The sequence below is a fragment of the Rattus norvegicus genome, chromosome 3, assembly GCF_036323735.1.
Source record: "Rattus norvegicus strain BN/NHsdMcwi chromosome 3, GRCr8, whole genome shotgun sequence".
Classification (NCBI taxonomy): Eukaryota; Metazoa; Chordata; class Mammalia; order Rodentia; family Muridae; genus Rattus; species Rattus norvegicus.
The window spans coordinates 17,285,193-17,573,550 of NC_086021.1; the positions used below are offsets into that span (position 1 = coordinate 17,285,193).

A 288,358-nucleotide genomic window follows, 5' to 3' on the forward strand; every position below is an offset into this window, starting at 1 on the left:
AATATATATATTAAATATATAATATATATAATATATAAGAAAAACTATATATATACATACATATATATATATATATATATATATATATATATATATATATATATATATATATATATATATATATCATGAAAACCAGAAGCTAAGAATTGCATGCTGCCAGGAACCAGATATAAATCTTTCCTGAGAGACACAGCTAGAATCTGTCCAAAACCGAAGTGAATGCTTGTGGCAGAGCAGTGAACTGAAAATGGACCTCTTGTTGGTAGATTTTGAGAAAGGATTACAAGAGCTGAAGGGGCTTTCAAACCTATAAGAACAACAATGCCAATGAACCAGAGATTTCTGGTACTAAACTAATATTCAAAGACTGTGCATGGACAGACCTATGGCTCCATCTGCATATGTAGCAGAGGATGGCCATGTTGGGAACAAATGGAAGGAGAAGTTCCTGGTCCAACCTAAGTTTAACTCTCAGTTCAAGGGAATATCAAGGTGCACTAAGGGAGGTTATAGAAGAAGGGTAGGAGGACCAGTTAGGTCCTTTATGGACAGGAACTTGGGAATGAAAATAAAATTTGAAATGCAAATATAGAAATATCCAATTAAAAAAGCAATAAAATTTGCTAAAAAATTAAAAAAATTAAAGAAATTAAAGAAAAGAAATCTGCCAGCTAATTACACATATTGACTCAGAAATATAAAGGGTTACTGTCAGGGAATGGTAATCAGAGTAATACTAGTGGAAAGACTGAGATGATGAAGTCTCAGGTAGAAGCAATTCTCTCTCCCAGATATCAGTGTCAGACACAAACTGCACTATAGGAATCCAAAGCATGGAAGAGTTTACACTGAGCTGCGGACACAATACTTGTCTTTGCCTTCTTCCTTAGCACCTTTTTCTTCAGGGCAAAAATAATAAAAGCCATGAGCTCTCAGGAAAACGACTGTGTCCATCCCAACCCCTGGTTTTTGGAATAAAGAAATTAATGATTTAAACTCTCTGACTTTCAGGAACCATTACAACGAGGGAAGTCCAGATGCTTCTAAGAGTATGACAGACCCAGTTCCCGTATGTGGAAGGCTCAGATCAAGGCTATCTCTTCAGTGGAACCTCAACCCCTACCCAGAAATCACTGAGTATTCCCAAGGACCATGTATTTGTTCCTTTTTTTATACCAAGACAGAAGGGCAGCTTCCTTCTCCCCATCTCTGATCTCTTCATCCTCTTTGTTCTCCCTCCCAAATGGCTGTTTCCTCTGAATAGACGGCTAATTGGTAAATTGGTACTGAAGGAATATCCGAGGTGCAGTTGAAGACACGACAAAACTTGTGACATCACAGAAGAAGCTAGAGCTCTCCAGATGCAAGAGATTTTTCAGGGAGGCCTAATGATGATGTCACTGAGAACCGCCATGTCCTACCTGCTGAACAGCTTTCCTAACATTGACCAGATCTGAGTGTGCCTTTTCCCGGAATGTCTCCTGTGACACAGTGGAAACCTTTATGTACTAAATCTCCCTACAGCTGGAAACTTCTCTTTCCTTTATTAGTGGTTACATGCTCTGAATGGAGAAGTTATTCAGGTGCTTGGCATGTTTACAAAATATCTAGGAACATGGGATGTAGGAGATTCTTCTGTATAACAATTTTATTATCAGGTCCATTCCTGTGACAAACAGTTCAATTTCCCAGGTTCTATCTCTTTCACAAAGGCCATTGTTTCCCTACAGATATTTAATTTTGTGGATTTTGCATTTCATTTTGTAGTTGTTCATTCCTTGATAGGGGACTTTATAGATATTCCTGAATGTGGACTCACAAATTCCGTTTTCCAATTCTAGTTTTTTGCAATGATTTTCTCAACAAAGCTGGCCAAGCTAAAGAGTGAATGTAATGGTGTCAATATTGTGTACCTACTTCAAATGATAAACTCCCAAATTTTTATTTTATGCAAAAAAATGACTGCCTGAGTGAATCAAAGGACAGCGTGGACTATTGAATGTGGTTCTGTAGTCCCATTAGATATCATTTCTGTAATATCTACCTTCCCGTGTTCCAAGTGTGAGATTTCAGGGTTTTGGATGTTTTAAAATGATTCTTTCTTCAGGCCAAAGATGAGATACAGGAGGATTGGCAGGGAGGGAAGAATTTGAGGTCCAATGAAACCTCAACTTTATTAGGCTCATAAGAACAGGAGCGAGTCTACTTGGCATTGCCGTTTGTGGATTCTACATTCTTGATGTAGCTGCTCAGAATCCGTGTTAAAATTCCACCTAATCTCATAGCTGTAGGAACCACCAATATTTATATCCCTTAGGAACATCCCTTAGGAAGCACATTCTGTCAGGAACCAGATATAGATCTTCCCTAAGGGACACACCAAGAGCATGTCAAATACAGAAGTGAATGTGTTGTTGCAAAAATATAAAAATAAAAAGTCGTCTTTTACCCGCTCTCTCTGGCACCGTAGTTTCCCAAGTCTCTGCTAGATATCTTGGTTGAATACATCCCCACTCCTCAGCTGCCCAGTGTCTCTTACTGCCACACACGTTCTTACACTCAAAACCTCACATAAAAGAACACACAACACAATAATCTTTGACCCAATTGATAAGATATAATAGCCCACTTCAGCATACAAAGCCTGGTACCATCCATCCCTTAGGAACATTAATAACAACCTGTAAATACACAGAACAGAATCTTAAACTCACCTGCCGTGGCTTCTCACCCTCTCCTCTTCCTGTCTCTCCTTTTCCTCTAGTCTCCTCCTCTTCCTTCAAACATCTCTCCGTCCTTCCTTCCTTCTCCTCCAATGACAGGCCTCCTTCTATCCTGTACCTGCCCCTCACCTGTACTTCACAAACTTATTTGGGAAGTGGTTCTGGGGAAGTCACGTGCGTTCTGAGGACAGGACAAGGCGGCTGTCCTCGGAGCAGTGGATTAGCATCAATATACAGATAACTTCAGTGTAAACAACATTTCTCCCTTTTTGTCCAGTTAAACAGCCTTTTCATTTACATATCAATTGAGTAAGATTATTACCATCCTACAATTTATAAAGCAGATTATATACTCAACACTCAGTCCATCACTTTACCAGTTAGAAAGAACATTTAGTTCTTCATCCCAGCTTCAGAAAGGCTTAAAATCTATATTATGTCTTGGCTCGCTTGTGTACTATCTGATAACTATCCAATAAAATATGTATATTCAGAGTTATACAGCCTGATAAGCAAAGAGACTATAATCAGTCTCCAACACCGTCAGAAATCTGAGAATGACCAAATATCTATGCACATAGGAAGCCTGAGAGGACGTCTAGAACTGAGAGGTTGTAGAGACAAAACTCCACTAGCACAGTCCGCTGTTAGCAACGTGTGAGCGCAAGTCTTCAGCCTTCTGTCCCAAGATCGACTGACAGCCTCTTGAAATGCAGACTTGGAAGGTCTGATCACCCTGTAATGGCAGGTTTATAGTCAAATGCTCTGCGTAATTTGTCCTTTTCCGGATAGTATTAATCTGCAGATGAAACAGGCATTTTCTCCAGTGACTGTCTAGCCACAAATATTGCCTCATCTAGAGGTAGACATGTTCAAATTCTTCATTAAATCTGCCAAAGGGGAACAGTTAGGAGCAACTAAAGGTAAATAATAACTTTAAATCTCAAATTTTGTGTATTTCTGACGTTGTTGAAAATCGTCTATCTGTCTAAGACAATCTGGACTGTTGTCTTTATAACTTAATATAGTCTTGAAAGTTCTCTCACAAAGTCAGAGCCATGACGTTGCTATGTGAATCGTAACTCACAGGTGTCATCCACTCAGAAGTCTGTAATGACAACAACATGAGGCTGGCTCTTGTACTTTTAAATTTTTTTTGTCAGATAAATTCTATACCCAAACAAAGATAAGGTAAAGCTTAGTTACCAAAAGCGATTCTGACTGTATAGCTCAATCTATCTTATTCTTCCCTGCTAAATTTCAGCCAATTTTAAATTCTTTATAAAAACAACTTTAGAATAACCAATTCCAGCCCCACCCAACAAATTCTAGGGAATTGAGACGAGGACTCCTCCATGACTTCTTCAAGGTGTACACGGGCATTGAGATATCCTTAGGGGTAGAGGGTATGAAGAATGAAGCAAATGCGGTAGCCGATGTGTCCTGACTGGACCCAGCTGAAGGTCACTGAGATCAGGATTCCAAGTAGGTACACTCTGCAAAATACAACTCTCAAGACAAAGATTTAGAATCGAGATATCTTTTTGTTTGATCCTCCTCAATATATTTTTTCAGGTGGTCAACCGCTCTCAAATCTGATCAGTATGACTCTGTGAGGCTTCCAGAGCCTAATCACAATTTTTAAAAACACAAGGACAAAATCTTTCTCCCAAAATACTCTGTTCCCTAGTCTGAAACCAGAAAAGCTTGTATCTTGCACTCTCTCCCAGAGGAAATATAAGCATAAAACTCAAAGTCACACCCATCATGAAGACTAAACAATTTTTAAAAAAGGAATTTATGTACACAATGAGCCTGATATCACTCTGTACTCGGTGATATCAGGAAATTAACCCAAAGTTCCCATGGAGACCACGTTAAGACAATTTGAACTTCCTATTGTGCTAAATATCAAAAGTAACCACAAACCCTCGCTAGCCATCATCAACGAGCCATATAGTGGGGTAATTCATAAAACTAACCAAATACCTTCTATCAATTCTAATATCAATAAGCAACACGTCAAACCAGGGCTTTTGCCCAAAATATCTCAATCTGTTAAGCTCTCTACCCGAAGCCACAGATTTTTCTTTACCCTTAATAACTTCTACAATATATGTCTGCGTTCACTCTCCCTGGTGTTACAGACATTTCATCACAACTCTCTACGTGGTAGTGAATAATTTTTCCCTACATTCTGAACAGTAGATGAAAATCCCCACCTGATTCAGGTAAACTCTCTACTCTCTTCTTTCTAAAAACACACTTAATCACTTGTTAATAATACCTGAAAAAAAAGTATCTTGTGTAACTAGGATTTCCACCCAAAATTCTCGTGGAGCCCATGTTAAAAAGCACATGAGTGTCCTGAAAGACTTTCTAAACAACTTTTTAAAAAGCAGCTTTAATCTCTTGACTCTCTGAGCTGCCACTACTTATCACACAGCAGTGACCGACAGCCTGCCAGCCCAGGACGCCTCCCCATTTCTTTGTTTGATTTCCCGCCCTTAAGTTATCAAGAATTAATATGTCACCCGCGTCCTCTTCCTTAGAAAATAAAAAGGTTCTCTCAACTTTTATGATTACTAGTCAATTCTTGCCTATCACCTTGGTTTGCCGTCTGTTGATGTAAAAAGAACAAAGAAAAAAGAAAACTTGTCCTTTACCCTGACATCACGAGCACCGTAGTGTCCCCATATATTTGTCCGTATTTTGCTGAAAATGTAGAACTAGAGTTTTAAAAAGGTTGCTCATTGTCAGATTCTGGATGTGCAGGGCCAGACGTGCCTGAGGGAGAGCCAGAGATAGGACTTGCCGGACCAGCTACCAGCCCCAAGGACATTGACCATTTGTAGCCACCCCCTCCCCTTCCTTCACCCCCCTGAGTGAGATGAGCCACCCTATCTGCCTGCCGAGCTGCTAGATAACACATACTCCTTGCTGATGTAATTTCGCGCCAAAAGTAACTGTGCACCATTTGAATTGACCAATCATGTGTAACCACACGAATGCCCCTAACCTCCCCTATATAAACCCCCGAGTTTGGAAGCTCAGGGTCGATTCCTCTGTCTCCTGTGTGGGATACGTATTGACCCGGGATCCCGCTAATAGGGATCTCATTAATAAAAGCTACCTCTTGCTGTTACATCAAGATGGCTACTCGTGATTCCTGGGGGTACCACACCCCGCGATCGGAGCGAGAGACGCGGCTCCCCATTTTGGGGTATGCTCTTTCAAAAACACAGCCCTACTCCCTTTTGGCACAGTGTCCCTTGCCGCCACACACTTTCCTATACTCAAACCCTCACATAGAAGAACACACAACACACTAATTTTGACCCAATTGATAATATATAATTGCCCACTTAAATATACAAAGCGCTTCACCGTCCATCCCTTAGGAACATTAATAACAACCAGTAAATACACAGAACAGAATCTTAACCTCACCTGCCGCGGCTTCTCACCCTCTCCTCTTCCTGTCTCTCCTTTTCCTCTAGTCTCTTCTATTTCCTTCAAATATCTCTCCGCCCTTCCTTCCTTCTCCTCCAATGACAGGCCTCCTTCTATCCTGTACCCGCCCCTCACCTGTACTTCACAAATTCAATGGGAGTTGGTTCTGGTGCAGTCACCTGAGTTCTGAGTCCATGACTAGGCAGCTGTCCTTGGGGCAGTGAATTAGCATCAAAATACAGACAACTTCAGGGCAAACCACAACAAGGAGCTTTGATATCCTAGTGAAATCTTTCAAGCCATGTAAAGCTGCAAATGTGATCATGTTCTAGTTTCTTCTCGTGCTTGATCATGAGAAAAGCGATACCCAATACGGTATGAGAACCAATATTACATGGTGCACGTAAAGAAAGCAAATTACTCCCAAAGCCAACATAACTTCATATGTAAGCAATTTGTTACAGAGTAACAAAGAGTAAGCAAAGTAGTTTTCTCAGTCGGTTTCCCTTCTCTATAGGCAGCAATTTGAATTTACAGAGAAATGGTTAAATATCGTATTATTTATCTCTAAAAGTGCTTTAATAAGAATCTTTTAAAAAGCACAAATCTAAACATCTGTGTAAAAAATGTCATCTCTGCTTTAAATGATCAGAATGCACACCTGTGATTGTCAATCCTTATTAAATCCTATCAGGAAGCTGAGGGTACAACTGGGACCGAAATCAGTCCTCCAGAGTCCAGCTTCTGTGACCGTCACACCATTAGCCGGTGCGGCCATGTTCTTGATCCATGAACTTAAAAAGCCCCAGACTTTCCGAACTTCAAATTGTTCCCTAAATTGTTTTTTTTTTTTAACATCAGAGCCAGTAGTTAAATCATGTTAGCCAGCTTAACGAACCACTTTATTTTTACAAATGCTTTTTACGGGTGGCGGCCGCCGCTCATTATTCTACATTTCCTTGGGTGATGCTGGAAGCATCGGTCTGCCACAGAGGAAACTCCTAAAAGACCTCGACCACTATTATTGCAAATGCCAAGGATGTTGCTCCTTGAGTGGTGGGAAGCTCCATGAGGGTTTTTTTTTAAATTTATTTAATACTTAATAATAATTCTTTGGTTTCCGGGGAAACATCGCCCTCCCCCTCCCCTTCCTTATGGGTGTTCCCCTCCCCATCCTCCCCCCATTGCCGCCCTCCCCCAACAATCTATTTCACTGGGGGTTCAGTCTTAGCAGGACCCAGGGCTTCCCTTTCCACTGGTGCTCTTACTAGGATATTCATTGCTACCTATGAGGTCAGAGTCCAGGGTCAGTCCATGTATAGTCTTTAGGTAGTGGCTTAGTCCCTGGAAGCTCTGGTTGCTTGGCATTGTTGTACATATGGGGTCTCGAGCCCCTTCAAGCTCTTCCAGTTCTTTCTCTGATTCCTTGAATGAGGGTCCTATTCTCAGTTCAGTGGTTTGCTGCTGGCATTCGCCTCTGTATTTGCTGTATTCTGGCTGTGTCTCTCTTCACAATAATCACAAATAACAAAAAAAAAACCTCCGTGTAACTCAAACAAGGCAAGGGAAAGTGCCATATGAAAAGAAATTAATTTCTCTAAAAGAAGAAAATCTCAGAAGATGGAGAGACTTTCATGTTCAAGGATTGGCCGTATTGATATAGCGAAAAGGGCCCTTTGCCAAAAGCAATCTACAGATTCAATGTAATCCCCAAGAAAATTTCAACAAAATTCTTCATACAGTTAGAAAGAGAAATGTGCAAGTTCATTTAGAATGAGAAAAAAACAAGGAAGTGGAAACTATTCTCAAAATAAAAGAAAGTCTGTGGAAATAAACATCCCTAACCTCAAGTTGAATACCAAGCAATAGTATAAAAATTATATGGTATTGGTACGTAGACAGGAAAGTAGAACACCTGTGTTGGTTCATCTAGATGTCAGCATGTAAATTAATATACATCCGTCCATTCTTATCACACTGTACAAGCTGAAGTCCAAGTGGATAAAGGGCATCCCAAAAAAAGAGATATACACAATCCAAAAGAAGAAAAAGTGTGGAAAAGCTTGAACACATGATAACAATGGAAAATTTCTTGAACAAAACTCCAAACCAGTGGCTTATGCTTTACGATGAAGAGTTGACAGATTGGACCTTGTAAAAATGCCAAGTGTCTATAAGGCAAGAAACACTGTCTTTATGACAAAATGGCAACTATTATCTTGGAAAAGGATCGTTGCCATCCTATATATGAAAGAGATTTAATATTCAATATGTACAAAGAACTCAAGAAGTTATACTCCAGAAAGTCAAATAACCCTCTTAATAATGGGGTACAGATCTACACAAATAATTTTCAGCAGAAGAATTTTGAATGGCTGAGAAATACATAAAGAAATGTTCAACATCATTATTCATCAGGGTAATGAAAATCAAAATATACACCAGGCAGAACGGCTAAGATAAAAAATTCAGTTAACAGCAGATGCTGGTCACCATGTGGAGAAAGAGGAAGACTCCTCCATTATTGGTGGGATTGAGATGAGGTACAATATTCCGGAAGTTACTCTGGGCTTTCCTCAGAAAATTGGACATAGTATATGCTGGTGACTTAGCTACCCCACTTGTAATATTCCCAAATGATGTCCCAACATATAACTGGGACACATGTTGTACTATGTTTATAGCAGCTGTATTCATGATAGCCAGAAGCTAGGAAGAACCCAGATGATTTGACCACATGAATGGATACAGAATTTTTGATTCATCTGCATAATTAAGTGCAACTCAGTAATCATATAGAATGACATCATGAAATTCATAAGCAAATGAATGAAAGTATAAAATCTGATCCTGAATGAGGCAACCAAATCCCACACACACACAAAAGAAAAATAACACACACACACAGACACACACACACACACACTATCCCAAAACCTTGAATTACCCAACATACAATTCACTTAACGCTTTAAGTTCAAGAAGAAGGATGAACCAAGTGAGGATGGTCTGTCTTAAAAGGGGAAACAAAAATATTCATAGGACATGATATGGAGATTAAGTTTAGAGCAGAGATTGAAGGAATAGCCATTCTAAGCCTGCACCACCTGGGGATCCAGCCCACATACATACAGCCCACAAACCTACAAAGTATTGCTGATGCCAACAAGTGAATGCTTATAGGAGCCTGATATATCTGTCTCCTGAGAGGCTCTTCCAGATCATGACAAATAACGAGGCTGATGCTTCCAGCCAACCATTGAAATGAGAACAGGGTCCCCTTTGGGGAAGATAGAGAAAGTATTAAAGGAGCTGAAGTGCCTTGCAACCCAGTGAGGACAACAGTGGTCACAAACCAGATCTCCGCGGGACTAAAGCACTTCCTTAAGACTGCACATGGACAGACTGGTGCCTCTAGCTGCATATGTAGCAAAGTATGACCATTTTCTATACCAATGGGAGAAGCCCTTGGTCGTGCCAAGCCTGGACCTTCCAATAAATAGAATGTCATGCTGGAGAGGCTGCAAAGGGATGTTTTTGTGGAGGGGGAAACACCTTTGAAGAAGACAGGGCAGCAGAAGCAGATAGGGAGAGGGGGCTTATGGATGGAGGCCTCACACATACAGCCTTCAACAGCTCAATGGCAAGGCCACTTCCTAACCTCCGAGTGGCTATACTATCCCCCACTGATATTCCCACGTTATTATTTGCTAAAATCTATTCCCATCTTTCTTACCCTGGACACCATTGGGCAGCTCTCCTGGGTCTGCTTATTCTCATGGTCTTCTATGTCAGATGCTTCTCTGTCCTGAAAGTCTGTCCTGGAGAATCTCCATGTCTTCTTCCTCTCTGGACCTTTGTCCAAGCATCCTGAAACTCCTGCTCTATCTGCCCTGCCTAGACACTGGCTATCAATATCTCTATTTTCCAATCAGAACCAATTGAGGGAGGGTCCCTGATTTATAAGTTTAGGACACTATGAGTAGCATGAGAATAAAGCCAATTACAATAACTATTTGTATGTGATTTTCTGGTAACAATATTCCCCAAACCAGAAAGAGATACCTGTTAAAGTACTAGAATCATAGAAAATATCGAGTAGACACATAATAATAATAATAATTACAATAATAACAACAATAAATATTAATAATAATGTAATATAATATAATAAAAGTGATAATAAAATGATAAATATAATGAATACAAAAATTATAATAATAAAAAATAATAAAAATAAAATCATCATCATCATCATCATCATCATCAAAGCCTAACTGAACAGAGAAATAAAAATACAAAAAGTGTGAAGGAAAAAGACTAAATCACATGAGACTAACACCTGAATTTTCAATGGGCATTCTAAAACATAAAAGGGCTTGGACCACCTTTCAATACATTTTCAAAGAATACTGATACTAGCCTAGATTTTATTAGAATTTATTACTTAGCAAATGTATCATTCACATCAACAGAAGAGGAGAAACTTTACATAGCATAATCACCAGGAAGCCATGTCTCTTCAGCAATCTTACTCTAAAAATGATAAACCACATTCTGAAAATAAGGGATATTCTCAAGAGTACAAGAATGGTAAATAACCGTGTAGTAATACATCGGAAGAGGGAAAAAGTATGTGGAAACAACAAAATAAAAAAGACCCATAAATATGCTAAGCATAGGGGGTGGGGATTTAGCTCAGTGGTAGAGCACTTGTCTAGCAAGTGCAAGGCCCTGGGTTCGGTCCCCAGTTCCAAAAAAAGAAATAACGCTAAGCATTAACTGCCCCACACCAATAATAAACAGGCTATCAGTTTGTATAAGAAAACAGGTTTATTTATGCTGCATCCAAAAAGTACATTTGTTTTAGATACAATTGCATACTCGTGTTTAGAATGCAATTGCCCATATTCCTTTTTTTTGTTAAGTAAATTTATTGTTCGTTAGTTTTTATAAAAATCTAGAAGATTTTCTTTTTAATTGTAAGTATAGAATTTTCATTTAAATGTATTTCTTTTTTTGGGGGGGGGTTTCCCCTCTCCATCCTGTCCCCATTACCACTCTGCCCCCAACAATCACATTCACTAGGGATTCAGTCTTAGCAGGACCAAGGGCTTCCCTTTCCACTGGTCCTCTTACTAGGCTATTCCTTTCTACCTATGAGGTTGGAGGTCAGGGTCAGTCCATGCATAGTCTTTGGGTAGTGGCTTAGTCCCTGAAAGCTATGGTTGGTTGATTCCTTCAACGGGCATCCTGTTCTCAGTTCAGTGGTTTTCTGCTGGCATTCGCCTCTGTATTTGCTGTATTCTGGCTGTGTCTCTCAGGAGAAATCTACATACGGTTCCTGTCGGCCTGCACTTCTTTGCTTCATCCATCTTATCTAATTGGGTGGCTGTATATGTATGGGCCACATGTGCGGCAGGCTCTGAATGGGTGTTCCTTCAGTCTCTGTTTTAATCTTTGCCTCTCCCTTCCCTGCCAAGGGTATTCTTGTTCCCCTTTTAAAGAACGAGTGAAGCATTCACATTTTGATCATCTGTCTTGAGTTTCATGTGTTCTAGGCATCTAGGGTAATTCAAGCATTTGGGCTAATAGCCACTTATCAATGAGAGCATATCATGTGTGTTTTTCTGTGGTTTTGTAACCTCTCTCACGATGATATTTTTCCAGTTCCCTCCATTTGCCTATGAATTACATAAAGTCATTGTTTTTGATAGCTGAGTAGTATTCCTTTGTGTAGATTTATCACATATCATAATGCAATATTTTTTATGCTAGAAAGTATAATTTTGGGAGAACATTATTTTGTAAATTTAATTCATCTGTTGTCATTAGTTTTTTTCTGAATGAATATTATTTGCTAATATGTTTAAATTTTTAGGTAACTGTGTGTGTGTGTGTGTGTGTGTGTGTGCGTGTGTGCGTGTTTGTGTTTGATAATACAACTCTAATATGACTAGAAATTGTTTGAGTGATAATGATAATTTATGGTCATCAAGTCTGCCTGGATGCTCCCATGATTCCTGCCATGATGAAAATGGACTGAACCTCTGAAACTGTAAGCCAGCTGCAGTGGAATCTTGTCCTTTATAAGAGTTACCTTGGCTGCTGTGTCTGCAGCCATGAGCATGTTCGGTCTACAGAAGTGCCTTGCCTCTAGTTTCCTCCACTGTGCTAAAAAGAAGGTCCACTTGGACCCCAATGAGACCGATAAAATCGCCAATGCCAACGCCCGTCAGCTGATCAGGAAGCTGATTGAAGATGGCCTGATCATCTGGAAGCCTGTAACTGTCCATCCTCAGACTCGCTGCCTAAAATCACCTTGAAGGGCAGGCATATGGTCATAGGGAAGGGAAAGGGTACTGCCAACACTTGGGTGCCTGAGAGGGTAACGTGGATGAGAAGGATGAGGATCCTGCACCGGCTTCTAAGGAGATACTGGGAATCTAAGAAGATTGACCACCATATGTATCACAGCCTGTACCTGTAGGTCAAAAGGAATGTATTCAAAAACCAATGGATTCTTATGGAGCAGATCCTCAAACCGAAGGCAGACAAGGCCTGCAAGGAGCTACTGGCTGACCAGGATGAAGCTCACAGTTCTAATACCAAGGCAGCACAAAAACGCGTGGGAGGAGGGCCTCCAGGCCAAGAAGGAGGAGATCATCAAGACTCTGTCCAAGGAGGAAGAGACCCAGAAATAAAACTTCCTTCACGTCTGTGCATAGTGACCTCACTGTGGCCTCACATGATCAGTTATTAAAATAAAACAAGCCTTAAAATAGAAAAGAGTTACCTTGGCTAGGGTGTCTGTTCACAGCTATGGAAATCTAACTAAGACAATGTGTATTCATACTTCTATTTCTGTTTCTCTGGAATCTCTAATACAATAGCGCTGTAGAGAGAAGAACAAGTACCCACCAGACAACATAAATTCTAGATTACATTTCTGGTGAATATGAAGTTGTTATGTTTAAAACAAAAACTTGTTGGTTTTTTGTTTGTTTTGGGGTGTTCTTGCTGCTGCTGCTGTTGTCGTTGTTGTTCTTGTTGTTGTCGTTGTTGTTTTTGTTGTTGTTTTTAAAGAAGAAACACATTAAGCCTCTTCATCCCTAACTGGCTGGCAAACACCCGAGCCCACATCAGCTAAAGTGATTATGGCATTAGGAAAGTGTTTACACAGAAACATAAAGTTATTCCTGTCAAGTTCAGAGGAGAGACAACATCGGCCATGTGGGCAAGCCTAGAGCCACAACCATTTAACACAAACAAATCAGGACACACTCTCAGAAGCCTGCCAGGCCAACAGAGACGAGGACCTGCATGTTGTGTTGTTATTTTCCTTTATGAATTTTTGGAGCCACCCTGCTCATTAATCGTGTTTATAATGTTAACTCTGGCACTTTTTTCTTGGCTCATCAAATATTTTCTTAATGAACTGTCAGCTCACACCCCCCATCTCCATTGTAATGACTTTCAAATTAAGTTCATCTGCACGGGGGTTTTTAGAACTCTATGATGACAGAAAACACGGGGAAAAGAACCTCTTTCTTTGTATTTGAAGAAAGACATAGTCATTCACCTGCCGCCTTCCCCCAGTGCTGACTGTTCCCAAGCTCAGTGCTGAGACCTCTGCCTCATGGGCACCATCAGAGCCGTGAGATGAGCACTTCCTAACCAGAAGGCATTATACTGACATGACCATACGGTGCTCCCTCACCTACAGCCACCGGGTCCCAAACAACTGGTGTCCCTCCTCCCCTTAAAAGAGAGCTGTTGGGATCCAGGCTCAGCATCACCCATGCTCATAACCCAAAGCTCTTACCTTTTAAAAATCATATGTGTTTACATTATCGAATGTGTGAATGTTCTGGCTACATGGAACTGTGTGCACCACGTGCCTGCCTGATGTCTGAAGAGGCCAAGAGAGGGCATTAGATCTCCTGAAACTGGCCAACAGTTCAACTGTGAGCCATCATATGGATGCTGGGAATAGAACCTGGGTCCTCTGCAAGAGTAACAAGTGTTCTTCGTGGCTGAGCCGTCTCTCTAAACCCAAGAATCTGTGCCCTGTCCCTGGAGATGCTTTGCTACTCTACAAAACCACATGGGAGACTTGGTGACCATCCTAGAGAATAGACTTCACCCTATCAATGAAGAGGATGCCATGGCTGGTTGTATTGTAGACACTAGGAGACTCTGAGGGAAAGTGACTTGTATAGGGGAGTCCTGTGAGAACCAAGACTGGAGGAGCACCCTGGACTGGAGAGAGATTGGGTTGGACCATTGCAGAAGATAAAAGAGTGATGGTGCCAAGGACATTTGAGCAATCCCATGAACTATCCAGTCTGGGATCTTAGTTAGGTTTCCACTGTTGAGAAGAGACACCATGACCAAGGACAACATGTAATCAGGACTGGCTTACAGGTTTAGAGGGTCAGTCCATTATCATCAAGGGAGTGTGCAGACAGACATGGTGCTGGAGAAGGCGCTGAGAGTTCTACATCTTCATCTAAAAGAATCCAGGAGCAGACTGTCTCCCACATGGCTGGGAGAAGGATTTCAAGAACTCACCCCCACAGGGAGACCCCTCCTCCAAGAAGGCCAACCTCCTCATAGTGCCATTTCTTGGGCAGTGCACATTCAAACCCCCACAGGGTCTCTTCACATATATGATAATTACACCCTTGTTTAAAGTCTTGCTTAAAGACTCTTGATGTTTATGTGAAGAACATACATTGGGTCTGGGTGGCTCCAAAACCACATCTATCTCCCTGAAATATGAAAATGGCATGTGTGCACAGCCCCTCTCATCCTCTTCAATATCATATTGTTAAGTGTGTGCAGCCCCAGTGTGCACCCTTTAGTTGCCGGCATGTGTGAATTCTTGAGCCGCACACTCAACAGAATCAGGCATGAGCCTTCTGTACTTTTGTTTATGGCTCTGAACTCTGGCCTAGACTAATGGGCAAGTAGTTCCGGGAAGGAAGATTGCTGGGTGCAGCCAAAGGCATGAAGGTATGTGATTTAATTACAGAGCTGAAGGAATCTGGCTGGTTTCTTCCTGTACCACATGAGAGATGAAGTCACTCTGCGCAGCCAATTGAAAAAAAAATCACAGAGAAAAGGCACGTAGGATGCTTGTTTTATCTAGACTAGATCACGAGCCCCGATCAGATTTAAATATCCATATGTACAGAGGAACCATTGCTTTTTGGTGCAGAGATGCCGTCCTTTTTAAACACCCAGTGGAAGATCAGGCATATCTGGGTGTTTGGTGTGAGAACACCTCTCTTCCTGTGGAGTCCCCCTCATGACCACTAAGGTGGCCACATGATCCCAAGTTCACCACCATTCTGCTCAGCCCCATAACAGATGAAGAAGAACACATGGTTTGGGGAGATGAGATGGGCATATTTTAGACCATCTCCTATGCACGGCAGAGAGCAGTGTTGAAAGTACTGGAGAAGACGTTGGCTGATCCCAGGCCTTTTCTCACAGAAACAACTGACAATCGCCCCACAATGTTCCAGTTTTGGGTGTTTCCTTCAATAACAGAGAGTTTAAAATAGCACCCTTGCCTCCCTCTCCCTCCCCCAAGTGATGGGCGGCGGGCACACAGGCCACCAGGCTTCTTGCAGGAGAAGCCTCTCTGCTTCCCTCAGAGCAGCTCTCCAAGAAAATAAATAGCATGTGCTCATTATTCAAATGAGGACTACTTAATGCAGAACTCGCCCCCAAACTTTCCAAGACACCCACAGTAATGAGCTCCCAGATCTCTTCCCCTCCATTTTGTGATGTCAAGCTGAAGAGCTGCATGTGACAGAAGCTGGGAAGCTGAGGAACGGAGAGCAGTTTGACTCCACAGTCTCACAGCTTGCAGAAGTATCTCGGCCACAAAGCCTGTGTTCAGCCATTGTTTCAGGGGTAAATGGTGGTGTGGTTGGTGACGTGCTCCCCAGAGAGCCTCTAAGGTTATAAAAGAGGCCCAACTCAAGAGACTTTGAGGCTGTCTCTAATTTACACACCTGAACCAGCCCCGGCACTAATTTCAGCCAAATCATTTCATAAATAGTACAGGAATAGGCACTGAGTCACGCTGACCTTTATTCATAGCCTCACGTCCTTGCTCAACTGACGAGAACACACCTCCAGAGTCCTGGAGGAAGCAGCATTGTGCTTGTGGTTCGAACAAGACAGGATAGAGGAACTGGAGAGTTAAGGGTGACGCTAAAATGGAGAGAAGCTACCTTCTGGGGTCTAGCATTTGTCTCCTGATGGCTGAGCACCAGAAACTTCAACACAACCGACCCAGCCAAGGCTGCCTGCAGAGATAGTGCACATTTTCCTAAAGATATCTCAGTAGAGGCTGAGAAACACATGGGCCTGAAGAGAGAGCCCACCAGTTAAGAGCATGTTCCAAAATCGCAGGGAACCCAAATTCTGTTCTTAGGATCCACTTAAGAAGCTTACACCTGCCTGTAAATCAGCTACCAGGCACCTGAGGTCCTCTTCTGGCCTCCAAGGGAATCTGCAAGCAATACGCATGTGCGCACATGCGTGCACACTCACACAATTGAAACTGTCCTTACTGAGTGTCAGGAAGTGTATGGCCTCTGGTTTCACGCTGTTACTAATCCACTCTCATCCCTAGACCCAAACGATGTAACTCATAAAACCATCTTGGAACTTTATTTACAAAAAGAAAATAACATAAGAGAAACAAGTGATGGGCTAGAGAGATGGGTCAGTCCTAAAGAGCAATGACTACTCTTGCAGAAGACCCGAGTTCCATTCCCAGCACCCACGTGGCAGCTCACAACCATCCATGAGTCCAGTTCGAATGGATCAGACACCCTCTTCTGATATCTAAGGTTACCGTATTCATATAGCACACGCACATAGGTGCAGGTACTTATAAAATAACAAAATAAATCTAAAAAAAAACTTTAAATAAAAACAAGTATATTCAATCACTATATTTTACCTAATTTTTAAACTTCACTTTGCCCTTCAACCTTGCTGTAAATTATATCTTTTGAACAATGGTGCCTGAAAAGCCACAGAATTGTGTATATAGCTCTCCCTAAATGCCCATGTTCAAATCAGAAACAGTGACAGTCACCTTCTCTGTGTAATAAACTCACTGATTTCCCCCTGTGGTGTAGTAGGGGATCCAGCTTTACCTGAATGGAGGTCCCTGAGTGGGACAGGACCTGCTCAGGCTCTGACTGCAGTATCCAGTGTCCCCACCACTGCTGACAAAGGACAGAGCCCTCCCCACAGGTCCCACAGACCCCAGATACTGGTGCAACAATCGAGCCTCTTGATTTCCCTCTCTGTGAGGTAAAGTATCAATTCACCTGGAATTCATCCAGAACCTTCAAGAGTCAGAAACATCCTGCAGAACAAAGCAGCGTCTCTGGCCCTGTTCAAGGTCCTGAGAACATCCACGAAGTCCAGTTCACTGAGAAGATGAGGGCAGCCTGCCATTGCCACAACCTCCCTGGGGGCAGAGAGGGTGGGCAGAGGAGACAAACACTCTCTGTTTCCCATTCCTCATGGTTCCCATTCCTTACACATTAAACATGCAACTTGCAGATTCATCAGACAAAACATCAGGGGCTGGGAGATGGCTCATTACCTTAGGGATTCAAGGATCATAATTTAAATTCTCAGGCCTGGGCACTCTGTCTGGGGACACATTCATTCCGATGTGGTCTATGCCAACAGGAAGACATCCGGATGCCCTCTACAGGGCAATACTGCAGCCCCACCCCCTTTCAGTCTTACATTCACTCTCTAATCAATAATCACGGGGCTCAGTGCAGAGGCCACTGGCTTGAAGAAGAGCATGAGAACATCGAGTGTGTGCTAATTCAGCCTAATCACACGATGTTTCCGTGATGTCTGAGCCACGGTCTCCGGGATACCACCTGGACCCATTCTCTCTCTGATTTAACACCTTAATTGGAAAGGACATAACGGGAGGATCCTGGAGAAAGTCCAGGATAGACCAAGTCCTGCCAAGTCCCCAGTAGGGAAGTAGTACCACAGCCACAAACCCTTTTCACCCCTCCATCCACTTAAGCCTCTAATTTATGAATGATATTAATAGAAACCAACCAGGCATGGCCATGCCTACAGTGCTATGTCCGGCAACAGATGTCTACTACACTGATTGTATTAGAATATCCATAACCCAAGAATGCAGCCCACTCATCAGTGCCAGATCACCTTCACTAACAAGGCTGGTAGTGGCGCTGGAAAGGCAGCTGGAACCTAGGCGGTGCCTAAGCTGGTCCTGACTGTAATTGATCTGTGTCTTCCAGAGGGGAAACTGAGGAATGTGACTAGTTTCCAATGTGGATCTCTCAGCTTTGATATTGATGCCTTTGTTAGTCAGTGTCTGAGATGGCCCAGAGGCCCTGGGGAATCTGGATTGGGACAGGAGAGACGATTTTCATCCTAATTCACCATGGTTCCCCCAAGTGATGACAACATGGTTTGCCTGTTCACTTGATGCTGTCCTGGGCAGTCTGCTGGCTGACAGAGGAGCAGCACCTCTTCATCTGCATCCAGCAAGGTCTATTCAACCCCCTTCTTCCCCCAGACCTGCTTCTCCCATTTCCTATGAGCACAATAAATCTTAAAAGAATTTTAGGGTCCCCAAAATGAGGGAATCCATGTGGTATTTGTCCATTTTGCTTGGGATGGGCCCTCCCAAAGTAAGCCCTTCTCTAATTAAAAGATCAGATACCAAACAGACCCACACAGCCATATCTCTACCCAGATGCTCAGGAAAATACTCAAATTTCAGAGAATCTTGAAATCCAGCTATCCACCCTGTTTCCTGCTATGACCAAACACATGAACACACACACACACACACACACACACACACACACACTCACACACACACACACAACCTGGGTGTCCTTTCTTCTCCTAGACTAGAAATTGTAGGTAATAATTTCTGCTTTACATGTTCCCAAGGATCCCTGTTCCATGTTCTATCTACCACTGAAATGACTTGATGACTTAGAAAACATGACTTGCCAGAGGTCTGGTTCTTGGTGCGGGGGAAAGGGAGTGGGCACAGTGGACAACCTCACTGTCCCCAATGCTATCTGCATTGGTCCTAGTTTCCTTGTACAAAGTCAGACAGTCTGGTGTCTACTCCTCTCCTGGCAACCCATGCCCACAACTGCACCTCTGAAAATCTTTCTTTTCCTCCAAGGAAAGGACTTCTTGTTATTTGGAAGGCTGAGGCAGGGGAATCATTGCAAGCATAAGGCCAGGCTAGGCTATATAGTGAGACGCTGTCTTGAAAGGGGGAGTGGAGGAAGAAGGGGAAGGGAAAAGGAGCAGAAGGAAGCAGAGGGGTAAGGAGGGATAGAGGGATGGGGTGCTGTAAACATCTATCTCCAATGCTCAACAACACAGCTATAGCTTTCATTAACTCCATGAAGAGTCCCAATGTAAGGTTGCACAGTCATTCACCGAACACACACACACACACACACACACACACACAGTCATCTCATGCAAAGCCTCCATCCAAAGAGAGAGCACACAGCTTAGGCTCAGAGCCTCTCGGTGAATGGCAGTCAGCCTGAGCATTTGGACACCGAGCCCACAGAACTCAGAGCCAACACATCAGAGGACACCTGCACACCATGCTTACTGTGGCACTATACTCAGTAGCCAAGATGTGGAATCTGCCTGAGCATCCATCAACAGACCATTGAATAAGTCCTGGTACACATACACAATGGAATTTTATCCAGCCACAAAAGGGATTGAATTTAGTTTTTGGTAGGAAAACTGGAGTCCACTGCATTAAGCAAAATCAACCAGACACTGAGAAGCAAATACTGTGATTTTTGTCTCGTTTGTGAGTCCTGTAATTCTTTACTGAATCTTTATGGGTTCTTAACAGATCCAAAAACAAAAAAACAAACAAACAAAAAAACCAAAACCAAAACCAAAACCAAAAACAAAAACAAAAACCAAATATGTCCATATGTCACGAAGGCAACAAAGGCCTGGAGAAGGAAGGAGACTAGGCAGGGGGGTGGGGGACAGGGGTGAGCAGGAAGTTCAGATAGGGTAAAGCACATGACATGGTTAAAGGAAGTTGTCTTGATGCAACCCAGCACTGTGGATAATGAATAGACACTGATTTAAAAAAAAAAGAAGGAAAAAGAAAAAGAAAAGGTTACAGTTTCAGCCTCAGAGACACTGAAGAGGATGAGGACCGCCACCTACATTCCAAATGCACCAAGAGCCATGGCCCCCTGGCCTGAGATGGCTTAGGTATCTTTCCTTTGCAATTTCAAAACACTCGTTCAGTCAAATATGAGCATTCAACATACACTACAGAAGCCAGGGAGATGGATCCACAACTAAAGCACATTCCATGGAAACACAAAGACCTAGTACAACTCCCCTCCCATAGAAACCCATATAAGTGGGGTAGAGGTCAGAGGGGGTGGGTGTGGAGGTTGCCTATAATTAAAGCCTGGGAAGGCAGAGTTAGGGAATCCAGGGAGGAAAGTGTCGAGCAGAACTAACTGGTCATATCAATGAGTCTGATTTTGACTGAAAGACCTTGCTGCGGAGAATCTGATAAGAAAGCAATGAAAATCTATGACATCATATCACACATACACACATGTCTGCACAATACACATTCAAACACATGAGTACACATACGTATCTCTCACACACACACACAAAGAAAGAAAGAGAGAAAGAGAAAAAGAGAGAAAGAAAGAAGGAAAGAAAGAAAGAAAGAAAGGAAGAAAGAAAGAAGGAAGGAAAGAAAGACAGAAAGAAAGAAAGAAAGAAAGAAAGAAAGAAAGAAAGAAAGAAAGAAAGGGGAGGAAATGGATAGATAAAATCCATAAATAGAAACTGCAATTAGGCTCCATTTATCCGTTTTTGATGTAACAAGAAAGGGGTTGGTCGAAATGCCCTGTTTTGTTCTTTAAGTAGCGCTGAAGACCAAATCCAAGACCTTGTGCAGCTAAACGCTTTTCCTGTAGCCCTATTAGGCGCTCACGGACCTACAAAGTGCAGGTTTCCCTCTCTAATTGGAGGGATAAGGCTGTGCCCAGGTCAGAGGTGGATGCAGGTCTCCCAGGTTAGATATCACGGAGATGTCGTCTCTCTGACTGGCGCTAGAGGGCGCACGTGCCCTGGAGCCCCTCCGTGTGTTCTTCAATCTCGGATAGTCCAGGCAGGGCTCTCCAAACCCCACCACCAACCCACCCTAAACCCGGAAGGTTGGGACAGAGCCTGAAACAGCCTTGCAACTGTCAAGATGGGGGGACCCTGCCTGCTCCCTCTCCCGCCACCGCAGATCTAGTGGGAGGGACTGGAGGAAGGTTTTCCTTGTGCACCCTAGAAGAGACCACACCGCGTACAGAAGTTTTTCTCCGTACACAGTGGAAGTCAAGTCTTAGATATCTTGATGGTCACCCTTGCTTTGGAATCAATGGTTGGGGGTGGAGATTTGCAGCAGTGTCTCTGAGGATGTCTTAAAGCGTCAGACATACTGAGAGTGAATCTCTCTCTGCCCTGCCCTTTGCTGTGTGGACATGAACAAAGACATCTCTGAACTTCATTTCCTTCTAGCACGGAGACAGGATGAGCACCTCTTCACTGTAGGTTGGGATAAAGTCTGTATACCATCCTATACCTGCAGGTGGCTCAGAGAGCACCTGTAGAGACACGAGCCTGCAGCCACCCACGCGCAGCTCCAGTGCGGATTGTTCTGCTCAGGAAGAGAAATGCTGACTTTTCATTGATCCACGTAATGGCTTTGGGTGGCTAATCAGCCTGAACTGCATCCAATTGTGTGTCTGCAGTTAGATCTAACTGTTGATCTAATTACCCAGGTCTAGAATTAGACTCTCACCCGGAGCTGGGAGAACTGCTTCAACCATCTCCTCCTTCTAATGGAAACCCTTCTGAGACTGAGAGCGTCCTCCCTGAAGCCTCAAAGTTGCCTTGAGCTAAAATGGCAGGTAGCAAAGAAAATCTTCTTTCCCTCCCAAGCCCTAACTAATTACGGGATGTCATCCCAGCCCGATTAGTATTTACCTAACAATGTGCTGATTCCTGATCCAGCCAAAAGCTTACCTGCCATTTAAATGGAGCACGATATTTAAATCTTAATTTCATTACCTGCTGGTAATAATCTTACAATTATAAATCCAAAGTATCGCTCGTAATATATTTGCATACGTAAAGGAATCTGTCCTCATTGCTGTTCCACGGCACACATGGCTGTTGGTTTGACGTTCAAAACAGAGCTGAATATCCTTTTATGGAGAGAGAGATAACGGGGTTTTTCCCTGCACTGAAGCCTGCTTGGAGAGGGAGAGAAACACATGCACACCATGAAAGGGCATCTGGGCGAGCACAAGTGCCCCGCCTGTCACCTGTGAGATATGAGCCACCTCTGTGTGGGTTACTGAGGCTCTCACATTTCTGCTAACAAGTCAGTCGATACAACAAAAGCCACTTCAGAATTCCCAGACATTCAAAACTGATTGTCACAGAAGGGGCAGTGGAGACTGTCAGCCTCTGCAGAACTCTCAGGCTGCCAGGGCCTTGATGCCTATTTTCTGGCTGTTATATCTCTAGGGCAACGTTCTCCCAGAGGAATAGAGGGTTTGCGGGCTCATCAGCACACGTGTGTGCACATGCGCAGAAAAGAACCATCTCGGCAGTGGGGAGTCCTGCACCAGTGGAAGGGGAAGTCTCTGGTCCTGCAAAGACTGAACTCCCCAGTGAATGGGATTGTTGGGAAAGGGCAGAATGTGGGGGTGCATCAGGAGAGGAACACCCCTATTGAAGGGGAGTGGGAGGTGCTAGGAGATGTTAGCCTGGAAACCAGGAACAGGAAAAACTTTTGAAATATAAAAAAGAAATACCCAATTTAATAAAGATGGAATAAAAAAAGACACTCCTTCTGGAAGAGGAGAATGTGTGATTTCTTTTCAGGATCTGGGGGAAGATTTTGGACACCTGGGCAAATGTGGAATGACCTATAGATCCTTGGAAACATTTGGATAGTTCCAGAAACTCCTGGGAAAGTGGAAGATCCGAGATTTCTATGGCAAGAGAGGAAGGTTTATGTGAACCTGGAATGTGTGGGGGAATTACCTGTCCCAGTTTGTCAGTAGAAGGGTCAGCAGAAGGAGGCCCAGGCACAGTGTGATCTTCTTTGAGTCTTTCACTGTTCTCTCCAGTACTGTGTTTTGTAGATGTTGCAGGCACTCTGGATACCAACTCGTCACAGTCCACATGTTCTTCAAACCCAGTAGACATAACCTGGCTTTTTTTTCACCTTCCCAAGAATGGGCAGTAAAGATGAGGCCACTCTTTGTCTAGTATCAGGATGTCAGCAGATGTTCTGGTATCCCTGGTCCTCAGCATCGAGATGTATTAAAAAAATTAAAGCACTAGTTTTATGTGTTCCCACGACACCTGGTATTTACAATATGTGTCAAAGAATCCAGACTCACCCCTAGTTAAATACTTCTTTAGTTGTATTAATATGCAGCCCGTGGAATCTTATATTTCTAATTACTCCTTCCCATCTGCTCTAGCTTGCTGTCTATTTTATATTTACTTCAGATGTGAACATATATTGCTATTATTTCATGTTACAGAGCAATCATGACTGAAAATGTTAATTTTAGTGCTGTTTTAATTACTCTGTCCCTCATGCACTGATTTCTGTGTATGAATATCAATTTCTGGCTCATTATTTTGTCTCCTTAAATGATTCTTCTGTAACATTCTTTTTCAAAGTCTACTTTTTAATTTTTAATTATCTCTGTGAGTGAACGTGTGTGTGTGTGTGTGTGTGAGTGTGTGTGTGTGTGTGTACACATATGAGCACGATGTCCAAGAAAGCCAGTAGGGGGCGGTAGATTCCCTGGAGCTGAAATAACAAGTGTTTGTGGGTCACAGGACAAGGGAGCCTGAATCCAAACTCAGATCTTCTGTAAAAGCAGTTTGCATTCTTAATTACTATGTTGTCTATGTGGCACCCTTTTAACATTTCTTCAACTAGTCCAGTTGATTAGCAATTCCACTAGACGTTGTCTGGGAAAAAACAAAACTTTTTAAAAGTTTTATATTTAATAGACACTTGTTTTCTTCTGAGCACAGAACCTGAACTTTAGAGTTATTTATTTCGGAAGTGAACATGTGCCATCCTGCCTGTTTTGCAGTGGGCGTTATTTCCAGTCTAACTATACCCGTACCTTCTGTTTTGATTCTCTGTTCTTTCCTTGTTTTATTTTTCTTTCTTTCAATCTTTTTCCACCACCAAGTTCTTTATTATATTAATATTTGATCGTATTAATTATGGATCTCTCCCAGCTCAGCTTTTAACTCTCATGAGCACTGAACCTGTGTCTGGCTGTACCCTTGTTCAGCACCTGGGACAGCTCCCGGGTCTCAGCCACATTAAGTGTTTGTTAAACAAAGAGGCTTTTTATTCTTATTTTACAGATGAGATGCCTCAGGGAGAGAAGGGTTATGGTAACGAAACACACTGGGATTCCTAACGTGGTTTCTGAGAGACTTAATGAGTTGAAGACAGAACAGGAGAGACTAGGTTTCTTGGGTTGTTCATACAAGGTCTTAGCCGCAGAGGATGAAAGGTAACACGTTCAGTATGGCGTGAACAGCTCAAATTTAGGATATTACAACTCAGTGTGGATCTGCTCACATCAGCCCCTCCCTGGATGTGTGGCTTGCCTGGAAGAGTGTTAAGACACTTGTACATTGAATCCTGTTCTGACATGCAAGCATAAATGTTGAGGACAAATAATCTTTCTATGATCATAGCTATAAAATTTTATTTGTCTTGTGTTTATTATATTTTATTGTATTTATTGTATTTTGTTGCATTATGTTTGAGACAAGACCTTACAATGTATCTTTTGCTGGCCTGGAACTTGTTTTGTATACAAGGCTGATAAGAAGAGAATCTTTAAAAACATTCTTAGGAGCAAGTAAAAGCTAGCCTGGTTATTGCCCTGCAATGATGGACCTTGCCCTGGAGACCCATGTTAATACAGTAATATGTGGAATATACTGATTAACTGTTATTGATCCTCCTCTATGACTCTGCCTGGAAGGAGCCAAAAGAACGCTCACAGCCACCTTACAGCCAGGCAGAAGCAAGAACTGAACTTGAAATCGTGAAAGAAGACAGTAGGGACAAGAGCTTGTATCCTGAGTCCTTGTGTATATTCCAGGAAGCAAAAACTAGCCTATAGTGATAAAGGCATCATCATGGTTTGAATATGCTTGACCCAGGCTTGTCCCATGCCTGACAACCTAAGTTTGATACCCAGGACCCACGTGGTGGAAGGAGAGAGCTGACCCTCGCAAGTTGTCCTTTGACCTCCGTGTGTGTGTTTGTGTGTGTGTGTGTGTGTGTGTGTGTGTGTGTGTGTGTGTGTTCGTGTGCTTACAGATTAAAAATGGACATTTCCTAGACAGATACCAGGCACTGAAGTTAAAACAGGAACAGATAAACCAGTTAAACAACCCCATAACTCCTAAGGAAATAAAAGCATATTGAAAAAGGGACATAACTATCTAACCATGCAACTTAGCTCTGATATGTCCTGAAATGATCACCACTATTTTTGTATCAAATATTCATTTTTATTTATTTCTCAATATTTTATGCCAATTTTTAATTTCTGATTATGTGGAATCAGAAAAAGAATGTATTATTCTTTAACTCCAAGGAAATAAAATAACTTACCTTCTGATACATAACCCTGAATATTCTACATTCTCATGAGGAATAAAATAGCATATAGGTAAAATTATTGTGTCTGTATGTTGATTAGAAATTAAGTCAGTTATGAATATAAAGTTGGGACAAGAACTTACCTTACTGTGAAAGGCAAACTAAGCTTGAGTATCTCCTCTGAACAAAGATGCATCATCATCCTTTCTCACGTGTAAGTCAGATTTATCGACACCATTGCTAGATTTTTTCATGTAGGGATTGACCTCAGCAGTTCAAGCTCAGCTTGGCAAACAACCATCCTTAGCCAGGGAACCTTTATGCAATCCCCAAATTTAATATTTCCTAATACTATCCGAGAGCATTTCTATGAATTCAGAATTAGTACCTGGATTATTTAAGAGGAAAGTGATTATGTGGGAATTAATTTAGTTCATTATAGCCACAGTGCTATAATGCTACCCATTCTTCTATTTTATGCACTACTCGTTACATTTGTATATGTGTTTTAAAAAACCCTGCTTAGCCAACAAGCACAACCTCTGCTGAAAATATTATATAGCTCCCTTATGTCGATGGCTATGTCTCTACATCATTTTATGCTCACTGTTTTGGCAACTGATTTCTCTTTAATTTATGTTTATGATGCACATCATGGAGACCCTTCTGTTTTGGCTCTTTGGATGATAGTGTTTTCCCTGGTATTATTTCATTGAGGACACAAACACTTACCGAACATTCACATATTTACATTTATACTGTATATTTCTACCTGGTGATTTGACTATACCATTTATGGTGAAGCAGATAATAATCTCTAGTGAAGTAAAAGTCAAAAGGTGTTTAAAAAATTGACCACCTCTATTCTTTTTATCTTTCACTTATTTTCAAGTAAGATACAAAGAAGTCTCTCTCTTCCTCGGATTTACTCTTACTTATGGAAAAATTAATTAGCAAATTAATTAAAATTATTTTAGAACAATAGTTTTTCTATGCTTATAATATCTAGATGTAATACTTTAGCCATGAACTTTCTGAACTCTCCTGCATACTATAGAGTTAATACACTTAGTGTGCATGAGAACTCCACATAAGAGGCTAAAAAAATACCTCAGCCGTTAAAGGATTGTGACCCAACCAAAAGGTCAATGAAACTGAAATTAGTCACTGTATATTAGGTGTTTGTATTGAAATAGCCACATATTAACTCTTTGTAATTCTCTCCATCATATGAGGTCTAATTATAATGATAGTGAATCTATCCAATTACAAGATTCACCTTTATAGTTAATACCTTATTTGAATTATTTAACATGTGCTTTGGTTTCAACTTCATATTCTATACCAAAGGAAGCATAATTAATGCTCTCCTATAATCAAATAGCCACATTCTCTGCGGTAATCTGGTATGTTAGTAAAATATCAAAATCGGTTTCTTTAGTTCATTTACTTTGGAGAGATCTAATCTCAGCAGAAATGCTGAAATGAAATATAAATAAAATAAACAAACAGAATAAAATATAAATCTTCATAAAAGATTAATGAAATAGTAAAATAAGTTATAAAACACGGAAATAAATTACAAAATTCAAACTCAGATTACCCCCACCAAAACCCAGCTCACTGAAAATAAAGACCCATGTACCCATTATATAAGTAAGTACCTGTGAGGACAAGTTTGACAACACTCTAAGTTCCTTCTCTCCCTTTACATTAAGGAAGCAGAGGTAATGATTTCCCCTATGTTCTCTGAATTATCCATGGTTCTGGTTAACATGCAACAAAAAATCTAAAATGGCTGTTTATGGAAGATTCGTTTTTTTTCTTATTTGCATCAATAATGTATCATAATTGATGAAATTCTAGATGCCTAGTGAAAATGCGTTATATAAATAAATGATGAAGAAGATTCAATTTAAAATTATATTATGTTTATTAGAGGAATTTTTCCACTCCATTTCATAATCCATATTATTTAATACAGACTCTGTCATTATTCTCCACAGATTCCAGTCAGGATGTATCTTAATACAACACGCTTATTCAAGTGTATTTTGTATCTATTTGTATCCACCTCCCCATGACAACCCCCCCAATACATATTTCATATACTGGCAATGCGTATCCTGATACTTCCATTTATTAGGATGATACTATCAAGAAGATACAAGCTTCCTGTTTCTGGCTGAGCCCAGAGATGACATACAACAATAGCTCACTGTACCCAAAATCGGAGGGGGAGAAAGCTGGACTCCCAGAATCATGGAAAAATCTGAGAACTTAGGGGAAACCATTACCTCTGCTCACATTCCTGTGCCGAGAGGAAGCTGCTTAGAGCCCTATGGATACAGGAACCTTGGGAGAGTAAGGGAGGGGATTTTTCCAGGATCTACCTGTGCCAGAGATGGAAACCAGTGGCCAGGAAAAGTAACACAACTGAGAACACAGGCAAAACCAACACTTCTGCTCCAAGCAACCAGGCTGGAGGCCTCAGGACACAGAAAACAAGAGCAGTCTGGGACAGGACACTTCCTGTTTCCACCTGCACCCATTGCTGATCTGGTCCTACATATCTCTGTACCCACATCTTGGTGGGAGAAAAGAAGTCTATAGGAATGGTGACAAAGAGTTTTACAGGATGGTGAAGCCACTGTCAGAGACAGCAAGACCAAGAAACAACAGAGAAAACCTGATGACAAGAGTCAAGCACAGAAACCTAAGCAACAGAAATCAAATCTACTTCACATCATCAGAGCTCCCTTATCCCAAGAAAGCAAATATTGGATATCCCAACAAACTGAGAAAGCAAGTTGTTGATTCAAAATCATTCTTCATGATGATGATAGAGGACATTGAGTAGGGAACAAATAAAACTCTTCAAGAAATACAGGACAACACAGGGAAAAAGTAGAAGCCCTTAAAGGGGAAACAATAGATTCCTTCAAGAATTACAGGAAAACACAGTCAAACAGATGAAAGAATTTTAAAAAATTTAGGATCAATAAGTGGAAACAGAAGCAATAAAGAAAGCACAAAGAGAGACAACCCTGGAGGTGGAAATCCTAGAGAAGAAATCAGAAGTCATAGACAGAAGCATCAGAAAGAGAATACAAGAGATAAAAGATAAAAATCTCAGGGGCAAAAGATACTGTAGAAAACATTTACACAGCCATCAAAGAAAATGTAAAGCTCAAAAATCTCCTAATGGAAAACAACCAGCAAATCCAGGACACAATGAGAAGATCAAACCAAAGGATAATAGGTATAAAAGACAGCGAAGATTCCCATAAAGAAGGGCCAGTAAATATCATCAAAAATTATAGGAGAAAACTTCCCTAACCTAAAGGGAGAAATGCCTATAATAATAAAAATATCATACATTTCTCCAAATAGATGGGAACAAAACGAAATTTCTCCCTTCACATAATAGTCAAACACCAAATCCACAAAACAAAGAAAGAATATTAAAGGCATTAAGGGAAAAATCATGTAGCATATATAGGCATACCTATAAGTATTACACCAGACTTCTCACCAGAGACTATGAAAGTCACATCCAGAGTGGATTTTATAAAACACAAAGAGAAAATAAATGCCAGCCCAGCATACTATACCCTGCAAAACTTTCAATCAGCGCAGCTGGAGAAACCAAGATATTTTGTGATAAGATAAATTTACACAGTATATTTTCACAAATCCTGCCCTATGAAAGATAATAGATGGGAAACTCCTACACAAGGAGGGATTCTACACCCCATAAAAAGCAAGAAATTAATCCTCTTGCAACAAACACAAAAGAAGAGTCACACAAACATAATTCCACCTCTACCAAAAAATAATATCAGAAAACCACAATAACAATTCCTTAATATCTCTTAGCATCAATGCTCAATTCTCCAATAAAAAAGACACAGACTAACAAACCGCATACATAAAGAAGAACTAGAATTTTGCTGTGTAAAGGAAACACTGCTCAGTAAAAAAGTCAGATAGTGTCTCAGAATGAAAGGCTGGAAAACAATTTTCCAAGACAATGGTCTGTAGAAACATCCTGGAGCAAACATTCCAGTATCTAACTCAACCAAAAGTTATCAAAAAAAAAAGATAAGGGAGGACACTTCATTTACATCAAAGAAAAAAATTCGACCAGGGTTAATTCTCTATCCTTAATATCTATAAGCTACATCCAAGGGCACCTAAATTTATAAAGGAAACTGTCCTAAAGCTCAGGCTAACGAAATAGTCATGGGAGACTTCAACAACCCACACTCAGCAATGGCCAGATCATGGAATGGAAACCGGAACACAGTGAAATTAACAGATTTTGAACCAACTGGATTTAAGAAATATCTGTAGAATATTTCATCCTTGAACAAAAGAATACACCTTATTCTCAGGAACTCACGGCACATTTTCCAAAACTGATCATACAGTTGGTCATAAAAGAGGCATCAACAGATACAAAAGAGTGAAATAATCCCATGCATTTTCTCACACTACCATGACCTAAGGCTGGACTACAATAAAAACAAAAATGTCAGAAAGCCCAAATACACATGGACGTCGAACAATATTTCACTCAGTGATAACTTGGTAGAGGAAGAACTAAAGAAAAAATTAAAAATGTTATAGAATTTAAGGAAAAGTAATGCACAACAAACTCAAACTTATGGGACAAAATGATAGTATAGCTAAGAGGAAAACTGAAAGCTCTGAGAGTATCCAAAGGGAAACTGGAGAGAGCATACATTAGCAACTTGACAACAAATAAAAAAGCTCAAAAACAAAAAGAAGCAAATTCACCCGAGAGGAGCAGAAGGCACGAAATAATCAAACTCAAGGCTGAAATCAACTAAGGAGAAACACAAAGAACTCTACAAAGAATCAATAAAACCAGGAGCTGGATCCAAGATAAATCAACATGATATACAAATCTGAGCTAGAATAACAAAAGGGCACAGAGAAAGTATCCAAATAACAAAATCAGAAATGAGAGGGAAACAAAACAACAGAATCTGCAGAAATTCAAAACATCATCATACTGTATTACTGAAATTTATATTCAAAAAAAGTAGAAAATCTGGATCAAATGATGAATTTTCTATACAGGGAGCAGTTACCAAAGTTAAGTCAGGGTCAGAAAAAATATCTAAATTGTACCATGAATCCGAAAAAATTAGAAACAATTATTAAAAGGCTCCCAATTGGAAAAAGATCCCAGGACCAGATGATTTTAGTGGAAAATTCTATCCGAACTTCCTAGAATCAAATACCACTATTGTCCAAAATATTCCACAAAATACAAACAGAGGACCACTACCCAATTCCATCGATGAAACCACAGTTATGCTTATACCTAAAGCACACAAAGACCCAATAAAGAAAGTGATCTTCAGACCAATTTCCCTTTTGAATATTGACAAAAAATATTCAATCAAATCATTGCAAAGCAAACCCATGAACACATCAAAATGGTCATCCATCACGATCAAGGAGACTTCAAAACAGGAATGCAAGAATATTTCAATACGGAATTCCATCAACATAATCCACCAGAAAATCAAACTGAAAGAAAAAAATGACATTTCCATCTCATTAGATGCTGCGAAAGCATTTGACAAAATAAAACACCCCTTCATAGCCAAAGCCTTGCAATGATAGGAATTCAAGGCCCATACTCAACCATAGTAAAGTCATGGACAGCAAACCAGTAGCCAAAAATCAAACTAAATGAAGAGAAACTTGAAGCTCTCCCTCTAAAATCAGGGAAGTGGCTATTCATTCTCTCCCTACTTATTCAATATCGTGCTCAATGTGCTAGCCTGACCAATCAGACAACAAAAGGAGGACAAAGGGAAACAAATATGAAAGGAAGAGGCCAATATATCACTATTTGCAGGTGATATGATAGTATACCTAATTGACTCCATAATTTCCACCAGAAAACTTCTGCATGTGATAAAGAACTTCAGCAACGTCCTGGATATAGAATTAACTCAAACAGATCAGTGACCTTCCATGACTAAACATACCGAGAAAGAAATTAGGGAAATGACACACTTCACAATAATCACAAATAACAAAAAATACCTCTGTGCAACACAAACCAGGCAAATGAAAGCGCATTATGACGAGAACTTAAAGTCTCTAAAAGAAGAAAGTCTGAGAAGATGGAAAGACCTTTCATGTTCATGGATTGGCAGTATTGATATAGTAAAAATGGCCCTTAGCCAAAATCAATCTACAGATTCAATGCAATCCCCAAGAAACTCTCAACAAAATTATTCATACAGTTAGAAGGAGAAATATGCAAGTTCATTTAGAATAAGAAAAAAGAAGGTAGTGAAAACTATTCTCAAATTAAAAGAAATTCTGGGGAAATCAAAATCCCTAAGCTCAAGGTGAATACCCAGCAATAGTGATAAAAATTATATGGTATGGGTACAGAGACAGGCAAGTAATCACCTGTGTTGTCTCACGTAGATGTCAGCATGTAAATTAATGTAAATTCATCTATTCTTATCACGCTGTATGAAGCTGAAGTCCAAGTGGACTAAGGGCATGGAGAAAAAAAAGATATACACAAACTAATAGAAGAAAAAGTGGGGGCGGGGTTGGGGATTTGGCTCAGTGGTAGAGCGCTCACCTAGCGAGCACAAGGCCCGGGGTTCGGTCCCCAGCTCTGAAAAAAAGAAAAAAAATAAAAGAAGAAAAAGTGGGGAAAAGCTTGAACACGTGATGACTATGGAAAATTTCTTGAACAGAACCCCAAACAAGTGGCTTATGCTCTACGATGAGGGGGTTGAGAGATTGGACCTTGTAAAATTGCAAAGTGTGTTCAAGGCAAAGAACGCTGTCATTATGACAAAATGGCCACTAATACATTGAAAAAAGTCTTTGCCCTCCTATATCTGAAAGAGAATTAATATTCAATATGTACAAAGAACTCAAGAAGTTATGCTCCAGAAAGTCAAATAACCCTATTATAAATGGGGTACAGATCTAAATAAATAATTTTCAGCAGAAGAATTTTGAAAGGCTGAGTAATACATAAAGAAAAGATCAACGTCATTATTCATCAGGGTAATGCAAATCAAAGGATACACCAGGCAGAATGGCTAAGATCAAACATTCAGTTAACAGCAGATGCTGGTCACCATGTGGAGAAAGGATAAGACTCCTCCATTATTGGTGGGATCGAAATGAGGTACAATATTCCAGGAATTACTCTGGGCTTTCCTCAGAACATTGGACATAGTATATGCTGAGGACTTAGCTACCCCACTCCTGGGAATATTCCCAAATGATGCCCCAACATAGAACCAGGACACACGTTGTACTATGTTTACAGCAGCTGTATTCATGATAGTCAGAAGCTAGGAAGAACCCAGATGATTTGACCACAGGATGGGTACAGAAAATGTGGTTCATCTACGTAATGGAGAGTCCCTCAGTAATCAAATACCATGACATCATGAAATTAATAACAAATGAATGAAACTATGAAATACCATCCGGAATGAGGCAACCAAATCACACACACACAAAACAAAAACAAAAACAAAAACAAAACACACACACACACAGACACACACACTCTCAATACCCCAAGAGCTTGAATTACCCAACATACAGTTCACATACCGCAACCAAATCACACACACACTCACAAAAACAAAAACAAAAAAACACACACACACACACTATATATATATATATATATATATATATATATATATATATATATATATATATGTCAAATCTACTTTTAATCTGATTATTGTGGTAGAATGTTTCATCTTTATCCCAGAATTTTAATCAAGATCAATTTGGTTTTTTTTTATTTTTTTAGTCATCTGCAGATACATCTTTTTTAGGAATGAATCCTTCTCACTGGAAACCAGAGAAGAGACCTGCAGTTCCATGATTAATAAACGACATTGCAAGACACCAAAGCAAAATGTAAAAGTGTGAATGGAATAAATATTTTAGGACAGTGTTTTGCAAGCAACTTCTTTCATAGGCAGTCTTTGAAGGAGAGCTCTGAAAGTTTGCATTTCATATTTGACTTTTCTGGGACTCTGACTAGAATGTACTCACAACTGTTTGGGATTTTCTTGGCAATTAACCAGTTTGTGAACAGAGCTGAATTCATCAAATGGTCTGCTGTATTTGTTAATATTACTACAGTGAGGAACAACAATGCTAAAGCTCTTCATCTGCTTTTCAGACAGCATCCTCATACAAGTGTGGACTTCTGTGGGTTGTGGTAGGGAAAGGTTGAGAACACTGGCTGAGAGCTATAAATGCAGAAGTACATGCTTGAGGGAGGGAAAGGCCTGTGTGTAGATCATAAACAACTTCACAAAATTCATTGTTTTAATAAGCGTTAGGAAATGGACTTCTGCAAAATGACTTCAGCAGAACAGCATGGTAGAAAAACAGTAACTGATTCACTGGAGATTTAGATGCACTGGATTGTTAAACATGGGCTTAGAGGTAGAGACATGTCAGCACATGAAGAATGGATAATCAATCCTGTGTGATCTGTTAAGCTTCCCTACCTCATGGTTTCAGGCAAACAGCATCAGATTTTAGCACTGAGGAATAGAATAAAACCAATTTGTAGAAAATCCCAATCATAAGAAAATACTGTCCCCCTCCAGGACACATATCATCTCTCAGGTGCACTTGCCTCAGCTGTTGCAGGTAGATTAGATCACTGCGTCTGCCTATGAAGTCTTTCTCTATATATAAAGGTGCAAGGAACTGTTCTCACTCCAGTGAGCTGGTGTGAGTAATCTTGAATCTCATTGGTGTTGTTAGGGGCTGTAATGACTTCAAATCCCAGAAGACCATGTTTGCAGAGGAGTTGATTGAGGACATCTTGGGTATTTCTGTAATAGGGGCAGGTGGGATCGATGAGCAGGTCGGCCTTCCCAGACTGGATCTTGCAGTTCACATACACCTGAGCCAGGCTGACAGGGTGCAGCTTCCCAGAAAAGAATGTTGAGTTGAAGATACTGGTCTGTTTGAGAATTGCAATCCCAATGTATTCTTACCCATGCATTCTACTTGAATCCCCATAGAAAACACGGAAGAAAGAAGCTTTTACTTTTCATGTTTGCACTCACAATGCTACCAAACCCTCACAGACATTAGAACCTGCATTCTGAAGATTTATCCGTATACCACTGACCAGATGAGACATCTAGCCTTTTGGACTAATAAACTAATGGATTCTAGGACTTTACAAATAGTCAGACATTGTTACAGTATGTGGTCCATAGTCTGTGTTCATTTTGACTAGTCCGATTCCTCTGTACAGAGAGATGCATCCTTTACTCTCTCTTGGGGAAAACCAACTACTACACCAGGAATCTAGAGAGGACCTTTTACAGCAGTTTGTCTCTAGTAAGAGTTTCAGCTCAGTTACAAGTTTCCAATGACCTCATTCCCTTAGTCGGATTTTCATACGATGCTTTGATACAGTCCTTCATATTTTCTATAGTTCTTGTCAACGGAATTAAAATAGCAATAGTAGGGGCTGGGGATTTAGCTCAGTGGTTAGAGCGCTTACCTAGGAAGCACAAGGCCCTGGGTTCGGTCCCCAGCTCCGAAAAAAAGAACCAAAAAAAAAGTAGCAATAGTAACCTATCAATGAAGTGCACAATAATTTATTTGCATGAGTGCAGCAGGGAGAAGGATTGTAGGATAAACAAGAATTGGAAAGCAAGATGGCCTTCCTTCTGAAGACCAAGACCAGGAAACCTGAACTACATAAAAATCTGAGGCAAGTTGTCTGAAGTTTGTTCTTTCCTTCAATCATGGGGCTCCTAGTGAAGGAGCTCAGGTCTCAAGAGTTGGCAAAAATTATCTTTATTGCTGAGCCAGGTCAACTGCTGAATACCTCATTCATGGACTGAAGAAACTCTGTATCCATCCTGCTATAATGTGTATATATCTATGTGTCATTCAGATAATGGACACTTCACTGTTGGTTTGAAAGCAACAGTTTGTCCCTGAAGAGACACAGATTCCTCTTTCACACATTATTTCACAGGCTGATGGTGGGTCTCATAAGTGCATTCCGGGATTTGCTTTACAATAATCATTCAGTGATCTGGAAGAAACACTTTTTAATGTTGTGAGACCTACTAGAACAATATCCACCATCATTTTCCCTTCCCAGATTAATACTGAATCATTCTCCACCAAAGGTCTGTGGTCTCTGATGAAGGCAGCATCTCCCCAGACTAGTCTGAATATTGCTCTTGGCTCTGCATTTATGATACATCAATGTGATTTCCTTACCACGTTCATTCCCAGGAGAGTTTTTCAATTCTTCATTTCACCCGATGGGTCTAATCTACATCGTCACCCAGGATGAGATTTGAGAGTTTTGCAAATAAATAAATAAATAAATAAATAAATAAATAAATAAATAAAAAAATGAAAGAAATAAAAGAAAGGAAAACTCCAAGCTTATCTCACCATTTGACTCAGAAATCTAAAGTGTTAATCAGTGTAAATACTAGTGGAAAGACTGAGATGATGAAGTCTCAACCAGAAGCACTTCTCTCCCCCAGATATTAGTGAAAGACACAAACTGCACTATTGGCATCCAAAGCCTGGAGAAGTTTACTCTGAGCTGAGGACACAATTCTTGTCTTTCCCTTCTTACTTAGGACATTTTTATAATTGACAAAAAAAAAAAATAAATGCCACGAGCTCCCAGGAAAACGTGTATGACCTTCCAAACACTTGGCTTTTGGAATAAAGAAATGAATGATATAAACTCTCTGACTTCCAGGATCCATAAGAACTGAGAAGTCCAGATGCTTCTGAGAGGCTCGCAGCTCTGGACTCCCATATGTGGACGGCTCAGATCAAGTCTATCTCTTCAGTGATCCTACTCAATCCCCACCCGGGACTCACTGAGCTTTCCCAAGGACCACGTATTTCTTCCTTTTTTTATACCAAGACAGAAGGCCAGCTTCCTTCTCCCCATCTCTGATGTCTTCATCCTCTTTCTTCTCACTCCCCAATGGCTCGTTATTCTGAATTACAGGCCAGTTAGTAAACCCTAGAGGTCCTGAAGGAATATCAGAAAGGGAGATGCAGTCACAACAACACTGTGACATCACAGTAAAAGCTAAGGATCTCCAGGTTACAATAGAGTTTTCAAGGAGGGCCTAATTGTGATGTCACTGACACCTGCCGTGTCCTACCTGCTGAACAGTTTTCCTTACATTGACCAGATACAAGGGTGCCCTTTCCAGGTATGTCTCCTGTGACATGGTGGAATCCTTTACATACTCCATCTCTCTAAAGTTGCAAACTTCTCTTTGCTTCATTAGTGGTTTCATGCTCTGAATGGTGAAATTTGGTCAGGGACTTGGCATGGGTAGAAAAGATTTAGGAACATGGAGTGTAGGAGATTCTTCTAGATAATATTTTATTCCCAGGTTCATTACTGTGAAATACAATTCAATTTCTTGAATGAATATTGTATTTCACTTTTTATTTTATATTCCTTGATAGCTGATTTTATAAATGTTCCTGAATGTGTACTCAAAAATTCTGATTTCCTCTTCCATTTTTTGCAATGATTTCTCAACAAAGGAGCACAGCTATAGACTGAGTATAACAGTGTAAACATGGTGTACCGACATCTAATGATAAACTCCAAAATCCTATTTTAACCAAAATTTCCAGATATCAGTAAAGCAAAGGACCACATGGAGCCTAGAATCCTGTTCTCTAGTCACTTTTGATACCATCTGCAATATCTACATTCCAGTGTCTCAGGCCCAGATTTAAGGTTTAGGATGTTTTACCATGATTCTTTCTTAAGGCCAAACGTAAGATAGAGGAGGATGGGCAGAAAGAAAATGGCTTCTGGAGCAGTGAAACCTCCACTTCAATAGGTTCATAAGAACAGGAGAGAGTCTATTTGGCAATGTCATTTGTGGATTCTACCTTCTTGACCTAGTTGTGCAGAATCCATGTAAAATTCCACCTATTTTCATAACTGTAGGAGTCACCATAAGACTATATATATATATATATATATATTTATATATATATGTATATATATGTATATATATGTATATATATATATATATATATATATATATATATATATATATATATATATCAGCCACCAAAAGTAGATAAGATTGATGAAGCTAAGAAGTGCATTCTGCAGGCACCCGGATGTAGATATTTCCTGAGAGACACAGCTAGAGCATGTCAAATACAGAAGAGAATGCTAGTGGCAAACCAGGGAACTGAGAACAGACTCTTGTTGGTAGATTTTGAGAAAGGATTACAAGAGCTGAAGGAGATTTCAACACCATAAGAACAACATGACAAATGAACCAGCGCTTCCTGGTACTAGACCAATATTGAAAGACTTTACATGGACAGACCAATTGCTCTAACTGGATATGTGGCAGAGGATGACCTTGATGGGCACCAATGGAAGGAGAAGCCCTTGATCCAACCCAGGATTGTCTTCTAGTTCAAGGGATTGTCAAGGGGCAGAAAGTGTGGTTAAAGAAGGGATAGTGAATAGGTAGGGATCTTATGGGAAGGAAAATGAAAAAGAAAATAATATTTTACATGTAAATATCGAAACATCCAGTTTAAAAAAGCACTAAAATTTGCTAAAAAAATAAATAAAAGAAAGATATGAAAGATAAGAAAACTGGCAACTAATCACACCGATTGACTCGGAAATCTAAAGGGGTAATCAGAGTAATACTAGTGGAAAGACAGAGATGATGAATTCTAAACTAGAAGCACTTCTCTCTCCCAAATATCAGAGTCAGATACAAACTGCACTATTGGCATCCAAAGCATCGAGGAGTTTACTCTGAGCTGAGGACACAATACTTGTCTTTCCCTCCTTCCTTAGGACCTTTTTCTTTTGGACAAAAAGAATAAAGGCATGAGCTCTCAGGAAAACAACTGTGCCCTTCCCAACACTTGGCGTTTGGAGTAAAGAAATGAATGATATAAACTCTCCGACTTCCAGGAACCATAAGATCATGGAAGTCCAGATGCTTCTGAGAGGCTCTCAGCTCCTGCTTCCCATATGGGGAAGGTGAAGAACAAGGCGATCTCTTAAGTTACTCCACTCAACACATACGAAGTAATCACTTAGCATTCCCAAGGACCACATATTTGCTCTTATTTTTATACCAAGGCAGAAGGCCAGGTTCCTTCTCCCCATCCTTGTTGGGCATACGGGAGTAGAAGCCTTTTGTCCTCCCTACGTTTCTCTCCAAGTTCAAGGGAATGCCAATTTGCAGAAAAGGGGGTTTGAGAAGTAGGGGAAGGGAACGTGTATGTATCTTATGAGCAGGAATCTGGGAAAGGAAATAATATTTTAAATTTAAATATAGAAACATCCAGTTAAAAAAACAATAAAATTTGCTAAAGAGTAAAAAAAAAAAAGAAAGATATAAAACTGACAACTAATCACATCTATTGACTTGGAAATCTAAAGTGGTAGTCAGAGTAATACTAGTGGAAAGACTGACATGATGAAGCCTCAACCAGAAGCACTTCTCTCTCCCAGATATCATGTCAGAAACAAACGGCAGCAAACACAACCAAAGCCTGGAGGAGTTTACTCTGAGCTGAGGACACAATACTTGTCCATCCCTTCCTCCTTAGGACACTTTCTTTTTGACAAAAAGAATAAAGGCCATGAACTCTCAGGAAAACAACTGTGCCCTTCCCAACACTTGGCTTTTGAAATAAAGAAATGAATGATATAAATTCGCTGACTTCCAAGAACCATAATAACAGGGAAGTCCAGATGTTTTTGGGAGGCTCCAGTTTCTGTTACCTGTATATGGAAGGCTCACATCAAGGCTGTCTCTTCAGCATTCCCACTCAATCTGAACCAACGACTCACTGAGCTTTCCCAAGGACCACGTATTTGTTCCTTTTTAATTTCCAAAAAAGAAGGCAGCTTCCTTCTCCCCTTCTCTGATCTCTTCATCCTCTTTGTTCTCCCTCCCAAATGGCTGTTTACTCTGAATTAGAGTTCAATTAGTAAACGCTAGAGGTCCTGAAGGGATATCTGAGAGGGAGTTGCAGTCACGACAACACTGTGACATCACAGAAGCTGGGGCTCTCCAGGTTACAAGAGATTTTTCAGGGATGCCTAATGATGATGTCATTGAGACGTGCCACGGTTTACCTGTTAAACACCTTTCCTTTCATTGATCAGATTCGAGGGCGCCCTTTCCAGGTATGTCTCCTGGTACACAGTGGAAACCTTTACATACTTGCCTGCATACTCTAACAGCCCCCCTCCAAAAAAAAAACAAAACAAAAACAACATGCAAACAAAAAAACCATGTACCCGATAGAACAGATTTTATACTAACATACAAACTCAAAAATCCCACCAAAAAAACAAACAAACAAAGAAACAAAAACCAAAAATACATGCAAGCAAGAAAATCCTGCACCCGCAACATCAAAATAGCATGAAGTAAATATCACTGGTCATTAATACTGTTAAGCATTAATGGCCTCTATTCAACAATAAAAGGACAGAGGCTAACAACAATGGATTTAAAAACAGCATCCGTCATTCTCTTGTATTCAAGAAACACACTCCAGCAATTGAGATAGACACAACCACAGACTAAGGTTTTGGAAAAGCTTTTCCAAGAAATTGAAACAGGAAACAAGATGGTGTAGCCATCCTAACATCCAGCAAATGAAACCTTCAACCAATAGTAATCAGAAGAGAAGGGGAAGGACACTTCATATGCATCAGAGGAAAATCCACCAAAATGGCATCTCGATTCTGGATGTCTATATCCCAAATACAAAAGCAGCAACATTAGTGAGAGAAATATTGCTGAAGCTTAAATATCACATCGAACCTCACACATTCATAGTGGGGGACATCAATGTGCCATCTCACCAAGGGCAGGCCATTGAGACAGAAGCTAAAAAAGGAAACAATAAAAATAGAAGATGTAGCTGTCACAGGTTTCAATTATTCTGACCTCATTGATATCTACAGAATATTTCACATGAACACAAAAGTACACACTTTCTTTTCATTACCTCATGGAACCTTATCCTAAACTGATCATGTTCTCCCTCGTGAAACAAACCACAGCAGATACAGAAAGACTGCGCTAACCATTGGATCTTCTCAGAATACCATGGATTAAAACTGGACTTCAACAATAACAAAAAGTCTATAAACTCATGGAAATTCAATAGCTCGCAACTGAAGACTTTTTTTCAGAGAAGACTTGAAAAAAAAAAAAAGGGTTCTGAGAATTCAATGGAAATGAAGGCACATCTTCTCCAAACTTAAGGGACATGAGGAAAGCAGCGCTAAGAGGAACGTGCACATGCAGCACAGAGCGCTTTCATAAAGAAACCAGAGAGACCCCACACTAGCAACTTCCCAGAACACCTGAAAGCTCTAGAATAAAAAGAAGCAAATACATATTAAAGGAGGGGACAGAAAGAAATGATCAGACTCGGGGCGAGAGTGATTTATCAGAAAAAAGAGAATACAAAGATCAACAAAAACAAGAGATGGTTCCTTGGGGAAATCAACCAGACAGACAAACACTTAGACATATAAAGTAATACGAGGTAAGACAGCATTCAAATAACAAAATCAGAAATGAACAGGGAGCCGCATCGATGGACAATGATGAAAGTCACAGAATCATTAGGTCTCACTTCAAAAACCTGCTGTCTACAAAATTAAATGTCTGAATTAAATGGATGATTGTGTAGATGGATAACACTGACCACAGGTAAACTGAGGTAAGATAAACTATGTAAATAGCTCTACAACCCCTAAAGAGACACAAACAGTAATTAAGTTTCCTCACTGAAAAATCCTCAGGGCCAGATTGATTGAGCGCAGACTCCTACCAGATTTTCAAAGAATTCTCAACCTTCTCCAAAACACAGAAACAGGAGGAAAACGCCAAACTGATTCCAGGACACCACTGTCGCCCCGACACCGAAATCACAAAACGACTCAACAAAGAAAGAATTTCAGACGAATTTCTCTTACGAACATTGGTGGAAAAAATACTAGGTAAAATGCTCGAAAATAATATCCAAGGGCATTTCAATCCGCCATTCAGTGCCATCATGTAGGCTTCCTCCTGGGGATGCAGGACTGGATCAGTCTATGAAAACCCATCAAAGTGATCCACCATATTAACAAACTGAACTGAAAAACAATTCTGCCCTCAGCATTTCCCATTAACGTGGGAGGATTTTACTTTTGGGTAGTTGCATATCATGCAATGTATACATACATACATACATATATATATATATATATATATATATATATATATGTATATATATATTAATAAAGTAACATATTAAATTGTTGTATCCTAACATTATTATATATAACTAATATTAATAAATTATATTAATATTAACATATTGTATTTATACATTAAATTATTATATTAGTATGGTAAATATAATTAATATTAATATATTTTGTTACTACATTAAATTAATATATAGTGATATAATAATATAAGTGATATATCACGTTAATATATCAAAACTAATATATTAATTATTAATATATTTAATATGAATTATTAATATTCACTATTACACAAGGGTGTGAAAGAGCAGAATTGAAGAAACAAGAAAAAATGTAAGACTATCTCATTATATGCTGAAAAAGCCTTTGACCAAATCCATCATCGTTCCATATTAATGGTCTCAGGGAGACCAGGGATGTCAGGCACATACCTAATGCAATAAAATACTAAAATAAATACAAAAAATATTACATAAAATGCAATATAGCAAGCCAACAGTTAATACCAAAATAAGGGGGGAGGGAAGCAAAAGGCAATTCAACTAAATTGGAGAACGAGAAAAGACTGCTCATCTCGCAGCATCGTTAAGGAAATTCCTTAAATTTTCAGCTAGAGCAATAAGATAACCAAAGGAGGTCAAGGGGATGATATCGCAAAAGGAGAACTCAGTGTATCGCCATTCACGCATCATATAATAGTGAAAATATATGATCCCAATGTTTTACCAGAAATGACCTACATATGAAAAACACCTTCAGCCAAGTGGACGGACGAAAAATTAAATGAAAATAATCTGTCATGCAAATGACAGAGAGGCTGAGAAGAAATTATGGAAGAAATGCCAATCACAATGGATATGTGTATATATATATATATTATAAAATATGAAAAATAAAATAACTCTAACCTAGCACGTCAGAAACATGTCTGGTGTGAACTCCAAGTCTCTGAAGAGAGAAACTGAGGAAGGTAGCATAAGATAGAAAGACCTCTCATGCTCACGGACAGGTAGGATTAAGAGAGTGAAAGACGCCATCTTACTCTTGGGTGTAGATTCAACTCTATCTCACAGTCAGGTGTGACATGGTTGCCAAGGTGCATGCAGGACAAGAGGCAATCTTGCAGTCACATGTGGAGTCAAAAACGACATCTTGTTGTTTGGGTGTGAAATGGTTGCCCAATGGGCACATGTGACATCGTTGGATGTGGAAGCAGGGTCAACCTGAAACATCTCTGCCTTTCTACCATGCAGATGGTGTCACAATTTCTAGATCACATCAGTCACCGAAAATAACGAGGGTAAAAATCTCTGACAGAGTGATGGCGGCCATTACTGGAGAAGGAAATGACTTTGATGTGCGTAAGAACAAACTGCTCATGCCACGGCCATTCTATCACCCCAAGAATCATGGGATGAGGAGCTCTAGATTTAGAGACTGAATGTTTAATGTTTTCTTGGGAAATTTTAGTCTGCTCCCGACAGTTCACTGTTATCAGGAAATATTTGAAGTGGAATTCTATGCAGCTATGAAAAATAAGGACATTGTGAAGGTGCGGTCAACTAGATGGAACGAGTTGAGAAACCTGAAACTCCTCTGGGTGAGAGCATTGAAGACCTCGAGAAAAAGGAACACTGGGCCTGGGTCACTGAAGACACAGATGACCATAGAAAATACAAGAGTCATGACTGAGGAAGAAACAGCTGTGTCTACTGGACTATGGAGCAATGGTTAGAGCCCCTACAAGGGGAGATCTCTATTAACAGAAAATTTGATCCAGAAATACTGTTGAGGAAAGCTTGTTGGAATTTCCGACTCCAATGAGCCCATAAAGGAAACACAGAATCTGGTTATTATAATTATAATCTATAAACGTGTATTGGGCAGATCTAACGTTATCATAACTTATTCCCCAACCGTAAAACCCCTTGCTACATGTGCTTTCTCCACGCCATATGGATTGTTTCCATCATTACTTCCTCCTCTTTTTTTTCAGTCCTCTCCCTTCCCCTCTTACCCTCTTCTGACTCTCTACCTAACCCCACCCTCAAACCTCTAGTACCAACTTTCCCCTCAGGCTCTCAGTAATAGGCTCTAGCATTTACTGACCAGTTAAAATGGGAAGAAGTTTCATATGCGATCACCTGAGTCCATGATAGAGGGCTAGTCGGGGGGAAACCTCCTTTGAAGAAACAGATAAATATCAGGATAAAAATTGCATTTGCTGGAGGGAAGAGGAAATCCGAATAATGCTTTCCATATCTATCCAGTGGATTCTGAGAAAATGGGAAATATTCTTCCTAAAGACCCAGCTATACCACACCTGATCTTATATCTGAAAAGACATGCCATACCGCAAGGACATGTGCTCCATCATGTACCTAGTGGATTTCTTCATAATGAACAGAAAATAGAATTAAGCCAGATGCCCCTCAACCAAACAATGGCTACCTACAGACAATGTGGTTCATTTACACAATGGAATACTACACGGCTATGAAAAATAAGAACATTGAGAAGCTGCGGTCAAGTATATGGAATGAGAAAGTCTTGTCCTGAATGAGGTAACTGAGACCCAAAATAACATGTACATACTCACTTAAAAGAGGGTATAAGCCATGAAGTACAGAATTCACACACTACGATCTACGGAAACAAAGAGGATAAACATGAAGAAAGACCCAAGAAAAATGCTTGAATTTCACCCAGAAGGAGGAATAAACTAATGAGAGGAGGCAGATGGAAGGAAAGGATTGGGTGGCTGAGGGGATGGGACGGGAAATGGGATGTGAGAATCATTTCTTGGGAGAGACGGGCAAGAGGGACAGAGGGCAGGAGAATAGACTGAATCGGTGACTGTCCAGGGTGGGCGCTATCTCTATGATTATCCTGCAGTCTGGGACGGGTGAGGCTGACCTGGCGTCTATCAGGGTGACTTCAGCTGAGACTCGGTGCAGTGGGGATACGGAGACTGAAATGGTCACTTTCTCTATCCACGGAGGACCCCAGGTGGAAGGATAAGGACACAAACACACCCCCAAAATTTTGACCCAGATATTGCCTTCTCTATAATAGACACAGGGACAGAGATTGAAGAGGAAATGAGGGAATGACCAAAGGATGAGTGGCCGGATGTGAGACTTATCCTATAGGCAGACGGCAAACCCTGACATTATTGATGGTCCTTTCTTGTGTCTGCAGACGGGAGGGTAGCGTTATTGTCCTCTGCAGGCCCCACCGAGCAGCCGACTGACACAGAAGCACAGACACACGGACAAATATCGGATGGAGCTCAGTGAGTCTCACTGAAGAGCTGAGGGAAGGACTGAGAGAGGCAGAGGAGCACAATGGTCCTCACGTGGGGTCACTAACCTGTCGCCTGTCTGTGGATCCTTTTCTCCCACCTGGCTGCGTTTTCAGGACCTGGTGGGAGACGATGAATCTCGTCCTGCAGAGACTTGATGTGCCAGGGGAGAGGGTGCACCCAGAGGGGTCCTCCACTCTCTCAGAGAAGAAGGGGGGAGGATAGGAGGAGGGACTGTAAATGGTGGGAGCCTGGAGGTGTGTGGTGACAGGGCCGCATTCAGAGTGTTACCTGGTGAATAGATACAACCATTCTAGCAAGGAGGGGGCCGGGGACATGACATCACAAGGACGGGGGCGTGACATCATGGTGGTGGGGCATGACATCGTGGGGGTGCGGCGTGACATCACGGGGACTGGGGCGTGACATCATGGGAGTGGGGCATGACATCATGGGGGTGGGGCATGACATCATGTGTGTGGGGAATGAGATCATGGGTGTGGGGCATGACATAGTACGGTTGGGGCATGACATCATGGAGGTGTGGCATGACATCATGGGATTGAGGAATGATATCATAGGGAGGGGGCATGGTATCATGAAGCTTCATGGAAATTAATTAGAACTAGAAAAAAAATCAGCCCGAGAGGGAGCTGAGACCTAGAGACGCAAACATGGCGTCGTTTACCTATGGATGGTATCGGCTGTGAGATAAATCTTATACTATCTACAATCCACACATGCAGAGAGGACACAGGAAAGGAGAAGGCCCGTGAGGGGGAAAGCACCGACCTCTCTGAAAGGAAAACTGGAACAGATTCTGTGGGTGAGTGAGGGCGACTGAGGAGAGGAGCGGAGGGTCGGTGGGGACGATGGAGGGAGAGCGCGGTGCAGAGAGAACCGGCCAGAATTAGGGGACACAGGGGTTAATGCAGACACTCGATGGATGCGCTGGTTAATTCATGGTGTCTAGAGGGCAAACTCCGGAGGATTTAATCTGACAGAGAACATAGAGTCTGAACCTTCAATCCTTTGAAATCGAGCAAGTGGGACCTCGGGGTGGGGATGGGGCACATTCAGTGGAGTCGGTGTCTGAGGAGGTCACATGGAGATCCCTGAACAGCAGACCGAGGCTGGGACAGAGATTATAAAGATATAGCAAATGAGGCCTTCCTGGTACATTAAGCCTCCATCGATGTAAATGCACCCGAAAACCCCTTCCCGCTCTCCAAGGTTTGTGTAGCCCTCGTTCACCCTGAGTAAAATATATGCACACAGCGCATCCCTGAACACCTTCTAACAGAGCTGTGACACGGAAATCCTTGGAGCAAATACAAAACACACTTGCAGGCAGAACAAGATTCTGTTGACCGACTAGTTCCTGAGTCCCTCTTCATCCTTTTGCACCTGGACACTCGAGGCAGCATACATCAGAGATGTGTGTGTGTGTGTGTGTGTGTGTGTGTGTGTGTGTTTGTGTGTCTGTGTGTCTGTGTATGTCTCTATGTGTATTTTTATGTGTGTGAGTGTTTGAATGTGTGTGTGTCTGTGTGTGTCTCTGTGTGTGTACGTGTGTGTATATATGTGTGTATGTGTGTGTCTCTATGTGTGTCTCTGTGTGTGTATTTTTATGTGTGTGAATGTTTGTATTGGTGTGTGTCTGTGTGTGTCTCTCTGTCTGTATGTGTGTGTGTATATGTGTGTATGTGTGTGTCTCTGTGTGTGTCTCTGTCTGTGTGTCTCTGTGTGTGTGTCTGTCTGTCCGTGTCTCTCTGTGTGTGTCTTTTTGTATGTGTGTGTGTATGTGTGTGTGTGGGTGTGTGCATGTGTGTGTGTGCATGTGTGTGTGTGTGTTAATCATGCATAAGCTAACCATCCTCACACACAGATCATCTGGATTGCTTTTCTTTTGGAAGGTTGGCGAATCTTTTTCTTGTCCTAAGAAAAGACCACCCTGGTTCTCACCTCTCTCTGTGAAGTCATGACAGGTTGAGTGATTTTCATGTATGAGGAGTCAGTCCTTGTGAAAATTGCTTTCATGGATACAATAAACCTTGAAAACCACATCTCAACATTGACTTTCCTTAGTCTGTGATCCCTTGAGGGGATTATTCCATTATTATTATTATATTATTATTATTATCATCATCATCATCATCTTTATTATATATTATATATTATTATTATTATTATTCAAGGATTATTCCATTATATTATTTTTGCGCTGTTACCAGTGTGCTAATGTTCACTGATGGCAGGAAGTTTTTGCTTCATGTGGGTCCCATTTGACGGCCATGTTTTGGTTCTTGAAACGGAAAGTTTTATTTACATGTTCCCAAGAGCAAATACATGCAAGTACAGAAAGTTCCTTGGTCTTCTACATGAGAGTGACACCCTCACGTAGTCCTATGATCTATTTGAGAAACAGAATTTAGACAAGCAATGAAAAGGTTGGTAACCAAAGACCCAAGTTAGGGAGACATAAGACAGTTTTTCACAATGTTTCAGGCTTTGGGGATTGGTAGACATTACGTAACCGTCTTTTCATTCATAGCAGGAAAAGTCAAAATTATCAAATAATAGTAGGCAGAAAATTTTAACAACATGTGTGTGCTGGCTAATTTAAATTCCCGTATTTCATCTCTAAAACATTATATATTCTCTTTCAGGTTCTTCTTGAAATTCTTTGAAGGCGTGAAAACTGGTATGTGTTTATGTGTTCACATTCATAAAGCATGGCCGTCGCTCTAGTGATGGACACGACACGACTGTCAAGAGACAGACTGACTTTATTGCCAAAGAAATAAAACTTCAACTTCATGGAAGCAGTTTCGTTCTTAGGTGCAGAAGTTTAAAATCCCATGAGAAAGCTTCCTACAGCTACCATTTCATGTATATTGTAATATCCTAGGAAATGGGTTTTCTCTTTGCATGTTGTTTCAAGTGTTATAATGTACAAGAAAGTTTTGACTGCGTGTACTATTTGGAGATGTTGTCTTTCTTCTTTTCTATAGATGGATTCTGGGTTGTAGACACTCAGGCATTTTCTGAATCATCTCTCACAGTAAGGGCTGCAAATGAGATGAGTCTTCATCAGGAATAAAGGAGAGAAGACAGATAAGGTAATAGATGACTCCCTGATGTATTTATCCCTGTGAATCTGAGGTGACTGTTGTCATCAACCTGTATATATAAACTTTAACTTTACAACAAAGTACACTCACATGAGTTTAAACCTTTGTACTTTTCATTGTGTAAATATTTGCAATAAAGAGAGCTTTCAAAGTGATAAAGTTGTGTGATGTGTGTAACTCATTTAATAGATTCTCTTGTAAAACTTAAAAGAATATATAAATGGTTTTCCTTCATGTTGAATGTAATAAAGACAGTGACTCTTCTAACAATATATGTAGTACTTTTGGCCTCTATATAATTTAATATGTTCATCCTAAACATCCACCATAATTACTTATGAGATACTTCCTATACTTACTCAGTGTTTTTTCCTAAATATTGACTTTAAAATGCATTTAGCAGAATAGATATTGAGGCAGATCGAGGGAGGGAGGAAACTGAATGGGAGGGAAGGTAGAGAAGTGAGTGGATAGGAGGAATTATGTAGAGTGGGTTTGGAGGAATTAGGTAGAGTGAATGCAGGGAAAAAGGAATGGAAATCACAAGTGTGGGGTGCGCATCTCTAGGAAGTGCCAGAGACATGGGAAAGGTGAATCCCCAGGGTTTCTATTGGGGTGACTCTAGCAGTCGGGATACAGATCCTTAATTGGCCACTTCTGTAGCCAGGCATGACTCTCAGTGATGTGAGAAGGAAAAAACCCACCCACAAAACCTTCAATCCAAAATGAACACAGACTACAAGACCTTCAGAGACAGAGATAGATAGAGCAGACATGGAAGGGTCGTCCAACCAATGGTTAGCACAGATTGAGATCTACCCCGAGTGTACCGTGTGTGACTTTCCGCCGGCAAGAAGCACGCAGACATTTAGAAATCCTTGCTATGAGCAAACTGTATTTTAATCTTAAAGAGAAGCGCCCGCCGTGCCAAAATGGCAGGCTTATAAACACCCTAGTGCAGCGCACCCACACCTGATTGGTCGCTTACCCATGATCTCAATAGGCACGCCCCGGAGTGGGCAAAGACCTGGCACGAAGGCACTCTTGCACATGCGCACACAGTTAACTTCCTGAAAGGGGGCCGGCTGGCGCGGCGAAGGTTGGCGCCATCTTGTAATGGCTGAGGCTATCCTGGCCTTCCACGTGGGGTGCAGTGGAAGCCAGCACCATCTAGTGGTGGCAAATGTTATTGCGGCCCTCTACACCCGAGGGCAAGCAGTGATCTCTGACACTATTAAAGATACTCTATCGTGCTTGCAGACAGATTCCTAGCATAACTGTCCTCTGAGTGACTCCACCCAACAGCTGAGAGAAACAAGTGTAAAGATTCACCACCAAACATTAGCTGGAGCTTGGGGAGTCTTTAAAATAAATATGAAGAATCGAGGCCCAGATGGTATGAAGGACTCCACAGGAAGACCAATAGAGTCAACTCACGGGGACACTTGGGGTTTGCCAAAGACTGAACCACCAACCAGAGAGTGAACGTGGACTGAACCTGAGCCCCCAGGACATAGGAAGGAAATGTGTACATTTTGTCTTTTTACAATGGGTGTTGGCATCCCATGAAGATGGAGACCGGTTTTGGGATATAAAATGAGTAAAAAAATAAATGAATTTTAAAGACACAGATATCCCATCTACAGACAACATGTTTTGGGAAAGCCCAATTCTAGTTGTTCGATACCCGCATGAAGACAAAGCCTGTGGAGTGCCTATGCCCTTAGAGGCCATAATCCTTTTCATTCTGTTCTTCCATCAGAGTCCCAAGCTCCACCCGTGGTTTGGATAGTGGGTTTCTGCTTCTGTCTGAGTGAGCAGCTTAGTGGAGTCTCTGAGAGGGAAGCCATGATGGACTCCTGTCTGCAAGCATAACAGAGCGTCATTAATAGTGTCAGGGATCGGGGCTCATCCAAGGGGTGGGTCTCAATCTGCACTAACCATTGGTTAATCATTCCTCACTCTCTGCTCTATGCACGGCCCCTGCATGTCCTGTGGTCAGAATAAATTTTGGGTCTAAAGTTGGTGTCTCTATCACTCCATTTGGGTTGCTCTCTGGCTCCAGGAGATGACTTCTTCAGGTCCATATCACTGAGGCTGTGAGTCTCAGCTAAGGAAACACCCATGATTCATGGGCATCTCTTACCCCAGCTCTCGGCCTCTTTCTGGATGTGACCTCTACCACCCCACACCATCCATCCAGGCTGCTGTGTCTGGCCTCAGTAGCAGAGGGTGTGATCACAGAGACTGGATATGCAAGGTGAGGAGATACCCGTGGGGTCCCCTCCTGCTCAGAATAGAAAAGGCTGGGGGAAGGATTGTGAGAGGGGTGAACTGGAGGGGGGCAGTGTGCAGCATGGAAAGTGCATAAATAAATAACTATGAAAATAACTAAGTCTACTTGAAGGTAAGAAGCAGGTGTGTGTGTGTGTGTGTGTGTGTGTGTGTGTGTGTGTGTGTAACTAAGTGAATTTGAAGATAAGAAGCAGGTGTGTGTGTGTGCGTAAGTAAACGTGACGGTAAGAGCTGTTATGCATGTGTCTGTGTGTGTATGTGTGTGTGTGTGTGTGTATATATATATATATATATATATATATATATATATATATATATATATGAAGGTAAGAAGCTGGTGGATGTGTGTTTAATATTAAATTATCACATTTGAGAAAACCGTGGTCTATGCAAAAGTCAAGACAGCTTAAGCACTATATTTACAAAGAAGTGGCATTTGCTGAAGATGAAGAAATGATTCGGTGATTAATAGCATTATCGGTTCTTCCAGAGGACCCGGGGCCGATCCCCAGCTCCTGAGTGACAGCTCACAAGTGCCTTAATTTCAGCATCACGGAATCTCACACCCTCTTCAACCTCCTGGACACTAGGCACACGTGAACAAGCAGGTAAAACTCTTACATATGTACAACAAAAATAATAAAAACAGAAGAGCAGTTCCTAATTGACATAATTTGATTTTCATGAATATTCATAGTGATGATCACAGTCAAATAAACACTTTATTGATCTATAATGCAATCAAAGCCACTAAAAGTTAATGATCACGAGTCACTTAAAATCTATTTATTAAAAAAATTGCAATAAAAATTTGCAGTAATGAAATTAAATTTTTATTAATATACAAATTAATAAACATTAATGTTCTCATATAGAGCTGAAAATAATACTTTCCACATATTTGTTTTGCTTTTATAAATATTGCAGCTTGTGGTTAGTTTGTTGTTGGTTTTTGTAGGAGTTTATTTCCAGGTATTAACCCATAAACTCTATAAACTCATGCAGAATACACTACAGGAACGTAGGCTCTCCTGTGTTGAATCCAGGAAGGTTGCTCTCTGTTTTCCTTCTTGTGTGATCAATTTTCTCTACGTACAATTCAAGGATATTTTTGTTCTTAGATTCTTGCAGTTTTGTCAAGCTGACAGCTGATAGCTGATAAGTGGAGAATATTTAATTTTTGAAGATCACTTTTGAAGCTATTTCCTGATGTCTGCACTATCAATGTTCTCGATTTTCAAACGCGGCCAAATGAACAGCTACTCAGGGACTGAACATGACTTATAGCTATTGTTGTTTTGACTTTTTGAAAGAAGAAATCAGATAGGGATGGTGTTTGGAGTAAGGGACTCTGTGGGGGAAAACGACATAAATAAATTAATAAAATAAATAAATACAAGAAATATAGCAGAATTCAAACTATACAAGTAAATCAGATTTGTTTGATAGGTAAAAGTATGGTTTTATATCTTAACCTAATTCCTGAAATCTATATACTTTAATCAATCTAATGACTAATTCTCAAAAATCAGAAAAATTAAAAAAAATGTTACAAGTAACACAGTAGGTTGACCAAATAATAACAACAATATTTCTAGAACTGTACACTTTCTATGCCCGTATCCAATCCAGAAATCCAGTTGACATTTAGTTATTGCATGAATTATGTCATTCTATTCTGTGATAATTCATCACTCTTTTTATCTTCTGTGATCACACCTTTGAAGATAAATAATTACTTTGCTAGAATGTCTCTGAATTTGTATTTACTCAGTGATTTTTCTCTTTTAGGTTGAGATTATACGTACTTGACACAGATACCTAAATGTGTTTCTTGCTTTGCTTATCGCAGTTAAGCATTAGGAGGACGACTGTCATCTTAACAACACACAATTATGGAGGAATGAAATTATTTTAAATTATTTTCCTTTTGTAGATAAATTATTTTAATGTATTGTTCTTTCGTATTTCCTATTAAAGTAATAGAAGTTATAGGAGAATCACCTAAAGCCTAAAGAAAGACTGTGTGTCTCTTCAATACTTTAGGCTTTATTTTCACCATCTCGGTCATTTTTTACTAACATTTTGACCTGAATGGTCCTTACTGCATGTAAGTAGACTCAGAACCATGAGTCTGAGGATTATGTAATTATTGTCTTTCTGTTTGGGTGACTCATGCCTAAAACATTACTGTAGTTTTAGTGTCATGATAATTTTTCTTAATGTCTTCCATTTTTTCAGCACAATAAAATGGAATTTTATTTTTGTTTCATTACACTCATAAAGACTCAAGATTCTAATTTTATGTTATTTTATTTTCTTGTTGAATAGCAACCTGAATCTAATTATCTGACACTAGCTGACTTTTATATTTGTATGCTGTCACTTGTAAACCCACCTGAATTCCTGTATAATGAGTGCATGCATACTTGTGTGTGTGTGTGTGTTTGCATGTGTGTGTATGCTTGTGTGTGTGTGTGTGCTTGTGTGTGTGTTTGTGTGTGTGTGTGTGTGTGTGTGTGTTTATCTGAAACTATGATACTGATGTTGAGAATCACCTGGCTGAAATTTGTTTAAACAGCGCTATTAGAAATCAAAAAGTGGAGTAAAGACTACTCCTCTTCCAAAATGATAGGCCCTGGGTGCCCAGAACTGACCAAATGGAAGAGAAACCAGAGACTAAAAATTCACTGTCCTGAGAACTACTTAGCAGTTCCAGTCCAATGCAATGAATTTACATGTACTGAAGGATATGGAATTGTAGCATAACGAGCTGAGATCATTTACAAACAATTTCTGGATTGGATAAGAATGGACACAGAGAATTTTCAGGGCCCCTGAGACATTAGCATGTGGTTTAAACTCTGTCCAGGGTGAAAACGTTTAAGTACTGGACTGATCTACTAAAGTAATTTAGTAGCAAGCAAACTTTACAATTCATTGCAATTAAATATGGTGGAGAATAAAGAGAATACACTAAACAAAGTTATGTTTCTTAAAGTTTGTTTCAAGACAGCAAGAAAGATCACAGTGATTTTGTTTTCGTTCTTTCACAGACTTTGCACCTTTTTGAAACAGCACTTTGGGATCCTTAATTACCTATTTATTATCAGAACTTTCTTCTGACCCAGAGTCCTTCTCAGTGCTGCCATGACTTCTTGGTTCATTAAGCTATAGGTGATGGGGTTCAGCATGGATGTCACTGTGGTATGGACGATGACCAAGAATTTATCAACTCCTTGTGGGTGGTTAGATTTGGGCCTCAAGTAGTTTTGTCCCAACCCTACAAGGCAACCTATTCCCCATGAAACAATTGCCAAATGGGTGCATACCTCACGACTCATTTGGGTTGCATAGTGAAGCAGGGCCATACGGTGGCCAAAGGCCATGACTGCCAATAGGAAACACTGAGTTATACAAAAAGTGTGAAGAACAACATCTGCGGTGCACATCCCTCCTGAGAGACTCCTCAGATCTCACTCACACGGCTCTCCATTTCTTGGGTATGACAGAGCCAGTGTGACCAATTTCCAGGATACATAAGTTCACCAGAAAGAAGTGCATGGGGGTGTGTAGAGATGGACAGGTGCAGATAGCAAAGGCCATGAGAGCAGGATGAGGGTGAACAGAGGGAGCATTCTCCAGGGACCTCACAGTTCTTGGCAACTGCAAAGCATGTGACAGACAAGCCCTTTTCCTGCCACAAAGTGCAATTGACACACTCGACACTCATCTCCAGAAACACAGAGCAGTAAGCCATTCGTAGGATTCTTGCAGATGAGAGATATTAATTTTTTTAGTATTTTAGAGGCTCAGTTACATCAGAGTCAAAGTCTTTGTCTGCAGTCACAAAAATCAAAGCTTAGAAAAGATTTTTTCTCACATAATTTCATAGCTAATACTTTCTATCTTAACACCAGGGGATTTTTGAAAGTGTGATAAGCATTGAGCCAAGTGTCCAAATACTTACAATAGAAGGTGGAAACATGTAGTCCTGGATCTAATGAAGCTCAGGCAGAAGGTTTACCTTGGGTCTGAGTTCAGTTTCACATGCTGCATAATCAATCATTCAAACGAAGGAAAAGAAAACCTTGACTGTATCTCGATTTTTACCCTTTCTTATCATTAACTAGTTATCAATGTTATACAGAAAAACTGATCAATCCACTCATCTCTATGCTTTCCTGATGACACAGGTATAGTCTCTCCAACTACCCTGTATGTGTGTTGGGCCCCGACCATCCTCTGATTGCTATTATGAATATTCAAACCCACACAATAAAGGTATCATTTCCTCAAGACTCATTATTTTTGAAGATAAAGTAATATCAAATAATCATTTGATAAATAAATGATTACTGGTTTTAATACATAGAATTAAGGCAAGGCACATCTCGATGTCTGCACAGTAACGACGTCGTCAGAGAAGATTTTTAAGAAGTGTACAGTGAGCCATGAAAGTGAAGAAGGATCAACCAAACAACACCAGACCCCTTCATGCCACAACCTTCAATATGACAGCTGGCATTTGTAACTTAATAATTACTGTCTTTTTACAGAACATGTTTTCTTAGCAGGAGTATTACTGTGTAGGCATTAAATGTCTGTTTTCTTAATATTGTTCATGATATTCTATCAATCGGACTATTGATTTAAATAAAGAAAACAAGAATAAAAGATGTATTGTCTGGATATGTAGTCCAGGCTAACCTGAAATTCCTAATTTCTCTCCCTCAGTCTCTTGAATGTGAGTATTCTAAGAGCAAGACATGGTGCCTGGCTTGATAGAAATTCCATCCTATTCTTTCATCTCAACATCTTAGAATTCCACCAAACTACCTGTACTTCTGTACACATAGTATCTACACAGTTCATTCCTCTTTGCTCACTTTTGCATATGGCACCTGCTGTGTGCTTGCTTGGTTACTTACATGGAAAACTGTTCAGTTCCAGCACAGCCTTGTCTGTTTTCAAATATCATCCTTCTCTTCTGTCTATAGTTACACTCTGTTTTTCACAATGTGAATGCTAAAGTAGCTGTTAGCTCTGTGGTGGTGACTCCTTCTCACCTTGTTCACATTGTAGCCTTATATGGAGACTGAGTATGGACTGCAAAGTTCTTATCATTATGTTCACCATCCTCACCAATCTCTGAGCTCTCGTGTAATGAGAAGCTCCAGGGTTTAGCTTACTTTGGATCCTTGGGGATTCTGCCTGTCCCTTCCCATTATATCTTCTGCAGTTCAGTCTCATGTCCCTCAAATATTGGAACATGACAAACTCATTTTTCTCCCAGTCTGATAACTTTTCCCTTTAAATGAGATGGCCTTTCCTGTTTTGTGGAGTGTATATGTCTTTGCTGAAGTTTGGGTTTTCTTTCCAAAAATACATCACTTTTTCCTGACAAGTGTAGAATAGGAGATATCACCAGCCTGTTAGGCTCTCTCTCTATTCACTTGATATAATGAAATGTCAGAGATATGTGAGTAGATCAGCACATGGTTGATCCACATATCAAATGTGAGTTTCAGTATTTCCAAATTATAAATAAACATGTTACCTATGTTTAAAAATACCATATAAGACAAACACACATACACCCACATATGAACACACACTCACACGTATGCCACATACACGTGTCTGCTTATATATTCATGCAGAAACACAGACACAGAGAAACACAATAGAGAAAGAGGACATGGAGATTGTACATGAATTAAAATGTCAGTATAAACAACAATGCAGGGTAACAGTATTTCTTTACATCCTTTTTCATCATTTGGTCAATTTTAAATGCAGCGAAGAAAAAAAATGTATTCCCTATGAGTTTGCTTCTGTGTGAATTAAGTTAATTTCCCAAATCACTTAAGTTGACCTGGTGTTGAATGTTTGTCAGCTACAAGGGACAAGAGCATGAGTGCATGTCTACACACAAACATTTTAGATTTACCTTTGTGTAAACTCTATTTAGGGGAGTTTCTCATCACAACACATAATTTTTGTTTCTATTCACTAATTGATCACTAGATTAATTTTCTATTGGGGATAATGAAAAACACGGATACCCAAACAACAACAACAAAAAAGCAAAACAATACAAAGTTTTCTCATATAAGCAGACGACATAGTCAGGTATACTAGCTCATTAGATCTATTAGATTAGATCTGCACTCATTCATGAAAAACTTATAAAAATCTAAGTGTAAAGAACATAGGACAGACTTAAAGCTCTGACAATTAGGAAGCAGGAGGTCTGTTGTACATACATGACCATCAGTGGACTCTGCTCTTGTAGAAAAATTGCTGGAATGAAGAGGATTCTATTGTGATGCATTTCACACTTATTTTGATGTACTGTAAACATTTATCCATATTAAAACAAACAAACAAAAAACAAGTAAACCACCTTCCCACAGACAAAACAGAAAATGAATACTTTTCTAAATTTGAAATATTTTTAAAGCAACGTCCTTTTCATTAGTAGTTTCTGTATTTGTATAGGTAGCTCTCTAGTTAGAGAGTGAGGCCTTGCCTCTCCCAGTTAAATTTCCAGAATATCAACTCAAGAACCAGAATGTTATACTTACATTTGAATTTGTGCAATAAAAATGATTCAGGAGAAATCCTGAGGTTTCATAAAAGAAACCTTACTAAAGTTAAAAGCACACATTGCACCTGACATGATAATAGTAGGAGATTTCAACAACCCCCTCCCATCACTGGAGAGATCATGGAAACAGAAATTAAACAGAGATGTAGAGAAAGCAATAGAAGTTATGAACCAAATGGATTTAGCAGATATTTATAGAACATTCCATTCTAAAAAATAAGGATATACCTTCTTCTCATGATCTCGGGAACCTTCTTCAAAATTGACCACATAATCGATCCCTCAACAGACTTCAACAGATACAGGAAGATAGAAATAATCCCATGCATTCTCTCAGATCACCACACACTAAGACTGGTCTTCAACAATAACAATAATGACAGAAAGCCCTCATATACATGGAAGATGAAAAATGCTTTACTCCATGACAACTTGGTGAAGGAAGAAATAAAGAAATTAAAGACGTCTTAGAACTTAAAGAAAATGAAGATAAAACATTCCCAAATATATGTGACACAAGTAAAGAGAGCTAAGAGGAAAACTTATAGCTCTGAGTGCTTGCAAAAAGAAACAGGAGAGAGCATATGTCAGGAGCTTGATAGCACATGTAAAAATTCTAGAACAAAAAGAACTAAGTAAACACAAGGGGGATAGAATGCAGGAAATTATCCAACTCAGAGCTGAAATCAACGAAGTAGAAATGAAAAGGACGATACAAAGAATCAACAAATCCAGGAGCTGTTTCTTTGAGAAAAACAATAAGATAGATAAACCCTTAGCCAAACTAACCAGAGGTCAGAGAGACGGTATCCAAATTACAAAAATCAGAAATGAAAAGGGAGACATAACAACAGAATCTGAAGAAATTAAAAAAAAATCATCAGCTTGTGCTATAACAGCCTATATTCAACAAAACTGCAAAATCTGGAGGAAATGGACAATTTTGTAGATAGATAACAGGTAGCAAAGTTAAATAAGGAACAAATAATCTATCTAAACAACACCATAACTCCTAAGGAAATAGAAGCAGAAATTAAAAGTTTCCCAACCAAACAGAGCCCAGGTTGAGATGGGTGCAGTGCAGAATTCTATCAGACCTTCTGAGAAGACCTCATACTAATATTGTCAAAACTCTTCCACAAAATTTAAACAGACGGAGCACTAGCGCATTCCTTATATGAATCCACAATTACTCTTATACCTAAAACACACAAAGACTCAGCACAGAAAGAGAACTTCAGACCAATTTCCCTTATGAATATTGATGAAAAATACTCAATAAAATTATTGCAAACAGAATCTAAGAACACATCTAAAAAATCATCCATCATGATCAAGTAGACTTGAACCCAGGGATGGAAGGATGGTTTAATATAGGAAAATTCAAAATTTAATCCATCATGTAAACAAACTCAAAGATAAGGAGCACAAGGTCATTTCATTAGATGGTGAGAAAGCATTTGACAAAATTAAACTACCCTTGGGGATAAAAGTCCTGGAAAAATCATGAATTGAAGGCTCATATCAAAACATAGTCTAAGAAATATGCAGCAAACATGTATCTACCATCAAACTAAATGGAGAGAAACTTGAAGCAATCCCACTAAAATCAGGGACTAGACAAGGCTGCCCACTCTCTCCTTATTTATTCAAAACAGGACTCCATGTGATAGCCAGAGAAACCAGACAGGAAAAGAGGGTCAAAGGGATTCAAATTGGAAGGGAAGATATCAAAATATCACTATTTGCAGATGATATGATAGTATATACTTAAGTGACCCCAAAAGTTCCACCAGAGAACTACTTAACCTGATAAATAAGTTCAGCAAAGTGTCAGGGTATAAAATTATCTCTAACATACCAGAAGCCTTCCTCTCCTCAATGGATAAACAGGCTGAGAAAGAAAATAATGAAATCACACACTTCACAATAGTCCCAAATAATATGAAATATCTTGGTGTGAGATTAACCAAGCAGGTGAATGATCTGTATGACAAGAAGATCAAGTATCTGATGAAAGAAATTGAGGAAGATCTCAGAAGATAGAAAGAGCTTCCATGTTCATGGATTGACAGGATTAATATACTAAAGATGACCATTTTTCCAAAAGCAATGTACACATTCAATGCAATATCCATCAAAATTCCTACTCACTTCTTTAATAGAGATAGAAAGAGCAATTTGCAAATTCATTTGGAATAAGAAAGAGCCAGGATAGCTAAAACTATCCTCAACAATAAAAGAACTTCTGGGGGAATCATCACCCATGAACTCAGGCAGAATTACAGAGCAACAGTGATAAAACGTGCATGGCATTCATACAGAGACAGATGGATAGACCAGTGGAATAGAGTTGAAGACCCCAAAATGAACCTACACACCCATCATTTGATATTTGGCAAGGGAGATAAAACCATCCAAATGAAGAAACATAGCATTTTCCAAAAATAGTGCTGGTTCAACAGAAAGTCAGCATGTAGATGAATGCAAATTATCCCATTTTTATGACCATGTACAAAGCTTAAGTACAAGTGAATCAAGGACCTACACATCAAACCAGAAACACTCAAACGAATAGAAGAAAAGGTCGGAAAGAATCTTGAACACATGGCTTCAAAGAATGACGTCTCCAAGCACCTCTCCTTGGAACAAGTGCTTGTTCCTATGGGGGTTGTGGGGGGGCGGCGGCATTTCAACCTCAGGCACTGGAGAGTGACGGGTCCAGAACTTCACGAGTCGGCTCAGTGTGCGATGACTTAGGTGAAGAACCACTAGCTTCCTCACTTCAACTAGCCCAAGGAAGGATGCTCTGCTCTGTCTCGCTGCCTTGGAAAGACACCTTCATCCCTGTTGCTAATGCCCAAGGCTTCCTATGGTCCTCACCTGTTTGCTTCTGAGTCAGCTGAGATGTGTTGACACACCTCACTGTGTGCGAGCTTTCCTTAGGAGCTCTAAACCCACTACCCATCCTGTACACTCCATCTCTATTGTTCTATTTAGCTTCATTTTTTTTCTTCACAAAACATGAACATGAAGTGGATGTCTCAAATGGCTGATGCTTGCAGTCTTCTAAAGCTGAGGCCCAGGTGAACGAAATGAATTGTGGGCAGTGCCCCACACAGACAGATCTTTATGCCTATTTTCTTGGCTTTCGATGATGTTTAAAATGTGAGGTTTTGGGGCAGGAAATTACAAAATGGTAGCAACAAGGAACCATCGTGTGTCTCCGTTAAGGTTTGTTTTATTCAAAGTGATAAACGTTCCTCCCATGACTCCATATTGAAGGAGGTGAAGAGGTGAGCTAAGTCCATAAAACGATGGCCTTAGGACCCAGGGCTGGCGGTTGTCTTCCCCAGGTTGTCCTTCAAATATATCTTGCCACCAACCGGTTATAGCTGCGGTTCACAACATGTGTGTGGGTCACGATCCCTTTGACAAACTTCAGTATCCAAAATAATTACCGACTACGATTCATAACAGAAGGAAAATTACAACTATGAAGAAGCAACAAAAATAATTGTGTCATCAAGGGTCGTAACAACATAGGAGCTGTGTTAAAGGGGCAGCATTAGGAAGGTAGATCACTGACTTATATTTCAAGAAAGAGCGTCTAGCTATGGGCCAAATAAACAAAATACAGGTTCTCCAGCATGCCAGAAACATGGATAAAATGCAAGCTGGGGAGATAGTTTTGTGGGAAGCGGTACCTGGTGTGAAATTACCAGCACCTGCATGACAGCCCATAACCCATGATTGGAGGGATAATGACAGGACACATGGAGGGTCCCACGGCTCCAGCCACATATATAGCAGAAGATGGCATTGTCTGTCATCAATAGGAGGAGAAGCCTTTGGTCCTCTGAAGGCTCATTTCCCCAAAGTGGGGGAATGCCAGGGTGTTGAGATGGGAGTGGGTGGGAAGAAAAGCATCATCACTGAAGCAGGAGGAGAGAGAATGGGAGAGAGGGGATCCAGGAAAGGGGATAACATTTGAAATTTAAATACATAAAATTCCAATAAAAAAAGAGTCAGGAAGTGTCTATTTTGACCCATTGTTTGAGCTGGTACCATCCATCATGATGGGGAAAGCATAGCAACTGGAGTGTGATGGTCACATTGCAGACCTGGAGGGTGTTCAGCTTTCTTTCTTTGTTCTTTCTTTCTTTCTTTCCTTCTTTCTTTCTTTCTTTGTTCCTTTGTTTGTTTCTTTCTTTCTTTCTTTCTTTCTTTGTTTCCTTGTTTTAAATTCCATATATGGCTGTTTCCCTTGCTTTTATGAATCTGTATAAAAGATACATATACAGAAGCCACAAGAAACTTAGGGAAGAAAAGCAGGTATAGCTGTCAATAAGACATGGGAGGCCCCAGGCTCAAGTCAGTTTCCCTCATGACCACATGTGTACTCACCAATACAGGAGACAGGAGCAGGGCACAGAACTGAACAAGAGTAATCAATGCTTGTGAGCCACCATGTTGGTGCCAGGGTCTGAACTCAGGTCCTCTGCAAGAGCAGTAATGGTTCTCAACTACCAAGACACCTCTCCAGTCACACACAATCATTGTTTATACAGCCCCCCAAACACAGCACCACTTGATGTGTGTAAACACGCCTACTAGACGTGTGGTATGATTTATTTCTGTGAGTGTTCAGTCGGTGTGATACAAACGCTCCTGTGTTCATAAATTTTGGCAAAGCCGTTTTCACTTGGAGGTTCTCTTCATGCTCAGCTTTGGTGTTTACATACATCATCAAGAGAGGAACCGCCCTGGCAGCCTACCCCCGCCTACCCCCGATTTGCAGCTATGCCTGCCTTTCTTCACTAAGTTAAACACCACCTCAGACTCTACTCTTTCATTTTGTTCAGTGTAGTAGACTCTCCAAAACCACAAAATGGCATCCCAGATGCAGAAGGAAGAGGTTTTGCTGTTTGTTACTTTGTTTGCTCTTAGTTGCTTTTTCCCACTTCCACTGGTTTGAACTTGTGTCCCATTCAGAGGCAGGTACTTAATTCAGCCAGCATTTTGAGAAGGGCTGTGGGTGGAGTGTGATAAAAGGAAAATTACTGGAAAGAACTCAGTGGGATTTCGACGATATATACAAAATGTTTACTGACTTGATTTTTCACTCACACAAAACCCTGGACGGCACTGACTCGAAATAAAACTTCACATCTGACTATTTGCTCCAAGGAACTAAAAAACCTTAAAGAAAAAATTGATCCAACAAAATAAGCCCAAAGTTGTAATGATTGACCCTCTATAAACAGAAACCTTAAACTTTTTTTTTTAAAAAAATGATGTTTTGATGTTCTTGTTTAATAATTTCATATACTTATATAATGAGTTTTATACCTTTCCTTTCTGTATTTCCCTTCCCAATTCCCCTCCCTCATCCCCCTCCCTCATTCTCCCATCCCCTCCTTCAGTTCTCCCTTGCTTCCTCCCTCATCCTCCTCTATCATCCCCTCGGTCAACCCCTTCTCTCACGCCATTCCCTCTCCAATTGGCACCGATATTCTGAATAAGTCCCCCCTCCTATTTCATGTCTCCTTTCTGTGTGTGGTCCCTAAGTTTAATTAATTACATGAGTACAGAGGAATTCGACAGAACAACTTATCTACGGGTACAGGAATGAAGAAGGGAGTGAAGCAGAAACTTCTGGTTTCGTTGGAGACTCAACTGTGTCATGGATGTTGTTCTGGAAACTGTCTTAGGGGAGGATGTTTTGGTCAGAACAAACACATGGTGTTTCTGGTCGCTGCCTGGGAAAAGGGCACGTGATGTTTAGAAAGGCTACGAGTATAACCCTGGACAACAGTGGGCAACCCCACGGCATTGGCTTGCCTTGCCACTCTTCGCTGATGCTCAATGGACTTTGATGACACTGGTCTTCATGGACCATGCTGTGGCATTGGTTCACCTTTCCTCCTTCACTGACCACAGTTTGTCATGGCTTTGTAGAGAGAAAAGCACCAGAAAACTTCTTGTGGTGACATTGCGGTGGCTTCTTGCTGCCTCCTCGAACCCAGGCCAATTGGAAGAGCTCAGCAATTTCTTCTGGGTTGAACTGTCCTTGGTGATTCGTGAATGGTGTTTGCAAGTAGATCGACCTACCTAAGCTGACTCATGTCAACTGAACTGATATCCTGATGATGAAGATTGAAATCCCCCCAGAGAACTATTTCTAAGCAGGTCCATATCGTCCTTTGTTCGCCCTAATATCCTTTCCTTTCCACTACCTCTGGTGGGTGGTGGGCTAGAGGAAGGTAAAAGGGTGTGAAAACTCTTACTAAAGTAGGTCTTGAAAAATCTAAGCCTGCAGGATAGAACCCTCCTCCAATAAAAGTTGATTGCCAAGGGAGGGGAGGATCTTTATGGCATCTCCCATCTGTGATGAAGTGTTGAAGGGCCCAGTCTTGTGCCCGTGACCATAGCCGCCATCAGTTTAAGAGTTCAATGACTAGGTCCAATCTAAAAGATATCCTTTTGCTGTCCCCTTCCCCATTTTCTGGTTCCTATATTCCTTCCACCCACTCTTTCATGATGTTCTCTGAGCTGTGGAGGAGAAGACTTAGCTGTCCTATTTCCACCTGAACAGTCCAACACCACTGGTTCCCAGCACTTTGTCCAGCTGTACGTCTCTGCCCATGGTAGTCAAAGGCTTCTTGTCTGATGAGAGATGAGTGCATCGCTGATCTGTACATACAAATATGGATGTTTGGAAGGAAGTTCGACAATGTATTTAGCATTAGGTTCTTTCATAGGGCCTATATCACCATAACCATAGGTTCTTGACCAGTTTATAGAACCTGGTGTGTATTCCCTCGTGTGGCATATGCCTTGTATGCAATTGGAAAGCCACTGGTTGCTCCCATGACTGCGATGCCACTAACACATTAGGGGCACATCTTGCCTGACATTTTAGCTTGAATGGTTCACCCCTAAGTAAGGTTGTAGATGATTTTCTCCCCTGGAAGCCTACATAACACTTTCTTGAACCAGGAAGGCTAGCCATTTTAGAAGATGCTTCCACCTCAGCTGCAGATTGACCCTTCTGTGTTCTGTGACCAAAAGGATTCAGTGTCCTCAGCAATACGGTCTTACCATCAAGTTCTGGAGGGCTACGAAGATCAATGGCAACAACCTGTAAAGTTGTGAGGGCTTTTGGAATCTCGCTGGTCAGCAACTTTCAGGAAGACATCCCACATCTGGGACTGTGATTTTTGCTTAATTTTGGTTTTCTACTGCTCTGATGAATACACTCACCAAAGCCAGCTTTGGAAGGGAAAAATTTATTTCATCTTATCTGTTCCAGCCCATCATCAAGGAAAACCAAGAAAGGATTGTGACACAGGAACAACAGAGACTGCTCACTGGCTTGCTTCTAAGCTCATATTCGACTAACTTTACAGAGTCCAGACCCACCCGCATAGGGCGCTGCTGCCCACAGTAGACCAGGCTCTCCTACATCAGTGAACAGTCAAGGAAATGCCACCTGGACCTAGTCAAGGCCAATATGATGGAGGAAGCTCCTCGATAGAGGTTCTTTCCTCCTAGACTAGCCATCACAGGAAATCAATGAAAATAAAAAAAGAAAAGAAATCAATAGCTTCAGGGGGAGCATGGCTTATCCATGGAGGGTGCCTCAACTGAACTCGACAGTTGATCTTGTAGATATATTCTGTAACCTGTTTTATAACCCCTCTCACCAAACCCCGTTCTAACCTAATCACCTAAAGGGAGATGGAGTGGAAAGTAAGTTTTAAAAAAATAATTGGATCAGAAAGTAATGCTTCTTGGAAATAAAGCAAAAAAGGAAGCATTTCTGCATCCTAGATGCTTTCCTCGCATCATCCTTGCAAAGATAATGAAACTGTTACGTTCCAAGTACAATATTATCCTATGTTACAAATCATATAAATAATACTGCTTATCATTCATAAAACACATTGGCACTAATTGTTTTGATGTGTTTTTCTAACTCACTCCTAATGTAGATCTGATGACCTGGAATTGTTCGCCTGCTCACTTATACATGAGGGAAGTGAGGTTTAAATGTTGAGCCAATTTCCCAATACTCTAAGCTAATAAATGGCAGAGTAAGACAGCTGCACTTTCTCTGACTTCATGGCGTGGCCTCCTGAGAAATGCAAGTCAGGGAACCTTGGCAGGGAATTCCAAGGATCAGTACATGGCAGCTGAAAGTTGTCTTGGATGCAAGACTGGGAGTGATGCTCAAGTCAGCCGAGCCACAGCTCAGGATTCCTGAAACAGAATACCAGAATATGTTACAGAGCGAGGAGACTAAACTAAACATCTGGGAGTCCTCAGCAGATTGTACAGATCCAGGGCTGAGGGTTCAGAAGTATGTTGTTTATTGTGGGGGTGGAAAGGAACACTTATTTAGATCCCCACCTCCTACTATGTGCTACTACAGTGGAGGCAATGCCTTAAGTCCAAGGTTTTTTTTTTTCTTTGTTTTGTTCCTGTGTATGTGTGTCTGTATCTGTGTGTGTGTGTGTGTGTGTGTGTGTGTGTGTGTACATACGTGCACGTGCAGTGTATAATGTAGGGACTAATCCATTTCTCTTCTACCTTATTCATTGAAGCTGCATTTCTCAGTCAAACCCAGAGTTCACCAATATGACTAGTCTTGACAGCTATCTTGCCCTGGGGATCTGCCCTATCTCTACCTCCCTGGACTGGGATTCTATGTGGCCCATCATTTACCTGAGACCTGTGGGCCATCTCCTCACCTGCTAAGGTTCAAATCTTGGTGTTGGACCCATCTCCTTTACTTTTGTTTTCTTATTCTTCTTTTTTTTTGTCTTGATCATAATATCAGAACCAGGTTAAGGTATGACTGGCTCACTCAAACAATCACTCAAATCCCTCCACACAAATGTGTTCTAATAAGGAGGAGGACCCTGCTGACTCTCTGTTCTGTAAAGTCTGACCTTATCAGATGAGTTAAAGGACGGGATTATCCTAGTGGGTGATTGTGGATGCTGTAGTTGATGTTGAGGGAGGCTGGCAAATGAGGGGACACAACTGAGTCACTTATAATAACAGATACAAAGCTGAGTGTGGTAGTGCATTCCTATATTCTCAATACTCACGAAGATCACAAGTTCAAATGCAGCCGGGCTACATAGTAATTCCAAAGACAGCCTGGGCTACAGAGTAAGTCCATGGCCAGCCTGGGCTACATAGTAAGTCCAAATACAGCCTGGGCTATATCGTAAATCAAGGCCAGCCTGGGCTACATAGTAAGTCCAAAGACAGCCTGGGCTACATATTAAGTCCAAGGCCATCCTGGGCTACATAGAAAGTCCAAGTTCAGCTTGGCCTACTTACATGACTCTTCTCCAAACAACAACGGGTTGTATTTTTTTTCCTTTTTTGTTTCTGTCTCTCCTATTTCCTCTACACTGATACCAGTGCTGTAGTTTGGGGGTGTGGGCAAGAAGTTTCATCATGTCTGATGGTCCAGGATCTCCCAAGCAGCACGGCAAACCAAACAGTGCAGCAAACAAGTCTGTTTCGATTTTTGCAGAAAAATATGACACATGGGAAGTGCTGTCTGAAGAAATGTCTCTAAGATGGGACAACGCCTCGGGAGACTGGGCTTGGATCTTGTGCTAGTTTCCTCGTGAGAAAAACAATGATGTTCTCAACCAGAGTCTGTGTTGGGAATACAACGCTGTGCTTACATTTCAACACTGCACAATCTCGATATGGCAACCCTGGAAATCTTGTCTGATATTTAACAGATTATAGGAGAGACAAGTTGAGGATAAACACTGTCATTAAAAAGAGTTTAAACGATGAATAATTTTTTTTTTAAATTTTTGTCTGCCGGACCAGGTTCAGTGTTCTGCATAAACTCTAAAACACGGCAATTTTTTTTTTTAAATCGCCAAACAGAATGGATCTTACATATTTCTATCTAGGTCTAATCGAGACGTAAAAATAAAATTCTTTGCTTTAAAAAAAAACTAATTGTGTTTTATTGGCTTTTTTTTGTTAATTTCTTATTTTTATTGTTTAGTGTTTTGGGCTTCATTTTAACAATTATTTTTTCATTGAATTAATTATTTTCTTACTTTCTAGTGTAGATAAAAATTTAGGTTGCTGGTCTTTGTTTCTTTTTTTTTTTTTTGGTTCTTTTTTTCGGAGCTGGGGACCGAACCCAGGGCCTTGCGCTTCCTAGGCAAGCGCTCTACCACTGAACTAAATCCCCAACCCCCTGGTCTTTGTTTCTAATCTAAGAATTAGTGTTGTAAATAAAGTTTCCTCTTAGCACCGATATAGCTATGTCTCACACATTTTGATAGTATGTTTCCTATCTTCTTCTTTTTTTCTTACTGTTACATAGTTTCATTATTTCTTGACATCTGTATTACTTGTGAATGTGTGATTTAATGTTTCTGGACTGGGAGACTCCTGTTGTCTCTCACGGAAGATGTCTATTTTAGTTTTGTTGTATTAGCAGAACACATCCCGAGGGGCTGGATATGCAGCTCAGTGGACAGAGTGCTCACTTGGCTCTCACACAGCTCTGGGCTCCACCTACAGTACATCATCAGCCTGGTGTGGTGGTCCATCCCCATAGTCCCATTACCAGGAGGAGAACCAGGAGTTCAATATCATCCTTGGGTGCATAGTGTGTTTGAGGCCAGCCTGGGCTACATGAAACCTGTATACAGAAACATGTCCCACAAGACATCCTTTCTTAGGCATTTGCCACAATTTGTTCTGTGGTTTCTGAGTGTCTGAAAAGTCCAGGGTACTTGAAGGAAAAGATCATCCTGCTGCTAATAGGGACTGTCAGTCAGAGACATTGGCTGGTGAAGCCATCTCATCCCAGCTGGTTTTCTGTTGCTGATGGGCTGATCCAGGTCCACAGCTTTTCTTTTAATCACCCTCCTTCCTTTTTAACTGTACCCATTCTTGCTTCCTGCTGAGGCTGTGATGGAGTTAGTGACACAAAGAATTGGGGTCTCCTTCCTGCCCACTGATTCTCTCAACAATAAGTTCTTTCTCTGTAGAAATAGTTTCTCTGTTGCCTACATTATCAGAAATAAATAGAACACTCTTTTCTGTTCTATTCTGACACTGGGTTTCATTATGTAGGTAGGGATGGCCTGAAACTCACTGTATAAACCAGGTAGGTCTTGAACTCACAGAGATCAGCTTGCTTCTGAGTGCTGGGATTAAAGGGGCATACCTGGGTCCTTCTTTTTTTAATTTTTTTTAAAATTTATCTCTTTGGGGTGTGTGTGTGTGTGTGTGTTTGTGTGTGTTTGTGTGTGTGCATTTGTGTGTGTGTTTATGTGAGTGGGTGTGTGTGTGTTTGTGTTTGTGTGTGTTTATGTGTGTGTATGTGAGTGTGTGTGTGTGATTGCGTGTGTATGTGTGTATGTGAGTAGGTGTGTGTGTGTTTTTGTGTTTGTGTGTGTGTATGTGTGTGTGTATGTGAGTGTGTGTGTGTATGTGAGTGGGTGTGTGTGGGTGTGTTTGTGTTTGTGTGTGTGTATGTGTGTGTGTGTGTTTTGACCAAAGAGTCCGTCAGATCCTCTGCACCCTGATCCTCTGCAAGAGCAACCAGTGTTCCTAAGCAGTGAGCCGTCTTCCCAGCCCCTTCTGCCTCCTCTAAACTCCACTTCATTGTTCATCTTGCCCAGACATGCCTTTAATTCCTATTCTTAGTGTTTGTTTTAATTCAGTGATTCCTATTCGATTTTCTCTTGTTTCTTCCATTACATCACCAAGATGACGTGTATCCTTTTGTTTTGGAAGTTTCTCATTGACAACGCTTGAATCCTGGCTTTAAAATCCTTGCTCATGATTCTGACAAGGGCTTTCTCTTGGTGCCACCACCAGGGAACTGTTTTTTCTCCTCTGCTTTTCATTTAGGGGGATGGTCATGGTGTGACGTGATTTCCATTTTGACATCATTTTTCTAAGATGTCAGCAGTCCTGACACTGTGGGTGCAGTGGCTGTCTATCCTTCATAACCTTATGGTGGTGTTTTGGTTTTTCTGGATTTGCCTGATTGAATAAAAGGGATTATACCTCCAGTCCACACCGACAGGCATATCTTAGAGGAATCAGGAAGAGAGGTTCTCGACCTTCCTAACGTAACCTTTTCATACAGCTCCACCAACTGTACAATTATTTCATTGCGACTTCATAACTTTAATTTTGCTATAGTTATGAATTGTAATGTAAATGTCTGATGTACAGGATATATGATATGTGACTCCTGTGCAAGGGCCATGTAAGATACCAAAGGGATCTCAATCCAAGTGTTAAGGACCACTGATCTGGACTTAGTGGGATGCCCTTACCGACGTAGATGGGTTGCCCAGTGTTGCCGGGGAGAAGTCTCCATCTCTGGAAGGCAAAGGATCTTCCATGATCAGGCTTTTTCCTGGGTCCTTCTGGAATAGTGGACACACTCTTGATGGTTACTGATGGATCAACTGACTCCAGGCAGTTTTCTTTTACATCATCGAAGATGAGGATTCTAAAATGGGTTCTGCTAGCCAAAAGCAGTGGCTGAAGCTATCCCTCGCAATCTTTCCCCTTCCCTAATGGCTCCTTCTCCGCACAAGGCCTACAGTAGATGTCTGAGTTCCTCCCAAGCTGCACCTTTCCAATCTACACTCTTTCTCTGTGGTGTTTCTTTCACGAAGAGCACACACGCTCACCCTGAACCCATGTTGTCTTCAGTCAGCACTAACAACCTATTACTCTCTGCCAGTTTCGTTTTCCCTTATGACATGGTTGCTCAAAATTCTGAGTCATATTCACGCATGTATGGACAAACAGAATGTCACCGATTGGCTAGTCTATAATGATGCAGATTCTGTATGATTCTGATTCAGAAGCCTGTAAATCAGAGATGAAGAGACCATCGGCAGAGGAAGGAGTTCTTGTGAGATGTTGTCACCAGAGAAGGGATCCAATGGGCTAGGAATACAAGACAGGGAGCCAAACTCCCTTTCATAATTGAACCTTTTTCCACAATAGCATCATTAATGGATCTTTATTTGTAGGTCGCATCCCTCTTGACCTAATCAATTCTTCACAACTACATTCCCACTGGGGATTCATCTTCAGAAAATTACTTCTGGGAGAACACATTCAAACCAGAATTGAGGGTGAATATTTGGAAATCTATAGTGGGGGTGGGCATTATTCTTCCCACGTCCTGTTCAATTAAGATCTCTAACTACCTCCTTCCCCACGGTAGCCTCACTGAATGACGTGAATTCCGAGTGATTGATGAGGTAGAGACACCAAAGCTCACTGCCATATCCTGTCACCAGTATCAAGTTCGAAACAGCAAGAGCCACCTGTGGGAAGATAAATATGGATAAACTTTATGATATCTCTAAACTATAAACCCCCAATTTAATCAAAACATTGTTTAAACTCAGTTCTCTTATATTGATGTTCTTTAAATGTAGAAGTCAGTGGGATTGCTGGTGACTCCTTGTACAGGTTCATACTGTACATTAGCCATCTTCATCCTCACAACTCACCTCCATTTTTACCTACACACACACACACACACACACACACACACACACACACACACACACACACACCCTCCTGCTCCCCGTCCTCTTCCTAAATGCCCCCTTTCACATAATATCCCTTATTAAAATCTAAATTTCACAATCGTCTGTTTGAGTCTGGCTTGTTTCACTTAACATATTGTGTTTTACACTCCCATTGGTTTTTCTGAGAACAAAACCCTTTGCTCTTACACATAGATGAGAATCACATCAATGTATATCATATTTTTAAGCCATTCATCCAGTGATCAACAGCTAAGGGTATTCCAATGGCTTGTCTATTGCACAGAGTGTGGCAATCAGAATGGATGTGCAGGGTCCTGGGTAGTTTTTATTATCAGTTTGACTCAACCTGGGAAGAAGGAGCCTCAGCTGAAGAACTGCCTCCATCAGATTGTCCTACGGCCACATCTGTAAGGAATTTTTTTTTTTGATGGTTGATGTGGAAGGGTCTAGCCCACTATGAGGAGAGTCATCCCTATGAAGGTGGCCCTGGGTTGTATGAGAAGGAGAGAAAGCTGAGTAGGTCATGGATAGCAATCCAGTACCCAGCATTTCTAAGTTGTCTCTGCTTCCTTTCCTGCCTCCAGAGTCCTGCCTGAATTCCTGCCCCAACGTTGCTCAGTAACAGACTAGTACCTAGAAGATAGAGTGAGACAAACTCTTTCCTCCTCAAGTTGACGGCTATGACGTGATTGTTCTTCTTGTTGCCTACTTGTTCTTCCCTTTTTTGAAAGTTGTCTCTGTTTATTGTTCTTAGAAAGATGATATTACATGTTTCCTCATGGGCTCTCTGTCTCTCACAGTGTCTCTCTCTGTCTCTGTCTCTCACTGTATTTGTGTGTTTGAGTGTGTATATGTGTATGTTTTTGTGTGTGTTTGTGTGTGCATGTGTGTGTGTTTGTGTGTGTATATATGTGTGTGTGTGTTTGGGTATGTATGAGTGTTTCTGTGTGTATGTGTGTATGTGTGAGTGTGCATGTGCGTGTGTGTGTGTGTGTGTGTGCGCTTTCCAGGCTTTAGAAAATGCCCAAGGCTGTAAATCTCAGCAGGTGCCTAGAGAAGGAAGATGAAGTGGAGAAAAGGGGGAAAAATCATGTCATGTGAGTTAACCACACATTGAGGTCAGCCACATAGTGGACAACAGTCACATAATGGCAGAGGAGTCATAAGAGCAGAGAGAGAGGAAAACTCAAAGTGTGAAGGAAAATGTGCTTAAAACTAGGATAGAAGGGAGAAAAAGAAGACGGTGCACTTAGAAAAGTGGACAGATTTTAAAAAGCTGCCAGAAGTTGTTAAGCTCTAAGTACATTTAAAAAAATTATAATGTTAATGTGGAAGGGAATTACTGGGGAGAGGGAAGGGAGGGTCAGAGTGTAGTGGGGAGAGGGGAGGGTTCTGAAAAGAATCCTTTTGAAGATCTGAAGAACTATGTGACACAAACTATTAAAGTGCCCTGTAATTTACAGGTAAATCCCACACTTACCTGCATCCAGTATTCTGTCTACCCATATTTCAAAAACAAAATTACGTCATCTATTTCATCCTGTTTTGCTGCATTTGATCTAATAAATTCTTTGACCTGAAGTGCTGGTTAATTTTAAGACATTTAAAATACGACTGGTCGATATAGGGTTTGTCATCAGTTTATCCCGACTTTGGAAGCAGGTCCAGGAGCTAATTTTTCCTCGCTCTTTGCAAAGAATCCATAATTCATGATTGCCATTGACTTCAATACAAGGTATTTAATCCTGTCAAATTCCAGCTTTGTTTGAGTAAAAATGGCCCTCCTCTAATTGTGGGTTTTGATAAAGCTAATTTTGGGGTGCTATCCAGTGGGCTGCCTCGGAGAGAGAGGCTAGCAATATTTCTGATATGGAGAATGACTTAAAGATAACGAAAGGAAAGATAGGGGCTGGGAAAATAACCACCAAGGATGTTGGTGACTCAGAAACCAAAGACTTTTTCAGAAAAAAAAATGCATGAAAAGAGCTTCTTGGTCGTCTGTGACTCGAGTCATCAGAATATTTGGGTGGGGACTTTATTTTGGGTCTCCAGGAGGCTACATGAGAAGCTAAAACCTAGATGCTGGAAGTTTCTAAGCGTAACTAGGGAAGGAACTGGCCTGAGAGCGCTTCTATGACATAAGCATCGCCTGGATGAAGTCACAGAGCCCTGGGCAGAGGTTGCGCTTCTCTTCCACTTGGGGGCGCTAGACTCCCCTGAAGGTGGGTTCACTATCTTCGCAGCGGGCTGTGAAAGCCCGTTCAGCTCCTGAACCCCACAATTGTCCAACAGGCTTTTGGACACTGACCGGTTTCAGAAGACAGAATCTGGACGACTAGGACATTTTCACTCGGTAAATACGTTTATGAAGATCACTGGGACCCTTGTAGCCCAGAAAGCTAAAAGTTTTCCCTCGTACAGCGAGTAACCGTATGTTCTGATGTCTTCCACGTTTGAGAGCTCGGTGGACGGTCTAGGCTAGTAAGTCTAAGAGTTTATTATCCTTTGCTAACAATATCTACTTCATAATCCTACTAAAATGCCAAAGCTCCTCTCTGTGCCTGTGCATTTTAGGAGATAATATTTCTTTTTTTTTTTTTGGTATTTTTTTTTCAGAGCTGAGGACCGAATCCAGGGCCTTGTGCTTGCTAGGCAACTGCTCTACCACTGAGTTAAATCCCAACCCCAGGAGATATTATTTCTAAATGGCTGTTGCCTACATAAAATCCCTTGATGCGGTCGAAGATGCAACAGCATCGCAGAATAAACCTGGGGCTGGGTCAGGATGCACAGTACAGAAAGCCAGTGGACTAGTGTGCTGTGTCTCTGGGAAGACACTTGTGGATGTTGCCACATAGTTCATTGTTAGAGGGTAGAAGAGGGGTGTGGCCACCCTGCTGGCTCCTTTGCTATCCTTTCTCTGTTCTGCTTGCTTAAAGTGGGGACAGGGATACTTAATCCCACACTGACCTAGCCATTCAAGGAGAGGTTCCTCAGCAGAGGCAAAGTGCCTCGGGCTGAAGAAATGTGTCTGAGTATCTTGTTCTGAGCTGTTGAGAACCATTTTTTCATTTCCCTTTGAACTTTAGATTTTGATTTTTGAGGCAGGGTTTTTCTGTGGGTAGCTTTGGCTACCCTGGAACTAACTCTGTAGACCAGGCTGGCCTTGATATCACAGGGGTCTGCCTCCCTCTGCCTCTTGAGTGCTGGAATTAAAGGTGTGCTCCACCATTGCACATCCCTCCTATGAACTTCTGATTATGACAGAATAAGATTCATATGCTCAAACCTGTTTACCATCACCTTCCTCAACTGCTCCAAAGTTCTCTTAGACAAGAGCCTTGGTCCAGCGCCCTCCCCACCACACCCCCATTGTTCTTGCAGGCATTCACATGACAGAGGCACCAGCATTGTGTCTGGTTTAAGCAGGCAAGCTCTTCAAACCCAGGCCACGGGCAAGTATGAAGCCTGAACACAGAACGATAGCCACAAGACAGTGGACCAGGATGCCGTGGCCTACCACACTAGGTCTACAGCCATGAAGAAGAGGATGTCTCTGAGGAGGATGAGCACACCCTCCTTCCAGAAGCGGAGGAGGAGGCGGCCTTCTCCCCAGGCCCTGGGGAACATTGTGGGCTGCAGAATGTCTCACGGATGGAAGGAAGGTGATGAGCCCGTCACCCAGTGGAAGGCCATCGTACTAGATGAACTGCCAACAAATCCCACTCTCTATCTGGTCAAGTATGATGGAATTGATTGTGTCTACAGACTGGAACTTCACAGCGATGAGAGGATTTTAAAGCTTAAGGTCTTGACTCACAAAGTAGTGTTTCCTCAAGTGAAAGATGCCCATCTCGCAAGAGCCATGGTTGGCCGAGCGGTGGAGCATAAATTAGAGGGCAAACATGTCTCTAAGGAGAACTGGAGGGTGGTGGTCCAAGCCCAGGTGCCGATCATGAAGGACTGGTTTTACATCACCTACGAAAAAGATCCAGTCCTATACATCTACCAGCTCCTGGATGATTACGCAGAAGGTAACCTCCGTATCATTCCAGAGACTCCTTCAGCAGAGGTGAAGTCAGACGTTGACAGTGACATCTTAACAGGTCAATGTGTGCAGTTCACCAGAAGCGACCAGTCCAAAAAGATCAGCAAAGTCATTTACCAAGTTCTAGCCAAGCCTTCTGTGTAGTTCACCAAGTTTGATGGCGACGTCCACATCTACGTCTATAATCTGGTGGAAAAGATCCATTAAGGTGAAATGCACAAAGTGAGGGGGACATATATGGGGAACTTATAGGATTGGGGGGAAAATGTTTGTTTTTCTGTGTTTCAGATACCCAAGGGCCTTTGACAACCCCAGTATCTTTTCCAGTGGAATTTGTTTTGCTCTAAAAATTAAAATGTGCGATGTGACGTGTTGTGTGTGAACACTTTGGTGGAGGAGATGGACTGTGGTGGATGGAACATGGAGAGGAAGCCGGAAAGGTCAAGGCTGTGAACAGTAAGTCTGATGTCACGTAGGCTAAAACAAACAGAACTGAACTGGTCTGGTATTTAGGGAGAGAAAAGAACTGGAGATGAGGCTTAGAGGAGCAGGGATGGCACGGGGGAAAAAAGTTGGTTGTTTAGGAAGCAGAGGAGAGGGGCCAGACATAGATAGACTCTCTGAGGTGAAGTTTGAGGGAGAAACAGACAGTTGGGGAAAGAGGGGCAGGGAACAGGGAGGTGGTCTTGGAACTCAAGGGGAATCCCAATAACTGATCCAAGCAGACTGAGAATCAGAGAAGGTCGGGGATTGTTTGACTAATGAAACCTAATGAAACCTGTTTCTCATCTGTAGATGTATTATTTTTAATTATGTTGGTGGGGGCAGGGCATGAATACAGGAGACCACAGAGACAAGAATAGTCAGGTCCCCTGGAGCTGGAATTAAATGTGATTGGGAGCCATTGGACATGAGCTCAAAGAACAAATCCAAGTCCTCTTTCAAAGCAGACGAGATCTTGATCCATTGGTCATCTCTCCAGGCCCCTAAAGTCATCTTTTTAAATACATCCAACCTTCACATGCAGAGAAGAGACCAGGATGAGGGTAAGAAAGATTAAATTGATGGGGATGTGGAAGAAAGACTAAAGAACACATGAGGGAGTAGAGGACACTGAGGGACGAAGGAATATCAAATGGAGTTCTCAAAAAGTGAAGCAGGAGACCAGGAAGAACAGAAAGGGTCTAGAATGAGTTGAACTTGGGCCACATCAATATTGGTCTCTTTGGTTCCTTAAAGAATAGCCAACCATCCCTACAGAAGGTGAATGTGAGGTGGAGGCTTCCCCAGAGGACATTTTGACGAGGATAACTCAAGAGTAGTGAATGCCAAACCAATTTTTATCTATCGATTCCTGAAAGTATCATAAAGCCCATTATTTTGTATTATCAGTAAAAGTAATTTAAAAGGGAAGATGAGGATGCCGTGAGCTTCTGTCAGGTGTTACGTGGATCCTGTGTTTAGCTTCCCTGAGCACGTTAGACTCTGTTGCATCCTGTAATATTTTTGAGGTCTCTTCTCAATGCCCCTAGATGACCACAAAGAGCTCCTCTACTGGCTTGTCTTCCCTGGCTCTCCTTCGACTGGATGGCTTCCTACACCTGTGGGCCCTGTTACCCTATCTAGCCACAGGAAGTTCCCGTCTTTTACTCACATGTATGCTTATCCTCAGAAAACTCTTGATGGTGCCTCCAATGCAGAGGTGCTGAGCTCTTTCCTATGCCATTTGCCGTGACTTTAAAATGCTTTGTGGTTCCTCACCATGTGGCTCTCTCCTCCTGAGAAGCCCCTGTGCACCCCATGGGGTTTCCCTGAGCCACATCTATGCTCCAAGAGTTTCTTTGGAGACAACCATATCTTGGACTCATTCATTGCTGTTTCTTCTCTCAAGAATAAGTTTCTTACTGCAGGACTTGAAAATACTTTCTATAGTTGATTAATTCTGCTATTTGGGGGGTTTTATACTGGCAGGTTGTCTGACGGTTTTATTGCTCCGAAAAGACACAATGACCAAGGCAACTTGTAAGGGACAACATTTTTTTGGGGTTCTTTTTTTTCGGAGCTGGTGACTGAACCCAGGGCCTTGCCCTTCCTAGGCAAGCGCTCTACCACTGAGCTAAATCCCCAACCCCAAGGCACAACATTTAATTAGGACAGGATTTCAGATTCAGAAGTTCAGTCTAATTTCATCAAGGCAGGAATCATGGAAGCGTCTAGGCAGACATGGTGTTGGAGAAGAAGCATATCACCCCCACAGTGATATGCTGTCTCTAACAAGGCCACACCTACTCCCACAAGGCCACGCCTCCTACTTGTGCCACACTTCCCATGGGACAATCACATTCTAACCACCGCCCTGATTTTATGCCAAGCTAGAGTTATCAGAGAAGAGGGCGCCTCAGTTGAGAACATGCGTCCATAAGATCCAGCTGTAGGGCATTTTCTTAGTGATTGGTGGGTGAGGGCCCAGCCCACTGTGAGCGGCACCATTCCTAGGCTGGTGGATCTGGGTTCTATAAGAAAGCAAGCTAAGCAAGACATGAGGAGCAAGACGGTAAGCAGTGCCCCTCCATAGCCTCTGCCTCAGTTCCTGCCTCCAGGATCCTGTCCTGTTTGAGTTCCTGTCCCAACTTCCTTAGCTGATGAGCAGCAATGTAGAAGTGTAAGCTGAATAAACCTTTTCCTCCCTAACTTGCTCTTTGGTCACCGTGTTTCCTTACAAGAATGAGAACCCTAAGTAATACAATTTCTTATAGAAAGAGTGAGTCTAGTAGAGCCCCAGACTCTTACCTCATAACCACAAATAGAGACGTATAGACACTTTGTTTTAATTTAAAGGTAAGACTTGCTCATGTACTGACCTGTGACGTTCTAGTTTGCTTCCTTCTCTCCGTGATGAATGCCATGATCAAAACTAACTTGGAGAGGAAAGGGTTATTTGCCTTACAGGTTACAGACCACCACTGAGGGAAACCAGAACAGGAGCTTGAAGTGGTAAAAAGGAGCTCTGCTTGTTGGCCTGCTCCCTGTTTCAGTCATTGTTCTGTTACTGTGAAGAGACACCATGGTCAAGGAACAACTATAATGAAAGCATGTAATTGGAGGCTCCCTTACAGTTTCAGACGTCTGGTCCATCATCATGGCAGGGAGCATAACACGGGAGCAATAGAGAGCTACTGCTCTGTAAGCAGAGAGAGAGAGAGAGAGAGAGAGAGAGAGAGAGAGAGAGAGAGAGAGACAGACAGACAGACAGACAGACAGACACAGAGATAGAGAGACAGAGAGAGAGAGAAAGGGAGGGAGGGAGAGAGAGAGAGGGAGGGAGGGAGAGAGAGGGGGAGGGAGGGAGGGAGGGAGAAAGAGGGAGAGAGAGAGAGAAACTCTGGGAAGCATGGGGCTCTTGAAAACTCAAACCGCATCCTTTTCGACACCCCCACTTCCTCCAGTGAGGCCACAACTCTTAATCCTTCTAATCCTGGAAAATACTGTCACTTCCTGTTAACTAAATATTCAAATATATGACTGCAGGAGCCTTTCTTATTCAAACCGCCACACTCCCCATGGCTTGCTCCATTACTATTTCTTACAGCCTAAAAGGCTATTCTTTTTACACAGGACTACTGATGAACTTGCCCACAATGGTGGGCCCTCCCACAAGAATCATTAATCAAGAAAATGTTCCATAGACTTACCCAAAAACTAATCTAATGGAGGCAGTTCTTGAATTGTTCTCTCTTCTCAGTTGGCTCCAGATTGTCAAATTTGGGGAAAAAAAGAGAAAGAAAGACCCAGCACCGTAATGTTTCCCTTACTCCATGTTACATACTCACCACCAGCCACTGTCTTCTCTCAGTGTATAGACCCACTTCCCTGTATGGCAGAACTGAAGAGTAACTACTGTCACCAACATGAACACTCGAGGATATATGACAAGAAATGAATACATTCTACAGCTCCCAACGCCAAGCAAAAGCATTTTAGTGTGTGCTGCACTTACTGGGAGACTGTCAGTCACTGGCTATTTAATGGGTCACAGTAGACCACAGAAGCAAAAAGTCACAAACTACATATCATCTCCTCTCAGCAGGAGACATAGCCCTTTCTCAAAACCCATGAATCTATCTGTAGGCTTAGATTTTTTCAAAACCTACTTTATTTATGGTTCTTAAACACTTCAACCACCCTTCTAGCCCAACAATAGAGGTAGCAGAGAGAGAAAGTTAACAGGAAAAGGGAGAGAGTTGTGGACCTATTTAGAAGTAATTCTTTGGGTAACTCCAATCTTCATGGTGCAGTACGGTCCAATAGCAAACGTAAAACACGAATCAGTAGCAGTGCCTTGACCTGTCAGAGACCACAAGGCTCTAACCAACAAGTAGCAGCAGAAGCAGCGAGAGGCTGCCCGAATAGCACAGGCTCTTTTGTGCATTTCTCACTATGGAACGAAGACCAGCAAAGACCATCGAAGTACTGCAACGTGTAGCAATGTAAAAATGTCCTCTCCCTCTCTGTGGGATTACATTTATATTCTCCATAAACATTCTGTCCCCCTTCAAGCGTGTGCTCCAGCTAAATATCTTATGCCTTCTCATGTGTCTGCTTCAGCAAAACATCCTCTCCTAACATAGCTTCCAGAAAAACATCCTGTGACACAAGTGAGTTTCCAAAGAAACCAAAATTTTTCCACTTCATCTAGCCTCATCTCACACTCGGCCGTGACATCACAAAACGTATAATGGCAGCCTTGCAAGGGTCCTAGGCCTCAGCCTCATCAGCCACTGGAGCTTCTGCAATTGCACTCCGTGAGACTCAGCCGCTATCGTGAGCACAACCTTCAGTTATCCCCGTAAACATTGTGCTCTCTCCATCTTTGCTCTCAGCCAATAGCTGTCCAACTTCCAGCCAACTCAGCTTTGACCAGAAAAACCCTCATCAAGAAAGCCAATGGATCGGCAGGACCCCTGCGCCTGAGACACCGCCGGACCCTGAAGGAAACAGACCGGATAAACAGTTCTCTGCACCCAAATCCCGTGGGAGGGAGAGCTAAACCTTCAGAGAGGCAGACAGGCCTGGGAAACCAGAAGAGACTGCTCCCTGCACACACATCTCGGACGCCAGAGGAAAAAGCCAAAGACCATCTGGAACCCTGGTGCACTGAAGCTCCCGGAAGGGGCGGCACAGGTCTTCCTGGTTGCTGCCGCTGCAGAGAGCCCCTGGACAGCACCCCACGAGCGAACCTGAGCCTCGGGACCACAGGTAAGACCAAATTTTCTGCTGCAAGAAAGCTGCCTGGTGAACTCAAGACACAGGCCCACAGGAACAGCTGAAGACCTGTAGAGAGGAAAAACTACACGCCCGAAAGCAGAACACTCTGTCCCCATAACTGACTGAAAGAGAGGAAAAGAGGTCTACAGAACTCCTGACACACAGGCTTATAGGACAGTCTAGCCACTGTCAGAAATAGCAAAACAAAGTAACACTAGAGATAATCTGATGGCGAGAGGCAAGCGCAGGAACCCAAGCAACAGAAACCAAGACTACATGCCATCATCGGAGCCCAATTCTCCCACCAAAACAAACATGGAATATCCAAACACACCAGAAAAGCAAGATCTAGTTTCAAAATCATATTTGATCATGATGCTGGAGGACTTCAAGAAAGACTTGAACACACTTAGGGAAGCACAGGAAAACATTAATAAACAAGTAAAAGCCTACAGAGAGGAATCGCAAAAATCCCTGAAAGAATTCCAGGAAAACACAATCAAACAGTTGAAGGAATTAAAAATGGAAATAGAAGCAATCAAGAAAGAACACATGGAAACAACCCTGGATATAGAAAACCAAAAGAAGAGACAAGGAGCTGTAGATACAAGCTTCACCAACAGAATACAAGAGATGGAAGAGAGAATCTCAGGAGCAGAAGATTCCATAGAAATCATTGACTCAACTGTCAAAGATAATGTAAAGCGGAAAAAGCTACTGGTCCAAAACATACAGGAAATCCAGGACTCAATGAGAAGATCAAACCTAAGGATAATAGGTATAGAAGAGAGTGAAGACTCCCAGCTCAAAGGACCAGTAAATATCTTCAACAAAATCATAGAAGAAAACTTCCCTAACCTAAAAAAAGAGATACCCATAGACATACAAGAAGCCTACAGAACTCCAAATAGATTGGACCAGAAAAGAAACACCTCCCGTCACATAATTGTCAAAACACCAAACGCACAAAATAAAGAAAGAATATTAAAAGCAGTAAGGGAAAAAGGTCAAGTAACATATAAAGGGAGACCTATCAGAATCACACCAGACTTCTCGCCAGAAACTATGAAGGCCAGAAGATCCTGGACTGATGTTATACAGACCCTAAGATAACACAAATGCCAGCCCAGATTACTGTATCCAGCAAAGCTCTCAATTAACATTGATGGAGAAACCAAGATATTCCATGACAAAACCAAATTTACACAATATCTTTCTACAAATCCAGCACTACAAAGGATAATAAATGGTAAAGCCCAACATAAGGAGGCAAGCTATACCCTAGAAGAAGGAAGAAACTAATCGTCTTGGCAACAAAACAAAGAGAATGAAAGCACACAAACATAACCTCACATCCAAATATGAATATAACGGGAAGCAATAATCACTATTCCTTAATATCTCTCAATATCAATGGCCTCAACTCCCCAATAAAAAGACATAGATTAACAAACTGGATACGCAACGAGGACCCTGCATTCTGCTGCCTACAGGAAACACACCTCAGAGACAAAGACAGACACTACCTCAGAGTGAAAGGCTGGAAAACAACTTTCCAAGCAAATGGTCAGAAGAAGCAAGCTGGAGTAGCCATTCTAATATCAAATAAAATCAATTTCCAACTAAAAGTCATCAAAAAAGATAAGGAAGGACACTTCATATTCATCAAAGGAAAAATCAACCAAGATGAACTCTCAATCCTAAATATCTATGCCCCAAATAAAAGGGCACCTACATACGTAAAAGAAACCTTACTAAAGCTCAAAACACACATTGCACCTCACACAATAATAGTGGGAGATTTCAACACCCCACTCTCATCAATGGACAGATCATGGAAACAGAAATTAAACAGTGATGTAGACAGACTAAGAGAAGTCATGAGCCAAATGGACTTAACGGATATTTATAGAACATTCTATCCTAAAGCAAAAGGATATACCTTCTTCTCAGCTCCTCATGGTACTTTCTCCAAAATTGACCATATAATTGGTCAAAAAACGGGCCTCAACAGGTACAGAAAGATAGAAATAATCCCATGCGTGCTATCGGACCACCACGGCCTAAAACTGGTCTTCAATAACAATAAGGGAAGAATGCCCACATATACGTGGAAATTGAACAATGCTCTACTCAATGATAACCTGGTCAAGGAAGAAATAAAGAAAGAAATTAAAAACTTTTTAGAATTTAATGAAAATGAAGATACAACATACTCAAACTTATGGGACACAATGAAAGCTGTGCTAAGAGGAAAACTCATAGCGCTGAGTGCCTGCAGAAAGAAACAGGAAAGAGCATATGTCAGCAGCTTGACAGCACACCTAAAAGCTCTAGAACAAAAAGAAGCAAATACACCCAGGAGGAGTAGAAGGCAGGAAATAATCAAACTCAGAGCTGAAATCAACCAAGTAGAAACAAAAAGGACCATAGAAAGAATCAACAGAACCAAAAGTTGGTTCTTTGAGAAAATCAACAAGATAGATAAACCCTTAGCCAGACTAACGAGAGCACACAGAGAGTGTGTCCAAATTAACAAAATCAGAAATGAAAAGGGAGACATAACTACAGATTCGGAGGAAATTCAAAAAATCATCAGATCCTACTATAAAAACCTATATTCAACAAAATTTGAAAATCTTCAGGAAATGGACAATTTCCTAGACAGATACCAGGTATCGAAGTTAAATCATGAACAGATAAACCAGTTAAACAACCCCATAACTCCTAAGGAAATAGAAGCAGTCATTAAAGGTCTCCCAACCAAAAAGAGCCCAGGTCCAGACGGGTTTAGTGCAGAATTCTATCAAACCTTCATAGAAGACCTCATACCAATATTATCCAAACTATTCCACAAAATTGAAACAGATGGAGCCCTACCGAATTCCTTCTACGAAGCCACAATTACTCTTATACCTAAACCACACAAAGACACAACAAAGAAAGAGAACTTCAGACCAATTTCCCTTATGAATATCGACGCAAAAATACTCAATAAAATTCTGGCAAACCGAATTCAAGAGCACATCAAAACAATCATCCACCATGATCAAGTAGGCTTCATCCCAGGCATGCAGGGATGGTTTAATATACGGAAAACCATCAACGTGATCCATTATATAAACAAACTGAAAGAACAGAACCACATGATCATTTCATTAGATGCTGAGAAAGCATTTGACAAAATTCAACACCCCTTCATGATAAAAGTCCTGGAAAGAATAGGAATTCAAGGCCCATACCTAAACATAGTAAAAGCCATATACAGCAAACCAGTTGCTAACATTAAACTAAATGGAGAGAAACTTGAAACAATCCCACTAAAATCAGGGACTAGACAAGGCTGCCCACTCTCTCCCTACTTATTCAATATAGTTCTTGAAGTTCTAGCCAGAGCAATCAGACAACAAAAGGAGATCAAAGGGATACAGATCGGAAAAGAAGAGGTCAAAATATCACTATTTGCAGATGACATGATAGTATATTTAAGTGATCCCAAAAGTTCCACCAGAGAACTACTAAAGCTGATAAACAACTTCAGCAAAGTGGCTGGGTATAAAATTAACTCAAATAAATCAGTTGCCTTCCTCTATACAAAAGAGAAACAAGCCGAGAAAGAAATTAGGGAAACGACACCCTTCATAATAGACCCAAATAATATAAAGTACCTCGGTGTGACTTTAAGCAAGCAAGTAAAACATCTGTACAATAAGAACTTCAAGACACTGAGGAAAGAAATTGAAGAAGACCTCAGAAGATGGAAAGATCTCCCATGCTCATGGATTGGCAGGATTAATATGGTAAAAATGGCCATTTTACCAAAAGCAATCTACAGATTCAATGCAATCCCCATCAAAATACCAATCCAATTCTTCAAAGAGTTAGACAGAACAATTTGCAAATTCATCTGGAATAACAAAAAACCCAGGATAGCTAAAGCTATCCTCAACAATAAAAGGACTTCAGGGGGAATCACTATCCCTGAACTCAAGCAGTATTACAGAGCAATAGTGATAAAAACTGCATGGTATTGGTACAGAGACAGACAGATAGACCAATGGAATAGAATTGAAGACCCAGAAATGAACACACACACCTATGGTCACTTGATTTTTGACAAAGGAGCCAAAACCATCCAATGGAAAAAAGATAGCATTTTCAGCAAATGGTGCTGGTTCAACTGGAGGGCAACATGTAGAAGAATGCAGATCGATCCATCCTTATCACCCTGTACAAAGCTTAAGTCCAAGTGGATCAAGGACCTCCACATCAAACCAGACACACTCAAACTAATAGAAGAAAAACTAGGGAAGCATCTGGAACACATGGGCACTGGAAAAAATTTCCTGAACAAAACACCAATGGCTTATGCTCTAAGATCAAGAATCGACAAATGGGATCTCATAAAACTGCAAAGCTTCTGTAAGGCAAAGGACACTGTGGTTAGGACAAAACGGCAACCAACAGATTGGGAAAAGATCTTTACCAATCCTACAACAGATAGAGGCCTTATTTCCAAAATATACAAAGAACTCAAGAAGTTAGACCGCAGGGAAACAAATAACCCTATTAAAAAATGGGGTTCAGAGCTAAACAAAGAATTCACAGCTGAGGAATGCCGAATGGCTGAGAAACACCTAAAGAAATGTTCAACATCTTTAGTCATAAGGGAAATGCAAATCAAAACAACCCTGAGATTTCACCTCACACCAGTGCGATTGGCTAAGATCAAAAACTCAGATGACAGCAGATGCTGGCGAGGATGTGGAGAAAGAGGAACACTCCTCCATTGTTGGTGGGATTGCAGACTGGTAAAACCATTCTGGAAATCAGTCTGGAGGTTCCTCAGAAAATTGGACATTGAACTGCCTGAGGATCCAGCTATACCTCTCTTGGGCATATACCCAAAAGATGCCTCAACATATAAAAGAGACACGTGCTCCACTATGTTCATCGCAGCCTTATTTATAATAGCCAGAAAATGGAAAGAACCCAGATGCCCTTCAACAGAGGAATGGATACAGAAAATGTGGTACATCTACACAATGGAATATTACTCAGCTATCAAAAACAACGAGTTTATGAAATTCGTAGGCAAATGGTTGGAACTGGAAAATATCATCCTGAGTGAGCTAACCCAATCACAGAAAGACATACATGGTATGCACTCATTGATAAGTGGCTATTAGCCCAAATGCTTGAATTACCCTAGATCCCTAGAACAAACGAAACTCAAGACGGATGATCAAAATGTGAATGCTTCACTCCTTCTTTAAATGAGGAAAAAGAATACTCTTGGCAGGGAAGGGAGAGGCAAAGATTAAAACAGAGACTGAAGGAACACCCATTCAGAGCCTGCCCCACATGTGGCCCATACATATACAGCCACCCAATTAGACAAGATGGATGAAGCAAAGAAGTGCAGACCGACAGGAGCCGGATGTAGATCGCTCCTGAGAGACACAGCCAGAATACAGCAAATATAGAGGCGAATGCCAGCAGCAAACCACTGAACTGAGAATAGGTCCCCTATTGAAGGAATCAGAGAAAGAACCGGAAGAGCTTGAAGGGGCTCGAGACCCCAAAAGTACAACAATGCCAAGCAACCAGAGCTTCCAGGGACTAAGCCACTACCTAAAGACTATACATGGACTGACCCTGGACTCTGACCCCATAGGTAGCAATGAATATCCTAGTAAGAGCACCAGTGGAAGGGGAAGCCCTGGGTCCTGCTAAGACTGAACCCCCAGTGAACTAGTCTATGGGGGGAGGGCGGCAATGGGGGGAGGGTTGGGAGGGGAACACCCATAAGGAAGGGGAGGGGGGAGGGGGATGTTTGCCCGGAAACCGGGAAAGGGAATAACACTCGAAATGTATATAAGAAATACTCAAGTTAATAAAAAATTATAAGCCCGTGGGAAAAAAAGAAAAAAAAAGAAAGCCAATGAATTTGACTTGTTTTTTTTTCCCTGACGGAACGGAGTGTTCTCCCTGCCTGGTTACCCTGGTGTCTGACTCATCTGTAATAAAACCCACTACTATTAAGATCAAAGTCACAGGAACTATGACAAATAGCAAATCACACGACAAGCATCACAGTTGGCCAAGACTTTTCTGCAGCCTTATTAAAGTATAATTTAAATACTTAAAAAATCCATTTATTTTAATTGTGTAATTTAATGATTTTACAGCAAAATTTATAACTTCCTTCCCTTTTTTAATACTCATTTCCCACTAGTTCATACGATATCAAAGTCTATTAAAAACACAGAAGTGAAGTCAGGAGAAGGACCAGAGTGGGAAGCAGGAGGTTCTTGATTTGCTAAGACGACAGATACATTGGTAGACTCTTCTGGATAAAACCACTTGGGAAATATTGGGTCTTCTCTTAGTGTGCAGCCTCCAGACAAAGAGTTTAAAGGATTGAGTCTTGGGTCCTCCTACATCAAATCCGGACCTGACCTGGTATGGTCACCATCACTTTTGGCCATTTTCATGTTAATCCATTCATCACTCTTACACGTTGCCTAGCAACTCACATAGTAAACAAACTTAATTTGGTTCATGGTTTCATAGGTTTTGGTCCATGGTCACATGACCATGAAAGAGGCACGGTAGAGCTCAACTGCTAACCTCACTGGCATCCAAGAAGCATCAACACAGGAAGAGATTAAGGACAAAAAAACACCCTCCAAGACATGCCCCAAATGACCAAGTCCCTTAATTTCCTATCTCCTCATTTCCCGCCACCTTCATACACATCCATCAACAGATGAACTCATTGATTACAACCCACAGGGTCCAATCAAAATTCATAGTCCCACCTTTGAACATTATACTGGGTCAATGTGTATCTTAAACCCATAGGGCAGGGCCAGAAGGTTGTGCCAGAGGTCTAAACTTCACCTCACACTAGAAACAGCTGGGTAGGTTTCTCAGCATCCCCTATTTTATTCTGGGACTGAGCTACACCATGTCTGCATTGCAGCATTTTGTCTGGGGTGAGATACCATCAGCAGTCAATTGTAAAGACGCCCCCCACCATGTGTGTGCTTGAATGTAAAATGGGACATCTATAATATAGACACACACGCATATACACAGACTCACAGAGAGAGGCAAAAAGGGATGGAGTTGAGTCTTAGGAACCCTCAAGGAAGAGGGAGTGGAAATACAAGATACAGATGTCAGCGAGAACCAGAAAAAAGCAGTGTCTTCTATACACGACAGGACCACTATCCCTCAGCCCTAGCTGATAGGGAGAGTCAGTTTTCTACAAAGATATAGCTGGTGATGAGCTGGCCAGGCTCCAGGGGCTTGCCCAAGGCCCATGAATTTAGGGGCAGCATAAATGACTTGGGTGGGTTGTTACAGAGGACAGAAAGGGAGCTTGAAGTTGGGAGAAGGGATTAGGTGGGGATGGATCAGGGAGGAGTTAGGAAGAGACGTGAGAAGTAAATTCTATCAATATATAATGTACAAAGTTCTCAAGGAACTAATAAAAGTGGTTTTTAAAATACCATATCTGTACTGAACACATACAAACCATTTTTCTTGTCATCTCCTAAATAACAGCCCCTCATGATTTCATTTCATTAAGTACCAAAGTAATGCAGAGATTATTTAAAATGTAGGAGGGTCTGGGGAGACGGAAGAAGGGTAAAGCCAAGTGTGTGGTCACACATGCAAACAGGAGTGCTTGGTATGGGAACAGGAGGATGACCGGGGCTTCCTGACAGTGAGCCTCACCTCAGGTTCAGCAGGGGACCCTGTCACAAGGGAATACAGTAGGGAGTGAAGGAGCAGAACACGCTCTACCCTCCCCCATTCTCTGCACTTACATGTCTCTATCATCACACGCACACATACACACATATAAATATGACTAGAGTATACAAGAGGTTTGCATAGGTTATATGCAAATGCAGTGTCGTTTTATCCAAGGAACCTGAGGACTTTAGATCATTGGGAGTTCTGGGGCCAACTCTCAGAGGACACGATATATCTCCTTATTGTGCAAACGAATCCTTGGATGAGTGTGTGTCAGTGACTCCACACAGTTCTCCTCCTCTAGGTTCCTGTGTATCACAGAGAATGATCTGGAAATACTGAAACAAATATAAACTAAAGGCTTCGTTGGGGTTTCTAGGCTTGCATTAAAATTATATTTATCACGTTTTATTAAATGGAAGGGAAATCTTCAGCTCCCAGCAACAATAGATTCAATCATGTTGGCTTCTGTTTTATCCCATTATGAATAGTAATTAATTGCACATCAATAGCTCCTCATGCTTTGAACTAAGTCAGGATGAAGGGATATGTTTCCGTAACCCCTATGTGGATAATCAAGTAGAAAGGGGGGAGGTATGATGCCTTTCGCTTATGGGAGAGTGATGGCTTGATTGGAAACTTGTTATGCAAATAACCCTAAACTCTGAGATATGAAATGTAACGATAAAATATACTACCAAATGCTATGGACACTCATTACCTGATTTCTTTTAAAAGAAAAAAAAAACATACTTTAGGATTTTGAATAAGTGTGACCCTCAGAGGTTCAAATACTTGAATATGTTTGGTTTCCAGTGGGTGGATTGTTTAGAAAGGATTGGGAGTTGTGTTTTTGTTAAAAGAGATGTGTCAATGGGAGGTGGGGGCCTTGAGATTTCAAAAGCCCACCAGGCTTCACTCTCTCTCCCTCCCTCCCTCCCTCCCTCCCCCTCTACCTCTCCCTCTTCCTCTTCCTCTCTCTCTCTCTCTCTCTCCCTCTCTCTCCCTCTCCCTCTCTCCCTCCCTCTCTCTTTCTCTATCTCTCCCTCTCTTCCTCTCTCTCTCCCTCTCCCTCCCTCTCCCTCTCTCCCTCTCCCTCTCTCTCTCTCTCTGTCTCTCTCTCTCTCTCTCTCTCCCTCTCTCTCTCTCTCTCTCTCTCTCTCTCTCTCTTTGTCATCTGGGGAGCAGGAACTACTCAGCCAGGCCTGCCTGCCTGCCAGCCTGCTGTCATGGTGTCTACCACAATGGTCCACGGACTCACCCTCTGAAACTGTAAGACCACAATTAAATGTTTCCTTTCATACATTGATTTGGTCACGGTGTCTATTCACAGCAATAGAACAGTAACTAAGGCACACATCTTCCTGTCTATTTTTCTAATACTTCTGTATTTATTTCATTAAAGTTACCTGTTGTCCATTGGACAGTTTTATGAATAAGTTTCAAGTTTAAAGACAAATAGTGACAAATAGGAGTGGCACTACTAGGAGGTTTGGCCTTGTTGGAGTGGGTGTGGTCTTGTTGGAGTATGTGTGTCACTGTGGGCATGGGCTTTAAGACCCTCACCCTAACTGCCTGGAAGCCAGTCTTCTAGCAGCCTTCAGAGGAAGATGTAGAGCTCTCAGCTCCTCCTGCACATGCCTGCCTAGATGCTGCCATGTTCCTGCCTTGATGATAATAGACTGAACATATGAACCTACAAGCCAGCCCTAAGTAAATGTCCTTGTCAGATTTGCATTGGTCATGGTTTCTTTTCATAGCAGTAAAACCCTAAAACATATATATATATATATATATATATATATATATATATATATATATATATATACCCAAGATTACACACACACACACACACACACACACACACACACACACCATTTACAGGGATTTTAGATCTAGCCAGGGCCCCTGCGGTTTCATTGGTCCATCTGATACACGAGTTCATGGAACATGTCTCTCTCTGTTTCTTGTTCTAGGAAGTACATCTGCAGACTCGCTTCATTTTGCTTTATTCTCCTCTTCAGGCTTAGAAATCTCAGCTTACAGAGAGGGGAAGATGGGAACTTGGTTAAATAGCTCTTTTTGTCTGTGGGTAGCTTACATCTCAAGTCACAAAAGGAAAATAAATATAACAAGAAATAATAATACACATCCAAACCGTGATGGGAAGTTCATATCCGTTCCCCTTAATGAATGTCACCTTTGGAAATTGGAATCCACAATGAGATGAGACTTTTGAAAAATCCTAATTCTCAGGCAGGCTTTGGTATTTCTCTTTCCCTGAAAAGGAACACAACTAGAAAAAGACAGAAGTTAGGTTGCTTTTGTCCACAAATCGAATCACAAGCATTTGATAATGATCATAGAGGGGGCTACCCTATGTTTACCAAAGAATAAAGTAATATGGGGGCGGGGGAGACATCTAGAGAACAGTTGGTGCCTTATTGGTATTAAAAAAAATTCGTGAAGTCAAGAAATTATATTTGACAAAAGAAAAAACTAGGTTTTCATTAGGAAGAACTCTTTTTAAAATAGCCGTCATTTGAGTCATGGAAAGAGGGGGGTGGAGCAGGTCAGTCTGTAGATAACTAAAGTCATTACCATCAAAAAATTAAGAAAAATGTGGATTGTTAATAGACTTGAATAAAATTAGAAATTTTAGCTTTCAAAGGGGAAAATTGTGTTCCAGAGAGAGAGAGAGACAAAGGAGTGTCCAAACTCATACTTGATTCTTTCAATAAATCTACCGGTAATTCATGTTTTTGTTGATATTTGACTTAAAACTCAGGTTGGATATCTCGACTTAAGAGTGTTACGCGTGGGGCTGGGGATTTAGCTCATTGGTTAGAGCGCTTACCTAGGAAGAACAAGGCCCTGGGTTCGGTCCCCAGCTCTGAAAAAAAGAACCAAAAAAAAAAAGAAAAAAAAAGAGAGTTTAATGTGCGTGAATAGCTGCCAGTGGAAAGACTTGTCCTCGGATTTCTCAAAAGGCATGAAAAAGCCGCCGTGGAGTTACTGGATTTTGTTTCAAAGACTTTAGCTCCTTGTCTATAGGGATGCAGGGCCTCAAAGAAAGGGCCTGAGACCTCCTAAGAGGTAGCGTCCAACAACTGAGGCCATGCGCACAGAGGGAGGTAGCCTTTCTCAGAAAATGGAGCTACGAGAGCTAAAAAATGAAGGCGACATATCGATCAAATCGCTGTAATAGAACGACGGCAGCCAGTTCACAGAGCGAGGCAGCTGTCAGCGACTCGGCCAAGAACTAAGAGGATTTGAAAAGATAATAACACACAGAGTTCACAGAAGCCACTATAGACTTATGGCATCTGCGAATTTAATCCATGTGCTTTGGGCAGAGAAAACAATCCAAACCAGAGATCCCTCTTGCTCAGCCCGACGGAACGCTGTGCCGTGTCCCGAATGTCCCATGTCAAGGACTCAACCTAGTAGCTGGAAGCCTGTAGGAACCGGAACTACGTCATTTCAGTGCTGACACCGGAAATGGCTCAAGTCTGCACCTTCATTGGAAGAAGAAATAAGTCACACAGCACCGGAAGTAATCCTTGCCAGGGTCTGTGTGAGGTCGGAAGTGGACACTGCCTACACGTGTCGGGTGAGCCCACACAACTGAGGAAATGGTTTTTAAATTTAAACAAAATTTCTAATAACTAGTAACTTTTAAGTGTCCAGCTTTAGCACAAGCTTCCAGATTCACAAGCTTCACTGAAATTGGTGAAACATTTCCTACTCTCCTAGGAATCCTAGACGTGAGAGGAAACCAAGGCAGCCTGCGCAGCCCACGTCAGTCTCCATACAAAATGCACTTTGCAGGCTGACACCCACACGGCTAATCTACAGTTCACCAATCCTGGTCATGAAGGCATCGAAACACAGTAGACGCCCTCCCTGGTAGAGCATCTGTCTCTGGTTCCTGCCTTCTGGAGGCTCCACGGTCATTCCACACTTAACTCTCCATCATCCTGTTGACAAGTGTCTGGGCTTTATCTTTGACTTAGGAGTATATTTTAGTCCTTTAGATCTCTCTCTCTCTCTCTCTCTCTCTCTCTCTCTCTCTCTCTCTCTCTCTCTCTCCCTCTCTCTCTCTTTCTTTCTCTCTCTCTCTTTCTCTCTCTGTGTGTTTGTGTGTGTGAGTGTGCATGTGTGTGTCTCTTTGTGTGTGTGTTTGTGTGTGTGTGTGTTTTTGTGTGTGTTTGTGTCTGTGTGTGTGTTTGTGTGTGTGTGTGTGAAAATGTTATAAAGGTTAACAAAAAGAAAAACTTTCTGGTTCCAGTAAACATTTAAAATAAAGATTCTTTTTTTTACAGCTTTATTCATTTATTCCATTTATGTGAGAACACTGACACTCTCTTCAGACACACCAAAAGAGGGCATCAGTTCCCATTACAGATGGTTGTGAGCCACCATGTGGTTGCTGGGGATTGAACTCAGGCCATTTGGAAGAGCAGTCAGTGCTCTTAACCACTGAGCCATCTCTCCAGCCCTAAAATAAAGTTTCTTAAGAGAGCAGTTTAGCGTGGGAAGCAATAAAGACCCCATTTATGGATGAGCACTCAGTCTCTTTAAACTCCTGGGACTCGGGAAGAATCTTGGACAAGGAGGTGGGAAGAGTGTAAGACCCAGAGGGTGGGAAGAAGGGCTGTGGTTTTCTGCCTTCTGGACAGGACATGGTTGCTGCAATCGTGAGCTCACAGCAGCTGTGGTCACCTGCATAGGTCTATAAAGGACAACCAGCTAGACAGAATCCCTTAATGAGGAGGTTTTCGGGTGCTGATGGCTGCTGGGGTAAAAGATTTTTTTTTCTCTGAGGGTTTGGTCACTGGTAGAATTCTCACATGCCTGTAGATGGTCACACACCCATAAGTACATAACCAATGCTAATTGGGCTTAGTGGTTATAGGTTGGGAAGGAGGATATGAATTTTGAGGGATGGTTATTGGCAGGGAATTTGGGGAGAGCAGAGGGTGAAATGGAAGAGTTTATGGCCATGTTTCATTGTATACATGTATGAAATTCTCAAGGACAAAGACAATTTATTATTTAATAGAAAATTTAGACTATTCGCTTTAGCTACGTAATATAAGGCTGTATGTGTCTAAAGAATTCAAATATTGAACATAAATCAAACCAATTGACTGCCTTATTATTTAAGGAGCAAATTATACGTACTTAATGTAATGCACTTTCTTCCTCTTTCGGTCTCTTTCTATCTCTTGTCTCTCTGTCTCTCTCTCTCTCTCTCAAACACACACACAAACACACATACACACTCACACATGCAGGTGCACACTTACATTATTTTTATGTCAACGTATTAAAATTCATGATACAGTCAATATGAAAGAATAGAGGTTTGGTTAGGGCACACAGTCACAGTCATTGGGTTCAGACTGTCGTGGCAATGACCACATGGCCACAGTGTATTGATCTGCGTCACTGAGAGCCTGCATGAGCCCTGCTTATATTTGGGTGGATCAGGCGGCCAAGAGTTCGGTCTTAACCAGCCAGCTCCCTCCTTCCTGCCCCAGTGACCTACTTCTGCTAGGGCACAGCCTGAAAGATTCCTCCACCTTCCTAGACAGTGCCATCAGCTTGAGGCAAAGTGTTCCCTCAGCTGAGACCCTGGGGAAATTTCACACTCAAGCCCCAACGACACTGAACCAGGCAAGTGCGAAATGTTTTGTGAAAACAGTTTAATTTCAGTTCTGTAAACAGGACAGTGAGGAACCCTTTGACATGGATTGATTTAGTCTTTAGCTTACAGAGTGCACCCCCAAAAGATACATAGTGTAGAAAATGCACAGTTTTCTATGTGGAAGCATGGTGCTGAAAACAACACACTAATGAAAGTAAAATGCAAAGAACTGGGATATATAGTGACAATTCCAATCTTCAGTGTGAATGGCTCTTTTATTTACATATGTGAGCTGTCGTTATTAGTTCCCTACTGGGTTGATTTTACAAGGAAAGAAAATTGCAAGCTCTGCCTATCCCACCGACCACGGTGTCATTCATCTCGGTGTTAGGGGGCTCCCATCTAGGGATTAATCATAGGGTTTGACAACAAAATCCATCGGCTCAGTACTTGAGGCTTTAGGGGAGAAAGTGAGGTTACAAGTATGTAATGCCCTTTAGTGTCTTCTCTGCCAGTCTGTTGTATGCATGCCTTGTTGTTGACTATTGTCGTTGGTGGTGGTTGTTGTTGTCTTTAAATATGAAATGTTGAATGCGAGGGCAAGTGGCAGGGATCCGATAGATCTTTGCATCCTCACTTTCTCCTTCCCATCTCGCGCTAAGTCTCCCAATCCTCAGCTATCATTCATATACACTAAAAAAACCCAAATATACTGAAACAATGTGAAATCAAGACACTGAAACAACTCAAATATACCGAACCAAGGTGAAATCAAGACAGTGACACAACTCAAATATACCCAAACAAGGAAAAGTCAAGATGCACTTGCCGTCTCTAATTTGTGTTTACATGTTGACCGTAATCATCTCGTAAGCCATAAAAACCACAAGATGGGTCTTAGGAGGATCGGAGGGTGAAACCGCTTGCTGCCTAAGTAGACCCGAACTCAGATCCCAGTCACCATGAAACAGGCAGGGGAAACCTGTAACCCCGGGGACAGGAAGGGGGAACAGAATCACTAAGGTCTTCTGGCTTCCAGCCCGGATGAATATATGAGAGTTTGGGAACAGGGAAAGACAACACCTGTCTTACTTAGGGCTCCACTGCTGTGAGGAGACACCATGACCAAGGCAACTCTTAATAAAGGAAACATTTAATTGGGGCTGGCTTACAGTTTCAGAGGTTCAGTCCATTATTATCATGGTGGGAAGCATGGCAGAGTCCAGGTAGACATGGTGCTGGAGAGTGTTCTATATCTAAATCCGAAGGCAGCCCAGAAAGAGACTTGCAGCCAGGCAGCCAGGAAGAGCATCCATCTTCCTCATTGGGCAGAGCTTGAACACTAGGAGCCCTCAGAGCCGGCCTACACAGTGACACACTTTCTCCAACAAGGCCACCCCTACTAGTGGAACTTCCCATGGGCCAAGCGTGTTCAAACCACCACAGTGTATCCAAAGAAAATGGCAGAGAGACGTAGAGAAAGATACTGCATGGTATCCTCTTGTAGCAGGGTGCTGCAACCCTCCCCCCACCACACACACATTAACCCATGCATATGTGCACACATGAGCAGATTTATTTACTTATTTACTTACTTTGTTTTAATTTTTTTCCTTAAGAACTTGGTACATACACATTATGTGTCTGAGCATATCCATCCCCATCCCCTCCCCTCAAGTCCCTCCCCTTTCCTCCCTCCAAATTCCATCTGCATTGTAATAGAAACTGCAGAGTCCATTTCATTCTGACTAGATGTGTGGGGTGGGTACAAACATCCAGGGGAGCATGGACAGCCATCACGGTCCAAATCCATGAGTAAACGGGCCCTTTGCCCTGTAGTCATCACTTCCCAGTAGTTCCTCAGTTGGGGTAGAGGAGCTTCCAGAGTCTCCACCCGTCTATTCTGGGATTTATCTTTGCAGAATTTGTAGATGGGATCCTGGACACGGTGAAACACATGAACGCGCACACACACACACACACACACACACACACACACACACACACCAAAATTAAAAACCAGAGAACGGTTTTTAAAAGGTTACACAACATCCTAAATTCAGTTCCTTGGCGGCGAAATATTTGAATTCCACACCAGATCATAATACTATCTATATAAAATTAAATTATTCAAATGAATATTTTAAAGTACAGCAGATCTTTATCTGTTAAATAGCAGAGGCTGAACGAAATCAGTTGGTGCCAAACCTCCCTATGGCTGCACAAGAAAAATTGTAAATCAGTGTTCAAAAGTGTGATTCCACAAGGGTTAGGGGGTCATCAGAGATCGAGGACCTACAGGATAGTGTATGGAGGCTCAGTAGACCAGACAGGTGGACCATAAGCAAAGAGCCTGGAAAACGGGCCATTCATACCTTGACAACCTTCAAAGTCTAGGGTAAACGCAGGGATAGGTACCCCCCGAAGTGGGAATAAAAAAAACTTTAATACATTTACAGGACACTTATATTCTAAATACAGTGTGGACTGGAATCTACAGTGTGAAAGACATAGGAGTAGTAGTGTCCAGTTTTCCCCTTACTGTGACAAAATTGTGTCATTTAGGGGCTGGAGAGATGGCTCAGCTACTCAGAACCCTTAGCATCCTCACAACTGACTCTGGCTGTGTAGATCTGCCTCCCTCTTCTGGCCTTTGCAGGTTCTGCAGCCACATGACATAACACAAAAAAGACCCACGAACAAAAGTAAAAACGAGAACTTAAAATGAGTCATTTAGTTGATGTTAATGCACTGAGGTTTGTAGAGAGAATCTCTTAAAGCATCACCTGTCAATAAAAAAGTCTATGACCTTTGAACTGAGGCAGGAAATAGAAGGCGGAACCCTGGCAGGAAGAGAGGATTCTGGGACATAGTGTACAAAAGGAGACCCAGGGAGGGAGGGTGCGGCAGATGCTAAAGGAGATGTTGAGGAAGATGCTAAGAAAGGGCATGAAAGCGCAGTACATAACCATGTAGAAGACACAGAATAATTTGAATGGGTTAAATCAGTTAGTCCGGAAATGAGCCAAAGTTTGTGGTGTAGGAATTTGTTAATAAATAATTGGTTTCAGAGTTGTCATTGGGGCAGCAGGAGATGGGAAGGAAAAAAAGTACTTTTTTTTCCAAAGGTTAATTTCTCCTAAGTATTTTCATATGATGATGTAAGATGCTAATATATGGAAATCATGTATAGGTTATATGGGAAACTTCAACTATCCTAGAGATTTCTAAATAAATGTGTTTTTTAATGCAAACTCGGTAGTGATATTTTTCTCCACTTCCATTTTTCAAGTCTCTGTCTATTCTAAAGTATATGTGTTTATTTTATCTACAGTAGAAAATGTCCTTGTGATGTAATGAAACATTAGTCAGCCCTACTAAGATGCTTTCTGGAAGTCAGTTAACCTCAGGCACTGAGAGCTGTGATGACTTAAGATGGGCCCAAAGCACTTTTGGGATCGTGATCTGATGAGCATGGGCTTGTGGACACATTCACCCCCAAAAGTGACCACACACACACACACACACACACACACACACACACACACAGCCGACATCACTGACTAACTATACCTCAGCTAGAGCTGTGGCTTTGAGATCCTGGAGGAGGTGGCACTGGGTTTATATGGCCTTACACTTTGACACAAGCAGATAGCCACACTCACAACTCTCCCTCTGGTCTGCCTCTTCCTTCACAACGAGTTCCAACACAATTTGTTATTTCTGATTTTATCCATCCAGTCTGGGCATCCGTCTTCCAGATCTTAACTTTTTTGTTCAGTGTGTGTGTGTGTGTGTGTGTGTGTGTGTGTGTGTAAGAGAGACTCTGTGTGTGTGACACAGAGAGAGAGAGAGAGAGAGAGAGAGAGAGAGAGAGAAATGATTAGTCACCCAGTTAACACATGTGCATGCACACACATGTGGAAGCCCAAGGTACACTCAGGAAATATCCTTAATGTCTTGTCCGTCTTGTTCACTGTGGCAGCAACTCTTACTCACAGGCAAAGCTCCTTTTGGTGTGGGTCACCTTTCCAGACAGCGTGCTCTGGGCATCCTGCCTCTGCCTTCCAAGGTGGACTTATAGGATGGTCTCCACATCCAGGGGGCATCTATGTAAGTTTCTGGGGAGCAAGTGCTTAACTGCTAGACTCTCTCCCTAGCCCCTTCCAGAACTTTCTGTCCCAACTCCCCTTTACCTTTCTTTCTGAGATTTATCGAGTATGCTTGACAAATGGAGACTGTATACATTTGGAGTATGAGGTGTAGTATTCTGATCACATTATACATTGAACAGATATTTTAAGATCAAGCTCATTCTCTCTCTCTCTCTCTCTCTCTCTCTCTCTCTCTCTCAGATCCACTGTCTTAACATACTCCACATACACAAAACCTCAGTGACAATCAGTTCAGTGTTCCCAGTCTCTGATGTGTTGTTCATCCCGAAACCGAGTGAATTTGTACATACTGTCCAATCTACTTCTCAAAAGGAAAAATGAGCACGGCAGTCACCGGTTAAAACCCTCAAATGGCTCCATGTCACTGAGGGTAAGTTGGAAAGCCCCTCTATTGAAGTCCCTCTGTTGATAGACAGATGCTGTTCCAGAAAGACCAAAAGCTTTGACACACCATCCCGAGCCTGGGAAATCATAAATTTAGCTTCTTGTGTTTGTAAACTGAACAGAAAATGGGGTTTACAAGACAAGGAGAATGTAAAATTTCGTGTTGCTAGAATACTCAGTCACATAGGTTATAGAGAGGCTGAACTCAGGGTTCCACAGGGGTGTGGTTGGGGAAGTCATGTGTGTGTATGAGTTGAGTGCCTGTTCCCAAGTGCGACGGCACATACGTGTGTACATACGTGCAGAGATGAATAGAATGTGCATTATCTTCCTCACTACTCTCCGTCTCTCAGTGATCCACAGCCCACCATTTTGACTAGTGTGGCTGGCCAGGATGCTCTTGGCAATCCACCTGCCTCCACCCTACCATGTTGCAGACATGAGTAGCCATGCCTGGAGTTTTACAAGGGTGCAGAGAGAATTTGAACTCTTTCGGCTTGCAGAGCAAAGGCTCTTGCCCACTGAGCTTTCTTCCCAGTCCCCATCAGGATATGCTCTATCACAACCTTCATGCCCTGCCTTCAGCTGTGTGTGTGTCTCAGTGTCCGAAGGGATATTTTCTCACAGAAACGGTTCCATCCCCACATGGCTCTGTGCTTACACCCAGAACAGAGTGTCTCTTTTATCAGGAGAACTAATTCAGAGGTGGACATGTTCTGATTGCAGCCCATGAGGGACACAGAAGACTGGCTGCATCTTCAAGTCTTGGGCTTTCTTACCCTGTGAACTAAAAGCTGGTGTCCCTCCCTGGAGGATGGAGAAAAGGAGAGAAGGATGAGGGAAAGAGAAGGAGGCAAAGGTGTAGGGGAGAGGTTGAAGTCACATTAAAAGTTCTGAGTTAGCATCAAACCTGAAGAGTAGACAGGGAGAAATTGACAGTGTTACTGCTGTCACCAAACACACACACACACACACACACACACACACACACACACACACACACACACACATACACAGACACACAGACACACACACGCAGACACACACACACAGACACACACACGCACACACACACACAAACACAGACACACAGAGACACACACACAGAGACACACACAGACACACACACAGAGACACACACACAGACACATACACACACACAGAGAGACAGACACACACCCACACATAGACACAGACCCAGACCCAGACACAGACACACACACACACACACACACACACACACACACACATGTGTCTGCTGTGCTCAGGTGTCATTGCCCCACTAAATAAAATGCTATATTAAGCTTATCTGTCCCTCTCATGAGTAGCCTGTAATTAAATAACCGCCTTTTAAAATCCTGCTAGTCTGAAAGAAAGCCATTTGAGCATTTTCCTTAGCTGATGAATTACACGGACCAGTGGTCCTTGATAAACAGGCCTGTTCTAAAGCGATGCATGAGAAAAAGTAAACACGTCTAAAACAATTGATGGGGGATTAGATCCCACGTCTTGGCCTCACTCAGTAGACTCTGTCCCCAGCAGGGAGCAGAGCCCAACTAGGACCAGCTGCAAGACTGATCTTCCAGAGGGTATAAGATCCAGGAGGGACACTTCCCGGACTCTGTCAGACCTCGCTTTTCCCAGAACAAATGCTGTTGCTGCCCATGCTGAGACACTGAAGCCGAAAGAGTGAGGACAAAACAGCTCCCTTTGGGACTATCTCTCCTAAGGAAGTTACCCATCAGGGCCAGAGGTTTTTCACTGCTGCTTCAGGGCCTGATCATGGCTGTGATGGATGTCTGTGGTGCTGACCTTTCATCATAAAGTTCTTTCTAAAGAGTTATTTGTCTCCTCTTCCTTCACATGGAACCCACCATGCCATGTACATAACAGATGTCAGCGTATCTTTTTAAAGAGAACACAACTCAATCCAATTCTACCCTCTGGCATCCAAAACGCTTGTCATTTTCATAGCCATGTACTTCAGAGTGGAGACTCACTCCTGAACCAAAAATCTCATCTAAATCAGTTCCTGGTGAGACTTGGGTATGATTCCCCGTGGGGCACATGACTGCACCGTTTATGAGTCTACAGAATCAAGAAAGCAAGATGCATGCTGCAGCTAGCAGAAACTGGTTAACTATAGCCTCTGATCAACTCAGCATCATTTGAAGAGAGAGAAAGACAGACAGACAGACAGAGAGACATACAGACAGACACACACGTGAGTGGGGGCTTAGCAAATGTCTTATTGTGTTATTGTGTTGGTCTGTAGACAGGCCTATGAGGAATTGCCTTGATTGTTCACTGACTTAGGAGGGCCAAGCCCACTGTGGGCAGCACCATTCCCTAGGCAGGTCGTTCTGAGATGTATAAGAAAGCTAGTGGAGCTGGAGCAAGCCAACAAGCAGAGTCCCTTGGTGGCATCAGCCTCAAGACCTTGTTGTGGTTCCTACTCTGACTCCCCTCCATGACCTGAAAGTTGAATTCAAAACATTTTCTTCCCCTACACCACTTTCCATCCAAGCATTTTATCACAGCCACAGAAAGGAAACTGGAACAGACTCTATGGGGCAGCAGGGAGGACTGAGTCCTCACAGATTCCCAGGAGCCTGAGCTTGCAGCTTCTAGCTCTTCTATCACTGTGAGCCACAGTAACCTGGGCAGGCTCAAGAGAAGGTTGGACAGGCGGCATTACCCAGGAGATGACACAGTCACTTCTGTCCTTATTCCACGGACAAGAAAGAGTGCTATTGACCCAGCGGTTATAACATTTAGCAGTGGGAACAGAAAGAGAGGAGGAACTTAACGCTTCCCACAGGGCCAACGAGAGGACCAGAGGCAGAGGAGAAGCTGGACTCTGCAGTGCATTTCCTGTGTGGGCTCCCTTCCCCCACCTAGTAACCAAACAGAAGGTTCTAAGTCAAGAAAGAAAGAAGAGAAAGAAGACAAAAGAAACCCAAGTATCTCAATAATGCCCCGGCCTCAGCGGTACTGCCCAGAGGTTTGTGGGTCTGTGGACATGTCTATGAGTAACTGCTTTGATTGTTCACTGATTAGGAGGGTCAAGCCCACTGTGGGTGGTACCATTCCCTAGGCAGGTGGGTTCTGAGCTGTATAAAAAACCCAGTCTTGGAGCTTGTCCGCTGCTCATGTGGTGTTTTTTCAGCTTTTTGTTTTCTAACTGACAGAAAGGGCTACAGTATTCCCTACAGCGAAGCATTGATCATGCTGCAGAAAACTCAGCATCTTACTGTAAAAGAACTCAAGGAAAATTCCAGATCTCATTAAACAGATAGCGGCCACCTTCCCCCCTTCTACAATTTCTAGTCATTAACGAATTTTTAAGCTACCGTTATCCCACCTTAACCACAGCACATTCTGATATTCATAAGACTGATGGCACTCAAGCAGTGCAAGCCACCAGACAGAGGACAGAGGTAACAAATCTAAACATCCACTGCTGTTCCCAACTCAAATGCTTACAGAAGCCTTTTCAACCTTCAGTCAAAACAGGCATCAAGTTTCTCTCTTTACCTACCCTTTAGTTGTCAAAACATTTGCACGTCTATGTTCTATCTGTTAAAGTTTTGGGATACTCCTCTCTACTTTATGAGCCATTTACCAGCAGATACCCTCTGTGCCCACTTGCGCTTCTCCAGGTAAAGATCTGTCTCTTGTGGCAACAGGCAGGGGGTTTCCTCCCAGCAACTCTGAGGAGCAGCGCGATGACACTTTATGGAAATCACGGCACGAGAGAAGAGAGGAAAGGTGTCCTTCTACGGCTCATAGACAAGAGGTCAGAGACCTGAGTACCTGCTTCTAACTGAGTACAGAGGCATTCCCACAATGTGAGTATGAACTGTGCTGGGGTCTCCAATCTATGATAATATTCACTTTTGGTCCATCATTTCCTGGCAGAAGGAGAAGACACACAGCTCCATCTAAACTTACACAGAGAAGCAGGCTGGTTACGGCGTGGAGGACAAGAATAAGTAGCAACAACACAGACATACACTTTCATGCATACAGACATGCATGAAACATATATCCACATGCATATGCACACCAAGAACATGTGCACAGATGCATGCATGCAAACATAAGTATACATACATGGAACGCACTGATAATTTTATAAATACACATATACATATTAGCGTGTGTGCACTTAGTTTCACACATGTGATACCATTATACTTATATATACAATATACCATATATATACAACACATACACTCACATATATATATATATATATACAAGAAACACATATACATATATATATATACACATATACATATATATGTATATATCTATACATATATATCTATATCTAGATTGATAGATAGATAGATAGATAGATAGATAGATAGATAGATAGATAGGTATATAAACCTAGTTTTGTGGTATCTGATTTCTGTATTCACCCTCGAAAAAGTCAGCCATTTGGTGCCCATTCCAAAATATTTTTCTTTTACAATGCATGACTGCAAATAAGCAGGTCACTAGGTCAGTAAAGTGTCTGCCTCACATATTAGTCTGCCTCTCTACAGCTGTGATAAAACACTGTAGCCAAAAACAACTTGTAGAAGGAAAACATTTCTTTGGCTTGCACTTTGGCTTACCAGCTTTTGTGGGCAGTCAGACAGGAACTCGAGGAGAGAATTACAAAGGAATACTGCTCACAGCCTTACTCACTACCCATGCTTAGTTCACGTTCTCATGAAGCCCAGACATCCTGGTCTAGTAATAATGACACCCACAGTGGGCTGAGCACAGCTTCATCAACTGTTTTTGGAGACAGTCTCTCACACATTAGGCCATAAGCCAATCTGATGGAGGTAGCTCTTCAGTTGACGTTCTCTCTTCCCAGGTGACTCTATGTCAAGTCTCTTCTAAATTATGTTACGATGTCAGTGAAAACTAACCAGGACACCTCATAAGAATGAAGACCTGGGTTTGATTCCCAGAACCCACATCAAAATGTGAGTGGAGAAAGCTTCTAATGCCAGTTGGGGAAACAAGGACAGGATCCCAAGGATCTTCTGACCACCACAGCTGGCATGATTGGTAATCTCCTGACCAATTAGAGACCCTGTCTTGAAAACACAGAGCATGCCTGAGGATGTGGCTTGAGTTTGTTCTCTGATTCTACCAGAATGTGGAGACATATACACACATCTGCACACATATGCATCTACACACACCCATGTACACACCTTAGATAAATAGATGATAGATATTAGATAAACAAATGGTAGATAGATAGTAAATAGGCAAATTATAGATAGACAGATAGACAAATGATAGATAATAGACAGATAGATAGATAGATAGATAGATAGATTGATAGATAGTAATTAGATGGATGGATGGATAAATAGATGATAGATGATAGACAAATGATAGATTAGATAAGATAGACAGCCAGGCAGACAGACAGATAAGATAAATAGACAGGATTGTATTTGAATGCAAGTACTACAGAAGAGATTGGAGCCCCCCCTCCTTCCCTTTCAGAACATAACCTGTGTTACAGGGGAACTCACAACTTCCCCAAAGGAAACAAGCATCCTTTTCCAGCAGAGAGGTAGAAACAGATGTTTATGTTTTCCCTGTGCCTGCGTTGGTCAGCACTGTGTATCACAAGATGAAAAACATGCCACCGTAATTAAGTGTTAATTTCGTTGTGGCAGAAAATAAAAGAACTGCACCTCAGTTAGCAAGGAAGGCAGCTCCAACCAATGACTACATTTGACCCGAGCTTTGCTGAGCCCTGAAGTAAGAACTGTGGTTCCCTGGAGGCCCGAGCCACCACACAAGGCTCCTGTAGAGTGAAAAGTTCCTCTCCCTACACGAGTGATAGTTCTCCTTTAACTTTAAGCAACTTCTGTACTGGCTGTGTCCTCCCTGCAGCCCGTGAGGTCATTGTAGTGCTGTAGGTTCCTGAAGTTTTGGATCTGGGCGGTAAACCAGTGTAGATGTGGATTGTAGGATGGCATCCTGCCTGGCGGTATCTGGACCAGCACAGAGGTGCAGGGATGAGGGGCGAGGATGAGGAACATCCTTCCTCCCCTGGTCCTCTAGAACCTGTGCCCAATACCCTGCATTAGCTTTGCTCCCTTAGCTACCTAGTTCTGGTTATGTTAACATAGGGTGAATTCTGCTACTTTTTAACCTACATGAATGTCTAGCAGCTTATGTTACGTGACCTGTCCTGGGTAGACCTGAACAATGTGTGTTCACCTAATGTAGACCTCCAACTGCAAACGATTCCATCCAGGTCTACCTTATCATGGCTATTCAGGAGCAGACAGTGCCTCAGACAACTCTGTCCGTGGAAAACCCACACCAGCATGGGTGACACTCAAAATAGTTACATCCTGTAGCTTTCAGCGCAAATAGCAGGCAGCTCCACCCAAGAAGCCTCCTTCATCATGGCTGCCCCCGACCCCCGGGGCAATTGTTCTCATCTGATTGCTCTTTGGAACAGGACCTGATCGTCATAACCTTCGAAAACCCTAAGCCTTAAAGGTTTCTTAAGCTTCCTGAATCTTCTGAGCTTCTTTCTTCCCTCCAGAAGGGAATGCTTCAATTCCAATGGATTCCCAACACAACCCATGAGTAAATAAACCAGAGGTCCCAAAACAACATTCTTTCAGTCAATGTAACTAAAGCCAGAGCAAAGAACCTTCTTGCTAGTGCTGTCCTTTGGATACCAAACGTCTCCCAAGGTCCCGTGCTAAGGGAGGGAGTGCTGTAGAGAATGGCTGTTGTTTCCCCAGCAGCACATCCTAAGACCTAAGGTGTGCACTGTGAAACAGCCAGGATCCCTGCCCAACTCCCCGGCCTCAAAGAAGAAGATACAAGAAACCCAGAGAGGAAAATAGTTAACTTGCAACAACCTTGCCCGCTGCTTACAAAGTTGTGATTTAGTTGAACAGAAGATGTCCCGCGCGACCTCTCGCCAGCAAGAATACGCGGGAACACACGAATCCTTCTGGAGCCAAAATGCTTATTCTTTATTAATAATAGAGAGGGCACCTGGGATGCCAGCCTGGCGCGGCTTATATACACCCTACCGCGGCGCATCCACACCTGATTGGTTGCTTACCCATGATCTCATTAGGCACGCCCCGGAATGGGCAAAGACCTGGCAGGAAGGCACTCTTGCACATGGGCACACAGTTAACTTCCTTAAAGGAAGTTGGGTGGTATGGCGGAGCCAGCCCCATCTTGTAATGCCGAAACTATCTCAGCCTTCCACGTGGGGCGCAGTGGAAGCCAGTGCCATCTTGTGGTGGCGAATGTTATTGCGGCCCTCTACAAGAAGAAACTACATTTCCCAGATCCACCCCTTTCCAGAGGTTAATTTAGCATTAGCTCAAAATTTCAAACCACAAGTAAAGGGGCCCAGAGTGATGCTACCGAAAACTGAGGTGAGCAAACAACACTGTGCAATGCGGATGCACAGGAAACAGAAGGGAGCCTGCAGCAGGCTGGACTCAGTTCTACCCCTCAGGCTGTTACCCCCTCCCTTCTCCACAGAGTGGAACTGCCTTTGCAGACAGAAATCCACAAGTTCTGCCCCTCTAAGCAGCTCTGACAAGCTCCCAGGGGAGTTAAGAAGGACGTCCTACACCATCAGCCGTGTCTCCTCTGTGCTGACATGAATGAGACATGAAGCTGGGGGAAGTGTAGAGAAGAGAAGCTCTCCTGGCAGAGAACAGTCCTCACAGCTCTGCACATAAAGACCCATCCTGAATTCTCAGATGGTGATAAACAGAAGGGGAGGAAGGAGACCCACACTGAGCAAACCTGGAGCTGAGTGGATTTACCTGGTGTCTAGCACTAAGAGAGGAATAGTCCCACACATGGAGTGCCACTGTCCCAGGAGAAGCTCCAGCAGTGGCTCCAGCAGCGGACATCCCACTAAGAGTCGGCTGTTCATCCTATCAAGAATAGCACTTGCTTAGGAACAGTGTCCTGACTACAAATGGGCCCTGGGATATACAACCACTCAACCCAGAGAACTGAAAGCTATGACAGGATCTACAGGGGTTATCTCAGGGCAAGCATCTCCCCGTCTGTGTGCCCATTTCATCCCCACTGGGCTTGGGCCAAGTTGATAGCAGCAAGGGATTCAGTGTGACGCCCTAAAGTGTCTACAACACATGCCCATACATGGGGGATATCACAACAGATGCTCCTTCTCTCAGCACTCTGGAAGGTGAGTGTCTAGAGCCTAAGTGTCAGTAGGGCACGCGCACACATACACACACACACAGAGAGAGAGAGAGAGAGAGAGAGAGAGAGAGAGAGAGAGAGAGACAGAGAGAGAGAACTCCCCTTGTTTCTGCAGGATGCCACCACCCTTTTCTTGTGGACACATCGTCCATCCCTGCCTCTTTTGTCACATAGTGACCTCCTCTGCTTCCCATTCTTCTCATGGGCTCAGAAGTCCACAGCAATGGAGCGGGAGTCAACTCCTGTCCATATGGGATCAGCTTCACTCGGCTACAATGGGTAAGGCACTGCCTTCCAATCAATGACACACACAGACATTTGCATGTAAAGATGTCAACTCATCATTCTGGAAGGAGACAACAGCATCTTCACCAACTCCTCACCCAGCACAAAGCCAGAACGGTACCCTTGACTCTCAAGATTGCTTCTAGTTAGGTGAACTGCTCTTAATTGCACTAATCAGTTCCCTTACTGTCGTAACAAAGTACCTGACAGAAGAAAAATGAGGCTGACACTGTCCACCGAGCTCCCACGATATAGAGAAGCAGGCTGGAGTCAGGGACAGGCAGGCCATGGACCTCGCAGTCTGCCTCTGTGTCTCTACGGGTGCCAGCTTGTCCCCGTGTCCAAGATGCTCCATAATCCCTTCACAAAATGGTGCAAGCAACTGAGGTCCGACTGTTTAAACATGTGTGCCCTTTAAATGAGAATTTCTAGGAAGAAGCTGTCTGCGAAAGCTGACTGGCTGGTTAGAGCTGCAGTGGTGAGGAGATGTTGGGATGTTGCTGAACCAGAGCCTAGTTACCTGATAATTTTAGCCCCCTGAATTCTTTGTCTACCTCTTTGTCAAAACTAATCTATGTCATAGATTTAAAAAAAAATTTTGCAATCTATTAACTTAGTAAACCCCTAGAAACCACCAATCCAAAAGCTAAGAATGTCATCAGATAGCATCGTGGGGACATAGAAAAGATCCCCCCAATTTGCTTTAACTGCCTTGCTTGTGTGCCCACCAGCATATTTTGTTTTTCTCTGCATTATAACTTTCTTTGTTCTGTAAAACTATGAAACTTCATGAAACTGCGTCCACACTTGAATAAGGGGTGACCTAAATTTGTCTTCCTGGACCATGATCACTATATATGGCTCCAGAATAAAGCACCCTTAGTCCCTTAAGGTGAGAGCTGTGTTTCTTCATTTACAGTCTCTGAGGAGCATTTCGCATTCAAACGTTCCAAGAAAGGGAGGGGGCACACCAGAGGGAAGCAGGGACCAACCTCTTCAGCCTTGGAATGTTGAGTATCTTTGTCTCCTGTATGAAGTCATGTTACTACAAGGTCCAATGTCTTTGTCTCTGTTATGTCTAATAATAAGATGTTATGAAGCAATGGTCTTCACCATGGAAAAGAAGTGGGGAAGGATGGAGGACAGGAAGGGAGGGCAAAGAAAGGAAGTAGCAGGGATGGGGGTGGGCAAAAATCTCAGGGAAGGCAAATCCAGACATCAAACATCAGACAAACTGCAGTTGTCCCAAGTTCACACCCTCCCTCGACTCAGAGGCACAGCATCTTTTCTGCTAAGCCCTGCTCTATGCTCCCTCCCTGAAGTAAACACAAAGAGTCTGAAGGGCAAAACTTGGAGGCCAGACTCCAGTGAGAGGTTAGTGAGCCAGAGTAGTCATCAGCCCCTAATGGGAACGCCAAGAGCAGTACAGACATCCTGTCAAACAAGTCTGCACAAGGACTGGAGTTCTCAAATGGAAATCCAGAGAATCCAGGAGCCCTGTGCTGTCTGAGTCACACCAAAACCCAGAGTCCTCGAGCAAATGCAGAAATCCCAGAGCACACCAGGACAATCCTCACCAAACACAAGAGTCCTCTAGGTTTGGCACTGGGCTGGGGACAGGTGTGAAGGGGATTGAAGGCTTTTCTGAGTTATAAAAATCTGCCTCCCACAGGGCCTAATTAGACATTTAAAATGTAAATAATGGGGAATTTCTCACCCACTAAGAGGCTAATGGTCCAATTAATCACCAGGTCTTCCTGAAGTGACGAAGTGAGCAGCTGAGACCTGACCCAGGGCTTCCAATAATCCACACTTCTCTAGACATTTCCTGTAACACAGACTTTACAACAAGGGAATGGAAGGGAGGGAATGAAGGGCTGCATTTGAACAAATATGCCTTACATGCATCTACATAAATTCTCAAACAATAATAAAAGAGATTAAAAAGAAAACACCTGGGGTTGGGGATTTGGCTCATTGGTACAGCACTTTCCTAACAAGCACAAGGTCCTGTGTTCAATCCCCAGCACAGAAAATAAAAAAAAAAAAAGAAAACACTTCATTCAAGGCCCACTGCCTCCTTTTCTCAGCATTTTGCTCCAGGCTGGTGAGATGCTCAGCAGGTCAAGGCCCTTGCTGCCAGGCCTGAGGACTTGAGGTCCACACATGTGCAGTGGCAAGTTCACACACACACACACACACACACACACACACACATACACACACACACTAATTAATTAATTAACTAATTAATTAACTAACTAATTAAGCAAAGCTAATTACCATTTCTTAATAAATAAAATATTATAAAGCTGTCACTTGCATGAAAGGTCTGCATTATTAGATGACCCCTGACCCGTTCTCTCTCAGGCTCACCAAAGAGAGGATGATGTGGGACTATCACCAATCTGTGCTTAGCACCTGAAAGAATCCTGAGTGTATCTGTCTGAGGAATGAAAGGCACCCTGGGCATGCAAAACACCACACAGGTCCAAGACAGAAGGGAGCCTCAGTGCACGTATGAAAACCAAAGTTCAGATGAGTTCACGAGAAACCATGAAATAACATACAGCCCGAATTGTCAAACCTGAGCTTTCCCAGAATAAAATTTGCCTGATTCTACCTAGCGTTTCCCCAGAGGACCAGCAACCGCTTCTTGTCTTATTCTCATTGTTTCTACTCTATTTCTATTTTGTTTATTAATAATTTTAAAAAATCCTGACTATTGGAGAAACACCCGTTTATCAAACAGGAAGAAACAGGTGTCTCTTGTTAAACAAGATGGTTTTAATCTTTCTTGGTACTTTTAGCCCTATTTGGGGAAGTTTTGCTGTTTTGTTTTTGTTTTTGATTTTGTTTTCAACTTAATGCACACTGTAACATCATTGAACAAAACTTGGGGGGAAACACTGCCTTTTTGGAGTTGGCCCTTGAGAAGCCCTAAAGAGTTAGGCAGAGGACACTCTGGCTGTCGTCTCCTTTGTTCTGAGAGGAAAGAAGGAAGCTCTCTGTGGTGATTACAAATACCTGTTTCTCTTTTATCTACTTGTCCCCAGATCCACTCTCCCTGCCTTCCATGCCAATATCCTGCTCTGGAATTAAATAAATGAATACATACGTGTGTGTGGTTGCATAAGCATGGGAGGTCAGAGGTCAACCTTAGCTGACCTCCTCAGTCTCACGCTCAACTCCCTTCAGTGGTCCAGTTGACACACCTGGGAAGAGGAGACTGTAGCTGCTTTTTATCTAATACTAATTGGGTTCCCCAAATTAGTTTGCAGGAGAAAGTCTGCACGTAGCTTCTGGGAACCTGCCCGCAGTTAATTCTGATTGGTGAATAAAGATGCTAGCCGCGGATAGCTGGGAAGGAGACAGAGAGAGAGAGAGAGAGAGAGAGAGAGAGAGAGAGAGAGAGAGAGAGAGAGAGAGAGAGACACGGGATTTAGGGTTCCCAGGCTTGGGTCCTCGAGCAAGCAGGACAGAGAGGTCCCCATGCCTTAGGGGAGTGTGGAGGAGGGGAGACAGAGGCTGCCATGTAAAGAAAATAACATGCAGAAGGGCAGAGCTCCCTTATAAAAGGGCTAAGAGATCATGGCCCAGAGGGCTGCTCCTTGGAGTCAAGAAGAGCCAAGATGAAGCATAGAAATTAGTAAATAGTAACTTGGACTTATTGCTGGGAGGTGGATTCTAACAGCATGGAGGGTAGGCAGCTGCCCAGCTATGGGCTGCTTTAGATATAGAGGTTGGACGTGTTTCTTTCATTTGGGAACAGAAACCATTGAGGTGAGTAACCCCGCGTCGGGATTTATTAAACATTTTTTTTTTTTACCTCAGGGGACCTCAGCTGAGGATTTGCCTCCATTGCATTTGCTTGTGGACAGATCTGTGAGGCATCTTTTGGAATAATGATTGGTGTGTGTGAAGAGTTAAATTTCAAAAAGTTAGTCTCAAACAAAGTCCAGACACGCCTGAGAGAATTTGAGATAGGGCTCACCAGCCCGACTATCAGCTCCCAAGAACACTGGTCATCTGGAGCCACCCCCTCCCCTTTCTTCACTCCCTGAGGATGGGTCATCCCCCTGCTGCAGTGAGATGAGTTGCCCGGCCCACATTGCTGAGATGCTAGATTACACGTATGCTTTGTTGATGTAACTCCGTGCCAAAAGTAACTGTGCACCCTTTGTATTAGCCAATTATGTGTATCCACACGAAACCCCTGGTTTTCCCTATATAAGCTCCTGCCTAGAGAGGCTCGGGGCTTGACTCAATCTCCTGGGTGGGATACGTGTCAGCCCGAGATCTCTTAAATAAAACTGCCTATTGCTGATTACATCAAGACCGGCTACTCGTGTTTCCTGAGGGTAACCCTACCCGTGACAGGAGCAAGAGTCTCCCCAAGTTTGGGGTCTTTCATGTGGAGGCCCACTGTGGATGGCGCCACCTCTGGGTGGGTGGTCCTGGTTATAGAAGAAAGCACGTTGACCAAGAAATAATCAACAAGCCAGTAAGCGGTTGTTCCTTCACGGCCTCTGCTTCAGCTGCTGCCTTCAAGTCTCTGCCTTCGGTTCCTGCCCTGACTTTCTTCCTGATGGGCACTGATCAAGCTGAAGTCAACCCTTTCCTCCCTGAGATAGTTCACACAGTATTTCATCAGAGCAAAGAGACGTAACTGAGACAGGTCCACCCTGCCTTGCTTTGTTTTCTTGCAACAAAGTCTCACACTTACACCCCAAACATACCAGTCGAGCTGGTGGACCAGAGAACTTCGGGGATGCATCTGTCCACCTCTCTGGTACCAGGATTCCAGGCCACCATGTCTGACTTTTATTTTTTAACGTGGGTTCTAGGGACCGAACTCAGAGCCTCATACTTTCGTGGCAAACACTTTACTGGCTAAGCCAGCTCCTTAGCCCGAGAACCCCACCTCAGGACTTTTGAAAGCCATTCCTCTGTCAGACCACAATCTCTCTGTAAGGTGCACGTTCCTTCCATGACAATGCCATGTGGGTTAAATTTCTAATCAGAAGACAGGAAGCCACGTGAGCTATGAAGGATTTTGCTTTGTTTCTCAATAGGGCGGCATTTTGCATTTGTAAAATGTGAAGTTTCTGGAAGAAACCTCATCTGCCTTATGCTGCACAAAAAAAGGAAATACCTTAAGTCCATGAAGTATAACTTAACACCCACAGTAATCATGAAGAAGGCAGGAGTGGATATCATCTGTGTTCTGTGGTCCTGAGAAAGGTCAGATATTTAGGAGATAGTTATCAAACATTTAACGGGGAGAGGGGTGATAAAAGAATGTAACTTTAAAATTATATTGACTTCACTCTTCTTTGGGCAGAAACATTTTAAATAATATTCCATTGTCCTTCCTGGTGTGTGTGTTTTAATTGTTGTATCACATTCACCTCCTGGGACATTGGTCCTTATTTGAGTGTATGGTTGCTAATTGCTAAGGAGGGCCTGGGGAGGGGCTGGCAAAGTGAGGTTACGATAGGACAGAAGGTGAGTTCAATTGAGGCTGGCAGTAATTCTGGCCTGAGAAGGGCAAACACAATAAATATATCTGCTGGGAATGTGTCTGGTCACAGAAATATAAAACCAATCAGTGTCCCCTAATCCCAAGGGTGTGATTGACTTGGGAAGATACACCAAAGCACACACAGCATCAGTTCACCAGCCCAGCCATCCCACAGGACTCTCGGCTCATCCATCTTTCTCGTCTTACTGACCTCAGTGATTGGCTATAATGTAGTCACAAGATGGCGGCTGCATCCCCAGAGAACACATCAGAGTCCTCCACAGCAGAACTCCAACCCTGGATGGGAGGAAGAGGAAGAGAGATGAAACTGTCTTGGATAGCTCCCTATTTGTGACGGGCAGAAAAAAGTCTTTCCTCAGAAGATTTTTGGTGTGTCTCAGTGAGTCTTCTGATGCACCTCAACACCAGTGACATGCACAGGACAAAGATAGCATGACTGATTCAAGCTAATCAGGATGCCCTCCATGGATTAAAGGATAGAAAGTCAGTTATACTAATATCCAAATGAAACTGGCTATTTGCAGTGAGAATTTTGGTGTATTTAAAAACATAGAAATATTATAAGAGTATGTTTTGTTTTAACCCAGGCTGTGGGTATGGGGTTGCTTCCGATTGTCAACAGTGGCTGACTATGATTTGCCTCGTGCTCTGGCAGGGGCGTGACTTTGCCAGCAGCAGATAGATTTTCCAAGTGTGTAACATTTGGGATGCTGGAGACTTTTCAGAGAACATATAAATGCTAGAGCCCCAGAGGTGGGCTGCTGTTGGTTGCAGTTTGTTAAATAGTCACGCCCAAAGAAGAAACTAAACATCTTGAGAATGAAAATCAAACTTGCCCCCCAAGGAACTCGATGCCCCTAATCAACAGGAGGTCGTCTAATGGTGATAGAACCCCTTTCCCTCTCTCCTCTTTTCTCTCCTATCTAGTGTTAGGGGGTTGAATGTGAAAGAAAGGAGAACCTACAAAGTAGCAAAAGGACAGCTACAGCTATTGAATGAAGGTACATCATCAGCCACAAAGTATAAGGCGTGTATATCAGGTAACAACAGAACAATTTTAGAAAACAGGCCAGTTGGATTCCACTGTGATTTAAATGGAATTTTGCAGCTCGGCAAAGAGGTACCTTCCCTTCCCACTCATTTGGGGACATGTTACAATTCAAGGGGATATCCTTGTTTGTTCCATATGTCTCACTCTCTCTCATTCCTCACACTCTGGTGTCTGAAGTGGAAATTTCTGGTTGTCCTGTGATGCAGACTCATGTGGGGTTTCGTTAAGGCGAGTCACATGATATTGGGAGAGATTACGAGTATGACTCAGTAGACACTGAATGGGTGCTTGCATTGTTTGCTCTGCAATCCCTCCTTGGTCTTGATTCTCACTGACCTTCACTTTTTGAGGTGTGTCAAAGAACTCCTGGTATTCCAGCTGTTTCTGGTCACTCCAGCTGACTAGTGCCAGTTTGGTGGAGGCCTGACTGTTTCTGCAAGATTGTGCTACCAGTGATGATTTGTGTTTGGTGACATTATTTTTTCTACTGGACTATTAGTATACCGACACTACAGGACTGGACTGCCAGTGTCCTGACAGCTCAGATAGGATTTGCCCCAAAGAACTAGTTCTAAACAGGTCCACATCCACTTGCCCTATTTATCTTCTTTTCTCCCCTACCTTTGGACAGTGGGCTAGAAGGGGGCTCCAAACATTTGAGAACCCTTTTTAAAGTAGGTTTGAAAAAAATCAAAGTCTACGTGTATCCCCATATAATAAAGCGGTGTCAGACTCGGTTCCATTACAACTTCTTTTCCCTTGCATCTGTTTTTGCAACTATCTCCTCTTTAAAGAAAGTGCTCTGGAGGTTTTCGGAGGAAAATTCGTTCCATGCATGGATGTTTAATAACATGTTTTCCCATTTATGTGTATGCATATATGGATATGTGCTATGTGTGTTTTGTTCATGTGTGTGACATGCAGACCTTGTTTTTGACCCAGGGTCTCTCTGTGGCCTGAATATCACAAGTATAGGCCAGAAGTGCTGGCAATAAATCCCAGGAATTCTCCAATTCTTTGTACAAGAACTTATATCCATGCTTAGTTTTTTAACTTGTGTCTAGTTCCTCAGGCTCCACCCCAAGCTGTCTCCCTAATCCCAAGCCGTGTGTTTGAAAAGGAACCATTAAGTAACAATTAGGACTAATGGCCTGACGAGAGTGATTCAAGCACCATAAGGGGATTACACACGAAGAGTGGGAATTTGGAGCATTGAGATGAGATTGTTAAAAGGTAACCCAGAGCCTATTAGGGAAAGCTGAAATCTGTGTTTCAATAACTCAAGACAAGAATCAACAGAAACCCAAGCTTGTGTCAGCTTATTTCCTATGAAACTGCATAAGCTTGTTTCTTATTTAAGAGGCATAATCCCTTTTCCCTCTGACGCTGTCCCTACTATGAAAAATGAAGTGGGGAACGGCTCCCTACAGCTGTGGGTTTGTCTGTGGACCAGGACCAGATTGTCTCTCATCCCTGTCCCACCCCAATGTCATATTGGCACTTCCAATTGACCAGGTGACAGCAATGGCTGGCTATCATTTCTGAAGATAAGCAGGAATGTGCAAGGTCACAGAGCAGATTGCATTGATTTTCATCCTGAAATTGGGAAGATAACGTTCCCATTTCCTATTCCGTTAGATGGGAAAGCCTTGTCCATACCAGGCCCTATTAGAGATGTGTCCCTCTTTGGACAATAGAACAAGAGTTGCACTAAGACCAGTATTATCTTGAAAAACATCTACATGAGACTGGTCTCCACGGCAAGTGGTGTGTGTGTTTTTGTGTGTGTTCGTGTGTGTCTGTGTGTTTGTGTGTGTGTGTGTGTGCGTGTGTGTACACTCGTGACTTGTGTATGTGCATGCATGTAGAGGTCAGAGGACAATTTTGGGTGTCATTCCTCTTTTAGATAGTTTTCCTTAGTCAGGGGAGACACATACATGTTACAACACATATGTAGAGATCAAGGGACCTGTTGTAGGATTCAGTCCCATCTTCCACCTTGTGAGTCTTGGGGATAGAACTCAGATCCTCAGGGTTGGTGGCAAGTGCCCTTGCATGCTGAGCTATCTTGCCAGTGCCTGTCTTGGTTTTTGAGGTAGGCTTTTCTCACTGGGATCTAGGAACTAATGCCTGTGATGGTTTGGGTGCGTGCATGCCTGTGTGACTGCATGTGTGTGTGCGTGTATGTTCAGCCCAGGGAGTGATGGCAGCTTTATAGGGTATGGCCCTGTTAGAGTGGATGTGGTCAAGTTGGAGTGAGTGTCTTACTGTGGGTGTGGGCTTTAAGACCCTCATCCTAGCTACCTGAACGGCAGTATTTTCCTAGCAGCCTTCAGATGAAGATGTAGAACTCTCAGCTCCTCCTGCACTGTGCCTTCCTGGATGCTGCCATGTTCCCACCTTGATGGTAATTAACTGAACCTCTGAACCTGTAAGCCAACCCCAATTAAATGTTGTCTTTATAAGAGTTACCTTGGATATGATATCCATTAATAGGAGTATAACCCTAAGTAAAACATTGACTATGGGGTGGCCAGTGAACTTCAGAGGTCCCCAGGTCACTGTCTCCCTGATTCTGGGGTCAGAGTGCATGCTACCTCTTTAGACTTGTAAGTTGGCTATGGGGATCTAAGCTCAGGTCCCCATGCATGTACAGCAAGCAGTTTACCTGCTGACCCATATCCTTTAGCTAACAAATGGGTTTAAAAGGAGTTAGAGGTAGATCCCAGGTGCCTGACATCAGGGAAGCTGAGCTCTGGTGTACACAAGGGCAGCTGTTGCAAGGTGAGGGTCATGGTACAGGGGCATTAGGGCCAAGGAGACATAACAGGGACATGCTTGGGACTTACATTGCCTGTGCTGCCTCCACACAGAAGCCTGATGATGCCAGTGCAAGCTGGAGGAGAGCCATCTCTATCGGGAGAGGTTGCTGTGATCTAAATGTCTCCCCTACCACACCCCTATGAAGATGTCACCAAAGATTACATCTTCGGGAAGCAGCACTTTGGAGGGTGTGAATTCAGTCATAAAGACGGACTCCTCCTCTGTGTTATTGGTGCACTTATGTTTAAAAAGAACCCCCAGAGAGCTTGCTGGACCTTCTCAGCCCAGGAAAATATAGGCTAACGCACCATCTACAAGCCAGGAAGCAGGCTCCCGTACATTTGCCAGGTCTCTGATCTTGGACTTGAAGCCTCTTTATCAGCTATCCAGTCTCTGAGACTGGAGTTACAGCAAGCTGGCTGGTTCCTGGGTGAGGAGGGATCAGCCAGGAGAGGGGTGAACATAAAATGTGCTTCTCGATTTCTAGTGAGAACAGAATGCAGATGAATGCTTCAAGGCTAAGCAATATGAGTGGCACGGCTTGGTCAATCTCGGGCCCAAAATATAAAACAAACAAGAAAAATAAATTGTATGAGAGAGTTGGCAGACATGATCACTAATCTTGGTTGCTGACTTGAGTGGCTCTGAATTCAATTAAAATGCGCACATCTGGGCACTCTTATGAGGGATTTTCTTGATCAGGTTATTTGAATCAGGAAGATTTGCCCTAAGTGTAGGTGGGACCTTCTGCTGGCAACCCAGATTTAAGAATGTGAAAGAAGGAGGCTTTGATTTTTGTCTACCTGCTTTCACTCTCACTGGCAAGTTAATCTCACCTGTGGCTGCTGCATTCCTTTGGTAATATTCGAACCACCTTCTCTGATATCTCATTGTAGATTGAAGATCAATGCCTCCAGGAAACTCACATGCCTTCAGTAACAGGTTAAGATGGCAGAGGCATCAAGCATCATAGACTGAGCAGCCAATGGTGTTCTCAGTACCCTTGAATGAGACAGCCATTGTTAGATTATCCAGACAGTGTCCTGTAAGCCAAATTACCTTTTATGTGTTTGGTGGTTTCCTATAGGAGTGGGCCACCATAGACTGGTGTGTTTGAATGTGTGACCCATAAGGAGTGATACTATTAAGAGGTGTGGCCTTGTTGGAATAGGTGTGACCTTTTTGGGGTAGGTGTGGCCTTTTTGGAGTAGGTGTGGCCTTTTTGAAGAGGGTGTGGCCTTGTTGGAGTAGTTGTGGCATTGTTGGTGTGGCTGTTGCATTGTTGGATTGGTGTGGCCTTGTTGGAGTAGGTGTGACATTTTTGGAGGAAGTGTGCCACTGTGGTGGCTCTGCTTTGAGATTTGTATATACTCAAACTATGCTCAGTGGTACAGACAATCCCTTTCTGCTGCCTGTGCATCAAGAACCTTGGGATCCTCCAGCACCAAGTCTGCCTGGATGCTCCCATGATTCCTGCCATGATGATAATGGACTGAACCTCTGAAACTGTAAGCCAGCTGCAGTGGAATATTGTCCTTTATAAGAGTTACCTTGGCTGCTGCGTCTGCAGCCATGAGCATGCTCAGGCTACAGAAGAGTCTTGCCTCTAGTGTCCTCCACTGTGCTAAAAAGAAGGTCCAGTTGGACCCCAATGATGGGGTCCCCAATGCCAACTCCCGTCAGCTGATCAGGAAGCTGATTGAAGATGGCCTGATCATCTGGAAGCCTGTAACTGTCCATTCTCAGACTCCCTGACAGAAACACACCTTGAAGGGCAGGCATATGGTCATAGGGAAGAGAAAGGGCACTGCCAACACTTGGGTGCCTGAGAGGGTGACCTGGATGAGAAGGATGAGCATCCTGCACCGGCTTCTCAGGAGATACTGCGAATCTAAGAAGATTGACCGCCATATGTGTCATAGCCTGTACCTGAAGGTCAAAAGGAATGTATCCAAAAACCAATGGATTCTTATGGAGCAGATCCACAAACCAAAGGCAGACGAGGCCCGCAAGAAACTACTGGCTGACCAGGGTGATGTTCGAAGTTCTAAGTCCAAGGACGCACAAAAACTTGTGAGAGGAGCACCTCTAGGTCAAGAAGGGGAAGATAATCAAGACTCTGTCCAAGGCGGAAGAGACCAAGAAATAAATTTTCCTTCTCGTCTGTGCATAGTGACCTCACTGTAGCCTCACATGATCAGTCATTAAAATAAAACAAGCCTTAAAATAAAAAAGAGATACCTTGGCTATGGTGTCTGTACACAGCAATGGAAATCTAACTAAGACAATGTGGATTCATTCTGCCATTTCTGTTTCTCTGGAAACCCTAATACAATAGCTCTCTAGAGAGAGGAACAAGTACCCACAGGACAACATACATTCCAGTTTACTTTTCTGGTGAATATGAACTTGTGGTTTTAAAAAATAAATACAAACTTGTTAGTTTTTTGTTTGTTTGTTTTGGGGTGTTGTTGCTTCTGCTGTTGTCGTCGTTGTTGTTTTTGTTGTTGTTTTTAAAGAAGAAACATATTAAGCCTCTTCATCCCTGACTGGCTGGCAAACCCCCGAGCCCACTTCAGCTAACGTGATTATGGCATTAGGAATGTGTGTACAAAAAAAAACATAAAGTTATCCCTGTCAAGTTCAGATGAGAGACAACATCGGCCATGTGGGCAAGCCTAGAGCCTTAACCATTTAACGCAGACAAATCAGGACACACAGTCAGCAGCCTGAGGAGCCAAAAGAGACCAGTGCCTGCGTGTTGTGTTGTTATTTTCTTTTATGAATTTTTGCAACCACCCTGCTCATTAATCGTGTGCATAATGTTAACTTTCACACTTTTTTGTTGGCTCATCAAATATTTCCTTACTGAACTGTCAGCTCACCCCCACCCAACTCCATTGTAATGACTTTCAAATTAAGTTCTTGTGGACCACAGGGGTTTTTAGAACTCTATGATGACAGAAAACATGGGGAAAAGAACCTCTTTCATTTAATTTGAAGAAAGACGTAGTCATTCACCTGCCGCCTTCCCCCAGTGCTGACTATTCCCAAGCTCAGTGCGGAGACCTCTGCCTCATGGGCACCATCATATCCATGAGATGAACACTTCCAAACCGGGAGGCATTATACTGACATGACCATACGGTCCTCCCTCACCTACAGCCACCGGGTTCCAAACTCCTGGTGTCCCTCCTCCCCTTAAAAGAGAGCTGTTGGGATACATGCTCAGCATCACACATATTCCAAAGCTCATTCCTTTTAAAAATCAGATGTGTTTATATTATCAAATGTGTGAATGTTCTGGCTACACGGAACTGTGTGCACCACGTTCCTGCCTGATGTCTGAAGAGGCCAAGAGAGGGCATTAGATCTCCTGAAACTGGGTAAAAGTTCAACTGTGAGCCATCATATGGATGCTGGGAATAGAACCTGGGTCCTCTGCAAGAGTAACACGTGTTCTTCATGGCTGAGCGGTCTCTCTAAGCCCCAGAATCTGTGCCCTGTCCCTGGAGATGCTTTGCTACTCTACAAAATCACATGGGAGACTTGGTGCCCATCCTCGAGAATAGACTTCACCCTATCAATGAAGAGGATGCCATGGCTGGTGGTATTGTAGACACTAGGAGAGTCTGAGGGAAAGTGCCTTGTATAGGGGAGTCCTGTGAGAACCAAGAAAGGAGGAACACCCTGGACTGGATAGAGATTGGGTTGGGCCACTGCAGAAGATAAAAGAGTGATGGTGCCAAGGACATTTGAGCAATCCCATGAACTATCCAGTCTGGGGTCTTAGTTAGGTTTCCACTGTTGAGAAGAGACACCATGACCAAGGACAACATGTAATCAGGACTGGCTTACAGGTTTAGAGGGTCAGTCTATGATCATCAAGGCAGAGGGCTTGGCAGTGTGCAGACAGACATGGTGCTGGAGAAGGAGCTGAGAGATCTACATCTTCATCTAAAAGAAGCCAGGAGCAGAGTGTCTCCCACGTGGCTGGGCGAAGGATTTCAAGAACTCACCCCCACAGGGAGACCCCTCCTCCAAGAAGGCCAACCTCCTAATAGTGCCATTTCCTGGGCATTGCACATTCAAACCACCACAGGGTCTCTTCACATATATGATAACTGCACCTTTGTTTTAAAGTCTTGCTTAAAGACTCATGATGTTTGCGTGAAGAACATTCGTTGGGTCTGGGTGGCTCCAAAACCCCAAGAACATGAAGTCCTGTATCACCCTGAAGTATGGAATTGGCATGTGTGCACAGCCCCTCCCATCCTCTGCAATATCATAATGTTAAGTGTGTGCAGCTCCAGTGTGCAGCCTGTCAGTGCCCACATGTGTGAATTCTTGAGTCGCACACTCAACAGAATCAGGCTTGTGCCTTATGTACTTTTGTTTATGGCTCTGACCTCTGGCCTAGACTGATGGGCAAGTAGTTGCGGGAAGGAAGATAGCTGGGTGCAGCCAAAGGCATGAAGGTATGCGATTTAATTACAGAGCAGAAGGAATCTGGCTGGTTTCTTCCTGTACCACATGAGAGAAGAAGTCACTCTGCGCAGCCAATTGAAAAAAAAAAAGCACAGAGAAAAGGCACATAGGATGCTTGTTTTACCTATACTAGATCATGAGCACCGAGAAGGTTTAAATATCCATATGTACAGAGGAATCATTGCTTTTTGGTGCAGAGATGCCGTCCTTTTTAAGCACCCAGGTCAAAATCAGGCAGATCTGGGTGTTTGGTGTGAGAACACCTCTCTTCCTGTGGAGTTCCCCTCATGACCACTAAGGTGGCCACATGATCCCAAGTTCACCACCATTCTGCTCAGCCCCATAACAGCTGAAGAAGAGCACATGGTTTGGGGAGATGTGATGGGCAGATACTAGACCATCTCCTATGCACGGCAGAGAGCAGCGTGGAAAGGACTGGAGAAGACGTTTGCTGCCCCAGGCCTTTTCTCACAGAAACAGCTGACAAACCGCCCCACAACGTTCCAGTTATGGATGTTTTCTTCAATAACAGAGAGTTTAAAATAGCACCCTTGCCTCGCCTTCCCTCCCCCAAGTGATAGTCGGTGGGCCCACGGGCCACCAGGCTTCCTACAGGAGAAGCCTCTCTGCTTCCCTCAGAGCAGTTCTACAATAAAATAAACAGCATGTGCTCATTATTCAAATGAGGCTTAATTAATGCAGAACTCGCCCCCAAACTTTCCAAGAGACCAATGATAATGAGCTCCACGGGGACTGAGCCTGAAACAGCTTTGCAACTGTCAAGATGAAGGGACCCTGCCTGCTCCCTCTCCCACCACCCCAGAGCTGGTGGGAGGGACTGGAGGAAGGTTTTCCTTGTGCACCCCAGAAGAGAACTCAACTTGTACAGAAGTTTTTCTCCGTGCACAGTGGAAGTCAAGTCTTAGATATCTTGATGGTCACTCTTGCTTTGGGATGAATGGTTGGGGGTGGAGATTTGCAGCAGTGTCTCTGAGGATGTCTTAAAGCGTCAGACATACCAAGAGTGAATCTCTCTCTGCCCTGCCCTTTGCTGTGTGGACCTGAACAAAGACATCTCTGAACTTCAGTTCCTTCTTGCCCGGAGACTGGATGAGGACCTCTTAACTGTAGGCTTGGGACAAAGACTGTATAGTATCCTATACCTGCAGGTGACTCAGAGAGCACCTGTAGAGACACGAGCCTGCAGCCACCCACGCGCAGCTCCAGTGTGGATTGTTCTTCTCAGGAAAAGAAATGCTTACTTTTCATTGATCCACCTAATGCCTTTGTGTGGCTAATCAGCCTGAACTGCATCCCATTGTGTGTCTGCAGTTAGATCTAACTGTTGATCTAATTACCCAGGTCTAGAATTAGACTCTCACCCGGAGCTGGGAGAACTGCTTCCACCATCTCCTCCTTCTAATGGAAACCCTTCTGAGACTGAGAGCGTCCTCCCTGAAGCCTCAAAGTTGCCTTGAGCTAAAATGGCAGGTAGCAAAGAAAATCTTATTCCCCCCCAAGCCGTAACTAATTACGGGATGTCATCACAGCCCAGTTAGTATTTACCCAACAATGTGCTGATTCCTGATCCAGTCAAAAGCTTAACTGCCATTTAAATGGAGCACGATACTTAAATCTTAATTTCATTACATGCTGGTAAATCTTACAATTGTAAATCCAAAGTATCACTCGGAATACATTTGCATACGTAAAGGAATCTGTCCTCGTTTCTGTTCCACGGCACACATGGCTGTTGGTTTGAATTTCAAACCAGAGCTGAATATCCATTTATGGAGAGAGAGATGACGGGGTTTTTCCCTGCACCGAAGACTGCTTGGAGAGGGAGAGAAACACATCCACACCATAAAAGGGCATCTGGGCAAGCACAAGTGCCCCGCCTGTCACCTGTGAGATGTGAGCCACCTACGTGTGGGTTACTGATGCTCTCACATTTCTGCTAACAAGTCAGTTGATACAACAAAAGCCACTTCAAAATTCCCAGACATTCAACACTGATTGTCACAGAAGGGGCAGTGGAGACTGTGAGCCTCTGCAGGACTCTCAGGCTGCCAGGGCCTCGATGCCTATATTCTGGCTGTTATATCTCTAGGGCAACGTTCTCCCTGAGGAATAGAGGGTCTGCGGGCTCATCAGCACACGTGTGTGCACATGCGCAGAAAAGAACCTTCTTGGCAGCTGGGAGTCCTGCACCAGTGGAAGGGGAAGTCTCTGGTCCTGCCAAGACTGAACTCCCCAGTGAATGGGATTGTTGGGAAAGGGCAGAATGTGGGGGTGCATCAGGAGAGGAACACCCCTATGGAAGGGGAGTTTGAGGTGCTAGGGAGATGTTAGCCTGGAAACCAGGAACGGGAATAACATTTGAAATGTAAATAAGAAATACCCAATTTAATAAAGATGGAAAAAAAACACTCCTTCTGGAAGAAGAGAATGTATGATTTCTTTTCAGGATCTGTGGGAAGACTTTGGACACCTGGGCAAATGTGGAATGACCTATAGATCTTTGGAAACATTTGGATAGTTCCAGAAACTCCTGGAAAAGTGGAAGATCCAAGATCTCTATGGCAAGAGAGGAAGGTTTATGTGAACCTGGAATGTGTGGGGAAATTACCTGTCCAAGTTTGTCAGTAGAAGAGTCAGCAGAAGGAGGCCCAGGCACAGTGTGATCTTCTTTGAATCTTTCACTGTTCTCTCCAGTACTGTGTTTTGTGGATGATGCAGGCTCTCTGGCTACCAACTCGTCACAGTCCACATGTTCTTCAAACCCAGTAGACATAACCAGCCCTTTTTTTTTCACCTTCCCAAAAATGGGGAATAAAGATGAGGCCACTCTTTTTCTAGTAGCAGGATATAAGCAGATGTGCTGGTATCCCTGGTCCTCAGCATCGAGATGTATTAAAAAATTAAAACACTTGTTTTATGTGTTCCCACAACACCTGGTATTTACAATAGGTGTCAAAGAATACAGACTCACCCCTACTTAAATCTTCTTTAGTTGTATTAATACGCAGTCCGTGGAATCTTATATTTCCAATTACTCATTCCCATCTGCTCTAGCTTGCTATCTCTCATATATTTACTTCAGATATGAAAATATATTGCTATTATTTCATGTTACAGAGCAATCATGACTGAAAATGTTAATTTTAGTCCTGTTTTAATTACCCTGTCCCTCATGCACTGAGTTCTGTGTATGGATATGAATTTCTGACTCATTATTTCGTCTCCTTAAATGATTCTTCTGTAACATTCTTTTTCAAAGTCTACTTTTTAACTTTTAATTATCTCTGTGTGTGTCCGTGTCCGTGTGTGTGTGTGTGTGTGTGTGTGTGTGTGTGTGTGTGTGTGTGTGTGTGTACACATATGAGCACGATGTCCAAGAAAGCCAGTAGGGGGCAGTGGATCCCCTGGAGCTGAAATAACAAGTGGTTGTGTGTCACAGGACACGGGAGCCTGAATCCAAACACAGATCTTCTGTAAAAGCAGTTTGCATTTTTAATTACTATGTCGTCTCTGTGGCACCCTTTTAACATTTCTTCAATTAGTCCAGTTGGTTAGCAATTCCACTAGATGTTGTCTGGGAAAAAACAAAACTTTTTAAAAGTTTTATCTGTAATAGGCACTTGTTTTCTTCTGAGCGCAGAACTGGAACGTTAGAGTTATTTATTTCGGAAGTGACCTTGTGCCGTCCTGCCTGTTTTGCAGTGGGCGTGATTTCCAGTCTAACCACACCTGTACCTTCTATTTTTATTCTCTGTTATTTACTTGTTTTATTTTTCATTCTTTCAAGATTTTCCACTACCAAGTTCTTCATTAAATTAATATATGATCATATTAATTATGTATCTCTCACAGCTCAGCTTTTAACTCTCATGAGCACTGAACCTGTGTCTGGCTGTACTCTGTGTTCAGCACCTGGGACTGCTCCCGGGTCTCAGCCACATTAAGTGTTTGTTAAACAAAGAGGCTTTTTATTCTTATTTTAAAGATGAGATGCCTCAGGCAGGGAAAGGTTATGGTAACGGAACACACTGGGATTCCTAACGTGGTTTCTGAGAGACTTAATGAGTTGAAGACAGAACAGGAGAGTCTAGGTTTCTTAGCGTTGTTCATACAAGGTCTTAGCCACAGAGGATGAAAGGTAACACGTTCAGTATGGCGAGAACAGCTCAGATTTACGTCACTGCAACTCAGTGTGGATCCGCTCACATCAGCCCCTCCCTGGATGTGTGGCTTGCCTGGAAGAGTGTTAAGACAATTGTACATTGAATCCTGTTCTGACATGCAAGCATAAATGTTGAGGACAAATAATCTTTCTATGATTATGGCTATAAAATTTTATTTTCTTGTGTTTATTATATTATATATGCTTTCTGAATTCTGCTGCATACTATAGAGTAAATATATTTAGTGTGCATGAGAACTCCACATAAGAGGCTACAAAAATACCTCAGCTGTTAAAGGCTTTTGACCCAACCAAAATGTCAATGAAACTGAAATTAGTCACTGTATATTAGGTGTTTGTATTGAAATAGTCACATATTAGCACTTTGTAATTCTCTACATCATATCAGGTCTAATTATAATGATAGTGAATCCATCCAATTACAAAATTCACCATTATAGCTAATACCTTATTTGAATTATTTAACTTGTGTTTTGGTTTCATCTTCATATTCTATACCAAAGGGAGCATAGTTAGTGCTCTCCTATAATCAAATAGCCACGTCGTCTGCGGTAATCTGGTATGTTAGTAAAATATCAAAATTGGTTTCTTTAGTTCATTTACTTTGGAGAGATCTAATCTCAGCAGAAATGCTGAAATGAAATATAAATAAAATAAACAAACTGAATAAAATATAAATCTTTATGAAAGATAAATGATACAGTAAAATAAGTTAAAATACACAGAAATAAATTACAAAATTTAAACTCAGATTACCCCCACCAAAACCAAGCTCACTGAAAATAAAGACCATGGACCCATTATATAAGTAAGTACCTGTGAGCACATGCTTGACAGCACTCTTAATTCTTTCTCTCCCTTTACATTAAGGGAGCAGAGGTAATGGTTTCCCCTATGTTCTCAGAATTATCCATGGTGCTGCTTAAGATGCAACAAAAAATCTAAAATGCCTGTTCATGGAAGATTCGTTTTTTTTTCTTATTTGCATCCTTAATGTATCATTATCGATGAAATTCTACATGCCTAGTGAAGATGTTTTATATAAATAAATGATGAAGATTCAATTTAAAATTATATTATGTTTATTAGAAGAATTTTTCCACTCAATTTCATAATCCATTTTATATAATACAGACTCTGTAATTCTTCTCCACAGATTCCAGTCAGGATGTATCTTAGTACACCACGCTTGTTCAAGTGTATTTTGTATCTATTTGTATCCACCTCCCCATGACAACACCCTCAATATATATTTCATATACTGGAAATGCCTATTTTGATAATTCCATTTATTAGGATGATACTATCAAGAAGATACAAGCTTCCTGTTTCTGGCTGCGCCCAGAGATGCCATAGTACAATAGAACATTGTACCCAAATTCGGTGGGGGAGAAAGCAGGACTCCCAGAATCATGGACAATTCTGAAAACTTAGGGGAAACCATGACCTCTGCTCACATTCCTGTGCTGAGGGGGAGCTGCTTAGAGCCCTATGGATACAGGAACATAGGAAGAGTAAGGGAGGGGATCCTTCCAGTATCTACCTGTGTCCAGAGATGAAAGCCTGTGGCCAGGAAAGGTAACCCAACTGAGAACACTGGCATGACTAACATTTTGGCTCCAAGCAATCAGGCTGGAGGTCTCAGGATACAGAATACAAGAGCAGTCTGGAACAGGATACTTCCTGTTTCTGTCTACACCCATTGCTGATCTGGTCCTACATATCTCTCTACCCACATCTTGGTGGGAGAAAAGAAGTCTATAGGAACAGTGACAAAGAGTTTTAAAAGATGGTCATGCCACTGTCACAGACAGCAAGACCATGAAACACCAGAGAAAACCTGATGACAAGAGTCAAGCACAGAAACCTAAGCAACAGAAACCAAACCGACTTGGCATCATCAGAGCTCCCTTATCCCAAGAAAGCAAATATTGGATATCCCAACAACCTGAAAAAGTAAGATATGGATTCAAAATCATTTTTCATGATGATGATAGAGGACATTGAGTAGGGAACAAATAAAACTCTTCAAGAAATACAGGACAACACAGGTAAAAACGTAGAAGCCCTTAAATGGGAAACACAAAATTCCTTCAAAAATTACAGGAAAACACAGTCAAACAGATGAAGGAATTTAAAAAATCTAGGATCAATAAGTGGAAATAGAAGAAATAAAGAAAGCACAAAGAGAGACAACCCTGGAGGTGGAAAACCTAGGGAAGAAATCAGAAGTCATAGACAGAAGCATCAGAAAGAGAATACAAGAGATAAAGAAAAAACTCAGGGGCAGAAGATACTGTAGAAAACATTTACTCAACCATCAAAGAAAATGTAAAGCTCAAAAACCTCCTAATGGAAAACAACCAGGTAATCCAGGACACAAGGAGAAGATCAAACCAAAGGATAATGTGTATAAAAGAGAGCGAAGATTCCCATAAAGAAGGGCCAGTAAATGTCATCAAAAATTATAGGAGAAAACTTCCCTAACCTAAAGGGAGAAATGCCTATAATAATAAAAGAACCATACATTTCTCCAAATAGATTGGACCAAAAAGAAATTTCTCCCTTCACATAATAGTCTAAACACCAAATGCACAAAACAAAGAAAGAATACTAAAGGCAGTAAGCGAAAAAGTCAGGTAACATATATAGGCATACCTATAAGTATTACAGCAGACTCCTCACCAGAGACCATGGAAATCAGATCCAGAGTGGATTTTATAAAACACTAAGAGAAAATAAATGCCAGCCCAGTCTACTATCCCTGCAAAACTTTCAATCAGCGCAACTGGAGAAACCAAGATATTTTATGATAAACTAAATTTACGCAGTATATTTGCACAAATCCTGCCCTATTAAAGATAATAGATGAGAAACTCCAACAAAGGAGGGAAATTACACCCTATAAAAAGCAAGAAAGTAATCTTCTTGCAACAAACCCAAAAGAAGAGAGTCACACAAACATACTTCCACCTCTACCAAAAAATAATAACAGAAAACCACAATAACTATTCCTTAATATCTCTTAGCATCAAAGCAAAATTCTCCAATAAAAAAGACATAGACTAACAGACCGCATACATAAATAAGAACTAGAATTTCGTTGCATTAAGGAAACACAGCTCAGTGACAAAGACAGATAGTATCTCAGAATAAAAGGCTGGAAAACAATTTTCCAAGAATATGGTCTGTAGAAACATCCTGGAGATTCCAGTATCTAATTCAACCAAAATTTATCAAAAAAAAAAAAAAGATAAGGACGGACACTTCATTTTCATCAGGGAAAAAAATCCACCAAGATCAATTCTCTATCCTGAATATCTGTACGCTACATCCAACGGCACCTAATTTTATAAAGTAAACCGTACTAAAGCTCAGGCTAACGAAATAGTCGTGGGAGACTTCAACAACCCACACTCAGCAATGGCCAGATCATGGAATGGGAAACTGGAGACACAGAGAAATTAACAGATTTTGAACCAAATGGATTTAAGAAATATCTATAGAAAATTTCATCCTTGAACAAAAGAATACACCTTATTCTCAGGAACTCATTGCACATTCTCCAAAACTGATCATACAGTTGGTCATAAAAGAGGCATCAACAGATACAAAAAAGTGAAATAATCCCATGCATTTTCTCACACTACCATGACCTAAGGCTGGACTTCAATAACAAAAAAATGTCAGGAAGCCCAAATACACATGGACGTTGAACAATATTTTACTCAGTGATAACTCGGTAGAGGAAGAACTAAAGAAAAAAATTAAAAATGTTTTAGAGTTTAAGGAAAAGTAAGGCACATAAACTCAAATTTATGGGACACAATGATAGTATAGCTAAGAGGAAAACTCATAGCTCTGAGAGTATCCAAAGTGACACTGGAGAGAGCATACATTAGCAGCTTGACAACAAATATAAAAGCTCAAAAACAAAAAGAAGCAGATACACCAAAGAGGAGCAGAGGGCAGGAAATAATCAAACTCAGGTCTGAAATCAACTAAGGAGAAACACAAAGAACTCGACAAAGAATCAATAAAACCAGGAGCTGGATCCAAGGGTAAATCAACATGGTACATAAACCTGAGCTAGAATAAGAAAAGGGCACAGAGAAAGTATCCAAATAACAAAATAAGAAATGAGATGGAAACAAAACAACAGAATCTGCAGATATTCAAAACATCATCATACCATATTACTGAAATTTATATTCAAGAAAAGTAGAAATTCTGGATCAAATGATCAATTTTCTATACAGGGAGCAGTTACCAAAGTTAAGTCAGGGCCAGAAAAAAGATCTAAACTGTACCATGAATCCTAAAAATTTAGAAACAATTATTAAAAGGCTCCCAATTGGGAAAAGATCCCAGGACCAGATGATTTTAGTGGAAAATTCTATCCGCACTTCCTAGAACCAAATACCTCTATTGTCCAAAATATTCCACAAAATGCAAACAGAGAAAACTACCCAATTCCATCGATGAAGCCACAGTTATGCTTATACCTAAAGCACACAAAGACCCAATAAAGAAAGTGATTTTCAGACCAATTACCCTTATAAATATTGACAAAATTAGTCAATCAAATCATTGGAAACCAAATCCATGAACACATCAAAATTGTCATCCATCACGATCAAGGACACTTCATAACAGGAATGCAAGGATAGTTCAATATGGAATTCCATCAACATATTCGACCAGATAATCAATTGAAAGAAAAAATTACATTTTCATCTCACTAGATGCTGCGAAAGCATTTTACAAAATGAAACGCCCCTTCATAGCCAAAGCCTTGCAATGATAGGATTTCAAGACCCATACTCAACCATAGTAAAGTCATGGACAGCAAACCAGTAGCCAAAAATCAAACTAAATGAAGAGAATCTTGAAGCACTCCCTCTAAAATCAGGGACTAGACAAGGCTATTCATTCTCTCCCTACTTATTCAATATAGTACTCAATGTGCTAGCCTGACCAATCAGACAACAAAAGGAGGACAAAGGGATACAAATATGAAAGGAAGAGGTCAATATATCACTATTTGCAGGTGACATGATAGTATACGTAAGAGACTCAATAATTTCCACCAGAGAACTACTGCAGTGATAAACAGCTTCAGCAAAGTCCTGGATATAGAATTAACTCAAACAGATCAGTAACCTTCCATTAATAAACAGACCGAGAAAGAAATTAGGGAAATGACACATTTCACAATAATCACAAATAAAAAAAATACCTCCGTGCAACTCAAACCAGGCAAGTGAAAGCACCTTATGACGAGAACTTAATGTCTCTAAAAGAAGAAAATTTGAGAAGATGGAAAGACCTTTCATGGTCATGGATTGGCAGTATTGATATAGTAAAAATGGCCCTTTGCCAAAATCAATCTACAGATTCAATGCAATCCCCAAGAAAATCTCAACAAAATTATTCATACAGTTAGAAGGAGAAATATGCAAGTTCATTTAGAATAAGAAAAAACTAGGAAGTGAAAACTATTCTTAAAATAAAAGAAATTCTGGGGAAATCAAAATCCCTAAGCTCAAGCTGAATACCCAGCAATAGTGATAAAAATTATATGGTATTGGTACAGAGACAGGCAAGTAAACACCTGTTTTGTTTCACGTAGATGGCAGCATGTAAATTAATGTAAATCCATCCATTCTTATCACGCTGTACGAAGCTGAAGTCCAAGCATATTAAGGGCATCGAGAAAAAAGAGATAAACACAAATCAATAGAAGAAAAAGTGGGGAAAAGCTTGAACACATCATAACAATGTAAAATTTCTTGAACAGAACACCAAACCACTGGCTTATGCTTTACAATGAAGAGTTGATAGATTGGACCTTGTCAAAATGCAAAGTGTCTGTAAGGCAAGGAACACTGTCATTATGACAAAATGGCAACTAATATCTTGAAAAAATATCTTTGCCCTCCTATATCTGAAAGAGAACTAATATTCAATATGTACGAAGAACTTAAGAAGTTATACTCCAGAAAGTCAAATAACCCCGTTATAAATGGGGTACAGATCTAAACAAATAATTTTCAGCAGAATTTTGAATGGATGAGAAATACATAAATGATCAACGTCATTATTCATCAGGGTAATACAAATCAAAGGATACGCCAGGCAGAACGGCTAAGATCAAACATTCAGTTAACAGCAGATGCTGGTCACCATGTGGAGAAAGGGTAAGACTCCTCCATTATTGGTGGGATTGAAATGAGGTACAATATTCCGGAAATTACTCTGGGCTTTCCTCAGAACACTGGACATAGTATATGCTGAGGACTTAGCTAACCCACTCCTGGGCATATTCCCAAATGATGCCCCAACATAGAACCAGGACACACGTTGTACTCTGTTTACAGCAGGTGTATTCATGATAGTCAGAAACTAGGAAGAACCCAGATGATTTGACCATAGGAATGGGTACAGAAAATGTTGTTCATCTACGTAATGGAGAGCCCATCAATAATCAAATACCATGACATCGTGAAATTATAAGCAAATGAATGAAACTATAAAATACCATCCTGAATGAGGCGAACAAATCACACACACACTCACAAAAAAAAACAGAAATAAAACACACACACACACACACACACACACACACATACACACACTACCCCAAAAGCTTGAATTACCCAACATACAATTCACATACCACAACCAAATCACACACACACACACACAATACTAAAATAAAACACACACACACACACACACACACTAAATACCCCAAAAACTTGAATTACCCATCATACAATTCACACACCACAACCAAATGACACACACACACAAAAACAAAAATAAAACACACAAACACACACACAAAATACAAAAATAAAACACACAAACACACACACACACATACACACACACACACACACACACACACACACACACACACACAAACACTACCCCAAACTTGAATTACCCAACTTACAATTCACATACCGCTTTAAGTTCAAGAAGAAAGATGAACCAAGTGAGGATGGTCTGTCTTAAGGGGAAAAAATATTCATAGGACATGATACGGAGATTAAGTTTAGAGCAGAGACTGAAGGAATAGCCATTCTGAGCCGGCACCACCTGGGGATGCAGCCCACATGCATGCAGCCCCCAAACCTAAACCACATTGCTGAGGCCAACAAGTGCATGCTCACAGGAGCCTGATAGGGCTGTCCCCTGAGAGGCTCTCCCAGATCATGACAAACACCGAAGCTGATGTTTGCAGCCAACCATTGCACTGAGAACAGGGTTCCCTTTGGAGAAGAGAGAGAAAGTATTAAAGGAGCGGAAGTGCCTTGCAACCCAGTGAGGACAACAGTGGTCACGTACCAGATGTCCGCGGGACTAAAGCACTTCCTGAAGACTGCACAAGGACAGACTGGCGTTTTCAGCTACATATGTAGCAAAGCATGACCATGCTCTGCACCAATGGGAGGAGCCCTTGGTCGTGCCAAGGCTGGGCCTTCCGGAAATAGAATGTCATGCTGGGAAGGCAGCAAGGGGATGTTTTTGCAGAGGGGGAAACACATTTGAACAAAACAGGGCAGAGGAAGTGGATAGGGAGAGGGGGCTTATGGATGGAGGCCACACACATACAGCTTTTATATTTTTCTATGCCTTTAACAGCTCAATGGAAAGGCCACTTCCTAACCTCCGAGTGGCTAAACTATCCCCCACTTATATTCCCACGTTATTATTTGCTAAAATCTATATCCCATCTTTCTTGCCCTGGACTCCATTGGGCAGCTCTCCTGGGTCTGCTTATTCTCATGCTCTTCTATGTCAGCTGCTTCTCTATCCTGAAAGTCTGTCCTGGAGAATCTCCATGTCTTCTTCCTCTCTGGATCTTTGTCCAAGCGTCCTGAAACTCCTCCTCTGTCTGCCCTGCCTAGACACTGGCTATCAGCATCTCTATTTTCCAATCAGAACCAACTGAGGCAGGGTCCATGATTCATAAGTTCATGACACTATGAGAAGCACGAGAATAAAATCAGCTGCAATAACTATTTGTATGTGATTTTCTGGGACAGTATTCCTCAAACCAGAAAGAGATACCTGTTAAAGTACTAGAATCATAGAAAATATCAAGTAGACACATAATAATTATAATAAAATAATAATAAATATTAACAATAATATAATATAATAATAAAAGTGATAATAAAATAATAATTATTATAATAATTATAATAATAAATAATAAAAAATAAATCATCATCGTCATAATCATCATAATCATCATCATCATCAAAGCCTAACTGAACAGAGAAATAAAAATCTGTGAAGGAAAAAGACTAAGTCACACGTAAAGCTGATCACATGAGACTAACACCTGAATCTTCAATGGATATTCTAAAATATAAATGGGCTTGGATCACCTTTCAAAACATTTTCAAAGAATGCAGATACTAGCCTAGAATTGATTACAGAGCAAATGTATCATTCACATCAACACAAGAGGGGAAACTTTACACAGCATAATCACCAGGAAGCCATGTCTCTTCAGCAATCTTAGTCTAAAAATGGGAAACCGCAATCTGAAAATAAGGGATATTCTCAAGAGGACAGAAATGATAAATAACCCTGTAGTAATTTATCGGAAGAGGGAAAAAGTATGTGGCAATAACAAAATAAAAAGGACCAATAAATACTCCTCATTAATAACGCTAAGCATAGGGGTGGGGGATTTAGCTCAGTGGTAGAGCGCTTGTCTAGCAAGTGCAAGTCCCTGGGTTCGGTCCATAGCTCCAAAAAAAAAAAAAATGCTAAGCATTAACTGTCCCACACCTATAATACACAAGCTATCAGTTTGTATAAGAAACCGGTTTATTTCTCCTGCATCCAAAAAGTACATTTTTTTTAGGTACAATTGCATACTCGTGTTTAGAATGCAATTGCCCATATTTCTTTTTTTTTTTTTTAAGTATATTTACTGTTCATTAGTTTTTTATAAAAATCTGGGGCTGGGGATTTAGCTCAGTGGTAGAGCGCTTACCTAGGAAGCGCAAGGCCCTGGGTTCGGTCCCCAGCTCCGAAAAAAAAGAACAAAAAAAAAATAAAAAATAAAAATCTGGAAGATTTTCTGTTTAATTGTAATTATAGAATTTTCATTTAAATGTATTTCTTTTTTTGGGGGGAGGGTGTTCCCCTCCCTTATCCTCCCCCTATTAATGCCCTCCCCCCAACAATCACGTTCACTGAGGGTTCAGTCTTAGCAGGACCCAGGGCTTCCCCTTCCACTGGTGCTCTTACTAGGATATTCATTGCTAACTATGAGGTCAGAGTCCAGGGTCAGTCCATGTATAGTCTTTAGGTAGTGGCTTAGTTCCTGGAAGCTCTGGTTGGTTGGCTTTGTTGTTCATATGGGGTCTCGAGCCCCTTCAAACTCTTCCAGTTCTTTCTCTGATTCCTTCAACGGGGGCCCCTTTCTCAGTTCAATGGTTTGCTGCTGGCATTCGCCTCTGTATTTGCTGTATTCTGGCTGTGTCTCTCAGCAGCGATCTACATCCGGCTCCTGTCGGTCTGCACTTCTTTGCTTCATCCATCTTGTCTAATTGGGTGGCTGTATATGTATGGGCCACATGTGGGGCAGGCTCTGAATGGGTGTTCCTTCATTCTCTGTTTTAATCTTTGCCTCTCCCTTCCCTGCCAAGGGTATTCTTGTTCCCCTTTTAAAGAAGGAGTGAAGCATTCACATTTTGATCATCCGTCTTGAGTTTCATTTGTTCTATGCATCTAGGTTAATTCAATCATTTGGTCTAATAGCCACTTATCAATGAGAGCATACCATGTGTGTTTTTCTGTGGTTGTGTTACCTCACTCAGGATGATATTTTCCAGTTCCCTCCATTTGCCTATGAATTACATAAAGTCATTTTTTGATAGCTGAGTAGTATTCCTTTGTGTAGATTTACCACATATCATAAGGCAATATTTTTTATGCTAGAAAGTATAATTTTAGGAGAACATTATTTTGTAAATTTAATTCATCCGTTGTCATTAGTTTTATCTGAATGAATATTATTTGCTAATATGTTTAAATTTTTAGGTAACTGTGTGTGTGTGTTTGATAATTCAACTCTAATATGACTAGGAAATTGCTTGAGTGATAATGATAATTTATGGATAATGACAATTTTTGTATATACTATATATATGTATGTATATATATATATTTATAAATGTATGTGTATATAGTTTATATGTATGAAAATATGTTCTGTATATTTTTCAAAGCATTGTTTAGATATGTATACTAGATTAAGCCTTCTAATTGCATTTTTAGCTTTTTCCAACACTAATTTTGGTGTCTAGAAAGAAATAAATGTAAGCATAAATCATCTCAACTTCAAATGTCGGTACACTCAATGTTATATCTTCCTTTCAAACATGATTGTTCATTTTTGGTCATATATATATATATATATATATATATATATATATATATATATATGTAATTTGCTCTATTTATATTAGAAATGTGTGCTACATTGTATATATGTATTTGATGATAACTTCCTTCTGTGAACAAATTTTAAGAATGAATGACTTATGTACTTTATTCTAAAATCTAAGATCATTGAGTTTTTTCCCGAAATCAAATACAATAATGCATAACTATAAATAGCATTTCTTGAGTGTGTCTATTAACAAAAAATATTTGATGTACAAATCCTATAAACTTACTTTGATATTAACCAATAAAGTTTCTTCAAGGAATTGTCCAACTTTTAATAAAGGGAAGTCACCAATTATGTCAATAATTTTTTCATTCTATATTCCTTTAAATTGAAAAATAAAGTTCTATTAAATAAGTCATAACATAAAGGGAAATATTAAATAGACAGCAAAAGAGACCAATGAAAATTAGTAAAAAACTCTAATATTTGTGTCTATATCAGAAATGGGAAATGATAATTACTGTATTATTAATGTAATGAGACAAGATATCATTTTTATTTAATAATTTTTCCTGATTATTTTATGTATTTATATTTCAAATGTTATTTCCTTTCCTTTTTCTCCCATAACATCCCTGCCTGTCTTCTGTGAGGATGTTAAAATTCCCACCAATCAACTTCATCCTCAATGCTCTGGCATTTCCCTACATTGGGGATACAAGCCTTCACAGGATTAAGGGTTTTCCTTCCAATGATGTTAGACAGAGCAATCCTCTGCCACATATGTGGCTGGAGTCATGGGTCCCTCAATGTGTACTCACTAGTGGGTGGTTTAATCCCTCGAATATCTGGTGGGTCTGGTTGGTTGATATTGTTGTTCTTCCTGGGGTTTTGCAAACCGCTTAAGCTCATTAAGTACACGCTCTCACAACTTCATTGAACACCCCTTGTTCAATCCAATGTTTAGCTACATTCATCCTCACCAGTGTCAGTAGGGTTCTGTCAGAGTCCCTCAGGAGACATCCATATCTGACTCCTGTCAACAAGGACTTGGTGGCATCAGCAATAGTGACTGGTTTGTGTGACAGCATATGGGACAAATCCCCACATGGGGCAGTCTCTGGTTGACCCTTTCTTCAGTCCCTGCTTATCTCTTTATCCTTGAATTTCCTCCCATGAATATTTTTTATCCCTTCTAAGAAGGAATGCCACATCTGCATGTTGTTCTTCTTCCTGCGTGGGCTTCACATGACCTGTGAATTCTTTCTTATGTATTCCACACTTTTGGGCTGATACACACTTCCAATAAATGTATACCATTTGTGTTCTTTTGTGACTGGGTTACCTCACACAGAATGATAATTTTTGGTCTATCCTAAGAATTTTATGCAAACATTGTTTTTGATAGGTTAGAAGAACACACATGTGTAAGTATTTCATTTATCCATTACTATGTTGAGGGACATCTGGTTTCTTTTCAGCTTCTGGCTATTATAAAAAAGAAAGGTTGCTCTCAACCTGTAGCATCATGTGTCGATCTTATATGTTGGAGCATCTTTTTGGGTATATATCAAAGAAATGGGATTGTGGTATCCTCAGGTAGTACTATGTACAACTTTGTGAGAAAACTCCAGACTGTTCTCCAGAATGGTTAAACGAGCTTGCAACCTGACCAACAATGGAGGAGAGTTCCTCTTTCTCCACCTCCTTGCCAGAATCTGTTGTGAATTTCTTAACTTAGCCATTCTGAGTTGTGTGCTGTGTTACCTCAGTATTTGTTGATTTGCATTTACCTGATGGCTAAGGATGTTAATATTCCTCAGTAGAGAAATCTTTGTTTAGTGCTATTCACCATTTTTGAAAGGACTATTTATATTCTGGAGTCTAATTCCTTGAGTCTTTGTATAGATTGATTTTAGCCCTCTATCAGACAGAAGATTGGTAAAGATCTTTTCTTACCCTATTGATTTTACCTTTTTCCAAATTCCAGGGTCCTATGACTTACAAAAGCTTTATGAAGTCCCATTTGTCAATTCTCGATCTTGAAGCAAAGCCATTGGTGTTCTGTTCAGTAAATTTCCCCACTTTTTCTTCTATTAGTTTAAGATTATATGTTTCTTGTGGACATACTTGATCCACTTCGACTTGAGCTTTGTACAGGGCGATAAGAATTGATTGATTTCCATTCTTCTACTTGCTAACCTTCAGTTTAATGAGAACCGTTTGTGGAAAATGTTCTTGTTCCATTGGAGGGTTTCGGTTCATTGTCAAATATCAAGTGGCCATAGGTGTGTGCCTTCATTTCTGGTCCTTCAATTATATTCCATTGATCTTTCTGACTGTCTCTTTACCATTCCCATTCAATTTGTATTATTATTGTTCTGTGATACAGCTTGAAGTCATCGATAGTGATTGCCCCAGAAGTTCTTATATTGTTGATGAACGTTTTCTCTATCATGGGGTTCTTGTTATTCCAACTGAATTTTCAAATTGTTCTTTCTAACTCTGTGAAGAATTGAGTTGGAATTTTGATGGTGATTGCCTTGAATCTGTTGATTGCTTTTGGCAAGATGACAATTTTTACAATATTAACCCTGCACATGCATGAGCATGGGAAATTATTCTATCTTCGGAGATTTTCTACAATATTTTTCTTCAGAGACTTGAAGTTCCTGTCATACAGAACTTTCACTTGCTTGTTTAGAGTCAACCTGAAATATTTTTTATTAATTGTGACTATTTTGAAGGCTGTCATTTCCTTAATTTCTCCTCAAACTGTTTATCCTTGAATTAGAATGCTCTGATTTGTTTGATTTAAGTTTACATCCAGCCACTTTGCTGAAGTTGTTTATCAGCTGAAGGAGTACCCTGGCGGAATTTATGGGGTCACTAAAATATACAATAACATCATCTAAAATCATAATATTTTAAATTCTTGCTTTCTAAATTTTTCCGTTTTCCCTCGAGTTTTGTCTGATTTTTGTGGATAAGACTTCCAGTACTATATTGATGGGGTAAGTAGAGATTAGTCAAACTTTTCTAGTTCTTGATTTTTGTGGTATTGCTTCAAGTTTCTCACCAGTAAGTTTGATGTTGGCAACTTTTTTTTTTTGTAATATTGCTTTTACTGTATTTAAGTATGGGATTTGAATTCCTAATATTTTCCAAGACTTCTAACAGGAAGAAATACTTACTTTTTAAATTTTTTATCTACATCTAAAAAGATGATAATTTACCCCCCCTCACGGGAGTTTATTTACATAATTGATTTTTCTGCGTGCTGACATCCAGTTGAACCATAATTTTTAGCACCTTTGTCAAACACAAAGTGACCATGGGTGTGTGCATTCATTTCTTGATCTGCAGGTTAGGATATTTGGTGAAATTTTCAATTACCATGGATTGAGTACCAAGGCATTCCATACAAAGCCAAATGTACTAAATATCTTTCCACAAGTCCTAACCTATAAATGACAGTAGATGGAAACTTCCAACAGAAGGAGGGAAACTACACCTTAGCAAAAAGTAGGGAATTATTCTTTCAACAAACCCAAAAGATGATAGCCACACAATTGTAATTACATTTCTTTTTTTTTTTTTTTAGCTTTTTTTTTTTACTTGGGTATTTCTTATATACATTTCGAGTGTTATTCCCTTTCCCGGTTTCCGGGCAACCATCACCCTCCCCCTCCCCTTCTTTATGGGTGTTCCCCACCCATTCTCCCCACCTTGTCGCCCTCCCCCCAATGATCTATTTCACTGGGGGGGTTCAGTCTTAGCAGGACCCAGGGCTTCCCTTCCACTGGTGCTCTTACTAGGATATTCATTGCTACCTATGAGGTCAGAGTCCAGGGTCAGTCCATGTATAGTCTTTAGGTAGTGGCTTAGTCCCTGGAAGCTCTGGTTGCTTGGCATTTTTGTACATATGGGGCCCGAGCCCCTTCAAGCTCTTCCACTTCTTTCTCTGATTCCTTCAATGGGGGTCCCGTTCTCAGTTCAATGGTTTGCTGCAGGCATTCGCCTCTGTATTTGCTGTATTCTGGCTGTGTCTCTCAGGAGCGATCTACATCCGGCTCCTTTAGGCCTGCACTTCTTTGCTTCATCCATCTTGTCTAATTAGATGGGTGTATATGCATGGGCCACATGTGGGGCAGGCTCTGAATATGTATTCCTTCTGTGTCTGTTTTAATCTTTGCCTCTCTAATCACTGCCAAGGGCATTCTTGTTCCCCTTTTAGAGAAGGAGTGAAGCATTCACATTTTGATCATCCGTCTTGAGTTTCATTTGTTCTAGGCATCTAGGGTAATTCAAGCATTTGGGCTAATAGCCACTTATCAATGAGGGCATACCATGTGTGTTTTTCTGTGATTTGGTTACCTCACTCAGGATGATATTTTCACGTTCTGACCATATTCCTACAAATTTCATAAAGTCATTGTTTTTGATAGCTGAGTAATATTCCATTGTGTAGATGTACCACATTTTCTGTATCCATTCCTCTGTTGAAGGACATCTGGGTTCTTTCCAGCTTCTGGCTATTATAAAAAAGGCTGCCATGAACATAGTGGAGCACGTGTCTTTTTTATATTTTGGGGCATCTTTTGTGTATATACCCAAGCGAGGTTTAGCTGGATCCTCAGGCAGTTCTATGTCAAATTTTCTGAGGAATCTCCGGACTGATTTCCAGAATGGTTGTACCAGTCTGCAATCCCACCAACAATGGAGGAGTGTTCCTCTTTCTCCACATCCTAGCCAGCATCTGCTATCACCTGAGTTTTTGATCTTAGCCATTCTCACTGCTGTGAGGTGAAATCTCAGGGTTATTTTGATTTGCATTTACCTTATGACTAAAGATGCTGAACATTTCTTTAGATGTTTCTCAGCCATTCGGCATTCCTCAGCTGTGAATTTTTTGTTTAGCTCTGAAACCCCATTTTTAATAGCGTTATTTGTCTCCCTGCAGTCTAACATCTTGAGTTCTTTGTATATTTTGAATATAAGGCCTCTATCTGTTGTAGGATTGGTAAAGATCTTTTCCCAATCTGTTGGTTGCCGTTTTGTCCTAACCTCAGTGTCCTTTGCCTTACAGAAGCTTTGCAGTTTTATGAGATCCCATTTGTTGACTCTTGATCTTACAACATAAGCCATTGGTGTTTTGTTCAGGAAATTTTTTCCAGTGCCCATGTGTTCCAGATGCTTCCCTAGTTTTTCTTCTATTGGTTTGAGTGTATCTGGTTTTATATGGAGGTCCTTGATCCACTTGGACTTAAGCTTTGTACAGGGTGATAAGCATGGATCGATCTGCATTCTTCTACATGTTGACCTCCAGTTGAACCAGCACCATTTGCTGAAAATGCTATCTTTTTTCATTTGATGGTTTTGGCTCCTTTGTCAAAAATCAAGTGCCCATAGGTGTGTAGGTTCATTTCTGGGTCTTCAATTCTGTTCCATTCGTCTATCTGTCTGTCTCTGTACCAATACCATGCAGTTTTTATTACTATTGCTCTGTAATACTGCCTGAGTTCAGGGATAGTGATTCCCCCTGAAGTCCTTTTGTTGTTGAGGATAGTTTTAGCTATCCTGGGTTTTTTGTTACTCTTGATGAATTTGCAAATTGTTCTGTCTAACTCTTTGAAGAATTGGATTGGTATTTTGATGGGGATTGAAAAGAATCTGTAGATGGCTTTTGGTAAAATGGCCATTTTTACTATATTATTTCTGCCAATCTATGATCATGGAGATCTTTCCATCTTCATAGGACTTCTTCGATTTCTTTCTTCATAGTCTTTAAGTTCTTATTGTACAAATCTTTTACTTGCTTGGTTATTGTCACACCGAGGTACTTTATATAATTTGGGTCTTTTATGAAGGGAGTTGTTTCCCTTATCTCTTTCCCAGCTTGTGTCTCTTTTGGGTAGAGGAAGGCTACTTATTTATTTGAGTTAATTTTATACCCAGCCACTTTGCTGAAGTTGTTTATCAGCTTTAGTAGTTCTCTTGTGGAACTTTTGGGATCATTTAAATATACAATCATATCATCTGCAAATAGTGATATTTTGACTTCTTCTTTTCCAATCTGTATCCAATTGACCTCCTTCTGTTGTCTGATTGCTCTGGCTAGAACTTCAAAAACTATATTGAATAAGTAGGGAGAGAGTGGGCAGCCTTGTCTAGTCCCTCATTTTAGTGGGATTGCTTCAAGTTTCTCTCCATATAGTTTAATGTTAGCAACTGGTTTGCTGTATATGGCTTTTACTATTTAGGTATTGGCCTTGAATTCCTATTCTTTCCAGGACTTTTATCATGAAGGGGTGTTGAATTTTGTCAAATGCTTTCTCAGCGTCTAATGAAATGATCATGTGGTTTTGTTATTTCAGTTTGTTTATATAATGGATCTTGTTTATGGTTGTCCATATATTAAACCATGCCTGCATGCCTGAGATGAAGCCTACTTGATCATGATGGATGATTGTTTTATTGTGCTCTTGGATTCGGTTTCCAGAAGTTTATTGAGTATTTTCGCGTCGATATTCATAAGGGAAATTGGTCTGAAGTTCTCTTTCTTTGTTGGTTCTTTGTGTGGTTGAAGTATGAGAGTAATTGTGGATTCATAGAAGGAATTCGGAAGTGCTCCATCTGTTTCAATTTTGTGGAAGAGTTTGGATAATATTGGTACGAGGTCTTCTATGAAGGTCTGATAGAATTCTGCACTAAACCCGTCTGGACCTGGGCTCTTTTTGGTTGGGAGACCTTTAATGACTGCTTCTATTTCCTTAGGAGTTATGGGGTTGTTTAACTAGTTTATCTGTTCCTGATTTAACTACGGTACCTGGTATCTGTCTATGAAATGGTCCATTTCCTGCAGATATTCAAGTTTTGCTGAATATAGGCTTTTATACTAAGATCTGATGATTTTTTTCAATTTCCTCTGAATCTGTAGTTATGTCTCTCTTTTCATTTCTATTTTGTTAATTTGGATACACTCTCTGTGTCCTCTCGTTAGTCTGGCTAAGGGTTTATCAATCCTGTTGATTTTCTCAAAGAACCAACTTTTGGTTCTGTTGATTCTTTCTATGGTCCTTTTTGTTTCTACTTGGTTGATTTCACCTCTGAGATTGATTATTTCCTGCCTTCTATTCTCCTGCATGTATTTGCTTCTTTTTGTTCTAGAGCTTTTAGGTGTGCTGTCAAGCTGCTGACATTTGCTCTTTCCTGTTACTTTCTGCAGGCACTCTGCGCTATGAGTTTTCCTCTTAGCAGAGCTTTCATTGTGTCCGATAAGTTTGGGTATGTTGTACCTTCATTTTCATTGAATTCTAAAGAGTCTTTAATTTTTTCTTTATTTCTTCCTTGACTAGGTTATCATTGAGCAGAGCATTGTTCAATTTCCACGTATATGTGGGCATTCTTCCCTTATTATTATTGAAGACGAGTTTTAAGCCGTGGTGGTCGGATAGAACGCATGGGATTATTTCTTTCTTTTTGTACCTGTTGAGGCCCGTTTTTTGACCAATTATGTGGTCAACTTTTTAGAAAGTACCATGAGGAGCTGAGAAGAAGGTATATCCTTCTGCTTTAGGGTAGAATGTTCTATAAATATCTGTTAAGTCCATTTGGCTCGTGACTTCTCTTAGTCTGTCTATATCTCTGTTTAATTTCTGTTTCCATGATCTGTCCATTGATGAGAGTGAGGTGTTGAAGTCTCCTACTATTATTGTGTGAGGTGAAATGTGTGTTTTGAGGTTTAGTAAGGTTTCTTTTACGTATGTAGGTGCCCTTGTATTTGAGGCATAGATATGTAGGATTGAGAGTTCATCTTGGTGGATTTTTCCCTTGATGAATATGAAGTGTCCTTCCTTATATTTTTGATGAATTTTAGTTGAAAATTGATTTTATTTGATATTAGAATGGCTGCTCCTGCTTGCTACTTCTGAACATTTGCTTGGAAAGTTGTTTTCCAGCTTTTCACTCTGAGGTAGTGTCTGTCTTTGTCTCTGAGGTGTGTTTCCTGTAGGCAGCAGAATGCAGGGTCCTCGTTGCGTATCCAGTTTGTTAATCAATGTCTTTTTATTGGGGAGTTGAGGCCATTGATGTTGAGAAATATTAAGGAATAGTTATTATTGCTTCATATTATACTCATATTTGGATGTGAGGTTATGTTTGTGTGCTTTTCTTCTCTTTGTTTTGTTGCCAAGATGATTAGTTTCTTGTTGCTTCTAGGGTATAGCTTGCCTCCTTATTTTCAGCTTTACCATTTATGACCTTTGTAGTGCTGGATTTGTTGAAGATATTGTGTAAATTTGGTTTTGTCATGGATCATCTTGGTTTCTCAATCTATGTTAATTGAGAGATTTGCAGGAAACAGTAACCTGCGGTGGCATTTGTGTTTTCTTAGGGTCTGTATGACATCAGTCCAGGATCTTCTGGCCTTCATAGTTTCTGGCGAAAAGTCTGGTGTAATTCTGATAGGTCTGCCTTTATATGTTACTTGACCTTTATCCCTTACTGCTTTTAGTATTCTTTCTTTATTTTGTGCGTTTGGTGTTTTGACTATTATGTGACGGGAGGTGTTTCTTTTCTGGTCCAATCTATTTGGAGTTCTGTAGGCTTCTTGTATGCCTATGTGTATCTCTTTTTTTAGGTTAGGGAAGTTTTCTTCTATGATTTTGTTGAAGATATTTACTGGTCTTTGAGCTGGGAGTCTTCACTCTCTTCTATACCTATTATCCTTAAGTTTGATCATCTCATTGAGTCCTGGATTTCCTGTATGTTTTGGACCAGTAGCTTTTTCTATTTTACATTTCATTGACAGTTGAGTAAATGATTTCTATGGAAACTTCTGCTCCTGAGATTCTCTCTTCCATTTCTTGTTTACTGTTGGTGAAGCTCGTATCTATAGCTCCTTGTCTCTTCTTTTGGTTTTCTATATCCAGTGTTGTTTCCATGTGTTCTTTCTTGATTGCTTCTATTTCCATTTTTAATTCCTTCAACTGTTTGATTGTGTTTTCCTGGAATTCTTTTAGGGATTTTTGTGACTCCTCTCTATGGGCTTCTACTTGTTTATTTATGATTTCCTGTAATTCTTTCAGGGATTTTTGTGACTCCTCTCTATGGGCTTCCACTTGTTTATTTATGATTTCCTGTAATTCTTTCAGGGATTTTTGTGACTCCTCTCTATGGGCTTCTACTTTTTTATTTATGATTTCCTGTAATTCTTTCAGGGATTTTTGTGACTCCTCTCTATAGGCTTCTACTTGTTTATTTATGATTTCCTGTAATTCTTTCAGGGATTTTTGTGACTCCTCTCTATGGGCTTCTACTTGTTTATTTATGATTTCCTGTAATTCTTTCAGGGATTTTTGTGAGTCCTCTCTATGGGCTTCTACTTTTTTATTTATGATTTCCTGGAATTCTTTCAGAGATTTTTGTGATTCCTCTCTGTAGGCTTCTACTTGTTCTCTAAGGAATTTCTTCACGTCTTTCTTGAAGTCCTCTAGCATCCTGATCAAATATGATTTTGAAACTAGATCTTGCTTTTCTGGTGTGTTTGGATATACCGTGTTTGCTTTGGTGAGAGAATTGGGCTCCGATGATGCCATGTAGTCTTGGTTTCTGTTGCTTGGGTTCCTGCGCTTGCGTCTCACCATCAGATTATCTCTAGTGTTACTTTGTTATGCTATTCCTGACAGTGGCTAGACTGTCCTATAAGCCTGTGCGTCAGGAGTGCTGTAGACCTGTTTTCCTGTTTTCTTTCAGCCAGTTATGGGGACAGAGTGTTCTGCTTTCGGGCGTTTAGTTTTTTCTATCTACAGGCCTTCAGCTGTTCCTGTGGACTGTGTCTGGTGTTCACCAGGCAGGTCACTTGCAGCAGAAAATTTGGTCTTACCTGTGGTCCCGAGGCTCAAGTTTCCTCGTTGGGTGCTGCCTACGAGCTCTCAGCGGCGGCAGCAACCAGGAAGATCTGCGCTGCCATTTCCAGGAGCCTCCATTCACCATGGTTCCAGATGGCGTTTGGTGCTTTCCTCTGGCGTCAGAGATGTGTGCAAAGTGCAGTTTCTTTTTGTTTCCCAGGCGTGTCTGCCTCTCTGTAGGTTTAGCTCTCCCTTCCACGGGATTTTGGTGCAGAAAACTGTTTATCTGGTCTGTGCCTTCAGGTTCCGGTCATGTCTCAGGCGCAGGGGTCCTGGTGCTCCTGGGCCCTTCCCCACGGGAACCCAGAGGACGTATACAGTTTCCTCTTTGGCCAGGGATGTGGGAAATGGTGGGCAGTGTTGGTGGTCTCTTCTGCTCTGCAGCCACAGGAGTGCCCACTTTACCAGGTAGTGAGATCTCTCTCCCAAGGGGTTTGGGAGAAGAGAACTGTTGCGGGTCAGGATCTGCGGGTTTGGGATTCCCGGTAAACACTGTAAGTGCCTGGTCATAGAGGAACTTGGCCTCTGTGTGTTCTGAGTTCCCCAGGCAGGTCTATTGCAGCAGAAAAGTTGGTTTTACCTGTGGTCCCGAGGCTCAAGTTTGCTGGTGGGGTGCTGCCTATGAGCTCTCAGCAGTGGGAGCAACCTGGAAAATCTGCGCCGCTTTTTCCGGGAGCCTCTGTGCACCAGGGTTCCAGATGGCGTTTCTGTAATTACATTTCTAACAACAAATATAACACGAATCAACAGTCCATTTCATTTAATATCCCATATCATCAATGGACACAATTCCCCAAATAAAAAGACATAAACTAAGAGACTGAAAACATAAAGAGGATCCAAGATTTTGCTGCATACTGTAAATACACCTTAGAGACAAAGACAGAGTATCTCAGGGTAAAAGGATAGAGAAAAATTCTAAACAAATGTTCCCAAGAAACAAGGAGTAGCCCCTTTCTAATATTGAACAACATTGACTTCAACAAAAAGTTATCAAAAATGATAAGGAAGGGAACCATTCTTGTCAAAGAAAAATAATACTAAGATGAACGTTCAATTCTGAACAACTATGTTTAAATGCAAGGACACCTAAATTCACAAAAGAAACATAACTATAGCTCAAAGAAAGTATTGCACCACACACAATAAATTGTTGGAGACTTCAATTCTGCACTCTCATCAACGGACAATTTATGGAAACTGAAACTAAACAGATATGGTTAAAATAAAAGAAGTTGGGGCTGGGGATTTAGCTCAGCGGTAGAGTGCTTACCTAGGAAGCGCAAGGCCCTGGGTTCGGTCCCCAGCCCCGAAAAAAAGAACCAAAAAAAAAAAAAAATAACAGAAGTTATCTTAATAACTTAAAAAATCCAAATGGATTTAACAGATATTTAGGTAACATTTCATCCTAAATCAGAAGAATATACCTTTTCCTATGCACCTCATTGTAACTTCTCCCAGTTTGACCATATACTCATTCACATAACATGCCTCAATTGCTACCAGAATATTGAAATAATCCTATGCATCCTATCAGATCACCATAGACTAGGGCTGCTCTTCTATATTTTATTATTTTTTGGATTTGTTTAAATTATCGATGATTTATTTATGTGGTATTTTTAAAACATCATCTTTCTTGATATTTTGTCACTATTCAGTAAAGACTGTGTTAAACCTACTGGTAGTTCGTCCATTTTTGCCTCTATAGTAGAGAGAGTGATTTCTCCATTCCAATCGTGGTTTATATACTACATTTTGAGTTAACTCTTTGTGCATACACTGCATTTAATATTTTTCTCTTTGTTTGAATATATATTTGTATTATCTAACCTTAAAATTTTGTAATTTTATAATGAAATTTTTAATTTCATAATTTCTGACTATAACTTTTGATCTCATTTTGCTTATATTTTTTCTCCATTTTAAATGCATTTTTTCTTTGTGAATACTTTTCCCCTTTTATGTATGTTTGTGCCTTTATGGGTATTTGGTATTGTTTATCAATGGAAAATGCAATTTATTCACAGCAGCACCCATATAGGAAGGAGAATAGAGTTATTTAGCTATTCCAATAGGATGGATTACTTATTAAAAATAAGAATCTCTGAAACAAGAAACAGTAATGAATTTCACACGAGCCTTCCCCAATGACTCAGCATGCAATAATTCCAGGTAGTGTGCTGTGCTCATGTGGTGGTGTGAAATAATTTATGGAAGAATAAAACCACATACCACAGAAAATTTAAAGAATCCCTTTCCCCCTACACACAGATGCATAATGGGATTATAGGGTGGTCAGTACAATTAATTGAAGGGGTAGTAAACAATTATGTTTCTACAAGAAAGTGATGGCAAGGAAGAATTTCAAACCGTGGTCAAATATATAATTCTGAACATTTGTTGCCAATATTGTGGGTTTTTCCCCAGGACAATAATAGCTGGACTGAATCCACCTTTTATCTATAAAAAGTGGGGAACCATGGCCCTAATGGGAATGATGAAGACAAAAAACAAAAACAATAACAAAAGTGTATATTAATAGAGCAAACCATTAACACAAACTACCACAAGCAACTTTACATTCTAACCAGAAAAGGCACCAAAACTAAAGTCACATTTCAGCACCCTATGTGAAGACAAAAGTGAGTGGGACATGGTCTTTCTTCCTTTCATGTTTTTCAAGTACTTTACAGAAAAAGGAATCTCTGACTGCCTTTCCATGATTTATTAAAGGTTTTTATAGCCCTCATGTATTAAAATACCATTTGAAAGTATTGATAGCTGCTTTCTAGGTTTTTTCCAATTTCACAAACATCTTGGACTAAAGTTCCAAAATGTAACTAGGTTCAACCCTGAGCTGTAAAACTATGACAAAGCAATATTAACAGATATTTTCAAGGCCCAAGCACTATAGTACTATACTATTGTGTTCAGTGATCCAAATTAATTCAAATAGCTCAAGAGAGTAGGAAGATACATCTAAAAAAGGGTTAGAAGAGTGTAGAAGAATCAAGTCCTTCCTCGTATATGCCAGCATTTACAGTTCTGCAGTAAGTCCTAAGAGGCAGTATTCAATAGCAATGGGAAGAAAGAACTCAGGGCAAGACAGGGAGATAAACTAGCATGGTGGGTTTATGTAAGAGAAATACTTAGAAATAAAAATGTCTTATAAAATTAAAAAGAGTTTTTTTTTCATTATTTTCTCGTTCAATCAAAACAGACATCCATGAATAATTCTCCTCTAAGGCTTTCCTAAAACATGTTAAACAAAAATTAATATAATCATTTATGTTTGAAAATGAAACAAAAGAAAAATAACTTTCATATGTTTCAGAGCAGGATCACAGGGAAATGAGATGAATCTTGTCAAGATGAAACCTAGAGTGACAAGCAGGATCCAGAATTAAGAACTGCATGAGAAAGGCAGTGGAGTAGTGATAGGAACATGTTCAGTCCTGACAGATAAGGCTGGGCCCTTTACACGGGCACAGAATGAGGTAAGAACGTATTTCAAATAAAGCAGCACCTTTCCTTTCTTTCACCTCAAGTATCCCATCCCCCAAAAAAACCCATTTTGATAATAATACAGAAGAGTTATGGTATGTCACTCACTTCCCATTTGCTTTTAACCCTCTCTCCCAATTCACCAAATATGAACATTTCAAATTTCCAAGAAGAAAAATTCATCTCCAGGTATATGGATGTCCTGAGGACCAAGTGACAAATTGAAATGTGTGAGGGCTGAGAAGGTGGAGACTGTCTCATTCCACAGAGCAGAAATGTGACTGCCCAAGTTAAGAAGTGATAAGGCAACCATAACAGGTGAACTAGTTCTCATAACATTAAACTTATTTACATTATTCTTAACTATACTTAGTTCAAATCACTTTCCAGCTCAATCTTCATTTTGAAAGATGCTGATCTTTCCTGCAGTGTGTCTGTACCATCTTCTCTCCCTAGTATTGACTTTCATTATGGGGATAATAGATGATTGTGGCTGCATAGGTGATGTTTTTATTTCTATATATCACTCTCTTTACATACTATATGTGTAGTAACATTTAAGGAGTTTCATTTGGAGAAGGTATGAATGATTGATCTAATATATATGGTTTAAAACTCTATTGAGATTATTTAGAAAATATCAGGTATCCATTCTCAGTAAATAATTGCTTTTCTCATATAATAAAGAAACAATAAAATTTTATTCTAGTCAAAATAATTCTCTATAATTATTATAACCATAGATGCAGAAGAACATTAAGATAATGTGGAATATTAAATAAGCTGGACTGCATGTTCATTAATTTAAGAATAACCAGAATCATTGAAATGTTTCTGGAACATATATAGGAACAAAAAGCAAAGCATTGAATAAATAGTGGCAGAAGAACAGCGTCATTTTGTTAAATGTTGCTTACCTTCAGATCCACTGTTTTCTTTTATTTAGTAAAAATTCAATTTAAATACTCTTCGTCGGTGTTTTTCATCCTGTCATTGGCTCTATTTTCAAAGCTCCATCCCATAACTAGCATGATTATTAAATTTAAAACCAAGAATTTTGTGTGAGTCAATCACTTTCTCCATTTCCTTTTTTGTGGTTTATTCTGTTCCCAAAGGCCATGTTGTGTTGAAGTCATGAAGAATTTCTGGCTCATTTGATGAAAATTTTCTGAAAGCAAATATCATTCATAGTTGTAAAATGCTGTGCATATGTTTAATAGTACTGGATATTACAGTTAAAATCATCTGGGTAAGGAATTTTTGCATGAATATCATAACACGCTAAAATACTAAAGACAAAACGTAGAAGAGCTAGATATGTATTATATATTTTTACACTTCTAGAGTTTGTAGCTTTACAAAATATGAGCAAATCACTTCTTTCTGTGAAATTTAAATTCATGAACTATTATATTCTAATCAAACAGCTGTGTCAGCTCCCATAAAGTTGGATTAAATGCTAATTGCAATCCGAAATGTTTGGAGTACGTAAATCGGCAAATTATTTGTCCGCATGTACTAAACAAACATGTAATGTAACCATAGGTTTGCTCTTAATGAAATAAGAACTACCAGATATAGTTTGAAAAAATACATCTATTAAAGAAATTTTTTGGTTATATAACAGCTATTTATTCATGGTCTGAGTAATGGCTTGTATCACCAAACCTGGAACAGTAAGTAGGAATTTCTAGTGAGTTAGAGGTTCTCTCAAGCATTTTCAAATAAATCGATCTAAAATATATTCCTTTAAAATTCTCCTAAATACACTTATCATGAAATATTCCACATCACAGTAAAACTCCAACATATTTTCATTTTTTCAAAACAAGACAATGTCTTTCTTTCTTCCGGCCCTCCCATAATCAGTATACTACCAAACACATTATTTCCAACATAGCTGTCTGATATGAATCTTTTTCTTTAAAACTGACACTACTTCCAGATTGATTTCAAAATCATCCTGCAAATCATTCTGTGTATCATTTCATAATACATAAGTAACCAGAGTCCCTTAGTATGTACATAGAGAGTTAAACAAACATATTTAAAATTATTCAATGATTTCTCAGACATTATCCATAAATAAAAATTTACATCTCTCATATTGTTTCTGTAAGCCCATATGTGATATGTAAGCTTCAGCTTTATTTGTTCCTCTCTTCTATCACTTAATCTATACAAACTACTTTCACATTTACTTTTACATTAGGTCAAGCTCTTTTCCTTTTATTGACCTTATATTTATAGTAATATTGCACGAAATATAGTTCAATTATTTTTCATCTAATTTAACTTAGCTGTCACTTCCTTAGGACAATCTCCATGACCTTATTGCTAGGATAGATTCTTCAATTATTTGCATACAATCAATTCCAACACACTGATTTATGCATTCATTTTTCTTTTTTCTTATATTGTATTGCAATTTTTATAAGTGAAAGCTCATAATACTTTTTATTCATTCCTAATCTATACCACTATTATGGAGCCTGATACATTAATGGAGACGTATTATTTATTACATGATTCAGTAAGTTGTAAAAATAAACTTTATACTCTTCGTCGTTTTAATGAATATGCATTCCATGCATTGGTTAAACCGTCATGAAGTATTTTTGTGAGTTCTTCAATATATTACAATTTAATGACCTAGATGACATTGCCTAATATTTTCATTTGTCAACGGTAGTCTATTTCATATTCAACAGCAATGCTTTGTTGACTGAGCAATTATCTCAGCTAGGAATACATTTCACATGAAAGAAAAAGATACCTAATTTTAACTGATAGCACCCATGTAAAAATGCCAGGTGCCAATCATTTGTGGTCCCATCTCTGAAAATAGAAAGAGATGATCATTCCTAGGGTCTTACTGGCCACAGAGTCAAATTTCATTAGTGAGCTCTTTCAGTGAAAGATTAAAAACCAAGAGGACCCAAAGCTGTGTTTACAAAGCTGAACCTGTACCTCATCTCTCTCTCCCCATATCCCACCAGGAAATGGCTGGACTTCCAGGAGTGCTGACACACTCAGTATCACAGGAGAGACTACCACTTTTCAGGGGGAACTGACTAGAGCCCACAGAAACCAGGAACGGAAGGGCAGTCTGTTACAGGATACTTCTGTTTTCTAACTATAATTTGTCACTGAAACTGACCCACAGCTCTTGGTACACAGGATCCTTCAGGAGAGAGCTAGTGTCCCAGGAGTCCAGACACATAGGCTTACAGGAGGATCAATCCATTATCAGAGACAGTAAAAACACCCTAGAGATAACAAGATAGTGAGAGGGAAGTATAATATCTGAAGCAATAGAAACCAAGGTTACATGACATCATCAGAACCCAGTTCTCAAACCAACACAAGGCTAGGATACTCTCAACACAACAGAAAAGAAAAAGAAATGTTTGTACTTCAAATCACTTAACATGATGATGTTAAAGGACTTTTAAAAGGACATAAATAATTCCATCGAAGAAATACAGGACAACAGATGTAAAGAGATAGAAGCCCTTATACAGAAAACAAAAAAAATCACTTAAAGAATTACAGAGGACCATAAGGACACCATAGGCAAATGGATGAAACTAGAAAATATCATCCTGAGTGAAGTAACACAAACACAAATAAACGCACACAGAGTGCTCACATTGGTAAGTGGAAATTAGCCCAAGAGCTCAGAATATCCACAATAAACTCATATACACTCTGAAGCTTAACAAGAAAGGACAAAGAGGGACGGCTTCAATCCCAATTAGGAGGGGGAAGAAAATTATCATGGGAGGCAGAGGGAGGAAGGACGCTGTGTGGGAGAGGGGAATGAAATGAAAAAACAGGAGAGCAGGATCAGATGTGGGAAGAGACAGGAGAGAAGCACAGAGGACCAGGAGAATGAGTATAGAAAGAAGGAACAGTGCAGTACGTGTAACCTCTAGAATGTCCCAGATACTAGGGATGTGACAGGTTCCCTGGACCCAACACTGATGATATTGGCCAACACACACAACCACAGTGAGATTGAACCTGCAGACTCCACCTGCAGTAGATAGACATGACCACAGTGTAAGGATGGGACACTCACCCCGTGCAGACCTCGAGACTGCCCCATGCAGACCTCGCTACTTCCTCGTGCAAACTCAAGGACAGCCCCTCTCAAGATTTGGTTGTTTCCTGAGATCAATGGTCACCTGAGATTTCCCTGCTTTGCCTTCCGGACTTGTCCACAGTTCTCGGGAGAGAGAGAAATACTCAAAGAATACAGCTCGACTGATGCTCACCAGGACTCACCACTGCCGAGTACTTTCACTGCCCATTCACGGGGTAGTGTTTAGAGAGGACAGAGAGCCTCATCCCGGACTTTACCCTCTGACAATGCACCAGCGATTTCCCAGCCTCCATGGCCTGGGAACCCCTTCAGAGCCCCCGAGATGATTATAACCCCGGAGTGCAGCAGGGGAATCAGTGGAAGGATTCCCAGTCCCCACAGCCTGTAAGCTCATTCAGTGTCCCCCAAGCGGATTATAACTCCGGACTCCAATGGGGGAAGCACTTGAAGGGTTCCCAGCCTCTGCCCCCTGAGACCGCCATCAGTGTCCCCCAACCGGATTATAACATCCTACCCCAACGCAGGAAGCACTTGAACAGCAGAGACCCGAACTACTTTCCACCTCCGGGACTACTTAGATGGACTCGGCACAAGGTCAGATGCTCAAAACCCTATGAAGACCAGAGATTCAAAAAACCTGATGCTCGTGTTACAGAAATGCTTCAGAAACTCAAAGATCATACAAAGGCTTCAGTCAATAAGAGGGTACTAGACCCCAGAAGGGAACTGACAGAGAGGAAGAAATGGACAGTTCCACTTCCTCTGAGGGTTCCTGAGGGCATGAGTAATCCTCTGACCAAGGATAGCAGATCACTGAGCAACCCACTTGCATAACATATATGTCGAATGTATGTAGTATGTGTATAGTATGTATGTGTGCAATATATGTGTATATATGTAGTACGTATGTATGTATGAATGTATGTATGTATGTATGTATGTATGTATGTATGTATGTACACCCATGTGCAGTGACCCACGGAGGTCAGAAGAGGGCATCAGACTCCCTAGAGTTGGGCACCATCTGATATAGTTGCTGGGAACTGAACCCGGGTCCTCTGAGAGGAATGCAAACCATCTTAACTGAGATTATTTCAGTTTCCCATCATTTGTGAAACATCTTACCATCCCTTGTGTCTTGTACTATGCAGTGTTCGTTCCTTAGTGCAATGGTGTCCCTTCAGTCAGACTGGGTTTTGACGGTCTGTTGAACATGTAAGAGCAGCATGGCAGAATGATAGCGTGGGGGGGGTGTGCTCTGATGCAAAGAGGGACATTGCACTAACTGCTCAGTCACTGTCTCTGCTGGCCTGCACTCTGCGGCATGTGCCTCCTGTGAAGCCAACAGCTTTCCGTGTTGCCTGAGCTGACAGCCCTTGGAGCCTCTTATAGGTCCTCCTGTGTACATCCCCTGGGGATCATCCTGAGTGATCCCTGAAGGGAAATCCCTGATAAAAATTCCCCAGTGCTTACTAGAAACACAGGCTAAAGCCCAAACTCCTGGTTGGGAAATAAAACCAGCTCCCAGTCCACAACACCACAGTCTGACATCGGGTCACATCCATCCTGCCTGCCATTCAGCCCACTAACGCTTCTATTCTGATAGGGTCGATGATCATATTGGATTAGGGGCCCAGCACACTCCAGGGTGGCCTTCATTATAACCACTTACATCTGCAATGACTATATTTCCAATGGATATCACAGCCTGAGCATCCAGGAGTTAGGATTAAAAGAGAGGCTGGTACATAAGCCAGACACTCACCCTATCAGGGATACTGACTTACTTTATTAAATGATTAAAAATCTATAAAAAATTAGAGAAGTTCTCACCTGAAGAATGGATTAGCACTTTCATGTCTATAATTCCTTCACATGCTCTCTGTAAACACCTACTACCTCCAGGGACTCAGATAAGCCAGAATTCATTCCCTGTTTCCACTCTAGATAAGGCACAGGTAATCTGTCGAAAACTGCTAAGCTGAGACTTTAGGAAACCTGTTGGAGACATCAGTTCAGGAAGCCAGATGCCCTGGCCAAGGCCTTCGAGATGGGGCTTCACAGAGATGGCAGATTTGGAAAGATGACAAGGTTGAAGACGTGATGCCTTTCTTGCTAAGGAATTGGAGACCTTCCCTTCAGAGAAGATGGCTTCAAAGAATGAAGTCTGCAAGCACCTCTCCTTGGAACAAGTGCTTGTTCCTATGGGGGTTGGGGGGGGGCGGCGGCATTTCAACCTCAGGCACTGGAGAGTGACGGGTCCAGAACTTCACGAGTCGGCTCAGTGTGCGATGACTTAGGTGGAGAACCACTAGCTTCCTCACTTCAACTAGACCAAGGAAGGATGCTCTGCTCTGTCTCGCTGCCTTGGAAAGACACCGTCATCCCTGTTGTTCATGCCCAAGGCTTCCTATGGTCCTCACCTGTTTGCTTCTGAGTCAGCTGAGGTATGTTGACATACCTCACTTTGTTCGAGCTTTCCTTAAGAGCTCTAAACCCCCAACCCGTCCTATACACCCCATGTCTATTGTTCTATTTAGCTTGACTTTTTTTCTTCAACAAAACATGAGCAGGAAGTGGATGTCTCAAATGTCTAATGCTTGCCGTCTTCTAAAGTTGAGGCCCAGGTGAAGGAAATGAATTGTGGGCAGTGCCTCATACAGACAGATCTTTATGCCTAAATTCTTAGCTTTCAATGATGTTTAAAATATGGATTTTCTGGGAAGGAAATTACAAAATGGTAGCAACAATGATCCATCGTGTGTCTCGGTTATGGTTTGTTTTATTCAAAATGACAAACGCTCCACCCATGACTCAATATTTAAGGAGGTGAAGAGGTGAGCTAGGTCCATAAAACAATGGCCTCAGGACCCAGGGCTGGTGGTTGTCTTCCCCAGTTTGTCCTTCAAATATATCTTGCCACCAACCGGTTATAGCTGCGGTTCACAACCTGTGTGTGGGTCACGATCCCTTTGACAAAATTCAGTCTCCAAAATGATTACCTACTATGATTCATAATTGTAGCAAAATTACAACTATGAAGTAGCAACAACAATAATTTTGTCATCAAGGGTCGTAACAATATAGGAACTGTCTTAAAGGGTGGCAGCATTAGGAAGGTAGATTACTGACTTAACTAAAAGAAAGAGCGCCTAACTATGGGCCAAATAAACAAAATACAGGATCTCCAGCAAGCCAGTAACATGGAATATAATGCAACCTGGGGAGATAATGTTGTGGGAAGAAGTGAATGCTGTGAAATTACCAGCTCCTGCATGGCAGTCAGTAACCCATGATTAGAGGAATAATGACAGGACACATGGAGGGTCCCAGGGCTCCAGCCACATATTTACAATAGGAGAATACATTGGTCCCATGAAGGATCATTTCCCCAGTGTGGGGGAATTCCTCGGTGTTGAGGTGGGAGTGGGTGGGAGGAAGAGCATCCCATAGAAGCAGGGGGAGTGGGAAATGGGAAAGGGGAGAACCAGGAAAGGGGATAACATGTGTGGGATGCCTATGATAGCTAGGAACAGTGAGTTTTGGGTTCAGTAAGAGACTTTGTCTCAAAAACTAAAGAAGAGGAACATGAATGAAGAGATGTGCAGGGTTTCCCTCTGTTCTCCTCATGCACAAACACAGAAAGATGTGTAGACACACACACACACACACACACACACACACACACATACACCCACACAGACACACACACACAGAGCTGCATTAGGACAAATACTCAAAGAATTTGAATTTAGGATGTAGGTTGTCTTTTGGGTGTCTGATCACACCTTTCCTTCCATAAATTTCACTTGGAAAAGTATATCGAAGGCATGCATGTCAGATACATTTCCCATTAACTTGAGACCATTTTTCTCCCAAACCTATAGGTTTTGATTTATGTTAGAAGACACAGCTACACCTGAAAGGAACATCTAGATATTTGAGCTAAGAATTTGCATTCCAGGGCCGAGGTCTATGATGTCACAGAACGCAGAAGGTGGTCTATAGAACTGAGATGTTCTCGGCGCCTCGCAGTGTCCCTGACTCCCAACGAGGGCTGGTGAGAATAAGTATGCAAAAATAGACTCTAGGATAGCTACATGTGACACTCTCCTTGATTGTATGTATCAATGACATGAAGTTTTCTTTCTCACAAAGAGAATAGATCATCAAGCATCTATGCTGACCATGGCCACACCAGGTCCGTGTGAGGGTCCACGCCCTCTCCAGGCTCTGTGGATGGAGCCAAGAGAACCCTACAGGGCTCAGTGAAGCACTGAAACTAATTCACATGGCCCTGACATGAAGAGGGCACACATTAATTCTTCTTGTTGTTCTTATGACAAAATACAAAGCAGAAACTTAACGAAGACAGGAGTGCTTGTCGGCAGGAGTCTGATATGGATGTCTCCTGAGAGGCTCCGCCAGAGCCTGACGGATACAGATGAGGATGCTTACAGCTAATCATTAGACTGAGCACCTGGACCCCAATGGAGGAGGAGTTAGAGAATGGACTGGAGGAGCTGAAGGGGGTTGCAACCCCATAGGAAGAGCAACAATATCAACCAACCTGACTCCCCCAGAGCTCCCAGAGAATAAACCACCAACCGAAGAGTATACATGGAGGGTCCCACGGCTCCAGCCACATATATAGTTCTTTCTTTTTTTTTTTTTTTGGTTCTTTTTTTCTGAGCTGGGGACCGAACCCAGGGCCTTGGGCTTCCTAGGTAAGCGCTCTACCACTGAGCTAAATCCCAAGCCCCTCCAGCCACATATATAGCAGAGGATGGCCTTGTCTGTCATCAATAGGAGGAGAAGCCCTTGGTCCTCTGACGGCTCATTTCCCCAAAGTGGGGGAGTGCCAGGGTGTTGAGATGGGAGTGGGTGGGAAGGAAAGCATCCTCACTGAAGCAGGAGGAGAGAGAATGGGAGAGAGGGGATCCAGGAAAGGGGATAACATTTGAAATTTAAATACATAAAATTCCAATAAAAAAGAGACAGGAAGTGTTTATTTTGACCCATTGTTTGAGTTGGTACCATCCATCATGATGGGGAAAGCATAACAACTGGAGTGTGATGGTCACATTGCAGACCTGGAGGGTGTTCAGCTTTCTTTCTTTCTTTCTTTCTTTCTTTCTTTCTTTCTTTCTTTCTTTCTTTCCCTTTCTTTCCCTTTCTTTCTTTCTTTGCTTGTTTGTTTCTTTCTTTGTTTCTTTCTTTCTTTGTTTCCTTCTTTTAAATTCCATATATGGGTGTTTTCCCTTCCTTTTGTGTATCTGTATAAAAGATACATATACAGAAGCCAAAAGAAACTTAGGGAAGAAAAGCAGGAATAGCTGTCAATAAGACATGGGAGGCCACAGGGCTCAAGTCGGTTTCCCTCATGACCACATGTGTATTCATCAAGACAGGAGACAGGAGCAGGGCACAGAACTGAACAAGAGTAATCAATGCTTGTGAGCCACCATGTTGGTGACAGGGTCTGAACTCAGGTCCTCTGCAAGAGCAGTAACGGTTCCCAGCTACCAAGACACCTGTCCAGTCACACACAATCATTGTTTATACAACCCCCAAACACAGCACAACTTGATGTGTGTAAACACGCATACTAGACGTGCGGTGTGATTTATTTGTGTGAATGTTCAGTCAGTGTGATACAAACGCTCTTGTGTTCATAAATTTTGGCATCGCTGTTTTCACTTGGAGGTTCTCTTCATTCTCAGCTTTGGTGTTTACATACATCATCAAGAGAGGAACCGCCCTGTCAGCCTACCCCCGCCTCCCCTCATTTGCAGCTATGCCTGCCTTTCTTCACTAAGTTAAACACCACCTCAGACTCTACTCTTTCATTTTGTTCAGTGTAGTAGACTCTCCAAAACCATAAAATGGAATCCCAGATGCAGAAGGAAGAAGTTTTGCTGTTTGTTACTTTGTTTGCTTTTAGTTGCTTTTTCCCTCTTCCACTGGTTTGAACTTGTATCACATTCAGTGGCAGATACTTAACTCAGTCAGCATTTTTAGAAGGGCTTTGGGTGGAGTGTGATAAAAGGAAAATTACTGGAGAGAACTCACTGGGATTTTGACGATTAATACAAATTGTTTATTCACTTATTTTTTCAGTTACACAGAACCCTGGACAGCACTGACTCGAACTAAAACTTCACATCTGACAATTTGGTTGAAGGAAATAAAAAGCCTTAAAGACAAAATAGATCCAACAAAATGAGCCCTAAGTTGTTATGATTGACCCTCTATAAAGAGAAACATTAAACTTTTTTTAAAAAAAGGACAAATTTGATGTTTTTGTTTAACAATTTCATATACATACATACTGAGTTTTAGTCATTTCCTTTCTGTATTTCCCTTCCCAATTCCCCTCCCTCATTCTCCCATCCCATCCTTCAGTTCTCCCTTCCTTCCACCCTCATCCTCCTACGTCATCCCATCGGTCAACCCCTTCTCTCACGCCATTCCCTCTCCAATTGGCACCGATATTGTGAATAAGTCACCCCTCTTATATTATGTCTCCTTCCTGCGTGTAATCCCTAAGTTTAATAAATTACATGAGTACAGAGGAATTCGACAGAACAGCTTATCTACGGGTACAGGAATGAAGAAGGGAGTGAAGCAGACATTTCTGGTTTCTTTGGATATTCAACTGTGTCATGGATGTTGTTCTGGAAACTGTCTTAGGAAAGGATGCTTTGCTGAGAACAAATGTATCGTGTTTCTGGTACCTGCCTGGGAAAGGGGCATGTGATGTTTAGAAAGGGTACGAGTATAACCCTTGACAAGAGTGGGCAACACCATGTCATAGGCTTGCCTTGCCACTCTTCGCTGATGCTCAATGGACTTTGATGACCCTGGTCTTCATTGACAATGCTGTGGCATTGGTTCACCTTTCCTTCCTCACTGACCATTGTTTGTCATGGCTTTGTAGAGAGAAAAGCACCAGAGAACTTCTTGAGGTGACATTGCGGTGGCTTCTTGCTGCTTCCTCAAAACCAGGCCAATTGGAAGAGCTCAGCAATTTCTTCTGGGTTGAACTGTCCTTGGTGATTCGTGAATGGTGTTAGCAGGTAGATTGACCTACCTCTGCTGACTCATGTCAACTGAACTGATATACTGATGATGAAGTTTTAAATTGTCCCAGAGAACTATTTCTAAGCAGGTCCACGTCGTCCTTTGTTTGCCCTAATATCCTTTCCTTTCCACTAACTCTGGTGGGTGGTGGGCTAAAGCAAAGTTAAAGGGTTAAAGATCTCTTACTAAAGTAGGTCTGGAAAAATCTAAGCTTGCAGGATAGAACCCCTCCTCCAGTAAATGTTGATTGCCAAGGGAGGGGAGGGTCTTTCTGGCCTCTCCCATCTGTAATGAAATGTTGAGAGGCCCGGTCTTGGGCCCATGACCATAGCCACCATCAATTTAAGAGTTCAATGACTAAATCCAATCTAAAACATATCCTTTTGCTGTCCACTTCCCCATCTTCTTGTTCTTATATTCCTTCCACCCACTCTTTCATGATGTTCTCTGAGTTGTGGAGGAGAAGACTTAGCTGTCCTATTTCCACCTGAACAGTCCAACACCACTGATTCCCAGCACTTTGTCCAGCTGTACGTCTCTGCCCATGGTAGTCAGAGGCTTCTTGTCTGATGAGAGCTGAGTGCAACGCTGACCTGTAGATACAAATATGGATGTTTGGAAGGAAGTTTGACAATGTATTTAGCATTAGGTTCTTTCATAGGACGTATATCACCCAAACCATAGGTTCTTGACCAGTTTACAGAACCTGGTGTGTATTCCCTCGTGTGGAACATGCCTTGTATCCAATTAGAAAGCCACTCGTTACTCCCATGACTGCAATTCCACTAACACATTAGGGGCACATCTTGCCTGATATTTTAGCTTGAATGGTTCACCCCCGAGTAAGGTTGTAGGTGATTTTCTCCCCTGGAAGCCTACATAGAACTTTCTTGAACCATGAAGGCTATCCATTATAGAGGATGCTTCCACCTCAGCTTCAGATTGACCCTTCTGTGACCTGTGACCCAAAGGAGTCAGTGTCCTCAGCAATAGTGTCTTACCATCAAGTCTGAAGGGCTACGAAGAACAATGGCAACAACCTGGAAAGATGTGAGGGCTTTTGGGATCTCGATGGTCAGCAACTTTCAGGAAGACATTCCACATCTGGCACTGTGATTTTTGCTTAATTTTGGTTTTCTGTTGCTCTGATGAATACACTCACCAAAGCCAGCTTGGGAAGGGAAATCTTTATTTCATCTTATCTGTTCCAGCCCATCATCAAGGAAAACCAAGACAGGATTGTGAAACAGGAACTACAGAGACTGCTCACTTGCTTGCTTCTAAGCGCACATTCAACTACCTTTACAGAGTCCAGACCCACCCGCATAGGGCGGTGCTGCCCACAGTAGACCAGGCTCTCCAATATCAGTGAACAGTCAAGGAAATGCCACCTGGACATAGTCAAGGTCAATCTGATGGAGGAGGCTCCTCGAGGGAGGTTCTTTCCTCCAAGACTAGCCATCACAAGAAATCAATGAAAATAAAAAAAGAAAAGAAATCAATAGCTTCAGGGGGAGCATGGCTTATCCATGGAGGGTGCCTCCATTTGAACTAAACAGTTGATCTTGTAGATATATTCTGTAATACAACGTTTTAAAACCACTCTCACCAAACGTTGTTCTAACATAATCCCCTAAGGGGAGATGCAGTGGAAAGTAAGTTTTAAGAAAATAATTGGAGTAGAAGGAAATGCTTCTTGGAAATAAAGCAAAAAAGGAAGCATTTCTGCATCCTAGATGCTTTCCTCACATCATCTGTGCAAAGATAATGAAAACCGTTACGTTCCAGGTACCATAATTTCCAATGTTACAAATCATATAAATAATACTTCTTATCATTCATAAAACACATCGGCACTAATCGTTATGATGTGTTTTTCTAACTCACTCCTAATGTAGATCTGATGAACTGGAATTGTTCACCTGCTCACATATACATGAGGGAAGTGAGGTTTAAAGGTCGAGCCAATTTCCCAATACTCTAAGCTAATAAATGGCAGAGTAAGACATCCGCACTTTCTCTGGCTTCATGGCATGGCCTCGTGAGAAATGCAAGTCAGGGTACCTTGCCAGGGAATTCCAAGGATCAGTACATGGCAGCTGAAAGTTGTCTTGGATGCAAGACTGGGAGTGATGCTCAAGTCAGCCGAGCCCCAACTGAGGATTCTGAAACAGAACACCAGAACATGTTAGAGAACGAGGCGACTAAACTAAACTTCTGGGAGTCCTCAGCAGATTGTACAGATCCTAGGCTGAGGGTTCATAAGTATGTTGGTCTTTGAGAGGGTAGAAAGGAACACTTATTTAGATCCCCACCTCCAACTATGTGCTACTACAGTGGAGGCAATGCCTTAAGTCCAAGGTTTTGTGTCGATCCTTTGTTTGTGTGTGTGTGTGTGTGTGTGTGTGTGTGTGTTTGTGTGTGTGTGTGTGTACATACGTGCACGTGCAGTGTATAATGTAGGGACTAATCCATTTTTCTTCTACCTTGTTCATTGAAGCAGCATTTGTCAGTCAAACCCAGAGGTCACCAATATGACTAGTCTTGACAGCTATCTTGCCCTGGGGATCTGCCCTATCTCTACCTCCCTGGACTGGGATTCTATGTGGGCCACAAAGCCTACCCATCATTTACCTGAGAGCTGTGAGCCATCTCCTCAACTGCTAAGGTTCAAGTCCCAGTGTTGGACCCATCTCCTTTACTTTTGTTTTGTTATTCTTTTTTTTCCATATTGGTCATAATATCAGAACCAGGTTAAGGTATGACTGGCTCACTCAAACAATCACTCAAATCCCTCCACAAAAATGTGTTCTAATAAGGAGGAGGACCCTGCTGACTCTCTATTCTGTAAAGTCTTACCTTAACCCATGAGTTAAATATGAGATTATCCTAGTGGGTGATTGTGGATGCTGTTGTTGATGTTGAGGGAGGCTGGCAAATGAGGGGCCACAGCTGAGTCACTTATAATAACAGATACAAAGATGAGTGTGGTAGTGCATACCTATATTGTCAATTCTCACAAAGATCACAAGTTCAAATCCAGCCTGGACTACATAGTAAGTCCAAAGACAGCCTGGGCTACATCGTAAATCCAAGGCCAGCCTGGGCTACAGAGTAAGTCCAAGGCCAACCTGGGCTACATAGAATTTCCAAGGTCAGTTTGGCCTACTTACATGACTCTTCTCCAAACAACAACAGGTTTTTTTTCCTTTTTGGTTTCTGTCTCTCCTATTTCCTGTACACTGATACCAGTGCTGTAGATTGGGAGTATGGGGGACAACTTTTGTCATGTCTGATGGTCTAGGTTCTCCCAAGCAGCACGGCAAACCAAACAGTGCAGCAAACAAGTCAGTTTCGATTTTTGCAGAATAATATGACACATGGGAAGTGCTGTCTGAGGAAATGGCTCTAAGATGGGACAACGCCTCGGGAGACTGGGCTTGGATCTTGTGCTAGTTTCGTCGTGATAAAAACAATGATGTTCTCAACCAGAGTCTGTGTTGGGAATACAGTGCTGTGCTTCCATTTCAACACTGCATAATCTCCATATGGCAACCCTCGAAATCTTGTCTGATATTAAACAGATTATAGGAGAGACAAGTTGAGTATAAACACTATCATTAAAAAGGGTTTAAACAATGAATAATTTTTTCTTTTAAGTTTTGTCTGTGATAACAGGTTCAGTGTTCTGCATAAACTCTAAAACACAGCAATTTTTTTTTAAATGGCCAAACAGTATGGACCTTATATTTTTCTACCTAGGTCTAATCAAGACAAAATAATAACATTCTTTGCTTTAAAAAAGAAAACTAATTGTGTTTCTTTGGCTTTTTTTTCCTTTGGTTAATTTCTTTTTTTTAGTGTTTTGGGGTTCATTTTAAAAATTATTTTTTCATTGAATAATTATATTCTTATTTTCTAGTGTAGATCAAAATTTACGTTGCTGGTCTTTGTTTCTAATCTAAGAATTAGTTTTGTAAATAAAATTTCCTCTTAGCACCTTCATAGTTATGTCTCACACATTTTGACAGTATGTTTCATATCTTAGTCTTTTTTTTCTTACGGTTACATACTTTCATCATTTCTTCACATATGTATTACTTGTGAATGTGTAATTAATGTTTCAGGACTGGGAGACTCCTCTTCTCTCTCATTGAAGACTTCTATTTTAGTTTTGTTGTATTAGCAGAACACATCCAGAGGGGTTGGAGATGCAGCTCATTGGACAGAGTGCTCACTTGGCTCTCACACAGCTCTGGGCTCCACCTACAATACCTTATAAGCCTGGTGTGGTAGTCTATCACCATAGTCCCATTACCAGGAGGAGAACCAGGAGTTAAAAATCATCCTTGAGTGCATAGTGTGTTTGAGGCCAGCATGAGCTACCTGAAACCTGTATACACAAATATGTCCCACAAGACATCCTTTCTTAGACATTTGCCACACTTTGTTCTGTGGTTTCTGAGTGTCTGAAAATTCCAGGGTACTTGAAGGAAAAGAACATCCTGGTGCTACTAGGGACTGTCAATCAGAGACATTGGCTGGTGAAGCCATCTCATCCTAGTTGGTTTTCTGCCTGCTTCTGTTGCTGATGGGCTGATCGGTGTCCACAGCTTTACTCATGATCGCCCTGCTTCCTTTTAGCTGTACCCATTCTTGCTTCCTGCTGAGGATGTGATGGAGTTAGTGACACAAAGAATTGGGGTCTCCTTCCAGCCCACTGATTCTCTCAACAATAAGTTCTTTGTCTGCAGAAAGTTTCTCTGTTGCTCACATTATGAGAAATAAATATAACACTCCCTTCTGTTTTATTTTGACACTGGGTTTCATTACATAGGTAGGGCTGGCCTGAAATTCACTGTCGGCATTGAAATCAGAGAGATCAGCTTGCTCTGAGTTCTGGGATTAAATGGGCATACCTGGCTCTTTCTTTTTTAATTTTTTTAAAAATTTATCTCTATGGTGTGTGTGTGTGTGTGTGTGTGTGTGTGTGTGTGTATGTGTGTGTGTGTGTGTATGTGTGTGTTTTGACCAAAGAGTCCATCAGATCCTCTGAACCATGGTCCTCTGCAAGAGCAACCATTGTTCCTGAGCAGTGAGCCATCTCCCCAGCCCCTTCTGCCTGCTCTAAACTCCACTTCATTGTTCATCCTGCCCATACTTCTCTTTAATTACTACTCGTAGTGTTAGCTTTAATTCACTGAGTTCCTATTCGATTTTCTCTTGTTTTTTCTATTACCTCACCAAGATAATGTGTATACTTTTGTTTTGGAAGTTTCTCATTGACGACGCTTGAATCCTGGCTTTAAAATCCTTGCTGACAATTCTGACAAGGGTTTTCTCTTGGTGCCACCAACAGGGAACTGGTTTTTCCCCTCTGCTTTACATTTAGGGGGATTGTCATGGTGTGACCTGATTTCCATTTTGACATCATTTGTCTAAGATGTCAGCAGGCCTGATACTGTGGGTACAGTGGCTGTTTATCCTAAATAACCTTTTGGTTATGTTTTGGTTTTTCTGGATTTGCCTAATTGAATAAAAGGGATTATACCTCCAGTCCATACCGACAGGCATATTTTACAGGAATCAGGAAGAGAGGTTCTCAACCTTCCTATTCTAACCTTTTAATACAGCTCCACCAACTGTAAAATTATTTCATTGCTACTTCATAACTTTAATTTTGCTATAGTTATGAATTGTGATGTAAATGTCTGGAATACAGGATATATGATATGTGACTCCTGTGCAAGGGCCATTTGAGCTCCCAAAGGGGTCTCAATCCAAGGGTTAAGAACCACTGATCAGGACTTAGTGGGATGCCCTTACCAACGTAGATGGTTGCCCAGTGTTGCCGGACACAAGTCTCCATCTTTTGAAGGCAAAGGATCTTCCAAGATCAGGCTTTTTCCTGGGTCCCTCTGGAATAGTGGATACACTCTTGATGGTTACTGATGGATCAACTGACTCCAGGCAGTTTTCATTTACATCCTCGAAGATGAGGATTCTAAAAAGGGTTCTGCTAGACAAAAGCAGTGGCTGAAGCTATCCCTGGCGATCTTTCCCTTCCCTAGTGACTCCTTGTCCCTACAAGGCCAACAGTAGATGTCTGTGTCCCTCCCAAGCTGCACCTTTCCAACCTACACTCTTCCTCTGTGCTGTTTCTCTCACGAAGAGCACACAGGCTAACCCTGATCACATTTTGTCCTCAGTCAGCACTAACCACCTAGTCCTCTCTGCCAGCTTTGCTTTCCCATATGATCCGGCTGCTCACAATTCTGAGGCATGTTCTTGCTTGTATGGACAAACAGAATGGCACCGATTGGCTAGTCCATAATGACACAGATTCTGTATGATTCTGATTCAGAAGCCTGTAAATCAGAGATGAAGAGACCATCGGCAGTGGAAGGAGTTCTTGTGGGATGTTGTCACCACAGAAGGGATCCAATGGGCTTGGAAGACAAGAGAGTGAGACAAACTCCCTTTCATAATTTAACCTTTTCCACAATAGCATCATTAATGGATCTTTATTTGTAGGTCGCATGCCTCTTGACCTAATCAATTCTTCACAACTACATTCCCACTGGGGATTCATCTTCAGAAAATTACTTCTGGGAGAACACATTCAAACCAGAGATGAGGGTGAATATTTGGATATCTATAGTGGGTGTGGGCATTATTCTTCCCACGTCGTGTACCCGTAAGATCTCTAACTACCTCCTTCCCCACGGTCGACTCACTGAATGACGTGAATTCCGGGTGATTGATGAGGTACAGACACCAAAGCTCATTGCCGTATCCTGTCAAAAGTATCAAGCTCAAAACAGCAAGAGCCACATGTGGGAAGGAAAATATGAATAAACTTTACGGTATCTCTAAACTATAAACCCACAATTTAATCAAAACATTGTTATAGACTCAGTTCTTTTATATCGACGTGCTTCAAATGTACAAGTCAGTGGCCTTGCTTGTGACTCCTTGTACAGGTTTATACTGTACATTAGCCATCTTCATCCTCACAACTCACCTCCATTTCCACCTGCACACACACACACACACACACACACACACACACACACACACACACACACCCTGCTGCTCCCCTTCCTCTTCCTATATGCCCCTTTCACTTAATATCCCTTATTAAAATCTAAATTTCGCAATCGTCTGTTTGAGTCTGTCTTGTTTTACTTAACACATTGTATTTTACACTCCCATCCATTTTTCTGAGAACAAAACCATTTCCTCGTATACACGGATGAAAATCACATCAATGTATATCCCATATTTAAGCCATTCATTCAGTGATCACCAGCTAAGGTTATTCCAATGACTTCTCTATTGCACACAGTGTGGCAATCAGAATGGATGGGCAGGGGGTCTGGTTAGTTTTTATTGTCAGTTTGACTCAACCTGGGAAGAAGGATCCTCAGCTGAAGAATTGCCTCCATCAGATTGGCCTTTGGCCACAAATTTAAGGAATTTTTTTGTTGATGGTTGATGTGGAAGGGTCTAGCCCACTTTGGTTAGTGTCATCCCCTATGAAGGTGGCCCTGGGTTGTATGAGAAGAAGAGAAAGCTGAGTAGGTCATGGATAGCAATCCAGTACTCAGTATTTCTAAGTTGTCTCTGCTTCCTTTCCTGCCTCTAGAGTCCTGCCTGAGTTCCTGCCCCAACATTGCTCAGTAACAGACTGGTATCTAGAAGATAGAGTGAGACAAACTCTTTCCTCCTCATGTTGACGGTTATGATGAGATTATTCTTCTTGTTGCCTACTTGCTCTTCACTCTTTTGAACGTTGTCTCTGTTTATTGTTCTTAGAAAGATGATATTACATGTTTTCTCATGGGCTCTCTGTCTCTCTCTGTGACTCTCTCTGTCTCTGTCTCTCTCTCTGAATTTGTGTGTTTCAGTGTGTATATGTGTATGTATGTGTGTGTTTATGTGTTTGTGTATGTATGAGTGTTTCTCTGTGTGTGTGTGTGTGTGTGTGTGTGTGTGCTCTTTCCAGGTTTAAAAAAAGATCCCAAGGCTGTACATCTCAGCAGGTGCCTAAAGAAGGAAGATGAAGGGAAGAAAAGGGGGAAAAATCATATCCTTTGAGTTAACCCCACATTGAGGTTAGGTACATAGTAGACTAACAGTCACATAATGGCAGAGGAGTCATAACAGCAGAGAGAGAGAGAGTAAAACACAAAGTGTGAAGGAAAATGTGCTTAAAACTAAGATAGAAGGGAGAAAAAGAGGACGATGCACTTAGAAAAGTGGACAGATTTTAAAAAGCTGCCATAAGTTGTTAAGCTCTAAGTACGTTTAAAAAAATTATAATGTTAAAGTGGAAGGGAATTATTGGGAAGAGGGAAGAGATGGTCAGAGTGTAGTGGGGAGAGGGGAGGGTTCTGAAAAGAATCCTTTTGAAGATCTGAAGAACTATGTGACACAAACAATTAAAGTGCCCTTTAATTTACAGGTAAATTCCACATTTACCTGCATCCAGGATTCTGTCTACCCATATTTCAAAAACAAAATTACGTCATCTATTTCATCCTGTTTTGCTGCATTTGATCTAATAAATTCCTTGACCTGAAGTGCTGGTGAATTTTAAGACATTTAAAATATGACTGGTCGAGATCGGGTTTGTCATCAGTTTATCCCGACTTTGGAAGCAGGTCCAGGAGCTAATTTTTCCTCCCTCTTTGCAAAGAATACATAATTCATGATTCCCATTGACTTCGAAACAAGGTTTTTAATCCTGTCAAATTCCAGCTTTGTTTGAATAAAAATGGCCCTCCTCTAATTGTGGGTTTTGATAAAGCTAATTTTGGTGTGCTTTACAGTGGGCTGCCTCAGAGAGAGGCTAGCAATATTTCCGATACGGAGAATGGCTTAAAGATAACCAAAGGAAAGATAGGAGCTGGGAAAATAACCACCAAGGATGTTGGTGACTCAGAAACCAAAGACTTTTTCAGAAAAAAAAAATGCATGAAAAGAGCTACTTGGGCAGACTGTGACTCGAGTCATCAGACTATTTGGGTGGGAACTTTATTTTGGGTCTCCAGGAGGCTACATGAGAAGCTAAAACCTAGATGCTGGAAGTTTCTAAGCGTAACTAGGGAAGGAACTGGGCTGAGAGGGCTTCTATGACGTAAGCAGAGCCTGGATGATGTCACAGAGCACTGGGCGGAGGTTGCGCTTCTCATCCACTTGGGGACGCTAGACTCCCTTGAAGGTGGGTTCACTATCTTCCCAGCAGGGTGTGAAAGCCAGTTCAGCTCCTGAACCCCACAATTGTTCAACAGCCTTTTGGAGCCTGACCGTTTTCCGAAGACAGAATCTGGACGACGAGGACATTTTCTTTCGGTAAATACGTTTATGAAGATAACTGGGACCCTTGTAGGCCAGAAAGCTAAATTTTTTCCCTCGTACAGCGAGGAACCGTCTGTTCTGATGTCTTCCACGTTTGAGAGCTCGGCGGATGGTCTAGGCTAGTCAGTCTAAGAGTTTATTATCCTTTGCTAACAATATCTAATTCATAATCCTACTAAAATGCCAAAACTCCTCTCTGTGCCTGTGCATTTTAGGAGATAATATTTCTTTTTTTTTTTGTTGTTGTTGTTTTTTTTTTTTTTTTTCGGAGCTGAGGACCGAACCCAGGGCCTTCTGTGTGCTAGGCAACTGCTCTACCACTGAGCTAAATCCCAACCCCAGGAGATATTATTTCTAAATGGCTGTTGTTGCCTACACAAAAGACTCTTGTTGGGTCTTGTTGGGTCTGGGTCAGGATGCACAGTACAGAAAGCCAGTGGACTGGCGTGCTGTGTCTCTGGGCAGACACTTGTGGACGTTGCCACATAGTTCACAGTTAGAGGGTAGAAGAGGGGTGTGGCCACCCTTCTCGCTCCTTTGCTATCCTTTCTCTGTTCTGCTAGCTTAAAGTGGGGACAGGGATACTTAATCCCACACTGACCTAGCCATTCAAGGAGAGGTTCCTCAGCAGAGGCAAAGTGCCTCGGGCTGAAGAAATGTTTCTGAATATGTTATTCTAAGCTGTAGAGGACCATTTGTTCATTTCCCTTTGAACTTTAGATTTTGATTTTTGAGACAGGGTTTTTCTGTGGGTAGCTTTGGCTATCCTGGAACTAACTCTGTAGACGAGGCTGGCCTTGATCTCACAGAGGTCTGCCTCCCTCTGCCTCTTGAGTGCTGGAATTAAAGGTGTGCTCCACCATTGCCCATCCCTCCTACGAACTTCTGATTATGACAGAATTAGATTCAGATGCTCAACCCTGTCTACCATTGCCTTCCTCACCTGCTCCAAAGTCCTCATAAACAAGAGCCTTGGTCCAGCACCCTCCCCACCCCACCACCATTGTTCTTGCAGGCATTCACATGACAGAGGCTCCAGCATTTTGTCTGGTTTAAGCAGGCGAGCTCTTCAAACCCAGGCCACGGGCAAGTATGAAGCCTGAACACAGAATGATACCCACAAGACAGTGGACCAGGATGCCGTGGCCTACCACACTAGGTCTACAGCCAAGAAGAAGAGGATGTCTCTGAGGAGGATGAGCACACCATCCTTCCAGAAGCGGAGGAGGAGGAGGCCTTCTCTCCAGGCCCTGGGGGACATTGTGGGCTGCAGAATTTCTCACGGATGAAAGGAAGGTGATGAGCCTGTCACCCAATGGAAGGCCATCGTTCTAGATCAACTACCAACAAATCCCTCTCTCTATCTGGTCAAGTATGACAGAATTGACTGTGTCTACGGACTGGCACTTCACAGCGATGAGAGGATTTTAAAACTTAAGGTCTTTACTCACAAAGTAGTGTTTCCTCAAGTGAAAGACGCCCATCTCGCAAGAGCCATGGATGGCCGAGCTGTGGAGCATAAATTTGAGGGCAAACATGGCTCTAAGGAGAACTGGAGGGGGGTGGTCCTAGCCCAGGTGCTGATCATGAAGGGCTGGTTTTACATCACCTACGAGAAAGATCCATTCCTATACATCTACCAGCTCCTGGATGATTACGCAGAAGGTAACCTCAGTACCATTTCAGAGAATCCTCCAGCAGAGGTGAAGTCTGATGTTGACAGCGACATCTTAACCGGTCAATGTGTGCAGTTCACCAGAAGCGACGGGTCCAAACAGATCGACAAAGTCATTTACCAAGTTTTAGCCAAGCCTTCTGTGTAGTTCACCAAGTTTGATGGCGACATCCACATCTACGTCTATAATCTGGTGGAAAAGATCCGTTAAGGTGAAATGCACAAAGTGAGGGGGACATAGATGGGTAATTTATAGGATTGGGGGAAAATGTATGTTTTTCTGTGTTTCAGATACCCAAGGGCCTTTGACAACCCCAGTATCTTTTCCAGTTGAATTTGTTTTGCTCTAAAAATTAAAATGTGCGATGTAACGTGTTGTGTGTGAACACTTTGGTGGAGGAGACGGACTGTGGTGGATGGAACATGGAGAGGAAGCCGGAAAGGTCAAGGCTGTGAACAGTAAGTCTAATGTCACGTAGACTAAAACAAATAGGACTGAGCTGGTCTGGTCTTTAGGGAGAGAAAGGAAGTGGAGATGAGTCTTAGAGGAGCAGGGATGGCACGGGGGAAAAAAGATGGATGTTTAGGAAGCAGTGGAGAGGGGCCAGAAATAGATAGACTCTCTGAGGTGAAGTTTGAGGAAGAAACAGACAGTTGGGGAAAGAGGGGCAGGTAACAGGGAGGTGGTCTTGGAACTCAAGGGGAAACCCAATAAACTGATCCAAGCAGACTGAGAATCAGAGAAGGTCGGGGAGTGTTTGACTAACGAAACCTAATGAAACCTGTTTCTCATCTGTAGATGTATTATTTTTAATTATGTGGGTGGGGGAAGGGGATGAATAAAGGAGCCCAGAGACAAGAGTAATCAGGTCCCCTGGAGCTTGAATTAAAGGTGGTTGGGAGCCTTTGGACATGAGCTCAAAGAACAAATCCAAGTCCTCTTTCAAAGCAGACAAGCTCTTAATCCATTGGTCATCTCTCCGGGCCCCTAAAGTCATCTTTTTAAATAAATCCCACCTTCACATGCAGAGAAGAGACCAGGATGAGGGTAAGAAAGATTAAATTGATGGGGATGTGGAAGAAAGACTAAAGAACACATGAGGGAGTAGAGGACACTGAGGGACGCAGGAATTCCAAGATGGAGTTCTCAAAAAGTGAAGCAGGAGACACAGGAAGAACAGAAAGGGTCTAGAATGAGTTGAACTTGGGCCGCATCCATATTGGTCTCTTTGGTTCCTTAAAGAACAGCCAAGATATCACTACAGAAGGTGGATGTGAGGGGGAGGCTTCCCCGGAGGACATTTTGACGAGGATAACTCAAGAGTAGTGAATGCCAAACTCAGTTTATATCTATCGATTCGTGAAAGTATCATAATGCCCATTATTTTGTATGATCAGTAAAAAGTAATTTAAAAGGGAAGACGAGGATGCCGTGAGCTTCTGTCAGGTGTTACGTGGATCCTGTGTTTAGCTTCCCTGAGCACGTTAGACTCTGTTGCATCCTGTAATATTTTTTGAGGTCTCTTCTCAATGCCCCTTGATGACCACAAAGAGCTCCTGCACTGGCTTGTCCAGCCTGGCTCTCCTTCGACTGGATGGCTTCCTCCACACCTGTGGGCCCTGTTAACCTATCTAGCCCCAGGAAGTTCCCGTCTTTTACTCACATGTGATCTCATCCTCAGAAACTCTTGATGGTGCCTCCAGTGCAGAGGTGCTGAGCTCTTTCCTATGCCATTTGCCGTGACTTTAAAATGCTTTGCGGTTCCTAACCATGTAGCTCTCTCATCCTGAGAAGCCCCTGTTCACCCCATGGGGTCTCTCTGAGCCACATCTACACTCCAAGAGTGTCTTTGGAGACAACCTTATCTTGGACTCATTCATTGCTGTTTCTTCTCTCAAGAATAAGTTTCTCACTGCAGGACTTGAAAATACATTCTATCGTTGATTAATTCTGCTATTTGGAAGTTTTTATACTGGCTGGTTGTCTGATGGTTTCATTGCTGCGAAAAGACACCATGACCAATGCAACTTATAAGGGACAACATTTTTTGGGGGGTTCTTTTTTTTTCTGAGCTGGGGACTGAACCCAGGGCCTTGTGCTTCCTAGGCAAGCGCTCTACAACTGAGCTAAATCCCCAACCCCAAGGGACAACATTTAATTAGGGCAGGCTTTCAGGTTCAGAAGTTCAGTCTATTTTCATCAAGGCAGGAATCATGGAAGCGTCTAGGCAGACATGGTGTTGGAGAAGAAGCATATCACCCCCACAGTGATATGCTTCCTCCAACAAGGCCACACCTACTCCCACAAGGCCACGCCTCCTACTTGTGCCACACTTCCCAAGAGACAATCACATTTTACCACCGCCCTGATTTTATGCCAACCTGACGCAAGCTAGAGTCATCAGAGAAGAGGGCGCCTCAGTTGAGAACATGCGTCCATATGATCCAGCTGGAGGGCATTTTCTTAGTGATTGGTGGGGGAGGGCCCGGCCCACTGTGAGCGGCACCATTCCTAGCCTGGTGGTCCTGGGTTCTATAAGACAGCAAGCTCAGCAATACATGAGGAGAAAGACAGTAAGCAATGCCACTCCATAGCCTCTGCCTCAGTTCCTGCCTCCAGGATCCTGTCCTGTTTGAGTTCCTGTCCCAACTTCCTTTAGTGATGAGCAGCAATGTAGAAGTGTAAGCTGAATAAACCTTTTCCTCCCTAACTTGTTCTTTGGTCACAGTGTTTCCTTACAACAATAGGAACACTAAGTAAGACAATTTCTTATAGAAACAGTGTGTCTAGTAGAGCCCCAGACACTTACCTCATAACCACAAATAGAGATGTATAGACACTTTGTTTTAATTTAAAGGTAAGACTTGCTCATGTACTGACCTGTGACTTTCTAGTTTGCTTCCTTCTAGTCATGATGAATGCCATGATCAAAACTAACTTGGGGAGGAAAGGGTTATTTGCTTTACAGGTTACAGACCATCATTTAGGAAAACCAGAACAGGAGCTTGAAGTGGTAACAAGGAGCACTGCTTGTTGGCCTGCTCCCTGTCTCAGTCATTATTCTGTTGCTGTGAAGAGACACCATGGTCAAGGCAGCTACTATAAATGAAAACATGTAATTGGAGGCTCCCTTACAGTTTCAGACGTCTGGTCCATCATCATGGCAGGGAGCATAACACTTGAGCAATAGAGAGCTGCTGCTCTGTAAGCAGAAAGAGATAAAGAGAGAGAGAGAGAGAGATAGATAGATAGAGAGGGAGAGAGAGGGAGAGAGAGACAGAGAGGAATTCTGGGAAAGCATGGGGCTCTTGAAAACTCAAACCCCACCCTTGTCGACACACCCTCTTCCTCCAATGAGGTCACACCTCTTAATCCTTCTAATCCTTGAAAATACTGTCACTCCCTGTTAACTAAATATTCAAATATATGACAGTGGGAGCCTTTCTTATTTAAACCGCCACACTCCCCATGGCTTGCTCCATTACTATTTCTTACAGCCTAAAAGGCTATTCTTTTACACATGACTACTGATGAACTTGCCCACAATGGTGGGTCCTCCCACAACAGTCATTAATCAAGAAAATGTTCCATAGACGTGCCCAAAGATTAATCTAATCGAGGCAGTTCTTGAATTGTTCTCTCTTCTCAGTTGACTCCAGATTGTCAAATTGGGAAAAAAAAAGAGAGAGAGAGTAACCCATCACCTTAATGTTTCTCTTACTCCATGTTACATCCTCACCACCAGCCACTCTCTTCTCTCAGTGTACAGACCCACTTCCCTGTATGGCAGAACTGAAGAGTAACTACTGTCACCAACATGAATACGCGAGGATATATGACAAGAAATGAATACATTCTACAGCTCGCAATGACAAGCAAAAGCATTTTAGTGTGTGCTGCACTTACTGGGAGACTGTCAGTCACTGGCCATTTAATTGGTCACAGTAGACCACAGAACCAAAAAGTCACAACCTACGTATCATCTCCTCTAGCAGGAGACATAGACCTTTCTCAAAACCCATGAATCTATCTGTAGGCTTAGATTTTTTCAAAACCTACTTTATTTAGGGTTCTTAAATACTTCAACTGCACTTCTAGCCCACCAACCAGAGGTAGCAGAGAGAAAAAGTTAACAGGAAAAGGGAGAGAGTTGTGGACGTATTTAGAAGTAATTCTTTGGGGAAACACCAATCTTCATTGTGCAGTACTGTCCAATACCAAACGCAAAACACAAATCAGTAGCAGTGCCTTGACCTGGCAGAAACCACAAGGCTCTAACCAACACGTAGCAGCAGAAGCAACCAGAAGCAGCCCAAATAGCAGAGGCTCTTTTGTGCATTTCTCATTATGGATAGAAGACCAGGAAAGACCATCGATGTATTGCAAGGTGTAGCAATGTAAAAATGTCCTCTCCCTCTCTCTGGGATTACATTTATTTTCTCCATAAACATCCTGTCCCCCTTCAAGCGTGTGCTCCAGTGAAATATCACATGCCTTCTCATGTGTCTGCTTCAGCAAAACATCCTCTCATAACATAGCTTCCAGAAAAACATCCTGTGACACAAGTGGTTTCCAAAGAAACCAAAATTTTTCCACTTCAACTAGCCTTGTCTCACATTTAGCCGTTACATCACAAAACATATAATGGCCATCTTGCAAGGGTCCTAGCGCCCAACTCCATCAGCCGCTGGAGCTTCAGCAATTACACTCCATGAGACTCAGACCCTTTCGTGAGCACAACCTATGTTTTCCCTGTAAACATTGTGGTCTCTCCATCTTTGCTCTCAGCCAATAGCTGTCCAACTTCCAGCCAACTCAGCTGTTACCAGAAAAACCCTCATTAAGAAAGCCAATGAATTAGACTTGTTTTTTTTCCCTGACAGAACGGAGTGTTCTCCCTGCCTGGTTACACTGGTGTCTGAGTCATCTGTAATAAAACCCACTACTATTAAGATCAAAGTCACAGGAACTATGACATATAGCAAATCACACGACAAGCATCACACTTGGCCAAGCCTTTTCTGCAGCTTTATTGAAGTATAATTATACCTACTTTAAAAATCCATTTATTTTAAGTGTGTAATTTAATGATATTAAAGCAAAATTTATAGCTTCCTTCCCTTTTTTAATACTCATTTCCCACTAATTCATACAATATCGAAGTCTATTAAAAACACAGAAGTGAAGTCAGGAGAAGGACCAGAGTGGGAAACAGCAAGCTTCTTGATTTGCTAAGACAACAGATATATTGACAGAATCTCCTGGATAAAACCACTTGGGAAACATTGGGTCTTCTCTTAGCGTGCAGCCTCCAGACAAAGAGTTTAAAGGATTAAGTCATTGTCCACCTACATCGAATCCGGACCTGACCTGGTGTGGTCAGCATCACTTTTGTCCACTTTCATGTTAATCACATTCATCTCTCTTACAAGTTGCCTAGCAACTGACATAGTAAACAAACTTATTTTGGTTCATGGTTTCATAGGTTTCGGTCCATGGTCACATGACCATGAAAGGGGCATGATAGAGCTCAACTGCTAAACTCACTGTCATCCAAGAAGCACCAACACAGGAAGAGAACAAGGACAAAAAAACACCCTCCAAGACACGTCCCAAATGACCAAGTCCTTTAATTTCCTATCTCCTAGTTTCCCGCCACCTTCATACACATCCATCAACAGATGAATTCATTGATTGCAGCCCACGGGGTCCAATCGATTTTCATAGTCCACCTTTGGACATTGTACTGGGACAATGTGTATCTTAAACCCATAGGGTAGGGCCAGAGGTTGTGTCAGAGGTCTAACCTTCACCTCACACTAGAAACAGCTGGGTAGGTTTCTCAACATCCCCTATTTCTTTCTGGTACTGAGCTACACCATGTCTGCATTGCAGCATTTTGTCTGGGGTGAGATACCATCAGCAGTCAATTGTAAAGACGCCCCCCACCATGTGTTTGCTTGAATGTAAAATGGGACATCTATAGACAAACACGCATATACACAGACTCACAGAGAGAGACAAAAAGGGAACGAGTTGAGTCTTAGGAACCCTCAAGGAAGAGGGAGTGGAAATATAAGATACAGCTCTCAGTGAGAACCAGAACAAAGCAGTGTCTTCTGTACACAACAGAACCACTATCCCTCAGCCCTAGCTGATAGGAAAGGGAGAGTCAGTTTTTTCCAAAGATATAGATGGTGATAAGCTGGCCAGTCTCCAGGGGCTTGCCCAAGGCCCATGGATTTATGGGCAGCATAAATGACTTGAGTGGGTTATTACAGAGGGGAGAAAGACAGCTTGAAGTTGGGAGAAGGGATTAGGTGGGGATGGATCTGGGAGAAGTTAGGAAGAGACGTGAGAAGTAAATTCTATCAATATATAATGTACGAAGTTCTCAAGGAACTAATAAAATTGGTTTTTAAAGTACCATATCTCTACTGAACACATACAAACCATTTTTCTTGTCATCTCCTAAATAACAGCTCCTCATGATTTCATTTCATTAAGTACAAAAGTAATTCAGTGATTATTAAAATGTATGAGGGTCTGGGGAGACGGCAGAGGGGTAAAGCCAAGTGTGTGGTCACACATGCAAACAGGAGTGCTTGGTATGGGAACAGGAGGATGACCGGGGCTTCCTGACAGTGAGCCTCACCTCAGGTTCAGCAGGGGACCCTGTCACAAGGGAATACAGTAGGTAGTGAAGGAGCAGGACACGCTCTACCGTCCCCCAACCTCTGCACTTACATGTCTCTATGATCACCCACACATACACACATATAAATATGACTAGAGTATACAAGTGGCTTGCATAGGTTATATGCAAATGCAGTGTCGTTTTATCCAAGGAAACTGAGGACTTTTAGATCATTGGGAGTCCTGGGGCCAACTCTCAGAGGACACGATATATCTCCTTATTGTGCAAACGAATCCTTTGTTGAGTGTGTGTCAGTGACTCCACACAGTTCTCCTCCTCTAGGTTCCTGTGTATCACAGAGAATGATCTGGAAATACTGAAACAAATATAAACTAAAGGCTTTGTTGGGGTTTCTAGGCTTGCGTTAAAATCATATTTATCACGTTTTATTAAATGGAAGGGAAATCTTCAGCTCCCAGCAACAATAGACTCAATCATGTTGGCTTCTGTTTTATCCCATTATGAATAGCAATTAATTGCGTATCAATAGCTCCCCATGCTTTGAACTAAATCAGGATTACAGGATATGTTTCCATAATCCCTATGTGGATAATCAAGTTGAAAGGGGGGAGGGATGATGCCTTTGGCTTATGGGAGAGATATGGCTTGATTGGATATTGTTATGCAAATAACCCTAACATCTGAGAAATGAAATGTCACGACAAAATATACTACCAAATGGGATGGACACTCATTATTTGATTTCTTTTAAAAGAAAAAAAAACATACTTTAGGATTTTGAATAACTGTGACCCTCAGAGGTTCAAATACTTGAAGGTGTTTGATTTCCTGTTTGTGGATTGTTTAGAAAGGATTGGGAGTTGTGTTTTTGTTAAAAGAGATGTGTCAATGGGAGGTGGGGGCCTTGAGATTTCAAAAGCCCACCAGGCTTCTCTCTCTCCCTCCCTCTCTCTCTCCCTCTCCATCTCTCCCTCTCTCTCTCTCTCTGTCTCTCTCTCTCACTCTCTGTCTCTCTATCTATCTATCTATCTCTCTCTCTCTCTTCTGGGGAGCAGGATGTGAGCTCTCAGGAACTACACAGCCAGGCCTCCCTGCCTGCCAGCCTGCTGCCATGGTGTCTACCACGATGGTCCATGGACTCACCCTCTGAAATTGTAAGACGGCAATTAAATGTTTCCTTTCATAAATTGATTTGGTCGGGGTGTCTATTCACAGAAATAGAACAGTAAGGCACACATCTTCCTGTCTATTTTTCTAATACTTCTGTATTTATTTCATTAAAGTTACCTGTTGTCCATTGAACAGATTTATGGATAATTTTCAAGTTTGAAGACAATAGTGCCAAATAGGAGTGACACTGCTAGGGGGTGTGGCCTTGTTGGAGTGGGTGTGGCCTTGTTGGAGTAGGTGTGTCACTGTGGACATGGGCTTTAAGACCCTCACCCTAGCTGCCTGGAATTCAGTCTTCTAACAGCCTTCAAAGGAAGATGTAGAAAGCTCAGCTCCTCCTGCACATGCCTGCCTAGATGCTGTCGTGCTCCTGCCTTGATGTTAATATGTTGCAGTTTCCTCTCCAACCCGAATAGGCCCATACAATGAAAAAGCAACTCAATTAATGAGAAAACAATCCAGCCTCTAGATTTGGCAGATCCACCCTACACTATCCTATTCCTAGCTCCCAAATCTCTCATCCTTTGCACCTTTTATTTTCCAAGTCTCCAGCTTCTTCTTCTGCCACGACGACTCTCTCCTCGCTTCTTCTCTTTCTCCTCCCCTGATTCCTCTTACTTTTCTCAGTTCCCCATCGTGTGCTAAACAGTCCCTTTTTCACCTCTCTTCCTTACTCCTCTCCCAACTCTCCCCGCCCCCGTTTAATCCCTCCCCCTTCCTCAGGTTCTACTGGCTCAACTGGCACAAACTGTTTTCTCTCACCCTATTCTCTGATTCTAATCCCCCTCTCACTCCCAACTTTTCCCTCTGTACAAATCTCACGCTCTTGCCTTTATTTAACAAATTCAGAGAAAATTTCAAGGCCAACCACAATATTTCCCCCTTTTCTCCAGTTAAAATACCTTTTCCCTATATATATGTGAACTAAGTATTATTATTACCATTGTGCAATTTATAAAACTAACAAAACACTCATCACCCAGTGCATCAACTTTGTTCATTAACCATGTCATCTATACTAAAAACTATACCTGACTATATCCTGGCTCTAGATCCTATGCCACCTGAAAACCACCCTAACAGATTTATCATCTTTCTCAATACTGAACCGTTTGGGTTGTCTATGAGGCTACCAGTCTCCAACCACATCAGAAATCCAAGAATCATTAATATTACCTGAAAATATGGGAAGCATAAAACATGGCTTCCAAGCTTAGCCAATTTATAGAGACTGCTGATCACCTGGACAGTCCCCCTATTCCTTAATATGTCGGAGCATCAGTCTTCAGCCTTCTGGCACAGGATCATCTGACAGACTTTTGTAATGCAGATTTTGAAGGGCTGATCACGCTGCCTTGGCAGAGATTATCAGTCGACTCTTCTGCATAATTTGTCCTTTTCTGGACAGTGTTTTGTCTGTAGATGAATTGAAGCAATTTGCTCAGTGGCTGTGTCACCACGATTTGAGCAACTCCATTGATGCTCAATTTCTTCTTTGAGTCTAAGGGGTCCTGTCGGGGCAGACAGGTCTCTAGTCAAATGATCTAGACGAAGAAATGTCCATAAACGGGTTATTCTGTGGACTTCTGACGCCCTTGAAGATTTCCTATCTACATAGGTGTTTCTGAACTGTTAAGCATAGACTACCATTGGCCCTCTCTAATCGAAGTATTTCCAAAACCCATCTAAACTGACTCAGAACCATGACTTTGCAATCTGGTCTTTAGCTGGTTCTGGTTAATCAACTAAAAATAATGTATAATAGCAGTTATAGGACTGGGTCTAAGACTTGTATTCTTAGATGCATAGTGGAGGCACAATGCTAATGTTAAAGTAGCAATATTAATCTCAATTATAAATCAATAAGAAAGTATACCAATGAAAACCTCGCATTTGTGTAAAATCCATTCTATACCAATGAAAAGATTGCAGCTTCAACTTTGTATCAATTACAAACATTTCTATCAATGTAAGATATAGCTGTAAAATTTTGTTTAAGAGTAAGTTTGCTAATCTATCCCTGTTTGTCTATTTCTCTAACTTCTATGTATTACTATATCACACCCCCTTTTTTCTAAACTAAGAAGGATAAAAAAGAGGAAAGGAAAGATAGCAATCCCTGAGTTTAAATTCTCTAGTTCCCCCTGCCCAAAGCTACATTTGTACAGTATCCCTTAAAAGAAAACATATCCACTGTTCTTAGAATAACCAGAACAATCCACCCCAACATAAGGAACTGGGAAGATAATCTTCCTCGTCTTCTTTCAGCTGAATTGGGGTGAAGAATTCCCTTCTGGGGCCCAAGGGGAATTAGGAAAAGTTGGCTTTGTCAGAGTAGAGGTAGCTGGGATTTGCCTGCCAGTCACTCTGTGCTGAAAAGTTCATCTCTTAGCTGACCTCTTGACTATGACAGTCTGAAGGGCTGGATAAGTAAGCTGGCCATTCTGGGAAAGTTCTAAAAGCAGGCCTTTAAATGAAGTAGCTTCAGTGTAATTGAGGGAGAATCAAACACGAAGTTGGACTGGAAGGTCCCGGAATCTCAACATCCCAGAGTGTGGATCATTTCAGGGCTGTCTTTCTCTTCTTTCCTCCTGCAGCACACAAAACTGTACAAGCATCATATAGTTCTGTAAGCGCATTCACATGGAGTAAGCTGGGTGCACAGCTTAGTTAATAAAGATCAATAAAGAAAGGTGACTGCCTTTCTTCAGGTTAGTTGGATCATATAATCAAACCGTAACATAATTTTGTAAAACATGCCATTTTACAGGATGCATGTAATAAAAAGTTATGAGACATTCATACTCAAAATGGTACTGGCTGATTATAGACATTTTAGTCTCAGCCAGTTCATGCATGGAGACCTAAACATCCTCATATATACATTACCTATTTGTTGATTTTCTTAGTCTCCCTTTTCTTCTGTGTTGCCGAGGACTTCAGGAGGTCTTCCCTTGTCATGTCTGATCTTTATCAGCTTGGAAGGAACCCACAGCTTTTCTTCTCCTGTACAAACATAGGCATAACCCCTTCCCCAGTGTAACACATTTCCCATTTTCCATTCTGATGTCAGAATATCCTTAATATAAACAGGCTGGTTTAGTTCAGTAGTCTTTTCCACAATCCATTGTCTTTCAGCAGCTGTGCTGCTTTGTTCATCAGCATTTAAAAAATTTAAGTTTAATAAAGCACTATGTAGCCTACCTCGGGAAGTTTTTGTTGCCCCTTTTTGCCTGTTAAGCATCTCCTTTAGACTTTGATTAGATCTCTCCACAATCGCTTGTCCTGTAGGATTGTGTGATATACCTGTCACATGTTTTATATTATAATATTCAAAGAAGCACTTAATCTTGTTAGAGATACATGCTGGACCATTGTCCGTTTTAATTTGTATGGGTATTCCCATTATAGCCATAACTTCTAACAAATGTGTAATTACAGAATCGGCCTTTTCTGACGATAAGGCATTTGCCCATCGAAATCCTGAGTATGTATCTATAGTATGGTGTATGTATTTCAGCTTACCAAACTCTGTAAAATGGAGAACATCCATTTGCGAAATTCCATTTCTTTGGGTGCCTTTAGGGTTAGTTCCTGTAGGCAATGGAGTTTGATTATATAACGAGCAAGTAGGACATTGCCTCACAGTCTCCTTGGCTTGTTGCCAAGTGATAGAGAATTCTTTCTTTAAGCCTTTGCTGTTGACATGGTGTATTTTATGGAATTCTGAAGCCTCTAGTACACTTCCTATCAGTAGCTGGTGAATTTCATTATTACCTTGTGCCAGAGGGCCTGGCAGACCTGTATGGGATCTGATGTGTGTTATATATAGTGGGTAACTCCTATTTCTGATCTTTTGTTGTAGCTGAATAAATAGTGATGTCAATTCAGAGTAATCCTGAATAAGTTCTGCAGTCTCTATGTGCAAAGCAACCCTTTCTGCATATTGAGAGTCAGTTACTGTATTAAGAGGCTCTTGAAAATCTGAAAACACCATGAGCATTGCATATAATTCACATTTTTGAACTGACTTATAGGGACTCTCAGTCACCTTGCTTACATTTTCTGATTTATTTAGGTATTTATATATGTATGTATGATTGTATGTATGTATGTATGTATGTATGTATTTATTTATTTATTTATTTATTTATTTATTTTTGGTTCTTTTTTTCGTAGCTCGGGATCAAACCCAGGGCCTTGTGTTTCCTAGGCAAGCACTCTACCACTGAGCTAAATCCCCCCTTTTCTGATTTATATGTTGCCTTTCCTGACTTTCTGGCATCAGTGTAAAATGTAGGGGCTCCAGATATTGGAGTTCCCTTTATTATACAAGGGAGGATCCACTTAGTTCATTTTATGAACTGAAGTCGCTTGCTTTTAGGATATCTGTTGTTAATCTCTCCTAAGAACTTACTGCATGCTCTTTGCAAATGTTCAATTTGTACCCACAAAGAGGCAATTTCTGTATTAGTAAAAGGTACCACACTTTCAGCCGGATCCATTCCAAGTAATTGTCGAAGGCTCAATTTTCCTTTAAGTATCAATTCAGAGACCTTCTCAATGTAGGTTTTCAGTTTCTTACTCTGTTTATGTGCTAAATATATCCATTCTAAGAAATAATCTTCCCTCTGCATGAGAATTCCTGTAGGGGAATGAGTAGAGGGTAAGATGACTAATATGCAGGCCATCTTTGGATCAATATGATCTAGATGTGTGTCCTGCAGTTTCCTTTTTACCAAAGCTAGCTCTTTCTCAGCCTCAGCTGATAGTTTCCTTGGGCTATTTAAATCTTTATCGCCTTGTAACGTTTGAAATAAATTGCTCAACTCTTGACTGGTCAAGCCAATCACAGGCCTCAACCAGTTAATATCTCACAGTGGTTTCTGGAAAATCATTAAGTGTCCTTAATTGCTTTCTTTTGAATTGCACCTTTTGTGGCCTAATCCTTTGTAGACTTATTTTATACCCTAGATAATTAACAGAATCCCCTCTTTGTATTTTCTCAGGAGCGATTCGTAATCCCCAGCAAGGAAAGGTTTTTTTCACTTCATCACACATTCTTTCCAGGATATTTATATCTGAATCAGACAATAAAATGTAATGATAAATAATAGACTGGGGAAATTGTTTGCAAATCATCTCCAATTACTGTTGTAAAAATATTGACACAAGGTAGGGCTATTCAACATTCCCTATGGCAGGACTTTCCATTGATATCTTTTTATGGGCTGACCTCTATTGAGGGTAGGCACTGAAAAGGCAAACCTTTCCTTATCGCCTTCATGTAGAGGAATAATGAAAAAACAATATTTTAAGTCAATCACTATAATAGGCCTTTCCTTAGGCAACAAAGAAGGCAGCGGAATCCCAGGCTGCAGGGAACCCATCAGCTGAATAATCTTATTAATTGCTCTGAGATCTGTCAACACCCTCCATTTGCCAGACCTTTTTAATGACAAATACTGGAGAATTCCAAGGGCTGGTGGACTCCTCTATATGCTGAGCCTCCAGCTGCTCCTGGACTAGCTGTTCTAATGCCTGTAGTTTTTCTTTTGTCATAGACCATTGATCAATCCAGATGGGTTGGTCAGTCAGCCACCTTAGGGGCAAGGTTGTTGTTGTCCTAACAGCAGTGGCTCCTTGTGGTAGCACTAAATTGTCAGCCTCTGCTTTATCTTGCTTATGGACAGCTTGGACCGTCTCTAACTATCCTTGATAACATTCCCTGACTGATTTAAAGTTTTTATTAGGAGCCTGATGAATTTCAGGGTCAGACCCTGAAACTGAGGGGATATTAATTTGAGTTTTCCACTGCTGTAGTAGGTGTCTTCCCCATAAGTTAATGGCTGTATCAGCCACGTAAGGCCTTAATTTTCCTACCTGACCTTCTGGTCCTATACATTTAAGCCACCTGGTGCTGTGTATTATTTGGGATAAAGTGCCAACACCTTGAAGCTGCATATCCACTCCTTGAAGTGGCCAACTAGTGGGCCAAGATTTTGGAGAGATGATGGTAACATCTGCTCCAGTGTCAATCATTCCTTCAATTTCAATATTGTTTACCAGTATTTTTAGTTTTGGTCTTTTGTCCTCTATAGACGTTGTCCAAAATATTCATTTTTCGCTCCCTTTGAGGCTTTTGGAATTGTCCATAGGACTTCCCTCAGACTCCACTGGTCCCAGAACATCTATTTTTTAATTCATGCCATTTAATTGTTCTGAGGAAGAGAACTCTCCTTGCCTGGCATTGGGGCCTGGGAGAGGCCCCCTGGAAATTTAATGGCAGGATGCGGCCCCATCTGTCTGTTATGCTCTACATTGCTTAGTCGAATGTCCACCTCTGCCACATTTTTGACACATTCCAGGAGGCATAGTCCCCCTTTTGGTATTACTTTGGTTTTTCTTGCTGTAATATCAGAGATGACCCTGCTCACCACAATTAAAACATTTGAAATCTTGGGTCATCTCTAGCTGCCCAGTGGCAGCTTCTCCTATCACAGTCGTATCAGGAGAACAAGATCCAACAATAGCTGTATATCTAATCCACTCATCTATTGGTGCGGACCTCGCCTTCAGTGGTCTGATTACTTCCCTGCTTTCGGTATTTGCATTTTCAAAGGCTAAAGACTCAATTATCGCCTTTCTTGCTGTTGAATCTGATACACTCCTTTCCACACCTGAGGTAAGCATTTGTAAAAAGTCAGGGAAAGTTTCTTTAGGACCTTGTATGACTTGAGTGAATGTTTCAAGTCTTTTCCCTGATTCTGCGACTTTGTCCCAGTCCTTTAAGGCTGACAATTGACACCATGCCAGAGTTTCTTCATCATATACAGCCTGCACCTCTACTTCAGCAAAGCGGCCTTCACCAAGCAGTTGATCTCTGGAAATCTCTCTGCCCCTAGCTCTATTTTATCATTCTATCTCCCTCACTTCTTCTCTCCACCACGAAATCCATTGTAAATTTTCAGCAGGCTCTAGAATTGCTCTTACCATATCTTTCCAGTCTTGGGGGATTACTCTATTTTTAATAGCCCAAGAAATCAAGATTTGTTTTACAAATGGTGAATGCATTCCAAAATTAGTTACACATTCCTTAAATTTCCTTAATTCTAACACATCCATGGGTTGCCATTCAAATTCTTCATAACCCTGTGGATGATCATCGTTTGGAGGCTATTGTTGTACACTAACTGGATAGACTAAAGTTTGTTTCCTAATAACCTTAGGTTGGCTTTCCCTAATTTTATCTTCTGTCTCTTCCTGAGTTTTTTCTTTAGTTGTAATTTTAAATTCCTCTCTTAAAGTCTGTACCCATGCTTTATATTTCTCCTTCTGTCTTCCCCCCTGTTCCTTGAGTTCCTGAATTCTCTGTTCAAGGCTTTGCTTCCACACTTTGAATTTTTCTTTATATTGTACTTCTAATAATTTGTTATCCATTATCTTTTGATTGATTAATTTTAAAAAGTTATATTCCAAGTCTTGCTTCCAAACCTCATTGCTTTCTCTCTGCTGTTCAGTATGACTTGTGAGCTGTTGTATGTTCTGTTCTAACATCCTTTCTAGTTCCTGTCTACCACTTTTACTTTCATCTTTCTGTCTCTTATTCTGATCTATAATTTCCTGTGTCTTCAATTCTAGTGTTCCTTCTAGGCTACATTGCCAAGATTTAATTTTCTCTTTCTGTTGTACATGTTGTTCCATAATTACCTGTATCTTCTGTTCTAAGCCCTGCTTCCATAATTTTAGCTTCTCTTTATGTTGTAATTCTGATATTGCAGCCTCTGCCGTATTTTGATTTGCTAGCTTTAGTAAGTTATCCTCTAGACTTTGTTTCCAGATTCTATCTCTATTTTACTGCTGTTCAATTTGATCGTTGAGTTGTCGAATTCTTTTTTCTAGTGTCTCTTCTAGCTCCTGTTCCCAAACTTAAGCTTATCTCACTGTTGTTCAGAGTCATCTATATATCTGAGTAATTTCTTTTCTAGCATTACTTGTAATTTCTTTCCTAAGGCTAGAAATTTGCTATTGAGGGCCCTGTGTTTTGAGAAGATATAGTAAATCAGAAGAATGAATATTGCAATACCGGTCAATGATAAAGTGTCTTTTTCCTCAAAATTCACAACCGTCAGACCATTCAAAATATCATTCCATAAGGCTCAAAAGATATTCATTGTGTTTCTCATCTTTAAGTATCAAAAAGTTATATATCTCTCTTACATCAAAGTAGTATCTGATCCGAAGCCGTTTGTACCTTTTTCTCCCTCCGCTTCAGAACACGTGCAGTCCTCTCAATTCTTCCTAGACCCCTCAGACCCAGGCTTCAACTTCTAATCCACCAGTACTCCTGCCTAGATCTCTATCAGAGCCCTATTCTGGGGGTGAGAGGGAAGTAAACTTTTATCTCAGGTTAGTTGAGTTCTAATGGATACGTTGGGTGCCAGTTGTTGCAGTTTCCTCTCCAACACGAATCGGCCTGTAAGAAAATGCAACTCAATTAATGTGAAAACAATCCAGCGTCTAGATTGGGCAGATCCACCCTACACTGTCCTATTCCTAGCTCCCAAATCCCTCATCCCTTGCACCTTTTATTTGCCAGGTCTCCAGCTTCTCCTTCTCCCATGACGACTCTCTCCTCACTTCTTTCCTTTTCCTCCCCTGACTCCTCTAACTTTTTCTCAGTTCCCCATCATGTCCCTAAACTCTCGCTCTCCCACCTATCTTCATTCCTCCTCTCCCAACACTCTCAACTGTCCAATCCTCTCCCTCCTCCTCAGGTTCTACTGGCTCAACTGTCACCAACTGTCGTCTCTCACCCTATTCTCTGAACCTCTTTCCCTCTCGCTCCTGACTCCTCCATCTGCCCAAATCTCGCGCTCTTGCCTTTATTTCACAAATTCAGAGAGAAATCCAAGGCAAACCACAACAAAAACGTAAGCTTTTTAGACTCTACAACAAATTAAAACTAAGCTTATTGGCCAATTAACAGCGATTCACTTTGCAAAACATTAGCTGTGTGTTTATCTTCAAAGTCAACTTCCTACAAGCTTTTCCTGCTGGAACGAACAGAATTTGCCAAAGAATGTTCGATTCAGAATGGAAAACGCATGTTTTGTCTATATAGAAAAGTCTGCTTTATACTGTCTAGAACCACTTAAAACTAAGCTTATTCGAGAAGTAACAGCAATTCACATTGCAAAACACTAGCTGTGTGTTTATCTTCAAAGTCAAGGTCCTACAAGCTTTTCCTGCTTAGAACGAACAGAATTTGCCAAAGAATGTGTGATTCAGACTGGGAAAAAGATGTTTTGTCTATATAGAAAAGTCTGCTTTTTCTGTCTAGAACCACTTAAAACTAAGCTTATTTTCTAAGTAACAGCAATTCACTGTGCAAAACAGTAGCTGTGTGTTTATCTGCAATGTAAACTTCCTACATGCTTTTCCTGCATGGAAGGAACAGAATTCGCCAAAGAATGTGTGATTCAGACTGGGAAACCCATGGTTTGTCTATATAGAAAAGTCTGCGTTTTACAGTCTAGAACCACTTAAAACTGAGCTTATTCGCCAAATAAGAGCAATTCATTTTTCAAAACACTAGCTGTGTGTTTATCTTCAAAGTCAATTCCTACAAGCTTTTCCCGCTTGGAACGAACAGAATTCACCTAAGAATATTTGATTCAGACTGGGAATCGCATGGTTTGTCTATATAGAAAAGTATACTTTTTACCGTCTAGAACCACTTAAAACTAAGCTTATTCGCGAATTAACAGCAATTCACTTTGCAAATCACTAGCTGTGTGTTTATTTTCAAAGTAAACTTCCTTCAAGCTTTTCCCACTTGGAAGGAACAGAATTCACAAAAGAATGTACAAATCAGACTGGGAAACGCAGTTTTATCTATAAAGAAAATTCTGCTTTTTACCTCCTCGAACCACTTAAAACTAAGCTTATTCGCCAAGTAACAGCAATTCACTTTGCAAAACACTAAGTGTGTGTTTATCTTGAAACTAAACTTCTGACCAGCTTTTCCTGCTTGGGTCGAACAGAATTTGCCAAAGAATGTCTGATTCAGACTGGGATATGCATCTTTGTCTGTATAGAAAAGTATGCTTTTTCCATCTGGATCCACTTAAAAGTAAGGTTACTCGCCAAGTAACAGCAATTCACTTTGCAAAACACTAGCTGTGTGTTTATCTTCAAAGTCAACTTTCTAAATGCTTTTCCCGCTTGAAATGAATGGAATTCACCCAGGAATGTGTGATTCAGCCTGGGAAACGCATGTTTTGTCTATATTGAAAAGTCTGCATTTTACCGTCTAGAACCACTTAAAACTAAGCTTATTCGCCAAAAAACAGCAACTCACGTAGCAAAACACTAGCTGTGTGTTTGTCTTCAAAGGAAACTTCCGACAAACTTTTCCCACTTGGAACGAACAGAATTCGCCAATGAATGTGAGATTCAAACTGGGAAACACATGCTTTGTCTGTATAGAAAAGTATGCGTTTTACCGTCTATAACCACTTAAAACTAAGCTTATTCGACAAGTAATGGCAATTTAATTTGCGAAACACTAGCTGTGTGTTTATCTTCAATGTCCTTTGTATTACTGGATACATAGAAAGATATTCTGTAAATTTTTTTTTGTCATGTAATATCTTAGTTTCTCCATCTATGTTAATTGAGAGTTTTGCTGGATACAGTAGCCTGGGCTGGCATTTGTGTTCTCTTAGGGTCTGTATGACATCTGTCCAGGATCTTCTGGCTTTCATAGTCTCTGGTGAGAAATTTGGTGTAATTCTGATTAGTTAGCCATTATATGTTATTTAACCATTTCCCTTACTGTTGTTAATATTTTTATTTGTTTTGTGCATTTTTTGTTTTGACTATTATGGTCCAATCTATTTGAAGTTCTGTAGGCTTTGTGTATGTTTATGGGTATCTCTTTCTTCAGATTAGGGAAGTTTTCTTCCTTAATTTTGTTGAAGATATTACTGTCCCTTGATGTTGGTAGTCTTCATTCTCTTCTATACCTGTAATCCTTGGTTTGATCTTCTTCTTGTATCCTTGATTTCCTGTTTTGGGCTAGGAGCTTCTTCTGTTTTCCATTATCTTTGACATTTGTGTCAATGTTTTCTATGGAATCTTCTGCTCCTTAGGTTATATCTTCTATCTCTTTTACCCTGTTGGTGACGCTCACATCTATGACTCCTGGTCTCTTTCCTAGGTTTTCCATCTCCAGGGTTGTCTTCCTTTGTGTTTTCTTTATTGTTTCTATTTCAATTTTTAACTCCTGGATGGTTTTGTTCATTTCCTTCTCCTGTTTTGTTGTTTTTTCAGTAGTTCTTTAAGGTACCTTTTTGTTCCCTCTTTATGGGATTCTACTTGTTTACTTCTGTATTTTATGTTGTCCTGTATTTTCATAAGGAAGTCATTTATGACCTTCTTAACATCCTCCATCGTCATGATGAAATGTGAATTTAAACCTAGAGGTTGCTTTTCTGATTTGTTTAGATATCCAGTGTTTGTTTTGATGGGAGAAGTGGGTTCTGATTAGCCCATGTAGTCTTGATATTTGTTGCTTGTCTTCCTGTGCTTGCCTCCAGCCATCAGGTTGTCTCTGGAGTTAGCTTGTCTTGCTCTTTCTGACAGTGGCTTGACCGTCCTGTAGGCCTGTGTGTCAGGACCACTGTAGACCTGTTTTCCTGTTTTCTTTACCCAGTTATGGGAACAGAGTATTTTGCTCTCAGGCATGTAGTTTCTCCTGTTCACGGGCTTTCAGCTGTCCCTGTGGGTAGGAACCAGAAGGAAATTCCCATATCTCTCCTAGGTCCCTCTGTTGGGGGGGAGGGGGCACAGATGGCACAAAATGTTTTCCTCTTGAGTCAGGAATCTGGGCAGAGAGTAGTCTCCTCTGGTTTCCCAGGAGTGTCTGCTTCTCTGAAGGTCTATTTCCCCCACTCTCAGGATATGGGTACAGGTAGCTGTTTGACCAGTTCAGTTCAGATGCAGGCAAAGTCTGGAACATGGTGGTCCTGCAGCTTTATTCCTCCTATATTCCTGTGTCCAGAGGCACGATGCAGTTTTGTCTTGGGCCAGAGATGTTGGCAATGCTGGGCAGCAGTGTCAGTCTCTGTGCCTTGTACACTCTGTATTGCCCACACTCCTGGGTTATCAGCTCTCTCTTCCACAGCGTCTAGGATCAGGGAGCTCTGGGCCGGGATCAGGGAGGTTCAGGAGTCAGCTAGAAAATGGAAGGGCCTGGTCCCAGAGGAGTTCTGCCTTTGCGTGTCCTGAGTCCACCAGTCAGCTCACTTCGAGCAGAAAAGTTGGATTCACCTCTGGTCTCAGGCCTGAACTTGCTCGTTGGGCTGACATTCAGCTTTCCATGAGGGCTGCAACCAGAAATGTACTGCCCCTACTGCTCCTAGGTCCCTATGCACAGGAGGCCCAGATGGAGCTAGGTGTTTTTTCTTGAGTCAGGAATGTGAGCAGAGTTCTCAGGGGTTTCCATCCCTCTGATGGTCTAATACTTACCCACCCCACACGAGATTTCGGTGTAGGATGCTTTTTTACCAGTTCAGATCCAGGTGCAGTTTGGAGTTCAGGACTCCTGCAGCTGGACTGCTTCTATATCCATGTGTCCAGAGGCACTATGCAGTTTCCTCTTGTTCAAGGTATGTGTGCACAGGTGGGCAGAAGTGGCAGTCTCTCCTTCCCTGTGGTCTCAGTATTGCCCACTCTTCTGGGTGATCAGCTCTCTGTCCCACAGTGTTTCCAAAGAAGTTTCAAATGTTCACTCCCTATCCTACAGGTATCCAATCGTTCCAATTCTCCTCCATAGTGTGTTGGACAAGACCCCTCTGGTCAAGGGGAGGTACAACAGGCCCCATCAGACAAAGAGGGCTGCAAAAGTTCTTGTCTTAAAGGTAATCTCAGTGATTACTTATGTTCCACAAATAGATTAAGTCCTGCCCCCTCTCCACATGAGACTTTAGTACCTAAGCCAGCTGGCAAAGCAGGGCAGAGAGTTATGTCCACTCACAAATACAGGAAAAGATGTCCTCCATCTCCACCAAAGTGCCTTATGCAATCTGCTTTGGGTATAATGAGTTTGAAACCTGGTTCTGCAGACAAAGGGGATTTCAGAATTTCCCTATTAAACCAAGAGGACCTTCAAAGTCCTCCACTAATAAAAATGGATTTAAATAATCACTTATGGTCCAAGGGGGCAAAATGCAGTCACAAATCCCCAAGTGAACCTCATAATACACATACCAGCCCAAGCAGAGACAAACCTTGCTTCATGTACAACATTAGATCAAGGACCATTGAAAGTTTCAGAAGGGGCTCTTGAGAGTTCCACACCCATGCAATATTTGGGAGAAAATTCTGAGTCCACCCAAGGAACTCTTGTGCCTTCTGCACATAAAAAATATGATCTAGCACCCTCACCATCTCCCCCAGTACTTCCAATGTCCCTATACAACAGAGGATTATTCAAATATTCTCTACCACCAAAAAGGACCCTCCTGACTTGTCATCAGGCCCAAAAGAGCCAAGTTTATCACAACACACAGTCAATGAGCCATGCAGACTACATATTTATACAGTGTGCAGAGAAGATACAACATCCCCTACATCCTCAGGAGACTCTAGGTCATTCTGTCCTGTAAGGAGAGGCTCCAAAATTTTCCCCATATACATCAGAGATGCTAGAAATTCCCAAAAATGAGCAGGTTTCTCTGAGTAGTACTCTATCTCATAAAGAGACTGTTGGACGAGAAACATCTACAAAAGGAGTTCTACCCACAGCCACATCTTTAGAAATGGCTTGTGTATGTGACACGTGTACAAAAGATGTTCTAGGACATATTCCATCTCTAGAGAAGGTTATGGATCCAACCATATGTGAACGCGGAGTAGGGGAACATGATATGCAAACACCAGAGTCTGTAGCATCCTCGACATCTGAGGAAAGGGATTCCTTGGATTCCATTTGTGCAAAAGAATAGATATGACCTCCGCAGATTTCACAGGAGGCTATAGGAACTTCCTTATCTCCTCAAGATCAGAAATCTTCCCCAAATACAGAAGAATCTACACACTCTTCCAAATATGCACAAAGGGTTTCCAGTCCTTCTTTATACCCACAAGCAGACTCAGAACATCTGCCAAATACATCAAAGGCTCTGGATTTTACCTTATCTCCTGAAGGGGCCTTGGAAGCCGTTTTGCCTATCAAGCAGGCTAGGGAACCTGACACTTCTATACGAAAGTCTGTTTCAATATCTGTAGCAGAAGAAATTTTTCTTGGAACTTCCACAATTACACAACGATGTCTAGAAACATCCTTATCTGCTCATGAGGCTCCCAGACCTTTCACATAAGTCCATGATGCTCTAGGAGAGGTCACATCTTCAGAGGTAGCTCTAATACCTACTCCCGTTTCTGACATCACAGTCAGGATTTCTACACATATACACAGTATATTAAGACCTTCCTCAACTGAGAAGGATGTCTTAGGATCTACTGCATCTGAACAGCATGCTTTACAACTAACCCCATCTACCCAAGTAGATTTATTTCACATGTCCACTCTGGGGAGAAATAGTCGACATTCTCCCTCTACCAAAATGGACCACAGGCATCCAGTTTCTAGAAACACAGGGTTAAGATTTGATTCTCCTGATGGAGTCTTGAGAAATTTCTCCTCTAAGGAAGACAGGTTCAACCTTCCCCCTTCTGCTAAAAGGGATCTTGTGCCATCTTATGCTGCCAAAGAGACACCAAAACCTACAACTACTCCTCAGGTGAGTCCCACACCTTCTCCATCTGTCCAAAGGGCCTGGAATTTTCCAAAAAATGACCAAGGAAATGTGGACCGTTGCCAATCCTTACAAGGTAATGCTGGACATTACATATTGTCCCAAGATGCTCAAGTAACTCCTCCTTCTACCAAAAAGGCATGTTCACCATCTGCCCTGGGGTTTCAGGGAATTTCTTCACCCCTCTCAAGGGCTCCAGAAAGTGTTCTCCATTCTCAAAGTGATTTGTCATTGTGAAAATTAGACTTCAAAAATACAAAACCATTTTTATATTTCCAAAGGTCTGAGGGATAGTCCACATCGAAAGAAAAATCATGTAGACCTTGTGCCATTAGCCAAAGTATATCAGAAAAATTCCATGTCTTCTAAAGCATCTAAAAATCAATCTGGCTCTAGTACTCTTCCTGGGAAACATTTACCATCAGCCATACAATCCACAGGACAATCGAAATCTAAAAAGGGATATCTAGAAACTTTACCATCTGCCAAAAGTTCTTTAGGATGTTCATCAACTTCTCCAAGAGCTCGGTTAACCCAGAGAACAAAAGAACTAAAGCCATCTTCCCAGGGTGTTTTCACAAGAATCACATATTTCTTCTTTTCTTTTATACCAAGACAGATGTCCAGCTTCTTTCTCCCCATCTCTGATTGCTTCATCCTATTTGTTCTCCCTCCCAAGTGGCTCTTTACTCTGAATTAGAGGCCAATTAATAAACCATAGAAATATGGAAGGAATATCTGAGAGGCATTTGCTGTCAAGACAACACTTGTTACCTCACAGAAGAAGCTAAAGCTCTCCAGGATACAAGAGATTTTTCAGGGAGGGCCTAATGATGATGTCACTGAGAACAGCCATGGCCTACCTGCTGAACAGCTCTCCTTACATTGATGAATTTCAAGGGTGCCTTTTCCAGGTATGTCTCCTGTGACACAGTGGAAACCTTTATGTACTCCATCTCTCTAAAGCTAGAGACTTCTTTTTCCTTCATTAGTGGTTTCATGCTCTGAATGGAGAAAGTTAATCAGGGTCCTGGCATGGGTAGTAATGATCTAGGAACTTGGAGTGGAGGTGATTCTTCTGGATAATATTTTTATTCCTAGGTCCATTCCTGTGACATAAAGTTCAATTCTCTAGGTTTTCTCTGTTTTGTAAAGGCCAGTATATTCCCTTCAGACCTTTAGGTGAATGAATATTGTATTTAACTTTCTTAATGTACATTCCTTGATAGGGGACTTTATTAATATTCCTGAATGTGTACTCAAAAATTCTGTTTTCCTATTCCATTTTCCGCAATGATTTTGGCAATGAAATGGGCCCAGCTATAGAGTGAGTATAACACTGTAAATACTGTGTACCTACTTCAAATGATAAACTCATAATCCTTATTTTATCCAAAGATTACCAGTCATCAATAAAACAAATGACCACATGGACTATACATTTCGGTTCTCTAGATACATTTGATATCTGTACTACACTATCTACCTTCCTGTGTTCGCATGGCCAGACTTGAAGGTTTTAGAAGTGTTACCATGATTCTTTCTACGCCCAAATATAAGAAACAGGAGGATGTGCAGGGAGAAGAAAGGCCTGAGGAACAGTGAAACCTCAATTTCAAAAGCTTCATAAATACAGGAGGGAGTCTATTTGACATTGTCATTTGTAAATTCTACATTTTTGACTTACTAACACAGAATCCATGTTAACATTCCCCCTAACCTAATAGATGTAGGAAGCACCAAAAGTATATATATATATATATATATATATATATATATATATATATATATATATATATATATATATACCAAAACAGGATAAGATTGATGAAGCTAAGAAGTGCATTCTGCCAGGAACCAGATATAGATATTTCCTGAGAGACACAACTAGAACATATTGTATACAAAAGTGAATGTTTTCTTGTAAAAATATAAAAATAAAAAAGTAAAATTTTCTTTTACCCTGCTAACACTTTCATCGATGTGTCTGAAATTCTGTGTGAGATATATTGGCAGAAACACCTTCCCACTCCTCGGCTGCACAGTGTTTCCTGCCACCACACACTTTCCTATACTCACATCCTCACATAAAAAACACACAACACAATAATCTTTAATCCACTTCATTAGATATAATTTCCCTCTGAAACATACAAAGCCTGGTACCATCCATCCCTTAGAAACATTAATAACAACATGTAAATACACAGAACAGAATCTTAAATTCACCTACCATGGCTTCTCACTCTGTCATCTTCCTTTCTCTCTTTTTTCCTCTAATCTCCCCCCTCTTCCTTCAAACTTCTCTCCTGGCCATTCTTCCTTCTCCTCAAATGATAACCCTCTTCCTATCCTGTTCCTACCACTCACATATACTTTACAAATTCAATGGGGAGATAGTTCTGGTGATGTCACCTGAGTTCTGAGTACAGGACTATGCTGCTGACCTTGGGGCAGTGGAATTAGCATCAAACACAGAAAACTTCAGGGCAAATCACAACTTGAACCCTAGTGGCAAACCAGTGAACTGAAAATTGACTTCTTGTTGTTAGATTTGGAGAAAGGACTAGAAGAGGTGAAGGTGCTTTCAATCCCATAAGAACAACAATGCCAATGAAACAGAGCTTTCTGGTAGACCAATATTCAAAGACTGTACATGAACAGATCTATGGCAATAACTGCATATGATGCAGAGGATGGCCTTGTTGGGCAACAATTGAAGGAGAACCCTTGGTCCTGCCTAGGTTTGACTCCCAGTTCAAGCAACTGTCCAGGGTTAGTAAGGGGGTTTATAGGAGAAGGGTAAGGGGACTGGTAATGGATCTTAAAGTCAGGAAATGGGAAAGGAAATAATATTTTAAATGTAAATTTAGAAATTTCCAATTAAAAAGCAATAAAATTTGTTAAAAAGTTTAAAAAAATGAAATAAAAGAAATCTGCCAGCTAATCACAGCTATTGACTCAGAATTTTAAGGGGTCACTGTCAGGGAATGGTAGTCAGAGTAATACTTGTGGAAAGACTGATATAATGAAGTCTCATCTGGAAGCACTTCTCCGTCCCAGATATCAGTGCCAGACACAAACTGCATTATTAGAATCCAATGCATGGAGGAGTTTACTCTGTGCTGAGGACACAATACTTGCCTTACCTTTCTTCCTTAGGACCTTTTCCTTCTTGGCAAAAGGATAAAAGCTATGAGATCTCAGGAAAAAACTATAGTGCCCTTCCTAACTCCTGGCTTTTGGGATAAAGAAATGAATTATATAAACTATCTGACTTCCAAGAAAAATAACATGCAGGGAAGTCCAGATGCTTCTGAGAGGATCCCAGCTCCTGATTCCCACATGTGGAAGGCTCAGATCAAGGCTATCTGTTCTGAAAACGTACTCAACCCCTACCCAAGGCTCAAGGAGCTTTCCCATTGACCACATATTTCTTCCTTTTTTATACCACGACAGAAAACCAGCTTCCTACTCGCCATGTCTGATCACTTCATCCTCTGTGTTCTCCCTCCCAAATGTCTGTTTACAATGCACTAGAGGACAATTAGTAAACCCAGAAGGTACTGAAGGAATACCTGAGAGGCAGTTGCAGTCAGAACAACACTTGTGACATCACATAAGAAGCTAGGGCTCTCCAGGATACAAGAGATTTTTCAGGGAGGGCCTAATGATGATGTCACTGAGAACCACCATGTCCTACCTGCTGAACAGCTTTCCTTTACATTGACCAGATTTGAGGGTGCCCTTTCCAGGAGTGTCTCCTGTGACACAGTGGAAACCTTTACATGCTACATCTCTCTAGAGACTTCTCTTTGCTTCATTAGAGGTTACATGCTCTGAATGGACAAAGTTAGTCAGCGGCTAAGCATGCCTGGAAAAGATTTAGGAACATAGAATGGAGGACATTCTTCTAGATAAAATTTTATTCCCAGGTTCATTCCTGTGATACACAGTTCAATATTCCAGGTTTTCTCTATTTCCTAAAGGCCAGTATTTTGCCTACAGACCTTAATTGAATGAATATTGTATTTTACTTTCCCATTGTACATTCCTTGATGAGAGACTTTATTAATATTCCTGTATGTGTACTCAAAAATTCTGTTTCCAATTCCATTTTCAGCAAAGCAAAGGACAAATTAACTATAGAATTCAGTTCTCTAGTCCTATTTGATATCAGTACTACACTATCTAACTTCCTGTGTTCCCATTGCTAGCCTTGAGGGTCAGATGTTTTACCATGATTCTCTCTGAAGGCCAAACATAAGATACTGGAAGATGGGCAGGGCGAAGAAAGGCTTGAGGACCAGTGAAACCTCAACTTCAATACGTTCATAAGAACAGGAGGGAGTCTATTTGACATTGTCATTTCTGAACTCTACATTCTTGACCTAGTTGCTCAGAATCCATGTTACAATTCCCCCTAACCACATAGCTGTATGAGCCACCAAAAGTATATATATATATATATATATATATATATATATATATATATATATATATATATATATATCAGCCACCAAAACTAGATAAGATTAATGTAGCTAAAAAGTGCATTCTGCCAGCAACCAGATATAGATATTTCCTGAGAGACATAGTTAGATCATGTCAACTACAGAAGTGAATACTAGTGACAAACTAGTGATCTGAAACAGACCTCTTGTTGGCACATTTTGAGAAAGGATTACAAGAGCTGAAGGAGCTTTCAATCCCATAAGAACAACAATGTCAATGAACCAGAGCTTTCTGGTACTAGACCAATGTTCAATGAATGTACACGGACAGAGCTATGGCTCTAACTGCATGTGGCAGAGGATGGCCTTGTCATCAGGAATGGAAGCAGAAGCTATTGGTCCTCTCTAGGTTTGTCTGCCAGTCAAGGTAATGTGAAGGCGCAGTCAGGGGGGCTAGAGAAGAAGGGGAAGGATACGTTTAGGAATCTTATGGGCAGGAGAATGGGAAACAAAATAACATTAAATGTAAATATAAAAACATCAAGTTAAAAAAGCAATAAAATTGCTAAAACATAAAAAAGAAAGAAATAAAAGAAGAGAAAACTTACAGCTAATCACACCTATTGACTCAGAATAGTAAATGGTAGTCAGTGGAAATAATAGCACTGCTGCTTCCCAGACTGCACTATAGGTATCCAAAACATGGAGGAGTTTACTCTGAGCCAGGGACACAATACCTGTCTCTCCCTTTTTCCTTAGGAACCATAAGAACAGAGAAGTCCAGATGCTTCTGAGAGGCTCCTAGCTCCTGATTCCCATAGATGGGAGGCTCAGATCAAGGCTATCTCTCTAGCAATCCCACTAAATCCCTACCAAGTACTCACTGACCTGTACCAAGGACAATGTATTTCTTCCTTTTTTTATACCAAGACAGAAGGCCAGCTTCCTTCTCCCCATCTCTGATCTCTTCATCCTCTTTGTTCTCCCTCCCAAATTGATGTTTACTCTGAATTAGAGGCCAATTAGTAAACTCTAGAGGTACTGAAGGAATGTCTGAGAGGCAGTTGCAGTCATGACAACACTGTGACATCACAGAAGATGATAGGGCTCTCAAGGTTACAAGAGATTTTTCAGGGAGGGCCTAATGATGATGTCTCTGAGGACTGCCATGGCCTACCTGCTGAAAAGATATCCTTACATTGACCAGTTTTGAGGGTGCCTTTTCCAGATATGTGTCCTGTGACACAGTGGAAAACTTTACATATGACATCTCTCTAAAGCTGCAGACTTCTCTCTGCTTCATTAGTGGTTACATGCTCTGAATGGAGAAAGTTAGTCAGGGGCTTGGCATGGGTAGAAAAGATCTAGGAACATGGAACAGAGGAGATTCTTTTAGATAATAATTTTATTCCCAGGTCCATTCCCGTGACATACTGTCCCGCGCTATCGTCTCGCCAGCAAGAACGCACGCACAGACACACGAATCCTTCTGCAGCAAAGGGTTTATTGTATCTTAAAGAGGGGACGCGGGGCCCCAGCATGGCGCAGCTTATATACACCCTAGCGCGGTGCATCCACACCTGATTGGTCGCTTACACATGATCTCATAGGCACGCCCCGGAGTGGGCAAAGACCTGGCACGAAGACACTCTTGCACATGCGCACACAGCTAACTTCCTGAAAGGAAGTCGGCCTGGCACGGCGGAAGCCAGCGCCATCTTATAATGGCAAATGCTATCCCGGCTTTCCACGTGGGGCGCAGTGGAAGCCAGCGCCATCGTGTGGTGGCAAATGTTATTGCGGCTTTCCACATCTCCCCCTTTTTGTTTTACTAGTATGAGGCTGGTCTAGGTCCCTGCAGTTACGTCCATCTGCTGTGGTTCCTGTCTTAGGTCGTTCCTCTATGTCACAGCCTTATCAGTCGTAGGGTAACACTATCGCCACCAGGCCCCGTGTCTTAGATTGGTCTGTGCATGAGGAAAGTTGCCCGTCTCTGGATACCGCAGTGCTGTGTGACAGTAACTGTTAAACGACCTCGGGCAAACTCTGTAAAAGAGGACAGCCAGAAAATGAGTTAGTGGGGAAATCATGATCACCCTATCACGTGTAATGAGGAAACCTCAGCGATGTAGATGGGCTGATCAAAGAATCATTGAGTCTCTCTCATCCCAGTGCAATGGATCCACAGATCCATTGGGTGCAAGAGCAGAGAACTCAGATGTCGACAAATTTTTGAGAATAGATAACCAAATTTTAGGGGAGGCCCCTTGTTCAATGGACACAAGTGCTTGAGTGGCAATGACCTTGTCACGTTTCTGTTGAGATCTGAGTTTGCAAACCAACCATAGCATGAACATAGAATAGGGCTGCACCAGAGAGAGCCACTCCCGATAGTGGGCACCTCATCTGGTTCTCCTCAGATGCTACCACCAAGGGCCGTAGTCAAGCCGCTCCTATAATAAAATTTAGAATTCCCAAATGGTAGCAACTACTCCAGAAAGTTCACCCACTGTGCTTGCCTAACAATAGAATGGGGGGAGGGTAACTCCAGACACTACAGACACAATGGCTGCAGCAGTAATTGGCTGCTACAATAGCAGCGAAAATAACAAGGTCTTTCCCAGGACAGTTCAGGATCAGCCATTCTTTTCTGGAACAACCAGCAGGCAATGGGACCATGTCTGAGATCTGCATAACCAGGGCAGTGTTCCCAGTCCACAGCAGCTTCATGCAGGTGGCATTCCTGTGAAGCTATAGACTGCAAAATGACAACACTAGTTAAGGCATCAAGAGTCACCAGGGGAATGAGGGGAGCAAGGGTAACGGAGTCCAGTCTTCTCCAGAAAGCAGCAGTGCACAGAGGGTCTGAGCGTAGGCCACAGTGGGACAGGACACACGCACTGGTTGACAAAAGATGAGGGGGGATCTTCCATCTTCCTTTCAGGGCAGAGGAATGACTCCAGGGACCCGAAACACAAAAGCTGAATCTTCATGCAACCAGGATCAGCAAGTCTCACCAACCACCTCTGGCAGCTGGCACACTCTTGTAGCATCCTGTAGAAAAAACACAAAGATTCCCTCTTCCCCATAAAATACCTGGACAGGATGATGCCAATACGTGAATCTTTCTATTTCACCTAGGCAGAAGTATGCCTAGTTGTAGGGTGCCATAAACACTCAGAGTTCCTTGGCATCCAAATTTTAAAATTGAAATAAAAGAAGCATTATTAAATAATTGTATAGCATACAGGGATAACTCCCCCTTTTTATTTATTATGATATAAACTGTCTAGTATCACTGTCCTCCCTCGTTAAGGGGTCCAGGCAATCCAGTTTGAGTTCTTAAATGTCCTATAAAGGAACAGTACTTAGTGCTCTTAACAACTAAGCCATCTCTCTAGCACCTCACAAACCTTATTTACCTAAACATAAGCATTAATTAGAAATGCCAAATCCTGTAAATATTGTCCAGATTCAGTTGTGCTAGAAATCCCTGAGCTAGCAGGGTGAGGCTGGGAATTGAAAGTAAGCAAATGGAGTCTTCCTCTTTTCATATCAACTCCATTACCATTTTCAAAGAGCTTGGTCTATGGTTTTGTTTAGTTGTCTGAGCCAGAGCACTGAAAAGACAGTGAGTTGTCAGACAATTCACACTGAAATCATCCCTCACTGATATCATGTAGAGAACTTGTCTCTAGTAAAGCATTAAGTAATTGAAATCGATTGTAAACCACAAGCCACACATTGGCTATCAGTATGTAAATTGAAAGCTTGATTTTTTAACATTTTAAAAACAGTGGCTACAGCACGTAATTTAATAGTCTGTGTTGAAGCAGGGGAAACTCAAGAGAATAAACAAGTGATGAACCACCTATAAATACAGTAAGCGCATTTCTTAAAGGTTGTATATACAAATATACAGGAAGTACCAAAGCATGTAAAGAGTAAAATTAACAATTTTGTCTGAAAATCTTGTATATGTAATAGGCCAAATATCAGTATTTTGTAATAACCAATTAACTGTTGCTTGGAATAAGATATGTTTTACCAGGTTTCTTTTTTTAAAATACTTCCATGACTCTAGCCTACAATTCTGTATTAACACAACTGAAGCTTTATCTCCAATGTGGATAACAAAGAATGACCTAAGTCCTCTGGTAAGGTGAGGTACTTAGCCAATTAACAAATGCTTAGAAGCTTAAAATTAGTCACAAGTATTCTTTTTTGGAGTAGTGTAACAGCTACTCCCCAAATATTAAAGCTCATTCTGAGAGCTAAGATTTGTAGTAAAAATTTCCATACATACTGAAAGATTTAAAGTTCTAATTTCTTACATTGAAGAAGCGACAAAATTACATAATATGAGGCTGTTAGCCATACTTTTGTAAAAATTTTTAATGATATCACTTTATGGGCCCTCTAAAATGATAAGCAAGCTCACGAAATGAAAACTCACAATCGCTATGACATAAACAAATTGCATAAAAACAATCCTCTAAATCTGTCTTGAAATGGCAGTTGGAGTAAGCAAACTGGCTGTAATGCTCTCACAAGTTCTAAAACCTCATCAATCCTTCATAAATCCTGTAACAATCTCCACCTGTTTGATTATTTTCTTAATTACAAATAAGTTTGAGTTAGTCAGTGCAACACTGGCAATCCTTAATCACAATCCTTAAATTCTCCTTGTAACACCAGAGCACAACCACAAATTTGGAAAGTCACTTGAGTTCTGAGTGTGTGACTAGGCAGCTGTTCTTGGGGCTGTAGAATTAGCATCAAAATACAGATAACTTCAGGACAAACCACAACTTTGGAAGGCAAAACTCAACTTCTAACAAACTAGCCTCTAAAATCTAGTCTCCAAAACACCGTTACAAAGTTTGACTGTCAATTCTTACAAATGAATGCCCGATGGTGCGGTCTCCAATACCTCAACGGAGAGACATTGTCCTAAATTCTTTTAGAAGCCTGGTTTCTAGGAGTTCCATAAAAATATTGTCTCAATTTAGACCTGATTCCCTAGTTTGGCTCATGCCACATGTTGTCTAGAATGACATTATCCAAATTACCAGTTTTATGTCAACTTTCTGTTACCAATGTTATACCTTTTTAACCACATCTAATAACTTAACAGCAAATAGTCGATAACCAAGGCATGTAGAGAATATTTAGACATTTAAAACCAATCAGAAACAAAATTGAATTGGCTGCGCATACCTTTAATATTTAGACCAAGCACCATTTTTACTTTTTCTAGCTGTAATATTAAGAGAAGCACCTTGTCACCTGCTAAGTCAAATAATATGTCAGGGATTTTTCTAAGAGAAACAGCCATTAGCTCCTGTACCAAAGAAGCTGAGAAGCTGCTGTCGCCTTTAAAATTAGCTCCTGTAGACGCTCACCTCTGGGCAGCTTCTGCAGGTGACGTAGACACCTGGCTACAGGTACAGGGCTCCACGGGCTGATTGAAACTGAGTTTTATTCATTTGTTCCTTTTTTGAAATGAGTTAAAACCAAATCAAGGTGTGAACGACTGGCAGATGAAGTTTTTACCATTTTCTCTTTTGAACATGAAACATAAAACATTTAAGCAACAAGAAACAAAAAACACAGACATAAACTGACATACATGGACAGCTTGGTGCACCAAGGACAGACAATAGACAAAGAGGGAAAAAACTAGATGGTGTTCCACAAAAGGGACCCACATTCCAATAGGAGTCAGCAGAGAGGTAGGATTTCCCCTTTCCCACCACTTCCACGGTGACCATCCACTCGAGTGGAGTTGATATGGACAATGGAATGTCTGAATTCCTGGACTAGTCCATCAACCTGTTGAAACCAAATTCCTGTAAAATACTGAGATATATTACGGGATATCTGAGCAGCACGACTGACATTCACAAATGGTATGGAAGTGAAACACTACAACTCTGAATACAAAAGTTTAGAATTGAGATGTCCTTTTGTTTGATTCTCCTGAATAAATTTTCAGGCGGTCTACCTCTATCAAATCTGATCACTATGACTCCGTGAAGTTTAAACAAAATTATCAGCCTTGCCCACAAAGGATCCATAACTTTTGGTTTCTTCACAGTGGCTCTCCACCTAGGCCCATATCTTTCTTCTTCATAGCGAGCTCCCTCATCTTCTAGATCCTCTTCCTCAGAGGAGCTAAGCTCGTCTGTTTCTGAACTATTAAGCTCCAAAGCCTCTAACTCCTTTACCAGATAAAGGCTTCTCCTTTCCAGAGCTTTCTTCTCCTTTCTCTGTTTCTCTCCCGGGGCGTTCTTTCCCCAATATCTCGCTCCCTCAGATCTAAAGTCTTTGGGAGGGTCTGTTTTCTTACGTGCACCTTTTCTCTTTGAACTCTTTAATCTTTTATCCCGCACTGTTTCTGACATGGTGTATTGTAACTCCCTTAGCCCTCTCTCTCCCACTATAACAGTTGGGCGGCATTTCCCATCTTCTAGGCACGACCTGCAATGGTGCCTAGCAGCAGCCGCAAAATCAAAAACCAAACGAGAAAGAATGAAGGCTGCTAAAACGATAACAAAAGCCTCTGCCACATCTTCTAGTGGGGGAGAGAAATGAAAGAGGTCAAGACCAAACATATCTCTCAGAGCTTACCCTAGACACTGCAGTTCTGGATCCTCTCCGAGGACGGAGGGCCCACTCGGCGCCTGGCGATGGTGTGGCGTTTCTCCCGGGTTTTGGCACCAGATGTCCCGCGCTATCGTCTCACCAGCAAGAATGCACACTAGGACACACAAATCCTTCTGCAGCAAAGCGTTTATTGTATCTTAAAGAGGGGATGTGGGGCCCCAGCAATGCGCGGCTTATATACACCCTAGCGCAGCGCATCCACACCTGATTGGTCGCTTATCCATGATCTCATAGGCATGCCCCAGAGTGGGCAAAGACCTGGCACGAAGACACTCTTGCACATGCGCACACAGCTAACTTCCTGAAAGGAAGTCGGGCTGGCGCGGCGGAAGCCAGAGCCATCTTGAAATGGCAAATGCTATCCCGGCTTTCCACATGGGGCGCAGTGGAATCCAGCTCCATCTTGTGGTGGCGAATGCTATTGCGGCTTTCCACAACATACACTTCAATTTCCTAGGTTTTCTCGGTTTCTCAAAGGCAAGTATTTTCCCTACAGACCTTCAATTGATGAAATATTGTATTGATTTTTTTTCTACATTCCTTGAGAGGGGACGTTATAAGTATTCCTGAATGTGTAGTCAGAAATTGTTTTCCAATTCAATTTTTTGCATCGATTATGGCAAAAAAGGGGCCTAGGTACAGAGTGAGTATAACAGTGTAAATATTTTGTACCTACTTCAAATGGTAAACTCCCAAATCCTTATTTTTTTTCAAAAAATTTCAGACATCAGTAAATCAAAGGACCACATGGAGTATTGAATTTGTTTCTCAAGACCTTTTTAATATCAGTACTACAGTATCAACCTTCCAGTGTCCCAGGGACAAATATGAGGGTTTTGAAAGCTTTAGCATGATTCTTTCTTCAGGCCAAACAATAGATTCTGGAGGATGGGCAGGGAGAAGAATGACTGAAGTCCAGGGATCCCTGAACTTCAGTAGGTTCATAAGAAGAGGGGGGAGTCTATTTAGCATTTTCATTTGGGGATTCTACATTCTTTTTTTTTTCTTTTCTTTTTTTCGGAGCTGGGTACTGAACCCAGGGCCTTGAGCTACTAGGCAAGCGCTCTAACCACTGAGCCAAATCCCCAACCTGGATTCTATATTCTTGACCTAGTTGTGGAGAATCCATGTTAAAATTCCTCCTTACTTCATCACTGCAGGAGCCATCAAAGTGTATATATATATATATATATATATATATATATATATATATATGCCACCAAAACAAGATGATATTGATGAAGCTAAGAAGTACATTCTGCCAGGAACCAGATATAGATCTTTCCTTAGAAAAAATACAGAAGTGAGTGCTAGCGGCAAACCAGTAAACTTAAAATGGACCTCTTGTTGGTAGATTTTGAGAAAGTATTACAAGAGGTGAAGGGGCTTTAACTGCATATGAACAACAATGCCAATGAATCAGTGCTTTCTTGTACTAAACCAATATTCAAGGTTGGTACACAGACAGAACTATGGCTGGTTATGTCCTTCTTAAGCATCAATGGAAGGACAACCCATTTGTTCTCCCTGGGTTAGACTCACAGTTCAATGGAATGTAAAGGGGCAGTAAGGGGCATATTAGAACAAGAGCAGGAGCATGGTTAGGGATCTTATGGGAAGGAAATTGTGAAAGGAAATAACATTTGAATATAAATATAGAAATATTCAATTAATAATAAGGAATAAAATATGGTAAAAATAAAAAAAATGAAAGAAATTAAAGAAAAGAGCACAACCAACTAATCACACCTATTGACTCAGAAATCTAAAAATTCATTGACAGGGAATGGAAGTCAGAGTAATACTAGTGAAAAGACGGGGACAATGAAGTGTCTAATAGGATCACTTCTCTCTCCCAGATAACAGGGTCAGACACAAACTGCTCTAAATGAATCCAAATCATGGAGGAGTTCACTCTGAGCTGAGGACACAATACCTGCCTTTCCCTTCTTCCTTAGAAACTTTTTCTTCTGTGACATAAAGGATAGGCGTCATGAGCTCTCACGTAAACAACTATGTCCTTCCTAACTCTTGGATTTTGTAAGAAGTTAATGATATAAACTCTCTGATATCCAGGAACCATAACAAGCAGGGAAGTCCAGATGCTTCTGAGAGGCTCCCAACTTCTGATTACCATATGTGGAAGTCTCAGATCAAGGATATCTCTTCAGAGAATTCACTCAACACGTGCGCAGGACTCACCGAGCTTTCCTATAGACCACGTATTTCTTCCTTTTTTTTAATACAAAGACAGAAGGGCAGCTTCCTTCTCCCCATCTCTGATATCATCTTCCTCTTTTTTTCTCCCTCGCAAATGGCTCTTTATCTTCATTAGGTGCCAATTAGTAAACCCTAGAGGTAAGGAAGGAATATCTGTGATTCAATTGCTGTCAGGACAACACTCGTGACATCACAAAAGAAGCTAGGTCAATGCGGGATACAAGAGATTTTTCAGGGAGGGCCTAATGATGATGTCACTGAGAATTCCATAGCCTACCTGCTAACACCTTTCCTTACATTGACCAGATTGGAGTTTGCACTTTCCTGGTATGTCTCCTGTTGCACAGTAGAAACCTATACATAGCCCATCTCTCTAAAGCTAGAGACTTCTCTCTGCTTCACTAGTTGTTACATGCTCTGAATGGAGAAAAATTAGACAGGGTAGAAAAGATTTAGGAACATGGAGTGTAGGAGATAATTCTAGATAATATTTTTATTCCCAGTTTCATTCCTGTGATATACAGTTCATTTTTTTCTGTTTTCTCTGTTTGCCAAAGGCCATTATTTTCCCTACAGACCTTTAATTGAATGAATATTGTATTTCAATTCCTTATGGTTAATTCCTTGATAGGGTATTTTGAAAATATTCCTCAATGTGTACTCAATAATTCTGTATTCCAATTCCATTTTCTGCAATGATTTTGGTCACAAAGGGTGCCCAGCTATAGAGTGAGTATAACAGTGTAAATACTGTGTACCTCCTTCAAATGATAAACTCCCAAATCCTTATTTTATCAAAAAATTACCAGACATCAGGAAAGCAAAGGACAACATGGACTATTGGATTTGGTTATCTGGTCCTATTTGAATCAGGCCTACACTATCTATCTTCCAGTGTTCCCATGACCAGACTTGAGGGTTTAGGATGTTTTACCAAGATTCTTTCTTAAAACCAAAAGTAAGATACCAGATGATGGGCAGGAAGAAGAATGGCTTGAGGACCAGTTATACGTCTACTTCAATAGGTTCATAAAAACAGGAGGGAGTCTTTTAGAAATTGTCATTTATTAATTCTACATTCTTGACATAGTTGGGCAAAATCCATGTGAACATTCCACTTGACAAAATAGGTGAAAGAGCCACCAAAACTATATTTGTACACATCAGCCAAAAAAACTAGGTAAGATTGATGAAGGAAGAAGTGCATTCTGCCAGGACCTGGATTTAGATACTTCCTGAGAGACACAGATACAGCATGTGAAATACAGAAGGGAATGCAAGTAGCAAACCAGTGAGCTGAAAACAGACCTCTTGTTTGTAAATTTTGAAAAAGGACTCGAAGAGCTGAAGGTGCTTTCAACCCAAGAACAACAACGATGCCAGTGAACCAGCGCTTTCTCATAATAGACCGATATACAAAGAAAGTACATGGACTAACCTATGGCTCCAAATGCATATGTGGCAGAAGATGGCCTTTCTCATCAACATTGGAAAGAGAAGCCCTTGTATTCCCTACTTTGTCTCCCAGTTCAAGGGAATGCATTGCGGAAGAAAGGCTGGTTTGAAAAGAAGGAACGAGTAGGAAACTTATGGGCAGGAAACTGGAAAGGAAATAATATTTTCAAAGTAAATATAGAAACATCCGGTTAAAAAATCAATAAATTTTGCTAAAAAATAAAAAAGAATGATATAAGAGAAAAAAAGCTGCCAAGTAAACACACATATTGACACAGAAATCTGAAATGTTATTCGGAGTAATACTAGGGGAAAGACTGAGATGATGAAGTCTCAACAAGAAGCACTTCTCTATCCCAGATATCAGTGTCAGACACAAACTGCACTATAGGAATCCAAAGCATGGAGGAGTTTACTCAGAGCTAGGGATACAATACTTGTTTTTCCCTTCTTTTTTAGGACCTTTTCTACTTGAAAAAAGAGTAAAGGTCATGACGTCTCAGGAAAATAACTGTGCCCTTCACAACACTCGGCTTTTGGTATCAAAAAATTAATGATATAAACTCTCTGTCTTCAAGGAACCATAAGAACAGAGAAGTACAGATAAGAACAGAGAAGTGCAGATGCTTCGGAGAGTCTCGCAGCTCCTGATTCCCTCTGGTGGAAGGGGCAGATCAAGGCTATGTCTTCAGCGATACCACTCAACCCCTACAAAGGACTCACTGAGCTTTCCAAAGGACCACATATTTCTTCCTTGTTTTTTATACAAAGACAGAAGACCAGCTTCTTTCTCCCATTTCTGTTCTCTTCATCCTCTTTGTTATCACTCCCAAATTTGCTCTGAAGTAGAGGCCTATTAGTAAACCCTAAAGGTACTGAAGGAATATCTCAGAGGCAGTTGCAGTCAGAACAACACTTGTGACATCACAGAAGAAGCTAGTGCTCTCCAGGTTACAAGAGAGTTTTCAGGGAAGGCCTAATGATGATGTCACTAAAAAATGTCATGGCATACCAGAGAAAACATTTCCTTACATTGACCAGATTCAAGTTTGCACTTTCCAGGTATGTCTCCTGTGACACAGTGGAAACCTTTATATACTCCTTCTCTCTAAAGGTAGAGATTTCTCTCTGCTTCACTAGTGGTTACATGCTGTGAGGCTTGGCATGGGTGAAAAATATTTAAGAACATGGAGTGTAGGAGATTCTTCTAGATAATATTTTTATTCCCAGGATGATTCCTGTGACATACAGTTCAATTTTCTCGGGTTTCTCTGTTTCCTAATAGCCAGTATTTTCCTTACAGATGTATAAGTGAATGTATATTGTATTTCAATTTCTTATTGTAAAATCCTTGATAGGAAACTTTGTAAATATTTCTCAATGTACTCAAAAATTCTGTTTTCGAATACCATTTTCTGCAATGATATGTTCACAAATGGGGCCCAGTTATAGTGTAAGTATAATAGTGTAAATTCTGTGTACCTACTTTAAATGATAATCTCCCAAGTTGGTATTTTATCAAAAAATTACCAAACATCAGGAAAGCAAATGACAACATGGACTATTGAATTATGTTTATTGTCCTATTTGATATCAGGAATACACTATCTAGCTTCCAGTGTTCCCATGGCGTGACTTGAGGGTTTAGGATGATTTACCATGATTCTTTCTTCAGGCCAAACGTAATATGCCAGATTATGTGCAGGGAAAAGAATGGCTTGAGGACCAGTTAAACATCTACTTCAGGGTTGGGGATTTAGCTCAGTGGTATAGTGCTTGCCTAGCAAGCACAATGCTCTGGGTTCGGTTCCCAGCTCCAAAAAAAAAAAAAAAAAAAAAAAATAAAGAAAAAATAAAGTCTACTTCAATGGGTTCATAAAAACAGGGGGAGTCTCTTAGAAATTATCATTTTTGAATTCTATATTCTTGACATAGTTGGTCAGAATCCATGTTAAAATTCCAATTAACTTCATAGGTGTAAGAGCCACCAAAAGTATATATGTATACATCAGACAAAAAAAAAACTAGATAAGATTAATGAAGGTAGGAAGTGCATTCTGCAAGGAATTGGATATGGATATTTACTGAGAGACACAGATACAGCCTTTCAAATGAAGAAGTGAATGCTAGTAGCACATCAATGAACTGAAAACAGACCTCATGTTGGTAAATTTTGAAAAAGGATTAGAAGAGCTGAAGGTGCTTTCAACCCCATAAGAACAATGATGCCAATGAACCAGAGCTTTTTTATTACTAGACCAATATACAGACAAAGTACATGGACTGACCTATGGCTACAAATGAATATGTTGCAGAGGATAGCCATTTTGGGCAACATTAGAAAGAGAAGCCCTTGTCCTCCCTAGTTTGTCTCCCAGTTCAAGGCAATGTCATGTGGCAGAAAGGTTGGTTAGAGAAGAAGGAAAGGGAACAGGTAGGAATCTTTTGGGCAGGAAACTGGGAAAGGAAATAATATTTTAAATGTATATACACAAACATCTAGTTAAAAATCAAAAAAATTTGCATACGTATAAAAAATGAATGATATAAAAGAAAATAAAGCTGCAAAGTCATCACAAATATTGACTCTGAAAGCTGATGTTGTAGTCAGAGTAATACTAGTGGAAAGACTGAGATGATGAAGTCTCAACTAGAAGCACTTCTCTCTCCCAAATATCAGTGTCAGACACAAACTGCACTATAGGTATCCAAAGCCTGGAGGAGTTTACCTTGAGTTAGGGACACAATACTTGTTTTTCCCTCCTTCCTTAGGACCTTTTTTTCTTGAAAAAAAGAGTAAATGTCATGACCTCTCAGGAAAATAACTGTGCCCTTCACAAAAGTTGGCTTTTGGAGTAAAGAAATGAATGATATAAACCCTTTGACTTCCAGGAACCATAAGAACAGGGAAGTCCAGATGCTTCTGAGAGCCTCACAGTTCCTTATTCCCATATGTGGAAGGCTCAGATCAAGGCTATCTGTTCAGCGATACAACTCAACCCCTACCAAGGAGTCACTGAGCTTTCCCAAGGACCACATATTTCTTCTTTGTTTTTATTCCAAGAGAGAAGGCCAGCATCCTTCTACCCATTTCCAATCTCTTCATACTCTTTGTTATCACACCCAAATTTCTCTGAATTAGAGGCCAAATAGTAAACAATTCCCAGGATTGTCTCCTGTGACACAGTGGAAACCTTTATGTACTCCATCTCTCTAAAGCTAGAGACTTCTCTCTGCTTCACTAGTGGTTACATGCTCTGAATTAGGAAAGTTATTCAGGGGCTTGGCATGGGTAGTAAAGATTTAGGAACATGGAGTTTAGGAGATTCTTCTAGAGAATATTTTTATTCTGTATGTCACAGGGTTATTCCTGTGACATACAGTTCAATTTTCTAGGTTTTCTCTGTTTCCCAAAGTCTAATAATTTCCCTATAGACCTTTAATTTAATGAATATTATATTTCCATTTCTTATTGTAAATTCCTTGAAAAGCGACTGTAGGAAGCTGCAATGTGCCAGGCCTCAAAGTTGGTGCTGGTTTCTGCCTTCCACTCTCCCAATGGTGAGCTCTCCTTGCAGTAAGCTAGTCATTATTTGGCTACGCCTGCCTGGCCTGCTGGCTTCCGCATAGTGACAGTGTATCTGCATGACCCACATGGCTTGATAGGATTGGCCAGCACTAGCTTTTTAAGTGTGGTGCGAGGGTTCCCTGGGGTCAGAAGATTGTATCAGGGTTCCTGAGTAAAACTGCTTGAAGAAGACCTTCACTATTCGTGTCTTCCTTGCTGGTCGTGGTTGGGCTCGGCAAGTGATGGCCCATATAGGGACCTCCTGAAATCAGAACTTCTTGCAGTCAGGGCATCTCTAGAACATTCCCAAGTTAATGTGCGACCATAATGACCGAGGGAAATAAGTGGCTATAAATTCTCAGGGTAGTTAACAAGAAAGTTCTCAGTAGCACCGAACCAAAATTAGGAAGACACCTGGTGAATTTAGCCGTAAAAGCATAGAAAGGTTTTGTCATGGGGACCTCACAGTCTCATCCAATTTTTCAGGCTCTTCAAGAGCTGTTTGAGCATAAGAAACTAAAAATAAAAAGGAGCACCTTAGAGAGTTTTTTGAGCGAATGCAAAGTCATTGCCCCCCGGTTCACAGTCTCGGATAATCTTACTGTGGCAAGTTGGGAAAAACTAGGGAAAGACCTTGATTTTGCCTGGGAACAGGGGACTCTAAGACCTGGGGTCTATCCAGTGTGGTGCTTAGTGTATAGTTGCCTTGAGGATCAAAAATGTTTTCAGGCAAATATAGAGAAGGGGCAAGCTGCCCAAGAAATGCTTCAAGAGGAGTGGTCAGAAAAGCAGGGAAGCACAAAGGAGACAGACTCAGAAAAGCCAGATACAGAGGAAGAAACAGACGAAACAGATTCAGAATAAGAGTTACAAGAGTTGATAGATCAAATGCGGAAACAGTCTCTAAGGAATAGACAGAAGAAGAAAAGGAAAAAGCCTAAAATGGTGGAGGAACTTCCTGGGTGGTTCCTCTCAGCTCCTCCTCCCTGCATTGTTGTAGAGGAAGGAAGTAGAGTTTCGGGTGCAGGGCGCCCTCCTGTGGTGAACAACGGTACTGAGCATGCACAGGCTTTGCACCTGGCTTCAGTTGGCTGATAATATGCTAATGAGGGAGCAGCACCATGCTAATGAGGTAATTCATGCTCCACCAAACCCTGAGGGACAATCAGCATAGCCTCAGCTGCTGTCTATATAAGCCGAGCATTCTTGCTGCTTGAGGCCCCCCTGTCCCTGTTCAAGGGAGCTGTACAGTAAAGGTTTGTTTGCAGAAGAATCCTGTTGCCACGCGTCGTTCTTGCTGGCAAGACATTGGGCGCGTGACAAACAGGTAGTACATTCTGCCCAGAAGTGTGGAAGCCGGTCTGCACAGAACTGCATATGGCCTATCCTGTTTATGTGGATGCTATTCAACAAAGGTATCATGAGCCTTTAGACTTTAAGGTGATCAAGTCCCTGATGGAATCAGTAGGACATATGGCATTATGGCCACATTTACCATACCTCAGGTTGAGGTCTTACACAGATTTTGCATGACTCCTAGTGATTGGATTAAACTTGCTCGGGCCTGTCTTAGTCTGGGACAGTATTTGGACTGGGGAGCTTTTCTTATTGAGTTTGCCAATGAACATGCTGCCGCTAACTTGGTAGTGAGGGGAGGGGCGGCCAGGCTGCCTGGGATAGAGATTCGCTGCTGGGTCAGGGACGCTTTGGCAATGCTCAGACAGGGTATCCAGGACAGGTTTACCAGCAGATTAATGAAGTTGAAACAAAGGCATGGAAATCCTTACCTAATAAGGGAGAAGTGAGTGGAAACCTCATCAAGATCCTTCAAGGACCTAGGGAGCCATTCTCTGACTTTGTAGCCCGATTAGTGTAAGCAGCGGGAAGAGTCTTTGGCGACCCCGATACGGCTAGGCCCTTGATTAAACAGTTGAACGATGAACAGTCACAAAGGAATGTCGAGACGCTATCACTCCTTACAAGAACAAGGGACTTGAGGCTTGGATGAACGTCTGTAGAGAAATAGGGGGACCTGTGACTAATGCTGGATTTGCGGCTGCACTTATGCCGATGATGCAGAGAAAAGGAGGAAACTCAGGAGTGTGTGTTAAGTGTGATCAACAGCGGCGCCTAAAAAGGCAATGTCCAGAAAGGAGAAGTCTATTCAGTACAGGAAGTGGCCAATACCCAAGGCAACAAGGGCTGTGCCCCAAGTGCAAAAAGGGGAACCATTGGGCTCATGAGTGCCACTCGGTAAAAGACATCAATGGGCAGCCTCTAATCTCGGGTTTTGGTGGACCAGGTCAAAAAATGGACAGTTGGGTCCACGACCCCAGGGCCCACAAATATATGGGCCAGTCGAGAATCAGGATGTAGAACAGAGTCACAAGAGATGGCCGTCCCTTTGCCATCCGAGGGGCAAAGGAGAGCCACTAAAGGCTCTTCAGGACTGGACCTCTGCTCCACCGCCAGACTCATACGAACTCCTTGGATGGGGGTCCAGTTGATAGAAACTGATTTTAAAGGACCCCTTGAACCTGGCACATTAGGGTTACTTACAGGGAGATCATCTACAGATTTAAAAGGACTACATGTCCATCCAGGAGTTATTGACACAGATTATACAGGGGTAGTCAAGATCATGGTAGAATCACTGAAAGGGATTACTGCCATTTTCCCTGGGGACAGAATAGCCCAAATATTACTTTGCCTTGCCTTCATGGAAGATTTGCAGCACAGTCTAGAGAGAGGGGAGAGAATGGTTTCAGTTCCACAGGCTCCGGCCTTACATTTTTAGCCTTGGGTTAAACCAACTCCCAATAATGGAGCAAAGGGTAGATGGTAAAAGGATCCTAGGACTGTTGGATACAGGGGCCAATAGAAGTATAATAGCTAAGAAAGATTGACCCTCTGGATGGCCAGTACAGGCCTCATCTCAAACATTACAAGTCTCGGTTATGCAAGAGCTCCGGATATGAGTGCAAGACAATTGAATTGGAGAGATGAGGAAGGGCATTCAGGATTTATGCAACCCTATGTGTTGGATTTGCCCATTTCCCTTTGGGGGAAAGATTTGCTGAAAGCTATGGGTTTCAAATTGACCACTGAGTATTCTGAAACTTCACTAAAGATTATGAAACATGTGGGCTATTTTCCCAGTAAAGGAATAGGGAAACAGTTGCAGGGTAGGACTAGCCCTATAACTGCCCAACAGAGAGAAAGGAATCAGGACCTGGGTTTTCCTTGGGGTCACTGAGGATGGGTTCCCATTACCTGGAAAACAGAGGAGCTGGTGTGGGTTCCTCAGTGGATTCTTTCTTCTGAAAAGCTTGCTGCAGCTAAAGCTGACTACAAAGCATATAAAACCACCAGTATTACCTTGGAATACCCCAATATGTGTGATTAAAAAGAAGTCAGGGAAATGGAGATTGTTGCATGATTTACTAGTTATTAATGAACAGATGCAAATAATGGGTCCAGTGCAATGAGGGCTTCCTCTTTTATCCTCTCTGCCAGACTGTTGACCTGTTGTAGTGATTGATATAAAAGATTGTTTTTTCTCCATACCTCTTTGTCCAAGCGAAAGTGAAAGATTTGCATTTTCTTTTCCATCATGCAATCATGAAGAACCTGAGCAACGATATGAATGGGTAGTTTTACCACAGGGTATGGCCAATAGCCCTACTATGTGTCAACTTTTTGGGGGCAACGCCATTGCCCCAATAAGACAGAGGTTTCCTGCGCTGAAATGCATCCATTTTATGGATGATATCTTTTTAACTTCAAAGAATGAAGAGATTTTAGATTTAGTATATAGAAATTTAGTTAATTTCCTAGAAGGTAGGGGATTGATTATTGCCCCGGAAAAGGTACAAAAGGGAAGTCTTGTAAATTATTTAAGAGAAAAGTAAGTCCTGATACCATTATCCCCCAGAAGGTTGAATTGAGGAAAGATATTCTTAAGACTCTTAATGATTTTCAAATATTACTAGGAGATATTAATTGGGTCAGATGTTATTTAAAATTACCAAATTATTAATTAAAACCATTGTATAATACTTTAGTTGGGGATTCGGCCTTGGGTTCTCCTAGACAATTGACTTATGAAGCAAGGGAAGCTTTAAAGGAGGTTGAAAAAGTATTACAAGGCACAATTTTACATCGATGGAAGGAGGGTGCAGACATTGTGCTATGCATTCTAGACACCTACATGCAGCCCACAGGATTGTTGTGGCAAGATGGCCCTCTGCTTTGTGTTTATCCCAAGGCTTCTCCAGCTAGATCAGTAGAGAATTATCCTACAGCAGTTGCATGATTAGCCCTGAATGGGATCCAGCAGTGCATACAATTTTTTGGTGTTTCCCCAACCTCCATCACAGTGCCCTATACAGGTCAGCAGATGAAGATCTTGTGTGGCACTGTGGTTGATTGGGCTATATTATGCTGTGGATTCCATGGAGAGATAGATAATCATTATCCAAAACACTCTTTGATGTCCTTCTTTAAAGAACATCCCGTGATCTTTCTATGGTTACCTCCAGTGTTCCTTTACAGGGGGCACCATACATTTTTACACATGGATCCAAAAATGACTGTGGAGCTTATGTGATTAACAATCAAGAGCCAATTTTGTGTCAATATCAACCCAGCTCTCCACAAATAATTGAACTCAAAATTGTTCCTTTGCCTTTAATTTGCTCCCTGATTCAACATATTTGTTAATGCAGTTAAGATATTAGAAGTGGCTGGCCCTATTAAAATTAGCAGCACGGTATGGCAGCTGCTGAGGGAACTTCAGGAATTGATCTGGAAAAGAGGTCACAAGTTTTTGTCCAACATATTAGAGCTCATAAAGGTTTGCCTGCTCCTCTCAGTGAGTGAAATGATCTTGTGGATAGATGTACCCGAATGGAGTTCATCTTCTTAAGCTCATCATTGGATCAAGCACGACAATCTCATCAACAATATCATGTGCCTACTAAGACCTTAGAGCAGAAGTTTCATCTGTCTTGAGCAGATGCTCGACCGATAGATTTAGGATGTCAACAGTGTATCACTTTTCACCATGAACCTAGTGTCGGGGTTAATCCTAGAGGCCTCTTGCCCCTAAAGATTTGGCAAATGGATGTAACTCACATATCTGGATTTGGGACTCTAAAATACTTTCATGTTTCTGTGGATAGTTGTTGAGGAGTCATTCATGCTACCCCTATGAGTGGAGAAAATGCATGCAATGTTATTGGACACTGCCTATAAGCCTCGGCTGCTTGGGAAAGCCTCAACACTTAAAAACTGATAATGGCCCAGCATAAACTGCCAAATCTTTCAAATCCTTTTATAAACAGATGGATGTGCAGTTGAGCCATGGTCTACCTTATAATCCCCAACGTCAATGTATTGTTGAGCAAGCACATCGTACCTGAAGGAATGCGTAATTAAACAAAAAGGGGGAATATGCCATGGTAGAACCCCCAAGGGAACAGATATCCTTGGCCCTTTTTACTCTTAATTTTTTAATTTTGGATGATGATGGCCTTTCTGCCGCTGACCGACATCAGTGTCGGGCGGGCACATTGAAAGGTTATGTGAAATGAAAAGACATGATCACTGGCTTGTGGCATGAGCCAGATCCCGTGTTGGCGTGGGCAAGAGTGTCTGTTTGTGTGTTTCCTCAGGACCAGCAAGATCCGTTGTGGGTCCCTGAAATATTGAAAAGGAGGTACAACAAGAATGAAGATCCTGCTGCTGCTCACACTTCTCAGAGTGACCCAAATGATGGTCCAAATGGAACCCCTGTTGGGGATTCTATCGGTGTTCCCGAGACTCATGCCGATACATCATGACTTTTACATCCACTCCTCTAATTTGTCTAAAAAGTAGTCAAGTTATCTTCTAGGTAATTCGACAGGAGAATTCGATTTCTTAATGAATCAGCTACATGTAGCCATCCTGACCGTGAACTCCACACGTGCAGATGCTAGAGTGGCTACGGGATTGTCATCTTGGATTGAGGCTGCTATGAATCATGTGAGGGAGTGGGCGGATATGGGAACCCTAGCTGGACTCTTGCTGCTGGTCTCCCTAGTGCACCTGTGTTGTCTCTGTAGAATGAGGTTTGTTCAGAGACGGGAAGTGGTTATGGTGGTACAGGTACTTGCAGCCATTATATCAGGACAGTCCCCTCAAGCCTGGCTTATGGTCATTCAGAAGGCCTTGTTGTACCTCACGCCTGAGTATGTATGAGTGACCCTGCCCAGTGATGGGCAACCTCCCTTCTACCTAAGGCATGGGACCTTGTGGGAGACGAGGTTTCCTAAGACTGGTTTAATGAACAGATGATCCTAAGACGGTTGGATGGGTCGCCACGCTCAGGGGTGCTTTTGCCTGCTTGATTAATTAAACAATAAGGGGGAACTATAGGCAGTTGCGACATGGTGTGCCTCAAAGATGGTGCTGGTTTCCGCGTTCCACCCTCCCAATGGTGCATGCTCCTTGTAGTAAGGAAGTCCTTAATTGGCTATGCCTGCCTGGCCTCCCAGCTTCCGCAAGGTGAGAGCCGATCTTCATGACGCACATAGCTTGCTGGGATTGGCCAGCAGTAGCTATTTAAGTGTGCTCCGGGGTTTCCCCGGGGTCAGAAGATTGTATCAAGGTTCCTGAATAAAACTGCTTGAAGAAGATCTTCGTTGGTCTTGTCTTCCTTGCTGGTCGAGTTACGGTCTTGGCATGGGTAGAAAAGATTTAGGAACATGGAGTGTACGATATTCTTCTAGATAATATTTTTATTCTATATGTCACAGGTTCATTCTTGTGACATACAGTTCAATTTTCTAGGGTTTCCCTGTTTCTAAAAGGTCAGTATTTTCCCTACTGACCTTGAATAGAATGAATATTGTATTTCAATTTCTTATTGTAAGTTCCTTGATAAGGGACTTTGTAAATATTCCTCAACGTGTACTCAAAAATTTTGTTTTCCAATTCCATTTTCTGCAATGATTTCGGTCACAAGTGGGTCCAGCTATAGAGTGAGTATAACAGTGTAAATACTGTGTAGCTACTTCAAATGATAAACTCCCAAATCCTTATTTTATCGAAAAATTACCAGGCATCAGGAAAGCAAAGGACAACATGGACTATTGAATTAGGTTTCTTATGCCATTTGATATTAGTACTACACTATGTAGCTTCCAGTGTTCCCACGGCCAGAGTTGGGGGTTTAGGATGTTTTACCATGATTCTTTGTTCAGGCCAATCCTAAGATACTGGATGATGTGCAGGGAGAAACGTGGCATGAAGAGCAGTTAAATGTCTACTTCAATAGGTTCACAAAAACAGCAGGGAGTCTATTTGAAATTGTCATTTGTGAATTCTACATTCTTGACATAGTTGGGCAGAATCCATGTTAACATTCCACTTAACCACATAGGTGTAGGTGCCACCAAAATCATATGTATACTGTAGAGGGCCACAATAACATTCGCCACCACTAGATGGCGCTTGCTTCCTCTGCGTCCCACGTGGAAGGCCGAGCTAGACAAGATGGCGCCGGACTTCGAGGCGCCAACCGACTTCCTTTCAGGAAGTTAACTGTGTGCGCATGTGGAAGAGTGCCTTCATGCCAGGTCTTTGCCCACTCCGTGGCGTGCCTGATGAGATCATGAGTAAGCGACCAATCAGATGTGGATGTGCTGTGCTAGGGTGTATATAAGCGTGCCATGCTGGCGTGCGGAGCTTCCTCCTTAAGATATCAATAAAGTTTGGTTGCAGCTAGGATTCCTATGTCCACACGTGTTTTCTTGCTGGCGAGGTCGCGCGTGGGACAGTATACATCAGCCAACCAAACTAGATAAGATTGATGAAGGTAAGAAGTGCATTCTGCCAGGAACCTGAAAAAGTTATTTCCTGAGAGACACAGATACAGTATGTCAAATACAGAAGTGAATGCTAGTAGCAAACCAGTGAACTGAAAACGGAACTCTTGTTGGTAGATTTTGAAAAAGTATTAGAAGTGCTGAAGGTACTTTCAACACCTTAAGAACAATAATGCCAGTGAACCAGAGCTTCTCATACTATACCAATATACAGAGAAAGGACATGGACTGAGCTATGGCTCCAAATGCACATGTGGCCGACTATGGCCTTTTTGGGCAACATTGGAAAGAGAAGCCCTTGTCCTCCCTTGTACATCTTTCAGTTCAAGGGAATGTCATGCGGGAGAAAGGCTGGTGTGAGAAGAAGGAAATGGGAATGGGTAAGGATCTTATGGGCAGGAAACTGGGAAAGGAAATTATATTTGAAATGTAAATATTGAAACATCCAGTTAAAAAAAAGTAGTAAAATTTGCTAAAAAATAAAACAAAAATGAAAGTTATAAAAAAAAAAGAAAAAGCTGCCAAGTAATCACACATATTGACTCGTGAATCTGAAGTGGTGTTCAGAGTAATACTAGTGGAAAGACTGAGATGATGAAGTCTCAACTAGAAGCACTTCTCTCTCCCAGATATCAGTGTCATTCACAAACTGCACTATAGGTATCCAAAGCATGATGCATTTACACTGAGCTGAGGAGACAATACTTGTCTTTGCTTTGTTTCTTTGGACCTTTTTCTTCAGGGCAAAAAGAGTAAAGACATGAGCTCTGAGGGGAACAGCTGTGCCCTTCCCAACAACTGGCTTTTGGAATGAAGAAACTGATTATATGAATTCTCTGACTTCCAGGAACCACATCAAGCAGGGAAGTCCAGATGATTCTGAGAGGATCGCAGCTCCTGATTACCATGTGTGGAAGGCTCAGATCAAGGCTGTTTCTTCAGAGAACCCACTCAATCCGTACCCAAGACACACCGAGCTTTCCCGTGGACCACTTATTTCTTCCTTTGTTTATAGAAAGACAGAAGTCCAGCTTCCTTCTCTTTTATCTCCCTCCCAAATGGCTGTTTAGCGGGAATAAGAGGAAAAGAGTTAACCCTAGAGATCCTCAGTAAATATCCAAGAGGGGGTTGCTGTCACCATGACACTTGTGACATCACAGAAGAAGCTCGGGCTCTCCAGGATACAAGAGATTTTTCATGGAGGGCCTAATGATGATGTCACTGAGAACACCATGTCCTACCTGCTGAACAGCTTTTCTTACATCGACCAGATTTGAGGATGCCCTTTCCAGGATTGTCTCCTGTGACACAGTGGAAACCTTTACATACTACATCTCTCTAAAGCTAGAGACCTCTCTTTGCTTCATTAGTACTTACATGTTTGGAATAGAGAGTGTTGGTCAGGGGCTTGGCATGGGTAAAAAGTATCTAAGAACAGGGGGTGGAGGAGATTCTTCTGGATAATAATTCCACTCCCAGGTGCATTCCTGTGACAGACAGTTCAAGTTTCTAGGTTTTCTCTGTTTCCCAAAGTCCAATATTTTCCCTCCAGACGTTTAGTTGAATGAATATTGTACTACATTTTCTTATTGTACATTCTTTGAAAGAGGACTTTATATATATTCCTGAATGTGAACTCAAAAATTCTGTTTTCCAATTTTATTTTTTGCAATGATATTGGCAACAAAGTGGCCCAGCTAAAGCGTGAATATAACAATATAAATATTTTATACCTACTTCTAATGATAATCTCCCAAATCCTTATTTTATACAAAAATCACCAGCCATCAGTAAAGCAAAGGACAACATGGACCCTAGAATGTGGTTCTGAATTTCTTTTAGTCTTGAAAAATTTTGCGTAGAAAGTTTTGTGGGTGTATTTGTGTCTTTATCTGTCCACTGGTGGTCCTTCCGGGCTACAAGAGTTGGCCTCTTCATGTTCCATATCACCAACGTAAGTCACATCTTAGGTCACCCATTGATTCGTGGGTACCTCCCTTATCCAGGTCTCTTTCTCTTCCTGGAGGTTTCTCCCACCTCTTCATCTCTAAAAGTTCAAGATTTCCTTCCTTTCCTTCTCCTGACTATCGGGTCATATCTCCTGTCCCTTCCCATGCAGGATCCATTCTCCTCTACCTTCCTTCTCCCACCTAGTTCCTTCCCTCAATCTCCCTCCAAGACTATTTTATTCCCCATTCACATGAGAGTCAATTATATGTACTTGGGCCTTCCTTCTTGTTTATCTTCTTTGTATCTATGAGCTTTGTGGAGGACGTCCTGTAGTTTATGGATAATATGAACTTATTATTGAGCAAATTCAACAACCCTGCTGGATCATATTTTTATAGTAGTATGTTAACATTGAAATTTATAATTTAGTATGAGTGAATGTCAGGAGGAGCAAATTTAAGTAAAAAGCAACTTAAAACATAAATCAAAACACAGATTTTACCAGTTGACATTCTTATAATAATAATAATACTCTACTACCATGAGTTATTATTGTCTCACAGGTGATTTTTTAAATGATACCAAAATTTGGCAGGCAAGTGATGCTTTTACCAAATAATTATGGATAATATGACTAAGATCAAATAAGATAAATATATTGTTTTCATTTTGATATCACTTGCTGGCATTTTTCCTCAAACATGATGTACAATATAGCATTAAACATTATGGTATTAGTTTTAAATTTTAATATTTATTTTAACCTAACCTATAAAGTAACAGGCTGCTTTATGTTATTTTTGCAGACATTCAACCTCATCCTCGCTTCCTCAGTTCTTTGTTCCCTCCTGCCCTATGACCCTCACCACTTATACTAGTGTCTCTTCATTATTCTTACTTCTACATTCATATCCCACATGCTCAATATCTTCCATACCACACTCTTTAAAGCCCTACTATCTAATCTCTGTGACCTATACCCGCTAAATAAACTCAAACCACCCACAGTTTCTCATCAATACAAGTATATGAAAATGAGATTCTATTATCTACATGAGAAAGAACACATGGTATTTGCCTTTCTGAGTCTTTGTTACTTACTCGGTATATTTTCTAGTTACATCTATTTTCCTGAAACCATCATAGTTTAGTTTTCCTGGGCTGAATGAAATACCATTGTGTATATTGTCAAATTCTTATGTATCTACGTATCAATGAACATTCCTTACTATTCTCAATATAACAGTGTCCCGCGCTACGTCTTGCCAGCAGGAACGACGCCGCACACACAGGATCCTACTGCAGAAAAGCTTTAATGCGTCTTGAGAGGGAGAGCATAAGCTTACAATGCGGAGACGGAGAGTGAGGAATAACCGTCCCTTATATAGGAAACTATCCTCGCCTAGGACGTGTCACTCTCTGACTGGTCGCTGCCAATTATGCCAGATGACGTACCAAAACATACGTGTCCCTTTGAGTAGGGAAGTTACCAGGCGCCTGCGTATTGTCTTTTTTACTAGGTGTGTTCTGCCGGATGCCGGTGCCATCTTGTAATGGAGTTTGTGAGGACAGCTCCTCACATATGTGAGGACAGCTCCTCGGACAGCTCCTCACATCTGTGAGGACAGCTCCTCGGACAGCTCCTTACATCTCCCCCTTTTCTGTTTTTTTAAGCAAACAGGAAACCCAGATATAGGAGGGCGAAGACAGAGGTCATATCCTCGTACTAAGTTGGCGAACCTGTACAAGAGAGATACCCTTAGGCTGTTGTTGGGACCCAGGGCACTCCCGACCCGTCGCACTGCCATTTTTCGAGGGAGGGAAAACTGGGGCAGAAACCCTCATGTAATATGACATGCCTTCCAGGGAGCATATTTGGTAGAACTTCCCTGTGCGATGCTAAGCTCGTCACCCCTCATGGGCTGCTCAAGCCGGACACTCTAATCCTGTGCAATGAACCGAGGTTCTAGGAGTGCAAGAGCTGTCCAGCCGGCGACCTGTTGCTTGAGCATGGTCAACCAGATATCGGCTGACGCTCCTTGTTCAAGGGCTACAAGCGCCTGGGCGATCACTACTTTGTCCTTTCTTGTTTGAGATCTCAATTTGCAAAGCAACCAGAGGAGTAACACTAATCGACAGCAGAGGATCACTCCAAAAAGTCCCACTCCCACCCATTCCTTGAAATAAGAGACTGCTGAGGTGATCCAGGACGACAATCCCTCCATCAAAGACAGGTCCAGTCGGGTAGAATTTACTTGAATGATGGTCGCTCTCAGCTCTCGAAGTGTCTGTTCAAACTCCGAGGTCCAATTCTGTAACAGATGCTGTGAAAGACTCTTAGACAGATTAGCAGCTCGGGTAAATTTGTCATATTATATGGAGGTGACACAAAGGCCTGGGAGTTTTTGCTCACAGCCAAGCTGGGCCAGTTGCCATAGAATGTCTAATTGCTCTCAGACCAGATCTATACGTTGGTTGACAAGCATAAGGCCTCCCTATGTCTGAGTGTTGGCCGAGGCCTGTCTGTCCCGAGCCACAGAGATGGTGGCCGATAAATCATTGATAGTTTGGGTTGTCTGTACTGAATTTGACAAGGCCAATGCCGAGGCAGTAACCGAGGCAGCGACTGCTGTTGTAGCAATAATGCCAGCAATAATAGCAGAAGTACCAAAATCTCTTTTTCCTCTAAATAAGGTCATGGTCCCCGGGGTATCAACAGGGATCGGGATAAAGCGAGGCATGCGGGTAACTACTGCGATATTTTATATGAGTAGCTGTCCAGACAGAGGCATCAGGTTTGATGTTCCCCATCCAGGAAAATGACAACCGTCCCTTTTCGTCCTTTCCTCCAAGTAGCATCGCCATGGGCGTAAGATCAGTGCAGCTACCATTAACCCAATGTAAGGCCACCACCATAGAGAACTGTGGCGTTAGCCACAATATCCTCCTCACCAGTTCCCCATGTGGCCTCCCTTAACCAAGCAGAAGATTGATTACATAACATAATGCAAGGGAGGTCAAAAGATGTTTTGTTGAATATGCCAAAACGAAGGCTGCCTCATACCAGAGTGCTTTCCATTCCATGTATTGGCCCATGCTGGCAAGGGCTGCCTTAGCAATCATCTGCCAATCAGCTGGTGTCAATACTGTCATAGCCAACCTGTCGAGTTGTGTTAGAGTAAAGTTGGCCGTGACTCCATACTTTCTAACTGATTCCGCTAATTCCTTAATCTGATTATATTCAACAGGGGCATGGACCCGTCCTCCCTCCAGAGTCTCAAAGATAGCAAATGTCATACTCAGCTTTCTTCTCACCCTCTTGGGGACTAGTGAGAAGGCGCTTGAGCGTGTCTCATATGGAGGAGGCGCTGTTGGTGGCGGCCGCGCTAGAAGGCTTCTATTACTTCCCCTACATTCATCGGGGTAATATCTTTCCTCCTCATATTTAGCTGCTTCCTCATCTAGCTCAGCCACCTCCTCTGAGTCTAAGGTTTTATTTTCAGAGCTTTCAGAACTGTCGAGGTTCAGCACTTCTAGCTCTTTCACAGGGTATAGGCTGGCTCCCCCTCCTGGTTTATGTGTAGAGGAGGAAGTGCTGGAATCTGAAAATGTCAACGCTTCCTTGTCTGTGGACTTACCGGGAGGGCACTTTTTCTTTCATAGGACGTCTTTTTTCTTGCGCGCGCCCAACCTCTCACTACGTTCGGTTTCTGACAGACTTTCCCGGACTACCTCGAGAGTGGCCTGTCCTACTACTGCTGCCTTACACGTTCCATCCTTTAAACAATTCTTAACCAGCTTCCATATAGCTTTGGTCCCTAGGCGCAGATCCTCTTCCGCCAATTTTCTGTCAAGGACTTTTCCAAGTTTGTTCCATGAGGCAATCGTAAACGAGCCTGAACAGGCAAACCAAGGCGCCACCCTCTCCACATCCTTCACAAAGTTTTTAAGTGTTCTTCCTCCAAGTTTGATGTCCCTCTGCTTTAACACTGTTTCCAAGGCCATGACCACAGACTGTGAGGATCCCATGATGGGCCAGGAACGCCGGCGGCTTATCTACGTCCGTCTGACAAGGCGTGAGGTGAAAGGGTAGAGACAGACACGCTGCTCTCTTATGTACGGGAGTCTTACACGCGCCTCCCCGGATGGTGCCTCTTATCTACGTCGGCCTTATTGCGTCCTTGTTCCTCAACAGTCAAAATCGAAGGTAAAAGGGAGCTGCGCGAAGCTCACTTATATACGAGAGACTGAGACGCGCCTTCAGCTGCTGTGATCGTCCTTTTAACAGCGAAAACGGTGAAAACAGAACATAAAGAGTAGGGTGGCTCCCAGGACAAATACTATAGACTCAACAAATCCTTCCCCAGGCGGTGACAACCCCAGACCAAAGTCCAAGAGAGGGCTGCCTCTCCTAACGTATCTACCTGCAGTTCTGAATCCTCCTTGTCGCCAAGGGATCTCCGAAGGTGCTGACGATGGCGAGGTCTTTCCCGAGTTTTTGGCACCAGACGTCCCGCGCTACGTCTTGCCAGCAGGAACGACGCCGCACACACAGGATCCTACTGCAGAAAAGCTTTAATGCGTCTTGAGAGGGAGAGCATAAGCTTACAATGCGGAGACGGAGAGTGAGGAATAACCGTCCCTTATATAGGAAACTATCCTCGCCTAGGACGTGTCACTCTCTGACTGGTCGCTGCCAATTATGCCAGATGACGTACCAAAACGTACATGTCCCTTTGAGTAGGTAAGTTACCAGGCGCCTGCGTATTGCCTTTTTTACTAGGTGCGTTCTGCCGGATGCCGGTGCCATCTTGTAATGGAGTTTGTGAGGACAGCTCCTCACATATGTGAGGACAGCTCCTCGGACAGCTCCTCACATCTGTGAGGACAGCTCCTCGGACAGCTCCTTACATAACAGCAATAGATTTCTTTGTGAAAAATGATGAGAAAGCTCAGATAGAGGAGTCAACATTAATTACTGACAAACTAAGAAAAAATTTCCAAAGATAAAAATTTGTGGCTATGTTAACTAGATCAGTGTATTTTAACATTAATAAAGGATGTGGTATTTATAATGTTTTAATACTAATTAAAATTGTAGAATATTCAATACTTTAGAGAATGCTTATAAAATTGTCCATCACTAAGTTACATTTCCACTAAAATTTTAATCTTTTTATATAATATTTTGGTTATATATATATATATATATATATATTCAAAATAAAGAACATTAAGAAGTTACTGTCATAAAATTCAATAAAAAAACCAAAGACCGGTTATATGAATTAAAAACGGACTAGAAGTTATTGAAAACCTCTCCAGTTAAATTAAGAGACTTAGAAAAAAGATAGCATTTTAATAAAAGTGCACAGGTCAAACAAGATACAAGAAAATCCCGAAACTCTACTAAGATGGTTACTATGCATTCCTATGTGCTAAGGTTTCATCAACATGGTATATAAAGAGAAGGTATATATCAGAAAAATATATTCATGTTTAACATACTAAATTTCTTCATAAAACCCAAGCAGACACTTCTCTTTTTTGTTGCTTAAAAAGTATGTACAAAGCACGGATTTTGATTATAACACTAACATTTCAAAACTATCATTAAATATGCAAAGATCTTAAAACGAAACCCAGAGTTTTCAGAGCAACCATTCAAACTTAAAAAGGAAAAGAAAACATTTCAAGTACATAGATGTGCGTAATGAAGTCCCCAGCTAACCAGTAACAGACGGGTCAAATTTATTGTTCTATATATTCCATAGAATAGTCTCTCCCAGTTCATTGTTCCTTAGCATACGTTATTGCTTATCTTTCTCTGTTTCTTATCTTCTGAGAGCAGGTGGTATTGGCCTGAAATCCACCATTCTTCATTCACAATGTAAAAACCCTTTAGCTAATCACAGAAAAGCCTTCAAAGTGTATTTACATAGGTTTATTTTATACAAATTCAGCTTATAGTTTAAGGGGAATAGTGATGGAAAACATCTTTTCATACATACTGTTGAGGGAAGCTTGTTGGAATTTCCGAACCCAATGAGCCCATAAAGAAAACACACAATCTGGTTATTATAATTATAATATATAAACGTGTATTGGGCAGATCTCACGCTATCATAACTTATTCACCAACCATAAAACCCCTTCCTACATGTGCTTTCTCCAGGCCATATGGATTGTTTCCATCATTCCTTCCTCCTCTTTTTCTTCAGTCCTCTCCCTTCCCCTCTTACCCTCTTCTGACTCTCTACCTAACCCCACCGTCAAACCTCTAGTACCAACTTTCCCCTCCGGCTCTCAGTAATAGGCTCTAGCATTTAATGACCGGTTAAAATTGGAAGAAGGTTCATATGCGATCACCAGAGTCCATGACAGAGGGCTAGTCGGGGAAACCTCCTTTGACGAAGCAGATAAATATCAGGATAAAAATTGCATTTGCTGGGGGAAGAGGAAATCTGTATAATGCTTCCCATATCTATCCAGTGGATTCTGAGAAAATGGGAAATATTCTTCCTAAAGACCCAGCTATACTACACCTGATCTTATATCTGAAAAGACCTGCCATACCGCAAGGACATGTACTCCATCATGTTCCTAGTGGATTTCTTCATAAAGAACAGGAAATAGAAATAACCCAGATGCCCCTCAACCAAACAATGGCTACAGACAATGTGGTTCATTTACACAATGGAATACTATGCAGCTATGAAAAATAAGGACATTGAGAAGATGCGGTCAAGTAGATGGAATGAGAAAGTATTGTCCTGAATGAGGTAATTGAGACCCAAAATAACATGTACATACTCACTTAAAAGAGGGTATTAGCCATAAAGTTCAGAATTCACACACTACGATCTACGGAACCAAAGAGTCTAAACATGAAGAAAGAGCCAAGGAAAATGCTTGAATTTCACTCAGAAGGAGGAATAAAATAATGAGGGGAGGCAGATGGAAGGAAAGGATTGGGTGGCTGAGGGGATGGGACGGGAAATGGGGTTTGAGAATCATTTCTGGGGACAGCCGGACAAGAGGGACAGAGGGCAGGAGAATAGACTGAATCAGTGACTGTCCAGGGTGGGCGCTATCTCTATGATTATCCTGCAGTCTGCGATGGGTGAGGCTGTCCTGGCGTCCATGAGGGTGACTTTAGCTGAGACTCGGTGCAGTGGGGATACGGAGACTGAAATGGTCACTTTCTGTATCCACAGAGGACCCCAGGTGGAAGGATAAGGACACAAACCCACCCCAAAATTTTGACCCAGAAATTGCCTTTTCTATAAGAGACACAGGGACAGAGATGGAAGAGGAAATGAGGGAATGTCGACAGGATACGTGACCGGATGTGAGACTTATCCTATGGGCAGACGGCAAACCCTGACATTATTGATGGTCCTTCTCATGTTTGCAGACGGGAGGGTAGCGTTATTGTCCTCTGCAGGCTCCACCAAGAGCCGACTGACACAGAAGCACAGACACACGGACAAATATCGGATGGATCTCAGTGAGTCTCACTGAAGAGCTGAGGGAAGGACTGAGAGAGGCAGAGGAGCACAATGGTCCTCACGTGGGGTCACTAACCCGTCGCCTGTCTGTGGATCCTGTTCTCCTACCCGGCTGCATTTTCAGGACCTGGTGGGAGACGATGAATCTCGTCCTGCAGAGACTTGATGTGCCAGGGGAGAAGGTGCACCCAGAGGGGTCCTCCACTCTCTCAGAGAAGAAGGGGGGAGGGTAGGGGGAGGGACTGGAAATGGTGGGATCCTGGAGGGGTGTGGTGACAGGGCCGCATTCAGAGTGTTAACTTGTGAATAGATACAAACATTCTAGCAAGGGGCGCAGGCATGACATCACGGGGACTGTGGCGTGACATCATGGGTGTGGGGCACGACTTTGTGGGGGTGGGGCATGACATCGTGGGTGTGGGGCATGACATTGTGGGGGTGGGGCATGACATCGTGGGTGTGGGGCATGACATCGTGGGGTTGGGGCATGACATCATGGGTGTGGGTCATGGCATCATGGGAGTGGGGCATGACATCATTGGTGTAGGGCATGGCATCGTGGGGCTGGGGCATGACATCATGGGAGTGGGGCATGACATCATGTGGGTGGGGAATGACATCATGGGTGTGGGGCATGGCATCATGGGAGTGGGGCATGATATCATGTGGGTGGGGAATGACATCATGGGTTTGGGGCATGACATCGTACTGTTGGGGCATGACATCATGGAGGTGGGACATGACATCATGGGATTGAGGAATGATATCATAGGGATGGGGGCATGGTATCATGAAGCTTCATGGAAAATAGTTAGAACTAGAAAAAAAAATCAGCCCGAGAGGGAGCTGAGACCTACAGACACAAACATTGCGGGCGTTTACCTATGGATCGTATCGGCTGTGAGATAAATCTTATTCTATCTACAATCCACAAATGCAGAGAGGACACAGGAAAGGAGGAGGCCCGTGAGGGGGAAAGCACCGACCTCTCTGAAAGGAAAACTGGAACAGATTCTGTGGGTGAGTGAGGACGACTGAGGACAGGAGCAGAAGGTCGGTGGGGACGATGGAGGGAGAGCGCGGTGCAGAGAGAACCTGCCAGAATTAGGGGACACACGGGTTAATGCAGAAACTCGATGGATGCGCTGGTTAATTAATGGTGTCTAGAGGGCAACCTCCGGAGGATTTAATCTGACAGAGAACGCAGAGTCCGAACCTTCAATCCTTTGAAATCGAGCAAGTGGGACCTCAGGGTGGGGATGGGGCACATTCAGTGGAGTCGGTGTCTGAGGAGGTCACATGGAGATCCCTGAACGGCAGACCGAGGCTGGGACAGAGATTATAAAGATATAGCAAATGAGACCTTCCTGGTACCTTAAGCCTCCATCGATGTAAATGCACCCGAAAACCCCTTCCCGCTCTCCAAGGTTTGTGTAGCTCTCGTTCACCCTGAGTAAAATATATGCACACAACCATAGCGCATCCCTGAACACCTTCTAACAGAGCTGTGACACAGAAATCCTTGGAGCAAACCCCAACACACTTGCAGGCAGAACAAGATTCTGTTGTCCGACTAGTTCCTGAGGCCACTTCAACCTTTTGCACCTGGACACTCTAGGAAGCATATATCAGACATGTGTGTGTGTGTGTGTGTGTGTGTGTGTGTGTGTCTGTGTGTGTCTCTGTGTGCATTTTTATGTGTGTGAGTGTTTGTATGTGTGTGTGTCTGTGTGTGTCTCTGTGTGTTTATGTGTGTGTGTATATGTGTGTATGTGTGTGTCTCTGTCTGTGTGTCTCTGTGTGTCTGTCTGTCTGTGTCTCTCTGTGTGTCTTTTCTATGTGTGTGTGCCTCTGTATGTTTGTGTGCATGTGTGCGTGTGTGTGTGTCTCTGTGTCTGTGTGCATCTGTATATTGGTTATCATCTGTGTGTCTGTGTTTGTGTATATGTGTGTGTATGTGTGTGTGAGTGTGTCTGTCTGTGTATCTGTATGTGTTTATGTGTCTCTCTGTTTGTGTATACGTGTTTGTGTCTGTGTGTTTGTGTATGTGTGTCTGTGTCTGCGTGTTTGTCTGTGTCTCTCTGTGTCTCTCTGTGTGTATGTCTGTTTGTCTAACTGTCTAGGTCTCTGTGTGTGTTTCTGTGTATCTGTGTGTGTCTGTGTGCATATGTGTGTGCATATGTGTATGTGTGTGTGTGGGTGTGTGCATGTGTGTGTGTGCATGTGTGTGTGTATGTGTGTTAATCATGCATAAGCTAACCATCCTCACACACAGACTGTCTGGATTGCTTTTCTTTTGGAAGGTTGGCGAATCTTTCTCTTGTCCTAAAAAAAGACCACCCTGGATCTCAACTCTCTCTGTGAAGTCATGACAGGTTGAGTGATTTTCATGTATGAGGAGTCTGTCCTTGTGAAAATTGATTTCATGGATACAATAAACCTTGAAAAACACATCTCAACATTTACTTTCCTTAGTCCATGATCCCTTGAGGGGATTATTCCATTATTATTATTATTATTATTATTATTATTATTATTATTGTTACTATTATCATCATCATCATATATTATTATTATTATTATTCCAAGATTATTCCATTATATTATTTTTGTGCTGTTACCAGTGTGCTAATATTCACTGATGGCAGGAAGATTTTGGTTCATGTGGGTCCCATTGGACCGCCATGTTTTGGTTCTTGAAACTGAAATTTTTATTTACATGTTCTCAAGAGCAAATACATGCAAAGACAGAAGGTTCCTTCGTCTTCTACATGACATTGACACCCTCACGTAGTCCTCTGATCTATTTGAGAGACAGAATTTAGACAAGCAATGAAAAGGATGGTGACCAAAGACCCAAGTTAGGGAGAAATAAGACAGTTTTTCACAATGTTTCGGGCTTTGGGGATAGGTAGACATTACATAACCATCTTTTCATTCATAGCAGGAAAAGTCAATATTATTAAATAATAGTAGGCAGAAAATTTTAACAACATATGTGTGCTGGCTAATTTAAATTCCCGTATTTCATCTCTAGAACATTATATATTCTCTTTCAGGTTCTTCTTGAAATTCTTTGAAGACGTGAAAACCGGTATGTGTTTATCTGTTCACATTCATAAAGCATGGCCGTCGCTCTAGTGATGGACAGACGACACGACTGTCAAGGGACAGACTGACTTTCTTACCAAAGGAATAAATCTTCATGTTCCCGGAGGCAGTTTTGTTCTTAAGTGCAGAAGTTTAAAATCCCCTGAGAATGCTTCCTACAGCTACCATTTCATGTGTATTGTAATATCCTAGGATGTGGGTTTGTTCTTTGCATTTTGTTTCAAGTGTTAAGATCTACAAGAAAGTTTTGACTGCGTATACCATTTGGAGATGTTGTCTTTTACCTTTTCTATAGATGGATTCTGGGTTGTAGACTCTTAGGCATTTTCTGATCCATCTCTCACAGCAGGGGCTGCAAGTGAGATGAGTCTTCATCAGGAATAAAGGGAAGAAGACAGATAAGGTAATAGATGACTCCCTGATGTATTTATCCCTGTGAATCTGAGGTGACTGCTGTCATCAACCTGTATATATAAACTTTAAATTTACAACAAAGTACACTCACATGAGTTTAAACCTTTGTACTTTTCATTGTGTAAATATTTGCAATAAAGTGAGCTTTCAAAGTAATAAAGTTGTGTGATGTGTGTAACCCACTTAACAGATTCTCTTGTATAACTTAATAGAATATATAAATGGTTTTCCTTCATGTTGAATGTAATGAAGACAGTGACTCTTCTAACAATATATGTTGTAATTCTGGCCTCTATAAAATTTAATATGTTCATATCTTGCCTAAACCTCCACCACAATTACTTATGGGATACTTCCTATACTTACTTAGTGTTTTTTCCTAAATATTGACTTTAAAATGCAGTTAGCAGAATAGATATTGAGGCAGATCGAGGGAGGGAGGAAACTGAATGGGAGGGAAGGTAGAGAAGGGAGTGGGTAGGAGGAATTAGGTAGAGTGGGTTTGGAGGAATCAGGTGTAGTGAAAGCAGGAAAAAGGGAATGGAAATCACAAGTGTGGGGTGCACATCTCTAGAAAGTGCCAGAGACCTGGGAAAGGAGAATCCCCAGGGTGTCTATTGGGGTGACTCTAGCAGTGGGGATACAGACCCTTAATTGTCCACTTCTGTAGCCAGGCATGACTCCCAGTGATGTGACAAGGACAAAAATCCACCCACAAAACCTTCAATCCAACATGAACACATCCTACAAGACCTTCAGAGACAGAGATAGATAGAGCAGACATGGAAGGATCGTCCAACCAATGGTTAGCGCAGTGGAGATCTACCCCGAGTGTCCCGCGTGTGACTTTCCACCAGCAAGAAGCAAGTGGACATTTAGAAATCCTTGCTATGACCAAACTATTTTAATCTTAAAGAGAAGCGCCCACCGCACCAACATGGCGCGCTTATAAACACCCTAGTGCGGTGCACCCACACCTGATTGGTTGTTTACCCATGATCTCATAAGGCACGCCCCGGAGTGGGCAAAGATCTGGCACGAAGGCACTCTTACACATGCGCACACAGTTAACTTCCTGAAAGGGGGCCGGCTGGCGCGGCGAAGGCTGGCGCCATCTTGTAATGGCGGAGGCTATCCTGGCATTCCACGTGGGGTGCAGTGGAAGCCAGCGCCATCTAGTGGTGGCAAATGTTATTGCGGCCCTTTACACCCGAGGGCAATCATTGATCCCTGACACTATTAAAGATACTCTATCGTGCTTGCAGACAGATTCCTAGCATAACTCTCCTCTGAGTGACTCCACCCAACAGCTGAGAGAAACAAGAGTAAATATTCACCACTAAACATTAGCTGGAGCTGGAGAGTCTTAAAAAAAAGGTGAAAAATCGAGATCCAGATGATATGAGCGACTCCACAGGAAGACCAATAGAGTCAACTCACGAGGACTCTTGGGGTCTGCCAAAGACTGAACCACCAACCAGAGAGTGAACATGGACTGAACCTGAGCCCCCAGGACATAGGAAGGAAATGTGTAGCTTTGTCTTTTTACGGGTTCCCCCGACAACGGATGTTGTCGTACCTTGAAGATGGAGACCGATATTGGGATGTAAAGTGAGTAAATAAATAAATGAATTTTAAAGACACAGATATCCCATCTACAGACAACATGTTTTGGGAAAGCCCAATTCTAGTTGTTCGGTACCCACATGAAGACAAAGCCTGTGGAGTGCCTATGCCCTTAGAGGCCATAATCCCTTTCATTCTGTTCTTCCATCAGAGTCCCCAAGCTCCACCCGTGGTTTGGATAGTGGGTTTCTGCTTCTGTCTGAGTCAGCAGCTTAGTGGAGTCTCTCAGAGGGAAGCCATGATAGACTCCTGTCTGCAAGCATAACAGAGCATCATTAATAGTCTCAGAGATCGGCGCTCATCCATGGGGTGGGTCTCAATCTGCACTAACCATTGGTGGATCATTCCTCACTCTCTGCTCTATGCACGGCCCCTGCATGTCCTGTGGTCAGAATAAATTTTGTGTCTAAAGTTGGTGTCTCTATCATTCCATTTGGGTTGCTCTCTGGCTCCAGGAGATGGCTTCTTCAGGTCCATATCACTGAGGCTGTGAGTCTCAGCTAAGGAAACACCCATGATTCATGGGCATTTCTTACCCCAGCTCTCTGCCTCTTTCTGGATGTGACCTCTACCTCCCCACCCTATCCAACTAGGCTGCTGTGTCTGGCCTCAGTAGCAGAGGGTGTGATCACAGAGACTGGATATGCAAGGTGAGGAGATACCCGTGGGGTCCCCTCTTGCTCAGAGGAGAAAGGGCTAGGGGAAGGATTGTGAGAGGGGTGAACTGGAGGGGAGCAGTGTGCAGCATGTAAAGTGCATAAATAAACAAATAACTATGAAAATAACTAAGTCTACTTGAAGGTAAGAAGCAGGTGTGTGTGCGTGCGCGTGTGTGTGTTTGTGTGTGTGTGTGTGTAACTAAGTGAATTTGAAGGTAAGAAGCAGGTGTGTGTGTGTGTGTGTGTGTGTAAGTAAACTTGAAGGTAAGAGCAGTCATGCATTTGTCTGTGTGTGTATGTGTGTGTGTCTATGCATATATATATATATGCATATATATACATATATATGTATATATATATATATATATATGAAGGTAAGAAGCAGGTGGGTGTGTGTTTAATATTAAATTATCACATTTGAGAAAACAGTGGTCTATGCAGAAGATAGGACAGCTTAGGCACTATACTTACAAAAAATGGCGTTTGCTGAAGATGAAGAAATGATTCGTTGATTAATAAATAGCATTATCTGTTCTTCCAGAGGACCTGGGGCCGATCCCCAGCTCCCGAGTGACAGCTCACAAGTGGCAGTAATTTCGGCATCACGGAATCTCACACCCTCTTCAACCTCCTGGACACTAGGCATGTATGTGCTGCACACGTGAACAAGCACGTGAAACTCTTACATATATACAGCAAAAAGTATAAAAACAGAAGAGCAGTCCCTGGTTGACATAATTTGATTTTCGTGAATATTCATAGTGATGATCACAGTCAAATAAACACTTTATTGATCTATAATGCAATCAAAGCCACTAAAGGTAATGATCACATGGGTCACTTAAAATCTATTTATTTAAAAATTTGCAATAAAAATTGCAGTCATCAAATTAAAATTTTATTAATATACAAATTAATAAACATTATCATTCTCACATAGAGCTGAAAATAATTCTTTCCACATATTTGTTTGGCTTCCATAAATATTGAATTTTGTGGTTAGTTTGTTGTTGGTTTTTGTAGGAGTTCATTTCCAGGTATTAACCCATAAACTCTATAAACTCATGCAGAAAACACTACAGGAACTTAGACCCTCCTGTGTTGAATCCAGGAAGGTTGCCATCTGTTTTCCTTCTTGTCTGATCAATTTTCTCTATGTACATTTCAAGGATATTTTTGTTCTTGGATTCCTCCAGTTTTGTCAAGCTGATAGCTGATTGCTGATAACTGGAGAATATTTAATATTTTAAGGTCATTTTTGAAGCTATTTCCTGATGTCTGCACTATCAATGTTGTAGATTTTCAAATTCACGGCCAAATGAACAGCTATTCAGGGACTAAACATGCTTTATAACTACTATTGATTTGTCTTTTTGAAAGAAGAAATCAGAAAGGGACGATGTTTGGAGTAAGGGACTCTGTAGGGGAAAACAGGAAGGAGGACAGCATTTGAGACATAAATAAATAAAATAAATAAATACAAAAATAAAGCAGAATTCAAACTATACAGGAAAATCAGATTTATTTGATAGGAAACAGTATGGTTTTATATCTTAACGTAATTCCTGAATTTTATATACTTTAATTAATATAATGAGTAATTCTCAAAAATCAGAAAATTAAAAAAAATATGTTACAAGTAACACAGAAAGTTGACCAAATCATAACAAAAATGTTTCTAGAACTGTACACTTTCTATGCCTGTATCCAATCCAGAAATCCAGTAGACATTTAGTTATTGCATGTCTTAAGTCATTCTATTCTGTGATAATTCATTACTATTTTTATATTCTGTGACCACACCTTTGAAGATAAATAATTGCTTTGCTGGAATGTCTCTGAATTTGGATTTACACAGTGATTTTTCTCTTTTAGGTTGAGATTATACGTACTTGACACAGATACCAAAAAGTGTTTCTTGCTTTGCTTATCGCAGTTAAGCATTAGGAGGAAGCCTGTCATCTTAACAACTCCCAATTACGGAGCAAGGAAATTATTTTAAATTATTTTTCCTTTTGTAGATAAAATATTTTAATATATTGTTCTTTTGTATTTCCTATTAAAGTAATAGAATTTATAGGAGAATCACATAAAGCCTAAGGAAAGACTGTGTGTCTCTTCAATACTTTAGGCTTTATTTTCACCATCTCGGTCATTTTTTACTAACATTTTGACCTGAATGGTCTTTACTGCATGTAAGTAGACTCAGAAGCATGAATCCAAGGATTATGTAATTATTATCTTTCTGTTTGGGTGACTCACACCTAAAACATTACTGTAGTTTTAGTGTCATGGTAATTTTTTTAATGTCTTCCATATTTTCAGCACACTAAAACGGAATTTTATTTTTGTTTCATTATACTCATAAAGACTCATAATTCTAATTTTATGTTATTTTATTTTCTTGTTGAATAGCAACCTGAATCTAATTATCTGACACTAGCTGACTTTTATATTTGTATTCTGTCACTTGTAAACCCACTTCAATTCCTGTATAATGTGTGCATGCATGCGTGTGTGTGTGTGTGTGTGTGTGTGTGTGTGTGTGTGTGTTTGTGCATGTGTGTGTGTGTGTGTGTGTGTGTTTCTGAAACTATGATATTGATGTTGAGAATCATCTGGCTGAAATTCTTTCCCTCCATCCTATAGAAATCAAACAGTGGAGGAGAGACTACTCCTGTTCCAAAATCATAGGCCCTGAGTGCCCAGAACTGACGTATGGACTGATCAAATGGTACACAAAGCAGAGGTTAGCAATTCACTGTCCTGAGAACTACTTAGCAGTTCCAGTCCAATGCAATGAATTTACATGTACTGAGGAATATGGAATTGTAGCATAACGAGCTGAGATCATTTACAAACAATTTCTGGGGATTAGGTTGCTTGTGGGGTTGGGTCAAAACTACTTGAGACCCAATTCTAACCACCCACAAGTAGTTCATAAATTCTTGGTCATCTTCCATACCACAGTGACATCCATGCTGAACCCCATCATCTATAGCTTAATGAACCAAGAAGTCACTGCAGCACTGAGAAGAACTCTGGATCTGAAGAAAGTTCTGATAATAAATAGGTAATTATCGATCCCAAAGTTCTTTTTAAAAAGGTGCAAAGACTGTGAAAGAAAAAAACAAAGCCTACATAGCACTTTCTTGAACGATGAAGGCTCGACATTATAGAGGATGCTTCCACCTCAACTTCAGATTGACCCTTCTGTAACGTGTGACCAAAGATTCAGTGTCCTCAGAAATAGGGTCTTATCATCAAGTTCTGGAGGGCTACGAAGAACAATGGCAATAACCTGTAAAGTTATGAGGGCTTTTGGGATCTCCCTGGTCAGCAACTTTCAGGAAGACATTCCACATCTGGCACTGTGATTTTTACTTAATTTTGGTTTTCTGTTGCTCTGATGAATACACTCACCAAAGCCAGCTTGGGAAGGGAAAACGTTATTTCATCTTATCTGTTCCAGCCCGTCATCAAGAAAACCAAGACAGGATTGTGAAACAGGAACTACAGAGACTGCTCACTGGCTTGCTTCTAAGCTCACATTCAACTACCTTTACAGAGTCCAAACACACCCGCATCTGGTGGTGCTGCCCACAGTAGACCAGGCTCTCCAACATCAGTGAACAGTCAAGGAAATGCCACCTGGACATAGTCAAGGCCAATCTGATGGAGGAAGCTCCTCGAGGGAGGTTCTTTCCTCCAAGACTAGCCATCACAAGAAATCAATGAAAATAAAAGAAAAGAAATCAATAGCTTCAGGGAGAGCGTGGCTTATCCATGGAGGGTGCCTCCATGTGAACTCAACAGTTGATCTTGTAGATATATTCTGTAACATGTTTTTTAACCCCTCTCACCAAACCCCTTTCTAACTTAATCACCTAAGGGGAGATGGAGTGGAAAGTAAGTTTTAAAAAAATAATTGGAGCAGATGGAAATGCTTCTTGGAAATAAAGCAAAAAAGGAAGCATTTCTGCATCCTAGATGCTTTCCTCGCATCACCTGTGCAAAGATAATGAAAACCGTTACGTTCCAGGTACAATAATTTCCAATGTTACAAATCATATAAATAATACTGCATATCATTCATAAAACACATTGGCACTAATCGTTTTGATGTGTTTTTCTAACTCACACCTAATGTAGATCTGATGAACTGGAATTGTTCGCCTGCTCATTTATACATGAGGGAAGTGAGGTTTAAAGGTCGAGACAATTTTCCAATACTCTAAGATAATAAATGGCAGAGTAAGACAGCCGCACTTTCTCTGGCTTCATGCCGTGGCCTCGTGAGAAATGCAAGTCAGGGTACCTTGGCAGGGAATTCCAAGGATCAGTACACGGCACCTGAAAGTTGTCTTGGATGCAAGACTGGGAGTGAGGCTCAAGTCAGTCGAGCCCCAGCTCAGGATTCCTGAAACAGAACACCAGAATATGTTAGAGAGCGAGGAGACTAAACTAAACATCTGGGAGTCCTCAGCAGATTGTAGAGATCCAGGGCTGAGGTTTCATAAGTATGTTGGTCTTTGTGGGGGTGGAAAGGAACACTTATTTAGATCCCCACCTCCTACTATGTGCTACTACAGTGGAGGCAATGCCTTAAGTCCAAGGTTTTTTGTTTTGTTCCTGTGTGTGTGTGTGTATGTGTGTGTATGTGTGTGTGTGTGTGTGTGTGTGTGTGTGTGTACATACATGCACGTGCAGTGTATAATGTAGGGACTAATCCATTTCTCTTCTACCTTATTCATTGAAGCAGCATTTCTCACTCAAACCCAGAGTTCACCAATATGACTAGTCTTGACAACTATCTTGCCCTGGGGATCTGCCCTATCTCTACCTCCCTGGACTGGGATTCTATGTGGGCCATAAAGCCTACCCATCATTTACCTGAGACCTATGAGCCATCTCCTCAACTGCTAAGGTTCAAGTCCCAGTGTTGGACCCGTCTCCTTTACTTTTGTTTTCTTAGTCTTTTTTTTTGTTTGTTTGTTTTTCCGTCTTGGTCATAATATCAGAACCAGGTAAGGTATGACTGTCTCACTCTAACAATCACTCAAATCCCTCCACACAAATGTGTTCTAATAAGGAGGAGGACCCTGCTGACTCTCTGTTCTGTAAAGTCTTACCTTAACAGATGAGTTAAAGGATGGGATTATCCTAGTGGGTGATTGTGGATGCTGTTGTTGATGTTGAGGGAGGCTGGCAAATGAGGGGACACAGCTGAGTCACTTATAATAACAGAGACAAAGCTGAGTGTGGTAGTGCATACCTATAATCTCAATACTCGCGAAGATCACAAGTTCAAATCCAGCCTGGGCAACATAGTAAGTCCAAAGACAGCCTGGGCTACATAGTAAGTCCAAAGACAGCCTGGGCTACATCGTAAATCAAGGCCAGCCTGGGCTACAGAGTAAGTCCATGGCCAGCCTGGGCTACATAGTAAGTCCAAGACTAACCTGGGCTACATAGAAAGTCCAAGGTCAGGTTGGCCTACTTACATGAATCTTCTCCAAGCAACAACAGTTTTTTTTTTCCTTTTTGGTTTCTGTCTCTCCTATTTCCTCTACACTGATACCAGTGCTGTAGTTTGGGGGTGTGGGCGAGAAGTTTCATCATGTCTGATGGTCCAGGATCTCCCAAGCAGCACGGCAAACCAAACAGTGCAGCAAACAAGTCTGTTTCGATTTTTGAAGAAAAATATGACACATGGGAAGTGCTGTCTGAGGAAATGGATTGAAGATGGGACCACACCTCGGGAGACTGGGCTTGGATATTGTGCTAGTTTCCTCGTTTGAAAAACAATGATGTTCTCAACCAGAGTCTCTGTTGGGAATACAATGCTTTGCTTCCATTTCAACACTGCATAGTCTCCATATGGCAACCCTGGAAATCTTGTCTGATATTAAACAGATTATAGGAGAGAATAGTTGAGTATAAACACTGTCATTAATAAGAGTTTAAATGATGAATAATTTTTTTTTTAAATTTTGTCTGTGGTACCAAGTTCAGTGTTCTGCATAAACTCTAAAACACGGCAATTTCTTTTTTTTAAAAATCGCCAAACAGAATTGACCTTATATTTTTCTATCTAGGTCTAATCGAGACGACAAAATACCATTCTTTGCTATAAAAAAGAAAACTAATTGTGTTTCATTGGCTTTTTTTGTTAATTTCTTATTTTTAGTGTTTTGGGGTTCATTTTAACAATTATTTTTTCATTGAATTAATTATTTTCTTATTTTCTAGTGTAGATAAAAATTTAGGTTGCTGGTCTTTGTTTCTAATCTAAGAATTAGTGTTGTAAATAAAGTTTCCTCTTAGCACCGTCATAGTTATGTCTCACACATTTTGATATTATGTTTCCTATCTTCTTCTTTTTTTCTGACTGTCACATAGTTTCATTATTTCTTGACATCTGTATTACTTGTGAATGTGTAATTTAATATTTCTGGACTGGGAGACTCCTGTTGTCTCTCATTGAAGACATCTATTTTAGTTTTGCTGTATTAGCAGAACACATCCCGAGGGGCTGGAGATGCAGCTCAGTGGACAGAGTGCTCACTTGGTTCTCACACAGCTCTGGCCTCCACCTACAGTACCTCATCAGCCTGGTGTGGTGGTACATGCCCATAGTCCCATTACCAGGAGGAGAACCAGGAGTTCAAAATCATCCTCGGGTGCATAGTGTGTTTGAGGCCAGCCTGGGCTACATGAAACCTGTATAAACAAATATGTCCCACAGGACATCATTTCTTAGGCATTTGCCACACTTTGTTCTGTGGTTTCTGAGTGTCTGAAAAGTCCAGGGTACTTGAAGGAAAAGAACAACCTGGTGCTACTAGGGACTGTCAGTCAGAGACATTGGCTGGTGACGCCATCTCATCCCAGCTGGTTTTCCGCCTGCTTCTGTTGCTGATGGGCTGATGCGTGTCCACAGCTTTACTCATGATCGTCCTGCTTTTATTTTAGCTGTACCCATTCTTGCTTCCTGCTGAGGCCGTGATGGAGTTAGTGACACAAAGAATTGGGGACTCCTTCCAGCCCACTGATTCTCTCAACAATAGATTCTTTCTCTGTAGAAATAGTTTCTCTGTTGCCTACATTATCAGACATAAATATAACACTCTCTTGTGTTTTATATTGACACTGGGTTTCATTATGTAGGTAGGGCTGTCCTGAAACTCACTGTATAAACCATGTAGTGATTGAACTCAGAGAGATCAGCTTGCTTCTGAGTGCTGGGATTAAAGGGGCATACCTGGCTGCTTCTTTTTTTAATTTTTTAAAAAATTTATCTCTATGGGGTGTGTGTGTGTTTGTGTGTGTTTGTGTTTGTGTATGTGTGTGTGTTTAAGTGAGTGTGTGTGTGTTTGTGTGTGTGTATGGGTGTGTGTGTATGTGAGTGTGTGGTTGTGTGTGATTATGTTTGTTTGTGTGTGTGTTTGTGTTTTTGTGTGTGTATGTGTGTGTTTATATGTGTGTGTGTTTGTGTTTGTGTGTGTAAGGGTGTGTGTATGTAAGTGTGTGTGTGTTTGTGTGTGTATGTGTGTGTGTATGTGAGTGGGTGTGTGTGTCTGTGTTTGTGTGTGTGTATGTGTGTGTGTGTGTGTGTGTGTGATTTGACCAAAGAGTCCATCAGATCCTATTAACCCTGATCCTCTGCAAGAGCATCCAGTGTTCCTAAGCAGTGAGCCGTCTTCCCAGCCCCTTATGCCTGCTCTAAACTCCACTTCATTGTTCATCTTGCCCAGACATGCCTTTAATTCCTACTCTTAGTGTTTGTTTCAATTCAGTGAGTTCCTATTCGATTTTCTCTTGTTTATTCAATTACCTCACCAAGATGATGTGTATCCTTTTGTTTTGGAAGTTTCTCATTGACGACGCTTGAATCCTGGCTTTAAAATCCTTGCTGATAATTCTGACAATGGTTTTCTCTTGGTGCCACCACCAGGGAACTGGTTTTTCTCCTCTGCTTTTCATTTAGGGTGATGGTCATGGTGTGACGTGATTTCCATTTTGACATCATTTGTCTAAGATGTCAGCAGTCCTGACACTGTGGGTGCAGTGGCTGTTTATCCTTCATAACCTTTTGGTGGTGTTTTGGTTTTTCTGGATTTGCCTGATTCAATAAAAGGGATTATACCTCCCATCCACACCGACAGGCATATCTTAGAGGGGTCAGGAAGAGAAGTTCTCAACCTTCCTAACGTAACCTTTTCATACAGCTCCACCAACTGTAAAATTATTTCCTTGCTACTTCATAACTTTAATTTTGCTATACTTATGAATTGTGATGTAAATGTCTGATATACAGGATATATGATATGTGACTCCTGTGCAAGGGCCATTTGAGCTCCCAAAGGGGTCTCAATCCAATGGTTAAGAACCACTGCTCTGGACTTAGTGGGAGGCCCTTACCGACGTAGATGGGTTGCCCAGTGTTGCCGGGGACAAGTTTCCATCTCTGGAAGGCAAAGGATCTTCCACAATCAGGCTTTTTCCTGGGCCCTCTGGAATAGTGGGCACACTCTTGATGGTTACTGATGTATCAACTGACTCCAGGCAGTTTTCTTTTACATCCTCAAAGATGAGGATTCTACAAAGGGTTCTGCTAGCCAAAGCAGTGGCTGAAGGTATCTGTAGCAATCTTCTCCCTTCCCTAATGGCTCCTTGTCCCCACAAGGCCAACAGTAGATGTCCGAGTGCCTCCCAAGCTGCACCTTTCCAACCTACACTCTTCCTCTCTGCTATTTCTTTCAAGAAGAGCACACAAGGTAACCCTGAACCCATGTTTTCTTCAGTCAGCACTAACATCTAGTCCTCTCTGCCAGCTTCACATTCCCGTATGACCCGGCTGCTCACAATTCTGAGGCATGTTCACGCTTGTATGGACAAACAGAATGTCACCGTTTGGCTAGTCTATAATGACGCAGATTGGGTATGATTCTGATTCAGAAGCCTGTAAATCAATGATGAAGAGGCCATTGGAAGAGGAAGGAGTTCTTGTGGGATGTTGTCACCACAGAAGGGATCCAATGGGCTAGGAAGACAGGAGAGGGAGACAAACTCCCTTTCATTATTTAACCTTTGTCCACAATAACATCATTAATGGATCTTTATTTGTAGGTCGCATTCCTCTTGACCTAATCAATTCTTCACAACTACATTCCCACTGGGGATTAATCTTCAGAAAATAACTTTTGGGCGAACACATTCAAACCAGAGACGACGGTGAATATTTGGTTATCTATACTGGGGGTGGGCATTATTCTTCCCATGTCGTGTACCCATAAGATCTCTAACTACTTCCTTCCCCACGGTAGCCTCACTGAATGACGTGAATTCCGGGTGATTGATGAGGTACAGACACCAAAGCTCATGGCCATATCCTGTCACCAGTATCAAGGTCGAAACAGCAAGAGCCACCTTGGGATGGAAAATATGAATAAACTTTATGGTATCTCTAAATTATAAACCCCCAATTTAATCAAAACATTGTTTTAGACTCAGTTCTCTTATATCGATGTGCTTTAAAAGTACAAGTCAGTGCGCTTGCTTGTGACTCCTTGTACAAGTTTATACTGTACATTAGCCATCTTCATCCTCACAACTCACCTCCATTTCCACCTGCACACACACACACACACACACACACACACACACGCACACGCACACACACACACACACACACACACACACACACACACACACACCCTGGTCCTCCCCTTCCTCTTCCTAAATGCCCCCTTTCACTTAATATCCCTTATTAAAATCTAAATTTCGCAATCGTCTCTTTGAGTTTGGCTTGTTTCACTTAACATATTGTATTTTACACTCCCTTCCGTTTTTCTGAGAACAAAACCCTTTGCTCTTACACATGGATGAGAATCACATCAATGTATATCACATTTTTTAAGCCATTCATCCAGTGATCAACAGCTAAGGTTATTCCAATGGCTTGTCTATTGCACACAGTGTGGCAATCAGAATGGATGTGCAGGGTCCGGGTTAGTTTTTATTGTCAGTTTGACTACACCTGGGAAGAAGGAGCCTCAGCTGAAGAATTGCCTCCATCAGATTGGCCTTTGGCCACATCTGTAAGGAATTTTTTTTGATGGTTGATGGGGAAGGGTCTAGCCCACTATGGGGAGTGTCATCCCCTATGAAGGTGGCCCTGGGTTGTAGGAGAAGGAGAGAAAGCTGAGTAGGTCATGGATAGCAATCCAGTACCCAGCATTTCTAAGTTGTCTATGCTTCCTTTCCTGCCTCTAGAGTCCTGCCTGAGTTCCTGCCCCAACGTCGCTCAGTAACAGACGGGAACCTAGAAGATAGAGTGAGAAAACTCTTTCCTCCTCAAGTTGACGGCATTGATGAGATTATTTCTCTTGTTACCTACTTGTTCTTCCCTTTCTTGAAAGTTGTCTCTGTTTATTGTTCTTAGAAAGATGATATTACATGTTTCTCATGGGCTCTCTGTCTCTCACCGTGTCCTTCTGTCTCTGTCTCTGTCTCTGTCTCACTCTGTATTTGTGTGTTTGAGTGTGTATATGTGTATATTTGTGTGTGTGTTTGTGTGTGCATGTGTGTGTTTGTTTGTGTATGTATGTGTGTGTTTGTCTGATTGTGTTTGTACGAGTGTTTCTCTGTGTTTTTGCGTGTGTGTATGTATGTGTGTGTTTGTGTGTGTATGTATGTGTGTTTTTGTGTGATTGTGTAAGTATGAGTGTTTCTGTGTGTATGTGCGTGTGTGTGTGTGTGTGTGTGTGTGTGTGTGTGTGCTTTTCAGGCTTAAAAAAATCCCCAAGGCTGTAAATCTCAGCAGGTGCTTAGAGAAGGAAGATAAAGGGGAAAAATCACGTCCTTTGAGTTAACCCCACATTGAGGTCAGCCACATAGTGGACAACAGTCACATAATGGCAGAGGAGTCATGAGAGCAGACAGAGAGGAAAACTCAAAGTGTGAAGGAAAATGTGCTTAAAACTACAATAGAAGGGAGAAAAAGAAGACGGTGCACTAAGAAAAGTGGACAGATTTTAAAAAGCTGCCATAAGTTGTTAAGCTCTAAGTACATATAAAAAATTATAATGTTAAAGTGGAAGGGAATTACTGGGAAGAGGGAAGAGAGGGTCAGAGTGTGGTGGGGACAGGGGAGGGTTCTGAAAAGAATCCTTTTGAAGATCTGAAGAACTATGTGACACAAACAAAGTGCCTGTAATTTACAGGTAAATTCCAACCTTACCTGCATCCAGTATTCTGTCTACCCATATTTCAAAAACAAGATTACCTCATCTATTTCATCCTGATTTGCTGCATTTGATCTAATAAATTCCTTGTAACCAGAAGTGCTGGTAAATTTTAAAGACATTTAAAATATGACTGGTCGATATCGGGATTGTCATCAGTTTATCCCGAATTTGGAAGCAGGTCCAGGAGCTAATTTTTTCTCGCTCTTTGCAAAGAATCCATAATTCATGATTACCATTGACTTCAATACAAGGTATTTAATCCTGTCAAATTCCAGCTTTGTGTGAATAAAAATGGCCCTCCTCTAATTGTGGGTTTTGATAAAGCTAATTTTGGGGTGCTATCCAGTTGGCTGCCTCAGAGGGAGAGTCTACCAATATTTCTGATATGGAGGATGGCTTAAAGATAACCAAAGGAAAGATAGGAGCTGGGAAAATAACCACCAAGTATGTTGGTGACTCAGAAACCAAAGACTTTTTCAGAAAAAAAAATGCATGAAAAGAGCTACTTGGGCAGACTGTGACTTGAGTCATCAGAATATTTGGGTGGGGACTTTATTTTGGGTCTCCAGGAGGCAACAGGAGAAGGTAAAACCTAGATGCTGGAAGTTTCTAAGTAAGCGTAACTACGGAAGGAACTGGCCTGAGAGGGCTTCTATGATGTAAAGCAGAGCCTGGATGATGTCACAGAGCACTGGGCGGAGGTTGCGCTTCTCTTCCACTTGGGGGGCGCTAGACTCCCCTGAAGGTGGGTTCACTATCTTCCCAGCGGGGTGTTAAAGCCAGTTCAGCTCCTGAACCCCACAATTGTTCAACAGGTTTTTGTTGCCTGACCGGTTTCAGAAGACAGAATCTGGACGACTAGGACATTTTCTTTCGGTAAATACGTTTATGAAGATAACGGGGACCCTTGTAGCCCAGAAAACTAAAAGTTTTACCTCGTACAGTGAGTAACCGTATGTTCTGATGTCTTCCACGTTTGAGAGCTCGGCGGATGGTCTAGGCTAGTCACTCTCCGGAGTTTATTATCCTTTGCTAACAATATCTAATTCATAATCCTACTAAAATGCCAAAGCTCCTCTCTGTGCCTGTGCATTTTAGGAGAAAATATTTCTTTTTGATGTTGTTTTTTTTTTTTTTTCGGAGCTGAGGACCAAACCCAGGGCCTTGTGCTTGCTAGACAAGTGCTCTACCACTGAGCTAAATCCCAACCCCCAGATATTATTTCTACATGGCTGTTGTTGCCTACACAAAAGACTCTTGTTGCAGTCGAAGATGCAACAGCTTCACGGAATAAACCTGGGCCTGGGTCAGGATGCACAGTACAGAAAGCCAGTGGACTGATGTGCTGTGTCTCTGGGCAGACACTTGTGGATGTTGCCACATAGTTCATAGTTAGAGGGTAGAAGAGGGGTGTGGCCACCCTTCTGGCTTCTTTGCTATCCTTTCTCTGTTCTCCTTGCTTAAAGTGGGGACAGGGATACTTAATCCCACACTGACCTCGCCATTCAAGGAGAGGTTCCTCAACAGAGGCAAAGTGCCTCGGGCTGAAGAAATGTGTCTGAATATGTTATTCTGAGCTGTAGTGAACCATTTGTTCATTTCCCTTTGAACTTTAGATTTTGATTTTTGAGGCAGGGTTTTTCTGTGGGTAGCTTTGGCTATCCTGGAACTAACTCTGTAGACCAGGCTGTCCTTGATCTCACAGAGGTCTGCCTCCCTCTGCCTCTTGAGTGCTGGAATTAAAGGTGTGCTCCACCATTGCCCAGCCCTCCTACGAATTTCTGATTACGACAGAGTAAGATTCAGATGCTCAACCCTGTTTACCATCGCCTTCCTCACCTGCTCCAAAGTTTTCTTAGACAAGAGCCTTTGTCCAGCGCCCTTCCCACGCCACCCCCATTGTTCTTGCAGGGACTCGTATGACAGAGGGAACAGCATTGTGTCTGGTTTAAGCAGGCGAGCTCTTCAAACCCAGGCCACGGGCAAGTATGAAGCCTGAACACAGAATGATAGCCGCAAGACAGTGGACCAGGATGCCGTGGCCTACCACACTAGGTCTACAGTCATGAAGAAGAGGATGTCTCTGAGGAGGATGAGCACACCATCCTTCCAGAAGCGGAGGAGGAGGCGGCCTTCTCCCCAGGCCCTGGGGAACATTGTGGGCTGCAGAATTTCTCACGGATGGAAGGAAGGTGATGAGCTCGTCACCCAGTGGAAGGCCATCATTCTAGATCAACTGCCAACAAGTCCCTCTCTCTATCTGGTCAAGTATGATGGAATTGACTGTGTCTACGGACTGGAACTTCACAGCGATGAGAGGATTTTAAAGCTTAAGGTCTTGCCTCACAAAGTAGTGTTTCTTCAAGTGAAAAATACCCATCTCGCAAGTGCCTTGGTTGGCCGAGCTGTGGAGCATAAATTTGAGGGCAAACATGGCCCTAAGGACAACTGGAGGGGGGTGGTCCTAGCCCAGGTGCCGATCATGAAGGACTGGTTTTACATTACGAGAAAGATCCAGTCCTATACATCTACCAGCTCCTGGATGATTACACAGATGGTATCCTCCATATCATTCCAGAGACTCCTCCAGCAGAGGTGAAGTCAGACGTTGACAGCGACATCTTAACCGGTCAATGTGTGCAGTTCACCAGAAGCGACGGGTCCAAACAGATCGACAATTTCATTTACCAAGTTCTAGCCAAGCCTTCTGTGTAGTTCACCAAGTTTGATGGCGACATCCACATCTACGTCTATAATCTGGTGGAAAAGATCCGTTAAGGTGAAATGCACAAAGTGAGGGGGTCATAGATGGGTAATTTATAGGATCGGGGAAAATGTTTGTTTTTCTGTGTTTCAGATACCCACGGGCCTTTGACAACCCCAGTATCTTTTCCAGTTGAATTTGTTTTGCTCTAAAAATTAAAATGTGCGATGTGACGTGTTGTGTGTGAACACTTTGGTGGAGGAGACGGACTGTGATGGATGGAACATGGAGAGGAAGCCGGAAAGGTCAAGGCTGTGAACAGTAAGTCTAATGTCACGTAGACTAAAACAAACAGGACTGAGCTGGTCTGGTCTTTAGGGAGAGAAAAGAACTGGAGATGAGGCTTAGAGGAGCAGGGATGGCACGGGGGGAAAAAGATGGATGTTTAGGAAGCAGTGGAGGGGGGCCAGAAATAGATAGACTCTCTGAGGGGAAGTTTGATGGAGAAACAGACAGTTGGGGAAAGAGGGGCAGGTAACAGGGAGGTGGTCTTGGAACTCAAGGGGAAACCCAATAAACTGATCCAAGCAGACTGAGAATCAGAGAAGGTCGGGGAGTGTTTGACTAACGAAACCTAATGAAACCTGTTTCTCATCTCTAGATGTATTATTTTTAATTATGAGGGTGGGGGAAGGGCATGAATAAAGGACACCACAGAGACAAGAATAGTCAGGTACCCTGGAGTTGGAATTAAAGGTGGTTGGGGCCTTTGGACATGAGCTCAAAGAACAAATCCAAGTCCTCTTTCAAAGCAGACGAGATCTTGATCCATTGGTCATCTCTCCAGGCCACTAAAGTCATCTTTTTAAATAAATCCCACCTTCACATGCAGAGAAGAGACCAGTAGAGGGTAAGAAAGATTAAATTGATGGGGATGTGGAAGAAAGACTAAAGAACACATGAGGGAGTAGAGGACACTGAGGGACGAAGGAATTCCAAGATGGAGTTCTCAAAAAGTGAAGCAGGAGACCAGGAAGAATAGAAAGGGTCTAGAATGAGTTTAACTTGGGCCGCATCCTTATTGGTCTCTTTGGTTCCTTAAAGAACAGCCAAGACATCACTACAGAAGGTGGATGTGAGGTGGAGGCTTCCCCGGAGGACATTTTGACGAGGATAACTCAAGAGAAGTGAATGCCAAACTAAGTTTATATCTATCGATTCCTAAAAGTATCATAAAGCCCAATATTTTGTACGATCAGTAAAAAGTAATTTAAAAGGGAAGATGAGGATGCCGTGAGCTTCTGTCAGGTGTTACGTGGATCCTGTGTTTAGCTTCCCTGAGCACGTTAGACTCTGTTGCATTCTGTAATATTTTTTGAGGTCTCTTCTCAATGACCCTAGATGACCACAAAGAGCTCCTGCACTGGCTTGTCTTGCCTGGATCTCCTTCAACTGGATGGCTTTCTACACACCTGCGGGCCCTGGTACCATATCCTGCCCCCGGAAGTTCCCGTGTTTTACTCACATGTAAGCTTATCCTCAGAAAACTCTTGATGGTGCCTCCAATGCAGAGGTGCTGAGCTCTTTTCTATGCCATTTGCCATGTCGTTAAAATGGTTTGCGGGGGTTGGGGATTTAGCTCAGTGGTACAGCGCTTGCCTAGGTAGCACAAGGCCCTGGATTTGGTCCCCAGCTCCCAAAAAAAGATTCAAAAAAATAAAATAAAATAAAATAAAATAAAATAAAATTAAATGCTTTGCGGTTCCTGACCATGTAGCTCTCTCCTCCTGAGAAGCCCCTGTGCACCCCATGGGGTCTCTCTGAGCCACATCTACACTCCAAGAGTTTCTTTGGACACAACCTTATCTTGGACTCATTCATTGCTGTTTCTTCACTAGAATAAGTTTCTCACTGCAGGACTTGAAAATACTTTCTATCGTTGATTAATTCTGCTATTTGGGATTTTTTATACTGGCTGGTTGTCTGATGGTTTCATTGCTGCGAAAAGACACCATGACCAAAGCAACTTATAAGGGACAATATTTTCTGGGGGGGGGTTCTTTTTTTTTGGAGCTGGGGAATGAACCCAGGGCCTTCTGCTTCCTAGGCAAGCGCTCTACCACTGAGCTAAATCCCCAACCCCAAGGGACAACATTTAATTAGGGCAGGCTTTCAGGTTCAGAAGTTCAGTCTATTTTCATCAAGGCAGGAATCATGGAAGCGTCTAGGCAGACATGGTGTTGGAGAAGAAGCATATCACCGCCACAGTGATATGCTTCCTCCAACAAGGCCACACCTACTCCAACAAGGCCACACCTCCTACTTGTGCCACACTTCCCATGGGACAATCACATTCTAACCTCCGCCCTGATTTTATGCCAACGTGACGCAAGCTAGAGTCATCAGAGAAGAGGGCGCCTCAGTTGAGAACATGCGTCCATAAGATCCAGCTGTAGGGCATTTTCTTAGTGATTGGTGGGGAGGGCCCGGCCCACTGTGAGCGGCACCATTCCTAGGCTGGTGGTCCTGGGTTCTATAAGAAAGCAAGCTAAGCAAGACATGAGGAGCAAGACGGTAAGCAGTGCCACTCCATAGCCTCTGCCTCAGTTCCTGCCTCCAGGATCCTGTCCTGTTTGAGTTTCTGTTCCAACTTCCTTTGCTGATGAGCAGCAATGTAGAAGTGTAAGCTGAATAAACCTTTTCCTCCCTAACTTGCTCTTTGGTCACCGTGTTTCCTTACAACAATAGGAAACCTAAGTAAGACAATTTCTCATAGAAACAGTGTGTCTAGTAGAGCCACAGATGCTTACCTCATAACCACAAATAGAGACGTATAGACACTTTGTTTTAATTTAAAGGTAAGACTTGCTCATGTGCTGACCTGTGACGTTCTAGTTTGCTTCCTTCTCTCCGTGATGAATGCCATGATCAAAACTAACTTGGGGAGGAAAGGGTTATTACCTTACAGGTTACAGACCATCACTGAGGGAAACCAGAACAGGAGCTTGAAGTGGTAACAAGGAGCTCTGCTTCTTGGTCTGCTCCCTGTTTCAGTCATTGTTCTGTTGCTGTGAAGAGACACCATGGTCAAGGCAACTACTATAATGAAAGCATGTAATTGGAGGCTCCCTTACAGTTTCAGATGTCTGGTCCATCATCATGGCAGGGAGCATAACACGGGAGCAATAGAGAGCTACTGCTCCGTAAGGAGAGAGAGAGAGAGAGACCGAGAGGGAGAGAGACAGAGAGACAGAGAGACAGAGATAGAGAGAGAGAGACAGAGAGATAGACAGAGACAGAGACAGAGACACAGAGAGAGACAGAGAGAGAGACAGAGAGAGAGACAGAGAGAGAGATAAAGAGAGACCCTGGGAAAGCTTGGGGCTCTTGAAAACTCAAACCCCACCCTTGTCGACACACCCACTTCCTCCAATGAGGCCACACCTCTTAATCCTTCTAATCCTTGAAAATACTGTCACTCCCTGTTAACTAAATATTCAAATATATGACTGTTGGAGCCTTTCTTATTCAAACCGCCACACTCCCCATGGCTTGCTCCATTACTATTTCTTACAGCCTAAAAGGCTATTCTTTTTACACATGACTACTGATGAACTTGCCCACAATGGTGGGCCCTCCCACAAACAGTCATTAATCCCGAAAATGTTCCATAAACTAACCCAAAGACTAATCTAATGGAGGCAGTTCTTGACTTGTTCTCTCTTCTCAGTTGACTCCAGATTGTCAAATTGGGGGAAAAAAAAGAGAGAGCGAGAGACCCAGCACCATAATGTTTCTCTTACTCCATGTTACATACTCACCACCAGACACTCTCTTCTCTCAGTGTACAGACCCACTTCCCTGTATGGCAGAACTGAAGAGTAACTACTTCACCAACATGAATACTCGAGGATATGTGACAAGAAATGAATACATTCTACAGCTCCCGATGCCAAGCGAAAGCATTTTAGTGTGGGCTACACTTACTGGGAGACTGTCAGTCACTGGCCATTTAGTGGGTCACAGTAGACCACAGAAGCAAAAAGTCACAAACTACATATCATCTCCTCTCAGCAGGAGACATGGCCCTTTCTCAAAACCCATGAATCTATCTGTAGGCTTAGATTTTTTCAAAACCTACTTTATTTAGGGTTCTTAAACCTTCTAGCCCACCAACCAGAGGTAGCAGAGAGAGAAAGTTGATAGGAAAAGGGAGAGAGTTGTGGACCTATTTAGAAGTAATTCTTTGGAGTAACTCCAATATTCATTGTGCAGTACGGTCCAATAGGAAACACAAAACACGTATCAGTAGCAGTGCCTTGACCTGGCAGAGACCACAAGGCTCTAACAAACAAACAAGAAGCAGCAGAAGCATCCAGAAGCAGCATGGATAGCACAGGTCCTTTTGTGCATTTCTCCTTGCGAAACGAAGACCAGCAAAGACCATCGAAGCCTTGCAAAGTGTAGCAATGTAAAGATGTCCTCTCCCTCTCTGTGGGATTACATTTATGTTCTCCATAAACATCCTGTCACCTTTCAAGCATGTGCTCCAGGGAAATATCACATGCCTTCTCATGTGTCTCCTTCAGCAAAACATGCTCTCCTGTCATAGCTTCCAGAAAAACATCCTATGACACAAGTGAGATTCCATAGATACCAAAATTTTTCCACTTCATCTAGCCTTGTCTCACACTTGGCCATGACATCACAAAACATATAATGGCCATCTTGCAAGGCTCCTAGGCCCCAGCTCCACCAGCCGCTGGAGCTTCTGCAAATGCACTCCGTGAGACTCAGACCCTTTTGTGAGAAAAACCTTCAGTTATCCCCGTAAACATTGTGCTCTCTCCATCTTTGCTCTCAGCCAATAGCTGTCCAACTTCCAGACAACTAAGCTGTTACCAGAAAAACCCTCATTAATAAAGCCAATGAATTTGACTTGATTTATTTTCCCTGACAGAACGGAGTGTTCTCCCTGCATAGTTACCCTGGTGTCTGAGTCATCTGTAATAAAACCCACTACTATTAAGATCAAAGTCACAGGAACTATGACAAATAGCAAATCACACGACAAGCATCACAGTTGGCCAAGCCTTTTCTGCAGCCTTATTGAAGTATAATTTACATACTTAAAAAATCCATTTATTTTAAGTGTGTAATTTAATGATTTTACAGCAAAATTTATAGCTTCCTTCCCTTTTTTAATACTCATTTCCCACTAGTTCATACGATATCGAAGTCTATTAAAAACACAGAAGTGAAGTCAGGAGAAGGACCAGAGCGGGAAGCAGGAGGTTCTTGATTTGCTAAGACGACAGATACATTAGCAGATTCGTCTGGATAAAACCACTTGGGAAACATTGTGTCTTCTCTTAGCATGCAGCCTCCAGACAAAGAGTTTAAAGGATTAAGTCATGGGTCTTCCTACATCAATTCCGGTACTGACCTGGTATGGTCAGCATCACTTTTGTCCACTTTCATGTTAATCACTTTCATCACTCTTACACGTTGCCTAGCAACTCATATAGTAAACTAACTTATTTTGGTTCATGGTTTCATAGGTTTCGTTCCATGGTCACATGACCATGAAAGGGGCACGATAGAGCTCAACTGCTAACCTCACTGTCATCCAAGGAGCACCAACACAGGAAGAGACTAAGGACAAAAAAACACCCTCCAAGACACGTCCCAAATGACCAAGTCCCTTAATTTCCTATCTCCTAGTTTCCCGCCACCTTCATACACATCCATCAACAGATGAATTCATTGATTACAGCCCACAGGGTCCAATCGCCTTTCATAGTCCCACCTTTGAACATTGTACTGGGACAATGTGTATCTTAAACCCATAAGGTAGGGCCAGAGGTTGTGTCAGAGGTCTAAACGTCACCTCACACTAGAAACAGCTGGGTAGGTTTCTCAACATCTCCTATTTCTTTCTGGGACTGAGCCACACCATGTCTGCATTGCAGCAATTTGTCTGGGGTGAGATACCGTCAGCAGTCAATTGTAAAAACGCCACCGACCATGTGTGTGCTTGAATGTAAAATGGGACATCTATAATATAGACACACACGCATATACACAGACTCCCAGAGAGAGGCAAAAAGGGAAGGAGTTGAGTCTTAGGAACCCTCAAGGAAGAGGGAGTGGAAATAGAAGATACAGATGTCAGCGAGAACCAGAACAAAGCAGTGTCTTCTATACACGACAGGACCACGATCCCTCAGCCCTAGCTGATAGGAAAGGGAGAGTCAGTTTTCTACAAAGATATAGCTGGTGATAAGCTGGCCAGTCTCCAGGGGCTTGCCCAAGGCCCATGAATTTATGGGCAGCATAAATGACGTGAGTGGGTTATTACAGAGGGGAGAAAGAGAGCTTGGAGTTGGGAGAAGGGATTAGGTGGGGATGGATCTGGGAGGAGTTAGGAAGAGACGTGAGAAGTAAATTCTATCAATATATAATGTACAAAGTTCTCAAGGAACTAATAAAAGTGATTTTTAAAATACCATATCTGTACTGAACACATACAAACCATTTTTCTTGTCATCTCCTAAATAACAGCCCCTCATGATTTCATTTCATTAAGAACAAAAGTAATTCAGAGATTATTTAAAATGTAGGAGGGTCTGGGGAGACGGGATAGGGGTAATGCCAAGTGTGTGGTCACACATGCAAACACCAGGGCTTGGTATGGGAACAGGAGGATGACAGGGGCTTCCTGACAGTGAGCCTCACCTCAGGTTCAGCAGGGGACCCTGTCACAAGGGAATACAATAGGTAGTGAAGGAGTAGAACATGCTCTACCCTCCCCCAGCCTCTGAACTTATATGTCTCTATGAACACACGCACACACACACACAAAAATATATGACTAGAGTATAAGAGAGGGTTGCATAGGTTATATGCAAATGCAGTGCTGTTTTTTCCAAGGAACCTGAGGACTTTTAGATCATTGGGAGTCCTGGGGCCAACTCTCAGAGGACATGATATATCTCCTTATTGTGCAAACGAATCCTTTGTTGAGTATGTGTCAGTGACTCCACACAGTTCTCCTCCTCTAGGTTCCTGTGTGTCACAGAGAATGATCTGGAAATACTGAAAAAAATATAAAGTAAAGGCTTTGTTGGGGTTTCTAGGCTTGCGTTAAAATCATATTTATCACGTTTTATTAAATGGAAGGGAAATCTTCAGCTCCCAGCAACAATAGACTCAATCATGTTGGCTTCTGTTTTATCCCATTATGAATAGCAATTAATTGCACATCAATAGCTCCCCATGCTTTGAACTAAATCAGGATGAAGGGATATGTTTCCGTAACCCCTATGTGGATAATCAAGTAGAAAGGGGGGAAGTATGATGCCTTTGGCTTATGGGAGAGTTATGGCTTGATTGGATACTTGTTATGCAAATAACCCTAACCTCTGAGAATTGAAATGTCAAGATAAAATATACTGCCAAATGGGATGGACACTCATTACTTGATTTCTTTTAAAAGAAGAAAAAAAAAACATACTTTAGGATTTTGAATAAGTGTGACCCTCAGAGGTTCAAATACTTGAATGTGTTTGGTTTCCAGTTGGTGGAATGTTTAGAAAGGAATGGGAGTTGTGTTTTTGTTAAAAGAGATGTGTCAATGGGAGGTGGGGGCCTTGAGATTTCAAAATCCCACCAGGCTTCTCTCTCTCCATCCCTCCCTCTCTTTCTCCCTCTCTCCCTCTCCTTCTCCCTCTCCCTCTCCCTCTCCCTCCCTCACCCTCTCCCTCTCCCTCCTTCTCCCTCCCTCTCCCTCTCTCTCTTTCTCTCACCATGTCTCTCCCTCTCCCTCTCCCTCCCTCTCCCTCTATCTCCCTCTGTCTCTCCCTCTCCCTCTCCCTGTCCCTCTCTCTCCCTCTCCCTCTTTTCCTCTCCCTCTCCCTCTCCTCTCCTTCTCTCTCTGCTTCTCCCTCTCCCTCTCTCTCTCTCTCCCTCCTTTCCTCTCCCTCTCCCTCTCCCTCCCTCTCTCTCTCATCTGGGGAGCAGGATGTGAGCTCTCAGGAACTACTCAGCCAGGCCTGCCTGCCTGCCAGCCTGCTGTCATGGTGTCTACCACGATGGTCCACGGACTCACCCTCTGAAACTGTAAGACGGCAATTAAATGTTTCCTTTCATGAATTGGTTTGGTCACGGTGTCTCTTCACAGCAATAGAACAGTAACTAAGGCAACATCTTCCTGTGTATTTTTCTAATACTTCTGTATTTATTTCATTAAAGTTACCTGTTGTCCGTTGAACAGTTTTATGAATGAGTTTCAAGTTTAAAGACAAATAGTGACAAATAGGAGTGGCACTGCTAGGGGGTTTGGCCTTATTGGAGTGGGTGTGGCCTTGTTGGAGTAGGTGTGTCACTGTGGGCGTGGGCTTTAAGACCCTCACCCTAGCTGCCTGGAAGCCAGTCTTCTAGCAGCCTTCAGAGGAAGATGTAGAAGGCTCAGCTCCTCCTGCACATGCCTGCCTAGATGCTGCCATGCTCCTGCCTTGATGATAATAGACTGAACCTATGAACCTATAAGCCAGCCCCAAGTAAATATCCTTGTAAGACTTGCATTGGTCATGGTTTCTTTTCATAGCAGTAAAACCCTAACACATACATACATATATACATATACATATACACCTAGGTTTACACACACACACACACACACACACACACACACACACCATTACAGGGATTTTAGATCTAGCCAGGGCCCCTGCAGTTTCATTGGTCCATCTGATACACGTGTTCATGGAACATGTCTCTCTCTGTTTCTTGTTCTAGGAAGAACATGGACAACATCTGCAGACTCACTTCATTTTGCTTTATTCTTCTCTTCAGCCTTAGAAATCTCAGCTTACAGAGAGGGGAAGATGGGAACTTGGTTCGATAGTTCTTTTTGTCTGTGGGGAGCTTACATATCAAGTCACAAAAGAAAATAAATATAACAGGAAATAATAATACACATCCAAATCGTGATGGGAAGTTCATATCCATTCCCCTTAATGAATGTCAACTTTGGAAATTGCAATCCACAATGAGATGAGACTTTTGAAAAATCCTAGTTCTCAGGCAGGCTTTGGTATTTCTCTTTCCCTGAAAAGGAACACCATTAGAAAAAGACAGACGGTAGGTTGCTTTTGTCCACAAATCGAATCTGAAGCATTTGATAATGAGCATAGAGGGGGCTCACCCCATGTTTACCAAAGAATAAAGTAATATGGGGGAGGGGAGACATCTAGAGAACAGTTGGTGCCTTATTGGTATTAAAAAAAATTCCTGAAGTCAAGAAATAATATTTGACAAAAGAAAAAAAAACTAGGTTTCCATTAGGCAGACTGTTTTTAAAATAGCATTCATTTTAGTCATGGAAAGACGGGGGTGGAGCAGGTCACTCTGTAGATAACTAAAGTCATTCCCATCAAAAAATTAAGAATAATGTGGATTTTTAATGGACTTGAATAAAATTAGAAATTTTAGCTTTCAAAGGGAAAAATTGTATTCCAGAGAGAGAGAGACAAAGGAGTGTCCAAACTCATACTTGATTCTTTCAATAAATCTACCGGTAACTCATGTGTTTGTTGATATTAGGATGAAAACGCAGGTTGGATATCTCGACTTAAGAGTGTAACGTGTGGGGCTGGGGATTTAGCTCAGTGGTTAGAGCGCTTGTCTAGGAAGCGCAAGGCCCTGGGTTCGGTCCTCAGCTCCGAAAAAAAGAACCAAAAAAAAAAAGTGTAACGTGTGTAAATAGCTGCCAGTGGAAAGACTTGTCCTCGGATTTCACAAAAGGCATGAAAAAGCCACCATGGAGTTACTGGATTTTGTTTCAAAGACTTTAGCACCTTGTCTGCAGGGATGCAGAGCCTCAAAGGAAGGGCCTGAGACCTCCTAAGAGGGAGCGTCCAACACCTGAGGCCATGCGCATAGAGGGACATAGCCTTTCTCAGAAAATGGAGGTAGGAGAGCTAACAAATGAAGGCGACACATCGATCAAATCGCTGTAGTAGGACGACGGCAGCCAGTTCACAGAGCGAGGCAGCTGTCAGTGACTCGGCCAAGAACTAAGAGTATTTGAAAAGATAATAACACACAGAGTTCACAGAAGCCGCTATAGACTCATGGCGTCTGCGAATTTAATCCATGTGCTCTGGGCAGAGAAAACAATCCAAACCAGAGATCCCACTTGCTCAGCCCGACGGAACGCTGTGCCGTGTCCCGGATGTCCCATGTCAAGGACTGAACCTAGATGCCGGAAGCCTGTGAGAAACCGGAACTACGTCATTTCAGTGCTGACACCGGAAATGGCTCAAGTCTGCACCTTCATTGGAAGGAGAAGAAATAAGTCACACAGCACCGGAAGTAATCCTCGTCAGGGTCTGTGTGGTCGGAAGTGGACGGCGCCATGATCAATCAGTAAGCACTGCCTACACGTGTCGGGTGAGCCCACAAATTTGAGGAAATGGTTTTTAAATTTATACACAATTTCTAATAACTAGTAACTTTTAAGTGTCCAGGTTTAGCACAAGCTTCCAGATTATGTGGTTTCTCAGGCGGAAGAACGCCCCAAAAGAAGTGAGTTTGAAACTTCGGAGGTTCCCACTATATGACAGCAAACTAGGAAATGCACGGAGGTGGGGTGTGGTAAAACGAACTAGAGGAAATCTGTAAAACCAAGAAAAGAGCATTCAGAAGACTTGTACGGGAAAGGCTAGCAGCAGGGATGGCTCCGAGGACCGTCCTCGTTTTCAGAGTTTATCACAGCAAAATTGCCAAAGACTGTAGCAAAATTGCCACTTGTCCCTGTGGACACTCTCTGAACCTACACAGAGAGAGAGAGAGACAGAGAGAGAGAGAGAGAGAGAGGGGGGGGGGAGGGTTAGGGGCAGGGGGAGGGGTAGAGAGAGGGAGAGAGTCACAGAAAGAGAAACAGACACAGAGACATACACAGACACACACATGCAGAGATATACACGAAGATACACACAGCCCAATTGAGGACTTACTGAAAGACACCCATCAAAGGACCCGAATATTTGGTGCTAAATTAGGTGAGCTTTGTGGAGGAATGAGTGCCAACCAAATTTTGCAAGTTCTGCAGCCACCTGCATGTTTCCGCACCCCCTTAGCTGTAGGGGTATCGCATACATGGCTGTCACTCCTGCTTTCTTCATTTGTATTTTACTGTGAATCTCCCTTCTCCCCTGTTCAATGTGGCCAGCGGTTTTCCATGTGGAAGGACCTCACACTGCACTGTGTCTAGGGGGGCAGGGAAAACAATTTCAAAAGAGGCCCAGTGCTAGGGCAAACAGTACAAACAATGCATACTTCACCTCCCAAGGAGGGACTCAAAGAACACAGAGGCTCTGGCTGGCACACAGAGCCGAGCTTACAAAGTTAGGGCCCACAGCATCACTGGGACCCAACCAGCAGCTCTCATTCAGCCCTCCATGCTAATGACTCATTCTCATCTCTTGAAACCAGAGGAAGACGCATTTGGAAGATCCTCTCCCTAAAAATGAAGCTTGTACAGAAACTCTTACGAAACTTAAGAACAATTTTAAATAGGAAAGCCCACACACAGTAAAAAAATAAATGGCAGATTCGACAGGCTTCTCTGCGAAACCATCATGTACACACACACACACACACACACACACACACACACACACACACACCACACACCAGAAAAATAGACCTACATAAAGGATACATTTTCAGGCACAGATATCTGTTGGGAGGAGGTTGACTTTCTAACAAACCTCAGCCAAGGACTCCATTCGGAAAATTCAGAAGGTCAAGACATTGGTTCACTCGTGGGAGCAGATCGCTGTCTATATCATGGAACCTTTATGGAAAACAAAGACAGATCAGCCTACAATGAGGCAAACAAAAACCCTTTCAAGGCTATTGAAGAATTTTGGAGCCAAACTCCACAAACAGTTAACAGCAGAGAAAGTGACCCATGACTGCAGGTTGTATAATACCACTGAACCTGGTGAACAATTTCCTACTCTCCTAGGAATCCTAGACGTGAGAGGGCACCAAGGCAGCCTGGGGAGCCCACGTCAGTCTCCATACAAAGTGCACTTTGCAGGCTGACACCCACATGGCTGATCTGCAGTTCACCAATTCTGGTCATGAAGGTATATATATATACCGAAACAAGGTGAAATCAAGACACTGAAACAACTCAAATATACCAAAACAAGGTGAAATCAAGACACTGAAACAACTCAAATATACCGAAACAAGGAAAAGTCAAGATGCACTTGCCATCTCTAATTTGTGTTTGCATGTTGACCGTAATCGTCTGGTAAGCCTTAAAAACCACACGGTGGGTCTTAGGAGGATCGGTGGGAGAAACTGCTTGCTGCCTAAGCAGACCTGAACTCAGATCCCAGTCATTATGAAAAGGCAGGGGAACCCTGTAACCCCGGAGACAGGAAGGGGGAACAGAATCACTAAGGTCTGCTGGCTTCTAGCCCGGATGAAAATATGAGAGTTTGGGATCAGGCAATGTCACCACCTGTCTTAGTTAGGGCTCCAATGCTTTGAGGAGACACGAGGACCAAGGCCACTCTTAATAAAGGAAACATTTAATTGGGGCTGGCTTACAGTTTCAGAGGTTTAGTCCGTTATTATCATGGTGGGAAGCATGGCAGAGTCCAGGTAGACATGGTGCTGGAGAGTGTTCTATATCTAAATCCAAAGGCAGCCCAGAAAGAGACTTGCAGCCACAGGCAGCCAGGAAGAGCATCTCTCTTCCTCATTGGGCAGAACATGAACACTAGGAGCCCTCCGAGCCCACCTACATAGTGACACACTTTCTCCAATAAGGCCACACCTCCTACTAGTGGCACTTCCCAGGGGCCAAGCGTATTCAAACCACCACAGTGCATCAAAAGAAAATGGCAGAGAGACATAGAGAAAGATACTGCATGGTATCATCTTGTAGCAGGGTGCTGCAACACCCCCCCACACACACTCATAAACCCATGCACATGTGCACACATGAGCAGATTTATTTACTTATTTATTTACTTTGTTTTAATTTTTTTCCTTAAGAACTTGGTACATACACATAATGTGTTTGAGCAAATCCATCCCCATCTCCTCCCTTCAAATCTCTCCCCTTCCCTCCCTCCTAATTCCATCTGCATTTTAATAGAAACTGCTGAGTCCATTTCATTCTGACTAGATGTGTGGGGTGAGTACAAACATCCAGGGGAGCATGGACAGCCGTCAGGGCCAAATTCATGAAGAAAACGGGCCCTCTGCCCTACAGTCGTCATCAGTTGCCAGTAGTTCCTCAGTTGGGTGAGGGGAGCTTCCAGAGTCTCCACCCGTCTATTCTGGGATTTATCTTTGCAGATTTGTAGATGTGATCCTGGAGACTGTGAAAAACATGAACACACACACACACACAAACGCACGCACACACACACACACCAAATTTTAAAACGAGAGAATGGTTTTTAAAAGATTACACAACGTCCTAAATTCAGTTCCTTGGTGGTGAAATATTTGAATTCCACACCAGATCATAATACTATCTATATAAAATTAAATTATTCAAATGAATATTTTAAAGTTCAGCGGATCTTTATCTGTTAAATAGCACAGGCTGAACGAAATCAGATGGTGCCAAACCTCCCTACGGCTGCACAAGAAAAATTGTAAATCAGTGTTCAAATGCATGAATCCACAAGGGTGAGGGGGTAATCAGAGATCGAGGACCTACAGGATAGGGTAGGGAGGCTCAGTAGACCAGACAGGTGGATCATAAGCAAAGAGCCTGGAAAACGGGACTTTCATACCTTGAAAACCTTCAAAGTCTAGGGGAAACACAGGGATAGGTAACCCCCGAAGTGGGAATAAAAAACTTTAATTCATTTACAGGACACTTAGCTTCTAAATACAGTGTGGATTGGAATCTACTCTGTGAAAAGGCATAGGAGTAGTAGTGTCCAGCTTTCCCCTTGCTGTGACAAAATTGTGTCATTTAGGGCCTGGAGAGATGGCTCAGCTACTCAGAACCCTTAGCATCCTCACAACTGACTCTGGCTCTGGAGATCTTCCTCCCTCTTCTGGCCTTTGCAGGTTCTTCAGCCACATGACCTAACACAAAAAAGACCCACGAACAAAAGTAAAAACGAGAACTTAAAATGAGTCATTTAGTTGATGTTAATGCACCGAGGTTTGTAGAGAGAATCTCTTCTTAGCGTCACCTGTCAATAAAAAAGTCTATGACCTATGAGCTGAGGCAGGAAATAGAAGGCGGGACACTGGCAGGAAGAGAGGATTCTGGGACATAGTGTATAAAAGGAGACCCAGGGAGGGAGGGTGCGGCAGATGCTAAAGGTGATGTTGAGGAAGATGCTAAGAAAGGGGATAAAAGCGCAGTAAATAACCATGTAGAAAACACAGAATTGTTTGAATGGGTTAAATAAGTTAGTCTGGGAATGAGACATAGTTTGTGGCTTAGGAATTTGTTAATAAATAATTAGTTTCAGAGTTGTCATTGTGGGAGCAGGAGCTGGGAATGAAAAAAGTACTTTTTTTTCCAAAGGTTAATTACTCCTAATTATTTTCATATGATTATGTACGATGCTAATATATGGAAATCATATGTAAGTTATATGAGAAATTGCAACTATCCTGGAGAATTCTAAAAAAAAAAATGTGTTTTTTAATGCATGCTGAGCTATCTTGCTAGTTCCTGTCTTGGTTTTTGAGGTAGGCTTTTCTGACTGGGATCTGGGAACTGATGCCTGTGATGGTTTGGGTGCGTGCGTGCCTGTGTGCCTGCATGTGTGTGTGTGTGCGTGTATGTTCAGCCCAGGTCTGGCAGCATTAGAGGGTATGGCCCTGTTGGAGTGGATGAGCCTTGTTTTAGTGAATGTGTTACTGTGGGTGTGGGCTTTAAAACCCTCATCCTAGCGACATAAAAGCCAGTATTCTCCTAGCAGCCTTCAGATGAAGATGTAGAACTCTCAGCTCCTCCTGCACTATTCCTGCCTGGATGCTGCCATGTTCCCGCCTTGATGGTAATGGACTGAACCTCTGAACCCGTAAGCCAACCCCAATTAAATGTTGTCTTTATAAGAATTACCTTGGTTATGGTGTCCGTTCATATCAGTATAACCCTAAGAAAAACATTGACTTTGGGGTGGCCAGTGAACTTCAGAGGTCCCCAGGTCTCTGTCTTCCTGATTCTGGTGTCCGAGTGGATGCTACCACTTTAGACTTGTAAGTTGGCTCTGGGGATCCAAGCTCAGGTCTCCATGCATGTACAGCAAGCAGTTTACCTGCCGACCCATATCCTTTAGCTGACAAATGGGTTTAAAAGGAGATAGAGGTAGATCCCAGGTGCCTGACATCAGGGAAGCTGAGCTCTGGTGCACACAAGGGCGGCTGTTGAAGGGTGAGGGTCATGGTGCAGGGTATATTAGGGCCAAGGAGACATAACAGGGACATGCTTGGGACTTACATTGCCTGTGCTGCCTCCACACAGAAGCCTGATGATGCCGGTGCAAGCTATAGGAGAGCCATCTCCATCGGTAGCGGTTGCTGTGATCTAAATGTCTCCCCTACCCCACCCATAGGAAGATGTCACCAAAGATGACATCATTGGGAAGCAGCACTTTGGAGGGTGTGACTTCAGTCATAAAGATGGACTCCTCCTCTGTGTTATTGGTGCACTTATGTTTAAAAAGAACCCCCAGAGAGCTTGCTGGACCTTCTCAGCCCAGAAAGATATAGACAGAACACACCATCTACAAGCCAGGTAGCAGGCATCAGTAAATTTGTACAAAAAAACATAAAGTTATTCCTGTCAAGTTTAGAGGAGAGACAGCATCGGCCATGTGGGCAAGCCTAGAGCCTCAACCATTTAATGCAGACAATTCAGGACACACTGTCAGAAGCCTGTCTGGCCAACAGAGAGGACGGCCTGCGTGTTGTGTTGTTATTTTCTTTTATGAATTTTTGCAGCCACCCTGCTCATTAATCCTTTTTATAATATTAACTCTGGCACTTTTTTCTTGGCTCTTCAAATATTTCCTTAATAAACTGTGAGCTCACACACCCCCCATCTTCATTGTAATGACTTTCAAATTAAGTTCATCTGGACCACAGGGGTTTTTAGAACTCTATGATGACAGAAAACACGGGGAAAAGACCCTCTTTCATTTTATTTGAAGAAAGACATAGTCATTCACTGCCGCCTCCCCTGGTGCTGACTGTTCCCAAGTTCAGTGCTGATACCTCTGCCTCATGGGCACCATCAGAGCCGTGAGATGAACACTTCCAAACCAGGAGGCATTATACTGACATGACCATACGGTGCTCCCTCACCTGCAGCCACCGGGTTCCAAACTCCTGGTGTCCCTCCTCCCCTTAAAAGAGAGCTGTTGGGATCCAGGCTCAGCATCACCCATGCCCATAATCCAAAGCTCATACCTTTTAAAAATCAGATGTGTTTATATTATCAAATGTGTGAATGTTCTGGCTACATGGAACTGTGTGCACCACATGCCTGCCTGATGTCTGAAGAGGCCAAGAGAGGGCATTAGATCTCTTGAAACTGGCTAACAGTTCAACTGTGAGCCATCATATGGATGCCAGGAATAGAACCTGGGTCCTCTGCAAGAGTAACAAGTGTTCTTCATGGCTGTGCCATCTCTCTAAGACCCAAAATCTGTGTCCTGTCCCTGGAGATGCTTTGCTACTCTACAAAACCACATAGAGACTTGGTGCCCATCTGCGAGAATAGACTTCACCATATCAATGAAGAGGATGCCATGGCTGGTGGTATTGTAGACACTAGGAGACTCTGAAGGAAAGTGCCTGGTATAGGGGAGTCCTGTGAGAACCAAGACTGGAGGAGCACCCTGGACTGGATAGAGATTGGGATGGGCCATTGCAGAAGATAAAAGAGTGATGGTGCCAAGGACATTTGAGCAATCCCATGAACTATCCAGTCTGGGGTCTTAGTTAGGTTTCCACTGTGGAGAAGAGACACCATGACCAAGGACAACGTGTAATCCTGGCTGGCTTACAGGTTTACAGGGTCAGTCCATGATAATCAAGGCAGAGCGCAGGGCAGTGTGCAGACAGACATGGTGCTGGAGAAGGAGCTGAGAGTTCTACATCTTCATATAAAAGAAGCCAGGAGCAGACTGTCTCCCACATGGCTGGGTGAAGGATTTCAAGAACTCACCCCCACAGGGAGACCCCTCCTGCAAGAAGGCCAACCTCCTAATAGTGCCATTTCCTGGGCAGTGCATATTCAAACCACCACAGGTTCTTTTCACATATATGATAACTGCACCCTTGTTTTGAAGTCTTCCTTAAAGACTCATGATGTTTGCATGAAGAACATTCGTTGGGTCTGGGTGTCTCCAAAACCCCAAGAACATGAAGTCCTTTATCACCCTGAAGTATGAAATTGGCATGTGTGCACAGCCCCTCCCATCCTCTGCAATATCATAATGTTAAGTGTGTGCAGCTCCAGTGTGCAGCCTCTTAAGTGCTGGCATGTGTGAGTTCTTGAGCCGAACACTCAACAGAATCAGGCTTGAGACTTCTGTTCTTTTGTTTATGGGTCTGAACTCTGGCCTAGACGGATGGGCAAGTAGTTCTGGGAAGGAAGATTGCTGGGTGCAGCCAAAGGCATGAAGGTATGCGATTTAATTACAGAGCTGGAGGAATCTGGCTCATTTCTTCCTGTACCACATGAGAGATGAAGTCACTCTGCGCAGCCAATTGAAAAAAAAATCACAGAGAAAATGCACATAGGATGCTTGTTTTACCTAGACTAGATGATGAGCCCCGATCAGATTTAAATATCCATATGTACAGAGGAACCATTGCTTTTTGGTGCAGAGATGCCCGTCCTTTTTAAACACCCAGGTCAAGATCAGGCAGATCTGGGTGTTTGGTGTGAGAACACCTCTCTTCCTGTGGAGTCCCCCTCATGACCACTAAGGTGGCCACATGATCCCAAGTTCACCACCATTCTGCTCAGCCCCATAAGAGATGAAGTAGAACACATGATTTGGGGAGATAAGATGGGCAGATTTTAGACCATCTCCAATGCACGGCAGAGAGCAGCTTTGAAAGAACTGGAGAAGATGTTGGTGGACAACAGGCCTTTTCTCACAGAAACAGCTGACAAACCACCCCACAACGTTCCAGTTATGGGTGCTTCCTTCAATAACAGAGAGTTTAAAATATCACCCTTGCCTCCCCCTCCCACCCCCAAGTGATGGGCAGTTGGTACACGGGCCACCAGGCTTCCTGTAGGAGAAGCCTCTCTGCTTCCCTCAGAGCAGCTCTCCAAGAAAATAAATAGCATGTGCTCATTATTCAAATGAGACTTAATTAATGCAGAACTCGCCCTCAAACTTTCCAAGACACCCATGGTAATGGGCTCTCAGCTCTCGTCCCCTCCAGTTTGTGATGTCAAGCTGAAGAACTGCATGTAACAGAAGCTGGGAAGCTGAGTCCCGGACAGCAGTTTGACTCCACAGCTTGCAGAAGTATCTCGAACCCAAAGCCTATGTTCAGCCATCCTTTCAGGGGTAAAGGTGGTGTGGTTGGTGACGTGCTCCCCAGAGAGCCTCTAAGGTTACAAAAGAGGCTCAACTCAAGAGACTTTGAGGCTGTCTCTCATTTACACACCTGAACCAGCCCTGGCCCTAATTCCAGCCAAAACTTTTCATAAATAGTACAACAAAAGGCACTGAGTCACACTGACCTTTATTCTTAGCCTCACGTCCTTGCTCAACCGACGAGAACACACCTCCAGAGTCCTGGAGGAAGTAGCATTGTGCCTGTGGTTTGAACAAGAGAGGATAGAGGAACTGGAGAGTTAAGGGTGACGCTAAAATGGAGAGAAGCTATCTTCTGGGGTCTAGCCTTTGTCTCCTGATGGCTGAGCATCAGAGACATCAACACAACCGACCCAGCCAAGGCTGCCAGCAGAGATATTGCACGTTTTCCTAAAGATATCTCAGTCAAGGCTGAGAAACACATGGGACTGAAGAGATAGCCCATCAGTTAAGAGCATGTTCCAAACTCACAAGAAACCCAAATTCTGTTCTTAGGATCCATTTAAGCAGCTCACAGCTGCGTGTAAATCGGCTCGCGGGAACCTGAAATCCTCTTCAGTATATTTTAGCTAATTTTTAAACTTCACTTTATCCTTCAACCTTGCTGTAAATTATATCTTTTGAACAATGCTGTTTGAAATTCCACAGAATTGTGTATAAAGCTCTCTAAATGCCCATGTTCAAATCAGAAACAGTGACAGTCACCTTCTCTGTGAAATATACTCACTGATTTCCCCCTGTGGTGTAGTAGTAGGGGATACAGCTTTAGCTGAATGGAGGTCCCTGAGTGGGACAGGAACTTCTAAGGCTCTTACTCAGTATCCAGTGTCCCCACCAATGCTGACAAAGGACAGAGTCCTCCCCATGGGTCCTACAGACTCCAGATGCTGGTGCAATAATTGAACCTCTAGATTTCCCTATCTGTGAGGTAATGGTATCCATTCACCTGGAATTCATCCAGAACCTTCAAGAGTCAGAAATATCCTGCAGAACAAAGCAGCTTCTCTGGCCTTCTCCAAGGTCCTGAGAACATCCACGAAGTCCAGTTCACTGAGAAGATGAGGGCAGCCTGCCATTGCCACAACCTCCCTGGGAGTAGAGAGGGTGGGCAGAGGAGGCAAACACTCTCTTTTTCTCGTTCCTCATGGTTCCCATTCCTTACATATTAAACATGCAACTTGTAGATTCATCTCACAAAACACCACGGGCTGGGAGATGGCTCATGACCTTAAAGATTCAAGGATCAGAATTTAAATTCTTAGCCCTGGGCACTCTGTCTGGAGCTACAGTCATTTTGATGTGGGCTCTGCCAACAGGAAGACATCCAGCTGCCCTGTACAGGGAAATACTGTAGCCCCACCCCCTTTCAAACTTACATTCACTCACTAATCAATATTCATGGGGCTCAGTGCAGAGGCCACTGGCTTGAAGAAGAGCATGAGAACATCGAGTGTGTGCTAATTCAGCCTGTTCACACGATGTTTCCATGGTGTCAGAGCCACGGTCTCCAGGATACCACCTGGACCCATTCTCTCTCTGATTTAACACCTTAATTGGAAAGGACATAATGAGAAGATACTGGAGATAGTCCAGGGTAGACCAAGTCCTGCCACGTCCCCAGTAGGGAAGTGGTCCCACAGCCAAAAACCCTTTTCACCCCTTCATCCACTTAAGCCTGTGATTCATTAATGATATTAATAGAAACCAACCAGGCATGGCCATGCCTACGATGTGATGTCCAGCAACAGATGTCTCCTACAGAAGTTGTATTAGAATAACCATAACCCAAAAATGCAGCCCACTCATCAGTGCCAGATCACCTTCACTAACAAGGCTGGTGGTGATAATGGAAAAGGCAGCTGGAACCTATGCTGGTCCTGACTGTAATTGATCTGTTTCTTCCAGAGGGGAAACTGAGGAATGTGACTAGTTTCAGATGAGCATCTCTCAGCTCTGATATTGATGCCTTTGTTAGTCAGTGTCTGGGATAGCCCAGAGGCCATGGGGAATCTGGCTTGGGACAGGAGAGATGCTTTTCATCCTAATTCACCATTGTTCCCCCAAGTGATGACAACATGGTTTGCCTGTTCACTTGATAGTGTCCTGTCCAGTCTGCTGGCTAACAGAGGAGCAGCACCTCTTCCTCTGCATTCAGGAAGGTTCTATATTCAACCCCCTTCTTTGCCCAGACATCCTTCTCTCATTTCCTATGAGCACAATGAATCTTTAAAGAATTTTAGGGCCCCCAAAATGAGGGAAACCATGTGGTATTTGTCCATTTTGCTTGGGATGGGCCCTCAAAATGTAAGACCTTCTCTATTTAAAAGTTCATATACCAAACAGTCCCACACAGCCATACCTCTACCCAGAAGCTCAGGAAAATACTCAAATTTCAGAGAATCTTGAAATCCAGCTATGCACCCTGTTTCCTGCTATGACCCAACACATGAACACACACACATACACACACACAAACACACTCACACACATAGATTCCAGTAGTATCTAATTCAACCAAAAGTTATCAAAAAAAGATAAGGACAGACACTTCAATTTCTTGAAAGAAAAAAATTCCACCAGGGTCAATTCTCTATCCTGAAAATCTATATGCTACATACAAGGGCACCTAAATTTATAAAGTGAACCACACTAAAGCTCAGGCTAACGAAATAGTAGTGGGAGACTTCAACAACCCACAGTCAGCAATGGCCAGATCACTGAATGTGAAACCTGAGACACAGGGAAATTAAGATTTTGAACCAAATGGGTTTTAGAAATATCTATAGAATATATCATCCTTGAACAAACGAATACACCTTATTCTCAGGAACTCATGGAACATTCTCCAAAACTGATCATAATGTTGGTCATAAAAGAGGCATCACCAGATACAAAAGAGTGAAATAATCCCATGCATTTTCTCACACTACCATGACCTAAGGCTGGACTTCAATAACAACAATAATGTTGAAAGTCCAAATACACATGTACGTTGAACAATATTTTACTCAGTGATAACATGGCAAAGGAAGAAAAAAATAGAATTTTTTTGAATTTAAGAAAAGTAAGGCACAACACACTCAAACTTATGGGACACAATGATAGTATAGCTAAGAGGAAAACTCAAAGTCTTGAGAGTATCCAAAGTGAAACTGGAGAGAGCATACATTAGCAGCTTGACAACAAATATAAAACTCAAAAACAAAAAGAAGCAGATACACCAAAGAGGAGAGAAGGCAGGAAATAATCAAACTCAGGTCTGAAATCAACTAAGGAGAAACAAAAAGAACTCTACAAAGAATCAATAAAACCAGGAGCTGGATCCAAGGGAAAATCAACATAATAGATAAACTTGAGCTAGGATGACAAAAGGGCACAGAGAATGTATCCAAATAACAAAATCAGAAATGAGAGGGAAACAAAACAACATAATCTGCAGAAATTCAAAACATCATCATACCGTATTACTGAAATTTACATTCAAGAAAAGTGGAAAATCTGGATAAAATGATCAATTTCCTATACAGGGAGCAGTTACCAAAGTTAAGTCAGGGTCAAATAAAATATCTAAACTCTACCATGAATCCTAAAAAAATTAGAAACAATTATAAAAGGCTCCCAATTGGGAAAAGATCCCAGGACCAAATGATTTTAGTGGAATATTCTATCAGCACTTCCTAGAACCAAATACTACTATTGTCCAAAATATTCCACAAAATACAAACAGAGGAACACTACCCAATTCCATCGATGAAGCCACAGTTATGCTTATACCTAAAACACACAAAGACCCAATAAAGAATGGGAACTTCAGACGAATTTCCCTTATGAATATTGACAAAAAATAGTCAATCAAATCATTGGAAACCAAATCCATAAACACATCAAAATGATCATCCATCACTATCAAGGAGACTTCATAACAGGAATGCAAGGATGTTTCAATATGGAATTCCATCAACATAATCCAGTAGATAATCAAACTGAAAGAAAATATTACATTTTCATCCCATTAGATGCTGCGAAAACATTTGAGAAAAGAAAACACCCCTTCATGATAGGAATTCAAGGCCCATACTCAACAACAGTAACGTAAATGTACAGCAAACCAGTAGCCAAAAATCAAACTAAATGAAGAGAAACTTGAAGCTCTCCCTCTAAAATCAGGGACTAGACAAGGCTATTCATTCTCTCCCTACTTATTCAATATAGTACTCAATGTGCTAGCCTGACCAATTTGATAACAAAAAGAGGATAAAGGGATACAAATATTAAAGGAAGAGGCCGGGCTGGGGATTTAGCTCAGTGGTAGAGCGCTTACCTAGGAAGCGCAAGGCCCTGGGTTCGGTCCCCAGCTCCGAAAAAAAAAAAGAACCAAAAAAAAAAAGGAAGAGGCCAATACATCACTATTTGCAGGTGATATGATAGTATACTTACGTGACTCCATAATTTCCACCAGAGAACTCCCGCAGTCATAAACAACTTCAGCAAAGTCCTGAATATAGAATTAACTCAAACATATCAGTAACCTTCCATGAATACACAGACCACGAAAGAAATTAGGGAAAGGACACTCTTCACAGTAATCACAAATAACAAAAAATACCTACATATAACTCAAACCAGGCAAGTGAAAGTGCCGCATGAAAAGAACTTAATTTCTCTAAAAGAAGAAAATCTCAGAAGATGGAAAGACTTTTCATGTTCATGGATTGGCATTATTGATATAGCGAAAATGACACTTTGCCAAAAGCAATATACAGATTCAATGCAATCCACAAGAAAATTTCAACAAAATTCTTCATACAGTTAGAAAGAGATATATGCAAGTTCATTTAGAATAAGAAAAAAACAGGAAGTGGAAACTATTCTCAAAATAAAAGAAATTCTGTGGAAATCAACATCCCTAACCTCAAGTTGAATACCCAGCAATAGTGATAAAAATTATATGGTATTGGTACAGAGACAGGAAGTTGAACAGCTGTGTTTGTACATCTAGATGTCAGCATGTAAATTAATGTAAATCATCCATTCTTATCACGCTGTACAAAGTTGAAGTCCAAGTGGATTAAGGGCATCCAGAAAAAAGAGATAAACACAAACCAATAGAAGAAAAGTGAGGAAAAGCTTGAACACATGATAACAATGGAAAATTTCTTGAACAGAACACCAAATCAGTTGCTTTTCCTTTACAATGAAGATTTGACTGGTTGGAACTTGTAAAAATGCAAAGTGTCTGTAAGTCAAGGAACACTGTCTTTTTGACAAAATGACAACTAATATCTTGAAAAAAGATCTTTGCCATCCTATATATGAAAGAGAACTAATATTCAATATGTACAAAGAACTCAAGAAGTTATACTACAGAAAGTAATAACACTATTATAAATGGGGTACAGATCTAAACAAATAATTTTCAGCAGAAGAATTTTGAATGGCTGAGAAATATATGAAGAAATGTTCAACATCATTACTCATCAGGGTAATGCAAATCAAAAGATGCACCAGGCAGAATGGCTAAGATCAAAAATTCAGTTAACAGCAGATTCTGGTCACAATGTGGAGAAAGAGGAAGACTCCTCCATTATTGGTGGGATTGAAATGAGGTACAATATTCCGTAAATTACTCTGGGCTTTCATCAGAAAATTGGACAAGTATATGCTGAGGACTTAAGTATCCCATTCCTAGACATATTCCCAAATGATGCCCCAACATAGAACCAGGACACACGTTGTACTATATTTACAGCAGCTGTATTCATGATAGCCAGAAGCTAGGAAGAACCCAAATGATTTGACCACATGAATGGGTACAGAAAATGTGGTTCATCTACATAATGGAGAGCCCCTCAGTAATCAAATACCATGACATCATGAAATTCATAAGCAAATGAATGAAACTATAAAATACCATCTTGAATGAGGCAACCAAATCACACACACACACACACACACACACACACACACACACAAAGAAAAATAAAACACACATACACGCACAAACCCCCCCCCACACACACAAACACACCCACTACCCCAAAACCTTGAATTACCCAACATACAATTCACATACTGGTTTAAGTTCAAGAAGGATGAACCAAGTGAGGATGGTCTGTATTAAAAGGGGAAACAAAAATATTCATAGGACATGATATGGAGATTAAGTTTAGAGCAGAGATTGATTGAATAGCCATTCTGAGCCTGCACCACCTGGGGATGCAGCCCACATACATACAGCCCCGAAACCTAAACAATATTGCTGATGCCAACAAGTGCATGCTCACAGGAGCCTGATATTGCTGTCCCCTGAGAGGCTCTTCCAGATCATGAAAAATACAGAGGCTGATGCTTACAGCCAACCATTGAACTGAGAACAGGGTCCCATTTGGGGAAGACAGAGAAAGGATTAAAGGAGCTGAAGTACCTTGCAACACAGTAGGGACAACAGGGGTCACAAACCAGATCTCCGCGGGACTAAAGCACTTCCTTAAGACTGCACATGGACAGACTGGTGGCTCTAGCTGCATATGTAGCAAAGCATGACCATGTTCTATACCAATGGGAGAAGCCCTTGGTCATGGCAAGGCTGGACCTTCCAGAAAATAGAATGTCATGCTGGGAGGCAGCAAGGGGATGTTTTTGCGGAGGGGGAAACACCTTTGAAGAAGACAGGGCAGCGGAAGAGGATAGGGATAGGGGGCTTAAGGATTGAGGCCTCACACATACAGCCTTTAACAGCTCAATGGCAAGGCCACTTCCTAACCTCCGAGTGGCTAAACTATCCCCCACTGATATTCCCAAGTTATTATTTGCTAAAATCTATATCCCATCTTTCTTGTCCTGGACACCATGGGCAGCTCTCCTGGGTCTGCTTATTCTCATGGTCTTCTATGTCAGCTGCTTCTCTGTCCTGAAAGTCTGTCCTGGACAATCTCCATGCCTTCTTCCTCGTGGGACCTTTGTCCAAGCGTCCTGAAACTCCTGCTCTGTCTGCCCTGCCTAGACACTGGGTATCAATATCTCTATTTTCCAATAAGAACCAACTGAGGCAGGGACCCTGATTCATAAGTTCAGGACACTATGAGAAGCATGAGAATAAAAGCAACTAAAATAACTATTTGTATGTGATTTTCTGGGAACAATATTCCCCAAACCACAAAGAGATACCTGTTAAAGTACTAGAATCATAGAAAATATCAAGTAGGCACATAATAATAATATTAATAATAATAAATATTAATATTGATATAATATAATATTATAATAAAAGAAATAATAACAATGAATATAATAATTATAATAGTAAATAATATTAAAATAAAATAATAATCATCATCATAATCGTCATCATCATCATCAAAGCCTAACTGAACAGAGAAATAGAAATACAAAAATGGTGAAGGAAAAAGAATAAGTCACACATAAAGCTGTTCACATGAGACTAACACCTGAATTTTCAATGGTTATTCTAATATATAAATGGGCTTGGATCACTTTTCAACACGTTTTCAAAGAATACAGATACTAGCCTAGAATTTATTACCGAGCAAATGTATCATTCACATCAACACAAGAGGAGAAACTTTACACAGCATAATCACCAGGAAGCCATGTCTCTTCAGCAATCTTACTCTAAAAGTGGGAAAACGCATTCTGAAAATAAGGGATATTCTCAAGAGGACAGAAATGGTAAAAAACCCTGTAGTAATTCATCAGAAGAGGGAAAAAGTATGTGGCAACAACAAAATAAAAAAGACCCATAAATACTCCTCATTAATAACACTAAGCATAGGGGTTGGGGCTTAAGCTCAGTGGTAGAGCGTATGTCTAGAAAGTACAAGGCCCCAAGGTTCGGTCCCCAGCTCCAAAAACAAAAACAAAAACAAAAACATAAACAAACAAAAAAAAAAAAACGCTAAGCATTAAGTATCCCACACCAATAATATACCGGCTATTAGTTTGTTTAAGAAAACAGGTTTATTTCTCCTGCATCCAAAAAGTACATTTGTTTTAGTTACAATTGCATACTCGTGTTTAGAATGCAATTGCCCATATTTCTTTTTTTCTTTTTTTTCTTTTTTTCTTTTTCTTTTTCTTTCTTTTTTTTTTTTTTTTTTTTGGTAAGTATATTTAGTGTTCATTAGTTTTTTATAAAAATCTTGAAGATTTTCTGTTTAATTGTAAGTATAGAATTTTCATTTAAATGTATTTCTTTTTTTTCTTTTTTTTTGGGGGGGGTGTTCCCCTCCCCACCCTTCCCCCATTACCGCCCTCCCCCTAACAATCACGTTCACTAGGGGTTCAGTCTTAGCAGGACCAAGGGCTTCCCCTTCCACTGGTGATCTTACTAGGATATTCATTGCTACCTATGAGGTCAGAGTCCAGGGTCAGTCCATGTATAGTCTTTACGTAGTGGCTTAGTCCCTGAAAGCTCTGGTTGGTTGGCATTGTTGTACATATGGGGTCTCGAGCCCCTTCAAGCTCTTGCAGTCCTTTCTCTGATTCCTTCAACGGGGGTCCTTTTCTCAGTTGAGTGGTTTGCTGCTGGCATTTGCCTCTGTATTTCCTGTATTCTGGCTGTTTCTCTCAAGAGATCTACATCCAGTTCCTGTAAGTCTGCATTTCTTTGCTTCACCCGTCTTCTCTAATTGGGTCGCTGTATATGGGGCAACATGTGGGGCAGGCTCTGAATGGGTTTTTCTTCTGCCTCTGTTTTATTCTTGGCCTCCCAATTTCCTGCCAAGAGTATTCTTGTTCCCTTTTTAAAGAATGAGTGAGTCATTCATATTTTGATCATCAGTCTTGAGTTTCATGTTTTCTATGCATCTAGGGTAATTTGGGCTAATAGTAACTTATCAATGAGCATACCATGTGTGTTTTTCTATGGTTGTGTTACCTCACTCAGGATGATATTTTCCAGTTCCCTCCATTTGTCTATGAATTACATAAAGTCATTGTTTTTGATAGCTGAGTAGGATTCCTTTGTGAAGATTTGCCACATATCATAAGGCAATATTTTAAATGCTAGAAAGTATACTTTTCAGGGAACATTATTTTGTAAATTTAATTCATCAGTTTTCATTAGTTTTATCTGAATGAATATTATTTGCTAATATGTTTATATTTTAGGAAACTGTGTGTGTGTGTGTGTGCGTGTGTGTGTGTGTGTGTGTGTGTGTGTGTGTGTTTGATAATTCAACTCTAATATGACCAGGAAATTGCTTTATTGATAATGATAATTTATGGGCACTGAGAATTTTTTTATATAATATATAATATATATATATTATATAATATATAATGCATGTATACCTATATATGAAAATATGTTCTGTATATTTTTTCAAAGCACTGTTTAGATATGTATACTAGATTAAGCCTTCTAATTGCAGTTTTAGATTTTTCCAACACTAATTTTATCTTCTTAGGTGTCTAGAAAGAAATACATGGAATCATGAATCATCTCAACTTCAAATGTAGGTACACTCAATGTTATATCTTCCTTTTAAACATGATTGTTCATCTTTGGAGCATAAAATATATATGTATATATTTAATATGCTCTATTTATATTAGAAAAGTGTGCTACATTGTATATATGTATTCGTTGATAACTTCCTTCTGTAACCAAATTTTAAGAATAAATTACTTATGTACATTATTATAAAATCTAAGATCATTGAGTTTTTTACCAAAATCAAATACCATAATGCATAAATATAAGAAGCATTTCCTGACTGTGGCTATTAACAAAAAGTATTTGATATACAAACTCCATAAACTTATTTTGATATTAACCATTAAAGTTTCTTCAAGTAGTTGTTCAACTTTTAATAAAGGGAAGTCACCAATTCTGTCAATAATTTTTTCATTCTATATTCCTTTAAATTGTAAAATACATTTTTATTTAAATAAGTCATAACCTAAAGGAAAATATTATATAGACAGCAAAAGAGACCAAAGGAAATTAGTACCAAACTCTAATATTTTTGTCAATATCAGAAATGGCAAATGATAATTACTTTATTATTAATTTAATGAGACAAGATATCTTTTTTATTTAATAATTTTCCTGAATATTTCATATATTTACATTTCAAATGTTATTTCCTTTCCTTTTCTTCCATAACATCCCTGACCGTCTTCTGTGAGGATGTTCCAATTCCCACCAATCTACTTCAACCTCAATGCTGTGGCATTACCCTACATTGGGGATACAAGCCTTCACAGGATTAAGGGATTTTCCTTCCAATGATGTTAGAGCAATCCTCTGCCACCTATGTGGCTGGAGTCATGGGTCCCTCAATCTGTACTCACTAGTGGGTGTTTTAATCCCTCGAATTTCTGGTGTGTCTGGATGGTTGATATTGTTGTTCTTCCTGGGGTTTTGCAAACCCCTTCAGCTCATTAAGTACACTCTCTAACAACTTCATTCAACCCCCTTGTTCAATCCAATGTTTAGCTACAATCATCCTCACCAGTGTCAGTAGAGTTCTGCAAGAGTCTCTCAGGAGACATCCATATCTGTTTCCTGTCAACAAGGACTTGGTGGCATCAGCAATAGTGACTGGTTTGTGTGACTGCATATGGGATAGATCCACACATGGGGTAGTCTCTGGTTGACCCTTTTTTCAGTCTCTGCTTATCTCTTTATCCTTGAATTTCCTCCCATGAATATTTTTTATCCCTTCTAAGAAGGAATGCCACATCTGCGTGTTGGTCTTCTTCCTGTGTGGGCTTCACATGACCTGTGAATTCTTTCTTATGTATTCCACACTTTTGGGCTGATACACACTTCCAATAAATGTATACCATTTGTGTTCTTTTGTGACTGGGTTACCTCACACAGAATGATAATTTTTTGGTCTATCCTAAGAATTTTATGCAAAAATTGTTTTTGATAGGTTAGAAGAACACACGTGTGTAAATATTTCATTTATCCATTACTATGTTGAGGGACATCTGGTTTCTTTTCAGCTTCTGGCTATTATAAAAAAGAAAGGTTGCTCTCAACCTGTAGCATCATGTGTCCTTCTTATATGTTGGAGCATCTTTTGCGTATATATCAAAGAAATGGGATTGTGGTATCCTCAGGTAGTACTATATACAACTTTGTGAGAAAATTCCAGACTGATTTCCAGATGGTTATACCAGCTTGCAATCTAACCAACAATGGAGGAGAGTTCGTCTTACTCCACGTCCTTGTCAGAATCTGTTGTGAATTTCTTATCTTAGCCATTCTGAGTGGTCTGCTGTGTAACCTCAGAATTTGTTGATTTTCATGTACCTGATGGCTAAGGATGTTGATATTCCTCAGTAGAGAATTCTTTGTTTAGTGCTATTCACCATTTTTGAAAGGACTATTTGATATTCTGGAGTCTAACTCCTTGAGTCTTTGTATAGAATGATTTTAGCCCTCTATCAGACAGAAGATTGGTAAAGATCTTTTCTTACCCTATTGATTTTACCTTTTTCCAAATTCCAGTGTCCTATGAGTTACAAAAGCTTTATGAAGTCCCATTTGTCAATTCTCGATCTTGAAGCAAAGCCATTGGTGTTCTGTTCAGTAAATTTCCCCACTTTTTCTTCTATTAGTTTAAGATTATATGTTTCTTGTGGACATACTTGATCCACTTCGACTTGAGCTTTGTACACGGCAATAAGAAATGATTGATTTCCATTCTTCTACATGCTAACTTCCAGTCGATGGAAACCATTTGTGGAAAATGTGATCGTTCCATTGGATAGTTTCGGGTCATTGTCAAATATCAAGTGGCCATAGGTATGTGCCTTCATTTCTGGGCATTCAATAATATTCCACTGATCATTTGACTGTCTCTGTACCATTCCCATTCAATTTTTATTATTATTGTTCTGTAATACAGCTTGAAGTCATCGATAGTGATTGCCCCAGAAGTTCTCATATTGTTGATGAACGTTTCTCTATCATTGGATTCTTGTTATTCCAACTGAATTTTCAAATTGCTCCTTCTAACTCTGTGAAGAATTGAGTTGGAATTTTGATGGTGATTGCCTTGAATCTGTTGATTGCTTTTGGCAAGATGACAATTTTTACAATATTAACCCTGCACATGCATGAGCATGGGAAATTATTCTATCTTCGGAGATCTACAATATTTTTCTTCAGAGACTTGAAGTTCCTGTCATACAGAACTTTCACTTGCTTGTTTAGAGTCAACCTGAAATATTTTTTTATTAATTGTGACTATTTTGAAGGCTGTCATTTCCTTAATTTCTCCTCAAACTGTTTATCCTTGAATTAGAATGCTCTGATTTGTTTGATTTAAGTTTACATCCAGCCATTTTGCTGAAGTTGTTTATCAGCTGAAGGAGTACCCTGGCAGAATATATGGGGTCACTAAAATATACAATAACATCATCTAAAATCATAATATTTTAAATTCTTGCTTTCTAAATTTTTCCGTTTTCCCTCGAGTTTTGTCTGATTTTTGTGGATAAGACTTCCAGTACTATATTGATGGGGTAAGTAGAGATTAGTCAAACTTTTCTAGTTCTTGATTTTTGTGGTATTGCTTCAAGTTTCTCACCAGTAAGTTTGATGTTGGCAACTTTTTTTTTTTTGTAATATTGCTTTTACTGTATTTAAGTATGGGATTTGAATTCCTAATATTTTCCAAGACTTCTAACATGAAGAAATACTTACTTCTTAAATTTTTTATCTAAATCTAAAAAGATGATCATTTACCCCCCCTCCCGGGAGTTTATTTACATAATTGATTTTTCTGTGTGCTGACATCCAGTTGAACCATAATTTTTAGCACCTTTGTCAAACACAAAGTGACCATGGGTGTGTGCACTCATTTCTTGATCTGCAGGTTAGGATATCTGGTGAAATTTTCAATTACCATGGATTGAGGAAACAAGGCATTCCATTACAAAGCCAAATGTACTAAATATCTTTCCACAAGTCCTACCCTATAAATGACAGTAGATGGAAACTTCCAACAGAAGGAGGGAAACTACACCTTAGCAAAAAGTAGGGAATTATTCTTTCAACAAACCCAAAAGATGATAGCCACACAATTGTAATTACATTTCTTTTTTTTTTAGCTTTTTTTTTTAACTTGGGTATTTCTTATATACATTTCGAGTGTTATTCCCTTTCCCGGTTTCCGGGCAAACATCACCCTCTCCCTCCCCTTCTTTATGGGTGTTCCCCACCCATCCTCCCCACCTTGTCGCCCTCCCCCCAACAATCTATTTCACTGGGGGTTCAGTCTTAGCAGGACCCAGGGCTTCCCTTCCACTGGTGCTCTTACTAGGATATTCATTGCTACCTATGAGGTCAGTGTCCAGGGTCAGTCCATGTATAGTCTTTAGGTAGTGGCTTAGTCCCTGGAAGCTCTGGTTGCTTGGCATTGTTGTACATATGGGGCTCGAGCCCCTTCAAGATCTTCCACTTCTTTCTCTGATTCCTTCAACGTGGGTCCAATTCTCAATTCAGTGGTTTGATGCTGGCATACCCCACTGTGTTTGCTATATTCTGGTTGTGTCTCTCAGGAGCGATCTACATCCGGCTTCTTTAGGCCTGCACTTCTTTGTTTCATCCATCTTGTCTAATTAGATGGGTGTATATGCATGGGCCACATGTGGGGAAGACTCTGAATGTGTATTCCTTCTGTATCTGTTTTAATCTTTGCCTCTCTAATCCCTGCCAAGGGTATTCTTGTTCCCCTTTTAGAGAAGGAGTGAAGCATTCACATTTTGATCATCCGTATTGAGTTTCATTTGTTCTAGGCATCTAGGGTAATTCAAGCATTTGGGCTAATAGCCACTTATCAATGAGGGCATACCATGTGTGTTTTTCTGTGATTTGGTTACCTCACTCAGGATGATATTTTCAAGTTCCGACCATTTTCCTACAAATTTCATAAAGTCATTGTTTTTGATAGCTGAGTAATATTCCATTGTGTAGATGTAACACATTTTCTGTATCCATTCCTCTGTTGAAGGGCATCTGGGTTCTTTCCAGCTTCTGGCTATTATAAAAAAGGCTGCCATGAACATAGTGGAGCACGTGTCTTTTTTTATATTTTTGGGCATCTTTTGGGTATATACCCAAGCGAGGTTTAGCTGGATCCTCAGGCAGTTCAATGTCAAATTTTCTGAGGAACTTCCGGACTGATTTCCAGAATGGTTGTACCAATCTACAATCCCACCAACAAAGGAGGAGTGTTCCTCTTTCTCCACATCCTCGCCAGCATCTGCTCTCACCTGAGTTTTTGATCTTAGCCATTCTCACTGCTGTGAGGTGAAATCTCAGGGTTATTTTGATTTGCATTTACCTTATGACTAAAGATGCTGAACATTTCTTTAGATGTTTCTCAGCCATTCAGCATTCCTCAGCTGTGAATTCTTTGTTTAGCTCTGAACCCCAATTTTTAATAGCGTTATTTGTCTCCCTGCAGTCTAACATCTTGAGTTCTTTGTATATTTTGAATATAAGGCCTCTATCTGTTGTAGGACTGGTAAAGATCTTTTCCCAATCTGTTGGTTGCCGGGTTGTCCTAATCACAGTGTCTTTGCCTTACAGAAGCTTTGCAGTTTTATGAGATCCCATTTGTTGCCTCTTGATCTTAGAACATAAGCCATTGGTGTTTTGTTCAGGAAATTTTTTCCAGTGCCCATGTGTTCCAGATGCTTCCCTAGTTTTTCTTGTATTGGTTTGAGTGTATCTGGTTTGATGTGGAGGTCCTTGATCCACTTGGGCTTAAGCTTTGTACAGGGTGATAAGTATGGATCGATCTTCATTCTTCTACATGTTGACCTCCTGTTGGATCAGCACCATTTGCTGAAAATGCTGTCTTTTTTCCATGTGATGGTTTTGGCTCCTTTGTCAAAAATCAAGTGCCCATAGGTGTGTAGGTTCATTTCTGGGTCTTCAGTTCTGTTCCATTGGTCTATCTGTCTGTCTGTGTACCAATACCATGCAGTTTTTATCACTATTGCTCTGTAATACTGCTTGAGTTCAGGGATAGTGATTCCCCCTGAAGTCCTTTTGTTGTTGAGGATAGTTTTAGCTCTCCTGGGTTTTTTCTTATTCCAGATGAATTTGCAAATTGTTCTCTCTAACTCTTTGAAGAATTGGATTGGTATTTTGATGGGGGTTTTATTGAATCTGTAGATTGCTTTTGGTAAAATGGCCATTTTTACTATATTATTCCTGCCAATCTATGATCATGGAGATCTTTCCATCTTCATAGGACTTCTTCGATTTCTTTCTTCAGAGTCTTGAAGTTCTTATTGTACAAATCTTTTACTTGCTTGGTTATTGTCACACCGAGGTGCTTTATATTATTTGGGCCTATTATGAAGGGAGTTGTTTCCCTAATCTCTTTCCCAGCTTGTGTCTCTTTTGTGTAGAGAAAGGCAACTTATTTATTTGAGTTAATTTTATTCCCAGCCACTTTGCTGAAGTTGTTTATCAGCTTTAGTAGTTCTCTGGTGGAACTTTTGGGATCATTTAAATATACAATCATATCATCTGCAAATAGTGATATTTTGACTTCTTCTTTTCCAATCTGTATCCCCTTGACATCCTTCTGTTGTCTGATTGCTCTGGCTAGAACTTCAAAAACTATATTGAATAAGTAGGGAGAGAGTGGGCAGCCTTGTCTAGTCCCTCATTTTAGTGGGATTGCTTCAAGTTTCTCTCCATTTAGTTTAATGTTAGCAACTGGTTTGCTGTATATGGCTTTTACTACTTAGGTATGGGCCTTGAATTCCTATTCTTTCCAGGACTTTTATCATGAAGGGGTGTAGAATTTTGTCAAATGCTTTCTCAGCATCTAATGAAATGATCATGTGGTTTTGTTCTTTCAGTTTGTTTATATAATTGATCTCGTTGATGGTTGTCCATATATCAAACTATCCCTGCATGCCTGAGATGAAGCCTACTTGATCATGGTGGATGATTGTTTTATTGTGATCTTGGATTCGGTTTCCAGAAGTTTATTGAGTATTTTCGCGTCGATATTCATAAGGGAAATTGGTCTGAAGTTCTCTTTCTTTGTTGGTTCTTTGTGTGGTTGAGGTATAAGAGTAATTGTGGATTCATAGAAGGAATTCGGTAGTGCTCCATCTGTTTCAATTTTGTAGAAGAGTTTGGATAATATTGGTACGAGGTCTTCTATGAAGGTCTGATAAAATTCTGCACTAAACACGTCTGGACATGGGCTCTTTTTGGTTGGGAGACCTTTAATGACTGCTTCTATATCCTTAGGAGTTATGGGGTTGTTTAACTGGTTTATCTGTTCCTTATTTAACTACGGTCCCTGGTATCTGTCTATGAAATGGTCCATTTCCTGCAGATATTCAAGTTTTGCTGAATATAGGCTTTTATAGTAAGATCTGATGATTTTTTCAATTTCCTCTGAATCTGTAGTTATGTCTACCTTTTCATTTCTATTTTGTTAATTTGGATACACTCTCTGTGTCCTCTCGTTAGTCTGGCTAAGGGTTTATCAATCCTGTTGATTTTCACAAAGAACCAACTTTTGGTTCTGTTGATTCTTTCTATGGTCCTTTTTGTTTCTACTTGGTTGATTTCACCTCTGAGATTATTTCCTGCCTTCTATTCCTCCTGATTGTATTTGCTTCTTTTTGTTCTATAGATTTTAGGTGTGCTGTCAAGCTGCTGACATATGCTCTTTCCTGTTTCTTTCTGCAGGCACTCTGCGCTATGAGTTTTCCTCTTAGCACAGCTTTCATTGTGTCCGATAAGTTTGGGTATGTTGTACCTTCATTTTCATTGAATTCTATAGAGTCTTTAATTTTTTCTTTATTTCTTCCTTGACCAGGTTATCATTGAGTAGAGCATTGTTCAAATTCCACGTATATGTGGGCATTCTTCCCTTATTGTTATTGAAGAGCAATTTTAGGCCGTGGTGGTTGGATAGAACGCATGGGATTATTTCTATCTTTTTGTACCTGTTGAGGCCCGTTTTTTGACCAATTATGTGGTCAACTTTTTAGAAAGTACCATGAGGAGCTGAGAAGAAGGTATATCCTTCTGCTTTTGGGTAGAATGTTCTATAAATATCAGTTAAGTCCATTTGGCTCATGACTTCTCTTAGTCTGTCTATGTCTCTGTTTAATTTCTCTTTCCATGATCTGTCCATTGATGAGAGTGAGGTGTTGAAGACTCCTACTATTATTGTGTGAGGTGCAATGTGTGTTTTGAGCTTTAGTAAGGTTTCTTTTACTTATGTAGGTGCCCTTGTATTTTAGGCATAGATATGTAGGATAGAGAATTCATCTTGGTGGATTTTTCCCTTGATGAATATGAAGTGTCCTTCCTTATATTTTTGATGAATTTTTGTTGAAAATTGATTTTATTTGATATTAGAATGGCTGCTCCTGCTTGCTACTTCTGACCATTTGCTTGGAAAGTTGTTTTCCAGCTTTTCACTCTGAGGTAGTGTCTGTCTTTGTCTCTGAGGTGTGTTTCCTGTAGGCAGCAGAATGCAGGGTCCTCGTTGCGTATCCAGTTTGTTAATCAATGTCTTTTTATTGGGGATTTGAGGCCATTGATGTTGAGAGATATTAAGGAATAGTGATTATTGCTTCCTATTATATTCATATTTGGATGTGAGGTTATGTTTGTGTGCTTTTCTTCTCTTTATTTTTTTGCCAAGACGATTAGTTTCTTGTTGCTTCTAGGGTATAGCTTGCCTCCTTATTTTCAGCTTTACCATTTATTACCTTTGTAGTGCTGTATTTGTTGAAAGATATTGTGTAAATTTGGTTTTGTCATGGATTATCTTGGTTTCTCCATCTATGTTAATTGAGAGATTTGCAGGAAACAGTAACCTGGGGTGGCATTTGTGTTTTCTTAGGGTCTGTATGACATCAGTCCAGGATCTTCTGGCCTTAATAGTTTCTGGCGAAAAGTCTGGTGTAATTCTGATAGGTCTGCCTTTATACGTTACTTGACCTTTTTCCCTTACTGCTTTTAATATTCTTTCTTTATTTTGTGCGTTTGGTGTTTTGACTATTATGTGACGGGAGGTGTTTCTTTTCTGGTCCAAACTATTTGGAGTTCTGTAGGCTTCTTTTATGCCTATGGGTATCTCTTTTTTTAGGTTAGGGAAGGTTTCTTCTATGATTTTGTTGAAGATATTTACTGGTCCTTTGAGCTGGGAGTCTTCACTCTCTTCTATACCTATTATCCTTAAGTTTGATCATCTCATTGGGTCCTGGATTTCCTGTATGTTTTGGACGAGTAGCTTTTTCTATTTTACATTATCATTGACAGTTGAGTCAATGATTTCTATGGAAACTTCTGCTCCTGAGATACTCTCTTCCATTTCTTGTTTACTGTTGGTGAAGCTCGTATCTATAGCTCCTTGTCTATTTTTTTGGTTTTCTATATCCAGTGTTGTTTCCATGTGTTCTTTCTTGATTGCTTCTATTTCCATTTTTAATTCCTTCAACTGTTTTATTGTGTTTTCCTGGAATTCTTTTAGGGTTTTTTGTGACTCCTCTCTATGGGCTTCTATTTATTTATTTATGATTTCCTGTAATTCTTTCAGGGATTTTTGTGACTCCTCTCTATGGGCTTCTACTTGTTTATTTATGATTTCCTGGAATTCTTTCAGAGATTTTTGTGATTCCTCTCTGTAGGCTTCTACTTGTTCTCTAAGGAATTTCTTCACGTCTTTCTTGAAGTCCTCTAGCATCCTGATCAAATATGATTTTGAAACTAGATCTTGCTTTTCTGGTGTGTTTGGATATACCGTGTTTGCTTTGGTGGGAGAATTGGGATCCGATGATGCCATGTAGTCTTGGTTTCTGTTGCTTGGGTTCCTGCACTTGCCTCTCACCATCAGATTATCTCTAGTGTTACTTTGTTATGCTATTCCTGACAGTGGCTAGACTGTCCTATAAGCCTGTGTGTCAGGAGTGCTGTAGACCTGTTTTCCTGTTTTCTTTCAGCCAGTTATGGGGACAGAGTGTTCTGCTTTCGGGCGTTTAGTTTTTTCTATCTACAGTCCTTCAGCTGTTCCTGTGGACTGTGTCTGGTGTTCACCAGGCAGGTCACTTGCAGCAGAAAATTTGGTCTTACCTGTGGTCCCGAGGCTCAAGTTTGCTCGTGGGGTGCTGCCTACGAGCTCTCAGCAGCGGCAGCAACCAGGAAGATCTGCGCTGCCATTTCCAGGAGCCTCCATTCACCAGGGTTCCAGATGGCGTTTGGTGCTTTCCTCTGGCGTCAGAGATGTGTGCAAAGTGCAGTTTTTTTTTTTTTTGTTTCCCAGGCGTGTCTGCCTCTCTGTAGGTTTAGCTCTCCCTCCCACGGGATTTGGGTGCAGAAAACTGTTTATCTGGTCTGTGCCTTCAGGTACAGGCGGTGTCTCAGGCAGGAGTCCTGCTGCTCCTGGGCCCTTCCCCACAGGAACCCAGAGGACGTATACAGTTTCCTCTTTGGCCAGGGATGTGGGAAATGGTGGGCAGTGTTGGTGGGCTCTTCCGCTCTGCAGCCACAGGAGTGCCCACCTTACCAGGTAGTGAGATCTCTCCCAAGGGGTTTGGGAGCAGAGAACTGTTGCGGGCCAGGATCCGCGGGTTTGGGATTCCCGGTAAACACTGGAAGTGCCTGGTCATAGAGGAACTTGGCCTCTGTGTGTCCTGAGTTCCCCAGGCAGGTCTATTGCAGCAGAAAAGTTGGTTTTACCTGTGGTCCCGAGGCTCAAGTTTGCTGGTGGGGTGCTGCCTATGAGCTCTCAGCAGTGGGAGCAACCAGGAAGATCTGCGCCGCTTTTTCCGGGAGCCTCCGTGCACCAGAGTTCCAGATGGCGTTTCTGTAATTACATTTCTAACAACAAAAATAACAGGAGTCAACAGTCCATTTCATTTAATATCTCTTATCACCAATGGACACAATTCCCCAAATAAAAAGACATAAACTAAGAGACTGAAAACATAAAGAGGATCCAAGATTTTGCTGCATACTGTAAATACACCTTAGAGACAAACACACAGTATCTCAGGGTAAAAGGATGGAGAAAAATTCTAAACAAATGTTCCCAAGAAACAAGGAGTAGCCCCTTTCTAATATTGAACAACATTGACTTCAACAAAAAGTTATCAAAAATGATAGGGAATGGAACCATACTTGTCAAAGAAAAATAATACTAAGATGAACGTTCAATTCTGAACAACTATGTTTAAATGCAAGGACACCTAAACTCACAAAAGAAACATAACTATAGCTCAAAGAAAGTATTGCACCACACACAATAAATTGTTGGAGACTGCAATTCTGCACTCTCATCAACGGAC

At 41.6% G+C, this 288,358-nt stretch overlaps 1 protein-coding gene across 1 annotated transcript; it reads left to right on the plus strand.

The window, feature by feature from the left end:
• LOC134486268 (Y-linked testis-specific protein 1-like) lies at nt 74,916-75,464 on the plus strand. The gene has a single exon (XM_063285186.1). It carries the CDS (start codon nt 74,916-74,918, stop codon nt 75,462-75,464), a length of 549 nt encoding a protein of 182 aa, XP_063141256.1.

What these genes read in the sequence shown, in the direction of transcription:
- LOC134486268 (XM_063285186.1), top strand. Translation starts at nt 74,916, where the DNA reads ATGTCTCACGGATGGAAGGAAGGTGATGAGCCCGTCACCCAGTGGAAG.